Source organism: Oreochromis aureus, linkage group 20, assembly GCF_013358895.1.
Source record: "Oreochromis aureus strain Israel breed Guangdong linkage group 20, ZZ_aureus, whole genome shotgun sequence".
Taxonomy (NCBI): Eukaryota; Metazoa; Chordata; class Actinopteri; order Cichliformes; family Cichlidae; genus Oreochromis; species Oreochromis aureus.
Genome location: NC_052961.1, coordinates 15,706,949 through 15,965,127, shown reverse-complemented (window position 1 = coordinate 15,965,127; position 258,179 = coordinate 15,706,949). Strand labels below are relative to the sequence as shown.

At 40.6% G+C, this 258,179-nt stretch overlaps 9 protein-coding genes across 12 annotated transcripts; 6 read left to right on the top strand and 3 right to left on the bottom strand.

Annotated features, from left to right (window-relative positions):
• Nucleotides 1–43,608: 43,608 nt before the first annotated feature.
• Nucleotides 43,609–45,370, top strand: bhlhe23 (basic helix-loop-helix family, member e23). The gene has a single exon (XM_031745525.2). It carries the CDS (start codon nucleotides 43,978–43,980, stop codon nucleotides 44,659–44,661), a length of 684 nt encoding a protein of 227 aa, XP_031601385.1. The 5' UTR covers nucleotides 43,609–43,977; the 3' UTR covers nucleotides 44,662–45,370.
• A 25,512-nt stretch (nucleotides 45,371–70,882) lies between these two features.
• On the bottom strand, nucleotides 70,883–83,224 carry slc17a9b (solute carrier family 17 member 9b). Its single transcript, XM_031745520.2, has 13 exons — nucleotides 82,483–83,224; nucleotides 81,729–81,926; nucleotides 81,093–81,232; nucleotides 79,539–79,638; nucleotides 79,128–79,258; nucleotides 78,912–79,008; nucleotides 78,093–78,189; nucleotides 76,337–76,424; nucleotides 76,198–76,232; nucleotides 75,920–76,035; nucleotides 73,992–74,047; nucleotides 73,884–73,913; nucleotides 70,883–73,500 (listed from the first exon to the last, which is right to left on the bottom strand). Exons 1-13 carry the CDS (start codon nucleotides 82,611–82,613, stop codon nucleotides 73,322–73,324), a joined length of 1,398 nt encoding a protein of 465 aa, XP_031601380.1. The 5' UTR covers nucleotides 82,614–83,224; the 3' UTR covers nucleotides 70,883–73,321.
• A 1,463-nt stretch (nucleotides 83,225–84,687) lies between these two features.
• LOC116324787 (glucose-induced degradation protein 8-B homolog) lies at nucleotides 84,688–87,500 on the bottom strand. Its single transcript, XM_031745521.2, has 5 exons — nucleotides 87,378–87,500; nucleotides 86,892–87,021; nucleotides 86,518–86,714; nucleotides 86,221–86,418; nucleotides 84,688–85,745 (listed from the first exon to the last, which is right to left on the bottom strand). Exons 2-5 carry the CDS (start codon nucleotides 87,007–87,009, stop codon nucleotides 85,572–85,574), a joined length of 687 nt encoding a protein of 228 aa, XP_031601381.1. The 5' UTR covers nucleotides 87,010–87,021; nucleotides 87,378–87,500; the 3' UTR covers nucleotides 84,688–85,571.
• Nucleotides 87,501–88,270: 770 nt separating this feature from the next.
• Nucleotides 88,271–115,399, top strand: dnah12 (dynein, axonemal, heavy chain 12). Its single transcript, XM_031745522.2, has 74 exons — nucleotides 88,271–88,396; nucleotides 88,529–88,758; nucleotides 88,898–88,985; nucleotides 90,698–90,724; nucleotides 90,824–91,013; nucleotides 92,404–92,473; nucleotides 92,579–92,737; nucleotides 92,834–93,029; nucleotides 93,208–93,396; nucleotides 93,504–93,657; nucleotides 93,745–93,836; nucleotides 93,934–94,112; nucleotides 94,216–94,351; nucleotides 94,450–94,575; nucleotides 94,669–94,803; nucleotides 95,577–95,770; nucleotides 95,850–96,093; nucleotides 96,186–96,371; nucleotides 96,465–96,665; nucleotides 96,802–96,996; nucleotides 97,083–97,204; nucleotides 97,290–97,425; nucleotides 97,513–97,659; nucleotides 97,816–97,935; nucleotides 98,080–98,236; nucleotides 98,341–98,513; nucleotides 98,611–98,763; nucleotides 98,849–99,088; nucleotides 99,237–99,482; nucleotides 99,581–99,700; nucleotides 99,799–99,908; nucleotides 100,053–100,236; nucleotides 100,342–100,482; nucleotides 100,737–100,820; nucleotides 101,026–101,214; nucleotides 101,309–101,428; nucleotides 101,577–101,765; nucleotides 101,844–101,995; nucleotides 102,148–102,286; nucleotides 102,730–102,896; nucleotides 103,027–103,282; nucleotides 103,401–103,697; nucleotides 103,838–104,016; nucleotides 104,167–104,359; nucleotides 104,493–104,654; nucleotides 104,741–104,935; nucleotides 105,174–105,307; nucleotides 105,392–105,554; nucleotides 105,644–105,724; nucleotides 105,832–106,008; nucleotides 106,098–106,229; nucleotides 106,397–106,486; nucleotides 106,569–106,709; nucleotides 106,804–107,045; nucleotides 107,795–107,942; nucleotides 108,065–108,210; nucleotides 108,305–108,519; nucleotides 108,610–108,802; nucleotides 108,893–109,085; nucleotides 109,190–109,362; nucleotides 109,499–109,639; nucleotides 109,751–109,909; nucleotides 110,024–110,319; nucleotides 110,434–110,687; nucleotides 110,791–110,931; nucleotides 111,013–111,150; nucleotides 111,231–111,464; nucleotides 111,576–111,764; nucleotides 113,757–113,860; nucleotides 113,954–114,158; nucleotides 114,271–114,408; nucleotides 114,513–114,604; nucleotides 114,958–115,025; nucleotides 115,206–115,399. The coding sequence occupies exons 2-74, from the start codon at nucleotides 88,535–88,537 to the stop codon at nucleotides 115,397–115,399; spliced, it is 11,937 nt and encodes a 3,978-aa protein (XP_031601382.2). The 5' UTR covers nucleotides 88,271–88,396; nucleotides 88,529–88,534.
• Nucleotides 115,400–116,438: 1,039 nt separating this feature from the next.
• Nucleotides 116,439–119,737, top strand: asb14b (ankyrin repeat and SOCS box containing 14b). 3 transcript variants are annotated; one of them, XM_031745492.2, is made up of 10 exons: nucleotides 116,439–116,593; nucleotides 117,143–117,267; nucleotides 117,367–117,419; nucleotides 117,507–117,638; nucleotides 117,726–117,884; nucleotides 117,992–118,237; nucleotides 118,326–118,494; nucleotides 118,591–119,125; nucleotides 119,244–119,397; nucleotides 119,483–119,737. In XM_031745492.2, the coding sequence occupies exons 2-10, from the start codon at nucleotides 117,143–117,145 to the stop codon at nucleotides 119,656–119,658; spliced, it is 1,749 nt and encodes a 582-aa protein (XP_031601352.2). In that variant the 5' UTR covers nucleotides 116,439–116,593; the 3' UTR covers nucleotides 119,659–119,737. The 3 variants fall into 3 exon arrangements, with proteins under 3 accessions (XP_031601352.2, XP_039460787.1, XP_039460789.1); XM_039604853.1 differs by having other exon boundaries at nucleotides 117,090–117,267; XM_039604855.1 differs by lacking the exons at nucleotides 117,143–117,267; nucleotides 117,367–117,419.
• Nucleotides 119,738–120,985: 1,248 nt separating this feature from the next.
• On the top strand, nucleotides 120,986–134,581 carry tasorb (transcription activation suppressor b). 2 transcript variants are annotated; one of them, XM_031745463.2, is made up of 23 exons: nucleotides 120,986–121,419; nucleotides 122,819–122,964; nucleotides 123,086–123,178; nucleotides 123,290–123,362; nucleotides 123,661–123,752; nucleotides 123,847–123,981; nucleotides 124,209–124,333; nucleotides 124,468–124,499; nucleotides 124,864–124,969; nucleotides 125,214–125,317; nucleotides 125,556–125,665; nucleotides 126,058–126,130; nucleotides 126,250–126,324; nucleotides 126,528–127,403; nucleotides 127,768–128,078; nucleotides 128,194–128,296; nucleotides 128,395–129,359; nucleotides 130,710–130,832; nucleotides 131,651–131,810; nucleotides 131,914–132,022; nucleotides 132,137–132,315; nucleotides 132,432–132,566; nucleotides 132,817–134,581. In XM_031745463.2, exons 1-23 carry the CDS (start codon nucleotides 121,116–121,118, stop codon nucleotides 134,052–134,054), a joined length of 5,667 nt encoding a protein of 1,888 aa, XP_031601323.2. In that variant the 5' UTR covers nucleotides 120,986–121,115; the 3' UTR covers nucleotides 134,055–134,581. The 2 variants fall into 2 exon arrangements, with proteins under 2 accessions (XP_031601323.2, XP_031601322.2); XM_031745462.2 differs by having other exon boundaries at nucleotides 132,814–134,581.
• A 4,209-nt stretch (nucleotides 134,582–138,790) lies between these two features.
• LOC116324769 (metabotropic glutamate receptor 7-like) lies at nucleotides 138,791–246,669 on the top strand. The gene is made up of 10 exons (XM_039604325.1): nucleotides 138,791–139,154; nucleotides 206,359–206,575; nucleotides 213,585–213,720; nucleotides 214,298–214,452; nucleotides 218,929–219,066; nucleotides 220,839–221,039; nucleotides 227,611–227,750; nucleotides 232,529–233,464; nucleotides 244,154–244,309; nucleotides 246,541–246,669. Exons 2-10 carry the CDS (start codon nucleotides 206,464–206,466, stop codon nucleotides 246,667–246,669), a joined length of 2,103 nt encoding a protein of 700 aa, XP_039460259.1. The 5' UTR covers nucleotides 138,791–139,154; nucleotides 206,359–206,463.
• On the bottom strand, nucleotides 143,924–175,067 carry LOC116324768 (amphoterin-induced protein 3-like). Its single transcript, XM_031745493.1, has 2 exons — nucleotides 174,921–175,067; nucleotides 143,924–145,327 (listed from the first exon to the last, which is right to left on the bottom strand). The coding sequence occupies exons 1-2, from the start codon at nucleotides 175,065–175,067 to the stop codon at nucleotides 143,924–143,926; spliced, it is 1,551 nt and encodes a 516-aa protein (XP_031601353.1).
• LOC120435218 (metabotropic glutamate receptor 7-like) lies at nucleotides 178,860–179,583 on the top strand. Its single transcript, XM_039604326.1, has one exon. It carries the CDS (start codon nucleotides 179,038–179,040, stop codon nucleotides 179,581–179,583), a length of 546 nt encoding a protein of 181 aa, XP_039460260.1. The 5' UTR covers nucleotides 178,860–179,037.
• Nucleotides 246,670–258,179: the final 11,510 nt, after the last annotated feature.

Genomic DNA, 258,179 nt, shown 5'->3' with positions numbered 1-258,179 from the left:
TAACTAGCCGCAAAACTAAAAACTACAAAGTTCATCGAGAAACGATTGCTCTTTGGTAATCCCAGTTACTGCGGGGGTTTTTTCTTTGCATTTTCTAAGTGCTTTGCGTTGAATTCTGTGTTTTTCTGTGGTCACGCTTGCTTTGTTCTTCTTGAGCTATAGGCACTGATATTGCCACACCTGAGGTGCAAGCCAATGTCCTCCATCTCTGCATTCTGAACTGTTGTCAAGGAAAGGTGCCTCTCGGTCGCCCTGGAAACCATGCCTCCCAGCATGCTTTGTGTGAGTGACAGGAGGAAGGTGTGACAGAGTGAGGGCTTTGTGTGAATGGACATCCAAAGCCCTTTCTGTTTGTTAGCAGAACCCAAATGCACCACTCTTTTCTTCACGTGCTTTAAGATTCTGAAAATAATATTATTAGCAATCACAGTTCATGTTGCCATTTCAACAATCACTCCATCCAACATGTATGGAAAGACTTAAAATTATGCTGTTGTTCTTTTATTCTTATTCTTATTTTCAGGGATAAGAAGTGCAAATTTTCTATGACAATAGCTGCAACATAATTTTGCAGTGGAGGGGAACGAGCAGGATAAGTGGCTGCCATGATTGGTTACAGCAGTGGCAGCCTGTGTTCATCTCACTCCCCTCTGTGCTCGCTCATGCGAGACGCTCTGAGAGCGTGTCCTCCTTGGAGAAGACATGCGTGTCCCTGTGTCCAGAGCACGCAAGTCTGCTTTCACCTCTGAAGCGAGTGCAACACTGACGGTAGTTTTGAATCGTATTGTTTCTCTGTGTTCCTATCTGTGTGTGTTTGCGCTGTAGTTTACAGTCGGCAATAAATCCCAGTTACTGCGGGATTTATTTATTATTATTATTTTAGGGGGAAGGGATAGCTCAGTAGGTAGAGTGGTGGCCCCATGATCGGAAGGTCGGGGTTCGATTCCCCTGAACAGCTACCCTGAGGTACCCCTGAGCAAGGTACCGTCCCTACTGCTCCCCGGGCGCCCAAAGGCTGACCACTGCTTCACTGAGTGAATGGGTTAAATGCAGAGAGGAATTTCCCCACGGGGATCAATAAAGTACACTTTCTTTCTTTCTTCTTCTTCTAAACACATGCCTGCACACCAGTGTGTCTGTGTGCAGGAAAAGAATCAGCTCCTACAATTCCGATCTTTTTTGTGTGCATGTGCGTGTGTCTGCGCGGTGTTCAGTCTTAGAAGCCTGATAAAGTGTGAAACCAATAACTGATAAAGTATCAGACAGCAAGCAGTACTGTCCGGTGGTGAACCTGGAAATGGACCTTTTCCTGAACACTGACCAGATAAGCAAAATCAGAAATAACTGACACCAGGGAGCATCTGTCAGGTCTTACTGATATGTAGTCTAACTCTCTGTGCAGTTTCAGCTCGTGTGGCTTTTTGCACATCCTTGTTTTCTGTTTCTTGCTATTAAAAAAAAAGCTGCAACATCAAATATGCTGCATGATAAAAGCGCCTCAATGTGCGGTAGCTTCTTGCCACATAAGTGATGTAGACAACAGCGGCATTGCCGATAATGTAATCATTCTGCAAGTCTCTCTTGATTACATCAATACAGTTTCACCTGTATTTCTCCATCCTCCCTGTCACCAGTCACCCCAACATGCCTCGCCAATCTCTCGGAGCTGCTGATGACTGCACTTATCTGAAAACTTTATTGGCAAACAGGCTTCAATTTCTCAGCCTCCCCAAACCGCAGTCAAGATATTTTGAAAAATACTCCATTAATCACAAATCCCCCAATCCCCACATCCATCCACACATTGTCCCACCCCATTATCATTATCACCATCTTATCACCACTTTGTCATTAGCTGTGTCTAACTGTGATGGCGCCAGTGTTGTTTTTCTTGTACTCGAGTGTGTGTGTGTGTGAGTGTGTGTGTGTGAGTGAGTGTGTGTGTGTGTGTGAGTGTGCCTTCAGATATTTTCTCTCCGAAGATGGTGCTTTATTTGGTGTGATGGCGTGTCTCAGACACATATAGCACACACATTAGGAAATACATTTGATGTTGTTTGTTGTTGGTACCATGGGAAGTGTAATCTTTGAGTGAAGAGATCTGCATGAATCTGTCGGGGGAAAAAAATCCCTGAACAGAACCTATTTTGGTCTTCCTCTGATCTTCATATTTTCTCCTCCTTTAGTTAAAGTCTACTCATCTGACCAACCAGGATTTTTATTCTGTCCTGTCGTTCTGACTTCCTACTTCTTTTTACCTCATACTTCCATTTTTAGTGTTATCTCACCATTAGCCTACTTTAGCTCTCCTCTCCATCCTGCATGCCTCAGCAGCCTCTCCTTCCTGTCTGTCTGTGTTGGCATGAGCCTCCCTGGCTCTGCCCCCGCCTGCCCGCACTTTATGCTGATTGGACCAGCTGTTCCACTTAAATTCACCATGGCAACCACAACCTGTCGCCTAGCAACCCTGCTCTTCCCCCTGATTCCTGCCAGTGTTCTCCACAGGCGGACAGGGAGAGAAAAGGAGAAGAAGAGATTGAAAATTCCCTCAGATTTTTTTTGTGTGCGTGTGCATGTGCATATGTGTAGGTGCGTGTTTGTGGGTGTGTGTTTGTTGTGTGTGTGTATTATACATGGGTATGTTTGGCCCTTGTACTGATGAGATGGTTAGATGCAGCCTGTGTTTGCATGTAGGCCAGAGGGACCTTCAGTTAACTCAGAGGGGTAGGCATAGATGTATGAGCCAAATTAAGATTTGTGTGTGTGCGTTTGTGTGTGTGTGTGTCTCCTTGTCTCCTGTTGACTGGACTTGTCCTCTCAGGCGTGATGAGAGCAAGGGTACACACGGCCTCATGCTAAAGAATTCATGGTGCTACTGCTCTCAGAGGCCCCACTGTTAGAGTGGCCTCATGGCCCAAGCATACTAATCAGAAAGATACTAGATAGATGGACACACAGACACACACTCACACACACACACACACACACACACACACACACACACACACACACACACACACACACACACACACACACACACACACACCCATCAACACAAAAATGGCCTGAGTAGGCACTCTGTTCTGACATGCTGTTATCCACCCATTTTAACTGTGGAAGATTACACTGTTACTAATAGACTTTTCCTGTTTCCCGGGAACCAATTCATGGTCAGGTAATCCCACAGCTCATCCCCAGCAGATGAACTCCTTTCCTGGGGGTAGTACCTGGAAGAGCACAAAGCTCCCCTCCGCCTCTCATAATTGGATCTCATACAATTCCAAAGTCGTTGTCTGGTTTGCTCTCACGTCACTTCTGTGTCAAAGAAACACTAGAGACCTCTACCAAGCCAGCGGTGAGCTGCTTCTGTGTAAGACATGCAACAAGTGCTGTGCGCCGTCTGCGCAGCCCCGATGTGTATTTTTGGTGAGGACATACACATAATTAATTATGAGTTTATTTTAATGTGTGTTCAGCTGCCTCCATCATCTCTGTAGAGAATTTAGCCTGGCTTGCTAATTAATCCAAGCAACTGAAACATGAGCAAACATGGATCTCACTAATCTCTATTTTCCCTCAGTCATATAATGTGCTGTCATGTTCCGGCCTACAAAATTACTGCAGACTTTTAAGACTTCAGGGCCCTTTGCAGTATGCAGGTTTCATTTGTGCAAGACAAACTTTGACAACCATGAAAGAAATGCTGCAAAATATTCATTGGTCCTAGAGGAGGCATGTTCCCACATGTCGATGATTTGACTGACTGAATTTGTGGCAAATAAATGGAAAACAAACACAAACTAAAAAAGCAAAAGTGGAAGGAAAGCAAAGCTGTACACCTGTATTTTCAGAACCTAAGAGCATCTCACACGATAGCTGATAACATCCCTCTGGTTTCATATATGTCATTTAGCTATAGATTGCATTCACAGGAAATGTGTTGCAAAATCTGGTCTCAAACTGATTTTCACATACTTGGACCAAGATTTTATGCGAGACAACTCATAGAGGCTCATATGTAGAAACAAATGTAACACAGACCAAAGGCATCTTTAAGTGGACTTCATGTGCCTCAGGTGCTGAGCCAGTGCAAACCCAGATCCTATTATCTATCATCTAAAAACATCTTTTACAGTGATGCTCTCACTGTCTTTCCTCTTTATCCAGGTTTTGCCAGGTGAACTCAAGATATCTGCATACACTATAAAAGGACAAAAGTACTGGGTCACCTACACATTACATCTATAGGAGCTGCTCGGCCACTGTGCCACACAGCTCCTTGTGCACACTTTATGTGCTGATGTTAATGTCAGAGGTTTGGAATGCTGCAGTTGCTGATTCAGCAGAGTGTTGGCAACTTTTATGTAGTCCACAACCTCACTCTGTAACTTCACATGGTCTGACACTTTGTGGTTGACTTGCTGAGCTTCCTGAACAATTGCACTTTGCAATAATTCCTCTTATCTAGAAGGGAACAGACTTGTTGCAGCAGTACATTCTATTACAGTATCACAGTAATGAGCTATTTACAATGCTGCATTCTTTTACAAATGTGTGTAAAGGCAGACTGCATGACTAGATGCTTGATTTGATACACCTGTGAAAATGGGACTGAATGCAACTGAATTTCAAGATTAAGAGCTCTGGCTCATCCCTTAGCTCATCCTTAGTCCATAGTCGTCTGGTACCGGGTCAGACGCGAAAGTAAATGTATGTTTTCAGAGTTTTACGGTTGTGGTTATTTTTTATTTGATTGCTAAAATATTTGCTGCTTAAGTTTTAGATATTTAGCAGGCGGTTTGAAAATATTGTCGGGCATAAACCGGTCCGTGGCGCAAAAAAGGTTGGGGACCGCTGCCAGTCCATATTAGTCTAAGAAAAAGAAATCATATAGTTTGACTAAAATAGTTTGAATCTCATTTTGAGCAGTCATGTTAAGAACAAGATACAGAGTTTGAATTTTTCCATGTTATATTTTATTTTTTACCAGTTTATTGACATAAAGATTTATACCACACAAGGGCAGAATTTCCCTGCCATGAATTTGTTGATTTATTAAAATTAATGGCTTACTGTAAAACCTTTCATCTAGCACCATCAGCAGGTCAAATTATGTTTTTTGTGTTTACAGCCCTTTTTGAACATAAAACACTAATTTGTAATAAACATATCTGCTTTTCAGCAGCATGTTACAATACTGGTTTTGTGGGTGATTCACACAGGGCTACTGAGAGTCTTTACCAGAACAGATACATCGCTAATGGAATTAGGGTATTAGGTACACCTGTACTTTTACAATATGCTTTTACAGCTCTGATAAAATCATCTGGCATTTTGTGCCATTTTGTTCAAAGCTGTTGAATGTTTTTTTTTTTCATTAGTTGCCAACTCTCTACTAAAAAACTATTTGAAAATGACCTGTTCTTTTAAAGGTCATCATGGATTGTTAACATGTTTTACATTTAAACAACTCTAAAGTTTATGACAAGAAACAAGATATTGCAAAACAATGAAAGACAGGACTGAGGCTCAAATTGGATGCTGATTGCATCCCGTACTAAAACGTTGAACTTCTGTGTGTCTTTCCTCTTTTCATTGACTTTGTGGCATTTATTCTCCTTCTAGCTCTTCTTGTCTCTCTTGCTTCTCCTCTCCAGGTCTCTCCCCCCTGCTTGCCTGTGAAGAAAACACTGATATGACTTGTGTCTGATCTCCAGCTTCTAATGCATGTTTTGGTTGACTGGTTTATAGATATCGCCCCGCGTTCACAGAATGTCAACACAGGCTGCCTCAGCAATTATGTATTTTTGAACTCTTTGTTTTCATCGACTTTCCCAAAAACGCTGCTGCCATGGGGTCAGAAATGTGTCAGGGTAATAGCTGACATCTTTTATAGCTAATCGCACACCAAGACACACCGGTGCATCCACAGACACACAGAGACGGATCCAGTCACATACCAAGAAAACTTTCAGAATATCAGCACCACTAAAAAAAAGACCTTGCTACAAGTGATTTGCATAAGATGTTACATGCGTCGTCCATTAAAGAATAGGACGAATGGAAACAAGCCAAGGCTCTTATGGTAATTGAAACAGGTTTCCTGAGAGGCTGCCAGTGGGCCCACCAGGATTTGAAGCAACACTTGGCCCTTCGTGTCAAAAGGGGCCCCAACAGCAATCTGTCTGATTGGAAACCCCAACTTCAAAACATGAACCACCCTTGCACACACAGAGCTGAGATCTGAAGGGTTATACCTTGACCTCCACAGCGGGCTGGTTCCCTTCAGCTCTACCAAATCCTTCCCTGCATGCACTGTTGGGCTCGCTGTGCATTCACAATAGCAAGTTTTAAAGCTTCAGAAGCTCCAGAAGCCCTGAAATCCCCCCCCCCTTTTTTTTCTTTTTCTTTTTTCATCCAGTTTCTTAATATTAGTGATGTTTTGCTGCTCAAGCAAAAGTTTGGACAGTTGTGGTTATTTCACAAATTCTTGTGTTCATATCTGTACTCTCTCAACTGTTTTTTTTTTCTTCTTCTGTGAACTGTTTCAACATTTGGATGAAAAATCTGATGACAGTTGTATGTCACTTTTGGCCTTTGTTAATCCACACTAACGTAGCCCTGATAAAACTTCATTAGTCTTGTTTTTTAGTGTTAAACTCTTACCAGGTTATTATTACCAATGGTACAGATGTTTAATGTTGGCTTCTATGTTTTGCTCTGCAAGATGCAACACAGAGCACAAATGTGCAATAAAAACAAACAAACAGAAAATTTAGGAGACGATTTGCAAAGACATTGGACCTTCGTGCCGAGACAACGTTTACAGCAGACGAACACGAACGCGGAGATTACACAGGGATTAAATCTTGTAATCTCACATGTTGGCCTGTAATGCTGTCCAAAAAAGGAACAAGGGAGGCTTTTTCCCTCACAGTTTTGCACCCAGACACAAACAACACACAGAAGCTCATAAATCATAAACATGTTTGACTGTACACTGCTGACATGATTTTTATTTAAAACACAAAAAATCATTAAAAAAAAGCCCACAATACCTGCAACAGCGGGGAGAGTGAGAATACTTGGAGCCTGACAGCATTTTGTCTCCTTGTTTTCCTTTGAGACCAAAATATATAAAACTGCAACTTTTTTTTTTTTTTTTAGATTTCCTATCGATCTCTTCTTTCTTCTATCCTTCTTTATCTACTGCTGACAGATCGTTGACCTTCCTCATCTTTCCTTCATTTTCTTTCTTCTAAGCAGAGATAAAGGAAAAGATGGAACTCTTGGAGGATCTGCAGTGTTTGGAGGGATTGAGGGTGATTATTTTGGGGGATGGGGAAGAGGTTGCTGGATAAAAACAGAGGTCCTGGCTTTGCTTTAAGGCAGCCTTAAGTGATGCTTTGATTGCTGTGACAGTTTATCTTTATTATGAAATTCCATAATGGAAAATCGACCCTGTCCACTAAGCCCGGGACCTTATCTGCAGGAGTTTGAGGTGGATAGAAGTCTGTGTTCACAAGAGTGTGCAGATCTCTGGTTTTATTTAAGAGATTTAAAAAAAGAGACGTGTTAAAATCAGGCACAACAAATCAAACTGGACAAAAAGTGAAAAGAAAATTGGTTTATTACTATTAGAGAATCACCCATGCCAATGCAATTATATGCACTTCCTTATTCTCTTTGGCCTGCTGGTTATGTATGATCAACAATACTGCCTTTAAAAAAGGTATGTCACTGCAATAAGGCCTGATGATAAGGGGCCCTACATTCACCCAGAAGCCTGAAGGACAATAATAGGCTGGGGCCTCACTGCCGTCTCAGCAGCCTGGTTTTCCTTTGTCTGTGTAGATCTGTGAAGCTCTAGTGACAGATGGTAGGGACATACTGCCGTATCTGTTACCTTTCCGAGTGACGTGCAACATGTACTCTTTCCTACAGACGACCACAGAGAGACGGCAGCTGTCCATCCCTCGCCCTGCACCACCCTGCAAGGACGCAGTCTACGAACAGCCCAATTCAAATGTGGCAAAAAAAAAAAAAAAAAAATACCATTCAAAATTAATTAAAGTAACAACAGTGAAAAGCTGAAACCGAGTATATTTGTGACAAACTAAAGTATTCTATTTGTAGCCACTGTTATTTTTGGTTTCTGTAGAAATCATTCTTTTGTGTTTGAGAAAAAAGTAATGCGGCACGCTTTCAAAGTTACATCAAATCAGTCCCGAGGGCTGCTCTGTGCTGAATAATATTAGGACGTTGCGTAACTTGTGTCATCTCGTAAAGTTTCTTCAGTCCTTGTCTGCTCTCCTCTTCTGTAACACGGGTTACAAGTAACATTAGTTCCCTCGAGTCCCTTGACAGTACCAAAAGGTATCCATAATAAGCAGGCATGATGACAATGTGTGTGAATCACTAAGGGTAAGCCTGATACATTTCATCCTTTTAGTGTATATGACTCACTTTAAAAACTGCCAATAAAAGTGTCTGCATTGTCTCTCCATGTATCTGTGTGAGCGCTTATTTGTGTGTGTGTGTCTTCCTCCCCGCCACTGATTTATAATGGCATAGTCCTAGCGCGGGCCTTTGGAGGCAGATCTGGGGGAATTGGTCTAATTTGTGTGAACTGCTGTTGATTTATAGCCCAGCCAGAGGTTAATGACAGTGTCGCTCATTGCCGCTTGTTCTTTCCACTGTAATGTCGTTAAAAGGAGGCAATGCCAAGACCCCGCGGCTTTGTATCCATCGTTTCTTTCCTTCCCAGTGACCGTACTGTCCTCCCCTCTTTGCCACTCACCACTTTCACCTCATCTCACCTCACCTCCAGTTCCATCATTCATTCACTGGTGATGTACCGGATAGGTTAATTATCTTTATAAAAAGGCTCTTTTGGATGAATGCCTTGACTGAGAGCTCTGTGTTGATATGGAAGCTACAGGAGCATTATTTATTTATTTTTTTTGGATGAAAAATTCAAACACCACATTTAAAGCAACAAGGTGTACTCCAGTATCAAAGCACGAATGTATAATTTTAATGTAATATTACTAATTTTATTGTGATATTACTGTAGGTATTACAGTCATGTGGGTCTAAGGGCAGAAATAAACCCCTCAGAATCATATTAACGCTGCAGCTACACAGAATATAAAATAATTTTTCTTTCTGTTTTTTTAGAGTTGAATTTAAAATACTCTGATCCTCTGTTGTATTAAAAGCAGCTACACAGAATCATAGAAAACGTCATGGATTAAGAATCCATCCAGTCTCCATAAAATAAAAGTGTGAAAAAAAATAATCTAATTATGCTTCTAACACAGTATGCTTTAAAAAAAATCAACAGGAAAAGACATTTATGTCACAGAGCAAACTCAGTGCTACCACGGTGACACCCTTTTCAAAAGTTTTGGTGCCAGTTTCAGAGCTTAAATCTAATTTTCACTGTTATTATTTTATTTCTTTGTCTTTATGTTTGTAGTTCTGCCATATTACTTACCAAAATAAAAGTTTGTCCATTCAGATAAGTTAACAATTACAGACTATTGACTAGACCAGTGATGATTCAGAGGTGTTCAGGGGTGAATAACAACATAAACATGTATTCTGCATTTAACCTCTAATAATAATTTAGGTTACTTTCTAGGAATCCATTAACAGGCTGACTTTAAATGGGCTGTCTCTGTTAAACCTGCTTTGATTCTGTGTAGTAATACATGCACACTTACATGGAAGATCTATAATTTTATGTCCAGTACGAAAATTGCAAGTATGTTGCTCTAGGTCTCTCAAAGTTGCATTAGAGTAAAATTATATACATTTCAAACTGTAAAAATGTCTGGCAGAAAAAGATGCACAAAATGTAACAATATACGATAGTAAATATATTTGTAATATACCATTTTCAAACAATTTTACACAGTGCTTCATAGGATAGCACCAATTAAAGCTGTACTTCCTCTTAAAATAAATAGTGTTTGCATGTGTTTTTCCTGCTTAGTAGTATGCACTAGAATAAGAGGGCAATTATTCAAGTTTTTACAGAATATAAGAAATAATTGTAGTGTACGTCATTTTATACGGTGTGTAAGCAATTCTAAGTAAGTAATTTTAAGTATTATGTAAGCAGTTTTAGGTTGTGTGAAAGTAATTTTAAGTAGTGCATAACTTATATTTCACAGGTAAGGACACACAAATTATGCTGAAAGTAGATCTAAGTAGTGCAACAAATGCTTTTTGAAGTTTTCATTGTTTTTCCTGCTTAGTAATAAATATACTGGAATGATGGGGTAATTCTGTCCTGTCATCCTGTAAAATACCATGTAAAGTTACACATTACTTAATATTATTGACAGAATAGTTATTTTTATTTCCTGTATAATCTGTAATTCCTGTATTCTAGTGTAGATAACTATAATTACATTGCAATTTAAAATAAAAAATAAAAACAAAAACATGGAAATTCCATTTAATTTTAGAGAATTTACACCCTAGTTGTAGTCCATGTAATAGTGTTACCCTTTATAGAACTGCTTTGATTAAAGTGTATGAGTTAAAGGACTTGGTTACCTTCCCTAAGTGTCAGTGAGCACACACGTACACACTTCATGACTTTGACGACACTTTGTGGCTGCAGCCGCGACTCCAGACAGGGCTCATCTGTGCGTATCTCTAGAAGCAAGGAATGCTGGTAGCGTCAGCCCAAGAGAGGCTGTGTCTGTCTGGGCATGGATGCTGCCCTGTCACCCACCCCACTGCTCTCGCCCCACGCCTCCCTCAGCCTGCCTGAGCAGCAGCAGCGGCAGCAGCATGGCATGAGAACCCCGAGACAGACTCTGCATACAGACAAGAGAGGGAGGCGGGAAGCTGAACTCATTCACACTAAGCTGTGTGGTGGAAGTTCGAAAATAATAATTTGCCAATCCATTCAGCCTTTATTAATCAATGTAATATTCCTCCCACATAAAACCTTGAAAATGTTTTTCACTTGACCTGCTAGAAAGGGTGTTTTGGAGTATTTGTCACAGCAGCAGCAGTGTGACAAGAGGCAGCAATAGTCTAATGCTGGGGGAGGAAAATATCCAAAGTATTTACAAAACACCCGTGACACGTGTCAAATCAATGCTGCTTTGCTGTTTGTAGTCGGCTCTTGATGCTACCAAAGTGTTGCCAAAAAGAATTCTGTAGCACTGTGGCTCTTCAGCTGGGTATTGCATTTTCTGCCGTTATGAAATGAAATCTGTGTGTGTGTCTTTCCCAAGAAACACTCGCGAAATCCAAACTGCTTTCACAGATTTTCAGAGGCGTGAACGGGTCTTTCTTGCACGCTCTCTCTCATCCCCCTCGTTCCTTTTTTGTCAGTTCAATCACATTTTTAGTGAATCCACAAAGTTTACTGAAATAACTTTGAAGCACAATCTGTTCTAGATTACCAGAGAAATGCCATCCTTAGGGATTTTTTATATCTCACTTTCTTAGTTGATTTGTTTCCTTGATCTATCTATCTATCTATCTATCTGTCTATCTATCTATCTATCTATCTATCTATCTATCTATCTATCTATCTATCTATCTATCTATCTATCTATCTATCTATCTATCTATCTATCTGTCTATCTGTCTATCTGTTTGTCTGTCTGTCTGTCTGTCTGTCTTTTTTCTTCTTCTTTTCATAATCTGTTTGCATTCACTCACTTGATGGCACTACGTGAAAATTTATCTGTAAATGTCAGACCTCTTCTGCTGTCATTTCTACAAGCCTTGTTAGGACAGTTATTAAATATCGCTGAGCAAGTGCAACAAAGGAGAGGACGATATCATTTTCCCTGTCATTAGACATTGAATTTCAGCATCCATGACACTGACAGGTTTGCGTCTTTCAGATATACCCGGCGTGGATGTATTTGGTGTTTTCTGAAGGCAGCATTTCAATGAAATTTATAATAGAACCTATTTCTGATATTTTCCAGAAATTAATATGTTTAAACTCACATAACACACGCAGTCTGTGTGGGCTAAACTGTGGATCACTTTTCATTGCTTTAACATAAAGGTGTTGGGATGTATTTGTAATGATGACCATGATATTCAAAATTGAAATAATGATAACATATTAATAATATACATATGATACTGTCATAGATAATCCAGCTCCAGTAGCCACACATCAGTATAGTAGGTGGCTGTAATGGACTTTATCGCTAGTTGGACATGAAACAGAACAAAAAAAGAAGAAAAAGAAGCTGCAGGAACCGGATGCCCCCTAAATATGAGAACTAACTGGACTTCCACTTTTATAGGGGACACTTGTGAAATAGTGCATAACAAAATGGAGACCCATGGAGCTGTGGCATAAATAGAAGGGGTTGTGACAACATTTTAAAAAAAATATACATATACATATATACACAAGGTTTTACGAAAATTAGGTAAGTAACAGCATGAAGACATTTTACAGGATTTCATCCATGAGAGAAGCCACAGCAGAGATTTTCATCCACCCCAAACTTATACATAGGCACATGTTTTTTGTTTACATTTATCTATTTAGCTACACTATGTGGATAAAAGTTTTGGTCACATTTCCTAATCTTTGAAGTGAAGTGTTTTCAGTCCCATTGCCACAGGTGTATGAAATCAAGAATCTAGCTATGCAGTCTGCCTTGCCAGTTGAGCAAGCACTTGGTGACAGTGGGAAGGAAAAACCTCCAGAAGAACCAGGCTCAGGAGCCATCTGCCATGATCGGTTGGGCGTGATCCCAAATCAGTTTTTTAAATCCAATTTTACTGTTGTGTGTGTGTGTGTGTGTGTGTGCATCATGTTTATATATCTTTGTGGGGACCAACAATTGGAATGTTACTATACTTGTGGGGACCAACAACCTTTATGGGGACAAAATGCCTGTCCCCAGAAGTTTGAAGGGATTTTTGAGACTCAAAATGTGGTTTTAGTATCAGGGTTACAATTAGGTTATGGTTAGGTTTAGGTATTCATTTTTGATGGTTAGCGTTATGTCAATTAGATGTCCCCACTAACATATGAAAACACCACTGTGTGTGGTGTGTGTATTATCTGTATTTGCAACACATTCCATTTGTTCATAGCCTTGTATAAAATATTCTTTCAGTTGAATTGGTTATTGCTATGGGTAATAAAAATGTCCTTCTGTAGTCTGTCTGGTAGAATATTCCTATCCACACTGAAATATAATTTTTATACAATATAATTGGAATCTTTGTAATGATATATTTTTTTTTACATAGTAACAACAATAAAGTAATCTATGTTTTACAGTGACTCAATTAAGACATTTATTTACAATATCGGTACCTATAACAATTCATTTGTGCTGCTCTACTTTGTACCATTTGCAGTTTCTTAATCTGATCCATTGTACCACCAGACCATACTACTGAGAAATAATCAAGATGAGACAATATCAATGCCTGGATTAATCAATTATTAAGCAGCTTGTCCTTGAGAAAAAATGGTAGGCCTAAAAAAACCACTATCTGCAGCAGATGAACAGTAGCTGAGAATCATGTGCTTAGTAGGAAGAAATCCAGCTAAGATATGACACAGGGCATCCGGACCTTCAGCTGATTTATCTACTCTTCACTGAAGCTTAATCAGTAATGGTCTCAGTGGAAGGGAGGCTGTCAAGAAGCCGTTCTCAAGGAGAAAATGCTGAGGTATACCACATTACAGGAGAACTGGACTGGAAATCGGTGACAACAGGTCTGATGGAGAGATTAATCTAAATTTGAAATTTTTGGGTCAAATCATTGTCAATGTGCACAGAGAACATTAAGAGAGAACTGCAACAGTGAATGTTTACAGCCATCTGCAAAACACGCTGTAGGGTATGTTATAGGTCAGGGTTGCATTTCTGCTAGTGTTGGGGGTTTTGTCAAAAATTGATGGAAATATGAACACAGAAAAGTTCTGTCAGAAGTTAATCCACCATGCAATACCATCCAGAAAGTGTCTGATTGGGAATAGCTTCATTTTTCAGCATGACAATGATCTCAAAAATACTGCCAATGCAGAAAAAGTATACCTGGACAGAAAAACACATAATAAAGCACTGTCAGTCATGGATTGGCCTCCCCAAAGCCCGGAGCTTAACGTTACTGAAAAGGCATTGGATCATCTTGTCAGAGAGCAGAACAAAAGGCAGCCAACATCCAAAGAAGAGCCTTGGATGTTGGCTGAAGATTAGAGGAAGGATTGCCAAAGAGAGCTCAGACTGAAATATGAATGTGATCATACCGATTATTGACTCTGAAGCTGATTAGAATTGTACAAACTCTGTTTTTGTTTTATATACTTTTTTTCCATTTTTGTTTTTTATTTGAAAAAAACCACTTCACCCACTGCCCAATCAAATCCTCAAGACTTTTGCACAACAACTGCATCAGAAACGTGTGTAAAGGAGCACTCTTTAGCATAGTCCTAGCATTTTGGGGGCTAATTGGCTAAGACAAATGAAAGAAGGTAAGGATTGTTTTATTTCAGTTCCTAATTGATACATACTGTAGCAAAGCACTGTAGGCTACTTTCAGCCAAAAAGAGGTAGTTTTAATTTAGGTTTCTGAAACTGCAGGAAGTACTGACAGTAGATATTGCAATAATCTTTTGTAAGTTAATTATTTTATTTTATTTAACTTTTTTATTTGTTTACCAATGTTTTTCTTGTTGTGAAAATCTGATATGGTGGCAGGTTTATTTTTACAAATTGAAGAAATGCATCGGAAAATACACAACATATGCGAATTAGTTGCATATATGCTCTTTTAAATAAACACTTTTACCAAACTCATGTAAGATTATAATATTCTAACAAATGCAATATAACACTTGCCACATAAATAAGAGTCCAAACGTATGCAAGCTTTGCAAAGTGGGAAGGCATGTAGGAATCCTTAATGTTAGCATGTCACAAGCATTTTACAGCCTATCCTAGGGTAGTGTCTCTTTTTCTTCCACTGCTACCAGACAACCAACTGCTGACACAACAAGTGGCAAAAAAAATATTCCCTCTTATGTATACTGAACCCTGGAATTACTTACCAAAGTGTGTTTTATTTTTATTTTTCATTTATTGTGTGTGTGTGTGTGTGTGTGTGTGTGTGTGTGTGTGTGTTGGGGGGTGTCTAAAATTTAGCTTTACTCTGATTGTATGACAGGTACAAAGAAATGACACTAAAAAAGCATAGATGTAAAAGGAAGAAAAGGTTGAAATGAAAGATTCTGTGTGGTTGGTTGAAAACAGTTGGAATGATGCACCACACCGTGATAAGGTGCTTCTGCCAGACTTTGGAGGAAACACTCACACACACACAAACCATCTGTTACAGACGAACATCTAATTCAGGGGTTAGACATCTACTTTACGTGACTCAGACAAAAAGAGATCCAGATACCTTGTGCAGTTACGAAAATAAGCCTAGATTTTATAAATAATTGAACTTTTTTATGTAAAAAACCAAGAAATACACTATTTCCATGTAAGATTTAGATTTAGAATAAATAAAGGATTAACTTGATATCACAAGTAAACAGTGGATTATTTGTGGGGACTGAAGCCTTTGAAACATGTCCATCCATTTTTAAAAAATAGATTTTTAGATATTTTCTGCTTTTATTGTTTATGTTCTGATCCTTTGGGGGTTTGCATTCCAGTTTTCAAAACTACATCTGATTACATGGTGTTATAAATCCAGTCCTTAGTACAGCACCAGACCTTGAAAAGGCAAATTAGGAAATCGGTGACGCCACATGTGTCACTTCAGCCAAAATCTTTAGGAACATGGTACAAAAGATATTTTACTAATTTGTGTAATTTTTTTTAATTTAAAAAGTATTGCATGATATAATGTGGCTTTGTGGCTGTGTTCAGTCCATTATAGATTGACACTCCCACTAACATGGGTACTTAAATTGTATTTTTTTTAAATTTCCTCTGTTATATTTTTTTATGTATGAATAATCTATAATATTCTGTCTGTATTTGCTATATATCTAAGTCCATTTAAGTATTTAGTATTTGGTCCCCTTCCTTTTTATTATTATTGTTCTTTTAACCACAGATTTAGTTTTTTCTCTACATTTGTCACAACTAATTTCTTCTGCTAAAAAATAAATTTCTGATGATGTGATATATACAAACTCAGCACTTAAAAAAAATCTGCAATGAAAGCACAAAATGAGTAAACTGAATAAGCCATGATAACAAAAATGGCGTCACTTGCATATGTACGTTATTTGATGGGATTGGTTTTCTGACACTTTGATTGACAAGTGTGGCATAGCTCCATTTTTGTTACCCGAATCTATGCGCGCGTGTCGGCAGAGCTGGTTGTGTTTGGCTACAGATAGAGCTCGGGTCACGAGTGGAGGGCTCAGGGTCAGAGTTTAGCACTAGCTTCAGGCTCTGCTGTGTCATCTGTCTTTGTTGGGTAAATCACTTCCCTTCTGCCAGGGTCAAGGTTTAGTTAAGGTCAAAGGTCACCAACAACAGCGGGTGCCTTATGAGGCAAGGTGCTGCGTCTGTTGGGTCTGCTGCGTCACAGACACAAAGAAACACACGGGCACACTCTTAGACGCACACACAAAGCTTTGCGGGCCTTATCTGGCGGGTGCAAAGCACCATAAGAGCCAGACGTCTCCCCCTGATGTAATGCTCATGTTTAAACTGCTGCTTAATATGTCTGATCTCCATATCTAATTGACACCCCCACAACACACACACTGATCTCCATCCCAACAACATGCATCACATTTTAAGAGTTAGCTGCCCTCTTATACTGTAACATCTATTCCCTCTGCATCGCTAAAAAAACACAACCATTCAGAAAAAAACAGCCTCTTACTAAGTTGTCTTTTAAGTATCTTATCCATCCATCCATCCATCCTTCCATCCATCCATCTCTCTGCTAACCCCCACCCCTTCCTCAGTTACCAGCTGAGCCTGCTGATGGTGGCGGCTGTGTCAAGGGCTGAGGTCTGTTTGTGGGTGAGGGGGAAGGAGCAGAGGGATTTTGGGGGTTGCTGGGGATGAATGAGGTCGTCTGATTGTGTGACACGTGCCGACTGTTGTTTCTGCTGCTGATTCATAGTATCTCCCCCACTTTTTAAAAACACAAGCTGGCACATGCACACACAGTCAGAACCTCAGAGCCCCCTCCCCCGCCGCTTTTATCTCACTTAATCCATCCATTTGAGTATATACGCCTGACAAACATGGCGGTCTCCATGTAAAGGCACACAAATATGCACAGCATACACACATACATGCCCAGCTCATCCCTAATCCTGATTGGCTGAGCACAGCAGAAGCGGGCATGGGGGGGGGGAATTAAGGTCACATGGTGTGTGTGCCGCTGTAATCCTTTACTGCACCCAAGGACAGTTTGGCCTCCATCACCACCAGTAGCAGTCACCCCTGAAAGGAGAAGAAAAGGGGAATGGTGGTTTGTCTGGGTGGCAGTTCACGTCCATGTTTTAATAAGAAGATCACAAGTGTTTTGCACACAAAAGTCTGGTGTCGCAGCCCTGCCTGCCCTGAGCTACTGTAAATGAAGCAACATGGAGGATGGTGTATCAGTGTGGGTGAAGATAAATCGATGTGCTCATGTAAACGCGAGCTATAGATGCAGAGAGAGAAAGAGGAGCAAGTACAGTAGTACAGTATGAGGTGTTGCATCTCTGGGGAGGCTGAGGTGACAGACCGGTACGCCTCTCACTCCAGTGATTTCGCCTGCTGCCTGCTGCCTCATATACTCACAGCTCTACAGTCAGTTGCCATGGAAACAAGACGATAGGGTGTATACTTTTTGGGAAAATGTACATTTGCTCGTCGAGGAGGATGGGGCTGCTAGTGGCACGATGGAGTAACGCTTGCTTGACTTACTCATTCATCAGCGTGTACGTATATGCACTTAATATATATATATATATATATATATATATATATATATGTGAGTATGTGTGAGTGTGTTTTTTTGTTTGTATGTGTGTGTGTGTGTGTATGTGTGAGAGACTGGGTTTCATGTTGTCGTGCTTCCACTTTTGTCAAGTACTCCGTTCCTGTCTGTTCACCTGAGGGAGGGAAGATTAGGTGATTAGTGTGAGATTATCGGGAGGTGAATCCCCTGGTTCTGCTAACGACTCAACAGTGGTTCACACTTAGACTCACACACACACACACACATACACACACAATCCTGCTGTAATATCCTATCTCCATCAGCACCCCCTGTTCTATCACACTCTTGAATAAACTGAAAGGCCCAGATGAGCTCCCATGTTGCAACAGTGTGAGAAAAAAAAATTGCACTGTACTGCAGGCATATTTGTATTTATTTCTAGATGTACTGTACGTGCACACTGTAAGCGAATGGATGTGTTGGCTAAATTCCTGCACATCACTGTTTGTGTTTCATTTCCCATGAATCAGCAGACTCTGGGTAAACAGAAGCAGGACTAGTTTTAATTACAATGTTAATTGATAGGAAACAAAGGGGGCTTAATTAGGTGCAATGAGGCAATGGGCACAGTGGCACTGTGGACTTAATGATTCAGTGCACTCAGTCTGCCGATACAGACACTCATCTGTACCAGCGTGCACGAACATACACACACACACACACTTACACACACAAACATAAACACACAGAGATATTTGAATATGTGGGAAATCCTAAGGAGGGAGAGAACGAGGCAGCGAGGCAGAAATTTTAAGTCGTCGTTGTCATTTATTCACCGTGTCGGTTCTTGTTAACAATTTACTGATATGCTGTTGCTCCACATACTAATGTTGTGGAATCGCCAGAGAGCAGAGGAGGAGCAGAGAGGGAGAAAAGAAAAAAGAAATCAGTAGGGCTGCAGCGGAAAACGTTGCACAATCCAATCAATATTTTCGAGTCACAGCCGGCATCAGTCTCAGAAATAAACCAAGCTTGATAAACCGCATATAAAATCACTGCCAAACTCTGACAGATACTTCTGAAAATTTCTCTCACTGATGGGAAGTTTCTGTGGCGCTCAGGTGATGGGATGTCACTCTATTTGCTTAGCTAAGCATACATGTTTGAAGACTTTGATAATTGAGCTTTTGTTTGGGACCTCCCTCCTTTTCCCTGCCACCTACGCCTCCTCCTTCTCCATTCCTCCTGTCATCCTTTGCTCCGTTATTGCTGTGATATTTTTCTCTTCTCCATCCCAGAAGTAATTTGGCTTGTGAAATTGCACCTTTTTCCTCAGCAACCCCCCCACCCACCTCCTTGGAGTGTTCCTCTTCGATTTCCTGTCTGGGTGGCTGCAATCACTCTTCCCTTGTCCTTGGTCCACGACCTTGGGCCAACATCGACTCCCATCCATCGTCATGGAGATGACCCAACATCTATCACCATGGAAACAACCTCTGAACAGTGGTGGGCCACACCCCACCCTTAGGACTCAGCAGATTCACTGCTGCCTATACACACACACACACACACATTAAAACTCGCATGCGCCCAAATGCAAGGCAGCACACCGGCTTTGCATAAGCATACGTGGAGATATTATTGGTTGTTTTCATTGTTTGGTATTCCTGTGAGCTCCTACTTCACTGTGAGAAGTCTGAAAGTCAAGCGAGAGCAAGATCACGGAATTCAAATAGAACTTTCTCACAAAGTGAACAGCGCGCAAATAGATCTCTTAGATGTATCAGTCACATTGATATGCTGTGATTAAAGAACGGCGAGATAAGGCGAATGAAAGAGATAGAGATGGGAGAAATGCAGGGAGAGATAGGCACATAAAAGGACGGAGCTGTGGCCCTTCGGGCTGCTTGATTAACTTCTCTGAATGCAGCACTCCCCTGTCCTATTTTCAGACATTAATATCAACAAATAAGCCAAAACAGAAATAAGTATAATCATGATTACCCTCCTCATCCTCACCTTCCTCAGCAACCCTGTCCTTTTTTAAGTGTACCTCTGCTCCCATCACCATGACAGTTGCCACCTCTCCCTCTTCACAATGCCACATTGCATTTACTGATTTCTCATCACAATCCAGTGGTTACTGCTAAAATACTTACAAATATCCTCTGTAGGTCCATCCATCAATTGTAGTTATTCAATTTAAATGCAGTTATTTCTGCTTACCCATGCACCCACAGTACTTCTGTGTCTGCATATGTGGCCATTCAGTATCAGGTAGAAGTCATTTGTAACTGGGCTGATTCTTAGATGCCACCATTGTGTTGTATGTGTTTAAGAGCTCTGCCAAATAGACTTCCTCCGTCTCTATTGCTGAAAGCCCAGTCAGTCTCATGGCATGTGTGCATCTTTTATTACTTCCAATTCAGCACTAAACCCCAGAGAAAAGAGGAGTTGGCAGTTGGAGTGAATGGGAGCGAGGGGAGAACAGGATGAAAGGAAGGAGAAGAGCGGGAGACCTAAAAATAACACACCACCCCTCCATTTACAGCCCCCTCCCCACCTCAACCCCACCCCTCTCACAGAAAGAGAGGGAAAAAATCTGTGGACCCCTGTTGGAATTGCCAGTACCACTCAAGCTTACTCTTATGCAAATTTTGCTGTGTCTGTGTCAACGGTTGCCGTGTTAACAGGGGGAGCTGTGGTACGCAGGCCCTCCTCACTGCCACATCATTTGTTTAAGTCATCCAAACAAAAGCCAGGGGAGAGAGCCACATGATTGGTGAAATATGCTTGTGTGGGACCACTGCAGTGGAATAATGATTGCGGCATTACTCTTGCGTGTGCCAGGGGCTGTGTGGCCATTTCATGCCAGCACTGAGTGAATGTAAGAGATGTTTATTCATGAGGGAAAGACAGAAAAAGGGGGGTAATAAAGGATGGTGAGGAGGTGATACCGATATTACTCCTCTGTGAGCTGCCTGTGTCTATATGTGCCGAGACCTTGGACCAGCAGAAGGAGGAAGTATAGGATGGAAACCAGGAAGCCTGTAGGTGCAAAAAGAGACTCTTTGTGCCATTAAAAGTGAAAGCTAAATAAATAAATAACGGAGATCAAGAACATTATGGGTTAATGAAAATAGAAATGGTCTGTGCTGCATATATTCTTTTATTCATGCTCTCAGAGATGGATATGAGGCCTTGGGGTTTAACTATAGGCGCTTAACTTTTTAAAAAAATCTTTGACCTTATTTGGATATTAGTGAATGCACAAAACAGCCTCTTTTAAATGCCTTTCATTGAATTAGATCAACATGTTCCATCTAAAGCAATTCAGTACGCTTGCACGACAGCCACCACAGTCAACACAGCGGTTGTTCTGTAGAGATGCTACGATGAGCGTCACTTGCTTTTATGTTCGCCGTGACTTCTGAACAAAAAGGCAAAAATCCACACAGAAATTGGCCGCTCTAGTCACTGACGTCTTCATTCTGGCTGCTTTAATTATCCACGTTTGAGCTTCAAATGGGAAACAGCACCAAAGTGTAAAATGAATGAACTGGAAGAGGATTTAAGAAACGCAGGAGTGGTTTTTGGCCCACTAGACAGCCACCTAGGGTGCCACCAGCTGGATTGGCACCAGAGATGAGGGAAAATATTTTGTTATTGCTCCTGATCTATTCTTAATAGTCTGCCATTGACGTCGAAAGCTCCCCATATTTTGTTAAAAACAATATTCACACTGCAGTAAACAGCTGATGCTAAGAGGAAACTTCAGACAGAGTGAATAAGGACACATTTATAACGCAAGTAATAGCATATTTGTGTAGTTGTGCAAATAAATAGTAGAAATAATCAATGCACTGAATTTAAGGCAAGTCTTTTGTTGCAAGGTTGAAAATCCCAAAGTTTTGATACTGATAGCTACTGAGGAGGGCACCAAATCCTAATCTTGCCCAGAAAATATTCACGAGAATATGCAACCAGAGTTTGAGACAACTTGTGTCCCTTTGGAGTAACATTGAAAGCGGTAATAGATGGTCAGCCCTGCAGACTGGTATTGATAGTTTAGGATGATCATTACATTCCCACCATGCACTGATCATTTGTTGGGTTCCCTGCTTGATCTATCTCCTCTCTCACATTTAACACCAAGCTAATTACAACATGGAGAGAACAGTCTCACTCAGATGATCAAAGACAGAAGAGTTCTGTGTGTATGTTCAACGCTCCGGTGGGGGGATGTAACGCTGCAAATCAACACACGCATACAGTCATACACGCGCACACAGACACAGACACACACACACACACACACACACACACACACACACACACACACACACACACACACACACACACACACACAAGCTATGAGCACTTGTGATTGGCAGCAGAGCTCAATTAGAGGCCTGCCTTGTATGCACCCATCAAGAGAAGCTTTCACAGAAACTTATCAGTCATCCACATGATGACATGCATATTTTAGGCTTCCCTTCCTGCACTCCGCATCTCGTCACTTCTCCTCCTCCACTCCTCCTCTCCCATGCTTTCCTCCCTCACACTTCCCCCTCATTATCATCTTGAGAAATGACACGCTAGCTACCTGTTCTGTAAATATTCCTCAATCCCGAACTCATTTGCCAAACAGGTCACTCCCACCTGCGTTAAGGTGTTCCATATAGCACAGCAAATAGGGGCAAAAACCTCCATAACCACCGGAAGGACGCGGTTATAGATGTGCATGCGCCGAAACATGAAACATTTTCAAAGTCCCCCATTTTGCTCCCTGCTGTTATTGCATCTCACTATACGTAAGGACTATTTGTGCAATCACAGCCAAAAGTGACATAGCATCAAAGAAATATGACAGCAAGATACACAAGCTATTGAGACTGTGTGTGACAGAGAGACAGGAAGATTGCAGATATTAGTCACAACAGGAGGTAGCGTTCTTCTAGCCTGCTTTTACCACATGGCCTCCGCAAAAAGAGGAAAGGTGTTTATTTATAGAACTGCATCTGACTATTGCCTACTTATTTAAAAAAATACTACTGTCTGATAATCTTTCACTTTTCATTTCACTTCTTTTTTGCAATACACAACCTAGTGTTTCAGGGTCTTGACGGTGCAAAGGTCAGCCAACATGCGTGTGTGTTTGTGTGCATGTATGTTCACTGCCTCATTTCTGTTCACCCCTCAGCACACATCTTCAGGCCCAGTGGCACATTTAGCCAGCCAGGTGTGAAACGCAGAGAAGGCCAGATGAGGAGAAAACTACATTCAGTGGAGCACAAATAATGCTGTGCTGCTTATGTACGAGGTTCTTCTCCACATCAACCCAGCGGCGTCCCTTAGAACCACAGTTAGTATTTTGCAATTTGCTATTTCTGATGTTCCCCGTCTTTGATGTCAGAAAGGCTTTGTGGCTCTTCTCCACATGGAGAACAAAAGCCAGTGCTGACAATGCAAAGCTTGAATGCATATTCAAGTTGCCGCTGCAAAGTAATCCGGTAATCGCTATCTGTTCGACACAAGAGTTTGGAGGATGAGTGTTTGTGTTTGTGTGTGTGTGCTTGTGTGAATAATTGCATATAAGCGTGGGCTTTTGAACATGCCTGCATGTATGTGCTGTTTTTTTTGTTGTCTGCTCGGACCTGAATGCATGCCTATGTTTGTGCGTGTATCGGGGTGAATATGTGTCAGGACCTAAGCGGCATGCTAATTCAGATGAGAGGCCACAGCAGTTATCGGTACTGAACACGCGCCACTGTCGGTGTGTGAGTCTTTGTTTGGGGGCTGTGCTGTTTAGTAATGAGCGGGACTCTGTCGCCTCCATGTGAGCTGTGGAGGGAGAGGAGAAGGATACAAGAGCAACACACACACACAGAGACACACATACCAGTCCTCTTCTGTTTTCTCCTCATAGGCACTGCTTTCTTGACCAACCTCAACAGTACATAAATTCAGGGACAGCTGCAGAGCACTGCTATTCTCATGAGGCCACATCAGTATATCTCTATTCCTCTACAGTTTTCCTCTCCATGCCTCTTTGTGGCAAAATGATAATTTATTATTTTAACAAATTTTTTTTTTTTTATGTAGAGTAAAATCCTGATTTTTTTTTTTAGACATTATATTTTCCTAAATTTTCCCTATCGGACAAATTATTTTAGAATACCCCCCACATCACCCCCCACTCCCACAAGGGTTTATTTATGTCCTGCAGTGGCTATCTTTAGGCTTATTATGTATCAGCTATGTCAAACTTAAAGGACACCATGTCATCATGATGAATATGTTCATGAATATCACAACTCTGACTCTGACTGATACCCTGAGTTGCGTGGGTCCGTGGAAAACAAAAAAAACAAAAAAAGGAGAGAGGACAGGACACGAGGAGATGGATGGAAACGGGGGAGGGGCCAGTATAGAGCTAAACTTTGAGCCATGTACACCATCCATTCAGATCCAACCTTGTAATCAACGAGAGCTGAAAAGCAATTAACTAGGACAATTATAGCAGTCAGAAGAGGCTGAATGGTTGGCTAAGTAAAGCAGTGTGTCATTGAATGGAGATTAATTGATGAGGGGAATATTTCAAGGTCTCTATTTGGCCTCTAGAAGTTTAAGTGAAACATGTTTTGTCACTGTCAAAGCCCAGAAGCCCATTCAGGGATTTCCCCATTCTCATTATCTGGTTGAGTTATCAAAAAATTAAGAGGTCACAAAAATAATCATCTTTCTATTAAGGTAATATGCAGTTAAAAAGTCCATATAACATATCATTTTATGTGACTATCTATATTAATACTATTATTGTTGGTAATAATAATGATGGGTATTTAATGTGCCACATCGTGGATCACCTGTATCATATTATATCTTCCAGTTATAAAAGTTTTAGCTATATTTTAATTTTGGAAGCACATACCAGTCGAATAGGAGAAAATTGCTTCTGATTCCTGTTACACTGTGTTATGAGAGGGCGAGTTTTAAAAAAGAAAAAGCTAACATGCCAAAATATTATTCGAAAAAATCTTTTTAACTGCAGCTGCTAGCTAAAAGCCAATCTGATATAATTTAATCAGCGTATCAGCAAGATCATCAAACTTGAGATGTGGGGGAAAAAATGAAGAGATGATTATAAGATTTATACTGGGGCCAACAGGGTCGGGAAGGCGGTGAGTGCTGGCTGGTAGTCGATGAGCATTTAATAGTAGTTCAAATGTGACTGAAAACTGAATCCCTTCTGACTAAGTACCATCTCAGCACTCATCTTCTTCAGTTGTTTTTTTTTTTCTTTTTTTCTGCTGGAGCATTGTGTACTTGGACAACAAGATACCAGCTGGCTTGTCTGGCACATACAGGTTCTCTACAGTCACTGTGGAGAAACTCAGTACTCCTCCTCGCTCTGTTACAAGGGTCCACACAGCATGCATCACACATGAATAATCACATTTTATCACTACATTCAAACACACTCGAGCTCTGTACTCTTTCCCCATTTCATTTTCTAGTGCTGTGTGCGCTTCTTCTATCAATAATTCAACAAGCGACAAGATGGAGGAGAATGATTGAGCTTGTTTTCTCTTCATGGTTGGACGACAGTCAGTCCAATTAAAAGTGGAGACAGTGGGCTTTTTTTCCGATTTCCCCTCCATTTTTGGATTAATTAACATGAGTGTGTGCATGTGTTTTGAATAGAAGCACAGAGCACAGGGCTCTGCCTGTGCCTAGTTATCAGTGAGGGCCAGCCATGCTGTCGTCTCACTCGACCTCACACTCACTCAACGGTGAACTAAATAGCTGGTAGAACCCTGTCACTCACACACGTGCTCACTTTGGCACATATTCACATGTAATAATAAATACGCCTAAATATGAAACCAGGTGCTATGTAACAAAACAGGTAGATAAAGTGCCGCATGATTATGACTTTTAATGAGTTAAACTGCCTTGGTCATTGGGTCGTTGGTGTTTGTTGATGTCGTGACTGCTGGTAGAAGTAGTAGGATGAACTGTGAAGTATACAGAGATGGACTCTCTACTCTGAGCTGCTACACAGTGCAAATGGATAATGACCCAAAGCACACAGCAAAAGCAATCCAATAGTCTCTCAAGGTGAAGATCTCAACCCCATAGAGCATGCTTTTCAGTTACTAAAGGCAAAATTGAATGCAGAGAGACCCACAAACAAGCAACAACTAAAGGTAGTTTGAAGTAAAAACTTAGAGAGGTAACACAGCATTTGGTGGTGTCCGTGGGTTCTGGACTTCAGGCAGCCATTGACTGCAAAGGAGTTTCATCTAAGGATTAAAAACAACACTTATTTTTAAGAATTTGCTGGACAAATGTTATTGTGCATACATTTTTGCAGCCTCTGAAAATACAGAGTGCAGTAAGGACCCAAATGCAGGATGTGAAGGTAGAATGAGTTGAACAAAAAGCAAGCCCTTTATCGAGGCTGATGGCAGGAAAATAAAAAATGTTGAGCATTTCCGTATTTTCCACACTATAAGGCGCAGTTAAAATCCTTTAATTTTCTCAAAAATCGACTGTGCGCCTTATAATCCGGTGCGCCTTATGTATGAATTCTTGTTGTGCTTACTGACCTCGAACTGATTTTATGTGGTACACGGCGCTCAAAAATCTGTCAAAAGATGTTTTAGTACGACTTTGGTAAGCTACGAAGCTGCACCGCTTGATGGATTGTCGGAGCATTACGGCTACTGTAGTCAGGAGCCTCGCGGAAAAAAATCTAAATGTACAATTCTGCTATCACTTCCAACATAAATGAAGACAGCAAAGTAAACAGCAGTGATGTTTGTAGGGTTACTGAAGTTGGACTAGCTGGTATATAATGATGTGCTACACCGCTACGTTAGCATAACATAAACACAGTGGAACTGGAGGATGAACACTAATATTTTTCCACTCGATGAAAGTTAACACGAGAGTTCTTGATGGTTAGGGACAAATGCAATTGCATGGCAGGATGCTGTAAACGGACCAAACTTCAGTCGGGAGAACAATTGAGATAATCCATCCACAATACGAGGTTAGTCATTAATATACTCAACAACATGGGAATAGAGCAGCTGTGAGAGAATTCAACATTAATGAATCAATGGTACGGAAGTGGAGGAAGCAAGAAGAATGAGTTGAGTAAAGTTTGACTTACCTGATGTTTTGTTTTGCTTATAATCTGGTCCAAAAAATATGGTAAGTACAAAAGGAAAATTGAGCTCATTAAAGTTGAACTAGAAAACATACTAAAGCTAGGAACACTGGGATTACAAAATACTGATGCTAGAAGGACCAGAACATAAATGGACACTCAGACAAAGGTTTTAAAGAGACAATAAAAATACATACACAGAAGAAGTAATTATGGGAAGTGAAGACTTCTGGAAGAACTGAGACATGGGTGAAGTAAATCACAGAAGATAAGACACAAAACTAAAAGCAAAGCACCGGGACCACAACTCTCAAACTAAAACAGGACGTCCTAACTAAACAAGGAATACAGAGAATAATCTAGATACAAAGGACTTGACACATAAGGAACAGAACACAGAGGTAGGAATAAACTAATGCAATTAGGAAATGAGAACACAACTAAATATACTTAAGAGTAAAATATGCAAGAAAAAATATAACCACTAAGAGAACCAAAAATGTCAGGGAATATTTAAATGAATACTAGAAAGACCCCCCAAAACTTCAAGCACTGGGCTAATTGACCCAAGGACCATTACACTTGATATGCATCTTTAATAATACTTGTAATTTCCAAAAGGTTGATGTAATGCTTGCATTGAACACCCTGGAATGAAATGAAAGTCTGCACATGATACTTGGTTCTTTGATTTAATCACCACCAGACAACTGGTTTACAAGTTTTTCACAAAAACATGTGAACTGTAGCTACATTGTAACTCGCTTGGCTAAATTGTTGCTGTTTTGCTCAGTTGGTTAATCAGTTGATCAGTATCACCACCAGACAACTGCCGTACATAAGAATGAGGCCACTACATCTGTCTGTTAGGAGCAGCACCTACAACTAGACCACGATAGATGTGAAGTCTGCAGTGATCACAATGGGAACTTTCAAATGACGAGTTCTGCATTATTCCTTTATTTGTTTTTGGTTTTTTTCCAGAAATCCTACGAATATTGCAGATGCCGGTTTACCAGCTCAAAACAACAAAGATGAAAGTAGGCAAATGTTGCCAGTACTACTCATTTCTGTTTATTGTGTATCATTTATTTACGCTAACAGGGCTAGCTGGTATAATGCACTCAGTGCACTGCAACTGTTTTAATCTAGAGATATGTGCAGATCTTTGCTTTCCCCTGCAACCAGTCAATTGGTTGATTTAGAAATTATTTCAGTCCAACAAGGTTTTTTTTTGGTTCACTACAGGCCTACTGAGCATCAGGTTATTATTGAAAAAAATAATGAAAATAATGGGAGGCTGAAAACCCTAGACTATAATAAACCACAATTATCCTTTGAGCTGTAGACCTGAGACTTGACCTGGACCGGCTTTGCTTTGTTTACTTTTCTAGGACTATTTTTAAGGGTTTGTTGAGTTAACCTTACATCTCTGGCACAGCGAGAAGAACTACATTTCCTTAGTTAATTGTCATTGCACAATATTTGCACAGAATATGACTTAGAAACCCACATATGCCTTGACATTGAGTCATCGCCCCAATGATCTCTATTAGGCTAATTAAGCCAATTAACCTACTGAAATAATTCAGCGAGGCCACAGCACCACCTCGCCAACGCTGAATGAAACCCTGAAGGTACATCACACAGAGGCATGTGTGTGACTGATCCCTTCCCAGATACACCAAAAGGACAAGCACTGTTTCATATCATTAGCATAAACAAATTAGGGCATCGCTCCCTCGTTAGGCCAAATATGTCTCATTAGTGCCACAGCTGAACAAACCTCCTGATTAGGCCTCACTGTCTCCCTTTGAAGCCCACAAAAGGAGAGTCTATTTTTTAATTAAGCTCATTTGCATTTACAAATGAGAAGCTAATTAATGAGACTCATTTTCTGGGGCTTTTCTAGTTTGGCAGGAAGCATGTGGAACAGTTTTTACCTGCACACAGAAAAAACCAGGAGTGAAACGAGGACAAGAACGCGTGGCTCGGAGAACTTAGAGAGCCAGTGTTGTTTCTGATCTTTAAACCAACAAATTGATGTTACATATTTTCAAATCACATCACTGGCAGAGCATCCGTCGTGCAATTCCTCCTACTCGACTTCACAAAGAATCTGTTTTTTGTTTCTTTTTTGATAAGGTGGCAGTTGTGACGGAAAGTCCTCATTCAGTTTTGTGTTTGTGGGAACACGTTAGCTAAGAGGCCTCCTCTTGGTGAGCCCAAGGTGGGCAGGATGGAGTAAGGGGAGGTGTGGGTGGCGTGTCATGCGAGGACAAGAAGGTGACAGGGCAATTACAGTGTGCACGAGTGTTAATGTGTGTGCCCGTGTTTGTGAACGTGCACGTGTGTTAGAGAGTCAGAAAAAGAGGGAGAACAAGAGGGAGAGAAAGAGGGAAAGAGAGGTGTGATATCATCAATTAAATAACCCTCCCACACAGCATCTGGTGCTCTCTCTCAGGCCGTCTGTCTCTTTCCCGACCATCGCACGCCGATTTTCTGCCTCTCCGTTTGTTTTTCCTCTCTCTGTGCTTTAGTGGTGTCAGTGTTTCTTAACTTGAACATGCTAGTTAGCCGAAGTCAGAGGGTGCAGCGACGCTTCCTCTGCCTCACTAAGCATCGGATTTCACATCCAACAAAACTAAATATATATATATATCTATATATTCACAGGTTGGCTTGAACACACAGGCTGATGGAGGGCAAAACCTGAAATAGAAGAGTTAATGTAACCAAGTGGAAGACTGTTGAGGGCAAAATCACTGACCGCATGTTAATAGGGCAGATGTGCACACTTTGCTTATTAATTCTTAACTCGTTGCGTTAACTGTGCTACTTTGGTTTGGGCGCAGTCCGTGATTCAGTAAGACACTTTTCCATGCTAATGAGACCACTGTCCTCTCTGTCTTCCTCTGCCGCACCATCTTTCCTCCTCTGATTTATTATGAAATGAGGCCAGTTCATGTGTATTGTGGTAAGACTAATATGAGATCCAATGATGAGGACAAAGAAAGCTTTCATATTAATAGGAAGAATCCAATTATAAGTTTATGTGAACTGCAGCTAGCAGGGAAAATTAATTTGCATTTTAACATTTTGGGTTTTGATGTTAGATTGCAAGATGAGAAGGAAAGAGGGAAAGCTTTGAAAAGAGAAAAGGGGGGAAATTACAGATGTGCAATTTGGTGTGAATGGATCAAATCAGCAGTTCAGATCTTTTAAGGTGAGAAGTGATGAATGGAAAGATGGTGTTGCACATAAAGCAGAGACATAGGGTATGTTTCTTTTTTTTTCATGTGTGAGTGTTATTCTTTGTGCGAGTGCTGACACGGGGCAACATCTCTCTCTTCATGTGCATGATTTTAGAATCTAGGTCAGCCTGGTGAATTAGAAACAATCTGCATCCCTCTGCATGCCTACAGTGAAGCCATCCAATAAGGATCCGTGTGTATGCACACGACACCCACTCACACAAACAGACACATACGCGTGCACATCAATCAAGCCCTAACAAATATAATCCAATTTTAGATATGAACGCTAGTTTCTCAAAATTCTCAAAGATTTAAGAGAGAAAAATATTAAAGGTGTTTCTGTTAGGCCTGCTGACAAAAAAATGATGTGTCTCTTTGACAAATGAGGGCATTTTTTTTCATACCGCAGTTCAGTGCATGAGAATGACACCACTGTGTGGGAATGAGTGGGATTTGATGGAGTCTGCGCTTTGTTGTAGAAAGCTCTTGGTTAATGATATGCCTCTCTCATCCAGCCCGAGTCGCGCCTCCCCTCCCATTCTGCAAGCAAGAGCGATAACGAGGGAGCAGACAGCCCAAAACTTCACACAAAGAAGAGAGGAATCAGCACAACCGCAATCTCAGCCTTCACTCGCAAAACTTTCTCTTCTTCTCTGTCTTCTGTTTGCCGGCAGTCTTCAGATGCTTGTTCAAACTTGTTCAAATACGCCTACTGATCAAGTAGGGGACAGCTGCACTTGTGTAACTTAAATGTTGGAGGGCTCTCTGGAAACAAGTCCAATCTGAATGTAATGTATAAACAAAAAACTGAATCTGAGGGTAGCTCAAGGCAGGAACTGCAGTAAGGTGACGGAGACACTTTGAGTCCGTGACTCATAACTATGAGGACTGTTTGCTTGCGAGCGTGCCTGTCTTCACTCTGTGCACGCTCGTGCGTGTGCACTTGCCTTCCACATATGTGCATGCGGGTGTGCACGAGTTTACGCAAGCTTACATGTTGTATTCGTGCGCGCATGTGTGCGACTCACTGGGACAGAGGCTCGTCCCCCTCTAGAGCACCATGCTCTGATGGATGTTAATGTGGACTGACGCAGGGGTGTCCCCCGAGGGAGGGAACATGGCCAACGAGTGAGGAAGGGTGTGTATGTGTGTGTGTGTTTCTGTGTATGTGTGTATGAGATGGGGAGGGGGATTCGTTCGTTCTAATCCTCTCCCTTCTTCACAGAGCCAGAGCGGGGAAGAGGCACTGAACCGCCCAATGAATAAATAAAAGCCTCAGCCCCTGCTTCTTCCTCCTCCTCCTCTCCCCTCCAGCCCAAAGCCCTGCACAGGAGCACTTAAAAGCATTTTAACAAGAGAGTCACTTCATTAAATATGTACTTCCTGTCCACAAAAACCCTAGAAGGAAAACTCTGGGTGACTTTTCACATTGTGAAATATCGGGAAAAATGTGGGGGTGGGGGGTGGGGGCATTCATGGGAGTTTGAGGCATACAGAGAAACTATTGCGCAGAGAGACAAAGGGAGAGAAATATAGCAGTGCTGAAAAAAAGGACAAGCAAGGCGAGATAACAGGAGCAGTGAGGTGGAAATTGGTGAAGACCTGTCAGATCTCTCTAAATTTTCACAAAGCACACATCAGGGCAGTTTTGTGTTCATATCGCATCCTTTTTATGTTTGTGTGTGTGCGCGCATTGTTACCTGTTTTCACAGCTTTGACAGAAAACAAATGTCATCAAATTACATTACAGAGTCGAATAAGACTGAAAAAGAAGAAACAGAGTAAGATAAAGGCAGTGGGGGGATGAGTTCTGCTATGCAATCAGCTCAAAAATTTAAAGACTTGAAGTTTGTAGGAAATTTTGGAGGGAAAAAAATCGATGTTTCTTTTTTGTTTTTGAAGCCACTGCAAGAAATGGTGCAATTTAAACACCAAATTCAGCTCAGTGGTGTATTAATGTTGAAACAGGCTGCTGTTAAAAGGGCCTGTATCACCTCTGAGCACTTTTCACCCAGACATATTTAATATGTCATAAAAAGAGGAGTTCAGGTCAAATGTTAAATCTTTTAGCTTGCATCGGTGTCACATCTGCAATCTAGAAAATGGCTCACACTAGAAAACAGACGGTGATGGTGTTTATCAAAAGCACATTCATTCGATCTTTTGCGAGTTTTTAACTTAAACTTCAAAATACATTTTGAAATTTGAGGCACATTCAAGGATCTAATTTAAAAAATCATGTGAAATATGATTACTGACATTCAAGTTTTCATACCAAGCTTTACAGACACATACCTCTACTATAAATAATGCAAAGTGGTGCCTTAAGTAACACTTCAGATTGGGATATCTGTTGGGAAAGGTGATAAAGATCAGGCATATACGCCATAAATACAACAATGGATCTGTACAGACCTGCTTAAAATGAACATAATCTGACCTGTAAAGTTTGTCATTGCAGAGATCACTTCACTGGTTAACCCATGTGTGGTGTTTGGGTCCGTTGGGCTTGTTTTAAAAATTTCAACAAAAAAAAAAGCATTTTATCATGATTCAACCTCAGATTTTTCTCATTTTCTGTGACCTATGAAATAACACATTTTCTTTTGACTTCCCATTGTGAAGTGTGCAGATGTTGTTCAACCAGAACTAACAGTAATGGGGGCTATTCTTCTGCACAACATCAAATATGAGTTTAAACCTTTCATCCTAGATGCCATCTACTAAATAATCCTTATTGGGAGATTATTTCCTGATCTAAATTCTGTTCTAGATTCAGTAGTAAAAGATGAGCTGCACTGTGTGTGCCCAGGATAGACAGGAAAACACAGTATACGTGCATCAAGTGTAAGAAATACATATGCAACACACAGGAAAGCTCTGCCCCTCATGTGTTGTATAAGCTGGCATGAATAAGATATTCATTCAGGGACTGAAAAATAGACTAACATGAATCTCTTCACTTTCTAATTCAAGTAAATATCAAACATGACGACAAACTTTGCTTCCTTTATATTTGTTCAAGATAGAGATGTTATGATTTTTCTTATTATATTTTGTTGTATGACTTGAAGATTAATGGTATTTTATTCAAAAATTGGCTCTAACAGAGGTAAATACCAAATATTAACTGTATATGTGGTCTATGTTGCTTTAAAGTGGGATAAAGTAAACATCTGTTAAGTATTTCTTTACATACATTTTTATGGCCGTATTGATTTGAAAACTAAAAAATGCAGTGAATCCATCAGACCTGCAAGCACTAGCTGAATACACCACACAAGGGTTAATATGCCACTCAGTCTGTAATGTTTGGCCTCCAAGATGAATCTAACTCGCCAGCATTATTCATGTAGGAAAGGACATTTTAACTCTGAATGAAACTCCTCCTGTGTTGTGGTCTTATTTCAGCAGCTGCAGGTTTGTCTTTTCATACGCTATTCAAGTAGAAAATAACAGACTATTTGTAAAAAGAGGAATCACGAGGTTAAGGGGAATTAGCCAACTGACATCTAAAGATGTTGTTCCGGTTCAGACGCTCCTAAAAGAAGATGCAGAAAAAAGAAGCAATACAGCACTGATTTAATTCTGGACATAGCAAAAATGAATATCTAAACACTAGCAAGGTTAGGGAGGGTTACTAAAGGAAGACTAATTCATATACACTCCCCAGCCACTTCAGTATTTCATAAAGTGCCGATCTACTTGGATTTTTCTGCTAAACAATTTCTAGGGTTTACAGAGAATGGTTGGAAAAAGATAAAATATCCAGTGAGCATCAGTTCTCTTGTTGATCATATGTTGGTGATAATTTGGTATCTTGGTGATATGTTGTTTATGTCAGAGATCAGAGGAAAATGGCCTGATGGCTTCAAGAAGAAAGGACGGCAACAATAACTCAAATAAGGACTTGTTGTAACCAAGGAATGCAGAAGAGCATCTCTGAATGCTACAGCAGCAGAAGACCACACTGGGTGTCACTCAAGTGCCCTATGTTTTGTATTATGTATTTATATATTTTAACTTAATTCATGATCTTTTCCCAAACATAACCAAAAACTAAAAGTAACATTTACATTTTAAAAACCAGCAAGTGCCAAGGTCTCAGCAGTGCATGAACCGCAGTCTTCTAGCTGACAAATCAGAGGCTGTTGTAGGCCTCTATTATGGATCCATATTCTCAGGGTGTCCCATAAACCCATTGCTGGTTTGTCAAGGCCCCAGTGGCAAAGGAGACCTTATGTGTAACACAGAGATTCAGGGCATCTCATAAAACAGCACTGAAGTACAAATAAGAACAAGTTGATTTGGGAAAGATAAGGATGGTCGCATGTCAAGAAGATATAGAAAGCTGGTAAAGTTGCATCCAAGAGTGTCTGAGATGACAGCATACACAACACGAGATAGTAATTAGTATGTTTCTCCAAAAGTTGAATCTGTTCATCTGGACGTAGCGTTTTGTGGGAGAAACGTTTCGTCACTCATCCAAGTGACTTCTTCAGTCTCAGCTGACTGCAGGTTTCCCCAAACCTTATAAACAGTATGTTATTGTGTGGTTTGCATTATTTGTTGCTGAGCTTAATCTCCACGGAAAATACCTTAGTCATGGATTAGCTGGAATATTTCAAACAAACGCCGTATGTTGAAAAGACAAAAGACATTAATGCAGCGGGGCTTAGGGCAGCATTCTAGCAAAGTCCATCCAGTTAACAAACAGATGGGTTGGCTGATCATAGAAAATTATTTTTTACTGCTTACTAATCTTTTTTTTTTTTTTCACTTAAAAATACAACTGCTGACTGCTTTGACCTCCACATTGATCAGGTTAACATAACAAATTATCAACAAAACAAAAAAAGCACACTTTTAGAAAACATCTTTATGGCTTACGCAGTCAGTAATGATCAGCTGGCAGTGAAAACAGAGACAGGTGTTCACCCTGTTCCAATGCATTTTCTTTCAGCACAAATTCTTTGATGATTTGACTGCGATATACATACATATGTCATGAGGGAATGGCTGGATTTCTGCTGTTCCAGCTGTGTGTGGCAAAAATGTGGTAACATCCAGCTCAGAACGATGAAGTCCACAAACATGCCAAATGGCTACTTGTGGATGGTTATAAAACCCAGTCACTCTCCAAAGACACTGACGCTCAACTTTAAAGTCTAACACAAAAAAAGCTTATGTTTGTATTTTCTTTTCTTTTTTTTTTAAATAAAAATCACCAATTCAAGCTGTATTAAGGCTTAAAGTTGTAAAGTCACACATGCCATTTCGTCTAGGCTGATAGTATAAATAAAGGTGGTTACGCATTCAACCCATGGACATAAATGATGTCACAGTAGCTACAACCATCTTTTATTTACAGTATATGGTTATATACTTGCTGGTGGCTGTAAATCTCACTTTTGCTTCTATGGAAAACATGAAGGTGCCTTAGTGCTATTTGTCAAATGTCATTATCATTGAGTGAGAGTGGATTTTAAAACAAAACAAAAAATGTAGGTGACACTCTGAATGTTATGCATCACCAACACAACTTATATAATACAGTTTTAGTATCACCAGAGTCTAATCACTAATAAATATAATCATATGCTTGATGTTAAAGCACCATTCATGGTTGGTTTAATCTAAATCTGTCAGTGATTCAAAATGTTACCTTCAGCATATTACAAAAGCATAATTTAGAACAGTAAATAGCTTTCTTTTATATTATATATTGGGTTTTTTTTTTCCTTTTGTTCTTTCTTGAAGCGTATAACCAGGCAATATATTATATCACGGCTAATTGGTACCTTCAGATCAGGTACAGAAATTACCGCTCACTTTGCTGATTCATACTGAATGAATGATTTAAAGTCACTGATTACATTCTTGGTTCATTTCTTTTATCACATTTCAAATGCACTCGAGAATATACATTAATTAGCAACTGTATTTCTTCTCATACTGCTACAACAGTCTGAACTGAACCTGACCGCCTCACTCTTCTACTGGTTCAAACTTTTAGTGTCTGAAAGTTTGCGTGTTGTGTTTCCTGAGTAATTGTGTATCTTTTGATATATTGGACATGCATGTACATGCATCACTGTCCTTCTGAAACATTAACATTAACATGTAAGCTGCACAAAGCTTGTCACTATTATGTTGATTCTAACTTCTTTTTTTTAGGAGTTCAACCAAATCTATCATCTCATATTTATGCATATCCATGTCAGGAGCAAAAGAAAGGCGTGCACTGGAAACGCTAAATGTATCCAAATCAATACGAAAAAAATTAATAACAGTAACAGCTACTGGATGTTTTTAAAACTTTGAACCAAACTGCAGCAAGACAATATTTTGCATTGATTCTTTTTTAATTCTGAATGGTATTGTGTTTGCCCTAGTGGGTAGAGCTACATAGAAATAAAAATATGCATCCACTCTGCATGTTACAATGCAAACATCATTATCAAACCTGAAGCATGACAACCTGAAACGGCATTACAAACTCACAAGATTGCTGTATGACAAAGTTTTGCTGACAAAATCCAATTTTCACAACAGTGTTTACCATAGTTCTGTGCACATGCTGATTAAATCATTCAGCTCTTTAAACCTGTTTACACAATCAGCTGCTACTTGCTCTAACCTTTGTTACTTTCCAACATGCCAATCTACCGGCCAAATGCCACAGATTACTGAACAGGCCACATGGAACCTTCAGCACGTTCATCTATCACACAGTGGATTTAGTTCCTGAAGCTACTACTTCTGAGTGTCTGCAAACTGTAGGGAAACTTGCTGCTTCTTTTTTTGAGACTAGCAGCTGTTAAGGACTCATACTGATAAGAAAGGACATATTATTCTCATTTTCCTCTCTATATTTTCATTCTAATGACTCTGGAGTAGATCTGCATGATTCACATATGTACTAGCAGTTTATGTACCCCATCAGTTCATTTTAGCTCTTTTCTCTCTTTAAGTCCAGTTTTTTCCTTTTGGCCAAGTTACGAAGCCTGCAGAGGGGCAGCGACCAGTTCTTGTGAGGTGTCCTGCTTGTACATCCTGGGCATCGAGAGGATTGTACAAAGATGCCATCCATGATGAGATGGCATGGCCACAGCAGAAAAACATTTAAAAGCCTAGCAGAAGTCTGACGCCTGAGTTTTGTGCACCAGGTATTACTTTTACATAGGTTTACCTCTTTATTTGAAACTGCTGCCACAGTCAGTATGAACATGTGCATCACTGTAGCTGCCTTTGGACATTGTTTTACAACGTGTTTTACATGTTGTTTTTGCTACTGCTACGATGACAAGTTTTATCCTCCTTGTGGGATCAACACAATTATCACAATTATCACAGTAAGTAAAATGCATTGTACTTTTTTTTTGAAAAATCAGTTTTATGTAATAGTGCGACATGAAACTTTTTTCCAGCTCTATATTAGTATGGTCACTGCACTTTGAGGATTCAGTGTGAAAGATGCATTCATATGTTAGTGAACACCTTGATGCATAAGGAGAAAAGACATTGCATTCAACTTAAAGGCATCTTCTATTAAAGCTGGCGAGTGAGCACTGTGGAAATACTGTTATTTGGACTCAATCGTGATGCATGTTCTTAAATAGCTGTAGACATGCGTTTGACAGCTGAGACCACACAACTCACTTGTGAATTGGTTCTGTTCCTTTTGCAGCACTCATTTAAACATTTTGTGTTGACTTATTACAGAGTACGGCTGCGGCACCTTTAAGGGGGGCGAAAGGGACTCTAAAGTGGGTCAGAGTAAAAATATCTTCAACAATTATTCATGGGACCCCGCCTATCTCTACCATACCTCCACCCTGTGAAAAATCTGCATTGCACTGCAGTGAGGGGAGACAAAATGGAGGGAAAAAGAGATATGGCGCGAGGGGAACCGTGGAGGATGGAATTTCGGGATAAAGAGAGCAAACACAAAGTCAGGAGCGAGTACTTTGTTTAGTTCTTTTGGCTCGGCTTGTGATGAAACGTGGGTGCAATGGGCGATACGCAACGTACAATGTGCAAGCTGCACTTGACAAAGATTTCCTTTCATGTTCAATGCTAAATTTTGCCAACTTTTGCTCTGTCATCATCAGAAAACATCTTCCCAAACACTAACAGTGTACCCGCCATTTCAGCTGACTCCTAAGACTGGCTGAATTAAACATTTACCACACCGACCACAGCTATCTCGTGCTAACTAACTTCCTGTCAATTCTAAGATGAAAGTAGAGGGGTCTGAATTAGGGAAAGGCTTTGCAAAGCGGAAAGTTTTGCGAAATCTCTCTGATTGGGCAGGTACAAAGTGTGTCCAGTGATTTGTGACAGCATGGGGATTTTTGGAGACTCTGGATTGCGTGCTTAAGGTTGAGTGAGTCTAAGGCTTTCGGGTTTGTTTCATGAGTGCCTGGGCTGAAAGCATCACGACCAGAGCAATGAATAAAATAAAGAGCTCTAATTATTTGTGCAAAAGAAGAAGAAGAAGAAGAAAAAACTAGATTCCAGTGCAGCAGAGGGGTGTCATGGCTGCCAGGTCCCTGCAGGTCTGCACTGTAAATCCACACATTAATCAGAGTCGGCAGGGAGAGATCAAAGGAGCCTGTTCCATCTTTACTCAGAGCAGCACTTTGATGTGTGCATGTGTGTGTGTGTGTGTGTGTGTGTGTGTGTGTGTGTGTGTGTGTGTGTGTGAGAGAGAGAGAGAGATGGCGAGTGAGTCAGACAGACAGAGAGGGAGCAGGGTTGAAAGACAGCCTGAAAAGAAAACTCTCATCCTGCTGGGGTTTGAGATACAATCAAGACCTGGTCTAACTTTGAATATCAGCACCTGTTAAGACTAAAAAGAGAAGAAGAAAAATGCTCCTGCTCACTGCATGCACGGGAGTCTACAAACAGCAAAATTAACGCACATCATGATGACAGCGTGAAGCCAACACAGCCGTGTGTATAACATGGATGCTCGCGTGCATGCATGCACATATTCATAAACGCATTTGCCTACGTGCTTTGCCGCGTGCATTGTTCCTGTCAAATGTGACCGCCGCCAATTTCGGTGCAATGGAAAGTACTTTCCTGCCCCATGGTGGTCCTCCCCTCTCACTGCAGCGTAAGCCCTTCTCCCTTCCTCGCAGCAGACACAGTCACAGCAGATTGTGGTACGCCACCATCGCTTGGCAGCTGAGCCTGCAGTTGCCATGGCGACACGGAGCTGCAGCAGAGGCTTTAAAAGCATCATGTATTATTAGTTGGTGTGTTGACACTTTTTGTGCTTCTTTCATTCTCTGTGAAGCGGGAGCTTTTAGTGCCCAGTCCTGCTTGGAAAAGGTGAGGATTCTGTGTAGTGCTGTTAGCCGAACACTTGGGGATCTGATCTCAGTGAGCAGGGAAGTGCAGTACTGCCATTGCTGTATCTACTTACAGTACAAGGCTACGTTTCACTAACACTCTAGATCCTTAGTCTTAAAGTTAGTGATGTTAGTAATGGTCTGTGTACACCTTAGAGCTTTGCTTTTGTTTAGATGCTGTTTCCAAAAACCCTTTAAAATAAACTTCAATAGTTAGATTAACATGAACATTTGTGCGGTAGAAATAACAGAATCAAATCACACAAAATAACTCAAGAAATGACCAAACTCTCTTTACAGACAGAAGGTTTCTTTTCTGTTTTAATGTGTTTAAGGTTTTTGTTTTTTTTTCAATTAACGGACGTCTCTGCCATCTGCTGGCAGAAACTAATACTGAAAAGGTGAACTGCACATTAAGTTTGAGAATTAGATTTAACAAACTATGACGTGATGTAGCGCCCACCCTTAATCATCAGATTAAACCTGGACTATGAAGTGTTTGAAGTCACACACACGAATAAATTTTAACATACAATGAGGTTTTCACCTACAAAAAATATGTAAATAGCAACAATAAAAATAAAATCAAACCCATACTGAGAGGTTTGTGATCAACCACCTCGTTATTCTCTGTGTCATATTAAGAATATATAACTAGAAAGCACATTAACATTGCTATGGAAAGGATATTGTAGAATTTGTTTGTTATCATGAAGCTACATGTTTGCTACAACCTTCAATCTTTTGTATATGGAAAATCTTTATACCCTGTAGTGCTTTATGTTATCTTTTTACCTGAGATATTTTTTATGTGTCGCGCTAAGCACTGATAACAAAATTAATAACAGATTATTCCACAAAGCTGCTGCATTTTCAGGGTCATGGCATTGTGCATGGTGGCTTACTGTCACACTGTCATGACTTACTTTTTGTCATTACAGTTTCCAAAAAGCTGGAAGACTGTAAAAATGTGAATAAAACACAATGAATTAATTTGGAAATGATTACAACAAAGAGAACATATCAGATGCTGGTGGACAGAAATGTGTTATTATTATTTTGCTGTATGCTTATTTTCAATTTGATTGAAAAAGAAGGATGTCATATTTACCAGTGTTTTGTGCTACCTCTTCTTTAAATGCACTCTGTAAGCAAATGAGAACTGAGGAGACTAGTTGCAGTTTTGAATACAAAATTGTGTCAGAGCTGTGTCTGTTTCTAATGTTACCTGAGAGCCTGAAGACATTTCCTGTTCTTTCAGTCTCAACTGTTTGCCATTATGATGTGATGTGATTTCAAATTCCTGAATTCTCTGGAATCAAAAATGCATACCTATGCAATCTTTTATATGTGAACACCTTTTCCATTTTCTTTACTTTTGAGAGATTCAACCCAACTGGTATCTACTTTCAGGTCCAATCATTTGCCTATTTAGTTATCAATATTCATCAGGTGTACACAACAACTTCAGTCGTTTTTGTTGATTTGTGGCCCCTCGACCTTTCTAATACACGCTGCTGGCATCAATGTTTTTCTAAAGGGGGAAAGAAAGTTGGAGCAACACAATAAAATGTGTTAGTTTTAACAGTCTATATATTCTCCTTATTCTGTTGAATATGAAATAATTTCAATCAAATAATCATGTTTTTAAGTCATTTGAAATCATTGTGTGCTATCATGGTTGGCACAGTGGTTAGCACTGCTGTCTCAAAGTTTGTCTGTATAAAGTTGGCATTTTCTCTATGTGTCTTCACAGGTTCCCCAGCATTCTCCATGGTTTTATAGGTTAATGTATAAACTGACTGCGTGTTTAAGTGGTTGTCTGTCTCTGCAATTGACTGATGACCTGTCCAGGGGGTACCCTGCATTCTTTTACCCCAACTTTTTTAGAAACTTTTTCGTATTATGTTACATTGTCTTATTCTAGACCGCATCTGCCACTTGTCAAATCACACCAACAATAATTCAGTTAAATGTTTCAAAATTCAGTGAAATCAGTTGCTTCAGGATGTCAGAGCAATAGGTTGCTACATAGCTACCACACAACTAAGTCATTATACATCAACTAGTAGTAATTGTGTCAAATTCGATTTAACAGTAATTCCTAATCCAGAGTGGAAATACAAAAAAAGCACCACGAGGTAGTGTACCAAGAATTACTAAGACAAAGTAGTCCCGTGGAGAGACTCAAATGTCCCATCTTTTAAGCCCCTGAATAGCACCGAAGCATTACAGTTTTACTGAGAGACATAGACAACTTCTAATGCTGTGCTTCCAAGGGGCCATTAACCACACGCATAACTCCACTCATGGTGCATCATCTATTTTCCACAACAACAACTGTACATCTGCAGTAACAAAACTAAAAACACCACAGCAGATGCAATAAACACAGTTCTCTTAAACTTAGCAACAAACACAATGTTCACGGGGCTTGAGGGAAGTTTATCTAAGCCATTATAATAATACAATATATCAAACACATGCTAATAATTACATTTGCACATGATCAGAATGTCACACTTTCTCTCCCCATGAAATGAAGGTGCAAACTACTGTGATTGAGCTTTTCACATACAGTGAATCATTCTGCATCATGAAGGTCAAACATCTAAGTGAAGTATATACTACTCTTCAATGCAGGCATCTTCAAGCGTACCACATGGAGCCAAATATATATATATATGATTAACCTCATCGAGCTGTCGCGCTAGAGCATTTTTAAGGCATCTCCACAAGGTGGCACCATCGCCTAAACAAAAATATACACTAACATAGGGGGAGCTGAATGTACAGTGTACGGCTTTAGTGAGTTACGGGAGGCTTCACCATGGTGTAATGCTCTACAGTGAACTCAGAGTGGCACCGTTATCTCAGCTATCAACTTAGTGACAGTCAGGACACCTGTTCCTCATCCTCAGGAAGTGTCTGACTTGCAATCTAACACCTACAGATATAATGACGTTTTAATTCGGATTATCGTTTGGCATATAATTGTATTACAAATCTTTATTTAGCAGATTTAGCAGATATTTAAAGATTTCAAGTTGACGCTGAGCTACTTTCTTTAAATTCTATCAAAGCACCCTATTGTCTCTTCATGCAAAGAAGAGTATTGCCCTTGAATATTATCGCAAAATGTGTCGATTTTCATGACATTTGGTTACTGATTCTTTCACTAATCACTGACTGGATAGTGTAAGGGGCTTTAACACCTGATGTCTGAGTGTATCTGCCCACGAGCTTTTGTTGGTGCTGATAGCAGAGTGCAGGTGAACGGCGGTCAGGAGGACTGTGGGTTCACTGTTAGGGCTATCAATCAGAGAAGGCTGCACAATTGAAACTGATGCCCAAAACTGTCACTGCACTGTCAGCTTGTCTATCTATCACATTCATTTCAAAAAGCAAAACGCTCGAACCTGGAGGTCACATTCCCAAACCTCACAAAATCATTATCTCCTTCACCTGATCCCTCACTGTGTTTCTGATCTAGACTTCTTCAGATAGGTGAGTCCTTTTTCTCCAACGACCTAGTCGTGTGTTAAGGCTTGAGCTCTTCTCCATTTATGCATTTTAAATGGCCAAAAAACAATAAATATCCTACAAATATCTCCAACTTCAAGTTTATTTAAAGTATCGGAAAGAACAGTTTCGTTAAATGTGTATTTATTCGTGGAGAGTGCCGGCATACACGAGGTTGTGTCAGTTTGTGTTGCATTTATCGCTTTGTGATTGAAATTGGGAGCAGACCTGCGCTCTTCCTGAGTTAATTAAAACGCCCCCCTGATTGGACGGGCAGATAATCCCGACGGGCCTCGTGCTCCTACTAACTTGCAAGCAGGGCAGAGCGCCAGTCACAATCTGCCCAAGGCGAGGGAGGGCAAGAAAGACGCGCGAGAGGAAACCGACCGTACGAAAGGGACACGAGCGCTCCGGTCTCAACGAGCACAGTTAGAGAAGTGTTGTTGAACGTGGGCTATGCGCGCAACAAGGGGGGAGCGCAGTGTACAGAGGAGGTGAATGCATGTAGAAGCTTCAGATTCACAGCCTCCTTCTTGAAGAGTCACTGCACTGACAGAGGAAAGGAGTGAAGAAGGAGAGGAACTCCTTGGAAACAGCAACTCTTGGAGAGAACTACGCGAGAACACGCTACAGTTTCCAAAACAAAAGCTAGGATAAAGGATAAGGATAAAGGAAGCGCGGAAGAGTAGACTTTTCCTGGTCAAAACCTGCTCTGGAAGAGAAAATGAATGTCAGCGAAGAGAATCTGCTCAAGTCCATCAGTAACGACGCGCTCCTCGACCTGACGCAGCGCTACGGGCAGTCAGCCTTCGGGTTTGGCGCTGGCCATGGTGCTGGAAGTCCCGGCCGGTACCCGCTTACACCTGCCACCGATTTCCTCTCCGGGCAGACCGCGAAGTCCAACGAGAGCGGCGGGGAACACACAAGCGACGACGAGGATGGCTTCGACTCGCTGGAGTCCCGGAAAAGGGGCTCGTCATTTGGGGACGACAAGCCCGGAGGGGCCCTCGCCAAGAAGACCAAGGAGCAACGGTCCCTGCGGCTCAGCATCAACGCCCGCGAGAGAAGGAGGATGCACGACCTGAACGACGCGCTGGACGGCCTGCGCGCCGTTATTCCCTACGCCCACAGCCCCTCGGTGAGAAAACTCTCCAAAATAGCCACTCTCCTCCTGGCCAAGAACTACATCCTCATGCAGGCGCAGGCTCTGGAGGAGATGAGGCGGCTGGTGGCGTATCTGAACCAAGGACAGACCATAACTTCACCGATCCCCACCGCCCTGGCGCCCTTTGGACAGGCTGCCGTATACCCCTTCTCGGGTTCCGCACTCGCCACCTGTGCCGAGAAGTGCACTACTTACTCTGGGGCACCGTCGAGTCTCTTCAAACACTGTAACGACAAGCCTTGATTTGCTTTAACTCTCTTTCCTGAACTTTTAGTCTACCTATACTGCACCCGTGTCGGTCTCTCACCCACTCTAGTTATTTTAAAATCATTCTGTGGAAAAAAGAAAAAAAAAAGAAACGATTTTAGTCTAATGCATAATCTTAAGATATGGTTAAGTGAGCATATTGCAATGTTTCATCCAGATTTAACTGACGCTACATAGAAACTGAACTGCTTAGGCCTTCTTTTAGGATGACGTCCCTGTTACTTTGTCGCTTGTACTTTACAAACACTTACAGGCCATGTCCAAATTTGGGTAAATTTGAGAAAGCTTTTGTTATCAGCTCATTTGTAATCTATGCAACATTCAGTAACAACAACACGAAACCAGGAAACGCGACCTAATGCCACAACATTTAGATTTGAAACCGCAATTAAGGCTTCCCCTGACTGACTATATGATGCTATGTAGGAGGGAAAAAACACAACCTTATGTGATTCTGACTGATATTTTCTGATACCATGTGTTGACAGGTTTGTTTTTATTTTACGTTACTGCACATCTCTCATGATTGTATTGTACAACTTTAAAAAAAATCACTTGCTTCAAGCCCGGTTATCTTAATGGTTATATGACTACAGCCTATCAACTGAAGAAGCGTTTTGGTTGTGTTGCAACATGGATTTCATATATTGTTTATATGTCTTTATAATTAAAACACATATCTATGCTCGGACTCGGTTTGCTTCATTTCAACAACAACGCCACCGCTTTAAAACAGTTTTGCACGAGACACACCGCTGATATGATATTAAAACGTCAGGCAGTGTAAAAGTACACACTTTACTTAATTTAAAATGAATTATTTCAAATACATTCTGCTTATATTTATGTTCCAGATAACAATGCCGTGTGTTTTAGGAAACCCTGAAAAAGCTAACACACTTTTAACGCATCTATTTTTCAAGACCAACAAATGGGAGAATAACGGTGCATTGTAGCCACAGACAAATTTTATATGTGAAAAAGGAAAAAAAAAAAACCTCTCAAGCTGCTAAAATGATCTCTACTTCTTACCCTCTGAGTTGAACCCCCCACTCACCCCCCAAAAAATGAGTTGGCATTTTTCTGTTCTTGCATTTCAAGCCTTTGACATGAAGAGATGGGTCTAAACGAGCTCAGTGGGGCTGGTGGGGCCCGTTTGGCACGCAGTGGGGTCGGTGGCGCTGAAGGGAAGTACGCAAGAGCCGCCCGGGGCACCCAGGACCTGTCTCTGGTTATTTGGGTGATTGCATGCTTCCTTGGCGGGCTCTTAAAGCCTGGACGGCTATTAACACGATTTCTGCTCCTGTCTCTTTGGTAGACAATTCACTGAACGTTACAGGGCCAGCTCCCCTTTGCAGGTTGGGCACTAGATGAATTTAGAGCAAAGTATATACATATTTAAAAAGAAAATATGCTTGGTATTTGTACTGGTCAGAGAGAAGTGATATTCACATTCGTGAAAACAAGCATTTGTCTTTGTTTTTGATCATCTCCAACTGTCTGATAGTATCTCTGTTTGGCACACTAATAACAAGCCCATGTTATCGCTAAGTGTACATATCAGCGCTTTATTATTTCTCTTTTTAGTTATATTAGTGTTTATATGTTAATGTAAATAGTCATGTTTCCATTTGTGGTTTTGGGGTGTAAATAAAAACACCTAACATCACAAAATATATTACATATTTAACCTATTGATCTGGAAATTAACACAGAACAAAGATCCACACAGTAGTAGTGGATTAAATAACGCTTCCATTAGACTGATTACAATTCTAAACCGTTAGGTAAATGTGCTCTTTTTCAATCACCACCGGCCTGAAAAGTACTTTGATTTGTAAGAAAAGACTTAGAAAAGAATGAAAGAAAAAAATGAGTAACACCAGAATAAATGTTGCCTTTAATCTCACAGGTGCTTTTCCTACACTGACATATTCACACTCATTTGTGTTCTTTCTACTTGCTCTGATGAATACATTAAACCAGACATTTGTTCTTGAGCAGTCTGGTAAATCTAGTCAGAGACTAAGTGATCCACCACAGTGTGTCTCTCTTACAATTTAGATACATGTCACAACAACAGGCCACCCATGGCATCTTAAATGGGACCTCTGATGACACATGCCTTGTCTGAGGCCCCGTGAGACAGTTAGGACAGCGGAGATGAAATGTGACAAATGCTGCCAATGATGTGAGGACTTCGGCCCTGCGCTTCATCAGTCCCTGTGCAGCCTAATAGCCATAAATGAGACTTGCTTTTGTGTACCGAAGGTTGGGTGGTCACTTTTCCTCCCTATAGGCCTCACATGTCGAGCTACTAAAATATATGTTATATTTTGGCACCTTATTATCTTAATGGCCATCAGCGTGCATAGTGGTAGTGTGTTATTTGACATGTTGGCTATACATTAAGACAGATTTGTGGTTTTGCTGCTCTCATGGTGTTGTTCCCTGACGCTTTAGCCAGTCAGCAGTGGATTAAGTGTGTATAAAATAACCATTTTTCTTCATTTTTCTGTATAACGAGGGCAATTTTGTAGGTTATGTATGTGTAAACTACTTTTTATTTGTGTGTTTTACAATTTTTGTAAATGTAAATCAGAATCTGAAGATGCGGGAAGTGGCAAACATTTCTTTTTCTTGTTGTGTAACATGTTGACTGCTCATTTAATTTGCTGATAAAAAGACTCAAATTGAAGTATATTTCATAATTATCCATGTAATAAATGTATAATTACATGGATAATTAATGTGACTTAAAGCAAGTGTCTAATGCAATATCAAAAAGTACAATTTGGTGTTTAAAAATATTAAAATTAAGAGAAACGTACATATCTTTTTTCATAACATACAGTAAAATAAAAAGAAAGAATAAAACAAACACATGAAAAGTATTTTTAGCCGTACAACTAGAATTATACAAACCCATTAATTTTGGATGCAACACAGAAAATAGATACATTTATGGATATGCTCCGGGCAAGGTTAAAAACAAAATCTGCCACATGTTTCTGAAGGCTACAATTATAAAAACAAGATTTAAAGTCATCATTTAAAACTATGAATGAAGTACAGTGAAAGACAGTTATGTGTACTTATATTCCTCATCTGGACCTGTCTGATCTGTTCTACCATGACAGATTGTGGAGTCACCTCACACACAGAATTTAAAAATAGTCATATTAACCTGCGTCATCACTGTCCTCTCCTTACAAAAACACATTTTCAAACAGGTAGTGGGAGTACTGCAGTTGAACGTAGATTCATCTGTAAATATGAAATGATAATGATATAATCCATGTATTTCAAAGTGTTGAAAGAAAATATTTTACTATAAATGCATTGTAGTATCATATATCATATATTAAGATTCCAAACTATTATTGCTGCCTTTTCTCACCTATTTTCTCTTGTTGACAGTGTATTTATTCAGAGAAATCCTCAGTGCTTTACCACTCTCACAGCCCAGTGTGGTGCAGGAGTACGGACAGACTGTGTGATGTCTGTAAACATTTGTGTTTGCTCTCGGTGGGATAGAAAGGGAGTGATTTCATTACCATGGCTCAGAGCTTTGAGGTATGTTTGTGTGCTTTTCGCCAACCCGATGGTATAGTACTAAAACCATATGCCCTTAAGTGCGTACCTCTGCCTAATGCATCTGACAGCGCTGTTTTCTCTAATTAAGTTCTCTCCATGTGCAAGCTCATGTGTCTGATGCACATTGTAGCACTCCGTTTCACACACACATAGCCCAACACACAAACTGTACTTACAACAGGGGCCTTGAAGGAAAATGAACACCCTTCGACTCTGATTAAGCTTACTGCGGGGGGACCAAAGGGTTTATTAAACATTAGAGATTTTTTGTTTTCATTAAAATGCGCTCACAGAAGCATAGTTGAGCCTTTGTATGCGAAGTGGCATTGAAGACTTGTTTTTATGCAGGTTCCTGAGAGGGGGAAGGGGCGAGGATGTGAGATAGAGAATAGACCTAGACAAGTGGATGCGTGCGCGGGGGGTTCATCAGTGTGTGGAGTAAAAAAGAGGGCACAGCACGTGGAGGAAGAGATGAGGTGCTGAGGAGAAGAGAGCGCCAGAGGTTGCACTGTAAGGATGCCCCACATTCACCCACCCAGCCACCCGTGGACCTCCAACTTCTCTGCTTCACTATGACATCACACTTTGTCGTCCCTCCCAGCCCCGCCTTGTCGGAAGCGATAAGCGGGTGAGTCAGTTGGTTCCGAGGAGCCATGTGATTCGGGGCGACGTTCCTACAAGTGCAGCGGGACGGGCCAGGGCCTTTCATTCGTTAATCAGATGTCTAAAGGGGGGTTGGAGAGGGGATGTCTGTTTGTATGTGTCTGTGTTTTTGTGCATCGCGTGAATGTGTGTGTGCGGATGCCCGTGTTTTGTGCTCATATGGCTGAAAACCCTTGAAACATGGCAGCCATGCAAAGCGTTTTGCCTATCGCCACAAGGCACCTGACACGACGCATGGTAGACCCAGACAGTGTGGCAGGGGCCAAATTGGGCCTGGTAGGGGGGAGAGGAGCTGGGATAGGCAGCACTTGATGACAACAGTCTGAGCCATTGTTGAAGATGATATCCTAGGCCGCAGTTACCCTCGTTTTTTGTAGATCCCAGGACATTTTGATTCTCAAAGGCACAATTTTCTTTCAAGACCTCTTTTGCACTTTGCCAAAGCTTTTCTCGCCCCTACATTCTCCTGCTAACTTGCCTCTGTTTCTCCTCCTCCTGCAGTCCCTCCCCCTTTTTCTATCCCTGTGCTCATCACACTCTTTCTCCTTTAGCTTCTTGTCTTGACAGAGGATATGAGCTGACAAACGGGGGCATCCGTTATTGTAGCACGGCCTAATCTCTGTAATGGCCCCACACATACATAACTGGTGGTGGGCAAACACTAGACATACACAGACACATACACATAGACACGCAAACACACCTCAACTTACTAGACAAATGTACATGAATGCCCTGGAGTCAGCAATCAGCAAACCCTCCATCACACTGTATCTCCTTCTCGTCCTAAAGACTTACCCTAACTTTAAACACTTCTTGCCTAGCACTAACCAGTACTCCAACTTTAAACCACATCTCAGCCATTCAATTTTAAGAATTATCGACAAGGCACGTAATGCGGAAATAAAGTATACACGCATCTACACACACACTTTCACACACAGGCCCCAGCACCCCTCTCGCTGCTCAGTACCAGCTGAGGAGCACCATGGTTTTGTGGGGAGCAGGGGGAGCTCGTTATCCTCATTAATTAATGACAAAAGCGATGTAATTGGCCATCCATAATCCTCCATGCGGAGACGGTGTGACAGGCAGGGCCGGGACCATCCTCTACAGCGAGTGCTACTCATAAACACACACACCGAGGGTAAATGAAGACACATTTCGTCCTGTTTTTGTGTGTCAGTATTTATGTGTGGCTTCTGATGCACATTAACTGAAAGACAAAGTGATACCAAAGGTTGCAAGAAGAGGGAAGTGTGACCCTGTGTGTTTCCACAGGTTCGGTGTAATTTTACACAAATGAAGAACATTTCAAAGTGTGTCACTTGGTTTTTAATTCTCATCTTATTGTACTGTTTAAGGCTCCAGTGGGCCCAGGCTGGAGCACCACACTGCAACATGCTGTAACCCCCCCACTCAGGATGAAAAGACAAGATTAATGGCACTTCCTGTCGCTGACGATCTTGCACTAGCCTAATTAAAACCACTGGAACATGCGCGTAGCCAAGGATCAGTGGCTTTTAATGAGGAGCTTGTAGGCTGATTTGGGCCTCATTTTCTGCTTAATAAGGCCGGTTTAAAAAGTAATTTTGGAGGGATGTGACTCCTTTAAACCTGCTCATTATCAATGATAGCGCTTCACTTAAGTACTTCAGGAAACGCTGTGTTTAATTAATATTGTGTCGCGCACGTGGATTAGCTGACAGGCTGGAATGGTGGAGTGCAAGCAAGTGAGCAAGGGAGCTGGAATTGATGAAGAACTTTCAAGGGCACTGATTTCATTAAGCAGCTTCATTACAGCCCAAATAACTCTTCATGTCATTTCAGTGCTCCAGTCACTCTTACTGCACACATACACACACATACACACACACTCACACACACACAATAATCCTTTGCCGAACAAGTAAGGTGCAGCAACAATTTTTACATTTTAAGTGAAAAGAAAGACAATGACAGTTTTGCTTCAGGTGATCTTGATGACACCCGTTCTCAACCTGACAGTGTTTTTCTATTCTTTCTTTGTGCAGTGCTGCCAAACAGAATTAGCAACACTGCATTTTACCATGTTACGTGTTATGTTTTGTTTTTTTCATTTTCTCCTCTTCCCACAGCTTTTTCTTTGAAAGCTCATAAACATTAAGGTCAAGCAGTTTAAGGGCTTGTGAGTGCTGTCACAACTTTCATTGTGCATTTCTAACCCACCCACAATACAGAGGCTACACAAAAGCTCTTACAGCCTCTTTATCCCATTGTGTTAATCTTCTTAGCCCCCTGACTTCACTGTTCAATATGTATAGAGCAGAAAAGAGCTGGACTTCAGGGGCTTTGAGTGTCATACAGCTCAGGCTCTGGGATTTTCTTCACTCTAGGACCAATAACCACAAACAATCAGTCGGAGGACTGTGCTCTGTTACAGTAGGCTGTTAAACCGAGACAAGTGTACATCAGTCATTCTAGATTCCAGCAGCTGATGGTGTTCATTTTGTTTCATTTGATGTGTAAAATTTGTTTTGGTGTGGGCAATGTGTGAAAATGTGCTTAGACAAAAAGACCCTGAATGACTTAACGCAGTGGTTCTCAGTGATTTTCTGGCATGCCCCCCTCACTTCTCAGTTCACTTCTCACAACCCACAATTTTTGTCAATGATTAACAGTAACAAAATATCCAAGCTAGCTTCTAGTTTCATAAAACTCAATCTGATAGCATTAGCAAACTGTTTACTGTTCTTGTTTAAAAAGGTAATTCATTCATATTTTTCCGCCGATCATCCATGCCCTACATGCAGTGGCTCCGTGTCCTGCCAGTGTGGCCATCCCACAGTTTGAGAATCATGTAGTTTGTGATTTCAGGAGGAAAATAAACTTGCCAGCATCAAAGGAGTAACAACACCAACATCAAATGTTCAAAATTTCATAGCAATCACAAGCTGTTGAAATAGACCAAAGTCGTGGCCTAACTGACACAGTTAGAAAATACTTCATTCATGACTGCTGAAAATCACAAATGCGTAAAATCCTCAAAGCTAACTGAAAAAGTGAACCCAAAATTATGTTTCTCTAATTAACCCTTTTATTGGACAGATAGTAAATAACTTCTGTTTCTTTAAGCTGCATGACAAAGAAAAAGAAACTGTGTTTATGACTCATTCTGGGGCAAGGAGAGAGAACTTCAGCGAAAAAAACAAGCTTTACATTCTGGGGAAGAGAAAAATTGGAAGAGAGACATGCTCGGTTTAATCTCCAGAATGGGAAACTGCTTACATTATTTTTCGCCATGCCTTGTTGATAGTATTCACACTGTACAACATCCTATCAGGTAATATCACAGTCTTTGAGGGATTAGTGGGAATAAGAGGGCTTTTATTCTGTTTTGTTGAAGGGATAATTCCTCTGAAATTTTCGAACATTTTATTACTAATATGAAAATGGATTGAAGAGTATTTGGGGTTTTTTTTTTTCATGCTTAGGTTTCTCTGGGACAGTGCAGTGGACAAGCAGGGTGATTTTAGTGAATGACAGCGAGAGGAACAAACAAACAGACAGACGCTTTATTCTCAGAGAGGTTGGGTTTTAGCATCACTGTTATGCAATAAAGCCTCTCTCTTTCTCTCTTAGTAAGAAACAGGGGTTTTCAAGGCTTTGATTTTTGCCACCTTCTTGATGTAGCATCTTGAGCTACATAACCAAGTTAGCTTCTGGCTGCTAATGCTAATCCCACAGTGGTTAATACAGGAGCTCTAGATAAGCCATGGCTCCACTCTATTGTTATTCCTTTTTCATACAATACAAATAAGAGGATAATAATGCCAGATATGATCCCCGGAGACTGCTATTGTTCTCTATTTGTTTTTGATCCTGAGTCAAACGGCAGAAAAACACCTCTTGTTTGTTTCTCCAGTATCTCTTGTTGTTTTTGTTTTGCTATGGTGAATATCTGGAAAGAGATGAAATCATATGTGAGACCTACTAAGCACAGCACTGAAAACATCATCTTGTTAAAAGACAATATTGTTCTCAGCTAATGAATCAATCAACTTATCTAACTGCCAAGCTCCTGTATATAAATCATTCATTATCAATGCTCTGGTAACCTTCCGGTGTTATCTCGGAGGTCCAATTGTCATCCCTCAGGTCTCCTGTCTCAAGGTTGATCTGCACAGAGGATGGACAAGAGACAGCTGCCCATCAGTCTCCTGCTACAGCAGGTCATTAGAGCACAGCCTGTGTTTGTGTCTATGTGTTTGTCATTTACAGGTTTAATTAGACAGTGCTGTTAATGGAGGAGATGACTTTGGGGCCGTGGATGAATGACACTCCCTCATCTCAGGCTGCAGAGCTACAATATGTTTCACTAAGAGTAGAGGAGGGGAGCTAAAGATGGAGAAATGTGTTAGAGGAGTGGCGATAAAGCAGAAGGAAGGAGTGACGAGTGGGTCATATTGATATTATTTATGAATGGATGACTCTGTGTGTGTGAGTATGTGTGTGTGTGTGTTTGGTAATGGAGCCCCATACTGTATCACCGTTGGTCCAGGTCACCTGCCGTTCACTCTGTTGTGTTAAGGATTATCCCAGGAAGTGAACTGGAGCAACAATAATGTGAAGTGTGCCTCTTACTGTAAGCTCGCCCAGGAGTTGACACACACACACACACACACACACACACACACACACACGCTCACACACACACACACACACACACACACACACACACACACACACACACACACACACACACACACATTTTCTGGTTAGGACAGCCCTTCCCCTCTCACAAACACACAAAAATTACATAGTTCATCTGCAACCCATAATGGTGATTTGAATGTTCCATGTTAGGAGACATGATTTAGAGTGTTACCCGCAAATCATGTATACACAGTATTACTGGAGATCAATATTTTTAAATCTAATACATACAAAACTATCTACATATAAAATAAACAAATAAAGACAAGATTAAGCCACTCTATAATACATTATGGACTTCAAAAAGTACAGGATAATAAAGATATCAAGATTTTATTTTCTGCAAAATTACCATGAACTTGAGTTGGATGTTGTAAAGACGGTTTTTTTCACCAAGGAACAGAATTATGGCATCATCCACTATAGTTGGTCTGGTGCTTCATACTTGATTTGGTGTTGTTTACGTAATAGTAAATTCCTTTCACCAATTACTGAACTTCCTGTGTTTTTTATGTTAGTGAAGAAAATGTCCGTCTCTAACATCACCCTGGACTTCATGTTGACAACTGTCCATGAAGTTGCTTACCAATCAACAGTCCAAATACATTTGATCCACGAAAATGGGGTCTTTATTCCTAAATTATTTATACAATACATTTGTTAAAGACCTTGAATTAAAGCTTGAAGTCTGCAATTCAAGTATTTATTAATACTCATGGAACTGAGAATATCCTACAGTATAATTCATTTAATGTATGAATAAATAGAGATAAATAAATAAGCAGATTAATTGAGCCAAATCTTTGTACCCAGTGGTTTATTTCATATTTTGCCATTTCATAAGAGTCATAATCCAAAATCCCGCAGCACATTTGGAATATGTCCATACAGGTGACTCTGTGCTGAATCACATTAAAAACATGTTTTTGCCTCAAACAAACTGCACATGAATAAATTAATTTATTACTACTAAGAATGAAAACAATAAATATCACTAATCCGATGCTATCAGTTATAATGTATCTTCTGTTAATACTGCAGACAATAAAATCTGTATTTGTGATAAAAAAAAGGAAATAACATGGGATACATTTATGTTATCTTCCTCTTTTATACACACACACACACACACACACACACACACACACACACACACAAAGAGCGAGACAGAGAGAGAGAGCGAGATAAAAAGTCCTGTTTCCTTCACTTCAGAGGACAGTACATTGATTTAATTCATTCCCTTGAGACTTGTCATCACCATAACCAGCAAATTCCTAGAAGACTTAACCTACACAGGGTAAGTAGGTCCTCACAGTGACTTAATAAACATGTACGTCCTCACAGAGCCAGTAATACGAGTACAAACATACACACATACACACACACACACACACATTTCTGATCTTCCTCATAAGGTGAACATGGGATTTCTGGTAATGTCCCAGCTCCATTTTCATTTTAATCACGACAATGGGATCAGACAAGCTAGTGGGACGGGCTTGGCCTGGCTTGGTTGATTGTTCTGATTGAGTTTTCTTTGTTTGGCAGATATGTAATGCAGCCTGCTTAAGAGGATTTGATAAGGGGAAGGAGGTTATTGTGTGATTTAATCATGTTCACTGAGGTGAACCTGCACTTATCTACTTCCTGACAGGCAGAAAGTGGTCTTAATATTTCAGCACAGACAGGGACAAGTTTGTTGGTATTATCAACATTCTGTCGCTATGCTACAGTATGCAGCAGTGCATAGTTTATGATAGGATCTTTCAGCCATTTTTCATATGGTTGTACATAACTTTAGGACAGCGTTCCTGATTGTGTAGGATTAGAGGTAGGTGACAGAAATAAAACAAAAGGGATTGATATTGATATATGTTGTCAAAAGTATTTAAAATTGTAGGTTAGCAATATTCTATCATTTTCAGAGAAGAGACAAAATAAAACATATTTGATGCCCCAACCCTGTCTGACACAACAAGCCTGTTCGTTACACACAAAGATCTAAATAAATAAATAAATACATTTCCTGAAATACCTGGAAACTCTATTTTTAGAAATGTTAATTAAACAGAAGTAAATGGTACCTTTATGTGAAATTATCTTCAGCTGTCTATGTGATGTTTAACTGAACATTTACACACCCAGTGCATATCCTACTGCTGTAAATATAATCTACCATACTCTCTTTCATCATCACCCAGTGTGGTTATGCAGTTCACTCTTAATTGTTTTGATAATAATGCAGGTTTATAACCCTGGCTGTGGTGGCACAAGCAGTACTTGTCAAGTCAGTACTTACTGTGTTGACACTAAGGAATTTTAAAAAATTTCCACTTGAGTTATGCTTTAAAGTTTTGCCAAAAGACAAAAAAAAGGTGAAAATGTAAGTGTAGGAATTTAGAAGACTGAATGTCTGTTTGGCTTATGTTTTGTGTTTTGGGGGGTAGGGGCATCTTTAACATTTGACACAGCAAAGATGGATTACTTAGCAATCCCTAGACACATAATAGACAGATTATGGTTAAGCAAATGCTATGAGGATAAACTATGTCATGAACAATGTGCAAAAGATTAAAAGAAATGCAAAGAGTTAGTGTGTCACAAAGGATTTATGAGGTAACTGGACTCATACATTCCTACATATTTTCTTATTAAACTGCTTTTTGTGCAAGCTAAATTCTAATCCAGGGTAATTTATATATAAAAGAAACATGTTTTAGTTTCTTGTCCTACCTGTCTGATTCACATAAATTTCAAGTGTACATTAATATCAATGTGTTCATATAAAATCAGTGCTCTTAATATATCCATAGGGGTCCCCTGATATCTAAATGGTGTTCCTGTCTGCCACTGGGAGGATTAAAAAGGCTAAAATGGGGGGTGATCTTCTCCTCCTGATGTTCACTCTCCCTCTTACATTTTCACCCTGTGCTCTTCATTAATATCAGCAAAAATAATCACCTGAGGATATTTTTTTTTTTACAAAAAGGCAGATTGAACTACACTAACTAATGTCTCTGCAGTATTACAAATTTAAAGACTTAAAATATAAGGCTGTCTGCTACTGTACTGCATGTGTGTGGGAGACAGAGGAGCAGAGACATAGATAAGCCGAGCATTAGCTTTGCTCAGTTAGTGGGGTTTCCTCCATCAGCAGCAGTATTATTTACATGAGTCCCAGCAGGGTGCCTGCTCCTGATCCAACATTTCACTTGGTTAGTCTGTTGATATTTGACATGGCAGTTTAATCTAGATTGAGAGAAACAAGATACAGCATGCAAATTCATATATTTTTACTTTACTATGAATGGCATAGATGTATCTTTTTTCAAACAAAATGATTGGAGGAGAGATCATCCAGTGCGTTTGGATTTCCTGGATATAAGCATTACAATATTAATATACATTTTTTAACAGTGTGCACTTAATTACTTGATCCTCTTATGGCTTCTCTAATTCTCTGATAAACAAGGTCGTGTGAAAATATAGAGCATGTGTATGAGAAAATGATATGACCTAATGCAAAGAAATTGCCACACCCAAAAACACTGCGACACCATGACCTCAACAAACATTACCATTCAGCCCCTCCCTTCACCTCCTGCCATCCCCCTCACAAACACTCAGACAGGCCCATCTCATTATAACCTAATCAGGATTTACAATATGTAGGTGCACACGCACACTATTTATTAAAGCATCTTGAAACTCGGATATTATCCTAATTTCCTTTATAAAATCTTTATTCTGAGTACATGCTTTAATTGTGTTTTTGTTTTTTTCATCTAATCTGGCTCTTTTTTTTGTTATATTCTGCATTTGTGCAAAAATATTTTAAGCTTCCTCTAAAATGTCTCCAGCGTCTCCCATCTCACATCATTTTTAGGCCTATACTTGCACAGAGGCTTTGTGGCTGACTTGCTGGCTGGTTGAGTGTGACTGGCTGGCTTAGCGTCAGCTGTTGGCCCAGCCAGGCTCAACTCAGATTGCTCCAGATTAGGAGATGGGGCACTCTGAGAGCAACTATGATCCATATTAAAGCTGCATAAAATGAAAATTGCAAAGATTTAGAGGCGGATCATAGGCCACAGAGAATTTAATCACAACCTGGCAGTGTCTCTGTGTGTTTGTGTGTGTGTGTGCGTGTGCAACTCTGCATAATACAGAGTGCGCAGTGACATGAGGATTATTGATGTAGGCTGTATTTACTTATCAACCCAGTGTTTAAAGATGTATCACAAATGTTTTATCTGTGCTGCATTTTTTTCTCTCCTGTTAAGGCTCCCCATGAGCATGGTGATGATGCATGAAAAGTGCAAGGCTTCTATGATTTAAACTTTGGACACAAATATAGCGTGTTCATGGACCAAAGAGAAAAAGCCAAGTCTTGTATTTGTTCTGTGTTGGTGTGTGAGTGGGCGAGAGAGTGTGTGTGTGCTTGAGCACAGCCGGGGATGATTCTGTTCCGGTGTCCTCAACACTTGTAATCTCCCTAAAGCTTTAAATACTGTATTCAAATTGTAGTCTGGTAATAGATAGCTGCACAAAGGTCCTAAATTTAGCCATGATATTTACCTGTATTGTGTAATATTTTCTTTTATCTGCCTACCATTTAAAACTAAAATTAAATATTTCAGTTACTTTATTCGTATGAAGTCATCACATAACACAACGATATTGTGAACAATACATATTAAATCCACAGTCTGTATCTGGGCTAGTGGAAACATACAAATAACCTTTTTGGTTATCTTTTTGTTGTTTGAGTATTGTTATTATGTGCTGCTTGCATTTCAGAATTAAACATTATACAACAGATGGCTATCCAGATTCAAATAGACAAAACATTAAATCTGTTCAGAAGCCTAAAATGTTAAGCAATAGCTCTGATTCAGACAGCCCATAACCATAGAAAACACTTTCAGATTTGGTTCATCAGCCAGCTGCATTTTCAACATTTTTGGGAAAGATTATATAACAAGTGCAATTCTGCACAAATACTTTATTTACTTTAAAACTAGCAGCCAATTTCACTGCTGCTTACATATAATTTTATGCACTTTTTATGGATCTTGTTGTTACTCCAGCAAATGTTCTGTAAACCTATTTTACACCTGTATATACATGCATGTATAAGTTGTTTTTAGCTTGGACAGTGTTAGTAATAAACCAACAAAAAATGTATTTTTTCCTTTACAGTTTTCTATTTTTTGCAAGTGTGCTTTTTTTTGCATGTTTGCTTGCAACCACAGGCTAGATGCGCTCAGGAAACCTGACAGAATTTGTAATTTGCGCCCTATTTGTGCTCACCTGTATTTGTGTCTCTGCTGTATCTCAACACATATGATGTTACCTACATGAACATTTTTTCAGACTCTCTCCTTATATCACTTTCATTGTCTCTTTCTTCATGTTAGCACAGGTTTTTGTTGTTCGTATCTCCTCTGCTAGCTGCTTCATCCTCTCTTTCTTCCTCCCTCCTTTTTCCTCCATCCCATATTTCCAAATCCCTCTCCAAGAGCACATTGTGTGTGTGTGTGTGTGTGTGTGTCTGCATGATTGTCATACACACAAATGCGCACACACACATGCACAGAACGCAGACTTAGATCGAGCAGATGGTGACCGTATTCATTTTTTCCCCGACTAACATTAACCATTCATTATAGACAGCAGACTAAGCCAATCCCACATCCGCCCCCATGCAACACGTACACACACATCCACACACGCACACACATAATGTCCAATAATTTTGCCATTAGCTCAGTGATGGTCCCAAAATCTTGCATGCCCCTCCGTCAGTGTTGATACTCTCTCCTTCCAGACGGTCCCAGTTCTGCTCTGACTCAATCTGTTGACATTTCTGATTCCGTCTCTGTGACTCAAATTTCTTCTCCTTCACTTCAGCAACCCACAACAGGAATGAGGAGCATCTGACGATTCCCTCTGCCTCCCTTTCCATCCAATCCATCTATTTTTTTTCTTTGTTCTTTCCACTTTCACTGTCTGGCTTCTTCTGGCAAGTTCCCCACAAGTAGGAGACACAATCACACAGTCACTCTGCTTCCTTCCTTTGTTTCTCTTTCTGCCTCATTTACATCCTCTCTTCTTTTCTATCTCTCTGAAATTAAATAGAACGAAACTAAAACCTGTTAGGCAGTAAATCAGGTTTAATCTGTGGCTTGAAGAAAAGATGAACATTAATCCACATCTGTCCATACAAATGTTTACCGCTTATATTTCAGACATGATTAGGTTCCGCTGTTAATCTGCATGCTCACGGTTATGTACAGTACACGCATGGCTGCAAAAGAAAAAAAAAAGGAAGAAATAGGTAGGAGTGCTATTATTTGCATACACAGTTTAGCTTAAAGACATGCACATTTGCTTCTGTGCATCCCTCCCCCTGTAGAGAAAGCCATCTGAGGAGATTTTGGCCCTTTGTTGCTTTGTGCAGTCTAAAGGCTGCAGAGGCAGAGAACTCTCACTCTCACACACTTAAACTAATGAGAGTTGTAGCTGCACTCAGAGAGCAGAGTGAGTTAGTGTTCCTCAGCCACCCGCTGGACATCAATCGCCCTGAAAGGCCTGAAGGCTTGAAGGCTTTACTCAGTTCCCTTTGCTAAACCGCACCCATCGCTGCCCTTTGGACACAGCCACACAGACCTGCCCACACGGACAGAGTCGAGGTATTTTTCTTGAGTAGTCTAACTCTTTTGTGGTCTATACCAGAAAGGGGTGCATCATCACAGCAAGCTCTTCTGGAAAAGCAGGTATAAAGACAGATGACTCAGCTCTGAGCTCTGATTCCACGCAAGCAGTTGGTACAACAACACAAAGTTTAAAGGTGCCCTGTGGAGATTTTGACTACCAAGATTGCCATGGTGTACTGTTATATGCAGGGGATCCCTGTTGTTGCTTATACAGTGCATACAGGCAAGCATTTGAATGACGCAAACTACTGCTTCTCATTTCAGCTATCCTGCTGATATTTGACAGTGACACAAAGAGTGCACTGCACCTATGAAATGGGAAAAAAAAAAAAAAAAAAACAGGGTTTTATTAGGAAGAAAATACACTTAGCATCTTTAAGGCATCTTTTTAGTGCTTGATGATACACACAGTAGAAATCACTTTAGCATTGTTCTAAAACTGTACACATATTGTGTGTACTTTCATTAATCAACAAAATCATATGACTTTAAGGAGCAAAACAGAGTTCACGGTGACAGTAGTACAGTAGCTGTATTAAATTGTATAAACTGCACTTAAGCTTACTATATTTGTGTAAAAAATATTCCTGTTTGCAACATGAAATGCAGTGAAAAGCTTAAATGTTTGTTTTTTTGTTCTGATTGCTTTATCGGACATTAATTTGATGTATGTCACAAAGGCCACGAGTCCTTTATATTGCACGCTTTAACTGTGATTCCTTTTCATTCTTCAGTTGGATTTTTTCTATGTTGGCGGTTAACCTGAGTAAAGCAGTGCAAGTGTCCGCCTGCGTAACGCAGGTGTGTCAAAATACATTTGATTGTCCGGTGGAATTCATTTTGTCTGCTCTGTCCGTATTCCTTGCAAATAGGACCCATCCCCCCAAAAAACACATCGCAAAATACGTTGACAACACCTCTCCCTCCTTTTGTCTCCTCTCCGTCCAGCTCCTTTTCTGTCAGTCAGTCGACTGCCCTAAAACTGTCCTAAATGACTTAATCTACAGGGCGACAGTACTCCAGAGAGGCTGGTGAGTGAGGACAGTCTCTGTGTGCTGTAAGGGGATTGCTGTAATTACTGGGATCTGTGCACCGTATTTATCTTTTCAAGGGATGGGTGATCCTGCCATAAAAAGCCCAACATTTGGCAGTTAACTAATGCACACCATTAGATTGATTGTGCTGGATTTGTGTTTGTGTGTGTGTGTGTGTGTGTGTGTGTGTGTGTGTGTGTATGTGCCCCATATTTTCCTACTGCTGCCATGGTCTGTGATGTGTGTTAAATAATGCTTGGTTGTTCTCTGTAATCCTGATTAAATGAGGGTTAATGTGTGTCTGTTAAACTTTTTCACAGATCCCCCAACCGTGACCTTCTACAGCTAAATAGTTTGCATAAATGAACTGGCTTATGAGATATAATTAGATAGACGGAGACACAGGCAGACAAGGAAGAGGTACAAGGATCAGGTAATACCACAGGCTATGTCTGTTTTTCTGCCATGATGTCCACGATTCCATTTCAAAAAATAAATAAAAACCATTGTCTGATATGCTCCTTCCTTGAACATAAACCTCAGCAGCTTTCAAAATCTGACATTAGGAGTAAAATAAAAGAGAGAAAATAATGAAAGAAAATGAAATTATCACTCTTCTTGGATGTGGCAGAGAAACAAACAGATTGACCACGCTCCTCTTTCCAAAATCCTCCCCCGTGCAAGCAACATGTTCCTCACGTCCATCTTGGCTGTTTTTTTTTCTCTTTTTTTTCAGATATTTGGTGTCAGTGTGTGTGTCTATCTGTGTGTGTGTGTGTGTAAATGTGTAAATGTGTGCATTGGTTTGTGTGTGCTGGTTGTGAAGACGGAGGCTGCACCAGGCTGTCCAGCCTACACACAAACCGTCCCGTCGTTAAATCACCTTACTGTTCCATCCACCATCCACTGCCCTGAGCATGTTTTTCATTTGATGTATGTTTTGGTCGAAATGAAAGACACACGGGGAGAGAAGAGAAAATAAAAATGCAAGGGGATCAAGACAAGATGCATAAACATTGGATGTCAAAGTGACTAAAGACTGTCTTCTCCTTGCATTAATAAAACTAACTTTTGCCATCTTTTAAACTCTCGCGCACACTCGCTCTCTCATTTAATCTCTCTTCTCTATCCCCTTTCTCCCACTTGTTCCTCATTAATTTTTATGTTTCTGACCTCAGAAACGGGCATGAGTACACAGATATATTACAGTAATTATCTAATTTTACAGTGCCATTAAATGTCACAGAAATCCAGAGTTATGACATTAATACAATAAAGAGGTTTTGGGCCAGAGGGATGATAACTTACTACTGCTCCAAAGTGTCTGCTGTGGATTTTTGCCAGTTTCATTCTACCAACATCGGCAGTGTCTTTCATAGTTAAACATACTGCATACATTAGACAATTCGTTTATTAATATCAGGTTAAATGTTAAATTGCATGTGTGGAAATCTGTTTTATCTTTAACTGAATATTCAGAGAACAACCATAGTGTGATATGATTGCCAAAGCATACATTCCACATCTTAATTTCTGTATTCAGAAGAATTTTCCAGTAGACATCAGATTCACAAAATATTATATTTAGATTCTCCTCATTTCCCCGGATTCTGGCCGGCAATAGTGTTATTTACTGTGGCTCTGACTGAGGCACATTTGGGAGCAGTTCAAATTCAAAGCTGTGCCAATCTACTCATTCCTTTTTTTGTCTTTTTTTTCACCCCCTCAGTCTCCCTCTATTTCTCTCACTTACTCTCCACTCATTTCAGTGTACCTCTGTCCCAGTAGATGGAGATGTGAAATATTTAAACACACTTTGTTGTTTGGGGACAATGCACTTCAGCAGATGGGCCATCGCTGCACAGACCCCAATGTATGCAAATCTCCATACAAAGCAGCCCAGGATGTTTTCAATATAACACAAGTGCCTCAGGCCTTGTTTTAATCCCTCTTTACCCGCAGCCAATGCACTGTTTCATCCAGTCAAACGCCTTAAGCGCTGTGTCAACTTGGACATCTGGCCACATAACTGAACCCAACAAAAGTGTGCATGTGTGTTAGCATGTTTATGCTGGTTTATGCTGGTTTAGAAGTGGAGGAAAAGGTGATATAGTGCATGTTATTGAACTAAAACACCCAGAAATAAAATCATCAGTGGTGTTATTAGAGTCAGAGTACATCAAAGGACCAGTCATTGTAGTTTCTGTGGTGGATTCTTCGCCCTCAACACCAGGGGAAACAGGTGCCAGTGTTGCTTTCTTCATTGTCTCTTAACTTGTTTTGCTGTTTTTCTCACTTGTTTTTCTCACCCCCACCCTCTAGGAACAGGCAACCAGAAGTACACACATGCAAATGCGTGCGCAGATGCACCAACACACATGCACGCAGGCTGGTGCTCATGTACACAAATGTGGCAAGGTAACACACGCATGCTGCCTGCAGACTTTCTGGTCAGAACACTGATTTCTGTCGTTGTGACATCTGAAGGGCGCTACAGCACAGCCAGACACCTGGATACACATGGCATCCTTCACTACTGTGTGTCAAAGTCCACGTGTGTGTGCGTGAGGGTTTGTGTGCTAGCTAGGTGTGCATTAGGTGTGGGGGGAAGGTTCCATAGAAGGCAGCATCTCCTGAGGGTAACTCATGAGCTTTTCCTGGATGGACCACAAGTTCAGATGCTTAGAGCAGTGGTGCATGTCCTCACTGACCTACATGATACACATGAACACGTGTGCTGCATATGTGCAGTGTGCATACTGCAAGATTCACGTAGGAGGAGGAAGCCATATTTACTCATATTGTCAATGATTAGGTTAGCACAATTCATTGAGCACAATTTTAATGAAATGTAGCTAAACTTTCACTGAATGACAGTTTAGCGTTTGGCTTAATAATGAAGCACTGTGTGTTTTAAATGTTTTCCGATTTATTTGCATCAGATATAAATTTTCACTTAAGGCGTGCAATTGAAAAATTATGTGGTTTTTTTTATTATAAAACGTGCGGGATAAAATGTTCCATTTAATAGAACGAAACTAACATTGCTACTGATGACATAAAATCCCTGCACAATAAAACTACATGGATCAAAGTATAGAGCCATGATTAGAAATACTGATTGAAAATCAGAGTTTAATGGATACATCTCTTGGATTTTAACATCTCTGTTTGCAGATTTTTCTCAAATTGTAAAAATGTGTTCAGTGAGCAGCCACTATAAATTGGAGCTCTGTAAGCATATTCCTTTTGCGCCGTGTTTGTAGCTGGCATGAGAGAGACTGCCTGCAGCTTGTGTGATGGTCTGTGGATATGTGTGGATGTGGGGGGGCTTATGTGTGCATGTGTACTTAAACCTCAGGCCATGAAAGTGTGTGCGTGTCTGTGTGTGTGTGTGTGCGCGCGCGTCTCATTATGTGTATGCAGTTGCATGTGTATGGATCAGTATGTGCGTGTTCAGGGGGAAGAAAGAGTGTAGGTGAGTGCAGGAGACAAACCTGTCAGTTTCACAGCTGGTTTCTCTGGCTGCAGGGCTCAGGCCGGAGCAGGGTGACACTCAGCATCACAGCACCACAGCACAAGGCCTGGGGTAAACACACCATCATATACTGTAGAGGCAAACACACACACACAGATACACATACCTTGGTTGGCTGCCCTCACCCATAAGACCAAGAGACCAGTGAAACACACCACCTGGGCAAGTCATCATATCTTGTCAAAGATTTTTTTTTTTTTCCTTTTTGGCTCGACGAAGGTGTGAACAACATCACAGACCAGATTGCCTGGCAATGGACTGACCATCATGTTGTAAGGAAGGGGCGGGGGAGGTTGAGAGGAACACAGAGTGAGAGAAATAACAAGAGAAAAGTATAACGTAAGATGAGAATGGATGTGTCTTTAGTAGCTTTACCGAAAGACGGAGTCGCTTGTCTCCCCGCATTATGAGCCCCAGTTGCTCGTTTGCAACTATCACGCTCACTCTTGATGCCTTATTGATGATAGAAGTTGGCGTGGACTATTAGCTGGGTTGTCGCTTCCTACGTCAAAAAGAGATGGCGCTTCCATCCTTTGGTCTCATTTCAGGACTTGTTTTATAAGTGCGTTCCCGAGCGGAGTGGACTCTGCGGATGAAAGAGCCTAAGGCAGTCTCCCCCACACCCTCCCCACATCCTCCACCATCACACATTACCATCTCCGGGTAGATGGAAGTGATGGCAATTTCTTTAGGGTATTAGGAGGATGCTGGCCGTTTTTTTTAATTTTTTTAGTTCTCATACCAAGTACAGTTTAGAAGAAAAATGATCATCAAGGTAAGAAATGTGTTAGATGAGTTAAGGTGATAATTATAATTCTGTGCAAAGCAGATGAGCAACAGAACGCAGGTATGTTCAGGAAAATAAACAGCCCCACTGTGAATTCTGCTGACATTTTGCAGAGAAAAAACCCAAAGTGAGTCAATTATAAAAATAAAGTAAACATGTTGACAGGAGAAACGAAACTGTGTTTTGACTGCTCCTGTCGAGGGAGGTTCCCCTGTCTAAAGTTTACATAGTAAATGATTATGCTTCACTGATTTTGCCCTGGATATGTGTGTGTGCGCGTCTCTCTCTGTTTGAATGTGTGCACTCGGCGATCAACTTCTGCTAAATACTAATTACTGAATACTTAGTACGGATGCCCTTTCTATTGGGTCCCTTTAGTATAAACATTCATTATAGTGCTTTTTCTCCTTTGTAGCTCCATCATCATTATTCCACCACATCCCCTGAGGAGTGAGACAGAGCCGAGGCCGGGGCCGGGGCCGGACCAGGCTGGGAGAGAAAACACTGTAGAACCAGAGCGCCAGGACCTGGGAATGCACACAAGTGATATTTGTGCGAGGAGATCAAAAAGCGTTTACCTTTAGATGTTTCCCTGATATGAATATTCAACATCCTTATTGAAATCTAATTTGGGTCTCCTTGTCTCAGGGGTCTTTTCATCAGTGCCTGTTGCCTGAGGCCACTGCTGATTGACAGCCAAACTTTAGTAAAGAGCAAGCAGGAAAAAAAGGGGAGATCTGGTGGTGTTGGAGATGTGAGCGGTGTGAAGCTGGGGAGAGCTGGAACAGATGAGTGGAGGGGTACTGAGGGGGGGTGGGGGTGGGCGAGAGGGCGGCGGGGGTGATTTATTTAACCTCCTGGTGTGCATGCACAAACAGAATGCAGTAAATTATTGGGAACATAACAAGCAAAACAGAACTATTTCACAATATTTTATGATTTCAGGCTTTTTATTCTCTAACCATGTTGTCCACATAGACATAGCAGTTAGTGAAAAAGGATCACTACACTGGTATTTCTTTTCTGAAAAATAAGCATTTGGATTAACCACTTAATTGATGGTTAATCAGCAACTAGTTTGAAAAGTGACAGTTTTAAACAATTTAATGAAACAGCTTGAAAATATCCCCTGAAGCCAGATTCTCCAGTCTGGGGATTTGCTGCTTTTCTTTCATATGTATCAATACAAATTAAATATCTTTAGGTTTTGGACTATTGCTCAGACATAACAGCCAATCTGACGATGCTGACCTGGACTCTGGCACTGATGAAATGAAAGTATGTTTATTCAAGCCCCATACTTTACATAACAGACATGGAAATTCTAAGTAACTGTATGTAACATTTCCATTTTGTGCAACTTTAATCTTCACTCCTCGCTCCTCTTGAACCTACTACAGTGATATGAGAGCTTTAGTTTAACCTTATATTTTGGGATTATAATTTTTATACCATTCCTGTCCATCTATGATTATCTTAAATCTGTCCTTTTTTCTGGTTAGATTAAGTAGAAACTGGGAGTTTGTTAACTGTTAAGAAAAAAGGTAAGCAATGTCACTAATCTGAATACATGGCTGCTTTTGTGGGCTCATGAAAACTTTAATTTTAAGAATACAAAGGCAGTGACAGGAATGGAATAGGCATATGTGACATCGCAGAATATCATACACTACTGTAGATTTAACAGTATTAAAATCAGCTCAGCCTTAAACATTTACAGTAAAAGAAATACAACAGGAATATTAATCCAGAATGCCAAATACTGTATCTGACAGGGACTATTTTATTGTGGAATAATTACCTTGACTTTTCATACTTTAATTACATTTTGCTACAAATTCTAAATACTTTTGAATGCAGGTCTTTAACTTGTACTGGAATAGTCTTAATGTGTGTTGTTATTCTTACTTCAGTAAAGGATCTAAAAGCCTCACTCATCCAATCACATACATCGCTTTGACCAACATTCCCACACACACCATCCAATCAACCCCACTCTGGCCAAATCTAGGTCCACCTTCCCCTGGACTCCACTTCTGGACTTAATCGGGATAATAAGTTTGAGATTAATTAATGACACAAATAAACCACAACCCTAGATCTGCATACCTGCTACACATAGCAAAGGGGCTGTGTTTATTTGTAAAACCTTCGGACCAGTAATAATAAAAGACTGAATTTACTGCTCCAGTCACCTAATTTATTCACCCCAATATTCAGGTATTCATTTTTTTCAAGATCATATAGGAAGAGATGCACTGAATGTTTTAACTCAAATTTTCTTGTTTCGGGTGAGATGAGACAGTAAGATAAGTCAACTACAACTGTTTGATATTTCTGATTAATTGATGATTTTAGGAGCAATAATAGAAAACATTTTGCGATAAGAGCCTCTCATTTTTGGTTAATGATATGAGTTTTCTTGCATTAGTAAACAGATTTTCTTTGTGTTTTGAACTGTTTGAACAAAATGTACAAAACGGATTTTACTGGCAAATGATTTATGAAAAAATAATGAGAACACTGGGAGCTAACAGAAATACTTTTACTCCTCTTAATATTAAAAATATTAGAAGTAAAGTCATTCTCATTAACAGCAATGCACAGAAATTCATGTTTAATAAATATACTTTCATTTGCTATGGGTGAACTGAAAAGGCGTGCTATATTTACCCCATCAGTGTTTTATCTGTTCTGTTCTTGCCTTAAAACCAAGCATCTGACACTCCGTGCCAAAGGCGTAGCACCATATTGTTTTCTAAAATTATATTTCTAAACATTTGTTCAGATATTTGTCTCTGTTTCTGACTAAGGACCTGTGAACTCCATAACCATTCATTTGGCAAAAGAAGAAAAATCTGTACTCTCACTCTGACTGCAGGGGAGAGCTGGTTTGCAGTGATGGAGTGCATTTGTGTCTTTGCTTCTCAGGGTTATATAATAAATATTAGAGGCTGAAAACAGCCTGAGCCTCTTTTCTGCTGTTGTGGCTCTGAAAACAGAAAACATATCGCTGCGAAAGATTCAAACCAAACATACCTGTGGGTTCTAGGAACAGACCAAACAATTGCAGGTGAGGCTGAAACGAGATACAGTAGAGCCATGTGCATGTATCCACACACACACACAGCACACACAAACCAACACTGTCCTCATCTGGCCAGTGGGCTGAGCATGGTTTAATGTTATTATCGCGCAGGTGTGGGTCTTGTCCCTCAGGGTTCCATTAAAATGATGCCCCTCTCAATGGAGGCTCCATTTGCTCTTTAGATTTAACACGGGCCATATGTCTAGCAGGAGGCAAACAGCTGATGGGGTTTTAATTGACAGAAATCAACATATTTGGTTGTGCGCATGTGTGTGTGAGATGGTGTGCTAATGGTGGATGAGCTTGGGCATCAGGGGATCCCTTTAAAGGGTCAATTATCTATCAGAAGAAAGAAAGAAAGAAAGAAAGAAAGAAAGAAAGAAAGAAAGAAAGAAAGAGATGGAGAAACGCTGCAGGTCTCGTTAAGCATTGTAGGACATAATCATGCACATCAGTGAGCGATTACATTTCCTTCATTTTGGAGCTGCCATTCATTGTCCATCCCAGGAACACACTGGGTGTACAGAGCACCAACTTCATGTTTCATCCAGCTTCACAGAGATAATGCGCCAGGCTGCAGTCAAATCATGTAAAATTACCTCTGTCACAGAGCTGATTTAGGCTCAGGAGGGGACCCGAAACCAAAGACTGTGTCTGCTGTTGTGTTCAAACTCAATCGCTGCTATAACAAGAGACTGAAATAACAAGACGTAACATACAAAACCATTTTACACTCACTTAAATGGAAATATTTCTTGGATGATTGTTGAAAAATAGGAGAATGGTTGAAAGTAGTTCGAAGTCCTGAGGGATAACAAAACGTTAGGCTAACAGGCGCAATGCAATTAGCACATAAAGCCTGTCAATGGCCTTCAGTATCACAGCCCTCTAAGGAGTGGGAGACTTGTAAAGCCTCCTGATCTATTACCACAAAGTGATTAATCCTCCCTAACAATGACCAGTCTTAAACTGGGCCTCTATATTATTAGGTAGTCCTATATAGCATTTTAGCTTTTCACTAATTAGCATTCAGATCAGGGACCCGAGAGACAACCCTTCCACCACAGAGGAAGGACATAGGATGAGATGGTGACACAGTGAAATGTCATTAACTTGATGTTAATTACTAATTAATGGGGCTATTTCATTTACATGTATCTCTGGCTCTCTGATGGGTCCTGCATTTACTGGGTTACTCCTACCAGCCAACAAGTAGAGAGGAGGTGGGGAGGGTTTATCTCCCCCTCTCTCCTCTACTCTCCCCTCAGTGTTTCATCTCTGCTAATTAAATAGTGGGCCACTCATCATGATTATGTCTGCTTTTACAACACCATTTTGTGTCAGTGAGAGCACTCCAATAAGTGACTGGCCACCTCTTTAACACCGACGTGTTTTCTTTTTTATATGAACTGTACATCAAAAAGCTAAATTCACTGCCAACCCGCTCCGCTCCTCTGACTTTTATCTGACTTGTTACTTTCACGCACTTGTGACCCCTCCTTTTTTTTTTCTTTTCATCGCCACGCGGCAGCCACAAGCCATCCGTCTCCATGGCAACCCGAGCCATTCGGTCCCATGAGGGGGAGTGACTAGCGTCTGGCCATTCGCACGTGGGTAGTGCCAGCTAGCCAACATGGCACACAGCATCCTGCCATATGGTGCCACCACATAAGTACTGCTGGCCTGGACTCGGGATCCGGGGCTGTAGTGTGGCCGGTAGTGTGAACACGACGAACCTGGTGGAACCTGCTTTGGACTGGTCTAAATAATGGACTCCACATAAAAGGTTCCCAGGACAAACCTTTATGGTTCCTGAAAAGCTTGAAAGCTTTGTGTATGAAAAGGCTCGTGCAGAAGCTGGTGATATTTGTTGCAAACCGACATTCATGAAAACTTCATGGCTATGCTGTTAAACAGGAGGACCCCTTTATACATAACAGGAGCTGTGGAGTATCTGGAGATTGGGAGGCACGCCATGTGCGCGCCTCATTACTGATGCTGCACTGCCTCTCTGTGGAGATGCAGAGAAAATACATGCAGTGTTTTCTCTGCGCAACACATTGAAGAAACTCAAAATAGTTGACAAAAATATATTTTTTTTATTCAAACTCAGGAGCTTTTAAATACAGTATATCTGAAACACATTAGAATACTGCATTTTCTTGCATTATTGTATTATTCTATCTAACGTGTACATTACAGGTTATCAAAAACTATTTGTCAGAAGGCTTTCAGCAACCTGTAGTAAGATATGTTGGCGAAAACTATTTATAATGTAAAAGGTTTACATTTTCAAGATGTGAACATAACAAAAAAAAGGCATGCGGGCATTTGTAAATAGTGCAGTGCAAGCATCTGTGAGATCCAGCATAAGAAAAAAAAACTATTGAAGAGTGATTGTTTTGTACAGTAGTCTTATGTAAGACACAAACACAAGCGTGATCTGATGTCCCCGCATTTGTGTTGTTGTTGTGATGTCATCACAAGCTCATAACCATAACTATAGCCCCGTAACACTAACCCCAGCCCAAAATCACACCCTAACCTTCTTTAGTGGACATGGGCAGGGTTTTTTTGCATGTTGCAAAATCGTGACATCATAAAAATGTGACCAGTCACTTACAATGTTGAACATGGACCAACATTAATTATGATGATCAAGCAAAACACACTCTGTGTACGGCCACACTAAAAACATAGTGTTGGAACAGAATTTTAAGAGATTTGGGGAAAGATACTCGATTTTAGATAAGAGTTTTTTAAACGGTAATCATAATTTATGGCTACTTAGGATTATATTTTTTTCTATCAAACACAAAAATAAATAGGTAAAGAAAAGTTCATTTTTACTCTGAAAGACAGAGAGCTAAACTTTAAATAAATCCAATGACTTCATCCTTTTTTGTAACAAGTGACAATGCCAACATCAGAAATGCACTTCATATTCTACCTAAGTATACATGGAATAAAATCCTAGAAAACATAAACCAATGTGGATTTGTATGCAAATAACAGTAACAAAAGACAAAGAGGCAACAAAAATCCAACAAATAAGGCAACTATCAGCAATGTACAGCAATCAGCAATTGACACTTTGTTACCACAAAGGTGCATGTCTTGCAGTTTTCTTGTTGCTCAACTGAGGCACGAAATAATAAATGCATAGATTTAAGGTATCAAATAAGCATCTGGGCCTAACATGAAAACAGAACTTGTAAAACTGTGAACGCCAAAGATAAACATTACATTTACCTAAACCTTCAGACAGAGTTATGCAGCTAGTTTTACATTGCTACATAGGTTTCCAGTTCGATTGTACTGAATCTGATAATTTATCGTTATCTCGCCTGTCCCCTAACATTCATCACGTCACTGTGTAACTTGGAGACTATTTCAAACTGCCTTAGTGACAGCTCGCACTGCCCATCATGAAAAGTTAATGGATGCCCTCCCAAATACTGATATCACTTGCTGTCTAGTGCCTAAGTAACAAACGTATTAAGTGCGATAATAATGCAACCTAAAAAAGTTTCTTCTTGAAGAATCGTGTTGTCTGCATGTGTTGTTTTTACATCATTATGATATCACACTGGTGATTATTTAGATATATTTGTTGTTTGTCATCTAACCTATCTATTTAGAACAATTAAAAAAAGTTTTTGAAACTCTATCCATATAAATATAAAATTACTCAAAGCAATTAGGTGAGGTATTTCTATTACATGCAATTACAAATAATGAAAATACAATTAATTAAATTAATTATTAACCTTTGGTCTTTCAACTTAAAACAAACCCTTTGAGACAACGATCAGCGAGAGCGCACTTAGGCAAATCCTTGCTGCCATAAAGCTCTCGGTGACTCGAACCACAGAAGGTAAATTGTGTAGGACATTAAACCGCCTTTAAAGTAATTAGTGGCTGGGTAATGAGGTGTCACTCAGATCTCTCAGTGACGGCTGAGTGAGGCGTACTAATAAAAGACTTCAGGTATGAGAGACTGGGCTGTCCCTGTGTCATCCACACCGCCTAACCCATCCCTGCAGGGCAAAAACAAACCACCTCGGTCTGTCACAGCTCTCACTCTGGAGAGTGACACATCCATCACTCTCATAGTTCCTTCGGCACAAACACAGCAAAGCAGGGGGCTATGGCTTTCAGTTAACAATCTGTTTGATTTTCTTATTCCTAAGTAACACAGTCTGTACACATGTTAAGTGTAAACTATTTTCCATGGAGCCTGGAGGTAGTGTAGTCTTTCCTACTTCCACGTTCTTCCTTAACTAGCACAGCACCCTTTAACACAGTTGTCTTCTTTCCAGGATCCAAGGTTAAAGCCCGACAAGACTTTTCAGTAACATTGTGCAGGCTCTGCTGTGTGCTGCTGTTGCAGTCAAACAACCACAGAGCCAATCAAACTTTTCATAATTGTTGTGTGCAGTTTCATCTATAAACTGGATAATATTGCAGCTGCTGTTTGCCCGAGGTCACATTCAGGTCCCTCCAATAACTGACGATTTAGATGTGTATGTTGTGGTGGCGGACCTTAGTAGAGTCAATGTCAACCCGGCGTGCCTCAGCGAATGCCAGGAAGGTACAGAGGCCAAGCAGGTTGACCGTGGTGATGAGGGCAAACACAGAAGCCCATGAGCCTGTCGCCTCAATGAGATACCCCGAGAAGTACACCATTAAGACCCCTGCACAGGAACACAGAGTAGCTATAAATAGCAAAGCAGCACAAAGAGGGTAACAACATGTGCAGTGTCTTTAAAGTGGCAAAACTATTCAATTTGTCCCAGATCTAAATTTCTACAGAGAAAATGTCAGTCTTTCCTGTGTCCCTCACAGGACCACTAACTGTCATCCCCTCATCCCTGTATTATTCATCTGACACAAAATTCATCATGGTCCCTTGATGAAATATGCATGGGACAAAGAGACAAGCGGGACTGACATTCAGCACATCACCTCAAAGTTTGAATTTAGAGAAGTGAATCAATGATTTCACTTAAAAGCATGAAAGCAACTGCTGGTAAATGATTAATGACAAGTAGATATTTTTTAATTAATACAAACTCACCTGAGAAAGCACCGCATGTATTCATAACACCTGGAAAAGAAATGTACAGTAAGTACTCGTAAGGTGTGACATTTTGCCATTGTTCTAAAACACATTTTTAGAACTTACCGAATAAAGCGCCAGCACAGGACGGAGCAAGATCTTGAACATTTACAGAAACACCACTGCAAAAGAAAAACATGTCATTGTCAATTTGAACTTCAGAAATGACTCTAAATACATTCCAAACCGCAACAGAGTATAAGCCTAACTCTGAATGGCATTCTTTCCCATAAAAAAACAGATGGAGAGAAAATCTGTCTGTACTGTGCTACTGCTGAATGCATATTTACTGGTTTATTGCACACATATCTATATCAATTCTACTCTCTTTTAGTCGTCATGGCTGGAACCAGAGTGAAGAATAGATTTTCTTTAGTGAGTTCGAAATATCATTAATGGAGCCACAAAAAAACAAAATGAAATACATTTTTTGTCCAAATTATAATCATTATATTTACTGATTATTACTACGAGGTAATACAGGTATATAACTTATACTTTTTATTTACACCATTTATAATATGTATAAAATGTAGTATTAGGGCCACATTAAGAAAAAAATCTATATTATTGATTGTTTTGAGAATAAAGTTAGAATTTCAAGAAAAAAGTCAAAATGTGGAGATTACAGTTGATTCGAGACCAGCTGCCACGGTTGCTATCTGAGTTAGTGAAATCATACTTCAGAATCAGCTTTAGTAACAAGGAAGGAAATGATTTTTTTCTTTTAGCACATAAACACTATCTTGTCAGACAGAAAAAACACATGGCTGGTAAAAGGCTGCTAATGAACAGATGCAAAGTCATTGAAGGTTACCCCCCAATGCAAAAACGATGTATGCTGTATCGCAAGGCAGCTGATCAATTTGTTTCACTAAATCATACAAACAGGGCATTTTGTAGAGGGCATAGTAGCCGTGGCAGTTTATCTTGAAACAACTGGAATCTGCACATGTGAAATATTTTCTCAAAATCCAATTTTGAGAAAATATTTGAGATATATATATTTGAGAATTGTGGTCATACTGCCTCATTGTTCCTCAAGCTTCCCCTTTCAATATGCAACTGAATACACTAAAAGAAGTGCACTCACAATTTAATTTAAAGGATATCTGATTATTTTTATATATAGTTTTCATATCTTATTGCTTTGAACAAATCCCTTAAAAGCCCCAAACCACCAAAGAACTCATCATTTTTTTCTTATTCTTTTTTATCCTTTTCTTTAGTCACTCTTTTTTAAAATGGATCCAGTTCCTCTGTGCCAAAGAGCTCCAGTGTTGTTCACAAGTTATTAAATACACATCAATGAATCATACCATTGTAGCGGCTGTGCCTTCATTACCATAAACCCAGGTTGGCTTGCATACTTATTAGCACACCAAACATGCATTAATGCATTCTTTAAAAATTTACTTTGGAAATTATTTTAACTTATTAAAATTAAAGTCAATGTTTATGCCCTGTTTGCAGCTGGGATGACCTATTCCAAGACAAACCAAATGTAATAAGGCACTACTAGGTAAAGTGGTTAAAACATAAATGCTTACAGACACTGATCCGATACAATGACAACTAGACAAACTGCATGCCTAATAAAAGCTGAGACCTGCCATGTCTTCCTTGGTTATGCCTGAAGCGGTGAAATATTTAACAATTTAATTTCTAAGAAGCTATGCAAATAAGGGTAACATTTTGAAATTGTAGCATCAAGTTTGAGTGAACAAAACACAAAACAATCTCTCAGGAAACACCACATTCACATGTAAAGCCTCACTAACCTCACATCTGCACAAATACCCACAATGGGGCATCACAAAAACATTTCTTACTAAGGAACAAGCAGGTTAAAGACTATTTAATATTTGATCCAGGTGCGTGGGATCAATGTGTTCTCATAAGCACCTCTGTCGGGTAATGTTTAGAAAAGTTCAGGGCTGCAGCATAAGTGTGAATACAGCTACAGAGGGTGAGGAAACAGTGGGTGCCAGTACCTGTGACTGAAGGTGGTGAGGCCCATGGTGGCAGACACAAATGCTACAGCCCAGGGGAAGGTAGTTGTGCCACACAGAAGAAGGGTAAACACACTGGACACACCCATGGAGAAAAACTAACACAGATTGATGGACACATGGAAAAAAACCAAATCAAACACAATTGTACATAATCCATTGCTTACGCAGAGTAAACAGGACAGTCATGCACTTTGTACTGGGAAGAAGAATCGCACTAAACATACAGCATACAACACAGCAACTGAGAAATATTGTACCTGCATCAACTTCCTCACTGATGCCGTATCGAAGCCTGAGGGATTCAGAAGAGAGATTAGGGAAATCCAACGTAACAATATCAGTGCACTAAACATTTAAAATAATACTGATGTACAGTTTATTTCTCTTATTGTCTACCTTGACTGATGAGGTGGTCAGAGAGACAGCCACTAAAGAGGGATGACGGTATGGCCACTAACCAAGGAATGACATTGAACACCCAGCCCTGAAAAGATTACATTTGTTTGGTTTATTTGACCACATACCTTTACATACTTCTTGTAGTGTATCAAGGACATGTGTTGTTTTAGTGACCTATCTCGGTGATGATGATCCTAACAATTAATGACAATTAACTGTCACTTAATGATGCCTTAAAAAGTCAACCAGTCTAATAAATTATTTTTAGAAGATGGATGTAGACATCCAGTGGTTTCTTGACTGCATTTTAAAGCCTAAGCAATAGCATTTTAGCCACTTGCATGCTTTTAAGGAACCAGAGGAACCCATGTTTAGGAAATAGGGCAGGGTGCTAAATATACTTGTTCGTCAAGTATGCTAAATATAAATATACCTGACAAACCAGCTGCACTTGTAACATTCCTCATACGTTGCACAGACACGCGTCACTGCTGGTGTCAATCAAAACTAAAGTTTCACTTATTAAAAAACGAAACTTCTTGTTGGTCCATACGTACACAAGCCACATTATTTGTCATGTGATGCAAAAGTCACCAACATCAGGACACAAATCCAACTCAGTGACTCAAAAGAGCACAGGTAAGGACCAGCAGACATCTACAGCTGCCTACATCACCAAATCTGGCAATCAAAGCGGCCACGGCTAAAAATTAAAATCTTAGAAAAACCAAAACACGTGAGTTAAAACAACAAGAAAACCCACCAATCATAGAGCTGTTATGAATTTGGGACATTTTTGTGCTAAGTTGTAAACATGCTTTTTAGTGGTGTTTGTTGATTTGGACATTTTAACATGCAAATCTATGGAGATTGCCTCTGTTTTGAAGCCAGGCTCAAGTGGCCCCTTCAGGAACTGTAGTTCTTGTAGTTTTTCCAGCTGCTTGGTCAGACAGATTTTCAAATTACAATGCTCAACATTATACCATAAGTAAACATGTTTGCAGCCTAGTACAAAAAAAGGAGGTTTTGGTCAAAAAAACACCTAATATCCACTTCCATAACAATTCCGGGAGGTTGATTTAATTTTTAGTTTTATCCTTTCTCATAATCTCCTTCTTAAATTTAATTAAGTCTTAAAAGATGCAGAATAAGATGCCCGAAGCTAGTTCACCTCAGCTAATTTGAGTCACTGAACCAGATGACTCAATTGCACTCGTGTTGTTTGTGCCTTTTGGAGCACATATAATATTGCTGGCACCATTGTTGCTGGTTATTTTTTCCTACAGCCTATATGTGAATTCTAAAGAGTCAAACTGTAGTATTTTATTAGTATGTTACTCAGCAGATATCTGTGTCTGTGCAATGCAGCAATACAGTCTATGATTCCTCCACCGTGTCATTTAAGTGGTCACTTCTGGTTCCAAGAAACCAGGATGGTGATGGCCAAAATTCTAAAATCAAAGCTTCAAAACAGGAGTTTACAAAAGAGTGCATTTTTCCTTGACTTTTCCTCAAGCGCCACCATTTGGTTGAAATTTTAACCTATTCAGAGTTTTGATTTTTATAACTGCAAAACTTAGAACGTAGCTCAAAGCGCCTTTATTTCTAATTCTAGTTTCACAAAGGGACTCACATGGCTGTAGACTCTAAGTGTAGTAAATAAAGGTGCGGTCTTTAATATTTTTATCCCTTATGCCCTTTTGTTATTGATTAGTTTGTTTAATGATCATAGGAGTCATGAGAAAATAGTTACCTTGGCATCGGGGAATGTGTCTTTAAAGAATGTTGGCAACCATGACAAAAGAGTGAAGAAGGTGCTCGCCGTGCAGAGGTGCGTCACTATTACGGCACTGGTTATTGAATGAAGAAAAACAAGTCTCAGTGAGCCCATTATAATTACACACGTACTCATTCTGTGTTTTTTTAAGACACAATGACACATTGACTTAGATACTGTTTTTCCTGTTAGACAAAGGTTTGTATTTGTGCTATTTGTTATTAACCGATACCTCTATGAAGGTATGATGCATTATGTTAAAGTGAGCCAACAGCATGGTAATATTTATAAGCCCACATCTATTAAACTATCATGTAATATGTGGAAGTGTCAGTGGGGATCAGATCAATTAAGACCACACATGTACTCTGTCACTGTAAATGGAGCACATCAGGTGTATTACAGTGTATAAATATCTGGGCCATAGGGAGGGACTGGAAGGAAAAGACCTCAGAGGCATGATTCAGACAGCTGAGGAAACCAGACATAAATCTGATAATAAGATGTTTCACGCATTTCCACATTCCTCCTCCTATTTTTTTTCCTCCTAGCTCAACACACATGCAATGGTTACAATTGGTATTCTGAAATTTTGAGGTTGCAGTAAATCAGCCGAAGCATTACATCAGAACCTGAAGGCACACAGGCAAGATTATTGCTGCTTATCCATCTGAATATGAAAACAAGCATGCAGTACTGCACATGTGCACAGAGCATAAAATATGTGTACAAAAATTATAGGTGTAATTGCTCATAAAGTCACACCCTCACAAATCAACACTAGCTTTATCTCACCAGACAGCAGGTTGTTTTAAGAGCCGTAACCAATGTCTTTTGGTCAGTTTGGACTGGGCTCCACTGCTGCCCAGGGACTCTAGGGTGATTATAGGCCCTACAAAACACAGATAAAATACAGGAACATGAGCACAGAAGAAGACGCTGACTCCAGTTGAGCAGGTACAAGATAAGAGACAGCACAGAAACCACTGACACAGCTGAAGCATCACTTGCCTTCTCCTTTGAGTAGATATTTCCACATGCAGTAGGCCCACAAGACTGAAAGAAGTCCAGAAACATAGAAAACACTCTGCCAGCCATAAAGGTCCAACATGAGGGAGCCTGCCCCCCCAATTACCAGAGTGCTGGGAAATAAAACCATAACAAGACATGACAAGTTAAAGCACAACCCTGTAAAAAGACATTTCAGCATGAGATTAGTATGACAGAATTTTATTGTGAAATTTGTTTATACATTTTTACAGAAACAATGAAATCACCATATTTGATAGTAACTGCTATTAAAATCAATAAAAGCACAAAAAAACCTTCTCGATTTGCAAAAAAAACACCCAATAATGAACTAAGAAGGAACACTCAGCCTTTTCTCACTACTACCCAGTTATTGCATAACATTTGACTCACCCCAGATAGGAGCCACTACCCACGGTGCTCATGAGGAAGCCTCTTTCGCTTTCCACCACCTTTTGTGAGCACAGACTTGCAAGAGAGGGGTAATGAACTCCTGATATGAAAACACAAAGCATAGCCAAATTTTAGAAGGACTTAAGGTTCAGCGGAAGAACGTTTCACATTACTGACTAATAAGACAAACATAAAAATGTGACATAAAATAGAAACAGAGTAACACATCTGATACTGTGCCGGGTTATTTGAAATAAAACAATGCAGTCAAATCAATTTAAGGACACTTTTAAATGACTAAACCTAATCGCTGTTCTAAAGCCAAAGAAAGCAAAGTACAGATGTCTGTGTGACAAATCGAACATCCCACCAGCAGAGGTAAATATGTCTTGATTGCTCAACAAATATGAGAATTATTATTTGCTTTCTATATATAAAGTAGCCATGATGATTGTAGGGTACTCAAAGATCCTGGATTCCTGGGATCCCACATTTTTAACATTAAAAGACTAGCTAGTGCAAGAGTGTTTTTAGCATTTCTTTGTTGTCTCTGCAGTGGACACGTTCAAGTCACATTCCTTGTAAGTGTTACTGACAAATTTAATCATTAAACACAAGACAAACGTCCGCAAACATGAACCAGCTTGGACTTTAACATGTGTCTGCACGAGTTTATGTGGGTCAGATAGCTTATTTCGACTTCCCTGATGCAGACAGTAAGCGGATGCATTGCAAACAGAATTTTGTAAGAAATGCCACAGAAAATAAATGAAAGACCATTCACTGGCAAATGCTCTTGAGGCATTAAAGCCAGCAGCAGCTGTGGTCAGATGAATGATGTCTGATTGCCCATCCCTACTGTTCTCATGCGCAATATCTTTAGAGCACACTGAGAAAATCTCACCAAATCTGGGGCAAACATTCTCTTGGACTCAAAGAAAGTCACTCTGACCTCACATCGCTTTGTTGTCTCTTCAGTTGTTGTGAACATGATATCTCAAGAAACCCTAAAGGAAATTTTGTGCCTTCAGGTTTGGCACAAATGTCTTCTTGGGCTCAAAAAATGTTTCAAGGTCACATAAGGCCATAAATAGAATAATACGCTAGTTATGAGAAGAAAACTACAAAAACATTAAAAAGGGGGGAAAAGAGTGGTGACATTTTATATTCAAAAGGTCAAAGATTTGCATCATTGTGATATCTTAAAGGTCTGAAAAATAATCAAAAACCTTCTGGCACTCACTCAACACTGTATTTTAGAAGCCACCCTCTTGCCGGACACACCGGGCCCTCAATGTGAGTCCATTTAAACGAGGAAGCTCGAATGACCTTTTGGAACTCCCAACTCTTGGCTGACGATCGCCCCAAAAGCATGACTTTTGGAAGGACATGACTAAAAACAGCAATTCCAGTTGCAAATAAGTCTGGCAGTTATCGGGAACCAGAAACTGCGACCCATGGGAGTACTATCCTAGACCTTTTTCATTACCTGGATCTTACACCTCACTAATGTAATCTCAAGTGATGATTTATCTTGCACACCGCTAATCTCACCTTGCAGTAGGCCCATGAGGAAGCGAGCTAGTGTCATAGAGAGGATCGGCTGGGAGCAGAAGTGGGCCAGGATTGGGGTGAAAGCTGTCATTGAACCCCAGGCTGCTGCAGACAGCAGGAGGACCTTCTCACCTCCCACCCTGTGAACAGAGCACAGATGGGTTGCATTAGCTTTAACTTTTGACTTCTAATATATCAGCTTAGAAGAATACACTGAGAGGTTTTAATCTTTTGGATAACTTTGGCTGAAAATCTAATCTTAGAGAATATTTGATATAAATAAGGTGAGCATGTAGATCAAGTATTTTGGACTGTTAACAGTTTCTAGAGTGGGCAAAAAACACACTGTGCAGACACCCATGCAGCTTATCTGTTAATGACACTGTGACTTAACATGATATTACAGGGAAAACATCTCGCTCAGTACATCACATTATCTCTGCAGACTGAGCAAACACAACTGGGTTGGTTGCGTCAGTGCCAGCACGGTTCAACATGAAGCGGCTTGATTTTAATTACAACTCTAAAACTAGAAAAGATGCCGACTGCAAACCCACTTCAGAGTCCTGTAGACACAAGATATTTCTGAATCATAAACCCAGAGCCTATCAACTTATAGAGCTTACGCTTTCTTACCGGTCACTCACGTAGCCTCCGAACACCTGAGTGAAGCAGTAGCCCCAGAAGAAGCTGCCCAGTACCATGCCGGACTCCCTCTTGCTCCAGCCGAACTGCTCTGCCATGCTGACGGCACAGATGGGCATCGCCACACGGGCGCAGTACAGGAGGCACGTCCCCAACAGCAGCACCACTGTCCATATCCTTGCCACAGGCCTGCACCGGAGGAGAGCAGAACGATTTGAATTTGGCGGCACATCCCCCAACAGCTGGGGACAAACTTTGGACTTGTCAGACCAGTTCGTAGGGGCTCTCTTATCTACAGTATGTGGCGGAAGCAAATCCAACCTGAAGAGCAACAGGGGTTAGTGGTGATGGGTTCTAACATGGTTTAGTTAGATCTTTACATAATCTTTACTACTATTCAAAATGTACATCATAACTTTATAATAGTTTATGACAGTGTTTTCATAAAGGTAGCACTGTTATTTCCTTCTTGTTAGCCAAAACGGCACTGCATAAAAGCACTGAGCCATGAAAGACCAGAAAAGATACGTGTCACCAGCAGATACAGTACTTCAGAAACCGCGGATGCATGACCTTAAGGGTGAGAGGACCGGCAGGCATTAAGTGTCATTAACGATTTAAAAGTTAAAAACTCTCCCCCCTCCATATGGCCTCTGTGAGCCTTTTTGGGGGTGGGTTTAAGATAGCAGAGTTGTTAAAACATGGTTAAAACGAGCCCCGATGAGTTGGTGTTACCAACGGTTACCTTGACCAGCTGGTGTTGTGTTCAGGCCACTTCTTATGACACCCAGGGACGATCTTGGCGGGCAGATGGTTGTCCTTGTGACAGACCAAATCTGGATTATAGGTCTTGCCATATTTTTGAATAACTGCCATTCAACGCGAGGTGACGGACGGCAGCCTCTTCTCAATACTCCGGGTATACTGCACTTTCTTCTCTTTCCGGTCGATCAGCGAGAAAAGTAAGCGTTCGGGTGAAAAGGGGAAATCTTCTCGTAAAAGTATGCGCGAAATCACATCATAGGATCTCAACAGTGAATTCCATAACCCGTAAAAACTGGACTAACAGAGAGAGAGGAGGTGATCGCCGTATTCGAAACAGAGCTAGAAGAGGGGGCAGTCTGTTTTTCCTGATGCCCTAGGAGGAGTAATCCACGTGTCAGTTTTTCTCCCCTGCCTCCTCCTCCAGCCAGCAGCCACGCAGCAGTTCTTCTTCTCGTCGGTAGGGTTAATCAGGAAGTGGTTTAGCCCGGCTGTTTCAACCGTTACCATATCATCTGAAACGTCAGAGAGATGCCTGTGACTCCGGGCCCTCGGCGATGATGACGGTGCAGCACTGCAAGTAGAAACAGAGCCTCCGGGGAGAACCAGGATGGGCTCTGTCGGTGAGCTGTCCTTGCCGGATGAAGATGTGATTCTCCCCGTGCTGAGACGCAGCTGTCGGGATGGGGCACAAAAATGCGCAGCACCTAGAAGGTTGATGAAATGCTCCCCCGGCTATCCTATCTGAGTTAGCAGGAAATTGTTACATAACACGTCAGCATGTATGCTGGTGGGAATTAATGTACGACAACAGTGTAAATTAACAAACTTTTTGATAGTAAAATATGAGGACAAATTAACAGCAGACTTCACCTATATATATATACACACACACACACACACATATATATATATATATATATATATATAAATACATTATATATACAAATTATATATATATAGATGTAGATGTAGCTATGAGTGATAGTTACATCAGGAAGAAGGAATGTGAGACGCTTGAGAAATACCAAGGGAGATGTGAAGGGTGAGGGCTCTTGCAGATCCTACAAACAAAATGAGAGATCTCTGTTCAGAAGAGCGCAGTTCCAGGAACAGCAAAGATACTGCGCTGGACCTTCAAGCTCCCAGGCCTATGATAAAGGACCCAAGCTTGAAGGATAAAGACTGCCCGCAGGGGCAAGTTGGGAATTTAAAATTTTTCAGTTACATATTTAGTCATCAGTAAAACAGTTACACATTCATAATGCTCATTCCTTTTCTTTTTGGCTGCACGGTTTCTTCCTCTTTTGTTCCCGTCTGGCATCTCCATATTCAACATCTTTGTCTGGCATATCCATTTTCCCTCCTCTTCACATGTCCAAACCATTTCAACCTTGCCTCTTTATCTTTGTTTCCAAAGCACTTAACCTAAGCTGTCCCTCTGATATACTCATTTCTAATCCTGTCCATTCTTGTCACTCCCAATACAAATCTTAATAGCTTCAGCTCTGCCTCCTGTCTTTTTGTCAGTGCCACTGTCCCCAAACCATGGATCCAGACAAACACAGAGGCCTCACTGGCATCTTATAAGCCTTCCCTTTCACTCTTTCTGCTGTCCTTCAGTCACAAATTCCCCCTGACAATCATTTTCACCCAGTCTACCCTGCCCTGCAGTCTCTTCATCTTTCTTGTGCACTGTTAGTTGCTATGGATGACAGACCCCAGGTATTTAAACTCATGTCATCTCACTAGATCTCCTTCTTGCATGTTTACCTTTGCACTTATTTTTTTCCTATTCATTCACATGTACTCCATCTTGCTTCTTATACTCCAGAACATACCTCCACCACTCCAGGCTATCCATCGCTCCCTACTCTCATCACAGATCACCTATACATGAATGCATCAGTAATAAGTATGATTCACAGGCAGGACACTTTCTAGAGTTAATAAAGTGAACACTTGTTTCACAGCATGTCATTCATCATTGTGTCTCTTTCAGTGAATTCCTATAAGTGAAAGTATGATATTGTTTGTTTGGTAACAGTCAGTATAACATGCTAATGTTCAATGTAATTGGTAAGCTGTCATATACCATATTTAATGGAATTAAATATACTTGAATGCTTTTTACCTCTACAGTTTGAAATCTCTAGAATTGAAACACACCAAGTCTTTCAACACTTGCCCAGTTTAAAAATCCCACTTTTATTGCAAAATAATATCCCAGCAAAAAAAGAAAAGCACATTAAATTTTGCAAAACAGCGACTGGTTTCATAAATGTAAATAAATCCATCTGTAAAAGTGCCTCCATGTCTGCGGACACATTATCCATTCACATCTTTAAACATTATCGACATTATTTAAAACACTGAAACTGAGGCTGCCTTTACACTTGATGGCATTCCGGTAATCCTAGATTTCCCCTCTACTGCTAATATTACATTTAGTTTGAAAGTCTTTGTGGGCATCTTTTTGATAATGCCTCAAGCAACAATACAGCATAAAATCTGAAGCAGATTTTAACTTTAAAAGGTCACAGTAGCTTCAAACACCCCAAGTATCAAGTTGTGGCTACTGTCATCACACAAAAGTAGTAGCTGAAAGACCAACAGCTTAGCTGAGCAGACTTTTTTTCTAGGGATGGAATATATGTTTATTTGAAGCAGTGCACACTAAGCCAACCATTTATCCTGATCAAACTTTTCCTCCTCTAAGTGGTCACACACAGAAACTGATAGCCTAATTTAGGCTTTATTCACACATTCCAATGCCAACAACTTTCCCTGCCAAAAGACAGAAAAACTAGTGTAACTTAAGTATACTAATTTTATATAAACAAATATGTAAATTAGAATACCAAGTGAAATACTTGCACGTCACTTTAGTGTGAGAGGTCATTTTAAAATGCCATCCAGTTTCCTGCACATTCTGAGTTAATAAAGTATCAAAAAGCAACCCTTACAAAAAGAAAAGGTTGTACTCTATATGAGTCAGTTTGTTGCGGGGTATGAATAGATAAAGGAAATGTGTCCATCTTGTGATGCTGTGGTACTTTTTCACTTTGATCCTTATTTTGGGTCTTCAATGGTTCCCTTGCTGAGGTCAGTCATTTTGGGATACTTCACTTTCTTTTGGTCAAGTTCATTTTGAGCCCACAGCAGCAGCTTCAGGAGCTTGGCCAGCTTCGGGGTTGACTCTCTGTTTTCATAGTCTAGTACACACTGATTTACTTCACTCCACACCTAAAAAAAAAGGAAAGCAACATATAGATTAATGTCTTGTGTATGAAAATGAGATCACTTCATTTGCTTTTCTCAGACTATAAAAATCTGTCTTCAGAACTACAGCAGACATCACAGGACAAAGGTCACTTCCTGTTGAATGGTAGTTTTTTCTCACACCATCACCAGCTGCTGTTCATGGGGGACTGTCTGATTGTTAGAGTTGTCTTTGCAATACTGTGGGGTTTTAAACCTAATATATAAAATTCCCTGAGTTGACTGTTGTGGATTTGTACAACATAAAAAACTGAATTGAACTGAACTTTACAAACGCTCACTGGGTATGAGTAGTACTGACGATTTAAATCAGCTTCTTATGTAAAACTGCTAGAATGGTCCCTTCAAACAGTTAAAGGACACTTTGCCTATACAAAACAAATAATGGAATACTTCTTTTTTAAAATCAGTTTAAAATTATAACGTGTGCTGATTCTACCTTTTGCCTCTGCATCATGTTAAGGAGGTCTCCAAAAGGTGACTCTTCTGGGTTGTCAAATGCCAACAAGGCCAGTGTCCTCTCCATCTCTGTCAGACATTCTCGGCTTTCTTCCCCCTGCTCTGCTAGCTGAGACTGAGCAAATTCAAGGGCAGCTTCAGTCTCCCTCAAACGAATCAGCTCAATAAGATGCTGCTGCTGCAAAAACCAGAAAGCCATGGATGCAATCAGGTGTTAAAATAGCAAGGGATGCATAACAAGAAGCAGTTATTAAAGGACAAACCTGAGATGTCTCACCTGGAGATGAAAGTAGAGGTAACGATTTGTATCCAGCAGTTCTGGGTGCAGACTATTGATTAAGGCGATGGCATCCTGGATCTGTCCTTTCAAGATCATTTCTCTGATCTTAATTCTTTCATCTAAGGAGTCCAAGTCCACACTAGGCTCTATCCCAGACTCCATCCTGAATTTCTCTGCTGCCTCCTTAAAACCCTCTGTTGGACAGGAAAAACAAAAAAACAAAACAAAACAAATATATATATATATGTACACATAAGAAAAAATCAGCACCCAAAATCCACAAATACATCTGTACTTGGCTTTAGGTGTCTGTAAGAATAGACATCTGAAACCCAACTTTCTGTAACAAAAACCACAAAAAGATACCTCACCTGTCACCAGGTAGTTCATAATCAGTCTGTTCATATCAGCCCTCTGGATGTGGACATTGTTGAGTTTTTCCATCCATTCCTCCCTTGTTATATCCTCCGGCTTCTCTGCATAACTCATTATGATAAGATTCTGCAGGAGTGCAGCGGGGTTATGCTTACAATTTATAAAGATATAATTTTAGACACCGTCAATATTTGCTTATGTAGTATTAACGGTTTATTTAACTAACTGTAAGTCCTTCAGCGTGACTGCAACATAACATGACACATGAAATTCTACGTAACAATAGTTTGGGCCTTCTCTGAAAAACACAACACTGAAGCCTGACTTTCGTCAACACGAATCAAAACAAAGATAACCTGCACCTTTAAAAGCATAAACTTCGGATAAACGCATCAAGGACGAGCCTTAATATATTTAATTATATTCTATTAGTATTTATATACGACATAATAGCCACATAATGGGTACTTATATCACAATACCTGAATATTTTGTCGCTACTTTCAAGCAGTAGCTAGGTAGCTAACGGAGGGTAAGCCTCTTCTTCTTCCTTCGTCTTCCTTATTTCCGGTAGCAGAATGTGCCTCAGAGAAAATGCTGCCCCCTACAATAAATCCAAAGCACAGCAAATACACAGTCTGTGACAAAGTCCATTGCGCATAAAATATGCAGTTTTCAGTGCGGTTTGAAGAGGACCACAGGTGTAGAATAGGAGTTAGAACAATCTAAAATGTCTGTATTCATGTCTCTTCTTCGAAAAAGAGCTTTCCTCAGTAATTACCGCGAAATTAAGTTACTGTGAATATCCTGATGAATCCTGAACTTGATACTTTACTCTGAAATCAGTTCAAATTATCAACTGACCAGACTTCCCTTTATATTGTATTACAGCTATTTAAACGATCATTTCACTGGTGAAGAAAATATATTATGATTGCATAATTCAATGGTTTTAGCAGTCTGTGGGGTAAATATTATATAGACAGTACTGTACAAAAGTCATGAGCCACCCGTATTTCTTTCAATGTTGCTTCCAGGGAACCAGATTTTCTTGTAATTTTGTTAACCTGTTCTTGGCTGCCTTTTTTAAAATCATTTTAGTCAGGTTCATAGCCATTTTCAGAGAAATATATTTTTTGTCTCTTAAGCCACTTAACAGTTACCGGTGAATTGTTCAAGCATAAAAAAGCACTTAGTTCGAGGGATGAACCAATGCTGTGTTCACACATACCAGATAATTTGGCAAAAGAAAAAAACAAACAAATTTTAAGATGTAAGTATCTTTATGCACTTTGTTACTAGCGATCTGCCATTTGTTTCAAGGATGGGAACAATAAACCCCGCCTCTTCCTGTAGCCTGTTAGCTGTCTCTATGGTAACGACGCCGTCAAAGCTTCACAAGTCGGATAAGAAACTAAATTGTCATTATTTATGAGTAAACTAAGCAAAGCGTAAATGTATAGGAGGAACGAACAGGTGACTCGACAGATTTTCACTGCAGGTAAACACTGTAATAAATAGTGCAACGTAACGTTTGTGTGTTCACGGTGAAATGTTACCAGAACACTTAAGTTAGTTATTTCGCCAAATAGCTTGGAATCTTTCAGCTGGTTTTTCTTCTGGTTCTTTTCAGTTTTTTATGCTGTCAGAGATGGCCACCTCTCCGGGTGTATTCAAAAACACACCGAAGAAAAAGATGTCCAACTTTCAAGTCCTGCCCCCTATTGAAGGGGCACAACAGCTCGGTGAAATTGAGCAAATCATAGCCAAGAAGGAGGAAATAGCGGATAAGATCGCGGTCTCCAAGAAGCTGCTGAGACACAAAAGGAGCAAAATGGAAGTCAAGCAACGCCAAAAGATACTGTATGTCCTTTCTTCAGCTATGATTTATTTTAATTTTTTCTGTGTTAAAATAGTCCATATGTCTAACATATGCAGGTATTTATCATATTTGTATTTTGGTTTCCTGAAATGTGGCAGTTTGTTGCTTGCATTTTTACAGGGTCTCTAAAGCAGCAGAGGATTTCAGACAGAGCAGAGAGAGGGGAGGTGTCCGCAGCTTGTCCCCAGAGCCACAGCTTCCACCTTCTGTATGGCATCTACTTATTTATGCACACATACAGTGGGATGCAAAAGTTTGGGCAACCTTGTTAATAGTCATTATTTTCCTATATAAATCGTTGGTTGTTACAAAAAAACATGTCAGTTAAATATATCATAGGAGACAGTGATATTTGAGAAGTGAAATGAAGTTTATTGTATTTACAGAAAGTGTGCAATAACTGTTTAAACAAAATCAGGCAGGTGCATAAATTTGGGCACCACAAAAAAAAGAAATTTAATCAATATTTAGTAGAGAAATTACAGCCTCTAAATGCTTCCTGTAGGTTCCAATGAGAGTCTGGATTGTGGTTGAAGTATTTTGGACCATTCCACTTTATAAAACATCTGTAGTTCATTCATGTTTGATGGCTTCCGAGCATGGACAGCTCACTTTAACTTACACCACAGATTTTCAATAATATTCAGGTCTGGGGACTGAGATGGCCATTCCAGAATGTTGTACTTGTTCCTCTGCATGAATGCCTTAGTGGATTTTGAGCAGTGTTTCGGGTTGTTGTCTTGTTGAAAGATCCAGCCCCGGCGCAGCGTCAGCTTTGTCACTGATTCCTGGACATTGGTCTCCAGAATCTGCTGATACTGAGTGGAATCCATGTGTCCCTCAACTTTGACAAGATTCCCAGTCCCTGCACTGGCCACACAGCCCCACAGCATGATGGAACCACCACCATATTTTACTGCAGGTAGCAGGTGTTTTTCTTGGAATGCTGTGTTCTTTTTCCTCCATGCATAACGCCCCTTGTTATGCCCAAATAACTCAATTTTAGTTTCATCAGTCCACAGCACCTTATTCCAGAATGAATCCAAATGTGCTTTAGCATACCTCAAGCGGCTCTGTTTGTGCTGTGGGCGGAGAAAAGGCTTCCTCTGCATCACTCTCGCATACAGCATCTCCTTGTGTAAAGTGCACCGAATGGTTGAACGATGCACAGTGACTCCATCTGCTGCAAGATGATGTTGTAGGTCTTTGGTGCTGGTCTGTGGGTTGACTCTGACTGTTCTCACCATTCGTCGCTTCTGTCTATCCGAGATTTTTCTTGGTCTGCCACTTCAAACCTTAACTTGAACTGCTCCTGTGGTCTTCCATTTTCTCAATATGTTCCTAACTGTGGAAACAGACAGCTTAAATCTCTGAGACAGCTTTCAGTATCCTTCCCCTGAACCATGATGGTGAACAATCTTTGTCTTCAGGTCATTTGAGAGTTGTTTTGAGACCCCCCATGTTGCTACTCTTCAGAGGAAATTAAAAGAGGAGGGAAACTTACAATTGACCCTCTTAAATACTCTTTGTCATTATTGGATTCACCTGTGTATGTAGGTCAGGGGTCACTGAGCTTACCAAACCAATTTGAGTTCCAATAATTAGTTCTAAAGGTTTTGGAATCAATAAAATGACAACAGTGCCCAAATTTATGCACCTGCCTGAATTTGTTTAAAAAATTATTGCACACTATCTGTAAATACAATAAACTTAGTTTTACCCCTCAAATATCACTGTGTGTGTCTCCTATATGATATATTTAACTGACATTTTTTATTGTAACAACCAACGATTTATACAGGAAAATAATGACTATTAACAAGGTTGCCCAAACTTTTGCATCCCACTGTACATACAAGTACTAGCTAAATATAAAAATATTTCCCAGAATGATGGTATATTTCAATGCTTATTTTACAGATGCTTAGTGAACAACGGAAACAAATGGTAAGTGTACTTTTTAGTATTAAATTTGATATGTAAATAGACAACCCTATTAACATGTATATTAACCCTGTACTATTTAATGTATTTCCTCTTTTACAGATGAATTACAACTTCCTTAAACAGTGTGTGGAGAGACGCGAATTTCCAGTTATACAGCAGCAGTGGTTAGACTCAATTGTAGATCGAGTCCCAGCAAGACTAAGAGGGAGCCCCGAGTCAAAAAAACTGCTGCAGGAGCTCTGCAAGGAAGTCAGCGACAATTTCAATAGTGTGATTGTAAAGTACACAGGTATTTCCAGTTATTTATGTTGTATGAATGTACAGTTCCGTGTAAAAGTGTAGGTACTGAAATTAAAACAGAACGCTTTCAAAAATATGTTTTACTTACCAATTTGTAAATGTAGTAAAAAAACAAACCATATCTCTGTTTGGTGGGATTCTTCTTCAAAACATCACCAGTTTTCCTACAGTAAAGAAGAATGTTTTATTCCTTCGGCAGCAGTAACTTGAAGTAATAGTTTTCTAAATGATTTTATCAGTCTCCCACATTGTTGTGTAGGAATTTTGGCCCACTCTTTTTTACAACGTTGATTCAGTTGATAGTGGTTTGTGTGCATTTGTTTATGCAGCGCTCTCATGAGGTCCCACCACAGCACTTCATTCCAGTTGAGTTCTGGACATTGACTGGGTCTCTGCAAAATTTTAATTGTTTTATTTTTGACCAAGCGTTAGCTGTTGGACAGATGGCCTCACATTTGTGTCTTGAATACTTTGGTCTACAATGGCTGACTCAATGGCTCCAAAAGAGTGTCAGATTATTCAGTGCTGTACTTCACAGCTGATATGAGGTGTTTCTGACATGCTGTGTTTGGGTTTCACCGAACATGACACTGTGGACCATGGTCAAACATCTCCACTTTGGTCTTGTTTGTCCAAATGACATTACTCCAGAAATCTTGGGGTTTGATCAGATGCAACTTTGCAAACCTAAGCTGTGCTGCCATGTTCTTTTTAGAAAGAAGATGTTTTTCTCCTGAAAATCTTTCATAACAAGCCACACTTGTTTAGTTTTCATGGTTCCGGCTTTAAATGGTTTACATGTTATAGTATGAGCTGTACCTCTTACTTTTTTTGGAGTGTCTCTGAGCATTGCACAGTCAGACCTTGGCGTGGATTTGCTGGGATGTCTACTCCTGGGAACAGTGTGGCATTGCATTAAAACACACCTGAATCATCCAGACTAGCAAACTGACAAGATGTTTTCCTTTGATAGAGGAGGTCAGACCTTCAGTTGATTTGACTGCAAATCAGATGAATGACTTATTAATTACTATGGAAGCAGTAGGGGTGTGCATTTCAGTGAAAGTTTCCTTTTTCAAATCCAAGTAAATGTAAACGTTTGCATGTGCATGGTCTTCCAAGCAGCTTAGACACCATACCATAGTTTTTCTATGGCTTTATACTTCCCTAAAGTGATTTCATGTTAAAACTGGGGCTCTGGGGTTGCAGGATTTTGCAGGACTTTTTGTTGCAGGTTTTTTCAACTCACTTTAATTGTTTTATGGTTATTGTTATGTTGCACAATGACAATATCTGCTAATCATATAGATAAGAATCTAAACATCTAGATTGTCTTAAACTAACCAGATATGTGTCACTGGTATGTTGATCTCCTATAGTGGGCACAGTGTTAAAGAATCCACAGGCAGATGGATTGAACTCAGAAAAACAGAGCGCTACACAACCAAAGTGAGTCCTTAGTGTGCATTTAGATCTTTGATTTAGACATAATGACTAGAATTCATTATTCTTTTTATGTTCCCATTTTTAATCTGTATTTTTGATCATTTGCAGAATTCTCAGTTTCTCCCATCCATGGCATGATAGTTTTATCAGAAGCCGCAGGATGATAAAGGCAAACTTGCACATTCTTCATCCTGTAATGCAGACTCTGTTGGATCTTGGAAACACAACATTCTCTTCACTGGTCCTAGTTGAGCTTTCATCATACAGGTGAGGGATGTGGACATAAAGACAAGCAGGCAGATTTGACTGGTCTCAGCAAATATAGACTTCTATTTGATTTTACTTTGGCTTCTGTTGACATAGAGCTTCAGGACCCGTGGATTCTAAGAGCCTACAGAACAAAATGGCTGTGGAGTGTAAGAGGACAGAAGATCGCATCATGAACACCTGGTTTCCCAAAGTCATCCACCTTTTAACAAATCAAGAAACTCTCAAGCGAGTTAAAGAGGAGAAACTTGATTCCTTTTACAATTGTGCCTCCACCCTAATTTCCAATCAGGTAAGATGATGCTCACTATATTTTAACCTGAAAAATGTCATAAAGACCATTTCATAATTGGCGGTTGACAGCTAGTAAAATCAGTATTTCACAGTGTTTCATTTAATGAAAAGCTTAAATATATGTAAAATGTGTTTCTTAATCGCACTCATGCATATGTTTTTCTGTAAATTCTTAGCTGAAATCTCTTCTTCATGGAAGTGTGGAGGAGTTTGTCGGTGTATTTGATCCAAGCACTCACCACTGCTTGCCCATGTTTCGGATGGCTTTAACCTTTGACGATGAAAAGATGGAAATTTATCCCACCTTACAAGATCTGGAAGATGCTGTTCTTGAAATTCTAAGTGCCATAACAAACACTTTTCAGGTGAAATTGTCTCTTTATGCCAAATTTGTCAAATTTGCCTAATTTATGCCAAATTTGCCAAAAATGCATTCTGAACTGGTAATGATATCTATGACATTGCTCTACAGAAAGTACAAACTGTCCAGTCGTGGCTGGCACAGAACACATCTTTATTTGTGGATGCCAAGGTGACTGATCAGATCCATGCTCAGGCTCAGGTCACCGTGAAGAGTGCTGTGCGCAGAAATCTAGAGGAGCCTGAGAAATATTTCCATAACTATGGTAATGTGCCATAATATGGTCATTTCTAGTCAACACTCCAGTAATATTACTTCAGTTTATTGGTGAATTTTGTGGTTTATTTTGTAGTTGACAGATACGACTGGCTGGTTAATGGAACTGCACAGGCTAAAGTAGAGATGTTTATGGAAGAGGAACACTCGTTTGATGAGTACACTAAGGTAGCAAATCATAAAGTTGAATTCAGATTCTTGCCTTATCTTGTTTTTATCTTGTTTTCTGGTGACTGTCATTGTGTAATCTCACTGCTTATTAAAGCAAGTGGAGGAGTTTCGTGCTCTGTCAAAGGAGATTATGAGCCTCCCATCAAAAGCCCACTTCACAATGGTCCATCTGGACTGTGAGGAGCTGAAACAAGGGCTTGCCAACAAAGCCAAAGCCTATGCCGAAGTACTTCTGAAGAAATTAGTCTCCAGGCACCATGAACAAAATCTAGAGTAAGTCAGTTCTTATAATACTACCAAACAAATCTGTCCTTCTCTGCTTAAATTGGTCACATTTTAATTCTTGATTGTTTGTGTGTGTGTCTGTCTGTAAAAGGATTTGCTCTGAGTTTGAAAACATCAGAATGAGAGCTTTGAAAGTTCCAGAGAATACAGAGGAAATGGCTCAGATGCTTGACTTTATACATGAAACTAAGAGTAAAGGTCTTGCAGAGCTTAATGAAAAAATGAAGGTAAATAAACCAGTAATTGCTTCCACCTGTTATAAAAGCATACTAACTTTTGATGTCTTGCATCAATTCTAACCTGGTTTGCTGTCTTGCTTTGACAGGAAGCATGCTGCAGACTTCTCTACCTCTTGGAAGTCCACGTCATTGAAGCAGAGGATATGGAGCTTAATTCGACTGTTTTTCTCTGGCCACAAAACATCCGTCATACTTTTGAACTCAGTGATGAGGTAATGCGGTAGCGTGTACTTAGTTCAATATAACATGAGTGTTTTGTTTTGTTATGAATAATCTTGATTCTGGACGGCTCTATTGTTTTCCAGATAATGGAGAAGGCCAAGAAGAAAGGAGAGGATGAGTTGGTTGCTAAAAGAGAAAAATTAATGGTGCAGCTTGAAAAGTTGGGACGCAGGACTGAGGAGTTTTCATTTCTCTCTGAGCTGGAAATGATGCAGCAGGTAAAGTATGGTTTATGTTTCAGAATACCTTTAATGAAAGAGTTTTTTCTTCCTTTCTTTTTTAGGAAATTCTGTATTTGTCCCATCTGTACAGTAAATATGTTTGTTAGATATCACCCTGGGTCAACACACCTGAATCAAATGATTAGTTCATTACCAGGCCTCTGAAGAAAAGTCCAGTGGACATCAGCTGGGGAAGGCTAAAACAGAAAGAAGGGTCTTGAAAAAGGAGGCAAGAAAGCAAACTTGGCTATTAAATAAAGTATTTTAATTGATTAAACTGAAGAAGACGGTCAAAACACTGTCACCATTACTATCACCTTAAGTACTCTGGCCTATTACTGAGTAGAGTCAGCTGCACAGAAGGGTAGCACCTAAAGCTTGACAGAGAGCAAGACACACCCACAAGATCAAAAATCACAGTAGGCCCTACTAGCCCTGTAGCTTAGCTTAAGAGAAAGTCTGTCTAATATATGCCTACTGCCATCGCCAAGCTTCAGGACCTATGCCTGGCTGGGTTCGGTTTTTGCGTAATAGTGATTTACTTCTGAACAGAGTAGATTATCTGTTGCTCCATCCTAATGCTAAAAACTTCAATTCTGAAAGAACTGTAAAATTTAGTAAAAAGTGATACAACTGTTATTTCGACATATTTATTACACAGCAATAATAAGACCGTATTATTTGTTTTGTTATTTCCAGCTTAGACACTAATCAATAGCAAAACATGTCAGCAGCATTGCTATAACTGGTATCTCTGTTTTTTAAACCAGTATGTTGCAGATGTTCGAATAGTTCAGAAACTTCTCCACGAGGCTGAGGAGGCTATTGCACTCATTAACAAGGAAGAGGCCTTCTACAAGTGGGACCTGACATGTTTCCCAGAAGTTGAGATCATCAAAGAGAATATCGAACCATATCAGAAGCTGTTTGGATTTGTCCTGAACTGGCAGCGCACGGAGAGCAGGTCAGATTCCTATTTGATGCATGCTAATCCTTTTTTTTGTTTTTAAATCCTGCTAACCTTTTGTCTCTTTTGTGCCTAGGTGGATGGATGGCTCCTTCCAGGACCTTAATGGTGAGACGATGGAGGTAAAAGTGGATGAATTCTATAGGGAAATCTTCAAGATTCTCAAGTTTTTCCAACAGAAAAAGATTAAGGCTGTGCAAGAGATGGAGGGGATGTCTGAGAAGAGGAGGCGACACCCTACTGACGATGATGTGACAAAGGAAGGAAGCCCAACAATCAGTTTGTGTTCGGCTGTAATGGAGCAGATTAAAAACTTTAAGGTATTCTACACAACTAAAGTTTAAAAAGAGTTCATAAACAAAGTGTTGCTTTTTATGCAATGCCATTATAAGGAATGTGTTTGCGTCAATAGAAACATATCCCCCTGGTGTCCATCTTATGCAACCCCGGCCTCAGATCTCGCCACTGGACCCAGATGTCACAGATAGTTAGATATGAAATCACCCCCAATGGTGGTACAACGCTACGGAAAGTTCTCAAGCAAAATCTGGCTCCATACCTGGAAGACTTTGAGTCCATCAGTGCTGCTGCCAGCAAGGTGAGAAAATTTTGAAAGACTGTGTGTGTTTATACAGGTTGCACTTTATTCCTTGTGTCAAATGATATATGTCCACACTTTCACTCACTACAGGAGTTTTCCCTGGAGAAGGCTATGAAAACCATGGTGGGCATTTGGGATAGTGTCTCCTTTCACCATCAACCTTACAGGGAGACTGGCGTTTCCATCTTGACCGCCTTAGATGACATTCAGACAATGTTAGATGACCAGATTGTGAAGACTCAGACTATGAGGGGCTCACCTTTCATAAAGCCCTTTGAAAATGAAATCAAGGTTAATATAAGTTTTACATTTGCATAACAAATAAATGTTGAATTTGCCTATTAAATTTGTATAATTTGGCACCTGGGAGTATTTTTTAACCTCCTATATATAAAGAAAGCTTTAACCATTTGTTCCATGATGTTAGGAATGGGAGGAGCGTCTGCTTCGTATCCAGGAAACCATAGATGAGTGGCTGAAAGTACAAGCCCAGTGGCTTTACCTGGAGCCCATCTTTTCATCCCGGGACATTATGCAGCAGATTCCAGAAGAGGGGCGACTTTTTCAAACTGTTGACAGGAACTATAAAGAGGTCATGAGGCATTGTGTTAAGAACCCTAAGGTAAGAAAAAATGCATTTACATTTACAGAAAGTAAATCTAAAACTAACATTTTTTGGTTGATTAACTGGATAATTTGTTAACGTAGATACTCCCAGCAACCTCACTACCTGGTTTGCTAGAGAAACTGCAAGATTCCAACACCCTCCTTGATAGCATTATGAAGGGCTTGAATGCATATCTGGAGAAGAAACGTCTGTTTTTTCCTCGGTAAAAAGATTTTTTTGCAGATATTATTTCTGTCCAGATTCGTATTATCACAGATTTTAATATTTAATGCTAACCCTGGTGCTAGGTTCTTCTTCTTGTCCAACGATGAAATGCTGGAGATTCTGTCTGAGACCAAGGATCCACAGCGAGTGCAGCCACATCTGAAGAAGTGCTTTGAGGGTATTTCCAAACTAGACTTTCTGCCCAATTTGGATATCCAGGCAAGGCAGTCACATATATGTTGTTTTCATTACATAATGGTGTGGATTATTAAGCCTTTGATTAAACTGCACAATGTTCTTGTTCAGGCCATGTATAGCAGTGAAGGGGAGCACGTTCAGCTCATCCAGCACATCTCCACGTCCGAAGCCAAAGGAGCTGTGGAGAAGTGGCTGATTCAGGTGGAGGACGTGATGCTTCGGAGTGTCAGAGATGTAATAGCCCGGTCCAGGGTGGTGAGATCACTGTTCTTCATACCTAATTTGAATTAGTATTATGGTTTATTACTTACAGTGCTTTCATACTGTGTATGATCCTGTGCATCAATATATATATATATATGCATGTGAGTCAGTGACAAATGAATGGATGTATATGGGTGTCTTTGGCAGGCATACGCTGAGACTCCACGGAGCCAGTGGGTCACGGAGTGGCCTGGGCAGGTGGTACTTTGCACCTCACAGATTTTCTGGACATTGGAGGTTCATGAGGCTATCAGAGCACACCCTAACGTGGGTCATTTTACATGTTTCTAACAAAGAAGTGATGTTTCTCACTCTTGATCAAGTGACCTGAGTATCTTTTACAATGAACTTGACACCTTAAAAATATCACCTTGGGAAGAAACTAAAATAGTAGCCGGCTGTTCTCTGCAGGGTTTAAAGAACTACTATCAGAAACTTCAGAGTCAGCTGAATGACATCGTAGAGCTGGTGAGAGGAAAACTGGCCAAGCAAACACGGATTACTTTGGGAGCTCTGGTCACAATTGATGTCCATGCCAGGGATGTAGTCATGGAGCTTATTGAGAAAGGTACCGCAAGAACAAAACAGGTTTATTAGTATTATGCATTATTATATAAAATACTTTTGAACAATAAAGAGAAAATGCACAGCGATTAAAATGATTTTTAATAGGTGTATCACAAGAAACTGACTTTCAGTGGCTGGCCCAGCTTCGTTATTACTGGAGTAGCGATAATGTTCGCGTTCGCATAATCAACTGTGATGTAAAGTATGCCTATGAGTATCTGGGGAACTCGCCACGCCTGGTCATCACTCCTCTGACTGACAGATGCTACCGAACCCTGGTAAGAAAAAAATTCTTAAAAATAGTTAATTAAATATGTTTTAGAACTTGCATATTTTTGCTTTTGCTGACATCATATTTTAACTATTCTTTTTGAGATTGGAGCTTTCTACATGAATTTGGGTGGTGCACCAGAGGGTCCAGCTGGAACAGGAAAGACAGAGACGACTAAGGATCTGGCTAAAGCACTTGCTGTGCAGTGTGTCGTCTTTAACTGTTCAGATGGACTGGATTATCTGGCTATGGGAAAAGTAACATCCACAAGTTGAAAAATTTCCTTTCTAATGCTTTTTCAGACATTCAAAACATGGTTTACTAACTTGTAATTTCCTATAGTTTTTTAAAGGTCTTGCTTCATCTGGTGCGTGGGCCTGCTTCGACGAGTTCAACCGTATTGAGCTGGAAGTGCTGTCTGTAGTGGCCCAGCAGGTTCTCTGTATCCAAAGGGCCATCGAGCAGAAGCTGGAGTACTTTGACTTTGAAGGGACCATGCTCAAACTCAATCCCAACTGCTTTGTGTCCATAACAATGAACCCTGGCTACGCAGGACGATCAGAACTCCCAGACAACCTCAAGGTCTTTTACCAGTAAAATATTTTATCACACATAGCATACACATTGCTGTTCTGTTTCAAATCGCACATGCTGGTGCTCTACACATCCTTAAGTATAATCTGAAAAATGTATGTTGCTGTTCAACATTTTTTATATTTTCTCTGTGCAGGTGTTGTTCCGAACAGTTGCCATGATGGTGCCCAACTATGCACTTATAGCAGAGATATCTCTATATTCATATGGCTTCTTAAATGCCAAACCTCTCTCGGTGAAGATTGTGATGACCTACAGGCTTTGCTCAGAGCAGCTCTCCTCGCAGTTCCATTATGATTATGGCATGAGGGCTGTCAAAGCTGTCCTTGTGGCTGCAGGAAACCTCAAGCTCAAGTATCCCAAGGAGAATGAGGACATTCTGGTATTTACTAAACATCAATCTATACTTTGTGTCCTGATTGTGAACTTTAGTGCCAGTTTTTGATCCTTTCAATTTCTTATTCATGTCGTAACATTCAGCTCCTGAGATCCATAAAGGATGTTAATGAGCCCAAGTTTCTCTCCCATGATATTCCGCTGTTCAATGGAATCACCAGTGATTTGTTCCCAGGCATTTGCCTTCCCGAGGCTGATTACCAGGTCAGTGTTGATTTGATTCCATATTGTTTTGCCCAAAATCTAACAAAACCCTTTATTTGTGTGGTTATGTGTGTTAGAATCTGTTTTTTGTTTGTCAGCTGTTTCTAGAGGCTGCTAAAGAATGCTGCAAAAATCACAATGTACAGCCAACAGAAGTTTTCATACAGAAGGTGATCCAGACCTATGAGATGATGATCGTTAGGCACGGGTATGTTATGTGTTTCAGTTTCCATGCTAGTGTACTGTGTTGTGACATCCTGCTTGATATTCACATGATTGGAAAATGGCTTGGTGGAAATGATCTAAAATTCAATATGGCTTTATAAATATTGTTATAAATTCGGTTTTTAAGATTCATGCTGGTGGGAGAGCCTTTTGCTGGAAAGACCAAAGTGCTACATGTTTTAGCTGACACTCTGATTCTCATGAATGAGAGAGGATATGGCCAGGAGGAGAAAGTCATCTTCAGGACGTTAAACCCAAAGTCAATTACTATGGGACAGCTGTTTGGACAGTTTGACCTAGTTTCTCATGAGGTACACCCGTGCCATCGATCTTTTGTTTTACAGATACATAAAAGCTAAGTGTGTTTACAGTATTAACATAGAGGTGGATTAAATTTTTTTTATCCTCATTCTTAGTGGACAGATGGGATTGTGGCTAACACATTTCGTGAGTTTGCATCAGCTGACACTCCTGACCGTAAATGGGTGGTGTTTGATGGTCCAATAGATACACTATGGATTGAGAGCATGAACACAGTGCTGGATGACAACAAAAAGGTACATGTTGCACAGTAAAATAATGTTTCTTGTATAATATTTTAACCCTCTCAGGCTCAAATTAAGTTTTAGTTACAGGAAAAATCTGATATTTGGGGAAAATTATCAAAAAAAAAAAATCTCATAAAATATGTATGTGGGGTAATCAGGTTGTTAGTTTTTAACTGTTGCAAATCAGCAACGCCTGCCTCGAGAGGGTTAATCATATATATTTTTCTGGTTTTCATACCTTTTTATTTTTGCTTCCTTGACAGTTGTGCCTGATGAGCGGTGAGATCATCCAGATGTCAAATCAGATGAGTTTGATTTTTGAAGCTATGGATCTATCACAGGCCTCTGTGAGTTGGATGTTTGCAGTTAATGAAGTTATTTGCTAATCCTATTTTAAAATGTAAAAGAATTTCTAGTTAATTTGCTAAATGATAACCTTTCTTTTATGAAGAAAACTGTCTTTCTAAACGGTGCTTGATAAGATTGTTACTGAAGCATTACTGTAGCTTTTGACAGGATGCTTCTTTTTTTTTGTATTTTCTCCAAATGAAGCCAGCCACAGTAAGTCGATGTGGTATGATCTACATGGAACCATCTCAGCTGGGCTGGAAGCCTTTGGTGCTCTCCTGGATGAACACTCTTCCTGATGAGCTTCAGACTCCAGACAACCGTTCCTTGTTACTGGAGCTTTTCCACTGGCTCCTGCCGCCTGCTCTCACAATGCTTCGAAAACATTGCAGAGTAAGTGGCCTCAGAATCCAGGGAGTGTATGTGTTATTCACGTTATATCAGTACAATAATTCTTTGACATGCTAAATTTTGGTTTGGTTTACAGGAAGTTGTTTCCACAAGCAACAGCAACATTGCGGTGTCTTTGTGTCGACTGTTTGAGATGCTTCTCACTAAACCTGTGAAGACGGGTCAAAGTGATAAAAATATCCGCTGCTGGATAATGGTAAAAGGGCTTATATCTTTTAGAATTTCATATAATACTTGAACTTATTTATTCAAAATACTTGTTAGGATCTGCACCATGCAAATGTTTTGCAAATATGTTTTTTTGCATATGCACTTTGCACTGATACTTTTCTTTTTGCCCACAGGCAGCGTTTGCGTTCTCCCTTGTGTGGTCTGTGGGTGGGAGCTGTGATGCAGACAGTAGAGAGAAGTTTAGTAGCTTTTTCAGGTTGATTGTTGCAGGACAAAAACAAGAACATCCTATCCCTGAAACAGTGGGAAAATGGGAGTGTCCATTCGAGGAGAAGGGGCTAGTGTATGACTATTTCTATGAGGTATTGTGTAACTATGTCACTCAGAAGACTTTTGCTTGTGTTATACCAGAAAATCATAATATATTCTTTCATTTTTAGTTTAAAGGGAAAGGCAAATGGTTTCACTGGAATGAGGCCATTAAAAACATCAACCTGGGCGACAAAAACACCAAAGTGCAAGAGATCATTGTACCCACCATAGACACAGTTCGCTACAACTACTTGATGGATCTTTGCATCAGCTATGGAGTGTCAGTATTTCTGAGGGATTGGTCAAAACTGTTTTTGTTGTTGTTTGGAGCTTTAGTACTATGATAATTGTGCATAGCCTGAATTTATATACATTTAATCAAACATAATACATTTAAAAATATATTTTGTTTTATTTTATTTTGCCTTTAAGTCCTTCCCTGTTTGTGGGTCCAACTGGAACTGGAAAATCTGTGTATGTGAAGGAAAAACTCATGAATAATCTGGACAAAGACCAGTACTTACCCTTCTTCATCAACTTTTCAGCCCGCACAAGTGCAAACCAAACTCAGGTCAGTGTGAGAGACATACAGTTCTTAACAAATGTGTTAGACCACCTGTCATACAAACAAGAACAAATAAAACACAAGAAACATTTTATACCCAAATTTGAGCTGATGCACTGGTCAAGAGCATAACTTTCAACCAATATTTTTTTTTTCTGTTCAGGAATGCAAGTAAATAACCATAATTTGGCATCTTAATTCCAAAATAATAATGTGCTTCAGTAATTGTTATTGTTAGCCTTAAAAATCTGATTTTGATCAAAGAATTTGCACATACTGCTAAATTAACAATTGGTGGTCTAATAAATTTGTTAAGCACTGTATGTGAAATAATGTCCCTGTAGAGAAACAGCTTTAGTGATCATATATTATGTGAGGTGTTTGTTTCTAAACAAATAAGAGGTTATAATGATTTAAATTGTATTTATTCTGTTTATTTCATCATGTAGAATATCATCATGTCCAGGTTAGATAAGAGAAGGAAGGGTGTGTTTGGACCCCCTATGGGAAAAAAGTGTATCATCTTTGTAGATGACATGAACATGCCTGCACTGGAACAGTTTGGAGCGCAGCCTCCTGTAGAGCTTCTTCGACAGTACATAGACCACGGAAACTGGTATGAACCACCTACTATTACATGACAAATTCATATTCAAACGAGAGAGATATAAATATATGAACAGGACTGAATTTACTGGATTAGAGCACTGTTCTTCAAACAGGCCTCATCTGTTATACTCTGGCAGGTACGACCTAAAGGATACCTCCAAGATCACTCTTGTCGACCTCCAGCTCATCTCAGCTATGGGCCCACCTGGCGGTGGAAGGAATGCTGTGACTTCACGCTTCTTGCGGCATTTCAACATTTTTAGCATTAATCCCTTCAGCGATGACACCATGGTTCACATTTTCTCCAACATTGTGTCCTTCTATCTTAAAAACAATCAGTTCCCACCTGAATATTTCACTGTTGGCAACCAAATAGTGACAGCTACACTGGAAGTGAGTGCTGTAAAAATAGACAGTGGGAACACAAGAACTAGAAAGCTGGATAAATTCATTTTGCAGTTGTATAAAACTCCTAAATCATCTTTACGTTTACGCTTTTTATTTTCCATAGGTCTACAAGAAAGCCATGGAGAACCTGCTTCCAACTCCAGCCAAGTCTCACTATACCTTCAACCTGCGGGACTTTTCACGTGTTATCCAAGGTTGCCTGCTGATTAAGAAGGGATCTCTGGAGAGCAAACGCACTATGATACGGCTTTTTGTCCATGAGGTCTTCCGCGTCTATTATGACCGTTTGGTAGACGATGACGATCGAGCGTGGCTCTACACGCTGATGAACAGCATTGTGAAAGATCACTTTAAGGAGTCCTTTCAACAGGTCTTTGATCACCTGAAACAAAGCAGCAAAGTGAGCTGAGAATCCCTTATCCTTACTGTTTCATGTGCTTTACTACTCTTTAAATTAAACAATACAGCAAAGAAGATGTGCTTGCAGAATTAGATCTTGATGTGCCTGAATCTGTGGCATTTAAATTTGTGAATTTCTAGCTGGTTGAAGAAGACATGCGAAATCTTCTGTTTGGTGACTACATGAACCCTGACCTGGAGGATGATGAGCGTTTCTATGCTGAGGTGCCCTCAGCTGAAAACTTTGCCGTGGTGGTAAAGTCCTGTCTTGAAGAATACAACCAGATGCATAAGAATCGGATGAACCTTGTCATCTTCCGGTAAACAGCTTTCAAAGAGGATATCATTTTTATAGATTTTATTTCTTTTTTTAGGAATAAATTTACAAGTTGACTTGACCTTTTTGCAGTAAATGAATGAGATATGTTTTTTATCTGTAACTAATTAACTGAAAATAAAATCTTATCTAGCTATGTCCTGGAGCACTTGTCCCGCGTCAGTCGTGTGTTAAAGCAGCCAGGAGGAAATGCCCTCCTTGTGGGAGTGGGAGGAAGTGGACGCCAATCCATCACCCGTCTGGCCACATTCATGGCGCATATGACCATGTTTCAGCCAGAGATCTCCAAGAGCTACGGTATGACTGAGTGGAGAGATGACCTCAAGGTAAGCTGTAAAGGCTTCTGTTACTTCTGTTTAATACAAGTGTGTTTTAGTCATATTATTCTCATTAGATTCTGTGGCTTTTTAACAGTCCTAGCTGCTGTACTCTGTCTCACTGCTTTCCTTTCAAATAAAGATGTTGCTAAAAAATGCTGGGGTGAAAGGACAGAAGACAGTGTTCTTGATAACTGATGCTCAGATCAAAGATGAAGCTTTTCTAGAAGACGTGGATAGTGTCTTGAATACAGGAGAGGTTCCCAATCTTTTTGCCATAGATGAGAAACAAGAAATCATAGAGGTAGGATATTATAAGCCTATAATCTTATATACATACCTTATGAAATTGTATGCAATAAAATTCTCATTTCATCTGTTTTTCCCCAGGCAGTACGTCCCATTGCCCAAGCTGGTAATAAAAACTTGGAGCTGAGCCCTTTGACTCTGTTTGCCTTCTTTGTGGCACGGTGTAAAGAGAACCTGCACATTGTTGTGGCATTCAGTCCTATTGGAGATGCCTTTCGAAATCGCCTGCGCCAGTTTCCATCTCTTATTAACTGCTGTACCATTGACTGGTATCAGGTAGGGCGCTATATCATACCTGCATTGAAATATACTACATATAAAAATGTCTGAATCACTGAAAACTATATCGGTATCTGTATGTTAAGAGTTAGCTGTGCTCTTGGATCCGGAGATAAAACCAAAGAAAGAAAATAGGACATGTAATTTCATTAGCAGACCCTGTTCTGTGTCTGCACTCTTGTCTTTGTATGCCGTCTTTGATCCTGCCCTCTCTGCCGTCTCTGTACTTTGACAGCCATGGCCGGAGGAAGCTCTTGAGCGAGTAGCCAACTCATTCCTGGAGTCACTAGAAATGAATGAAAATGAGAGGCAGGAGGTCATACCCATCTGCAAGACATTCCACACCTCTGCCAAAGAGCTTTCACAGAGGTATGAGAGTTTTATTTATTATTTTCACAATGAAAGATAAAGTACATTTCTAATCCTTTAATTATGCTTTTTTTTCAATTGCAGATTCCTTTCTGAGCTTGGTCGCCATAATTATGTGACACCCACATCCTACCTGGAACTAATTGCAGCTTTTCGTCAACTGCTTACTCAGAAAAGAGACACTGTCATGAAGGCAAAACAGCGGTACACCAATGGTCTGGATAAGCTAGCCTTCGCTGAATCTCAGGTATATGAAATACTATTTTTACTGGAGCTGTTTTATCTATTCTCTATTATTCTTATGCAGTAGTTTATTTGAGCAATATATTTCCATAGGTGGGTGAGATGAAGAAGGAACTTGTAGACCTACAGCCTAAACTGGAACAGGCAAAGATAGAGAACACCAAAATGATGAAGGTGAATACATTTCACGCAATCGATCAACATCAGCATCCTCCCCAGAGTACATATGTATCAGAACATGCATACATCTGTACTAAATGTAAACATGTATTGATTTTCAGGTTATTGAGGTGGAGTCTGTGGAGGTGGAAGCCAAGAGCAAAGTTGTGCGGGTTGATGAAGAGGCAGCAACCATAAAAGCCAGTGAGGCTCAGGCTTTGAAGGATGAATGTGAGAGTGACTTAGCTGAAGCTATCCCTGCCCTGGAGGCTGCTCTATCTGCCTTGGACACTTTGAAGGTGAGCACCCTTCAGCAAAATATCTTTTTTTCATTACAGATCATTGCAGTTAGATAACTGAGCAAGTCAAGCTGTCCATTTCTTTTCAGCCCTCTGATGTCACAATTGTGAAGTCTATGAAAAATCCACCTTCAGGGGTGAAGCTGGTGATGGCAGCTGTGTGTGTGATGAAGGAGATAAAGCCAGATAAGATAGCTGATCCAGCTGGGACTGGAAAAAAGGTTAGACTGAAAAAAACAAAACATAAATCATATGAAATGATAAAAGTCTGGTACTTATTTTTAGCCTTTTAAAACACAGCTAAACCTCATTTGAATGATATAGTTTCTCTTTCTGTTAGAAAATAGGGCATACACACAGTGAGCGACATGTTTCCTTTATTATCTAGGTTTTTGACTACTGGGGTCCAAGCAAGAAGTTACTGGGTGATATGAATTTTTTACGAGATCTTAAAGAATATGACAAGGACAACATTCCTGTGAGTGTCAAAATTATGTCATAGTTAAAAAAGATTCAGCTTACACTTTCCCCTAACTTACTCATCTGTCTTTGGGTTGCAGGTCCATGTGATGCAAAAAATCCGAAGTGAGTACATGACTAATCCCGACTTTAACCCCAGCATAGTGGCAAAGGCGTCCTCTGCAGCGGAAGGCCTGTGCAAATGGATCCAAGCAATGGAAGTGTATGACAGGGTGGCAAAGGTGAATGTCTTTTGATTTTCAAACTACTTGTCCAGGTAATCGTACCTGCACACTTACTTCTTCACACATTTCTTGATTTCGTCTTTGGTTTCAGGTTGTGGCTCCTAAGAAGGCCAATCTTGCAGTGGCACAGGAGTCCCTGGCTGCTACCATGGCCCTTCTGGATCAGAAGAGGGCTGAGTTGAAAGAAGTTGAAGATCGCTTAGCAGCTCTTCAGAAAACCTTTCAAGAGAAGACAGAGGAGAAAGCCCAGCTGGAGTTCCAGGTGGATTTGTGTGCCAGGAAGCTGGAGAGGGCAGAAAAACTCATTGGTGGTCTGGGTGGAGAGAAGACCAGGTCATGAAGACACTTATAAATATTTCAGGGCCAAGCAGTGAAGCTGAGGAGACTTCTGTTTATACGTTTACTTATAGGTCTTCTTCTTCCTCTTCTTTTTATTATTATTCATTGGACTGTAGAGTAAAACATTTGAAAGTTTTGTTCACTGACTGGGAGCAGTTTGCCAATTTCTCTTATTAAGACTCACGTCTGAAGTACTATAGCACCACCAATGGGTGGAAGTTGGAGGTATGTCCATGCGTGCAGAAATTTAACTGTTAGCCTGATTCTTTTAAGGATGTAGCACTGGATTCCTTGAATCATTCAGAGTTCAAGCTATATTTCAAGAATTTAAGCTATACTTAAATTTCTGAAGCTTTTTCCAGCCTTCACCAAAATTGGCACAGATGAAAGTTAAATACCAAGCTTGAAAGACCAAGCATCACAAAAGCAAGCAGTTGGCATTTACATTTTCAAAACTGTTAGAACCAATAAAAAATTAGCAGTTCAACCACCAGATAGCAAGTAATTTCCTGTAATTATAACCACTTAAAAGTTTATCTGCGTCACTCGGGTAGCTTCAAAATGAAAATGTGTTTTTTCATCTTATAGCTATGCTTTTATCATAATTACTTGAAGTTGCTATGACAACTGTGCCCAGCTGAACTGCTTGGCCTCCTTATTGCCTTGTGCCTTGTTCTGTTGCTTGTTTCCTGCAATTTGAAGAATAACTGCATACCACTGACTGAATGTGACTATTTACTCAGATGGTCTAAAGCAGCAGACGACCTGCAGAACACGTATGACAACTTGACCGGAGATGTTCTTATCTCTGCCGGTGTCATCGCTTATCTGGGGGCTTTCACAGCTGGCTTCAGACAAGAATGCACCAAGTTGTGGACCAAACTCTGCAAAGTACAAGTTCTTCCTTCTCTCCTCTCATTTTTATGAATCTTTGTCATACATATGTATTTCTATGTCTATATTACTTACCTTAGTGGATAAATATCTGTCTTTGCACCTCCCTCTATCTCTAGTCTAAGAACATTCCATCATCAGATGACTTCTCACTCAGTAAAACTCTGGGGGATCCCATTAAGATCAGGGTGTGGAACATTGCAGGGCTTCCCAGTGACACTTTCTCTATTGACAACGGCGTCATTGTCAGTAATTCACGCAGATGGTGAGTTTGTATTTCTGAAATTTGTGAAACTTATGTTGAAATATTTGTGAAAAAAATGCTTTTCATTTATTACCTGATGTTAATGTTCTTGTAGGCCCTTAATGATTGACCCTCAGGGTCAAGCCAACAAGTGGGTCAAGAATTCAGAGAAAGATAACAGCCTGAGTGTAATAAAGCTAACAGATGGGGACTATATGAGAACTTTAGAAAACTGTATTCAGTTTGGGACGCCACTGCTGCTGGAAAATGTAGGAGAAGAACTGGACCCTTCTCTGGAACCATTACTCCTCAAACAAACCTTCAAACAAGGTGCTAGAAGTATAAAATGGATGCCAAAGAATAATGTTGAATTTAGAAAGAGTGATAATTCTCAGCTCCTAATTTTTTTGTTTCTCCTAGGTGGAGTTGATTGCATCAGGCTCGGGGAGAGTGTGATTGAGTACTCCAATGATTTCCGTTTCTACATCACAACAAAGCTCAGAAACCCCCATTACCTACCAGAGCTGGCCACCAAAGTGTCCCTGCTCAATTTCATGATAACCCCTGAGGGCTTGGAGGACCAGCTGCTCGGGATTGTTGTTGCCAAGGAGAGGTAATACCTGTAAAATGGTTACTTATTTTATTGACTGAAATGTTTTTTTTATAGCTCTTTTACTCATGTCATCTACTTGTATTTCCACAGGCCGGAACTGGAGGAGGAGAGAAATGCATTAATCCTGCAGTCAGCTGAAAATAAGAGGCAGCTAAAGGAAACTGAAGACAAGATCCTAGAGACACTGCAGTCCTCTGAGGGAAATATCCTGGAGGATGAGAGTGCCATTCAGATTCTAGACTCAGCAAAGATCATGTCCAACACAATTACCAAGAAACAGCAGGTGTGAATTACACATAAAATCAAAGCCGAATTGTGAATTTGATGTCTTTTAAGTTAATCTGATCGTCTCGTAGTCTAACCTCCTAATGTTTACGTCTTTCCAAGATTGCAGAGAAGACAGAGATCAAGATAGCAGAGTCCAGAGAGGGTTACAGAGCTATTGCAAAACACTCGTCCATCCTGTTCTTCAGTATTACTGATTTGACCAACATTGACCCGATGTACCAGTACTCTCTCAGCTGGTTTGTCAATCTCTACATTAACTCCATACAAGACAGGTAAGCGATCCAGGAGGAGTAAACCTGGTTAGTGGTATGGTGAAGTAATGAACTATGACACATCTGCCAGAACTAATAGCTTTTAGTTTGTCTGTGTTATTTGGAAACTTTGTGTATTTTGCCTTTTGTTCGTCAGTAACAAGTCCAAGATTCTGGAAAGGAGGCTTCAGTTTCTTATTGATCACTTCACCTATAACTTGTACTGCAACGTATGTCGTTCTCTGTTTGAGAAAGACAAACTCCTCTTCTCCTTCCTTCTCTGCTGCAAATTACTACTGTAAGTTAAAGTTACAAGCAATTTTGACTCTCGCTCTCATGCTTAGTGCAAATCTATGTGGATGTTTACTTTTATATTTGATGCTTTTTTTTATCAATGTTTTCTTCTAAGAGCAAAAGGGGAGATTAAACACTCTGACTTTATGTTCCTGCTGACTGGGGGAGTGGGCCTCCAGAACACCACTGCTAATCCCGACCCCACCTGGCTACAGGATAAGAGCTGGGATGAAATCTGCAGAGCAAGTGAACTCCCTGGTTTACAAGGATTGAAGTAAAAAGCTTTAATCACTAAAATAAAAATGGCCTCATCATCATCAACAGTTGCCCCCATTTGACATTACAATTTACTTTTGATAAATGAAGTGGTTTGTTATTTATTTTGCAGAGAAGCTTTCATTAAAAATCCAGATGACTTCAAGCCCATTTATGACAGCAAAGATCCATGCACTATTGGTTTGCCTGCTCCGTGGTGTGAACAGCTCAATGATCTGCAAAAGATGATCATCGTTCGCTGTCTCAGGCCTGATAAGATACTGCCAGCTGTGACTAAATATGTGACTCGCAACCTAGGGAAGAAATTTGTCCAACCGCCTCCCTTTGACCTGAGTAAGAGCTACCTGGACTCCAACTCTACCATCCCACTCGTGTTTGTGCTGTCTACAGGTGCTGATCCCATGGCTAGTAAGTTCTACAGAACTGTTTTACTGATTTTCAAAGGGCCACATAAAGTTAGTGCCAAATCCTGAAACTGGGAAAGCTAACTCTTTCAGAAAAACTAAAACTATCCTTCCACAGGCTTGCTGAAGTTTGCCAGTGACAAGAACATGGGTGGTGCCAAGTTCCAATCTATCTCTCTGGGTCAGGGACAGGGGCCCATTGCTTCTAAAATGATATCCACAGCCATGCAGGATGGGACATGGGTGTGTTTACAAAATTGCCACTTGGCCGTTTCCTGGATGCCCACGCTAGAGAAAATCTGTGAGGACTTTAGTCTGGCAACATGCCACCAAGACTTCCGCCTCTGGCTCACAAGCTACCCTTCAGCCAAGGTAAAACCCAACTAGTCCAACTTTAAGGACTAAATAGATATAACTGTCATCCGAAAGAGCCTTCAGTATAGTAAAGAAAACAAAACAATTTTTTTAAAATCAGTTTCCAGTGACCATCCTGCAGAATGGAGTGAAAATGACAAATGAGCCCCCAACAGGACTCCGTCTCAACCTGCTCCAGTCTTATTTGTCAGATCCTATTTCTGATCCAAACTTCTTCAACAACTGTCCCAATAAAGAGCTGGTGAGTCAGGAGGAAAACTATTTAGATTTTGATGTATTAATTCTAAAGGTGTGTAACACAATAAATGGATTTCCTCACTAGATCTGGGAGAAGCTCCTGTACGGACTGTGCTTCTTCCATGCTCTCGTTCAGGAGAGGAAAAAGTTTGGTCCTTTGGGCTGGAATATTCCGTATGGCTTCAATGAGTCTGACCTGCGTATAAGCATCAGACAGCTACAGGTATTTACTCAAAAATCTCATTTGTTGTTTTTTGTACCCTGGAAAAATCAAAAACTCATTTAATTTCTTTTCCTCTTTAGCTGTTTGTAAATGAATATGACAAGGTGCCCTTGGAGGCCATAACATATCTGACTGGAGAGTGCAATTATGGTGGCCGTGTGACAGATGACTGGGACAGGCGGCTCCTGATGACTGTCTTGGCTGACTTCTACAACAAGGACATCATTGAAACTTTTCGCTATCCTTTCTCACCTAGTGGCGATTACTGTGCCCCACCTAAATCTAGCTATCAGGATTACATTCTGTTTATCAAGGTGCAGACACTCCAGAAGCAGTAGTATATATAATTTTGTATAAAATAACTGCATATAATCTTAAGTTTTTTCAATTATACAATATATTACTGTGTCTTTGTTGTGCTCTAGGAACTTCCATTCAGCCAGCACCCAGAAGTGTTTGGGATGCACGAAAATGTAGACATTTCCAAAGATTTGCAGCAGACAAAATTACTGTTTGATTCACTGATACTCACCCAGGGTGGAGGCTCCAAGGGCGGAACCCACTCTGAGAGCGACAACATGCTGTACGACATAGCAAATGACATCCTCACTAAGGTACAACTTAATCAAACTTCCTCTTCATTTAGAAGTTTTTAGCCATGCCAATGCCATGGTTGGTCCAAACAAAAACATTTCAAATACTAATATTTGGATTTCCATAAGTTTTTATGCAGAAGAATCCTATTAACCTTTTAATTACTTAATGTTCCCTTAAGCACCATCACACATTGAGATTTCACTTATCCTGTGAAATACAGCATCTCAGCATCAGCTAAGTTAATTGACATATTTGGGGGGGTTTTGAATAAAATTCTTCAGTTCCCAGACACTACTTTCAATTTTACCGACTTTGGTCTGACTTTGTCTCCTCTGTTTTGACTGAAGCTAAATTTCTCAACATCTGTTCAGTGGATTTCAGTAACTGCAGTGCAAGTGGACATATTCCTGCTTCTCCTGGATGAATTAATTTAGGTTGATAACCTCCCTTTTGATAGAGAATAATTTTTATTTTCTGTAATTAGTCCAATAGTTTGGTTAATGACTAGTTTATATACTGTGTAAAAGTCTTGAAGCACCCCTAGTTTCTTTATAATTGCTCCCAAGGAGCCACAATGTTTTGAAAATTGGTCTTCAGGAATAGTTTTTCAGGTTTTTGGAAAGTAAGTCAGTTTTTCTTTGAATATTGACTGCTTTTTCAGTTATCTTTCGTTCAGTTCTTAAGCCTGACCATTTTCAGAAGAAAGTTTTTTTGGGTTTTTTTTAAAGCCACTTAACACTGACCTATGACTCATTCAAGCATAAAAAGACACCTAACTCAAGGAATGGACCAGTGTTGTGTCTACACAAAGCAGACAATTTAGCAAAGAGTCTTTTGGCCCTTTCACAAAAACACAGATTTATTTCCCATTACATTAGTGAAATCGATAAAAAATGCCAAAGTCAACAGAGTTTGAGTGCCATAAAATTTTATTTTTGCTCCAACAAGGTGATTCCCAGTGAGCTATTAGTCAAATAGTTTCACAACTTGGCATAGTGTGCAGTGTGTCCTTAAAACATGTGAGGAAACTGGACAAGTGGAAGTCAAAAGAGAAGTGTCAGACCTAAAGAAAAGCCCTACCACACACCTGAGAGATACATCTGGCTCCATACATATTGGTTTGAACCAATATGTATGGAGGAAATGAGTAGACAGGAGTAAGCATCTGCAACCATCTGAGAAACACAGTGGAGGCTCTGTCATGAGTTGGGGTTGCATTTCAGTCAGTAGTGTCAGTAGTGTCAAATTTCATGGCATTATGAATGCAGAAAAGTACTGTCAGATTTTGATCAACCATGCAGTACCAGTGGAAAATATCTGATTGGCAACAGCCTCATTTTTCAGCATGACAATGATCCCAAACACACCCACCAGTGCATTAAAAGCATACTTGGACAGAAAAACATACAGTAAAACACAATCAGTCATGGATTGCCCCCGCCTGAACTCAGAGGTCAACATTGGTAACAGAACACAAAGCAGCCAACATCCAAAATGGAGCTCTGAAATGTTCTTTAAGAAGCCTGGAGAACCATTCCTAAAGACTACGTGCTTATGTCATTTATTTCTATGTATGTTCTCATACTTCAGTAAATTTCTGAACCTATATCACATTGTCCAAGCAAAAAATAAAGAAATGAGTGGTGGCTCAAAACATTTGCACAGCACTGTAAAAAAGAAATAGCATCCCTATTAAACATACGTTTGCTTTGTGTTTATTTCTTTGAGTTTCCTCTGGGTATTTCCTCTCAGAGACAGTGTAAGGAAGTCCTACTCTCCAGCCTTATGGTTATGGGGGCCAAGTGGTAAAGAAAGTTGATAGATGGATGTATTGTGAGCATGTTAACATATTGTTACTAGCGTATTACGTACATTTACTTTTTATTGTCCAGATAGCACCAGTATATGTATAACTCTCAACGTTTGTACAAATTTTCCTGTTTCCTGTCTGTGCTCTGTGGCCACTTCACTGTGTGTTTATAACTGCCACATTTGCTTATTTTCCCAAGCTCCCAGCTAACTTTGACACAGAAGCAGCTCTCTTGAAGTTTCCTGTGCTCTATGAAGAAAGCATGAACACAGTCCTCGTCCAAGAGATGGAGCGCTACAACACGTATGAATAGACAGCTCTCCACCCTGTTTTAAGCTATACAGCCATTGCAACCATTTTTCTTTCATGACTTAACTGCTGTCTTTGATCTCTCAGGTTGTGTAGTTTGATTCGTATCAGCCTGCAGAATTTGCTGAAGGCTATTAAGGGATTGGTGGTGATGGATGCAGAGCTGGAGGCAGTTGCAGGCAGTTTGGTAGTTGGAAAAGTGCCCGAGAAATGGGCCAAGCGCTCTTACCCCAGCCTCAAACCCTTGGGCAGTTACATTAATGACTTTCTGTCAAGGCTCAAGTTTTTGCAGGTAAGACTAGTGAGCAAAAGTGATTTGAATGAGCAGTTTCAACTCGGCATATCAAAGCTTTGTGCACCTTTTCAGTCTCATTATATTTTCACTTTATTTTGTGTGCCTGTAGGTTTGGTATAACACCAGCAAGCCCAATGTGTTCTGGCTGTCTGGCTTCTTCTTCACCCAGGCCTTTCTAACTGGGGCCATGCAGAACTATGCCAGGAAATACCACATCCCCATTGACCTGCTGAGCTTCGAATTTGAGGTCTGGAGACTCACACTTTGGGATCGCTCTCTCTTTACATGTAAAGATCTTCTCATAGCCCTTAGACTGTACTGATCAGTGGTTGTTATGATTTTATCTTACAGGTCCTTCCTTTTGACGAAATACAAACAGCGCCTGCAGATGGTGTTTACATTAATGGACTGTTTCTTGATGGAGCTCGCTGGGATAAAGAAAGGTACATGCAAACAGCAGCGTTAGTTAGTTACAATATTGACTATATGCTTACAGCAGTATAGCTCAAAAGCCATTACTGTGCAGGAAAAAAGTCATTCACTGTACTTAAGCACACATTTGAGCATTTTACAAAAGTATTCTACTTTATATTACTTTATATTACATTTCAAAATTAAATATTTATAATACTTTTTATTGGGCTAAATTTAAATTTTTTAATATTGCCCCTTTACTTGCAATGGTGATTTTTTTTAATATATAGGATTTATATAGGATTTTTTTACTTTGTTCATCACTAGTGAAATATAGGGAGACCTGATAAGGATGGGTTTGTTTGTCTCTCTCTATTATCAGTGGAGTTCTGGCTGAGCAGTACCCCAAAGTCCTGTTTGACTCAATGCCAATCATCTGGGTAAAACCCAGTAAGTATTGCCTGACTTTGTACACTTCTAGAGCTGGTGTTTCAGATCTGCAACAAATAAAATGGATGCAATTCATGTTTTCAGATATCTCTTTCAAGTACATGATTGTTTCCTTGTATTATTTCCTGACCCTCTGCCTCCCATTTTCTGTGTTCCTTTGCTTTCATTTCTGCCAAACAGCTCAAAAGAACAGCGTCAGTCAGCCTCAGAAAATGTACATTTGTCCTCTATACAAGACCAGCGAAAGGAAAGGCACGCTGTCCACCACAGGCCACTCCACCAATTTTGTCATTTCCATGACGCTGCCCACCAACAAGCGCCCACAGCACTGGATCAAGCGTGGTGTTGCCATGCTCTGCCAGCTTGATGACTGAGCTCAGTTAACACAGTGCTTTAAGACTCAAATGCTTTACCGCAGCTATTCTCAATGCTGCTTGGATTAGTTTAAACTCTGTGTTCCTTAATACTATAATAAACACAATGTCTATGGCTGATGTGGAGATTATAATGTAATATAATGTTGGTATTTTCAATTCACAACTTTGTCCAGCAACTACTTACAAAATAAAAAAGCTGCTGTCCTTTCACCAGAAATGTTACAGTGAAAGATTAAACACATCAGATGTGCTGCTTTGTTTTGTTTTGTTTTGATGACAACAGGCACGCCTCAGTGCTCAGCTGGGGCTGTGTGAGTCCCAATAAAAAAAACCTGTCAAAAATTAATTGCAACACACTGGTTTCCAAAAATTTAGCTCACATTTTAAAAATATATTTTATGTAGCTTCTTATTTTACCTAATACAGCATTTGACTGCAGTACGCAAGAATAAGCCAAGAACACCGCAAACATTCTTCAAATGCTTAAAGGATAGTTACACCTATATGGTATATCATTGCAGTTATACCTAATACTAAGGTGGCCACAAGCCCAATGAAATGATCACTCTAAAGATAAAAACATGGATTATACTTATATACCTAATGATAAAGAGCCTCAGCTTCCAAGCTAGTTTTGCTGTCTAGACTGATACCTCATTATAAACCTTTTGTCCTTTTTCTCACTGCTCATTTTCCTCCTTACTAACCTGTTTGCCTCATTTTCCCTCAGTGTGAGCTGATACCATCTATAGACTATAAGCTATTAATGTGCAGCAGGAATAACGAGTAGAAAATAAAAGTCTTTTAGGGTGAATCATAAGAGATTAAATATAATTGAATTTAACAGTGTGTTATGCACAAAGAAAACAAGCTTGTTAAATCTGAAAAATTGTATTTTACATATTTTATGGAGGGGGTTAACTTCCAAAGTGAACCAACTGTTGGTTTGTGTTTGAATATTAGATTTTGCATTATGAATACGATTGGTTATGAGTTGAATGATGGCAGTTATTGCAGTTGCTTAGTGGGTCAAAACTAGAAACTGGCTGTGAAGACCTTGTGATCTGATATTTATAGTATGTGTGTGTCTGTGAGGGCGGGATATAAATAGCCCCAGTATGTGTGGCTGCTAAGGAGCCCCTTGGCTATATTGGTGTTAAAACTACACAGAGAGCAGCTTTTTGACTGAAGGTAAACACCACACGATGAAAAACATTTTATTTGGTTAAAAACTTGATTAGTGTGGAGCTTGAATGCCATGCTGTCGTATTATACAAACTGTTGTAATACATGTGGCATTTGAATTTCCATGCTATAACTTTGTGTCGTGTTGCAGTCTCTGTTCTCGTAACAGCATTACCTCTGCTGCTTTATATATTCTTTTTAAGAAATGCCCACTGGAGTCATTTGTGACTCTCCATTTGTTTGTTTTGGCCATGCTGAAAGAAAGAAAAACTCCAGCTTCTCAACCAGAGACTTGCTTTTGATATTGAGAGTTATTAGACTGAAAATTGGGACAATAAGTCCAATTAAAGTCATTAGATCTAATATCCTGCATGCATTATGGTGTCAGTAAAGTCAAAACAATGAGACTGACTGCCACATTTCCTGCTTAGCTGCACTGTGTTGCAGTTGTTATTCAGGACTGCGAGTGGTGTGTGATTTAATGCTCTTGTTTACCTTATAGCTGTCTGTCCTCAGAGTAACCCCTTCGGCACTGGCTCTTTTTACACTTGTCAGATGAGCATGAAAACAGAAGATGACTTTTATCAGTCAGAGGAAGACTTGGATGAAGATGAGGCAACGCAATATATTATTGAACAAAGTATAATTCAGTATAGAAAGCTAAAAGGATTAAATCCAAGGTTCCTATCTACTCACCTAGCATTCAAATATAAGTATCTATATTATGAATGTTTTTTTTGTTTAAGTGAATCCTTATCCTGTGCAATAACTTTCAATAGTGATCTGAAACCCTGTGAAGACCCTGAGGAGATTTTTAAAGCAATTAAGGAGGGTAAGCCGATGACTTTTACCCTCAGCGCTGATTCTGACAATTATGAATCTTGCTCAAAGCTCTGATACGTCCCGTCTTCATATTCAGGTGATGAGGATGCCTTGAACAGACTTGCAGCCCAACCAGAGACTCTGTCCAGAGTTGATACACGGGGATGGATCCCGCTGCATGAGGCTGCAGCACAGCAGAATAAGAAGGTGCTAGAGATGATCTTTTCAGGTAAATGTAGCTGTAACTTTTGACTGGCACAGGCTTGTTCATTTTAACCCTGAGGTGTTGATCGGTTCCTGGGTGTTTGGGTTCCAGCATCACCCCCGGGCGCAGCCCAGTGTCGCACTCTGAAGGGTGAGACGCCACTGTTTTTAGCTGTGGTCCATGGGCTCAGAGAGAATGCTACATTCCTGTTACAGAATGGCAGCAACCCAGATCTCCAGAATGACGAGCAGGATTCTCCATTAGTGGCAGGTATCTCGCACTATGTTCATCTAACTTCAAACACATGTTATTTTAGAGATACCTCAACATGTGTGTCACTTTCTCATCCTTTTCTCTCCTGTTCCTTTTGCTCACAGCTATTCTAAATGATCAGTATGATTTGGCCACGCTGTTGCTTCGTTACAATGCCAAAATAGACCAAACCGGACCACTGAACAGGACAGCTCTACATGAGTCCGCGTTTTTAGGCTTGGAGAATTTTGTGTATCTGCTCTTAGAGTCTGGTGCTAATCCAAATGCATGTGATGTTAAAAAGAAAACTCCACTGGCTCTGGCTGCACAGAATGGACATCTAAATGTGGTGGAGGTTCTGTTACAGAAAGGTAAATGTAGTGATTTAACCTCCTTTTGCTTTTTACTTATGTATATCAGTAAATGTGTGTTCTCATAGTGCTTTAATTCATTTTGTAGGTGCACAGGTGTGGTGTGAATCGGAGTCAGGTACGATTTTGTTTGATGCAGCGGCATCAGGAAATCCTGACATAATCTCCTCGCTGCTGGAACACGGTGCAGATCCAAACGTACCCCTTTATAGTGGGCACCTGCCAATTCACCGAGTGGCATACCATGGACACAGACTGTGAGGATTATCTATACTCATTTTCCTGGATCTTCAAATACGGTTTCAACCAATATCATGTTCTTACATAAAGTTTTTTTTTTTTTTTTTTTACAGGGCACTGGAACACCTCATCCCAGTGACTAAGCTGCATGCTGTAAAGGAAAGTGGGATGAGTCCTCTCCATTCTGCAGCTGCTGGGGGACACGCCCAGTGTGTGGAGATACTGCTCAAAACTGGCTACGATCCAAACTTCATGCTGCACCCAAGGATCCGCCGCAACTATGATGATGACCGCAAGTCTGCCCTCTTTTTTGCCGTGTCCAACAATGACCTCCAGTGCACCCGCTTACTGTTAGAGGCCGGGGCTCTCGTGAACCAGGATCCCATCAACTGTCTACAGGTGGCTCTGAGACAGGGCAATTATGAACTGATCAACATCTTGCTGAAGTATGGGGCAAATGTCAACTACTACTCCCGTGTCAACACCACTCATTTCCCCTCAGCGCTGCAGTATGCCTTAAAAGATGAGGTTATGCTGAGAATGATCCTGAACCATGGTTATGACGTGAAGCGCTGCTTTGACTGTCCATATGGTGACAGTTCCCATGATTACACTGCTTGGACGACGTCAGTCATTAAAGACATGGTGGTGAGGCCATGTTTATGCTAAAAAAAAGTTATAAAGAGTGGAACGTGTGAAGTGCAATGGAGTAATGCTTTTCTACAAAGTTTCACATTGACTGTCGCATCTCTCTATTCCTTTCTAGTTCTGCGAGGTGATAACAGTATCCTGGCTGAAGCACTTATCTGCCCAGGTGGTGCGCATCATGCTTGACTACACTGACCATGTCTCCTTCTGCACCAAACTAAAAGACACACTGAAGGAGCAGAAACAGTGGCCAGAAATCTGCCACATTCAAAGTATGAACTGCTCACTACCTGTTGTCAGCAAAAATGTGCGCTTCATCCGTAGTTGCTGACTTTACTGACTTTTTTTGTCTGACAGGAAATGTGCGGAGCCTGAAGCACCTGTGTCGCCTGCGGATAAGGGAGCACCTCAGATGCCTGCGTTTGAGAGCACCAGCTTTTATCAACTTCCTTCCTCTTCCTCCCAGGCTGAAAGATTATCTGCGCTACAAGGAGTTTGACATTTACAGCAGGGGCAGTATGATTATCCCCTGATGAAAACATATTTATAGATATCAAAGATGTAACTGTTTTATAGAAAGCTTCCTACCTTATTATTATTATGTGTGATTAAAATTACCCTAAAATTACTATGAGAGCAGTGGGACATTGGTGGGTAACAGTTTGTTTGCAGATGACATGGTGATCTGTAGTGAGAGGAGGGAGCTGGTGGAAGAGAACCTGCAGAGGTGGAATATGCGCTGGACAGAGGATGAATGAAAGTCAGTAGAAGCAAGACGGAGTACATGCGTCTAAATGAGAGGGAGCCAGGTGAAAAGGTGAAGATGCCAGAAGTAGAGGTAGTGAAGGTTAGATGAGTTTAAACACCTGAGGTCAACCATCCAAAGCAACGGACAGAGTACAAAAGAGGTGAAGAAGAGAGTGTAGGTAGGGTGAAGATGAGTGTCAAGGCTGATTTGTGACAGAAGGATAGCAGCAAGAGTGCAAGATAAATGGTGGAGACATTGACAAAAAACACAGGAGGCCCAATGGAGGTGGCAGAGTCTAAAATTTTTGATGGGAATGACCAGGATTAGTACAAGATTAGGAATTAGTATATTAGAGGGACAGCTCAGGTCGAGTGGTTTGGAGACAAATTTTCAAAGGCTGACATTGTTTGTACATGTGCAGAAGAAGGATGGTGGATACACTGGACAAAGGAATCTGAATATGTTAGCATCCAGCCAGAAGTCAAAGAGGAAGACTGCAGAGAAGGGTCATGGATGCAGTGAAGGAGGACAAGCAGAGGGTTGGTGTGATCCACTGTGGCGACTCCAAAAAGGAGCAGCAAAATAATAATAAGAATAAGAATAAGAATACCCTTTAAATATCGATTTTACTTACTGTAGAGGTTTACGTTTATCGAGTCATGTTTGCCTTCATATGAAAATCACAGCCTCTCTGCTACCATCTAGTGGTAGAATGGGGTATTACAAGCGTGATTGCTCTGTATTTACTTCTACACAAGATTTTAATACATAGCAGAGCCAGTACTTATATATTACCAGATACTTCAGTTTGTGTGGCAAAAATGCAAAAACAAATAGGCTTAAAAAAAGAAAAGAAAAGAAATGGGCAAGAGAATCGGTTTGCATAAGTCGCACTGTCAGGGCTTTCACAGATCCAAAGCGGTGTTTCATATCCTCTTTCTTTTTCTCACCGAATGTTATTTAATGTGAGAAATAGTTTCACTTTTGCCACCCTGTTCCCTCCACACACAGCCAATCAGACGGACGGTCACCGCGTCATGTGTTGCAGTATGCCTATCGGTCGCTGGGTGGCGCGGATTCCCTCGTATGTAAACAGTGACGGCAGCGTTTTGCAGTGGTGGAGAAGAACGTGTACGTCATTTTCACAATGGCGGAGGCTGGGTGAGGAGGAGAGTGTGTGTGTACAGCGGCGCCGTAATCGTTAGAGCTACATTGTCTTTAATACGTGCACGGTGCCCGAAAATGGCCCTGAACCCCAGCGCGGTGGGAAAAAGGGACTCAGAGTGTACCGAGACGACCGATCTCCACCCGGACGGTGGCGAGCCCCAGAAGAATTCAGCCGCCACCTCGGCCACAGCCAACCAAAATGGCGATCAGCCTGGATGTGGAGACAGTGTAATGCCCGAACAAGAAGCCCCTGAGCGGCGGAGGAGCATGCAGGCGGACGCTCGGAGCTTCAACAGTTCTCCTCTGCCTGCCCAGAGATCGACCGATGAGCTGCCACGGAGAAATTTCCAAATCCCGAGGAAGATACGCGAACGGAAAGGTGGTGCCATATCGCAGCTATTTTGAACAGAGCCTGTCCTGTCTTTCATAATTCTGCTGCTGCATGTTGCTAGCCCGCTAGCTAGCTACCTGCTTTCGCCAGTTTTATTGGTTTAGCAAAAGGTTTGCGAACATTTCGGCTTCTGGTTAGATTACCATCCTGCAGTTTGAGCAGGCGAATAGTGTCGGTTGGCGTAGCGTTTGTTTGCAGGCATGCCGCTAGCTGTGGTAGTCCAAGTTAACCAGCGGACAGCAGCGGTGCAGCGAAGGCGCCACTTTGAAAGACTGGCAATCTGAAAGCACACCTTGTTCCGTTTCCTCATCCCTACCCGGCACCGTAGTGCTGTTGAATAATACAGCAGGAGTCATGAGTGGTTTGCAGTCATCACCTGACAACATGTGGGTGTCTCTTTGACCTCAGTGAAGGGCACGGATTTATGCACCCCACACGTCCATCCCTGAGTGTTTTCATAGCACCATGGTTCATTTGGTGGGGCTGCCCACCCCTTATCCCAGCTTGATGTCGCTGGCATTTCAGAGCATCAGTTTTGCACTTCACCTGAGTATTACTGTGTGCATCCACCTACCTGCGGTTACACCCGCCCTTCCCCTTCCTTCTTCCTTCAGAAAGGTGGATGGGCACTGTTGGTTACATTTTCCACAACTATGCTGTGGAGCATCTGTTATTTGGATATATGCAAAGTCCTGATGAAGTGGAATTATAAATCAGCCTGTTACAAGCTGCCATGCCTGCACTATTCTAGCACTATAAGTTGCATAAGTAATTTATAAAGTGTGTTAGTTTTCAAACCGCACTGAAGTACACTGGGCTGCCCCAGTGGCATGTCTCCAGCCTTTTTGTCATTTTGGCTTACAGTGGAGAGGTTTACTATCTGTTATCACAGAGGCTTGAGGCTGTTGACATTTCATTCAGGTTGTCTGTTGTCTGCTAGTCATGGTTTCACTTCTTTGCATGATTTTGGATTCACTTGATAAGCCTTGTGTAAATAAACGCACGTACCAGACTTCATCCACTGTGTCAGTGTAGCTTCCAGGATTGTAAAAAAAAAAGAAGAAGAAAAAAGCGTGTTACGTGTAGCATTGAATGCCCATGGTTATTTTGTATGTTTAATATTTCAAATGATAACATGTGACATACATATTCAGCTCAAGCTTGAAGCCTAAGAAGGAACCGTATGCTTTAGACTTAAAATCTTAATGCGAGGTTATCTTTTAAATGAGGGAAATGGTTGGTTATCAGTTTGATGTGGCTGCCTCCTGCAGGTTAAATTTCAGTTTAAAATGCGACTTTCCAAAGGGATTGTCCTCTGCTCATTCACTCAGTCCTGCAAAGTGCAGATGGGAAACGCTAATCCGCTGATTTACTTCTCTGTGTGCAGGCTTGTACCAGTTTCTGCCCCCCGAGAGCCGGGAGTTTGAGGACCTCGTGAAGATCATCTCCTCGTTTTACCTGGACGCATCATCGCGAGGAACCTTCACCTACTGCAAGGCCAGGCTAATTCACAATGAGCTGCTGGAGAAAGAGGTCAGTCGTCATGTTTCTGGATTAAATGGCAGGCAATTTAAATAACTGCACCAAAGAAATGTTAAATATTGCGAGGTTGCTCCCATGTCTCATTTACTGTGTGCTGCCTTTTCTTCGTCAGTTCATAGAAAAGCGGAGAGAGATGAAGCAAGAGGGCCGGACTGAACAAGAACTCGCTGAGTCGTACTGCTTCCTTTTCCCAGACAAATCCAAGGTTGGCCTGCTGGCAAAACCTCGCTCATATATGCAGAAGGATATTGACAAATTGGGAAGGCGCGGAGGCTTTTGACTTGCTACTGAGTTTTGCCTGTTCTGTGTTTTCCAGCTCCAGTGGATCTGTGAGAAAGGTTTATCAGTTGGACACTGTAAGATTAATACACTAGGAAATCCATCAGTGGGTAAGCTGGGTGCTCCCATGTTGTTGTTATATGAAAACGGGCTTTGCAGAATAATTAGTTGAATTCCTTTTTATTTCACTTATCTGCATGTTTCATAAGCATTTTAAAATTGCCTCTGAAGTCTAAGGTAATGGCTCTTACATGTGCAACAATATAATAGTCCAAAGTTTATTGCATACTTTGTTTTCGGATACATTGTTTCTCAGTAATATTAACAAGCATCAGCAAGTAATTGACATAAGCGTAGCCTATTAGAAATGTTTTCCCTTAATTTGTTTTGTTTTTTTAATCCTTGTAGGTGTTTACCTCTCCAAATATTCCGATTTGTTACAAATCAATCCCTTTGAAGTGGGCGCGTTTGGAGACATGATCATTTTTAAAGTTATGAGGGTATGAATACCTTATCTATTTTTTCGCATTAGAGCTTTGACAGTCCTCTGTGTCCATTTGGACTTTGAGTCAGTAGTTGCGTTTTGTCTCTCAGGGACGAATAAAGCACATCCACGAGAACACGCCGAAGAATGCAATCGAGTCTTCACCCAAGTTTGACTGTCACTTGTCCAAAAGTGCCAACAGGGTTACATCTTTGCTGTCTTACAGAGCTTTTGAGCTCACGCAGGTAAGTGCTGGTTTCTCTTTATTACCCTGTTTATTTAATCTGGTGTTCCATCGTGCATTAGCCAGGTTCTCTAAAAGGTCCCTTCCTGTTTAAAAAAAAGTTCTTCCTCTCCACTCTCAGCAAATGCTTGCTCGTAGCAGGTAGCTGGGTTCTTCCTGTGTAATCTTGCACAATTGTTGTTGGGGTCTAGTGCTGTGTTTTAATCCATCTTCGTTTGTGTGTTGCAGCAATATTTTTTTGAGTTTGCATTTGATGAGATCAAAGCGCGGCCCAGGCACGTGTGCCCCTACGCTGTGGTTTCCTTTCAGTACAAAGGCAAGGAAGCTGCAGCAACTCCTATGACTGCACACAGGTACGCAATCCTGCAGGAAATGGTAAAACCCAATAAGCATTTCTAGGCCATTGAGGAGGTTTTTAAAAAAAAAAAAAAAAGTATTACATCTCTGCTGAGTTTGTAAACAGGTTCTATGTTTTGCTCTTTAACAGGTTTAACACTATTTCCTCTGAAGGAAGTAAAGGTAATGGTATTTAAGCTTTTCTTAAATATAATCAAAGAAATTGGCTTCTTTTGTGTTGTGTTAAAATAGTGCCACGTATGTGTAACCTTGATAATATATGAAGTGGGTCTGTGCAATAAGAGAAAAATCTATTATGTGCTATGACATGACTTAGGATAAATAAACAAATACTCAAGTGTGGCTATAAGATATATGGTTCGTGTGTCTTGCTGCCAGCTTTTAAGACACCAAATGTGTCTTAAAATGAAGCAGCAGTTACAAAAAGTTATGAAGTATCGTGTCTGATGTCTGTGTAGGATCTCAGTCATCCAGCTCACGCTAGTCTCAGGAACAATGTCTGATGTTTGACCTCTGCTTGTTGCAGGGAAGAGCTGCTACACTGTGTGGAGTGGTCCACTAGTAAACAAGGGCCAGGAGTTGTTCCCTATCTGTTTACGATCCTCCCTGCGTCCTTACCTTCCTTTTAAACTGTGAGTAAACTTTTTCCCTTCTCATGCAAGTCTTAACAAAAGGTCCACAGTGCTGCTGGACTTTTCTTTGTTAATCATTAAGGACACTCTTTGCTACACAAGGTTTTTTATGTGCTGAACTTTAACTCTTGGCATATTTTGTAGGAGAGGAGAAAAAGCTACAATGTCCTCTTGTTGTTGTTGTTGTTGTTGTTTTTGTTGATGTTTTATGTTTTTTAATAATGTAACATGTGCCCCGGTGCAGGCCTGAGAAGTTAGAGGTGAATCGGGGCATGCAGCTAGAGCAGGTGAAGCGAAAGATTCCCTCAGTGCTCTTTTCCTGGGACACCTACAGCGTCTCACGGGAAGGTTAGTCCAGAACACACATTTGTTTCTCCCTTTTTTTCTCTCCTAATGATCATAATGGCCCCTGGCATGTGGGCGGTTGTGCATTACTTGAAATTCTGTAAAGCTTTTCTAAAAGCATTCATGCATCATGAAGCCCGGCTGTCTCAGTAAAGTAGCTTTTGTGTGTGTGTGTGTATCATAAATGATTACATGTTGAGTTCCGAGTTACGCATTCCCACCTGCTTATTTCTGTCTGCAGTTATGAAGTGTGGGATGTCCTGCAGCCTGTTTGAGGTGGTGGACGGAAAAGGCAAACCAACCAGCGGCAGCTTGGCCGCTCTGGTCAACAAACTGGAGAGAGACCGGATGGTGAGTCACATACCTGCAGTTTAGCCAGGTTCACTCAGCAAAATAAACACAATATTCAGGTAAATAAAATGCTCCTTTCTGTTTTGACAACTTTGCACTTCTGTGCATTTGTTTGATATAATTAAGGAGGATCTCGTTTCATAAACAGTTCATTTTTCTCATTGCTTAGAAAACTGTGTAGGGACGTCATCTGTCAAGCTGTCGTGCTAATCCTGTTCTATTTTGTTCAGTAATTCTAAACAAATAGCATAAACCTGTCAGTTTAGCACTCATTTACACACTGAGCAAATGAAATCCTGTCCAGAAACAGACTGGTAATATGATTGCTCCCATTATGCGATAATGATCTATTCCCTGGTGTTTTGACTGCAGCTTTTGCTTTTCTTAATCAGGTGCTGGTGAAGTCCTTATTTGACAGAGGCTTTCTCTTCCTGTTGTCCTCGGCTCAGATGGTTGAGTCCAAAGGTGCCAGAAAGCTTTATCTGCCACTCTCCTCTTGTAATTCTCTGTTGTGTGAGTTGAACACCTACTTGTTGCCTCCGGTGAGAGTTTGGTTTTAAAAAGGTTCTCTGTTTGTTTTCTAGAGCGGCGGGGGCGGGTAGAGAAGAACCTGCAAGCATTATTCATCTTTCAGGAGCCAAGGATGATCGTCAAGTACTGTAAGTCGTATTCGTTGTCTCTACATGCATTTTCTGACTGATCCCGAGTGCCAGCATCTCCGTGCAACGCTAAAGAATATTTCATTTTTGTTTATCGCTGTTATCTTTGTCATGCTGGTTTTACTGGAAGCTCCTCTGGCACGTCTCCATATGGACAACTTTTACACGATTCTGATGCGTTTTTTGCCCCGTCTCATTCTCAGCATCGAGGCTGTTCGAGCCAGACCCGCTGACGGTGGAGCCTCAGCCGGCTTTCTTGTCATCCATGGAGTCTTTCATCCCCGCAGTGCACTACGGCCTGTTCAAGTTGCGCCCAAACCCAGGCAAGGACCTGAGCTCCGGGGTGGAGCGTCAAGCCACCGATTACCTAACTCGTATGGATTCGGGCACAGTGCGTCCATTCATTCTACCTGACTACAAATATAATGTAAATGAAAGGACGAACCCCGTCACAGCACCCAGACCCAAATGTAACATGGATGCTGTGCTGCGATCGTACATTCACAACCCCGCAAACTATATTTTACCTCTGAACAAGGCAAAGGACATCATTGAACGAATACGGAACCCTGCACCCGTACCTGCACCCGCTCCAGCCCCAGTGGAATACAGCCCTGTTTCTGATTGGGGCGGCTCGGACAGGGGCTCGGACAGAGCAGAGAGACCCTCAGAAAGGCTGTCCCAGGAGAGGACGCCTTCAGAGAGGCAAGCCCAGGAAAAACCGCCGGCTGACAGCAGCGGCAGTAATATTAGTAGTAGCAGTAGCAGTAGTAGACGGAGGCCAGGGGTGGCCCATTCAAACGGAGCCCAGATGCAACACAAGCCCCACGATGAGTCCCAGCCTCAGCCACAGAGGTTGCGGCTGTCCCAGAACGAGTACGATAAAGACAAAATGAAACAGCTGCTTAAGCTGATTCAGCTTCATAAGAAGGCACTCGTGAAGGATCCCGGGAAGGACCGGGGGGAGGACGGCGCCTGGGATGCCAACAGTCTGAAAAGGAAATTTGAAGGGGACGAGAGAGGAGGCGCGAACAAACATCAACGCACAGATCAGCTGAGCAACGGGGAACCCAGCAGAGGTGAGGCGCGCTGCAGTCACCTGTGGAGCTTGATTTCAGTCGTATAATTTAAGTCACAGCCAATTGAATGAATGAATATTTTATTCGTTTCACAACACAGTCTGATTAGTTCTCAGTAATTGAATAACTTAAATACATTTTTAAACAGGTTCATTTTAAGATGCATGTCTTTTTGTCGCTAACCCAGGGGGCTGTTTGAATTTCTGTGCATACTGAGAAGAACACCTCAAAGCTGAAAAATAACCTATGTGATGAAATGATGAGAGGGTTTCCGAATAACCTCAAGTTTATTTTGGCACATCTGTATTGCAGTTTCAAAACGTGCACTACTGCTAACTTATCTGCCTTACCTGTGTCCCACTAGGTGCACAAGGGGACGACCTTGTGGATGAGGGTGGGCAGAACGAAAATCTGACAGCAGTGATGGAGAGCATGGGCATCTATGACACCGACCTAAGGGCCCGTGGCAACACCAATACCTCAGCCGTCAGCGAGACCCAACGCCTTCTCAAGATCCTCCTGGCCACACTCAATAAAGCTGTGGCTCAGGGTTCAGTGTCTGCAGACTCGAACCACGGTGAACCATCAACAGGTTCAGGAAGGGGGGAACCCGCTTACCAGGACCCGGACCATAGGAAACAAAACGAGCCTCCGTCACAAACGAACTACGCCGAGGTGAGATGTAAACAGCTGATAGGGTTGTTATTTTGGAATTTTTTTTTCCTATCCAAAGATGAATAAGTATTTTATTGTACTTAAAAATATCTACTGGTGTGTTCTCTCTGTGCAGGAGGACATGGACTGTAGCCCAGGTAGTCCATTCAGCCAGGGCTCCCCACCAGAGCAAAGACGCACATCAGAAAATGCAACCTGGGATATCCCCGCCAACGAAGGTATCTGAAAGCAATGAGTTCACACAGTCATCAATCTTTGAGGCATATTTGTGCTAACAAGGCATCACCGTGACTAATTTCATATCTGGCTTCCTCAGACAAAGCGCAGCCATTTAATGAGCAGAAGCCCGATCCGAAGCCCGAGGCAAAACCCGAGCTGAAGCCCGAGCCGAAGCCTGAGCTGAAGCCTGAGCCAAAGCCTGAATTGAAACCCGAACTGAAGTCCGAGCTGAAGCCTGAGCCAAAGCCTGTGCCAGTTGCAGCTCCAGCGGCAGACATGGACCTAGAGCCGAAAACGCCTGCCGTTGTGGAAGTAAAAAAGATGCCTGTACCCACGCTACCTGCTGTAGAGGAAGTTCCATTCAGGCCCTCCATCAGCTTGGACACAATACTAAATCAGGAAATTCACAGCCTCTCTTCTGACATTAAAAATATCATGCACACTCACCACATCAGCTATACCTCGCAGCTGCCCCCGCGGTTGCCTCCACGCCACTGCTGGGTGCCCAGCAGCTGTTTCTCACACTTTGTTGCGCCCTACGTCTCCCCTGTCCCCATTCAGGGGCACGTCAAAGCGCTGTGTGAGAAGATGGACAAGTTGATCCCAGCCCCACCTGCTCCCTCCAAGGTCACTTCTCCACCTCCCCTAGTGACAACATCTAATCTTACTACCCCACCCCCTGCCCCCATCCCGACCACCAAAACGAAAGCAGAGCCCTCCCTGTCAAAGAGCACCGCCTCCTCACAGAGCAGTAAAACAAGCGCCATCAAAGAGATGACATCCACTAAGATTAAATCGGAAGCCCCGTCAACAGAGATGGGGGGAGAGATCTACTCTCCTTCTCAAGTCACAGCGGAGTCTCCGGAGCAGAACTCGCAAAACCCAGGCGTCGCTTCTGGCAGTGGGCCTGGCCTGCTAGCCGGCAGCCTGATTGGTCAATTGAAACCCGAAGTTTTCAGCAGCCTGGTGGAGATTTTTAAGGACGTTACCAAGAATACAGTTAAATTTTACATTTATTCTGGAGACGAGGGGGAGGAGAGCGCTGTCTGCAAGGAGATCAAGGTACAATGCATTATGTCATTATGTTTGTAAAGATTATTGATTAACCACAGGATTCTATAAATAATTCATTGCAGCTGAATCTATTGCAGCTACAATACAGTCAGTCAGCAAAAGCCAGACAGTAATAAAAATGACGCTGAGGAAATCGAGTTAAAAGCAGAAATAATCTTATTTAACTTCTGTTTTTTTGTTTTTGTTTGTTTGTTTGTTTTTTTGCATCTGTTTTGGGGGAATCTCAAAATATAAATAAGAGGTGGAAAGGCATAGGTATTTTCTATTTCTATACAAGTCTAGGATTTCCTATATTTCATTGCTTAAATGTCACAGTCATCATCATCAGTCATGGTATAAAAAGATGGATGTCATTTCCAGGTCAGCAAACATCAGAGTGCTTTAAACATGCATTTTCTCTAATGACCAGCAGAGGGCAATTCCACTGACTGCAAAAAGATTACATACTGTATAGAAGTCAATGGGAAAATAGCCCTCAGCTACATTGCTCTGTGACCTCAGATGGGTTTATCTGTTCAAGCATGATTTTCAGGTCACGTCTAATAACCTGTGAAGTTCATTTTATAAATTATGGTCATTATTAGGGTCAGGAAGGAGGACATCCAGGGTTTGCTCATTGGCTAACGACTTATGAGTAGTTATTAACTAATGAGTGCACACTGTTCTCAATCCTTAACACCCCTAGTTGACATCTAAAGTGTTACCATTTAGGATGAACTACTTAACAATGTTACACAGAGCTCCAGTGGTTAGTTGATGATTTGATAATGAACAAAAAGTTTAGCATGTTTGAGTAAAAAAACTAAATGTTTTCAGAAAAAGGCATTTGCTGTTTTCATTGTCGTGTGTAATAGTCTTCAGATATCATTAGCTGCTGGAGTGTGAATCAGACATATAACAGGCAAACTGCACACAGTGTGGGCTCATTAAAAAAGATGAAAAAGCGCTTTTTCAGATTTTTACGGCTAAAACTAATATTTTGGAGAAAATTGTCGGAATTCGGCAATGAAAATCGTAATTGGTTGCAGCAGTAATGGTGTTGTTACTGCCCATTTTACATGTTTTCTTTCACTTTCTTCATTACTAATTTTTTTTCTTTTACTGGAACCAGAGAGCTCATGTTTATTCTTCAGAGGGGATGCATACCATGAGTGCAAATACAGGTCATTTTGGGAATGGGCAAGGCTGCACTAGCTCCTCTTTGTCACTGTGGGTTCATGTCTTAGTGCTCAGCTCTTTCTGTATCTGTCAGTCAGTCAGTACTCGTATGTGTAAAAGAAGAAGACACATTCATCTGTCTGTCTCTAACAATCTCATCCTCTCCTGTCTGTCACAAAGGAGTACTTGAAAAGTCTTGGCAACAGCGAGTGCAGCCCGCAGACATTTTTGGAAAACAGCAGCAGTTTGGATAAGCTCCTCATCATCATTCAGAACGAGGACATCGCAGCACATGTGCATAAGGTACAATTGCTGCCCCTTATCCTCCCTCCAGTCGCTCACATCCAGATTGTAGTTCGGATGAATCAGCACCCGCTGAGGCAGGTAGCGATAAAACATAAATAATGGGAAGTTTTACATCTCCCGCAGAGTGCTGTTTTTCGTCTTGTTGCCTGTTATTTACACGTTCCATTTAGTTATAGTGGTGCGGAAAGGTTTTAGCGCCAATAGCAAAGCGAGGATGCTTTCAAAATATTATCATGAATTATTTCTATTTAATTTACTTCACACAGTGCAGTAAACAAAACTACCAAATAACTGAGGATCAGTATTCGCAGTGAGCACCCTTTTCCTTTAAAACAGCACCAGCTCTCCTACATATACTTATCTATAAAAGTACTTTGCCGGGGTTTTTTTAAGCATTTCAGATATATATATATTTTTTCTTTAGGCTCTCAGCTTAACTGTTGCTTAACTCACTCACTCAGCTTTTAAGTTTTGGGTGGGTTTTTTTTGTTTTAGCTTGTTTATTTAGTATTGTCCCTCCTTGAGAAAATCTCAGGCCAGTTGCTAACAGATCAAAAAATATTGGCGCAAACTGTTCTGTTGAGTTTGAGATGGCTGGTTGAAAAATAGTTCTTAATAACGCTGGCTGTCTGTTGTTTTGGATCTCAGTGATTCTGAAGAATTAGTTTGGGATCAGTCAGACACTTGCCTGATGCTAAACGATTTTAATTTTAATTTATATTTCAAATTAAAAGATGTTTAATCTGAAAACTATAAAAACAACTTAATGTTTGGGGAATTAAAAAGAAAATATCACTCTTTCCTTTATTATGCAGATCCCGGCTCTGGTGTCTTTGAAAAAGTTGCCTTCGGTGAGCTTTGCTGGAGTGGACAGTCTGGACGATGTCAAGAACCACACTTACAATGAGCTCTTTGTGTCCGGTGGCTTCATGGTGTCTGATGAGTTTGTCCTCAACCCTGATCTTATCACGCAGGGTAAGTCGTGTTTTTCTTTGTGTGGACTGTACAAGGTCCAAAAGAATATTACTCGACTCATACTTGTGTCGCATTTTGAGCTTGTATTGTGTGTTTTGTCCAGATCGTTTGCAGGGGCTGCTGAAGTTCCTGGAGGAACAGAGCACCCCTGAACACCCCTGGCAGTGGAAGGTTCACTGTAAGTCCCAGAAGAAACTTAAAGAGCTTGGGAGGTCAGTATCTCAGTAAGAGATTAGCCATAATGGGTGTATCCACATCAAAACTTTTGTCCATACTGGTTTTAACTGACCTCTGTATGTATCTGCTTTTGCTGTTGTTTCTTAAAGGTTAAACACTAATGCAATGGGGCTGCTGAACCTTCTGACAGCCTATCAGAAAAAGCATTTAGTGGAGTTCCTCCCGTATCACGAGTGTGACACGCAGTCACGGCAGGCTCCAGATCTGGACTGCCTCATCAAACTCCAAGCTCAGCACACACAACAGCGACACCTCATCTTCCTCACAGGTAATCTCACTTTACCCCCCCCCCCCAAAAATCACATTTCCACATGCCTCGTTAACATTATATTACTGTTGTGTTAGCAAATGTCTTTTACTCACTGAAAACGCTCATTTTTACAGAGAGACCGTTCGAGATGTTCCTGCAGTACTCCAGAAATGGAATCGTGATAGCGAGCATCGACGATATTATGAGCGGTTTCCACAGTCTCATTGGATCCATTAATCAGAATGAGCTTCCTACGCCTCCTTCTACTGGTGGGTAGCGTCAAAAGGGGCGCAGAACACAGAAACATCAGAGTTCATGTTTTCTGTATAATCTCATTGTTTTGCTAAATTGCCTTTTTCTCCAGCCATCTCACCAGTTAAAGATTTGTGTTCTACCAGACAGTTTTTTTAAAGCACTGTTGTTAATGCAGCCATAACACATTTGTTGATTATATCTTCCTTTCCACTTTTCCATTACTCTCTCACTCTCTCTCTCTGCCCTCTCCTGGTCTCCCAGTAGTGAATGATGAGTGTGTGGAAGAGGAGGACATGTCATTAGACTCTGATGATGGCGAACCACCAACCATATTAGATCCTCCAGAGCAAAAGCAGCAAGTTGCAAAGAAGCCTCCGCAGCCACCCCCGCCAGAGAACGAGTTTCGTCCTCCGCTCCCAGACCAGCAGACCACCCCTGAGACGACGCCTACACTGTCTAACTACAGTGCTTTCAAAACAGCCATCTCTCAGTTCAAAGCCACGAACCAGATAGGCATGGGCTCTTCAGACATTGGCAGCTTGTCACCGGGAGGTTTCCCTGTGAATCCCCACCAGAGCTTCCTGTGCCCTTCGGCCTCGTGGTCATCATATACGGGTTCCTCTAGCTACACGGCCTCCCCAGCCTATCCCGCCTCCCCCTGCAGCGGCACACAGGAACCTCCAACCACAGTTTCTTCCGGAGCCCCAACCCCGCCTGTCATGCCCCCAGCAGGACCTCTAGCCAACCTGGCCTCCCTCCCCTTGGAGGTCAAGCCTCCCCCTCCCCCTCACCTCATGATGCTGGGTCATGGATATAGCTCGGACGCTGGAGGAGCGGGAGCTGCTGGGACCTCTCCCCTCACCACCACAGTCCCCCCCTTCACAGACCATAATGACGCAACTCAGCCAGGTTTCATGGCTGGGACTCCTAAGAATGCTAGTGGGACCCCCACTCAACCGGACAGGACACTCAGTGGACCTGGGGACGGGGTATGGGGGACTGCAGGGACCACAGCTTGTGACAATGCAAGCAACCCGGGCGTGGTCCCACCTGCCCCGGTGGATCCCAGTGGGCTCACTAAGACTGGAGAAGCTGTTATAGGCAGCACCCCTTGTAGTCAGGGGGTCAGGACTCAGGTGAATTGCGCTGATGGCCTTGGTGCATCTGTGGGTATTCCCATAGTACCCACAAGGGGGGGCTCTGTACTCAGACCTAAGCTGCCTCCACATCCAATGTCTGGTGTGGGCTATGGCAGTATAGGTTGCATGCCTCCACATATGGATCACAGGCCAATGATGGGTGCTATGGGCCCGGGTTCTTTAGGGAGTTATCGAGGGAGAGGAGTCCCACCTGTAGGACTATGGCCTCGGCCCGGGCGAGGGCACGAACGAGGCGGTGGGACTGGAGGTGGACCCTGCTCTTGGGGTTACCCAGCAGGCAGGGGTGGGCCACCAAATTATTACACAGACTATTCATATTCTCACAATTATGCCCCTGAATAGACAATCAACATGATCCAAGGGGCAACACAAACACCATACACCAGAGACTATAAGTGCTGGCTGAATGTATATATTTCCTTGTCATAAATGCATTGATTTAAAGCAGAAAATAAGGATCCTGGTTTTCTACATTAATAAAAATTGATACAGGCAGGGTTGAGTGTCCTACTGTCGTGTAAACTGTCTGTACACTCTTTCCATGTGAGCTATTTGAGACCCTGTTCAAACCACTATATTTATATTTGCCAACAAATGTTAATGGCCTTCCAGCTTCTCAGAATTAATCATGTTCTGTTTGTCCCAGTTTGGAAACGGTTTGTGAACAAGGGGAAAGGCTGATATTTTTTTAAAGAAAAAAAAAAAAGAGTGAATGAAATTTCACTTTTGCTGTTGGTTTTCTTTTCTTTTTTATTTTTATTTACACACTCGGTTGTCCAGAATTCTATGAAAAATAAAACATTTCAAATCTCGTGTGTGTGATGGGTTTGATGACGGTGTCAAACAAACCATTAAAAAGATAAATCCCAGTTGTCTTACTATTTTTTTTTTCTCGCCTTGGAACCGCTCACCAACCACATAGTCCAATTTTCAGCATGGAGGTGGATGATGGAGTTAAAGTGTAATAATGACAACATTAGTGTAGAGTACAGTAATGAAGTTAAAATACTGACATCAAATGTTATTGCTTGTGCTAGTGGATTTAGAGGGTTGTTTTTTTTTTTTTTTTTTTAAATGCAGTAAGGAAACATTTTTCTGACATTGACAGCATAAAATCAAATAAATCTATATTCTCCAGCAGTGTGGGGCAGCACTTAAATCCTTTGAGGCTCCATACCGAGTGCAACTAGCTCTTCAACTCAACTGAAAGACTCATTAAGAGGGTCGATGAGTGAGTTGTCTCATCAGCTATCTGATAGAGGGAAACGCCAGGGGGCGCTGTTTCCTTTTAATGTAAGAAATGGGTTAGCAGCACCTTTTTCTCCAGAACCTCATTCCAGTTGTGCCATGGAAGCTTAGGGAAATGTGAAAATAAGTTCTTCCTGCTAAATCAATTATGGCTAAGACCCGTCACACAAATGCTGAGCAAGATGTGTTTTTATTTTATTTTATTTTTTTTAGCAACCTTCTCCACACGGTTATTTATACTTAAAATAACCACTATAAATGCAATATTGAGCGGAGTTCTGAGGCTTGTATGCCTCATAGAGGTATGGTTGGTTATGGAGCATGAAGCACAGACGACAGACTGACTTCTACTGATTTTTAAAGGGACATACACATTACACAAAATAAAAAATAGACTATGCAAGTTATGGAAAAAAATGCAATTGAATATGCTGCTGCCGCCAGCCTTTGTTAGTTGCTGCTAAGAGTTGTAACAAAAAAATCTAAGAAGATAGCTGAGGTTTGTAAAAAATGATCATTTCAAGCAACTCATAGAGGTTACAAAATTAAAAGGTTTGAAGTGAGGTTTTTATTTTGAAAATAGGACATTTTAAAGCATAGCCTAAAAAGTAGCTTGAGACTTTTATTTTGAAATCCCCACAGCGTTTTAAAGCATTAAATTAGGATATTTTATTTTAAAACATTTTTTAATTATTTTAAGCTACTTTTCTTAGAATTGGAAACTGTATTAAAAATTTTTTAAACTGTACTAAAGCTAACGTGTTGCTAATAGTAGCTGCTCGTTCCTGGATAACCGATTCATGTAAGTCTTTACTCACGTTCCCCTTAGCTTGTTTGTTTGAGGAAATAATATCTGACTCTTAAGTTATCTGCACAGATAGCAAGTAGAGTAGGTCTTGGTGCATTTTCTTTCAAAGAAGGTGGGCAAAACAATGAACAATGTAAACCTGAACAGAAAAAAAAAAAGGTTTTCGCAAAAACAAAAATAACAGGTTAGTTTTAGCTGAAACGTGTTAAAATGCTCTCATCCACTCTGTTTGTCGTATTTCTCATGAGTTTGTCACCAAGAGCCATTTTGGAGCGCAACTAAGTGCATTTAGTCCCTAAAGTAGAGCCTGTATGAGGTACTTGACTGAAGCACTTCCGTTTTATTCTTCTTTAGACTTCCACTCCCTCCACTACATTTGACAACTCTCATTGCTTTTCAGACGAAAACAAAGCCTGGTTTCTACACCCTGTCACATTCAGAAAATCTAGTAGTGAAGTCTCCCCCTCCCAGAAAAAAGATATTTCCACTCTCAAGCTGTCAGTTGGTTTCCATTTAGATAACTGTTTGAGAAGCAAAGATGAAAGAGGAGTCAAAAAAATGAACATAAACTTGGATAGCAGAACTTTGCTACCCCATTAATCATCTCTCAGCACTTCAGCTTTATCAGATAAAACTACCCAGCTGTGTATAATAAAGTAGCACACTGCACCAGGTTCAAGAGTAAAATGTTTGGTAAAGCAGTGATGCATCAATATTAAAAGTCATAAATAATGATATTTCTGTCAGAGGAACCATTTTTTCTGCAGAATCAGGACTTCTGTTTTTTCTACCTTTTGGTGCTTTTTGCTGATAACGCCTCAGTAAGTCGATTTAGGTACGATTCTGAATGGAAGAACTTTTACTTAGTATTTCTTAAACTGATATTTTGTCACCCAGCGCAGGAAGAACATTTCAGATCTTTCAGATTATTTAAGCTAAAGTGCCTGTACTGTACTACACTTAATATTATTAATAAAATACTTTACAACTAGAAGTCCTGCATTGTTGTAGTTACAGAAATAAGAAAGTAAAAATAAAAATGGATGTTAAAGTGAGTTAATGATGCATTTTATAATATTGCTTAATATTTTAATTTGAATGTGAAGCTGTTCTGGTGCGTTTGATCATAAGAGAAACTTAACACCTGCGTCTGGATAAGCAATATGGACCTAAGAATAAAGGAACTGCACCAAATCTATGCTAAAATATAATATTTCTCCCTGAAATGTAGTTAATATGTAAAATAAGTCATCTAAAATTTGTACATTCTCGAGGAAATGTGCATCCCCTCCTCTGTTGGTATTTCAGTAGAAAATTCTGATCTGAATAGATCTTTCACCACTAAAATGTGATCATTTTGAACATAATACACTTGATTCTTTAAAAGAATTTTCATTGGATTATGGGACACTGTGGAAGAAAGAACCAGGTCAAAAGAAGTATGTATTTCCATTGCTTTAAAATTGGTCCTGTGGGTTCAGTGAGCAGCAGAGATCTCTGGGTTTAGGTGTTACCTTGTAGATGTGCCTTTGCAGGATGTAGGGATTTGGGCCAGAGTGAAACTTGCCTATGTTCATGAGCAAGTGTAACACCAGTACCCCTTCTCTCATTACCTCACAATATGGAAGCCCCATTCCTCCTTCCACTGCAATTTTTCTTATCTTTAGTTTGCAGCCTAAAGGCAACATTGCAAATATTACATCAGAATGCAGCTTGACCAGAGAGAAGTAATGTTGCTTAAAGACGGCTTTTTTTTTACGAAGCCCTTTGAGGCGATGCACAAAACAATGTAAACAACACAGCAGAGGAAAAAAATGTAATCCGGTGCTCTTTTATGAGGCTCCGTCAATCACATATAGCTACATTAAGATTATAAATGTAGCCAACATGACGATACCATAACGACAGCCTTGCAGGCAACACTACGAGACTGCACTTGGACACAGCAGAAGTTTTCACACTATTTTGCGCAGTCCTCTGAAAACCTAAACACACTCTCACTGCATCCTTAGGATCTAAATAGCAGAGAGGGGCTGCCAATCAAATGCACTTGATTAACTGATAATCAACAAGTGTGGCCACCTGTGTAAAATCAGAGGTTTTGGTAGGGAAATATTTTGCGCTGCTTTCAAATCGGTCCTGTGAAGAAGCCACTACATTTAGTAGATGGAGATGTAGTGGCTCTGCAGGATGTGCAAAATAGCTAAAAAAGAAAAGAGTGTTGCAATAGCCCAGTCAAAGTTTAGACCTTAACCTGATTGAAATGCTGTGGTGGGACCTTAAGAGAGCTGTGCATTAACCAATACCTGCAAATCGCAATGAACTGAAGCAATATTGTAAAGAATAGTGGGACAAAATACCTCCATAAAATGATGTGGATTTAGGATAAAGCCATATAGAAAACAATTACTTCCACCTGCAGGTCTGCACAGATAGAGCCCTTTTTCTCACATTACTGTGCATGCTTACAGAGATAATGCTAGCTCGTCGACGTTAAACACTTCAAGTTCAAACATCACTCTATCATTTGCTAATTAACAAAATTGAGTGTGACTGTCATTGGTTCTTTAGAAAAGAGTTATTCCTAAACAGACTTTGATGTGTGCAACATTTTTTTATGGCCATCCATTCAGTACTTGTTTCTTTCACTCAAAAATCTAATATCTTCAGATTTACCTCTTGGAGGTCTGTACAAAAAGTAATGGGAATCCATTAAATAATAGCTGAGATGTTTCAAAGTTTTAGACTGACCAACACTGCAATCCTCAGAGCCATTGTGTAAGTATGGTAGCAAATAGTATCATAAAGCACAGTTGTGAGTGTCTGCCACCAGTGACACTGTAATGTATTGCAGATTGGGTACCGCTAGTGTCTCTGACAGTTAAGGTCTTTTTTTAATAGAAATAATAAAGCCAGATTTCATCAAAGTTTATTGTTGTCTTTTAGTGGACAAGTGTGACACATTATAACAAAAGAACCAGTACAACATGATACAGGTACAATAAAGCCAGTGGGAAAAAAATTACAACTGAATGCCGAGGAAGAATAAATAGACAAGACAGTGTTGTAAAAACGTAGTCATGGGCTGCAGTATAAAACTTGAAATACACTGGGTCATTTTGATTGTCAGATCCTATAATGTCCATCTAAATTCTACTTGGTGAGACACAGTGAGCCAGGAGACTGCTCCAAAATATGCTGCTTAAGAGCATATAGTCATTTGTTTGCAATGAAATGTGACGGGCCTATAGGTCTGATTAAGGAAGTATTCATGTGCTATGTACTCCACAGTGCTCTGATTGAGACCAGATCCCTGCTGGAAATCCCGCTGCTTTTCACTGCTTTGAAAACACAGAACGTGGCTTGCATTCGCATTCAGCTCTGAGGTATGATGAACAGCCTGTTGTTTGGTGTAGCAGTGTGCATTTATTTTAGGCTTTTTTTGGAAGCAACTGACCTACCTCCTGAAAAAAAAGATAATGTAGCCTAGTCAGTAGCTTTTCACAAGCGCATATTCCAAGTTAGGTGCCCAGTTAGAATAAAATAAGGATTGTAGGTGACACAGGGCCTCCAGGGAGTGTGTGTTTGTGGGTGTCACAGCATCTGAAAAATGAGTATGTATCTGACACAGCTGGATGCCTCCACTCTTGCCTGATGACTGTTTTGACAGTTCAGTAATAGCCTGTGTTGACAGTCAAGGCTGCCTTCCACGAATGAAAGCAATTCAACCCGTGCTATTCAGACTAAAACTCCTCTTTCACAGTAATTAGATTCTTGACTAAGATGATTTCGAATCCCTGGGAGCCCAGTCGAACTTGGGAAAACAATTAATCTGGAAAGGGGAAGTACATGCTTTAATTTGGGCCTGATGGAGTGTTTCGCTTTGGAGAAGGACATCTTTTCGAGCATTAAGGAGTTGCTTCCTTTACATCTGGGTAATTTGTTAGAATGCCTCGGGATGATTTGCAGGGAGCAAAAAGACTGAGCCGTACAGAGTTGCACTTTTTTTGTATGCTGGAAATTAGCTATTTATTTTACAGTGTTATTATCAGGACTTTCCATCAGCGGGTAAATGTTAGTATAAACAAAACAGGAAATGCTGGAAGGGTCCTGATTTCGGCAAACCAAATCTGCCTCTTGACTACCTCCTCATGTCTGAAATGAACTGGAAAAAGCACAACAATTCGATGGAACAAAAACAATCATTCATTCCATTTTTGCAATGCAGTGTTGAGGCCTCCCATTATCAGTTAAGTACTTGCTGTCACAAGGTTAAAATAAAATGCTGGATTCCAAATAGCTTTAGGATACCAGCTTCGCTCATCCTGACTCTGACATCCTGCCTACACTGAGGTTGATTTCCTAAAGCTGGAGTGAGCTTACATAACCAGGATCACCTGTGGACCCTCGGTGAAATGGAAAGCCCTCCATGAAAAGCTCACAACATGTCCTCTTTGTTTTAACCTGTTAATCTAATCTAATCGTATCAGAAAAACAATAAATCCCAACCCAGCTGTGTTTGCTGCGTCAGAGAGCAGATTAGAAGGATTTAAAAACAGTGCAATTCACCAAGAACCTGGTTTTTATCCTTGTGGTAATCTCCTAACATCTCACTCCAACTCATCGCACCATTTAATGTTTCTAGTACACTGTGTCTGAAAAACAACCGGTCATGACAGACTCTGATACAAGACGTTACATCATACGGGCGCACGGCAGCGTCTTATGTAATCTTTGTTGAGAAATGATGCTTACCCCACTGAAAACGTTTGATACTCGATCAGTGATGGTGTCATGAATAGAGTAGTGCATTATAGCACGGTGATCTATCACGGCTCATCGTTTCTGACTAGCGTCCACACAGCATCATCAATAAAGGACCCTTAAAATTAAAACTTCAGGAAATGCTACTGACTTCATTTTATAATTAGAAAAAAAAGTCATAATTTTATAAAGTTCAGGTACTAGTTTGAGAATAAAGTGGTAATGTCAAGAATAAAGACAGCTCTCATAGATCTAGTAGTTATTACCACACTTTATGTGCTAAAAGTGAAATAATATCCTCGTTACTAAGTCTAAAGTATGATTTATCTTAATTTATGCAAGGCATTTGGCAGGGGCAGTCATGACAAAGTTAGAGAGGCAAGGCTGAGATGGTTTGGACAAGCACAGAGGAAAGTTCATGGATATTTTGGGTAAAGGATGGTTATTATGGAGCTGCCAGGCAGGATGAAAAGTGAAAGACCACAGATGAGGTCCATGGATGCAGTGAAGAAGGGTATGCAGAGGGTTGGTTGCTAAGGATAAGGTGAATTGGGGTCAGATGATCCACCATTGTGACACCTAAGAGGAGCAGCTGAAAGAAGAAGACTATTTTGTAGATGTTGCCAAGTACTAGCAGGTGTAGTTTGAATCGAAACAACTTTTTTCTAACTTGTTATACTTTATTGTTGAAATGTTACAAAATTCTGACTTCATCCTTATAATAAAAAAACACAAGATAAAAAAGTCCTTTAAATTTAATACTTGTATTATTTTGGCCCTAATTTTCCTAATCCCTCCTAATCCTTCATAGGTATCTGGGCAGGCAGAAACTTTGTCATTACTCTTATTGTAACCTTTTACTACTGTGTCCATGAACTCCTTATGCTTGTTTATTACTTCTACCTCATCATCTGTCAGTTAAAAAAACTTTCCCTAACTTTTCCCCGCTGCTGTGCATTCTTTTCTGTATTTTCTTCTCCCAACACCCAGTCCTGTCCTTCCTGTTTACGCTGATACACACATGCCCATGTTGTGAATGCACAATATTATGTCCATTTACAGCTGTGTTAGTATATTCAGAGATTATTTTGTAAGCTGTTCTAAAACCAAAGTTGTTTTCATTGTTCTCAAACAAAACAAAAAAAGTGTTATTATGGATGCAGCTTTAGTCTCACAAATTTTTTTGGGTTAATCCCTGTGAGTTTAATACTGATGAAACTCATCGCTGTCAAAGAGCCAGTCTGTTCCACTTTCATGCACCGTTGGCCATTTGATATCAGATTTCCCACCTCCTTTTGAACTTGAATTTACATATAAGCTGCACAACAATATTAGTCGCCTCTAGCTTAAAAGGAGTCATGTTTTAATTAAGGATTTAGAAATAATCAAAGGCCCTAACTCCAATGACAAGCTCTGCTTTGTAAAACACGCAGTTACTGATGACTTGTCCCTGACATTATATGAAGGATTACATCTGATCCTTTTCAATCTTGATGCAATCCCTAGTCCCACCCAGTATTTTTATTAAGATTAAGCTACAATCTCAAAACATTATGGATGCTTAGACTTGAAGAAAATTGATTTGTTTCTTTTGAGGCTGCTGTTTGTCTCGGCAGGGTTCCCTTCATCATCGACCAGCTATATGCTGTCTTAGCTCTTTTATGCAATCAACCTCAGGGTTTTTTCTAGGCTCCGAAACGGCCTTTGTGGGGTGACTATACGCAGCAATAAAGCCTGATTGATCTACATACAGCAGAGGCCATAAGTCATAAGAAAAATGTGCATTTTCAGGCCTTTTTCAGACCATTTGATAAAATGCAACCAATATGCTGATGCAGGGTTGAGTAAATGAAATCCAAATGAACAAAATTGGTTTGAATGAATTCTAAAAGATTGTAAAGCTGTGGACTAGAGGGGAGCTGACCCCTGGAATTCAAAAGACACGTCTGCTTGTTGAATAGTTGTTTGATAAAGTGTTATTAAGCTCTTTTAGAGAGGATTTAAATTGCTACTTTTATTCTCAGTCCCTTAATCATTTGGTGCTGGTTGATTTTCCTTTGGGGGCTGGCTAAAAACCTCTGCGGGGGGTGTGCCAAAAATGTCTTTATGCAGGAAAAACCCTCTCACCCACGTACTTTATGTTCCTTCAGTGCGGCGTATGGGAGTCTTTTCTTTAGCATCTTTCATCTCTGTTGTTGGAGTGTGTAATTCTGTCATTTGAAGCATGTTTTGCTGAATTAAAAAAAAGAACAAACAAACAATATTTCAGTCACTTCAGTCAAAAAAAACACGCACAAAAAAACAAAACACCAAACAGTAAGAACAAAGCTATACAAAGTAATGCCACCTTCAGGGTTTGAGTCACAGCTGCTTGAAGAATTTGTCACTTCAGTCAAAATTTAGTGGTTGTGTTTATTCTGCAGTGTTCAAAGTGCTCTGCTGTGTTTGATCAAAAAAAGATGCTGTCTTTGAAGAGCAGGCCAGTTGCTGCTTTTTGTCTGGGTTGTTGACACTCCTGATTTCTACACTTTGCTCTTTGCCAGATAAGCAGCGTGCAGATCTTTTTTTTCCCTGCCAGATTAATGCAACAGGTTTATATGAAACATGTATATTTATGATGGCTCACTGCAGGATGCGCCCCTGTTTTGAGCTAGATAAGATTTTTAAATGTTTGCTGTAAGCTATGGCTTCTGAAAAAAAAAAAAGAATACTAAAATAATACAAAATCAGACATAAGCAGTTTAGGAAAATGAGGATATGAAGTTTTCAGGAGCTGGTGCTACATGTTCAAGCTACACATTAGGGGATATAGGGTGTATATTGCATTTAATTTTTAAAGTTATCTTTAGTTTATGCAGTGCTAGCACTTATCTACTCTACACTATCTATAAAACCTCAATCCAGGTAAGGTGTGCAAACTGAACTTAGTTCCAGCAGTCAGTACAGTCATTCACTTGCAGTTTTTTTTTGGGGGGGGGACTAATCCATCTTCAAAACTTTGAAAGATTCGTTCTCAGATCCCATGAGAAATATTCCCCCTAGTGCTGTACCAGAGCACAGAGAAATTATTAGCTGATTCTAAGGACTGATAATGGCTCCGCTGTGATTTGGTGGTGTCAGTACATTGCGGGTATAAAGCAAAGTTGAAACTTTCATTCCGTCTACCTGGCCACATGGCAGAAAGAGGAGAATTGAAACACGAGATATTGCTTTTCTCTTTCTTTTTTTTTGTTCAGGATGCCTCTTAACTGCATCTGACAGTTGGAAAGGAGACATGAAGTTCTTTTTTTCCCTTTATAGTATTATTACTCAAATAGCACATCCTAGCTAGATACAGAGGAGCTTTCAGTTAAGACTTTCAGTTTCCGCCTGGGGTGATGGAAAAAAAACTTCAGCTTTCCAGAGACCAATCTGTTCCTTCTTCATTCATCACCGGGTCAATGAACGCTACGTGTTTATTAGTTTGGTTTTTGCTCTGGTCTCTTGTAGAGTGGAAGAGGGTAGAAGATAGACTGCTTGACTCATACTGCTTTGACCGTTTGCAGTAGATGCAGCGACATGGAGTCAGATAAAGGTAGCTGAGGATAATTATTGTAGTCACTATACAGCCGAGCAGCGTTGTGTAGCCAGTGTTGAATAACTCTGCCGTGGGCAGCAGCACCGTCACGTTCACTTCCCGAGTTGCATTCAGTGCCTGTTTAATATCCACAGCTGTGCACACATACAGTCCCGAGTCATTGACCTTGGTTGCTCGGATCTCCAAAGTACCATTAGGAAGCAGGTTAATTAGATTGTCATCTATGCTGGCTTCGGTGATGTGCCCCTTGCTTGGGGAGAGCCACGTAAATGAGAGATCTGTGCTCGTCAGGGATGTTTGGCAGTCTAGACGCACCCTTTCTCCCTCTGAAACCAACACGTTGGAAAGGAGAACTGTTACAGGCTGCAAAACAGGTTTTTCCACAGTGCAGTTGAGGAAGAAGCGGTTCTGTTGTAGAAATTGGATGGACGATCGTAGGTCTCCGTTAATGAAGCAGATATGCTCCTCCTTAAAGTCCCTCACTGAGTCATAGCCCCTCAGGTCCCAGTGCCAAAACACGCTGTACATGGAGCAGTCACAGATCAGAGAGTTGTTGTAGAGATACAGGCCCCGCTGCACCAACCTGGGCAAAGCTTTCACATCCTCCCATTGCAGATGGGTCAGGCGGTTGGATGAGAGATCTAACATGCTCAGGAATGGATGAGTGTGATCTTGGATTGAGAAGAAAGGGAAGTCTGTGATTTGGTTGAGGCTGAAATAGACCTTTTTTAAGCTGCTCAGGCCACTCAGCGTGCCGGCCTCCACCCGTGCGATCTTATTATTGAAGAGAAGGAGCTCCTCCAGCCTCCAAAGCCCCTGAAAGTAGTGCTGCTCTACCACACGCAACCTATTGGAGGACAGGTCAAGGTGCCTGAGACCAGAGACGTTTTGAAAAGTTCCAGGATTCAGGGCTTTGAGCTGATTGTGCGCCATCAACAGGTTTTCCAGCCTGGACATCCCGTTGAAGCAGCCTGGACTCAGCCAGGAGACATGGTTGTGGCTGAGGTCGAGACTTATAGAGAAAGAGGGCAGGGAGTGAGGTAGCTTGGTAAGTCCGCTGGAGCTACAGCTTACTGCATCGGATATACAGAGGCACATGGAGGGGCAGGTCTCCTCAGTGCTGTGGAGAAAACAGAGCAGCGCCAAGAGAAGGCTTGGATTTAGTCCGCAGGTCATGGTTTTTGAATCCTTCAAGGTTTCTAATCCCTCTGGTTCTCCCTGAAAAGATAAGAATCAAATGAGAAACAGGGTGATGTATGAGAAGGGTATTCTATTTTCAAGCGCTTCAGGCTTTGAGCTGTTCAGCTGACGTCTAAGATGACTAAAAGGTTAATGCCATACTGGAGCTCTCAGTATCTGTGGTACAGTAGAAGATGAAATGGTTCACTTTAGTGACCATGAATCCTTTTAACTCTATATAAAATATTTGGAATGGTTTGGAATAAGAAATCCTCATGCTGGGATATTTTCAACTGTTTCAACAGTCAGATTCATGCAGGCTACTTATTCCTCTATTTAGTGATTATGCCTCTGTAGATCAGCAAAAGGGGATTTTAAATGACAAGACCTTCATCTTTAATTCAAAGGCTCTAGCAAAGATATTGCAAATATGAAATAAAAATCTTTTCCATAGTCATTCTATTTGCACAGACCCAAAAGTCTTTGAATAATTAGACATTTTTAAATAAAGACTGTTTTTGACTGCCTGAACTTGCAGACATCACCATGCATGTTTATTCTGTCTTTATTAGTTTAATTTTGCCTTTTGGAAAGAAATCATGCTTAGGTGAGTTGAGATCGGGGCTTCTTTGTCAGTATATTTTATTATCCAGCTGTGAAGTTCCATTCTGCAGCATTTCACTGATCTTGTGCAGAAAGTCCAACCAAGGTCGTTTTAGAAGCAAGTCTCGCCAGCCGTTATCTTAAAACCCCTCTGGGTACTTATTTTGGAATATTTTTAAAATTTATTTAACTTTCAAAATAGAATCACCAGTCAGATCAGATAAAAAAAAAAAACATTTAAAATCAATGCTGAGTTTTCACTAAAAGTATTTTTTCTTTTAAAAAAGTTTTACTTGTACCACAGTCTGTATTACTACAGAAATTGACTATAGTTTTCAGTTATTTTATAAAGTCTCTGTTACACCTCTATACAGTTACAGTTATATACTCTTATGTCTTGATAATTTGTTTTGTTTCTGTTTTTCAAGTCTATTGATGACCTCTTATTTTCCATGTTCACCTCTTTTCGATAAACGGGTAGACAATAAAAATACTTAACCCAAACCAAGCACTTAAAATCAGTTTCTTAATTTGTCATGAATAACGTGTAAACTGACCAACCATGAACTGCTCAGTTGGCTCGCTTAAACCTAATTCTTTGAAAATGGAGGACTGTGTATAAAATTGGCTGTAATTTCTAAATGGTTAAGGCATTATTTTTGTTTACACCCTTGAATTAAAGCTGAAAGTGCAGTGTAATCACATTTTGATTGCTTCATTTAAAATCCATTGAGTGTGCACAGTCTAAATTGTGAAAACTGTGTTCTTGTCCAGCTACATGCGGACCTGTATACACAGTAATCACTGGCTCTAAATTACAATTATTTTTATTGTTTCTTGGCACGTCGATTGTTGTGTGTTATTAACTGAGCATTCAACAGCTAACAAAGAGGCCAAAGCCAAAACTTTAAAAAAGGCAGACGTAAACTGAGATTATCTGCAATCACAGCAAAAAAGTGTCTTTCAGCCTGCGACATAAAGCTTTTTGCAGTTCAATACCTCTGAACTCTAACAAAAGGAAAAAACTCATCTATACCAAACTTACAGAAAATAAATGGCAACTAATTTCCCTTTAATCACCAAATTCATAAACTGACTAATCACCACAGCTCTATATAATTAAAAACTTTTCAGCACATTGTGAAAGCAGAGTGTGGACATACTTTACCTTCAAAAATGTCTTTAAGTCTTTATGAAATTGAAAGCTCAAAAGGGGAAAAGTTCACACTACTCCCAGACAAGTGAGCAATTTTGTTCACTTAGTTAATCTCATTCTCCCTTCCAAAAAAATAAAATGAAGAAAGGAACACACAGCCAAACCACAAATCCAAAATAAACTGCTTAGCGACAACACGAGACTCCAACTTTCTTTCGTTTTCCCACTTTCAGAGTTGTATCCCCATCAATGAATACCCACAACATAGCTGTCTAATCCTTATCTCCTTTTGGATCCTCCTCCCGAGGCGCTCGAGGAATAATTCACGGCTCCCGCCGTTCTCCTCAGCTAACTTTAAGGTCCTCCTAGCAGGCTTTTTCTCCTCTTCCCAAATGAGAGTGCCTCTCGACAAACATCCTGCGGTGCTTTGCAGTGTATAACAAACAGCATAGAGCTCAGTTAATCTCCCACAATCCCCCCTCCTTCTCTGTGTCATTTAGAGACCAGTCTTGTGTCTCCCTCTCTCATCATTAAGTAATCATGCTGGTGGCTGCCCTCCTCGTTCTCTCTCTGTCTCTCTTTCTCCATTTTCAACCAATATCAGTTTTCCCACACTGATCTGTTAGTGTGCTAGTAGATTTGTATGATTTTGCTTACTAACATATTAGCAGAGCCCAGGAGCTTTACACATGAATATTACATGTGTTATCCGGTAACCTTTCACCAGTAATTCCAGGGGCATGAAACTTGGCTGTGCTTGATGTGTTTTTCTTTTTTTGTTTTTCTTTGAGTATGTGTGACTGTGTCTTAGTGCTGGTTTTCTTAATGCTGTAAATACACCTGTTTTTTCTGTGAGCTTGGAAACTCCTGCCCATCCCTCTTCATCTTTTGGTGTATTTTGAAGGCTTTCAGCCTCTTCGGGTCTTTTCCTCACCTGTGTGCTCTGTGTCTTTGTTGTTTCTATTTTAGTGGTTTTAAGTTGATCGACATTAGCTTCCTCCTGCCCCCGAATATGCACACATTCACTCTTCCTCTAAGTGCCTTATGCAGTACATCCTCTGCTTTCTTTCTGAGCTCCAACATCCCTCCATTCCCATCTCTTGGCTGTGGGTTTGACTGGATATATGCTGTCCATGGTGCTTGGTCATGGTGGTCCTGACAGCTCTGGTTTCTGTCACAGTGAATTAGCTTTGCCTCCCAGCAGCCACCTCTTCTCTGCTAGCCCCAACCCACCACCTCCCTCTGTGTAAGTGCTCGGGGCTTTGACTGACTCCCACTCGCTCACTCACTCACTTTGCAGAGGCACATAACCTGATTCCCCATGGATTCAAACTCGCTGGATGGGCTTCACTTCTCAGACGGTGGGGTAATGGAGAAAGATGTCGGTGTCCACAGAAATGTGGATGAGAACGACTAAGGAGGAATGTTAAGTTCAATAAGAGATCAATTTAAAATCCTGCTCCTTAGTTTGTTTGGGTTTTTTTTTGTTTTTAAAAATGGGTTGAGCATAAAGAAAACACATTTGGCTGTGTTTGTGCTGAAATGAAAAAGCAATGACACAATCTTGTCCCAGGGCTAGTCATCAGCTTGGCTGCAACATGTAAGAAATACATACACCCACACGTGTACATTTGAGATATGTTAGGAATGGATTCTAAACAGGCCCTTCTTGTAGGTGTTATGTTTATGTGGGCTTGTAATGTGGCTCAAATGGCTCTCTTAGTAATTTGTCTATTTGCCTGCAAATTGAACCTTGTCCTTCTATAAAGAAAGCCTTAATCTCGATAGCTTTTTAAATATTCACGTTTCATTGATTGTTTTAAGGTGTTATGTAACACTCCTAGCACCGTTTGTTGAATGGGCTGCTGAATGTATTGCTGTAGTGTTAGTCCCCAAGTCCCTGATTATAAGTGGATCACATATGACCTATAAACCAGAGTGTGCATAAGCTGATAATGATTCATGGTTTTGGCATATGAGGCTTTAAATTAGGTGCATGATTGTGCCAGTGTGATGTCACTGGCAGCATTTGGTTTTAGCTTCGGTGTAATTGTGCAGGGAACGTATTCTTTTGCTCATGCAGCCCTTGTTTTGCTGTTCTTGATGTGGTTTGAACAATTGTGGTACCTTATTATTTTTGGTTTTGACTCCCAAGAAGTAAAAAGACTTCATTGTTTTTGTGTGCACTCATTCGTCACTGTCCTCCGAGATCAATTCAATCAAAGCACAAGGAGGTAAACAAAAGAAAAAGAGCTGAGTGTCTATGCAGCTTATTCTCCTAAATTGCAAAACAATTATTTTTGCCCTTTTCTGCTGATTGTCTCTCATCATACAGTAATAGTCTGTGTACTTTTAACAGAATGAGGTCCCCTGGAATGTCACTTTTAGCACCTTCTTCATCTCTTCCACCTTTTTCCACTTGAGATTGCCTGAATATCTTTTTGGGAGTCTCTATTTGTCTCTGCATGTTCCGGTGTGCGTCTGTTGTCAGGCTGGTGTCTGTTGCTTCAGCCCGCTGTTCTGTAAAATCCCTAATCTAATCAGTATCTTTGTATCCAGCTGCTTCGCAAATCCTGCCTCCCTCCTTCTCATATATGTGATTGGACTCAGCCAATGCAAAATACGCTTGTCAAGTCAGCCAGGTTCAGAGTGGACCTCAAAGCTTAAACCCTGACCCTGATGCATCCTGCCCCCAGCAGAAAGTGATTTTTTTGTCTTTACCATCTGCTGCAGGGAAGGGGGGAAGGGGGAAAAAAAAGAAACGCAGTGGTGCACAGGGAAACGTCTGCTCTTATCTTGCCCTTGAGAAACTGCAAAGCTCGCTAAGAGTCGATAATATAAAGCTTTAAATTCTCAGATGCAAGAAGAATATTTTTGTTGAACATTAAAGAGATGCGGGGATGTAGAAAAGACTATTTCAGACTTCTTTCGTTATTATACTTCCTCTTACTCAAAAATAATACCTTGGTTCAGAAAAACCTCCCTGAGATTAAACATCTCTTTCAAGAAAAACCCGACAAAGATAGGCAAAAAGAAAGATGAACACAGGTAAACAACATTACACAAACAACACAAAAATAAAACATCTCTCCGAAGGATATGACACACTGCAGAGCGAGAAACACTCCAGCGTGAGTCCTAAATGAAAAATATGTTAATATCACAAAACATTTGGTGACGTGATTTGAAAAACAAGCTAAAGTGAAGGAAAATCAAGTGAAATAAGTAATGTCAAACTGAGAGTCAATCACTGAATAAATGTCTGACATTGTGACAGGTTAGGTTGAGACACAAAAGCAGGTTTGACTCTCACATTATTGCGCAGGAAAGTCCGACATGACCTCCCAAGTCCCGCAGATGAAGGGTTTCCACTACCTCTGTCTGCCATTTGTGAACCTTTGAACCTGAATAGGTGTACCCTTGTTCAGTGTCTTTCAACAGCTTTTTGTTAGCATGGCTGGCAGCCAGGTTCTCAAATATAAATGAGTCAGTGCCTGGGTAAAGATTTGGAGCGTTGCATTTTATTTCTTTTCTCTCCCTGGGCGAATTTGCAGTCTGGATGAGCTCTTTGCTGAAAAGGAGTTGCAGACAGTATGAGATTGTTTGCTTGTCACGAGGAGCTGCTCAGCTGCTCCATATGTTCTGTGTTCACTGTGATTGCAGTGCATTATTCAAGAATGTCTTACTCAAAGCTCCCACAACCTGGTGAGTTTTTTTCCCCCCTTTTGTTTCACGTTGCATAATCTGAATCACAAACACAGCATATATCTCCACTTTGAAATTTTCTCCATTCATCCCGTCTCTTGCATAAAGTGACTGTAACTGTGAAGAGACAAGCACCCCATCTAGTGGTTTAAGACTTTAACATTCCACTTACAGTATTTGTGTTATGTTTTCTTATTAGAATGAACACTTCTACAAAATAAATAACAATGATTGAAAGAATTAATCTGTAGCATTTACATGATAACACTGAATAAAACTTGCCACACAGTACTTTAATAATGATGCAGTCAAAGCAGTCTTTATGTATTGGTTCAATTCTGGATAGTGACTGTCTTGTGTATATTTCTTGCATGTTGCCTGAATCAGCAACAGTTAGCTTAGTTTAATGGTGAAAAATTACTAGCCTTGCCCAGTGGAAACTCACTCATTTAATTCATTTAGCATATTGTTTACTTCATATCCAAGCTGCACATATTAAACACATGATGGATAACTTGATAAAACAAGGTGGTAATCTAGCCATGCTGGCTCCCAGTGCTTCCAGCGCTTTTTTATGCTAAGCTAAATTACTGTGTGCCTGCTTTGGCTCCGTATTTAACAGACAGTTATGAAATTAATATTGATCTTGTTTTAATAGTGTAATTTTGTTGATTGCATTAAAAAAAACAAAAACACTGATAGTTCTGGACATTGTTCGATTTTTAAACCCGCTTGAATCTTGCAGAGCGTGAGGCGGGCAGAAAAGAGAACTAATTTTAATTTGAAAAATTATCCCTCACTGAGGTGAAATCTCACCTCACTGCTTTCATGCTCAGATGTTTGGTGTTTACACGACCCGCAAGTACAAGCATAACTATCGATTATCATAATAACACGTCTTGATGCGTATCAGTATATGAAGAGCAGACAGAGGGCTCGGGGTGTGAACTGCCCATGTCTCCTCAGCCTCTATTATCTCTGTTGATTGTTAACGGATTTCAATTAGGATTCGCAGGAGTTAATATGATTGCTTGCTGTTTACCCTTTCTTGCTTCCTTCCATGAAAGCCAATTATGCATGAGTAGCAGCGGATGACTACTGGACACTGCTAATAGCTCTGCTTCTCCCTTTGTGTTCACATTACTGAAGGATATGGGTTGTGAAATGAGATCGCTACTGACTACTGTGCTATCAATGATTGTGCTATAAAACATTATGGGCCAGAACATAGTAAATTGTGTGACGTGACTGTGGGGTGGCTGGCTCTCTGCTCATCCCCTGCTCTTTTATCTGTTATCCTCTCATCCCCTTCTTTTTCCTGTTTCTGTCATCTCTTGTTTCTCTCCTCGGTTTCCATATCTCCGCTCCCCCTCCTCCCCACTCTTCTGGTAAACCTTCCTTCTGCTCCATTCCTTCGCTTCTTGCCTCATCCCCTCTCATCATTTATTTCTCGCCTTTCGTTTATCCTCTCAACTTTTATCTCCATACATCAGTTCTTTACACCTCTCCTCTCCGCCTTTCATCTCCAGCCCCTTGGTTATCAACTCAGACAGACAGGACATGAGTCAGGCCTCTAGCCTTTTACCCTTCAATATCACTTATGAGAGATTGACATATCTTAGAAAATCCATTATACCCAAATCAATAAGGATTAACCTACATAATATAGACCTCTCACATAAATCACAGCCATAGAATTAATCATTATCTCATTACTGAGGGAATCCGCTGCCCACTTATCTAAAATGTCTGATTGCATGTATGCGTGTGTTCTCATGCATGACCACTTCTGTTCTGTAATGAATGAGTGAAGTTTAGAAACGCCGGGGCTTCATCAGACCGCAGCTTGTGTTCACTTATTAAGAAAAGAGATGGCAAGTGGAGAAGCAGAATGTTGCTTCACATCAGCGAAAGATGGAAACAGAAATGTTTATTTGGAGCAGGTTTATCTGACTGCACTCCACAGTTGAGCTAGTGTGATGGATCCTGCGGCCAGCTGTCCGTGCCACCTGAGCCACGCTGCTGCTGTCGCCATGTCGCTGCTCTCTGCTCAGACAGACACTGGGGGACATGAAGGGCGATGAGCAGTTAGCAGTTCCATCAAGGCTCTCCGGGGCCATCCGTGGAAAATGAAACCATCTCTGAACAGGTAACTCAATTTAACTCGTGGCCGCCTTCTCTGGAGCTACAAGCACAAATACTTTCCCAGCTGATGAGATGAGGTAACAGAGCATGGCCAGAGTCACTGAGTGCAACAGGAGAGGCCCTCTCCGCCCAAATTGCCTGGACATGGTCAAGGTTTTCCACCACTTTTACAGATGGAGAAGTGGAGACTGAAATGTTGAAAGGTTCTGGGTTTTTTTTCTCCTTCCCCTTCAATCGATAAAATGGACTGGCTTTAATCACAGAGCTATTGAGTGCTGAAGCTAGCAGAATAGATAGTTGGTCTTCTGGAACCATTTCCAACTTTGCCCTGGTTCAGAAGTATTTCCGTGCACAGGAGGGAAAATACTGAATTTGGACTTAATTTGTAGCAAAGCAGATGAGGTGTCAAAACTTTAAAAAGGTTTTTTTATTCAGAGTTACTTTGTGCATTTTGCATGGAAATTAATTACTTTTTTTAAAACGATGCGAAAAGACAATGAATATGTTATGTGAGTCTGTCTTGTTTTAGGGGTTTGTTTTCAAAAAATACTCACAGAAGGAGAAGTAAAAACACTTATCATGCAGAAAATGGCCCTTAAAACCCACATAATATATGCATGTTAGATGACTATTAGACTGTTTATACAGGGTTTCAGGCTTCTGTAAAGAAATCTACACACCAGTGACAAAAGCACCTGACGGCACTTATTTCTACGGTTTTACAAGCCAAATAGTTTTTTGAACCCACTGGTTAATTTCTAGAAGCATAAACAAGAATTTTTTAAGCACTCACATATTTTAAAATCCAAAGTGTTAATCTGTAATAACAGAAATAAGCAATATAAAATGGCATTCAATGGAATTAAAAATTCTCTATTTGGGCTTAATATAAATAAACAAAACTATAATTGAGTTGCTTTAGCAGTCTCAGTGTAGGAACCACAAACAGCTACAGGGAGAGTAATCCTGAAATGGATGTTCACATTTTGACAATGAGATAGATTAGCTGCACCGATGAAGGGGTGTCACTCTCACATTGCTCACATCGCTCATTAGAAATCACTCTTATTAGACCATTTCATAATTGTTCTCCAGCTAAATTATATAACGATCACATTGACCTTTCCACGGTCCTGCTTAGTAGTCTGAGTTGGTACATTCAGGGAAGTCAATTTAATGAGTGCAATTTAATGTGTGGCTCAATAATGGTATCTTCTACTCTATTATTAATCACAATAAGAAAGTTAGCTCTGTTAATTATTGCAAATGTGTTACAGTGAAAATGCCAATGTGGCTTGAAAGCCTTCAGGTATTCCAGAGGAAGTGATGCAGGCTTCGTGCTTCTGGAAGAACTGTTAATAAAACGTCTGCTGCGAAAGTGAGCCGCGGCAGCAGATAGATATGACTCTGGATGTAGCCTGCTGTCTTTCGGTAAAGTATGTATGACTCCATTAGAACGCATTTGATGAAAGTTTAATGTTGCCGGTGGGCAAATGGGTCATTACGCCTTCATGTTGGGTGGTGTTGGGTGGGGGGGAGTATATAACCTGTACTGGCATCATACATTTACTATATTTCTTTCAAGCAGGTGCTACAACAACCAACCTTTCTGGCTGAAGTGACCTTGGGCTGGACGAAGAGCCCATACCTGCTTCAGTTATGCTGTTCAGCAGCTGAATCAGAGGCACAGTGGAGCCACAGAATAGACATAACGAGAGGACAGACTGGCGTTGATCACCTGCAGTGATTCCCATTGATTATTCACTAAAGCAGACACTAATTCAAGTTGAAAAACAAAATGCATAGGAAAAATGATGTGCTGCCGTGGGTTCTAAAACGGAGAGATGCAGCCATATATCATGCCTCTCTGTCAGCCGCACGCTGTGAAAGTGAGGCAGAAGATGAAAAAGAGAAGGGGGGATGGGGAGCGGTGGGTACGAAAACAGGATTGAGTGAGACTGATTGTCGCCTGCAGAGGGAAACCATTAAGCTCACCAAATATCATTATCAGATTTTCAATAAGGTTGCAGCCATCAGATAGTGAATACAGACAGTGCTGCTGCTTCTTTCCCATTCTTGCCGCACCAGGTGCAACGTGTTTTTGCAATTCAATCTGGCTACAAGGCCACGAGGAAGCTTTACTTATTGCTTAGATCCCAGAACAAATCACACGCCCGGCAAATATCAGGGGCTGGGCTGCCTGGGGAGTGGCTGGAGGCTCGGGGGCCTCAGTGTGTACTGTTGTTTGAGTGATTACACAATGATTACCACCTGCTGCGTACTGTTGTGCTGTGTATACTCTGCTGTACGGGGGCACTTGGGGGATTTACAGTGTTCTTCATTATAAACATTTAAATAGCTTTGCTGATAAAGTCTTTCCAAAATGAAACCATATTTCAATAGATAATCGCTCCCCTGTAAAGCCCCAAAATTCATCACAGGCCAAAGCTAATGAGAGATAAGAAACTGGAGATAAGGGAGTTTGGGCTTGCGGGGTGTTCTTTTGCTTTATTGTATGCTAAGCTCTAAAGTAGCTGAAAGGTTATAAAAGGCAAAATATTCTGCAAAAGCCAGCAGATATCAAGCACGCGTTGGTTGGTTGGTTTGGATAAAATAAGAGAGGAGGGTAACCAAAGAATAAAAGTAGGAACCCATCTGTCAGTGCAGTCTGGCTGAAGTAGTCCCTCGCCTCTCTGTTTTGATTATTTCCTTATCTCTCTCTTTTACTGGCTGGCGGTGAGTAACAGTGACCCACTGGATTGCTTCCTAGACCATATTTCCTGGTCTGACTGTGGCATTGCAATTTATTCCTAATGTCAGTAGATTTTTTTTTCCGAGGCATTTTCTGTAATTAATTCATGATAAAATAAACTTTATGTTGGGCATGTAGCTTACATGCTGCCATGAGGAGGCTGAATGTGACTTGGCGATTAATGGTCGGTGAAAGTGAAATGAAAATGAAAACAAATAATAGACTATGGGTTAGCTCTAATGAAAAGTCAGACTTCAGATATATGTCTGCATGGATTTAAAAGTTGTCTTGTTCTTTACAGTCTTGAGAAAAGTTAGTTTACTTCAACTCTTAGACCAGTTAAGACAGTATTTTAAGCTAAAGAACATGACAGACTTACAAATCACATCATATTCTTTATCTCCAGACAATCAAATTTAAAAGTATAACAGTCACAAAAAAACTTGACGAGGAAAATTCATGAATAAGGTCAACAAAAGTCCAATAACATAATATTTCAGTGAATTGCATGTGGCAAAAGAAACAACAGACAACATCCTTGCTGCTTTCTGAGGGGAGTTTTGCCATCTCTAATGATTTTATTGTTTCCAGGTCTCACTAATAGTTACCATAGAAACACTCTTTCACAGGTGTGAGTGATTATTATTGTTGAAACACAGCTAGCATTCCCCCGTGTCACAGAGAGCCTAAAAAACATGGAATTATGTCCATCTAGAAACAGATCTTATCACTGTGGAACCATTTAGGAAATACCTTTGGGCAATTATGTGGGCAATAATTAAAAAACCCAACTGGGGAGCAATCCATAAATTTTATTTCAGTGGTCAAAGACACATGAAAACTGCAGTTTTACAACATAGCAGCTTCATAAATGATGTACCGACACAATAAACAACACTGAAAAAACCATGTGCATACAGGTAGTCCAGAAAAAAAAGTATGCTTACATATATATTTACAAAAATAGCCTAAACCTTGGATGATAAAGAGTCGGTACGCCTGGCACCACATCTTTACGGTGTGCGTGCATCAGTTCACTAACATGACTGATTCTTGGTCCAGCTTTTGTTTGGCTTTCGTAGCAGTTTCATATTCAGGATTCACTGACTGCCATGTTTTGTCCTGAAAATGTCTTTGGTTTCATTAGTGGATGGGAATGAAAGGAAGTGTTTATGAATGGCCCCAACACTGTGGCTTTTTGAGGTTTTTGAATAAAGTAGAGATATTTGAGTTTTGAGAAGAATTAGTTTCATTTAATTTCAATAATACACAACTTGTTTCAGGTATGATTAAAAAAAAATCTGTACTGTGATAGTCATCTTTAAAGTAGACCATTACTATTGATGCGTGAATACATATGCTCCAAAAAATATCATCAGGGAGGCATTTTTTATAGATTTGCCTGATGTGACATTGCCACTTTATTGCTTTTCCCCCCTGTTATCTTGTTTATTGCATTTTATTGTTAGTATTATTGCTGTTATTTGTTTTGTTATTTATTTTAAAACTTGTTGGCTGTGTTTTTTAATCATTTTTATCTCTTCCTGTTGCTCTGCTTTGCCCTTAATTTTCCTGAATTTTGTCTTTTTTTTGTTTTTGTTTATTGTTAAAGGTGATAAATATGTAAATAAGTAATTCGTTATTATTATTATTATACCAATTTTTCTCCTCAAGGCAATCAATATAACCCAGGGTCATGAGAAATATCTTCAGTGACAAGGAAAGCAATTAATCCTGCAACAGATGATATTGCTTCTGGCCACATGGACAAATAAAACATTTATATGCATTGTTAAGTCTCATAAAACTGGTGTCTCCTGCTCTGCTTATTATCCTTTTTTTCATATGTTGAGTGAGAAAAATAGGAATGGGGTCTACAAACTTCTAAATGCTCTAAAAGTTGTTTTGTGTAATTATGCGCCAGCTGTTCCAACCCCAAGATTTGGAAATGATTAAGAAAATTCTCTTACATAAGAGACATTTTTCCCAGAAAAATCACAATTTATAATTAATATATTTTAAAGTTTTTCCTCAACTACTCGATTCAGGAATACTGTCAGCTGTGATGCACTGCATGTGAGTTATGTGTAAATAGGCATACTGCACAGCAATGCACGACACTTGCCATTTATCAAGCAATCCTTCTTTGCCTTGTTACTCTGCGGATGATATTTTCTTCACCTGGTTTGTGTCTTGTCCAAGTAAACAGCGTCTTTGAAGTATTCTCCCAATGTTAATAGCCATGGCACCTTTAATGATGAGGCAACAGACAAGGCCTGGGAGAAATATTAGCTCAGCAAGGTCATAGCAGACAAGGTCCCATCTGTCTCTTTGCAGCCTCGGTGGATCCCAGGCCCTTACATTACTGTGGCCCCGGGGCAGGAAAAATGGATCATCAATCTGATTTAGAGAGACTCTGGCCAATGCTGTCATTTCCAAGCTGAATAACACTACTTTCTTTTCCCATCACCTTTTGCAGGTAAATTCATAATGGCTAGAGATGTTAAATTGTCTCATATATGGCATCGTTGAGCCCTAGACCTTCAAAGAGCATCACATCACATTACATCACACCAACAAACCTCACCACAGCACGCTGCAGCAGACACGAGTATCTAAGTTTAGTGCAACACCACAGCCAGAGCAGCAAAAAGAAAAACGAAGTAGAAAAAGCAGTGGCCTAAAAGCCTTTTCTTTTTAAATAACACTGAATATACTGCTGCAGTGGTTTCACGGGTCATTCCCCGCCATGGTCCTGAAATTAAAGTCTGGGTGGTGAACTCAGTGGCTAGTCACTTTGCTCCAACTTTAGAAGTGAGACATGGTGTTAAACTGGATCAGCCATGCCTTTAGTGTAGCCACTTTGTTTAGACTGTGTTTTGTACACACTCACATACACAAAAAAACCGCATACCCTTTGATACTCCCCGGCCATGGAATTCGGTGTTGTGGCTGACACAGTGGAAATGTGATTTAAACGACAGGCCTCTGTGGCCACGCAGAGGCCTGTTGATAATGAGTCTGTAATCCATTTGACAGCCAATAAACAGGGTGAGAATCTTATGAACCTCAGCCAGGAAAAAAAAAAAACCCCCAGCCAAACAGCACCCTGGGGTGGATATTACCATAAAGAAATAAGCTTGAAGAGGAGCATCAGTCTGTGGACTGGCAGGTTATGACTCCTAAAACCTCAGATGGTTTATAGATCTTTACATAAAGGATGTTTTGAAATGAAAAGGCCTGGAGAAATCCAACCTCTCGGCATCTCTTTTTCATGCTGGTTTTCCAGGCTCTCCAATCCCAGCTGTCGTCTTATCAGCTTTGCCCACCTATGATACCTCCTCTTAAGCGCTTCCTGCACCAGGAAAAAGTCACGTTTGTCTGCCAGTGTAAATTTGCTTATCTTATATAGAATGGAGCCCATGAGAAGGAAGAGGTTGTCTCCTCAATACGAGGCCTTAGGGGATCTTTTGAAACCCAGTTCTTTTTTGCTCAGCATCTCAGCATCCCTCTAATGTGACACAAATCCCTCTGATGGAGGAATGGCTCTCCTATCCGTAGGTTTGCTTCAGGTGTATTTACTTGCATATTTGTGCCGTGTGTGTGACGCGTTTCCTACAAGCACAGCTGAGAAGCAGCAGGGGAAGCCTGAATGTCACCCCTGGCTGTGCTCTGAAGAAAGGAGAAAAGGAAAAAAAAAAAAAAACCTTGGCCACATCCCAAGACGCAAGTGGGTGGCCTGGCTGTGCTAGCTGTAGTCCCACAGTCTTTGAACCTGATTCCTGCAAATCTAGACATTGTTATTCACCTGGAACTTACTGTTTGGTTGACTTCCAAACCCAAACAGCATTGTAGCACGTCTGCACTACACTCTCTAGCATTCATCTCAGCATACCCCAGGTCTTTATTCTCTGCATCACATCATGCTTTCATACTGAGTCCAAACATCCCTGTAGTATCCCCTCCCTCTGCACACAGTGCGAGTGTGCTTTGTTCTCTCTGGCAAGGTGAATATCGTCAAGGGATCATTTAATAAGAGAAGGATTGCTTGGAAAGGACAAGAAAGGGCCTCAGGTGGAGAACCTCACTTTGATGAGGATTAGTTTTTATTCTAAATATGCAAATGACATTGATTAAGCCAAAGAGAGTGCATCTCCTGTTTTAGTGTAGCATTCCTCTCCTGCAGGTAATCTCTTGAGAAAGTACTGCAGTTCAGCCTTGGGAGACAATAGTAATAGCCAAAGATGAACTGCCGTCATCGTCATCATCATTTGTGACTCACAGACAGAGAGGGGTAGTCGCAAATTACACAGACATGTAATTGAACAACTGGTGTTTGTTTTTCTTGGTCTGCATGCTGATTAGCACGATAACATAGTTTTCTATTCCCTAAAATACACTGGATGACTCTCACAGTCCATGACTATACAGCCTTATCGTCTTTCCATGTTGGGACTTTTAACGTCTTAATCCCTCAGCATATTGCAGGAGATTATCTTTCTAAAATTAACTAGCCCCTTGAGACTGCAGAGATAGCAGCTGTTTTTTTGCCACTTGGCGAGTTTTCAACAAACAAAGTGGCTTATTGCATACGGGTGAGCATGCCCACATTAGCTTTTTAAAAGCTATAAGACTATTATGCTTGCTGCTTGAAGCATTCAAATAGAGGAAGTGTTTGAATCCAGGTTGGAAGATTCTTAAGATATTTCGTTGCTGTTGCAAAGGCTTCTTGGCAGCATAGGCGCTCTGCATGTTGCTGCTGTGCAGGGAAATGAAAATGAAGGAATTCTAAAAGGCTGCCAATCCTACTTCAATCCCAGTGTGTCTGGCATTTATGAGAGGTAGTCAATCTAGGTTACTCAGAGGGAAACTTTAGCTGTATCCTGTGGATAAAAGCTCACTGGATGTTCTCCGAAACAAAATATAGATTAATCATGTTTATGGCCCCAAGTAAACAAAGATTTAATTAACTCACATTGATCATAGCGCTACTTTATATTTTGCCAAAGAGCATCAGATAATCCTCTTTGAAGCCAGGTTTTCAAGAAAAAGAAGCGGCCTCTCAGCACGTCTTTGGTAAATTTCTACTCGTAATTTTGTCATGAGCCGTAGCACTGAAGACTTGATGGCTTCTCTGAAAAGCAGTGAGTCATTAATACTGTACATTTTCATGAGTTTCTCACTTTATAATTCATCAGGTGTCTGAAGCTAAATGTCCTCTAGTGTACATCATCGTATCTGGAATTATAAGTGTTTTTTGGTTGGTCATAAATTTTTGGACTTTGCAGGTAATTTAAAACAGAAAGTGTTTTTGCAGCCTGTTAACTCAGAGACTGTTTCTTTACTTCTGTTGGGTTATAATGTGCCCCTCAAAAGTTCGGTCAATCTAAAAAATCATTAATATTTCATATTCATATAAATGTAAGCTAAAGCTTTGCTGCTATGGTAAAGTGCACAGATTAGTTGTGGGGTTTTAAATTTTACTTTGGCATATATATTGTGTAGATTTCATGCATTTACAAAGTGGAAAAAAGGTAAAAACCACACCCAGTTCTCTCCCCCAGAAACTGCCTTAAATGCCTTGAATGTAGTCCAGGCTTTCTCCTGTATTTTATCTGTATCACCACATAACACATCTGTATCAAGCCTGATTAGCAGCTAGTTATTGGCACGCCTTCGAATGGAGAGCAGCTGCCTTACAATCCACCATTATTCCCTCGCTAGAGCTGCTTCTGCTTTTAAAATTTCTCAGCCATGAGCAAAGAGTGCCAAATGTTCTGTTGTTGGTTGCCAATGCAAAGACAAGAGTCTACATGTACTCCAAGCGTTTAAGGAACCAAAGTCCAAGTGGATTACTTTCATTTTTTTATGTCAGTGTCCCCTCAATAGTGTTTTAGTCTTAAGATGTTGCAACGCTAAATTTCATCTCCAGCTTTTGAATCAAATAAACAAAGGCTGGATGCACAGTCATAAAAAATAGAGCTCTATTAAGTCATTAAAAATTATGCTAATTATTGAGTAGCTTGTAGAACTACCTTTGGCAACAAAAACGTAAAGTAATCATTTTCTGTATGACATTATCAAGCTCTCACATCATTGTGGACCAATTATAGCCCACTTTCCTTTACAGTGTTGCTTTAGTTCATTAGAGGGTTTGCAGGCATTTGTTTATGCACTGCTGTCTTCAGGTCCTGCCAAAGTATTTCAGTCAGGTTAAGGTCTGGACTTTGGACTGTTGCTACACCTCGATTCTTTTCTTTTTCCGCCATTCTGATGTGCTGACGTGCTAGGGATTGTTGTCCTGTTGCAGATAGGTTAACTCTAAAATGCTCTATATATATGATTATATATAGTTCATGGCCAATTCCATGACTACAAGGTGCACAGATCCTGTGGCTTTAAAACCAACCTAAATCATCACCTCTCCGCCACTGTGCATGATAGGCTGTATGTATACGTTTTTGTGCTGATGTGCTGTGCTTGGTTTCTGCCAAATGTGGCGCTGTGCATTACGGGCACACATCTCTGCTTTGGTTTCAAATATCCAAAGGACTCTGGGTTTTTTCACATGCAACTTCTTAAACTAAGTAAACTAAGACTACAGAGAATCCCATTAAAGCTTTCTTTTTCATGTGAATGTGTCTCAAAAGAAAACATTTTTATGTTTTTTTGTGTTTTTCTGTTTTGTTCTGTTTGTTTATTTCTTTAGCATTATCTGATGATATACATGTGAAATATGAATGGCATTACTATTGCATGAAAGCATTGCACACTGTGTACTGTAGTCATTTCTGCAGGAGTCCCTCCTTGTTCTGGGTCTGTTTCAAACATGTATGCTTGCTTGAACTCAATGGTTTTGTGTAAAGCTGACAGCTGCAGGGTTATGCCTAGTCATAATTTTCACATGATGTCACATCTTTATGGAAAGCCCCCACCTGCAGGGCAAAACAAGGCTTTCCTTTGCTGCCTCTCAGTTAATTTTATCAATTCATTTAGCACAACTTCCAGATAGTTTAGGTCTGATGTTTCAACAAGAAGCCACAAAGCACTGGCTCTTATCTAATCTTCTACTAGTGCACAGCCCAAATCGCACCTATGACTCTCTGCTGCAACTTAATTTGTGGGTTCTGTGAACTGCAGGGACTGTTTATCTTGCACTGAAAATACGCTTTTGTTACATTTGTCATGTTGATGCACTTACCTATGGCCACAAACTCGTGTGTAGTCAGCAAAAGAATAAGACTGCAGACAAAAGTGGATTGTGACCTAAAGAACATATTAGTGCCTTATCACCACTGCCTTAGAGCACTGACTGCAGTGACCCTGAAGATTAACAACCCATGGATTGACATTAGGAAGCGAGCAAGAATTTCTTGTCCTTTGTGTCCCAAAAGACAGCATTATTGACTGATCTAGACTGAACAGAACTCATCCTGGCAGCAGTGAAAGGGGAAGAATTCATCACAAGATAGATGTAAGCATTGCCAAAGCGGAGCTCTGAAAGGGACTTGGCTGTTTTTAGTGATTAAAATACTGTGGTTTATGCTGTGTATGAATTACAAGTGTAAATATATCATAATATATGCACCGTGATGTGAAACTACACAAAATTAATTCAATTTCTCTAACTTGTCATTCTATAGTCAGGGCCTGGGGAGTCTTTTACGCCATTCATTGGAGTAAAGGAAGAAAAACAACCTGGACAGATTTCAGAGTGATCACTGACTCATTTAATAAGCCACACTTAAACCTATGGGTAATTTAGAGTCATTAATCCCCCTGATTTCATTTGCATGTCTTTAGGCTGTGGGAGGAAAGGGACTGTCGGGTCATTTAGAAAAACGCTTTTTTGAGATTATAAACTTGACATCCAGGCTTAATCTAACAAATATTATCCTATCCTATAATTTGCCCACTCATTTTCCCAGTTATATTATTTTTCTTTTTGATTTACAAATGCAAATCTCCTTAACTACACACCGTGATCACTTCGTTAGTTACACCTTGCCCTTTTGGCTTCGGAATTGCCTTAATTGGCATAGATAATCACACAGATTCAACAAGGTGCTGGAAACATTCGTCTGAGATTTTCATCCATATTGATATGATAGCATCACACAGTTGCTGCAGATTTGTTGGCAGCACATTCATAATGACAGTCTCCCATTACTCCACGTGCCAAGGAGGCTGTAGTGGATTGAGATCTGGTGACCGTGGAGGCTATTTGAATACAGGAAACTCATTGTCATGTTCAAGAAACCACTTTGAGCTTATTAGAGCTTGGGACATTATTCTGCTACAAGCAGTACACCGTGATTCTAAAGTAATGGACGTGGCCAGCAACAAAATCAGATAGGCTGTGGTGTTTAGAAATGCTCAGTTGGTGCTTAGGGGTCCACAGTGTATCACAAAAATATCCCCACACCATTAAACCACCCACCAGCCTCTTGCTGGGGGGTGTAATGGATTCAAGCTTTCGTGTTGTTTAAGCCAAATTCTGGGCCTACCATCGAATGCTGCACCAGAAGACTTTTCAGACCTGGCATCATTATTTGACTCATCTGTTGTCCAGTTTTGGTGAGCCTGTGTGAGCCTTTGTTTCATGCTCTTAGCTGACATGAATGCCACTTGAATGAATGTGGTCTTCTGCTGCTGTAGCCCATCTGCTTCTGCTTCTGATTCAACATGTTGTGCATTCAAGCAGTCTGGACATTCTCTGGCCTCTGACATCAGTGAGGCATTTTCTCACAGACAGCTACGGCTCACTGGATATTTTCTCTGTTGTAGACCATTCTCTGTAAATCCTAGTTGTTGGTTATTTGGGAAAATCCCAGTAGATCAGCCACCACATTTGACATCATCAACCGCACCATGTTCAAATACACGTAAATCGCCTTTTTTCCCCATTCTGATGGTCAGTTTGAACTTCAGCAGGTCATCTTGACCATATCTACATAACTAAAAGCACTGAGTTCCTGAGATGTGATTAGCTGATTAGATATTTGTGTTAATGAAGATTTGCTCCCAGAAAGGGTATGGATATAATGACAGGCTGTGCAATGAATCTAATTTTCATTTCTAGTACAATTTTGCCTTTCCAACAATTATTACTCCAAGATAATGAAGTTAAAAATGATTATTATGCTGTTCTAGTTTGCAAGTAATGCTCTCTTAATGCTTCCCTTCCCGTTCTGTAAAAAATTGAATTTACTGTGGCAGGTTTAGGTCAGCTTATATTTCCAGGTTTATTTATTTTGCTCATTTCTAAATAAATTCAAGGAAAACCACTCAATTAAAAAACAAAGCCACTGTTTCCCACATCTGATGTCATGTCAAATAATCCCGATTAACAAAAGAAATAATAACAATATGATATTATGATTCTGATCTCTCCTGTTCTGAAAAAACAGCCATATTATAAACAGAGGGCCCCCTGCAGGTTTTAGATCTCACCCTGGGTCAACACACCTGAATTCAATGATTCGTTCAGTCAGGCTCTGGACTCAAGATTTGTATAACCTCCATCCACTTCAGCTCGTGGACTACTCGTTGTGGACTAAAATGAACCTCACCCTAACTGGTGCACAGGCAGATCTGTGGTGAACACAGGGAAAGGAGGAAGCAACTAAAATCCACACAAAACGACGCGTTCATAGGAAGAGTAATGAGGTCCTGTATGGCCTTTTACCTGTATCAATGTTTGTTTGTGATTTTGTAAAATTATGCTCATTATTCACTATTTGGTGCAGAACCGTGTTCCGCTTCAGCTCACTCTCTGGTAATATAAGCTATTTCATAGAGTGCATCTATTATCTGTAATCTGATAAAGATTTCACAGCAGTGTATGGTTGCTCTGCTCGTGCCTCCTTTGTGTGCAGTAAAGCTAAGAGTCAGACAAGTGAGTCATGTTGCAACTGACAGCAGATATTTATCACTGCCACTGTTTATGGTGCAGCCTTCATGAACACTTCTATTTTTTTATAATGTCAATCTGGAGCCCTAAGCAGGAGAGTTAAGCACTAATAAGACAGCTTCAGTGTCCATCTCACACACTCCCCTCCTTCCCTCTGTCAGATGAAGAAGGAGATCAGAGCGCATCCTGGAGAGCCCCCCCAGTGATCACTGAATGGAAATAAAGCTCATTTCTTAAATAAGTAAGAACAACCACATCCAACTGACTGGCTAGTGGTATAGTTTGGCCCCAGGCTGTATTTTAATGTATGAAAATCAAAACCAGTTACAGGTTTTGCATCATGTACACAGAGCATAGGGAATTGGGTTGCTGCTGAATGCTGGCAAGTACTGCTTTTCAAAATTAGGGCTTGCTCCCATATCAGCATGCCGTTTCCCCCCTCAAAACATGATGAATAATTAAATAATAAATAGTGGAAGCAAGGAAAATGGCATCAATGCCTCAACTTGATTTATACGGTATCCCTGAAGTAAGAAAGGGGGAAAAAATAAATTCCACTATTGAGTTTGTACAATTTGTTCTTTTCGAACTTGAAATATCCCTCTCTAACCTGTTTTTCTTTTATCTACGTCCCCCTCCCACCCCCTTCCTATTCGTAATTGGGTTTTATAAGCAAAATTTAATAAGGAATGATGATGAATGATGTTTACCTGAATTCCTCTCGGAGCAGCCTTCATGCCAAGAATGTCCTTCCTGCATAATATGTGAGCAACTTGAAGAGGTTAATAAAAAAAACATTTACCGCAAAATGAACCGCACACAAATTCACTGACCCTGAAGGGAATGAATTTTTTGTTTGCTTTTAGTCTCAGTCTGTGATCGTGATATACACACATCCCTGCAGCGGCACTGTGCACTTGCTGAGGTTGTCTACTAATTATTGGCTGTTGGCTTTCTTCGCTCTTCCAAATCGCCTGTATCACTTTGTAAACTTCAACATGCTTTCTAAAAGCATCGTGGGAGAAGGCTGAAGATGTTGTGGCTTCGCTCAACTCTGCCGGTCCCTTGTGCACTGCCATGTCTCTGAGGCCTTTATCAATTATGTCCTTAAGGCTCAATCTAACAGCATATTTCCGCTTGCAAATGAGTGGAATTCTCTATTTGTTAGCTGCTAATATGGCTCCTGATGGCCCCCGAAGTCTGACTGGATGGTTTTGTGTTTGATGCCTTCCTGCACTCTAGATCAGCGCTGACGTAAAAAGAGGCCTACTCTGGCCACACTGGTCATTTTATCTGTTCTCCTCGTTTCCTGCTAGTTGCATTAGCTTGTCCGTTGGGGTTTCTTTTGGCACATTAAAACAGATTTGGGTTAATAATTGATGCTGCGATTTATGGACTCCAGTGCCCGAGGTTCAATCGTAAGCCTCCACTTAAAAGGAAAGCGTGCCTTTCATTCCTGCCTTTACCTCTGAGTGCCATGATTTATAACTTTGGTTTGATGGTGTTCAATTTATTGTATGGGAGTCTATGAAGGAAAGAACTAGAGGTATCGTTTTTCATTTCAGCAGTCATTTTGATGTGATTATGTTTGAGTTTTGGATTTCTCATTCACACGTCAACTCAAGACAATGAAGAAAAAATATTGATCTATGCACCGCGAGCAGTAAATCTGTTTGTATTTGAGCAGAGCTGGACTGCTGGCCTTTCTTTGATTGAGAAAAGGTGCCTGAAATGAATGTTCGATAACACCAATTTTCCAAAAAGATCTTAAGGATGTTAATCAATAGTGTTACTTAGGTGATCACAGCGTGTGTGACGTGTGTGTAGGCATTAGGCTTAGCTTTAATTAAAATTCAGCAAAGAGGCTGTCAGGAATTACATGAGTCATCATGTTTGCTTGTGATAGCGTTTCGTCTCCACAGAAGCGGGAGTTAGAGTCATGTTGACTGTGTCATTCTCAGTTTCTAGTAAGTGTCTGAGTGTATTCCATCTAATATCCTTTCTGGAGGAAAAGCAGAATTACATTTCTCTTAATTGGTCTGTTAAAGCTTCCTTGGATCCAGTTTTAAACTGCACATTTTATTCATGGCCATATGGCTCTAGGGATGCTAGTATGCTGTATTCAGTATTATTCATTCCAGTAGGCCTGAAATACCGCAACATCTTTAATCTGAATTGTTATGAAGTTATGCCCAAATATTTATGTTCCCCAATGGTTGAACTTGAGTGAATATGACAATTTTCTTTTCCCGTAGCATCACTTTGATGTCGACTTCTGTGGTAATAGTTGTCTCATAGTTATCTGATCATTAGAGTGCCTATAGAAGTGTCACCATCAGTTAGATGGACTCAAATATGATGTTCAGAAAGAACGATCCAGCCTAGCTTAATCTGTAATCGGCAGACATACATAAGTAAATGGTGCTTTATTCCTTATGTTAAGTTTTTTTTAGTTGTTTTTATTTGTTATTTTATTTTTGTTTAGTGGATGTAGCTTTGTGAAGAAAATAAGAAAAAAATCCTCCCATCTGCTTATGCTCAGTGGGGGATTAACCTACAGGCCAGGTGGACACTGGGCTTGTAAAATATTGGCAGAAACCTTTAATGTTAAGTGAAATTTCCAGTGGTTTTCCATCCATTCATTTTATTCTGCTGATCTAATTCAGGGTCAGGGTAGGTGCTGGAGTCTGTTCCAGCCGCCATAGAGCAGGAGGCGGGGTACACCCTGGACAGATTGCCAGTCTGTCGCAGGTCTAACACAAAGAGACGGACAACTATTCGCACTCCCGGCCAATTTAGAGTCACCTGCTAACCTAACACACTGCCTCTGTGGTCTGTGGTAAGAAGCTGGAGTACCTGGAGAGAATTCACACAGTTGTTAGGAGAGCATGTCAAGTCCCTAGAGAAGAGCCTCAGCCAGCTAGTAGATTCAAACACAGGACCTAGTTGCTGACAGTGCTAACCACTGCACCACGCAGTGCTAGTTAGCAAATGCTCACATGCTAACCCGCTAAGCTAACATAGTAAACCTGTAATCCTTATCTATTTAGCTCAAAGCACTGCTGTGCATAGTGCCACAGATCTTGACAGGCTTGACTGTGGACACCTGTTGGCACAAGTTTGGCCAACGGGTGGTAAATTACGGTCACCCGCTCTCTCAGTCATGAACACAGCCAGTGCTTGTCAAGTGTGAACAAATTTGTTTTTGCAGTGGTGGCTGCACCTTGTCTAATCACAAGCTTTTATGCAAATGAAGTTTACTCTGAAGGTCAGCCAACAACTTTGTTCGGCAGCAATATTTCAATAAAACACACAGCCAGGTGAGCCGACATGGTTATAGGCTATGTTCAACCTGATAACTGACATGATGTAATTTTAGAGAACTTTGAAGCGGGCAGCTTTTTTGCACATTAAGCATGACAGCGTTTTTCGTGACCTCCTCAAATCTTTTTCAGCAAAAAGCATCAGTTATAATTTTTTGACACGTCTGGCATTTCTCTGAGAATTTAATCATTTCTTTTTGTAATGAATTTAATAAGGGAGGGGAGGCTTCATTCCCAACAGTACTTAATATATACCAGAAGGAAGTGTTGAGAAATGCACCTGGTTTCAATCTCCTAAAAAGAGGGATTTCTACCATTTCCAGCTTCATTTTAATTTCCTGTTTATTTCACTCTCTGAAGCTTTGGGAACTCTGAAAGGATTTAAATGCCCTTCAGTCCTGATGTCTTTCTCCCATTGCTTTTGATTTATAGATTTGATTTTCAGCTTGAAAGCAAGAAGGGAGAAATTCCAAAAGGAGAAAAAGCACCATCATGACATGTAGGAGCTTAAAACGAGCTGAAAGGTGGGGGAAATAGGAAGGATATAAAACGCCCTTTGCCAGCTGCACGGATGAAATATGAGGAATTGTCAGAAACCATGTAACAAAACGTGATATGCAGCAAATGAACTGGGCTTTATTCAATCCCCGAGCAACCATAAGAAGTCCCATTCTGCTCTGTCGGTATTGTGCTGTGCCCTGTGCCGACAGGACTCACTTTCACTTGACACTGTCGGGCACCCATTAAATGCTACAGTACACAATTATTCCTCCCTCCAAACTCTGTAAACACTGTGCTTGCTGATACTTTCTCTATGTTTGAGCTCAGCAGTCACCTCCACGTAGGGACCCTGACTTGACCGTGACTCTTCTTATCTCCATATTGTCACCAGTGCGTAGCTTTGTGTAAATATATGCATCTCTCCACCACTTTTCCTCTCATGTGAGACATCAGCTGTGATGGCTATAAAAAAAAAAGCACCCAGTGTGCCAACAGTGGAACTGCCCTTGGGATAACGCAGCTTTTGTGACCCAAAGTTCCAGCCACAGTGCTCCAATGGGACCACTGGGCCATGGGGGACAGACCGAGCCTGGGAGACAGGAGGGATACTTGGGGACTGAAGCACTGAGCTCACTGAACAGATAAACCCAGGGGATTACGGTCAGGCTGCACACTCCTCAGGCTTGCACATGGTCAAAATGGGGAATGGTTTAACTTGAACTTCTTTTAATTGTGTACAGTCTCTAACTAAAAGGAGGCGACAAAAAGTGTATGAGGCAGCAACCATTAGTGTCGACTGAAACGCGTGGCTTTTATACATATAGTCAGTGATTTATAGTTCCACCTTATGTCATATCCACGTGCAGTAATTTGTTACACCGTTAATTTCCACCTAATGAGTGAGCGAGATTAATTCATGTGCATGATGAATAGCACAATAGCGAGCACTCTTGCAAACTCTTGTTGAAAATGTGTGTGCATGTGTGTGCGAGTGTGTGTACCTTTTGTGTATGCGCTTCCAATTGTGGTAAAGACTGCAGGGGCACTTATCTGAAATAAGTAGGCCTGCCCTCCACCGCAGTCCTTGCTAGCAGCTCCATATGGTAATGAGCTGTGTAAGATGAAGGAAATATGTTTTTTGCAACACAAACAGCACTGTAGTTAATTCAAGAAGCACGGGCATATAATCCAGTCACACGGTTTTAATGACAACAACAGTTTTTAAAATGTAAAGTTTGTGTGAAAAATGGAACATTGAGCTCATTTGGCGAATATTACAGTAAGCATTAAAAAATAACATAATTCGACATCAGACTTGTGCATTGCAAATATGTCAAATGCTAACTCGCTACAGTGACCAGATGCCAAAACATAAATTTAAAAGAATAACAAACTAGCAGGCGTGCCTGCCAAAGTGAAAGGGTTGATGAGGGTATGATATCCATCTGCAGTGCAATATGTGCAGCGTCTCACTATTATCATCTTTATTAACATGAAGATAGTTTTAGTCTTGAATATTTGGCCCATTTAGAAGCACTGCTGTTCAACACTTGTGCACTTCCGAGCTGAAAGAGGAGAAGGGAGAGAGAGAGGGCTTGTAGGTGTCGAGATTGGAAGTGGAGGTCTCCTTTGTGTCACATCACAAGTGCAGTGCTACAATTTATATGGAACCACAGTCTGCACTTTGCAAAATGTCTTGTACTGCTGGACATTTACCTTGGGGACAGAAATCAATTCAAAACAAGAACAAGCCATTTTTGAATAAAAATGGTAATCGTGGATCAAAACAGTTCAGCCGCACATTGTTTTGAGAAAATGTCCCGATTTTCATCACTGTATATGTTTTAGCTCTTCTTTTTTTTCCAGCGCTCTTCACAGTTGTTATGAAGGAACAACTGTGAATAATGGTAAGATGATCAATATGTAAAGTGATCTGGTGTGATTCACCGTTTAAGTAAGAGGGGCAAGAAAATATTGACATTTTTCTAATTAGAATTTATGAGTAGTTATTAGTTTCAGTTACTCACCAGCCGACTCGGGGTTATTCGCTAAAAAGCCTGATAATATGTTCATTCACAGATATTAGGGAGGTAATCATTATATAGACCCTCATTAAAGGAATAATTCAACATCTTACACTTAATTGCTTTCTTGCTGGGAGTGAGGGGAGAAGATCAATGTTAAACATTGATGCTTAATTCTGAAAACGAAATTAAAGCTTTTTCTCATACCCATCATTTTGTGTTCCTTTGAACAATCATATAGCAAAAAATCCTGATATTAATCGAGTGCAGTCTGAAACTGGAGATATTTTACCACAGACCTTAAGCCTTGGGTGATTTTTTTTTTTTATCTGTGGTACTTATATCAAGTAGATTAAGCAATACGTTAAAATCACATGGCTCATAAACACTTGAGAACACGCACACATACTCACAAACAGTGATTGTCACATAATTGTGCTCAAAAGTGTTTTAGAGGCAGGCATGAGTGGACAGATGTGGCTGTGGTATTCTTGTGGGAGGCTGTTAGCTAAAGCCCTTCTGTTTCTGGAAAATCCAAAAACTTTCAGAATATCTATCAGCTTGTGGCGTCTTTTCTTCAGCCATGTTCGCAAATGTCTGTTTTCTCTCCAGGTAAGCGCTCTTTGTGAGATCCTCTGCCTTCTCATGCTGGGATGTCACAAGAAGAACAAACTGAGTGTTTGTAGCTGGAGGGTTTTAAATGTTCAGATCACCATTCTGTGCATGAGCGTCATTATTCCAAGTTGGAGAATTACACAATTTTTGCACAAATCAATGAATAAAGATGCAATTGAAGTGAGACTTTAAGCTTTAATTAATTAAATTAAACACTAATTAATTTAAAAACTACATTAACTGTTTAGCAATTACAGTCATCACTTTTTCTGAGGCTCAGAAGTAAATCGACATATTAACATAATTTTCAATTTAAGCATTGTTTTTCATACTTGGATGAAAATCTTCCACAGTGCTGTGCTAAGCCGTTACTGTAGCCACTGTCAGCTGCTGCTTGTTTGTGGGTCTCTCTGGATTCAGTTTTGTCTTCAGTTATTAAAAAGCATGTTCATTTGGGATGTGATCGGAGGAGTGACTTGGCCATTGAGGAATATCCTATTTCTATGCCTTGAAAAACTCTTTGTTTGCTTTTGCAGTTTGCTTTGAGTCATTATCCATCTATCCATCCAGTTTTGCAGCATTTGGCTGAATCTGAGCTGGGATTCTTGCCCTGCACACTTCAGAGTTCATCCTGCTGCTTCTCTGAGCAGTCACATCATCAATAAACACCAGTGAACTGCTTGCATTTGCAGTCATACACACCCATGCCATAACATTACCTCCACCGTGTTTGACAGATGATGTGGCATACTGTGAATCATCTGTTTCTCTCCTTCTCCATATTTTTCTCTTCCCATCATTCTGGTACAGGTTAATCTTGGTTTTGTCTGTATATTCTTTTCAGAACTGTACAGACTCTCTTAAATGTTTTTGAGCAAAACCAGTTGTTTGCACCTTAGTGTAAACCCTTAGTGTAAACCCTCATGAAAGAATCGCTTAATTGTAGACCTTGATAATGACGATCCGACCTCCTCATGTGTTTACTTAACATGGCTGAATGTGATGAGAGGTTTGTTTTCTTAAGTAAAGAAAGAATTCTGAAAGAATTTAGTTTGTTGATTTTGCCACTTAATGCTTTTCATAGGTCTGTTTTCGTTTTTCAACCTAAAGATGCTAAAGACAGGCCCCATCTCTTGTATTGATGCCCGGAAAGCTTGGAGTGGACTGCAAAACCTTTATTCACTTAATTTGTCATGGAATGACAAGGGAACCGACCTCACTTTGCAATGAAAATGCTGGATAATCAATTGTTCATTAACTTTTGAACCTCTGAAAATAAGGGACTGTGTATAAAATGTCTGCAATTCCTAAACGGTTAATGAAGTACTTTTGTTAAACTTCTTGAATTAAAGCTGAAAGTCAATCATATCTTGAGAGTTTGATGTGAAATCCACTGTGGTGGTATATAAAATGTGCTATTGCCCAAATGCTGGACCTAAATGGTGTTGTGCTGTGTTTCTTTTAGTCTTTGGATTAATAAAAACTCACAAGTGACAAACTAATTCTTCATCTGTAACCTGATGTCACTGTGATATTAACCAAATTTAAAGAGTTTCATTTTCATCAGTGTGGTTGCCCAGCAACCATACAGCAACAACAAGACTTTACTAAGCATCGTCCTGACTTTATTATCAACACTAGTGTTTAGAACGCATGTCATCTGTCCGCATCATTTGTTTGCAGCAACAAAGCGAAAACCCAGTCTTAATTATGCCAGATCTTAGTGATGCATTCATGTGAATACCCATGTGACTACCGTGGTTGCCTTGCAGTATTAGTTGCTAGGGTGCATTAATAACAGCCTGCTGTTCTCTTGCTGATTTTTCACTTCTGATTTGCAGTAACTGTTGATAATAGAAATAGAAAAGGCACTTTCACTGACACTGAAAGAAGAAAACAGCTATAGTCAGCACAAGAACACACTGACAGTCTAGCAGTACAAGTTTGATAGCCTAACCAGAAAAAGCACTCAACTTGCAGTGTAGTGAGTCAGGCGCCCCGCTTTGAGAAGAAAGTGTAAGGTAAAAGTGGAAAGACCTGAGCGACACAAAGAAAGACGCAAAATTAATCAAACCTGATAGGATTCTCCACTGAAAAGGTCAGTACATAGCGGTGTAACCATTGATGGTTTTTGGAGAGCTTTACCTGCTTTCACTGATTTGGTTGATGGGGAAACCAGTCAGTGGTACAAACCAATCTTTGGATTTTGTCCAGCAAGAACTGCAACAGCTTCTCAGCAGGTTTAAATAAATCGCTTCTACGGAATCGAAACCTCTCTGTCAACTCGTCATCAAGTGCACTGTATGTCCATCGCCAATAAGTATACATCATCTAAAATCCTGCAAGCTGTACAGTCGATACCTGGAGCTTGCTATTGCCTTTAGTGTTACAAGCTGTGTAGTCTGAGTAGCAACTATAGAAAAAAACTAGATTTTGACTTTAAGCCTGGCTATATCATCTTTCCACTGACTTTATTTTAACCCCTGTTTGTGTCTTTACCCTATAGGCTTTTTGTTTGTTGGGGGGTTTGGTTTTTTTGGACTAACCCAGCCTAAATTTTCTCCTCTGCTTTTAATCTTTATCCTTTGGTAAGATGAGATAAACAAATGGCGGCTGTAGCTTTTTATATTCTTTCACAGGCCTGTCGTATCATCCCCATAAAACAGAAACACAGATGAAGAGGGGCTGTAATGACTCACTGACCGAGACTGAGGATAAAATCTCCTCTTTCACAAGGCAACGTAAAAACACTTGAGATGAAAAAAAAAGAAAAATGTCACAGAGCTGCTCTAAACATTGGCTAATTAACGGACGTACGGCAATAGGCATTTGTTATCACAATCACATTTGTGGCTAAAGTCCTCCTGGCTAACTAACACAGCTGCACCCACTTACCATGTGAGTCCAGTGGAGCATGAAGTTAGCCATCAAAACAAAGGCCCAGTTACCCACTAATAGGGTCTCTGGAAAATTCTTGGCCTCTGTGGGTGGAAGGTCAGCACCTTTGGATTCATTGTTGTCACATATAACACCTTTAGTCATTATCACAACCATGCTGGCTCACAATAAGCAGTAGACACTTGCCTTATATAAGAAAAACAGCTATAGTTTACGTTAATATTATACTGGGTTTCCATTTTCTCACTTTGTATTTTTGCCAATGTGCACTTATAATGTAAGCAAACTCAAACACGAGAAAACCAGCTGTCACCAAGCTGCCCACTGCAGTTATGTATTCCAGTGGTCACTTGTGCATTATCTGTCTATCTTTCACATTTCAGAGTGTGAATGGGTACTGAGCTCACAGCAGCAGCTTTACAGAGACATAATTAGAAGGGAGAGGGTATGACAGATGGATTACAATCGTAATTGAGAGTGTGGAGAGTCTATCGTCCTAGCTGCACTGCACCTGCTTTGTCTTTGGCATAAACAGCAGACGAGGTAAGAATTTGTCTTCTCATGCAGCACGCCTGTAGAATTACAACATGTCTTTTTTTGTCTCCTTACAGGCATTATTTCTGGTTACAGTGGTACAGAAAAGCTTGGATAGCCCTGATTTTATTATTCCAAAGCAGATGGTACAAAATGAGACAAGGGAGCCCAGCAGCTCAGTGACCTTCATGTTGCTAATCTAACAATGCCCCTACATTGATCTAACATTAACACCTCACCCCTCGCAGAATATGCATGACTCCAAACAGGCTGGTGGCCTGTGTGTTTTCGAACAAATCACCTCGACGTGCAATTACCTCCTGCTCTGGAGTTATTTCTTTCCTGTGGATACCGTCGCCCTTTCATTCGAGTCTGGGAATTAAACAGGTTTCCAGGTTAATTAATTTGACAGACAGAGCCCATTGTGCCTAGTGTCTGCCCAAAAAGAAACCTTATTGCCTCTTGTCCTGGATGTTGACTTTTTATTGTTCTTGGATTCGTCGTTCTTTAGTGGAGCACACAGTGCCAGCCCCTGTAATTGACTTGAAAAAGACCGTATCGAGCAGACACGTTATTGAATGCTTGAAACAAAAGCTCTGGCTTTTTCAAAGGAGACCATAATTTATCTGGCAGGATGCCTGTTAAATATTGTGCACCCCTGCCATGTGAAAACTATGACTCTATTTGGTTTTTTGGTCAGCTGTGTATTAAACATAAACCTCTCATTCCTCTTTCTTGTTGCTTCCTACTTCATCCCATGATGAAAGTGAAATGGAATTTGTTTGAGTGCGCAGACACGTGACTCTGTGTCTGTATAAAAGCGAGGAAGGGGAGAGAAAGAAAGGATCCAAACCAAAGTGTAATCTCAGTCTAAATCACACAGCCTCCCCGGGGAAAAGGCCCCTCTTCCTGGGGTTAGTCAGTGAATTAAATCACGGTGAGGGCCCCATTTTTCAAAAGTAACCTTTCCATTGACAGTGTAAGTGGGAGTCTCACCGCCAAGTCCGAGCCGGGGAATTAGTGTCGTGCGTTGCGACACCAGTCTCTCCGGGTGTCATTTGTAAAGGCTGTTGCTGCATTTTTCCAGTCCTGCCTTCCTGTCTGTCTCAGTGTGCTCACTGTGGAGGTGGCCATCTGCCTCCCTCCCCTCTCACATCCCTGGTTTCTCTCCTCAGCAGTCTGTTCCCTGCAGTTCCCACACAGTTTCCTTAAATGTATTTTTAGTGCATCTCATGAATTTTGGCCCCAGTGTACAGTATGTGCACCCAAAACCACATTGGACATGCACGATTTGCCTGTTGAAAGATATTCATGTACTCAGCGTGGCTAATGAAGATAAATACACTACATGGCCGGATTAGGCTCGAATTAATCTCAACTTAATTAATTAGAAATTTGTCCATCCAAGCCTGTAATGTCAATAGGACATGTTTCAATTAGAACTACATCGCCTTTTCTAATCTTTTAATTGAACAGAAACTAATGGAATGAACACGTTCATAAAATGGGATTCCATGCCTCATAATCATTTTCACGATAAAGCAACTCTCTGAGGCTGCTTATTATTCAAAGATAAACCAACTTAAGGGACTTATCCTGTAATCCACTTCCTGTTTCCTGTTTCCCAGAGTGCTGCTGTACTTTGCTTTTCCACCAACAATGTGGATGCTGTTGCTGCATGTGTGTTGGCTGGCTCACGAGTGGTCAGTTTCTAAGGTTACTTGAAAATGAAGGCTTATGCATGAATTATGTATTAACAGAGTGCTCAGCGGGCACCTCTTCTCTCGCTCCCCTTCTCTCCACGTAACCCACTGAACATGTACTCATTAGCAGAGACTACAATGATTATTGTTGTTATTTTGAATGTGCGATTTACTTTGAATGCCAAGCAGAAACTACCTTTTTAATTAATGCCTCAAATTGCCAAGTGAGTCCCTGGCTAATGCATGCCCACAAAAGCAAATTATCATAATCTGCTTGTTTGTAAAAGTACCATCTGTGCAATTAAATAGTTTGGTGATGATAGAGTTTTGTTAGGAAGATGTGAGGCCTCCGTGCTCCTAAAGGTGTGGGCAATTCTCACCAGTCTGTGGACCAGTATGTTTAGCCAGGATGATGATGATGATGTGCGTGTGTGGTAGAGGGTGTTGGGTGGGGGGTGATATGCGTGTATTTGTGGGGGCAGGAGGGTTGCACAGGATGAATCAGGAGTCTTCTGAAGAAGGGTTGCCTTGGAGACCAGCCTGGACCCCTCCAAACGTGTCTGCTATGCTCTCTCTCCCTCCCGTACCTCCCTCTCTGCTCCGTTTTAAAGGTGCATCAGTAATGAATCCAAAACTATTTCAGGAAAGCCACTTTTTAGTCGGCGGGTGAAGCCCTTCATACCTGCAGCTCTTCTGTGTTTTCATAATGCCACAGATCTCTGTTTCATGCCTGCCACCGTCAACATCAAAAGAAAAGAGGGGGGAAAACACTTTTGTGTGTATGTGTGTGTGTGTATGTGTGTGTGTGTGTTTCAGGGGGATAACGGAGGGAGGGGAAGTAGGGAGACAGAGATTATAATGCTGAGATGCAGCCACTGAGAGGCACTCAGAGGAACAATTGTCTTATTATTCAAGTCTGTAAGTGCATTTGTTTGCCTTGTTTACCTTCTCTTCTGTCTGAAGACAGTGAGCGCTAACTTCCTGGAAACCTTTCCACAAAGTGATGCTAATCTTTTTTTTCCTTTTCCTTTTTCTTTTTTGCTGCCAGCTGAATGACGTCTCGCGTCGAAAGGGGGCTGAAAACTCGGCGCACACAGTGAATCCCTCGCTGTGACTCATTCATTTTGTATAAAGGCGACCGGTTGCGGAGACTGAGAAAGAGCCGGGGATTTAATTAGCTGGTTTTTCTTAGTCCACTGCTTAATGAACGCACGTTTGCGTTCACACTAACCGGTTTTTTCCTTTTCCTTTTAACCCACCCCCCCTCATTCCCTCCCTCCCTCCGTCATTCCCTCCCCTCCTTTGGAGACTGTGGAGATGATATGCACCCCTGGGAGACAAACACCACAGCCGAGCGAGCCATTCCTGCGCTCCCGTGGAGTTGTTCTGGGGAAGAAGAATGTCACCCACTTCTGCCGGTCCTAAGAAGTATTGATTTAAAGCGATAATTTCTACTACACGATACTTAAATTCCGGGCTTTGGGTTGTGAAGATATGCCAGTTCCTCGCAGCGGTTTCATTGTGTTTCTATTCGCTCTTTGGATTTAGCATAAATGGACAAAATTAGGCCAGATAATTTGCTGCGGGTTTTCGTCTCCTTTCAGTGATATTCTCTCTAACTAATGGATGTAGCCTCCCTTCCTGAGAGCGCTAAATTTCCGTTAGGGGCTTCACTATTCAACAAGCTTAACCGCTCACTCCTGGCTGTAAAACGATGGGCGCAGTTCGCCTGAGCCTTCTGCTGCCCCTTGGTTCCTCAGCCCAGCTTGTTGAATCTCCTCCCTGGTGACAAGAATGGGTTCGTTTTAGCAAACTTCTTAGCCTCTTCTGGTCTCATCATCGGCGGATCGCAGGCTTCTCCTTCCTAAAAGTTGATCATGGCTTGTCCCGGTGTACGCGTGAAGCTGAGCTTTATATGGAGGGTGTTTTGGCTTATGAGGACTGTGATAGATTTCGCGCTGCCTCAGGAGACTTATGCACCCCATTCGATACGGACTGAGGGACACCTGACCCTCGGCGGACTCTTCCCGGTGCATGCCAGAGGAATCGATGGTGCGCCGTGCGGGGACCTCAAAAAAGAGAACGGCATCCAGCGGCTTGAGGCCATGATGTACGCTTTGGACCAAATTAACCAGGACGAGCAACTCTTACCCAACATCACCTTAGGCGCACGGGTGCTGGACACTTGTTCGAGGGATACTTATGCGCTGGAGCAATCGTTAACTTTCGTGCAAGCGCTGATCACGAAGGACACCTCCGACGTGCGGTGCACTAACGGGGACCCACCGGTGTTTGTCAAGCCTGAAAAAGTGGTGGGAGTCATCGGAGCCTCGGCGAGTTCAGTATCGATTATGGTTGCCAACATCCTACGCCTCTTCCAGGCAAGTCTGAGCGTGTGCACTAGTTTTGTGGCTTTAAGATAATCGTATTTTTTCCACTATTGCAGCAGTAGTTTGTTGAATTTGGGGGTAAAAATGCGCTTTGGAGAGGGGTAAACGCAGTTTTTTGTCGCCCAAAAGCCGCTTGAAAGGACAGCAAAAGTGAAACAGCTGAAAACTGTGTCTGAGAAAAAACACTAAATAAATAAATAAATAAATAAGAGAGAATCCATCACGAGCAAGAATCTATTTTCAGATGGTGGTATTGGATTCGATGTGTTCTCACTGATGCCTCTCTCCATCTTAAAACAGGGGGCATAAAAGGAAGGTGAAGTGAGTTTGGGTGGTTTTTCAATCCACTAGACTGTGTGGATGAGACAGCTGAGAGTGCTGTTGCTTGTCCCCGGTGGTGCTGAAAGAACAGCTCCCGTCTGTTCCAGTCTCACTCCGGAGTCTGGATGAGTGGGCACTGACAGCCTGACACAATCACACCCAAACTCAACAACCCCCTCCTGAGAATAAAAGGCCTGTTTCATATGATTGCACATGATTATATGAACCTCTTGTACGTCAGACTGCAGGCGGTTTTATGAATTGTTTTGAACCTGAAAGCATTGAGTTATGCTTGAGTTTCCTTTTGCTTTTACCTACGGGGGAAGAAGCAGGGGGGGCTTCCCTTCTGCAAAATGAGCTTGTTTCCATCTCTTCACAGCCTGATTGAGCTCGATGGCTGCAAGTAAATGAAAGGAATTCATAAGACTAATTTCCAAATGGCATACTTGAGCATATAGGAAAACGTCTCTATTTCTGTTGGCTGAGAGTCAACTGATGGTGTTGGCCCACTGCTGGTGCTGCAGTGAAATGGGAAATGCAGCAAGGCACCAGTACAGAAAGATTAATTATTTAAAACACATCTCCATAGCAAAGTATTTAATTACTCAAAAAAACATGTGCATGCTTTTGCATAATTCTGTACAGTTTTTCCTGTGCGAGGAAAGTGGCGTTTAAACTGGGGAGGAGCTGCATGCAGTGTTGGTGCTAATGATTTGTGGTTGCAGATTGTAAGTCAGAGTCTTGTCAGTCAGTGTTTTTGTTCCAGCTCAGTTCGACAAATTGTGTAAGTAGCTGGTTAATTGCATCTGTAAGACAGTCAGAGTACTTAACAAGCTTTTACCCCAACCACCGCCCAGTTGTCTTCCCTTTCTACTCTACAGACACGTACACATGCCACACATTTGTGTCTATATACATATATCTATATACATATTTATTTCTATTTGTTCATTTTTTATATCCGGGTTTTGTGGTTCCTTTTGCCGGACTGATCGTCCCCACCACAACACCACAATCTTCAGCCTAGCTTTAGTTCCTGTTCTCTCTTTGTAGGCTCACTTAATAAATTAAATTTTTATTATTACAAGATCTTCAAAACCCTGCAGTTATGCTTTGAAGCATAACTGCACTTGTTATTTTGTTGCACGGCACAAGGGTTGCAAGAGTTCCTCAGTTTTGTGCAAGCTCTGTAACATAAAAAACTTATGCATTTGTGAAACTGAGAGGGTTTAAAGGGAAGCCAGATTAGTCCCTAATTCTCTTTATTCTCTCCTCCTCACACCAGGTGTACCAACACGTCTGCAAGTGTCAAGCTGTCAGAGTGTAGGCGTGGTGTTGCTGAAGCTCAGGTGTTGTAATCAAGCTTGTGGATTGACAGCAGTTGTCATGCAGACCCATCCATCACTTTGCATTTGTTCTCATTTCCTCAAAGTGCTGAAAGAAAGGCAGATTTCTTCTGCACACTTAAATCCAAATACCTTGAGAAGTTAGATTCAGTCCTTTAAACCTTTTTGCCTCTGAGCACACTTATGTTTTCAGTGGAACCAGAAGCAATGGTATTATTGATAACAAATTAAATTTGAGGCCACATGATACAGTATAATCAATACATACCCACTTACTTGCATTAGTCACACTGTGTTTGTTTGGTAGGTGGCAGCAACTTTAAGTTTCTGAGGCTGCTTTGAAATAAAATCTATATACTACTCAGTGAGTCTTTTGAAAAACATCAAATGCCTGAGAAACCCCCATTCAGATATAATTAAACCAGCAAATTGGGGGGGGGTTCATATCAAAAAGATCAGACCTCAGTCAGACGGACTCGCTACAAAGTGTTCAGTTTCTTCTCTTAGTCAATTTCAATTAGACCTCATTATTGGTTGAGCTCCATAATCAAGAAATCCTAGTGTAATCTTTATGCTTCGAGACTGCGAATAGTGACAGCCGATTCCCCGCATTGTTCTCAGTGAAAATCATCAGGTCATTTTGTATCTCACTCCTGCGATAAATGAATCATCAGGGAAGCTAAATAATGATTGTAGGTTTTATTACTAGATTCTAAATATCATGCCTGTCTATTCAAGACGTGAGTAGCTGCTGAACTGTTAGTGCTGGGAAATTGACATGAGGGATAGATTTTTCTGAGGACCCAGGAGAGGTGATCAATACTGTTGCCATGGTGAGGCCGATTTGCTGCTAAGATGTTTTTATTTCAGTGCCTTTCATGCTGTGTTGGAAATGAGAAGCAACAATGCCACAGGAGGAAAAAAAAATCAATCAGCCAAACTTTTGAATTGTTTGCATGTGTGAGGAAAATCATCGAGTCCTTACTCTGCGATCGCGAGCAGAGGTGGGAAGATGACGCTGTTGTCAAATTAAAAAAATAAATAAATAAATAACAGGTAACTTTGTACGTTTTTAAGTTCTGGTCTCTTGAATGAATCATGAAATTGATTTTGATCCTGATGACATTTACATCAGGGATTGCAGCCTGCTATGCTCCGTCGCATCTCTTCTCCCAAAGGCGGTGGCAAAACTTTGTATTGAATGCAGGTGAACTCCGTCTTGTCCTCTTCGTCTGGGGAACCGGCCCCTTCAGACTGGCTGTCTAAGTGAGGCATTGACGTCCTCTGCTCTCATAGCCCTGACAGGCTCCGGTCGGCTTTTTATCTCCCCCCTTTTTTTCACAGAATCATCACTGTGACTGATTTGAAGGAGATTGAAGCCTTGCAGTGTGATCTATTTAGCTGACAATGGTAAAGACGGACACCAAAGGAATATGAAGGAGCTATGTGTGTGTGTGTGTGTGTGTGTGTGTGTGTGTGTGTGTGTGTGTGTGTGTGTGTGTGTGTGTGTGTGTGTGTGTGTGTGTGTGTTTTGGAGAAAGCTCTAAAAGTGACATCGGATGGCACAGGTTTAATATATCTAGTTTTCTAAACACGGTAACAGTTGCCATTTGTACGTGGATGCTTGCAGCAGCTCAGGTCCATTAGTCACATCCCTAGTACTGCATTCAGCCATACGATAAAAGACACAGCTGGTATGTTAAGTAGCCAGCATATGAGTAGATATGCACATATATGCCCACAAATTGGCCTATTACCAATGCTGAAGGGATGGAAACACAACTGTCTTGTGGATATCTAATGATCCACACCAGTGGTTTCGGCTCCTGTATTTTCTCTCCATCACTTACTAATTGGCTTTTATTCAGAGTTTGACATAGAAAGCCAACTCAGTACATTTTAACTTTATAACAAGTGCTTGAAACATGGACAAAAAAGAAAATTAATTTCCTAACTTGACAGTTCTTTCTCAACTAGTTCAGCATTTAACTCATAAGTAAACTTTTTTAAGATCACAAATAACAGTGTTGGATTTCTTACTGAAGAGGACGGTGAATTAAGTTTTAGTAGTGCACATCTGACTACTGACTATAAACAGAAAGTCAGCTGTGCCAAAAATAAAATGAAAAATGTTTTTAACAGCATAAAAAACAAGCAGAATTTACACTGTATACGAGAGATGAGATAAATAGGTTAGATATTTCCAAATGTTCTCTTTTGAGAAATCAGTGGGATTTAGCATGCAGATGGAAATTGAAAACTCGACTGTATATGGATGACTTTAATAAGCCATCAAACCCATCCAATTATATCCACCCTTCTTTGCAGTCGTGACTTATCCACAAAAGAAAAAGGGAATTACTGAATATTAGATTATGAGATCACAAAATGTACCTGTGTGGTTTAGTGAACCTAAGCCACACAGGTACTCTCAAATAGAAAGAAAAGCACCGTGCGATGTTAATTTAATGCAGGCAGCATGCAAACATAAATTTTTCCTGATTATCCACCATGGTAGACTCTGGACAGGTCACCAGTCTATCGCGTAGAGGCTGATAGCGATTCACACTTACATATGCAGCCAATTTATACTCACCAATAAGTCTAACATGCATGACCGTGGGAGGAAATTCCACACAGAAAGCCCTCAGCCTGCTGGTGGATTCAAACTCGGAAGATTTGTGCCGAGGGGTGATAGTGCTAACCGCTGCACCACTGTGTGTGCAAAAGTAAACAAACAAAAGAAGCATATTTTAGGAGATGGTATGATCTACAGAAAAGACATCCTATTCATTCTATTTGGGTACACGACCTTTAGATTAAAATAAGGATGTGAACATGCTTCTATGTATAGGTGAGATGTGATGACACATCATCTGTGGATTTAGTCACATTTAAAATAGGATGATGATCCTAAATTGCAGGTGGCTGTGGCTCAGGATGTAGAGCACGCTGTCTACTGAGCGGACAGCTGGGGGTTCGATCCCTGGCTGCTCCAGTCTGCATACCGAATGATTACTTAGACATAGAATAAAGTGTGTGTGTGAACTGGATTTGAGACACATTGTAGAAAAGCGCTATCTGAGATCCAGGCCATTCTAAATATAAACATTACTTTAACAAAGTGTAATACTTGAGAGAGAAACTTTGTAATAATGCTGCCGTGCATGTGAAGACTGGGGTTAATAGCTTTAAGTAATTAACTTAAAAACAAGTGACATGTTGCGGTGGTGGCTGATTTGACAAGTTCTATGGTTTTGTTGTTATGGCAACATACTTATTTTAGAGCTGTAAGAAGAAAAAATATAAAAACAAAAAACCAAAACAAAATAAACATATGCAGAGAGATGCTGTTGTACTTTAATTTATGATTCTGAATGCATTGTAGTTCGGTGACATTCACTTCTAGTTGAGACTGAGAGCCCTGCTGGTTTCCATTCCAGCCGTTTAATCAAGTGCTGACTTATGGGCAGTTTAAACCCGAATTGGCAAGGTGAAATTTGCTCACACTCTGTGTTAAAACGCATGAAATCCAGGAAATAATGCAGGCAGGGTTACAAGCACAGGCTGCAGGTATTAACATCATTAACAGGCTAGCAAGAGTTTCCAGAATTTGACAAATATACACCATTTTTTATCAGTTTCTATATACCATAGTTTTTTGTTCTTGCATCCCTGCACTCGTGTCAAGCCATCCAGGAAGAACCTTCCTAAACATACAGTTATACAAACAAGGATTCAGACAATCAATACTTACTTAAGAAGAGGTCAATTTCACCGGCTCTTTTAAATTGGCTGGATATCGGCGGGACTTGCCATTTCCCAGGCCAGAGTTCAAATGTGTTGAACTCTGGACTAAGTGAGAAAGACAGGAAGATCAATATGCGACGAGAAGCAAATGTGTCTCACCTTTCTTGGTGCATCCTCAAACAATGTTATCTGTTCCGAGAGGATTTCAGCAGGACTGAGAACCGCTGATCTTGTTAAGCAATAAATGTGCATGGATTTGATGTGAAAATTGGATTTTTTTGCACGTATATTGCAGTGTTTACAAAATGTTTTCAGATAATGAACTGTACTCAAGGAAAACGCATCAAAGAGTCCGCCAAATCCTGGGTTCAGACCTACACAGACAACCGCGGAGAAAGAGGATGCCTAAGAGCGTGATGTCTTTTCAAAATTCCCTTCCTTCCTCCCTTTTTAGTTCAAGCAGTGTTGTGAAGGAGTACCGTTGAGTAGACCAGGTATATATTCACACACCCAAACACAACACATGGCGAGCAAGTGATGCAATATTAATAAAATGAATAAAATATCCCTGTTAGACTAGTTGTCATTTCTGTTGACATAAGGCCATTAGGTCAGCAGACTGCCACGGGGAGAATATGAAAAACCATCCAAGCCCTTATATCAAGGTCTTGGTCATTCCCTGCAGGCCTGGGGGGGATGCTGCACCCTATTATTAAGCTACATAATAGCTTGCTACATGAATAAATGTTTCTCAATGAAAACGCAGCCAGTACATTTTTATTCCATTCTTTGTTTTCAATCATAATGCAGCTTGTTTATTGCATTGTGATTCCATTTATAGCTGGAAAATGTTGATATGGTGTCTTTAATGAGGCGCCATCCCTCATTTCTACATGGGTTTTTGGGTCTCTTCTTGACAATCGCTGCAGTTTGACTTCCCCAGAGGGGCTGTTTCCCCTATTTTATTCCACTGCCCTGGAGGGTGGGGAAGAGGCCACCTGCTTAAAAGCTTAGCTCCGCTCACAATGAGGTCACAACCGTATTCCGTCAAAAGTTATTGTTGGAATGACTGTAAAATGTGACAAGAATAGCACTAAGACTTTGTTGGAAGTTTGCTGCAGTTTATCTGGTGAGCAGAAGGAGCCATGGAAGAGGAAACCCCATTACGTCCAATCTCCTTACGGGGATGAGTAGAAAAGCATGAGGAGGTCTCCTCTGGCTGCAGGCCGGCCTCTCACTCATCCCTCCAAAAGGAAAAATTGTCCCCATTGCCTCAGCAGAAAATGATCCAGCATGGGCTGAAAAGACTTATCAGAGGCCTCATTGTAGTTTCGTTTGCACGCAGGAACAAACTACAGCAAACTACAACAGTACAACTAAGAGGCTGGACCACTTAGCTACAGCGGACTTAAGTGCTGTAAGGCTAAGCACAGGATATCTGAATGAAATTTGCTTTTTAAATATGATCTGTATTTTATCCGGCACCTGTCTCAATCCTAGTAAATGAATTAAGTGGAACTGTTAAAAGGCTGCTTTTAGTGCTGTCTGTGAGAGCATGTGCTTCTTCAAAAGGGCGTGCCTTGTGGTCCTCTCAGGCCTGGATTGTGTTATTTGTTCTCTTATGTTCTTATCACTTGCTCTACTCTTCAAATGGCATCAAATGCTACCTTAAAAGTTTAATTTACACTTAAGAATAATAAGGTGGATTTACTTGTCAGAAGAAACTCCCTCTCAACACATAAAACATATTCAATTTTAAGGGAAAAGGTGAAAACAGAAGGAAAAAAGAGGGAGACATTAGTTTTGTTGTCCTTATTAACATTTATGAGCAGTATAGAAACATTAGTAAATGGTCAGAACATGTTAAAATGTAAGTGTGCAGCTGTGTGTATTAATGCATTTATTAGCATGGTCCTTTGGACATCCAAAAATGACGTAATGTCTGTAAATAGATGAAAATAACAGTAAAAGCCTCTTAAATGTACTTACAAAGACATTATGCTCAAAAGTAGTGTACGAAATGTTAGCAGATACTTCAGTATGCTAATGTTAGCATGTTCACTAACAAACACACGTTGTCATTTAGAATTTAAATCTAGCTAAGGTTGATGGAAATAAGTTCTGCATGTGTGTGTTTTATGTAAGAAATGATTCAACACTGAGAACATTTTGCTTTTTCGTTTTAATGGAGAGTAAAGTGAAACATTACAAGAAATGGTTAAAAGGTCTGAAAACAAGGAGTGTTTAGCTAAGGGTGCAGCAGGAGGTAAACAAGTGTTGAGAGCAGCAGTCATCCCCTAGAGACCAAGATTTTCTGCACAGAACTTCCACCTGACAGTTAAAAACAACAACAACAAAAATATTAAATAATTAGAGACCAAAATGGTGGCTCGGCCTGCTGACTGACAGATCTGATCGTCACGGTTGTTTTGAAGTCTCCATCACACACTTCATTTGGTTGAGGGTTAATAAAACAATACACTTAATACACTTCCTGCAGCGTGACTTAAACTTAAAAGTGACAGGAGATGCACTGTTCACATGTCTGTCCCTCTTGCTCTGCATAGACTGCACGCCCCTGATGTAGGCATGCCACTGAAGCGGCTGGTGGCACGGCAGTTAGGACTGCGAGAGAGCAAGAGACTGCCCTTCTGCTGCCTTAGTTTCCTCTGTGATGGGTTTCTCTGATTTATGTGCATGCCACTGAAAAGAGTTTTGGATTTTTAAAAAGTATAATTAGTATATTTCAAGAGCAGTCACGCCATGTCTTCCACTTTTATGTGTTAATTAGTCGGCAGTTAGGACTGCTGCAGTGATGATTGTATAGTCCAGATTTCTTATTGAAGAGAAAACACAATTTAGGCCCCGATTGTGCAAGTGCCCCCACCTGCAGTGTTTATATTTTCTTAGTTTCCTCTGTGTGTTACAGAATGAATCATGGGAGGTTTCTCTGAATTTTTTAATTTAATACTTGTAACATAACCTTTGTTGGCAATAACAGAGGTCAAACGTTTACTATAGGTCTTTACCAGGTTTGCACCAGATTTGTCATGCAGATCTTTCGAGAGCTTCTGGAAAGAGATGTTTGTTTTTGATGATTTTTAAAAGGTATAATTAGTATATTTCAATGTTTAATGCAGTCACTACCATAATTAATATGTCTTCCACTTTTATGTGTTAATTAGTTGGAACCTTTATTTTAGTTGAACTAATACAAAAAAGAAAACTGCTGCAGTGCAGCAAATGATTGTATAGTCCAGATTTCTTATTGAAATGACATTCTCCCAAAGCATGTGCTCTCTATCAGAAGACATTATCAGAACACGTCTGGCAAATTCCCTACGTTTTAGTGTGACTGGTGACCTGTGGTCCCAGCTCTTGCAGGTCATTCAATGGGACCCTCATGAATTTTGACCCCACGGGATGAGAATGGAGCCCCAGAATGAGATTATCAGTGGTCTTGTATGTCTTCCATTTTCTGATGATTGTCCCACATGACCAAGCTGCTTGCCTTTATTCACTCTTCCCAGCCTGGTGACAATACTTTTCCTGGTGTCCTTCGAGAGCTCTTTGGTCTTGGATCATTGGAGTCTGACTGTTTGAGGCATTAGGTGTCTTTTTACAGATATGAGTTCAAACAATTTACAGGTAACGAGTGGGGGACAGAAAACTTACAGAAGACGTTACAGGTCTGTGAGAGCCAGAGATTTTCCATGTTTTGACCAAAACTTATTTACTGATTTACGGATAAATTTTTACAAAAAAATTCATGGATTTTTTTTCACATTCTGTCTCTCACAGTTGAAGTGTACCTCTGGTGCGAATTACTGACCTCTGTCATCATTTTAAGTGGGGAAACAAAATACTTTTTACCCCACAGCATTATCAGCAAAATGTACTTGGACTGGACTGTGATTCGAAATACCCTCATAATTTACTAATCAGAATGAGTGCATTGTGTATGAATGACAAATATTGATTAATCCTCATTAATTTGTAATTAATTTAAGTGTAAAACTTTAAACAATAAAGTAAAAACAAAAATGTCCACATTAAAGAGTTGAGTAAACTCAAAAAATTTTAACAATAACAGTTGAGTAAAAAAATTGTATACATGAGTACTGCATGTATACATTTTATTTGAATATCCCTGTTTTAATGTGTACATTCACCGGCCATTGTTGTTAGATACATTTGTTCAACTGCTCATTAACACAAAACTCTAATCAGGCAATCGCATGGCAGCAATTTAGCAAATTTAGGCATGCAAGAGTGGTCAAGATGACATGCTGAAGTTTAAATTTAGCAACAAAATAGGAAAGAAACGTGATTTAAATGACTTTGAACGTGGCATGATTATTGGCGCCAGACAGGTCAGTCTGATTATTTTTGGAAACTGCTGATCTGCTGGGATTTTCTCACACAGAGAATGGTCCAAAGCAGAGAAAATATCCAGTGAGTGGCAGTTCTCTGGATGAAAATTTCTTGCTGATGCCAGAGGTCAGTGGAGAATGGCTACACTTCTTTGAGCTGACAGGAAGGCAACAGTAACTCAACCACTTGTTACAACTGAGGCATCTCTAAACACACATCAACCCTTCAAGGCAGCAGAAGACCACACCATGTGCCACTCCTGTCACCTGAAAACAGGAAACTGGGGATACCATTTGAATGTGCTCACCAAAATTAGACAGTAGTAGATTGGAAACATATTGTCTGGACTGATGAGTTTTGATTTTTGCGATGATTGGATAGCAGGAGCAGAATATGGCGTTAAAACATGAAAGCACAGCTCTATCCTACCTTATATTTATTAGATCAGGGTGTGGGTGGTGGTGTACTGGTGTGTGGGATATTGTCTTGGCACGCTTTGGGCCCCTTAGTACCAATTAAGCATTGTTTAAACAGCACAGCTTACCTGGGTATTGTTGCCGACCACAGTGTATCCATCTTGCAATGGCTCCTTCCAGCAGGAAAACGTGCAGTGTCACAAAGCATAAATGGCTTCCACAGTCACCAAATCTCCTTTGGGATATGGTAAATTTACATCATGGATGTGCACCTGACAAATCTGCAGCAACTGTGTGATGCTATCAGGTCAGTATCTACAAAAATCTCCGAGGAATGTATCCAGCACCTTGTTGCATCTGTGCCATGAAGAATTAAGGCAGTTCTGAAGGCAAAAAGCAAGGTCCAACTCAGTGCTAACAAAGGTGTACCTAATAAAGTGTCCAGTGAGTGTATGAACATGTTTGCTCTTTGTATCAGAGGTGTCGAGGTCCAGTGTTCTCTTCTTCACATCGTACATAATAAACTGTCACTGGGATTCATTCCTTGTCCTTCAGTTGTGTTATTACAGCAGGGCCTCGGGGTGCATCAAAACATTCATTCATACAACACGCTGTAATATACGGTATAGCCATTATATCAGCCAGCACACTGTGGCCTTTATTGGGGGACTAAATTATTAGAGTGCAGCATGGGCCCCAGGTAGTTAAGCTAAAATACCTGTTGATTTTACATGTGAAAATGAAAGAGCGGAACTCCAGAGTTTCATTAGCTTCAATTTCATTTTGTGTGTATTTCCCTCGAGATAATGTTTGGTGAATGTTTTTTTCCCTCTTCCCTCTCTTTCTCTGTCTTTCCCTCTCTCTGCTGGCTATGCAGTGGAGTGTGAGGGCTGTTTGAACGTGTTTGTGTCCTCTGTTCTTTTGAGCTTGAAAAGTATACCGTGCCTCAGCAGCCAGCATACATAAAAAATCAGTTGACTGGATTACTGTTTTCACATGCAAATCCTGTGGGATTTCAAGGGCTCTCTGAAACGCCCGTTTTTGACAGGTACATTGATTCGGGGGAAGACCTCAATCACCACTGACATTTTACAAATGATGGAAGCTCTTTGCCTTCAAATAGAGGATGCTTAAACTGCAATTGTCTCCTGGACAGAAGCTATTGATGACCAAATATAGTGTTTTTTAACTGCCTTATCAGTGCTGAAGCACTTACATGTTACCCTTAATGAGGCTTGGTGGATCAATAGCAAGTTGTTTACCAATGGATTATGCATAGAGGTGTCATGTGCTCGCTACCTGGAAGTTTAAGTCCAATCAAATGCGATACATGCCACCATAAATTTGCTCCAGCCTTTGTGTACGGTGCTTCATCTTGTCAAAGACTATTCTCGCCACTCTTTAGTTTATGAGGCTAATTATAAAAAATGTATGTAGTACCGAAGAAATCTAACCACACTGTATTTCAGAGTTAGTATAACAGCTTGTGCACTATATGCCTGGCAGCTTATGTTTTAGTCTCTATGTCTGCTTGTATTAAGTGTGTTTGTTGCTACTGAAATATTCGTTCACATTAAAGAGACAGCTCACCTTAAAATCAATTTTTGACTTTCTCTGGTCTGGAGTGCTATTTATCTATGTAAAATGTTTTGATATGAGATGCCCAGTTTTTGAGATATCCACTGTAAAAAAATGTTTTTAAAAAAGTGGTTAAAGTTGGATCTCCTTCCAGAAAAAAACAACTCCCTAAACCTGATGTTAGCACTTTTATTTAGAAGCTGTACTTTCTGTGCTCTACTTTCTAGATCTGCCATCTGAAGGAAGCATGCACCTAGCTACATGCTGTGCTGAGGGGGGGGTGCCATTAATGTTTACATCCTTCCACACTGTCACTAACATGAGCTTCTCGTTAAAAGCTAGATGGGCGCTTTCTTTGGCAGATCGTTACGGTTTGTGGTTATCGGTAGCAGAGCTCATTTGAATTTTAATGACTTGCTGGCTGAGTCTTCACATAATTCTTGATGTGTGGTTTACCACGAGGTTAACCGCTGGTTGGGATGGGGGCTGAGTTTAGGCATGTTCTAGTTATGGCTAAGATTGAGGTACTGTAGATCTGCAGGGAGTTCTTGTACTTTAATTTAATGAATTCCTAGATGACAAATACATATGTGTGTGGGGTTTTTTGGGTGACAGTAATCCTTCCCTCTCAATGCTGAAGCAATTTTCCAGCTCCTGTGCACAGTTGGAAACACATCACACCTTTTTTTATTTGGAGAAACCATCCAAAAAAAGGTTATGGTTTCGAATGTACTCTAATAAACATAAAATGAATGATTAAACAGAAGTCACTTAAAAGCACTCAGTCTTCTGGTCATAGTTGTGTGATCTGGAGCAGCCAAGTTAACCACCGACGCTTTGAGGTGTGCTTCTACTATAATGTTAACACTTTACATTTAGGCCATGTGCAATTCACATAATCCTGTCTTTCTTCAATGCCGTATTCATGTGTTTAGCTTCAGTAATACCGCTATAGAGGAATTTTCTGTCTCTGAACCCTGTCATCATTTTTATATAGGGATTTGGATTAATGTCTGAGTCTTTAAAAGTTACTGAAAACACAAAAAAATATATATAGAAAATCCGTCTTTATGAAACGCATACGAAATTCGTACAAAAATACATCAAGACTTCATACATATTGTATTTTGAATGATCAATGAGCCAAAAAGCTCAATATTCAGCTTTTTAGATCTTTTAAATATACGTCAAAGTTTTTTTGTTTGTGATATTTCAGCTTGTTTGACAGATTGTGTTATTAGCAGGCTTGAGATCCACATGAGCTGTTCTGGGAGAGATGCATGTTCGTGCTCGTGTTGAAAATAAAGATAACCTTTCAGTAGTGATGTGTGACAGTTTCATTGTATTTGGCAGGGCTCGTTCCTGTTTCGGCTGGTTAACTTGTCTGGGGGTAATTGTCTGATCTGGCGTCTGTTGCGCATCTTTGATTCCGGCTCTGAACTACATGACAGCGTGTAGCCTTCTTACACTGCGAGTGGAAGTTATGTGAAATGTTCATGTCACAAAAACACATCGCACATAAATTTTCCCGGTCCATTAGTTGAGACACTCGCTTTGATGAATCGTGATCTCACTTAGAATGGAGTCTGTTTACACAGAATAGCTTTGCGTGAAAGACCGTGTCCAGTTCTTCCACTATTGGCAGGTTTTCAATAGATCACTGGAAAAAGCTTCTTGGGCTCACTGAATGAACTATTGTCCATTGTTCTGCTTGTGCAGGGATTCTAGCGTGTTGCTGACATGACTGGCAGGTCAGATGTCCTCAGTGATGCATGACACCCGGAGCACAAAGCAGAACAGAGAGCCTCGGGGCCGTCTGGTCATGATTGAACAAAGGGTTGTTCTCATCAGAGTATATTGCAGAATCTACAGTGCTGTGAAAAACTACTTCCCCCATTCTTGATTTCTTTTTTCTTTTTGCATAATTGTCAGACTTGCATGTTTCTACCCCATGACTCTGATAAGTGTAAGCAGAAGAGAATGGTGGATGGGTGTACCAGTTTCAGATCATCAAAAAAATTCATATTAGACAAAGATAATCAAAATTAAATACAAAATGGAGTTCTGAAGTTATGATTTCATTTATTAAAGGAAAAAGCTATTCAAAACTAACACTATGTGAAAAATGATCTGGTTAAGGCTAAAATCTGCAGGGAGTTCTTGTACTTTAATTTCCTAGATGACAAATACATACGTGTGAGTGGGGCAGTGGTATCAGTATGGTTCCAAGGTGAAAACCCCTGCTGACAAAAGGAACACAAGGACTTAGATTTTCAGAAAACATCTTGATGATCCTTAAGACTTTTGGAGAACGTTTTCTGTGGACTTGAAGGTTTGTGGAGTGACCTAGTCAAAGTCCAGGCTTAAATCCAGTTTAGATGCTTTGGCATGACCTTCAGGAGGTTGTTGATTCACAAAAACCCTCCAATGTGGCTGAATTAAAACAGTCTTGCAGAGAAATGTGGGCCAGAGACACATTGCAAGTCATCCCAAATGCTTGATTACAGTTCTTGCTGGCAAAGGTAGCACAACCAGTTATTAGATTTAGGGGGCAATTACATTTTTCACACCGGGCCAGGTAGGTTTGGATATCTTTTTTCTATTTCGGCGTTTAAAAATTGTGTTTTGTATTTTCTCTTGTTGTCTTTGTTGTTAAATGTGTTTGATGATCTGAAAACATGTAAGAGTGACAAATAAATGCAGTGTAAAAAAGAAAAAGAAAAAAAGAAGTCAGTAATAGAGCAAATATTTTTCACACCATTGTACAGCCAATATAAATTTCATGATCTTTCCTAATGATAAATATATACCAGTAATAGTGGCCTCGGTATTAGCAGTGATGTAGTTATTTTAAAGACTCATTTATGTGGAATATGTAGATCCAAACATTTCTTTTTATTAACATTTGATATTGTAATAATTTAATCCAAACGAGTGATTACCACATGTTCGTCATTGGTGTTGCAGCGATTAGCACTACAGCATGAAGGTTCCTGGTTTGAACCTTCTGGTTGACCGAGGGCCTTTCTGTATAGAGTTTAAATATTTGCATGTTTTCCCATGCCTGCATGACGTTCCTTGAATAATCTAGCTTCCTCCCTCAGTATTTCCTCCCTGCATATTTCCGATACTGTCAAATATCTGCATTTAAATTGGCCATAGGTCTAGATAGAGGGTTCACTCAGCTTCTTGTCCAATATCAGCTAGCGCAACCCCAAACTGGATAAATGCTTTAGAAGATGGATGTGTTGATGTTGTTCACTGTGATGGATTACAAACAACTAGGGCAATTTTCAAGAGTATCCCAATGTCATGTTCAGAAATTATTGTGTACCTGTAATGGTAGAAAAATACATTTTTGAATTTTAAATCAAAACATGATTTAAAGTGTTGAGTGAAGGAAAAGGGACTTTGTAAATGCTTACATTTAGTCAGGTGTAGTTAGCAAAATAAAATTTAAAATTAAACAGAAAAACAGACAAATATACAATAAGACTTAGTGCCCAAAGCTGTGCTCGAGGCTCTGGAGCCTGTACTTACTATGTTAACCATCTCTTCAATTAGCATTAAACACAGAGTAAAGCTGTGGTTCATTCTGATGTAATTAGTAGTGGGTAAATTACAGTAAAATGTTAACTAGATGCCAGTGCTGGAGGAAAAAGTCATGGATCAACTAAGTGATTATAAATTGTCTTTAGAGGGCCATGAAGCATTTGTGCTGAATCTAATGACAATCCTGCCATTTGTTTTTGAGACATTTCATCAAAAATAGCAAAACTCAGTTTGCTAGTGGGCCTAGAAAAAAAAAAGTAAAGCAATCACCAGAGGTATTGGATTCAACCTTTGGACGCAATGTGTACAAGATATCACTGCAACCTGTCTAATGGAAATCGACATATTTCAGTCTTGACCAGAGTGGTGGATTACCCGATCATTGGGTGGGCATAGATTCATAAAACCATGAGAGTAGCACAGCAAAAACCAGCCTGAAAGGAGAAAATTTTAAACAAAAAAATCCCGAAGGATATCAAAAGTAGTCACCATTTTTTTAGAATTTTGTATCTATTTGGTAACCTCTAATGGTGTTGTGTATTGTGTAGCATTTTTAGAATATGCATCCCTAACAATGGCATCAACTCACTTTCTTACAAGACTTAAAGATAGTAATTTATTGACAGCTCAGTCACATTGAAAGCATATTGCTGTTGTCTGCCTCCCAGCAGAACTTTTATTTTCTCATGAGTCACGTAAGCTGAGATCTTGAGGCTATTCTGGCTGACCCCTGTCTAGACAGAAGAAGAAAGGTGAATGGGCTTTTGCCGTGAGGACCCAGAAACCGCTGGAGAGAAGAGACTTTATTGACCTGAACTGAACCTCCCAGGGCAGTGTACATCCACCAACAAGTTCTACCAATAAAATGCCTCATGTGAAAGACAGTTAACGTGAGGGCCAGTTAGTCTGGAAATCCCTGTTAAGATTTGTACATAAAGGCCCGGGTGGAAGGTCTTGGTGTGCAGCTAAACCCAGAGTAATAAGGGCAGTAAAAAACTCTACAGTGAAGACTTAAAAAAGTGGGGGGAAAAAACCCCCAGTTGCCTTTTAAATCACTTTTATTATGGGCTTTATACTCGACAGTTTCTAGTTTTTGTTCACTTTTGTTTTTATGCAGCTCTATTTTAATTGTTTATCCGTTTCGGTATTTGTTTGTTCGTCTATCCCCTCATTTGTTTTTCATTTCAATTTAACTACAATTCTCGTGTTTGTACATTTTTATTGCCTTTTTATAGATTTGAATTTTCATTGTTGTTATGCAAATTTTATAAAGCCGTGGTCGATGACTGTGAATATCTTACTGAGTGACAGTTTAAGCAGCTAAGTCTGCCTATTTCTTGTAACACGAGGATCTCAGCGCCGTAGAAATTACACTACACACTGTGACTCCAGACAGTCTGAAAACCGCTACAGTTACCACAATGCACAGCACGGTGTGCGGACATTTCCTCTGTTTTAACTCACCTGTGTGAGGAAAGTGCATTCGTCTCCATGTTCTTTCAACTACTCTCAACATGCAGATCCACGAGGGCTGATAGGGAATTTGGTGTGTGTGTGTTGTGAATGCAGGTGTTGCAGATAATATACTACAATCTCAACTCTGGGAGAGGTTCAAGGCAGCACTGCAGGCAATGCCAAGCAAGCAGATAACTGCTAATGAAAATGTTCTGTGCGCCTTCCAAACCAGTACATATGTCTCAAGTGCATGGCATCAAGTAAGAGTTCAGAAGCACTAACACAAGGAATGGGATATCTGTGATATTTTCCACGCCTGTGATCAGTCTGTAATTATATGGCCCTGCTAAAAAATTCTTTGTGAGGAGCAGAAAGGGACGATAAGATCGAGGAGGCTCACCCGCATTGTCTGCACTATTAGGGGAGAAATGGGCCTGGCGATGATGCTCTGTCGAGTCTGAAGAGAGAGCTATATAGGGAGAGAAGGGGGGAGTACAGAGGGAGTCATTGGGATGCAGGTCAGAGTGTTGCAGGTGCACGACTGACAATGAATGTGTCAGACCCAGCATGCTCCAGGTGGAGGTGGGAAAAACATGAACCTATGCTCGCTCTTTGGTGAAAAATATGTCAGAGCCATATTAGGACTGGACGAAGCAATGAGGCTGAGCAGGGTTGTCGACGTGTGCTGCACACCCATAATTCCCAAAGCACAAATATGGACATTTGTATTCAGATGTATCACATGAGGAATAACGGCATGTAGATTTCAGCATTATTGAGATTTCCTATTTTTCCAGCCGAAGAAATGTAGTCAGCATGCAGGCTATAAAGAACACAGAGGAAAAAACCGAAACTGCGTCCAGTGCACTTTGCAGCTGGGAAAAATCAATACAGCCAACTGTAATGTGAGATCCCGTGGATTTAGAGGAATACATTTGATAACACTTAGTCATAAACCTGCAGGCTGTGTTTTATTCTTACCGTGAGTTGAGATTCTGTCACACCTGAAGAGAGCGCACAGCACAGCCCCGATGATCAAGGCTGTTCTGTTGAACCGCATTGTTCTCTGCAGGGCCTTGCTTTGTCTGAATCCTAAGTCAAAAGAAGCTTTACGAAATGACTTGAAGAGATACTGTATCTGTACAAAATAACTCTCATGAGTGACAGGATAAAAGCTCGACTGTCATGCCAGCTTGAAAGGCAGGATCCTGAACTCAGTAGGCTCTATTTGTGACATGTGTTTGTAGCAGCAACAGACACACTACACCTTTACGATGTACTACATAGATGCTGAGCCTCTGCTCAATACACACTCTTCTCTGATGAGGCTTATAGGCTCCTATTTGGTGTTGGGAAATTATTATTTCTTTGAAATACCGATACAGTTGAAATAGCAGTCTGTTTACCAGATGGAAAGATGGAGGTCGGTCAGGTTCCCTTTGTGAGCTATCCACACTTTCCTCCCACGCCTCAGCTTTACTCTACTGTGTGGCTCTCCTGGTCAAATATCTGATTTGTGAGTCATACCTAGCCTCTATACCCATGGAGAAACATGCTGGTTGTCTTAAAATACACTCTGGCAGGGCAGCCATGCAAGAGCTCAGGCCCGGCACAGAGCACGGGAGCTGCCCAGGGGACTGGCATGGAGTGAGCGGGAGAGACAGAGGGTGAGGGAATCGACTGGGAGAAAGAAAAGTGGGCGGAAAGAAGGAGACGATGGAAGGTCGTGTTAGATAAAGGATTATAAAAGCCTAACTTTCTGTCATGTAACACCGGAGCTAGTTCAACGTGTGGGCAACTCTGAAAGGGTGTTGTGATTTCTCTACAAGAAGAAGAAGAAGGAGAAGGAAAAAAACCAGCTGCTGCAACACTAAACATCCCGACTGGTTAAATAGTGTTCAAGTAATGTCCTTGTTGAAAAACTGCTTGGAAAATGGCAAAACGAGCGATATGAGGCTGGCCTTGGAGAGGAGAGAAAAATGAGAGTAAGAGATTAGTGGTGGAGGGATTAAAATAAGTAACCTGTCTCCAAACTGCTGTTAAAACCTAATTTTCTTTGGCAACTACAGTATCTTTTAATCCAAGACTTGAGACACACACCACACTTAGGAAGGATGTAAATGTGAATAGTTGGGTTTGTGACTGTAAACTGAAAATAACTGCAGGCTGCAAGATGGCTGGCTTCAGCCATGTAAGTCACAACTTTAATTGTATTCGCATTTAATTTTAATTCAGTGTATGTATTGTAATTGTACTTAATTATAATAACCTATAATTACACACTTTACTCTCTCTGTTCAAGGTCAGACGCAGGCAGCAACTAGTAGATAGCGGCACACTTAAGTGTTACGGTGCAGTCACACTAGCGTAAACAGTGATTAGACACGGTCAAAATTATTTCTATTGTGCAACGCACTTGTGATCTCGCTGCATTTGAAATAGTTGCTTTGGAGACAAGGACCAGGTCTGTGACCGCTCGCAGTCAGTTTCCGTCTTCTAAGTGGCTTAAAACAGATGGAGTCAGTAAATCTATTGACTCCATTTAACAAATTCAAACCCATTCATTTAAAACCCATTGAGTTGCTATCAGTTTGCAATTGAATGGGTTCAAGTTTGAAATTACATCAACTCTGTTTGTGATAATATAGCAATTATCTACAAAAAACAGGCAAAAATTGCAAATCTGTTCTCGCCTATTGCAAGTCTTTTGACATCTATTTATCAGAATCAGAATCAGAATACTTTATTAATCCCTAGGGAAATTATGTTTCATTTTTCATTTACACAAAAATTAACTACTTATACTTATAGTCCATCCATAAAATCATAAATATGAATCAGAAATTCATAAATACTTCCACAAATAGTAACACAGTCGCTGCAGGACAGCAATTTAACTGAAAAATGACATAAATGCTTGGCAACCGTGCTTTTATACAAGAATAAAGTCAGAATGCAATCAGTTCCAAACCAGTTAAATCTCTGTTGCAAAGAAACACAAGTGACTGATCGCAATGTCTTAGCAATCTGTCTCGTTTATAAATTAGACAGCAGTTTGCAGACAGCGATTATCTTTGCCAGTCTGTTTGAGTGCGATAGCAGCCAGTCAGAGTTGGACTGAGACTGTCTGGAGTCGGGTTCACTTTCATCAGATGACTTGTTCAGTTGCTTTGTGATCAAAAGTGGTCACCCAAAGGTTGTGGTTGTTGCTCTAAATGTCCTATTTTAACTTTAGTGTGACTGAATCATTAAAGAGACTTTCTTTGGTACGTAGCAGCATACTTGGTAGAGACCAAAACCTGAGCTAATGGGAGAGTGAATATCAGACTTTGAAACACAATTTCAAATATACACAAATTCTATTTTAATTGTCAATATTTGCTAAATGTATAAACAAACAAATGTTCAATGTGTCAACTTTAATGTCGACACTTGATGTTTCATAAACATTATCATTAAAAGAATGATCTCTTTAAGTTGGCACAGCATTTGTTGTGATTGAAATGACCTCCCAGTGAACCTTCTACATTCTGATTTTGCTTTGGTACTGACAAATTTGCAGATGCATTGTTGATAGAAATTGTAAAAAATAAAATCCCAGCAGTTCTATTTGCTTTTGCAAATTAGTTGTAGGTGGGAGAATTTTGGAGCGAGGGTTAAAATGAAAAATATGGAAAGAGGAGGATGAAGGACACTAGGAAGGGCAAAGTTGGCTGGCATTCGAGCAAATGACTGAAGGCAGATTGTCTCGGCTTGGGGGGAAACTGGCAGCCTAAGGACCTCTCTGGGCAGGAAGTGTCTGCTGATCATCTGTATGGGCGTGTCTGCATGCGGACAGCCGACAGGGAGGAAGAGACGCACAGGAAGATGAGACTCACTCGTCTCCCTTCAGCGGGTTTGAAATACACTGAGGGGCGGAGAACAAGGGAGCGAGACTGAGAGTTACAGGTTGTATGGGGGCACATTGATGAGACAGAGCCTTCATAAAAGGAGAGTTTGAGTGAGAATGAGAGACACAGATGGGCAGGAAGAAAGAGGGGGAGAGGGTGACAGATAGAGGGAGGGAAAGCTGTCAGTTCCCCCCCACCCTTCCTCCCTGCCTCTTCGGCTGTGCTGGCAGTGCCACGCTCTGGTAAAGAGAGATTACCAAAGCCCAGCCTGAGGTTGCATGTATGGACACAGTCATTACCTCTGCCCTGCTTACAAATGGCACTGCTGTCTGAATACAAACCCATGTCTGTGTGTTCCCCTCCCGCCCGACCCCGCCCGCCATGCACCACAGCTTTCGAGACTTGATTTAGCAGGAAAGTTGTAAAACTTGATAACAGCTCAATATCTTTACAGGCCTGTTTATAGCGCTGCATTATTTTGTTTATAGAATATCGACCATCGTTGTTTTACAACGCCAGGCAGCGGAGCTACAAATAAATCTAGTGATGAGAGATGTTTTTTTGTTTTTTTTTCTGGCAGCAATTATTTGCTCTATTACAGCCAGGGTGTGTAGCTTTTTGGTTGGCCAGTTTGGAGGATCATGCTCAGAGTTTGCATGCGATTGCGCTGGTGTCATGTGGACAATCTGTGTGTTGGCGCTCAGCCTCAGACAGCATGGGGTTAGAGTTCAGTCTGTCAGAACCCGCTGTCATTTCCGCCATCACTGTGGAGAATTGTTACCAACAGCCGAGTGGAGCTGACTGATGTCAAGATATACTTAGAAGCTAATCATGCAGCAAATAGAGGCACAGGGATTCCTGCAACAAGAATTGCCTGGATGCCCTTGCTCCAGTTAGAGCCATCCATGGGAAACATTTCAGCTGTGTCACTCACAGTTTATTTGGAGCTGTGTTTTTGAGAGTTGCTCTTGGATTAATGGATAGAAAGCCCAGCCTGGATAGTATTCCAGTGTTCTGTGCCTAATTTTTGAGTGATGGAGTCAGAGTCTCGTTTTTTTTTTTTTTTTTAAGAGGAATTCTGACTTTGAAAGATGGCCCTTGTTTTTAGTTTAGAATCCATGGACTGTTATAGCCCTCTGTTTTGTACAGAAGGATATGTGTCCGTTCATATCTTCAGGGATAGATTTTTGCCATTACCCCGCCTGAGAGTCGTGCCGTGCCATATGCTGCATATTTCTCTTCAAATAATCGCAAATTGTGGTACGAGAGAGACCATGCAGCTAGCAGCATCTGCAAGAATTGCTCTCAGCTCATTAGAATTATCACCTTCACATTAGCAGAGCAGGACAGTTTAAGCACAAACATTACAGTCTCTCACCTTTCTTTAGAGCTGCCCGTGGTGCTTGTGGGCTGCCGTATGTGAAAATTCAAGCGAAAGGCCACGGTGCTCTAATTAACTTCACCTGGCATTCCCACTAACTGTGAATGCGCCTAACCTTTACACAACCTCGCTTAGTCACCTCTCCACTTAAACACCCAGGTTGAAATTCTCATTTGATGTCAGTAAGCAGATTACCACCCTCCTCCCACCTCCCACCTTCAGTCTCTGCCTTCCTTTTCTTCTTTTTTTCCCTCTACTTTCTTTAAACTCCACCAACAGATTTTTATTCAGGGCGGCTACGGCACTTTGTGGTGGTAAATCAATAAAACAGTGTCCCCTATAACAGACCTCTGTGTTTTCCCTCCATCGATCCTGTCAGCCCAGATACATTCAAGAGCAAGCCAGCGATTACCCTCAGCAATCCTTCCCTTGATCTATACTGTAGATGACAGGTGCCAGACATCAGCTTTGGGTAATTGTGATACTGAAGGGGGGCGTCATTAATCATTCTTTCTTGGCCTGACTTTAGTTGCTCATGATCAGTTCATGGTTATTGTAGTTGTCATCGACACAGACTGCTTTCAGGCATCGGCGTCATCTTTTCACCTTGTCGGCACTGTAGCGTAAAAGATGTCGTTATGAATGTTGTCATCTTTCACATGTAATAGCATCAAATGTCTTATTGAAACATGCGACTCACAAAAAGTATCAAGTGCAATATAGATAAAAGCAATTTAGATGGAAGGACTGGGGGAAAACAAATCTTTTACTCCAGATTGTCATTTGGGGAAAAACAATTCAAAAGTGTTGATGAAATATCTGTTCTCCTTGCCTGATTATGTCTGCATTATCAGCGTCTCTAAAGACATTCAAATCTGCTGCAATTTGTTGCAACGAGAGCTTATTTGTTTGACGGATTTGAGAATCGGTCACGTAACTGTGACCAAAGTGGAAACGTGAAACTCGGTTTCTTCTAATCTACTGAGAAAGATAATCAAGTTAAGATTTTAATTTAATCCACTTATTTCATACAGGGAGCTAAATTAATAACCGCCAGATAGGAAAATTGAAAGGTGTTACAATCTTGTCAGCATCAGTTTATACTTTCAGCAGGTTTAATCCCGGCAACCGAGCTTTTCCTCAATCAGGGTTTTGCACTTTTGTTACCTGGAGGTCAAAGTGCTAATTAAAAAAAAGCACCGGCTGAACGTGCGAATGTTTGCGCTGCAATTCCTGTGACATAGGGAGTGGAGAAATTATATCAACAGGGTGCAAGCCTGAGACAAAGTAAAAAGACATTGCCATCTTAAATGTTTCCCTGCAGCAAAAAGCTCCTGAGAGACAAATGTTCAAGAAGCTTTCGGTCCCAGCTGGAGCGGAGATAGGACGTGATTCAACAAACCTATAACACCTTTTGACTCCACAGTATTACTACAGCAGCACTGATAGATAGAACCCTATCAAATGTTCCAAATAGGTGCTTCACTTTCAGGAAGAAGAGCCTTTTTAAATTCAAATCACTGTTGCTTTTGCTTTTCCATTACTTTGTTGTACTTCATCTTTAACCCAGTACACTCAATTTAGGCGGATTTGGTAGTATCTGACTTGTGATGCAACAGCATTCCCTCCTCATACATTGAGTTAAATTTGGCATTGGCTGATTTCTTCTTTTTATGTGTTTATTTGTTTGTTTGCTTGAAACATATTGAGCTACCTTGAGTCTAACCCCAACCTCTGGTCCTCGATTTTTCAGTTTTGTGCAACTGACCCTCTGTGAGTTGTGGGTCAAAGCTATAGCTTCACTCTGTGAATTGAAGCATTCTCATCAGCGAGCTGCCGTGTCCTCATTCTTGTGTTTCCCCAGTGTCCGACTGCTTTTGATCACGCTAACAGAAATGAATGCCATTCACACACTGCTTTTAATGGACTGTGTAATGGGCTACTTCACTGGGTTCAAGAGGACATGCTGTATGTCCCTGCTTGTGCACCCACCTGTCTAATGGAAGCGGAGGGGGAGGGGGGCATTTTTAACCTAAAAGTGACAGCAGATGTGGTTACGGCAAAACCTGAAACACACTGGCTAAACACTAGCTCCCTTTGTTGTCTGAGGAGTTTGGATTTTTCAGTAGCTCATACAGCTCATGTGAATAGAAGAGAAGAGAAACACTGTTTTCAGACACAGAAAGCATAGCAAATCGTCGCCTCGTGTCATTTGTGCAAATTTAACAGCTGGATTATTTGTGTTTATTCACCCCAAACAGCCAGATGCACAGCTACAGCTAACACTGGGTGCACTGCGTGTGTCTGTGAAAGTTTTCTGCTGCTCTCCCTTTCTGCCATTCTTTCCCACTCCATTTAAATCCCCGGGTTTTGCACAGACTTCCATTATTACACACTGATGTGTCTTGGCATCAATTTGCACCTTTCCAGACAAATTCGTGCCCACTCTTGTCCTTGCAGTGACTTTAAAAGTGACTTAATTTTCTGTCTGAACACACATAAAGTCTATTCCAGGAATACCGTCAGGATGAAAGTATTTGGTTATAATCAAAGTACTGGACAGTTGAAATGTTTGACGTGTGAACTATTCAGCCTTGTGAAAAGTTTCATGGCATAAAATTGTTTAGTTTTAATAGGTAATTCTGGACCAAAGTGGTGGACTGACAGAACGAGTTTCCATCAAAATCTGAACCACTCAAAGGGTACTCAGAGAACACCTGCACACTATTAACCTTTTTCTAAACATTAGGAAAAATGACTATCTTGCATCTTTGTAAAGAGCTTGACCTTACTGAATCGGTTTTACGTTCTTCTGAGACACTCTTATTTATCTGCTCATTCATTAAATTGCACAGTAGCTGCGTAGATTGGGGTGATAATTAAGTGTGATTATGTTGCTTTCTTTAACCCATTAAGACCGGATGTAGCACGAGTGCAGAAGGCACCTTGAGTCTTAATGAGGCAGAATGAAAGCGCCGTTTGCAAGTTGTAAATAACATGTTTCATGTCCATTCAGCATAAAAACCTCAATAATGTGAACATGAAAGTCCATTCTTGAATTTGGAAGCAGGGCTTTCACAATAAAGGATCCCTTATACAACTGGAAAATAAAAGAAAAGCACCTGATGAATTTATTTTAAAATGTTAAACTCCAGGATTTTGAATCATCTTTTTTATTTGTATTTTTTTTGGTGCATGATACCTGACTTCCTTCACTGAGAAAGGCCTTAGGATGTGATTGAAAGTCTAAAAGGTGCTAGAAATGAATAGACTTGTCTTTAAATGTGCATAGATGAGGTCAGTAGCACAGGTATATTGAGTTCTTTAAGTTCTAACTTTGGCTATGCTAAAGGAAGATGGAGACAGATTAAGGTCTTATTAAGGGGTAAGTGTTACAGAGCACAATCTGTGCTGCTGTTTTATAAAAAGTGCTGCAAAGGCATTTTCTGCAATAAGTCTTCACTGATATGCTATAAGAGTTGAAAGTGACAGCGCTGCATATGGCCTGGGTAATAGACCCAATATAGGCCTTGTAAAATATTGCATAATGTGAATATGTACTTGATCAGTCGATGAGCTAATATGAAATATAAGGAAAATAAAATGCTAATTTATTTTACACCCCAATTTGTCAAAGCCATTGATCAACATCTGGCTGTGACACAGTGAAAGGAGATGAACAGTGTTTACATTTTCTGCATTAGCCACTGTGTTAGCTAAAGGTTTGCTATTATGTTTTCCTTCATTTTCTATGATAGATATGCTGTTATAACGGTGGAACTTATTATTTAACATGACCAAAGTTACAGATAAGGAGTTGAGTGTATGTACAAGTAAATCTGACGACCCAAAAACTTCAGACTGCCCCAACCAATCAGTTTAAGACAGTTTTTTTTCTACCCTTGTCTGTAAGCCAGTAGTCCCACCCACCTACTCTTTAAACGTTCTGCTTGCAGATTTAAACCAATCAGAAAACTTAGCTTAAGCTGACAACTCAGGTGCTGCCCCAAGGCTCAGTTTAAGATATTTAAAGACTACTTTGAACCATTAATCATGCATAGCTACACTGTATGCACAAAAGTATTGGGTCATACCTCTAAATCTTTGAAATCAGATATTGTCAGTCCCATTGCTGCAGGTGTATAAAATTTAAGCGGCAGACTGCGCAGTCTGCCTTTGCAAACATTTGTGACAGAATGGGTAGTTTTAAAGACCACTAAGAATAAAGAGCCCCTTTGGCTTAAAGTAATATTTAAACAAAGTATGCTTTAAACAGATGATGTGTAGTAAGCCTTAGAGATGCTTGTCTTCCTATAGAGCTGTTTCTCCTCCAGTTTTCTTAGTAAGTGTTGCTCCAGGAAGTTGCTTTGTATTTAGTTTTCAAAGACATAAAAGTCTTCTCACCCATCTCGAGGCAGTTTAGCCTCAAAATAAGGCTGACCCGGGTAAACACTCTATCAGTCTCTGAGAATGGTAGAAAAACATACTCTTACTGCGTTCCACTGCGGGATTTTTTTTTTCAGGCCGCCGAGCCAAGGGTATATAGTGCATAAATTTCGCACTTTGAATACTAAATTGAGAGCACTTAAATAAAATAACAGAGAGCAAATGTAAGTGCACCGTACAATAAATAGTGCGCAATTTCAAACACAGTCATTCAAAAAATGTGATTTGTCCGAGTAGTCACCACGGAAACTACCTTTTGCTGCTGCACCACAATAACAGCGGCACTTCTTCTCTTTAAGATCCCGCAGATCAGCTACGCGTCAACGGCCCCGGAGCTGAGTGATGACAGACGCTATGACTTTTTCTCACGGGTGGTTCCGCCAGACTCGTTCCAGGCCCAGGCCATGGTGGACATTATCCTAGCACTGAACTGGACTTACGTCTCCACCATCGCCTCAGAGGGCAGCTATGGAGAGAAGGGAGTGGAGGCTTTCACACAACTCTCCAAAGAAGCAGGTAAAGAAAGGTGACCCATCCACAAAGTTAAGTTCTAATTATTTTCTGAAATCTGTATTTACAATTTTTAAAACGCACTTGCACTTGCACCCACCCAGAAGATGATTAGTTTTGCCTTTCCAATTCATTATAAAATCTGTTTTGGGTGGATGAATTATTGATCTGTTTGGCAACTTCTGCTTTCACTCCCCAGCCAGTTGTGGAGTGTTACTAGAAATGTAGACAGAGTAACATCTTGTAGAGAAGATGCCGCGTCACAGTAATGAGGAAAGCCTGAACCCATCTTACTCTTATTTAAATATAATCATTGAGTATTTTGCTGAAGCAGAAAGGGTATTGTTTGAAAATAAATGTCTAACATGTTCACTTTATCCAAAGAGGAGAAAAGAGAATAGTCCGGAAACTGGTCATTTGGGAGAGTTTTGTTTTATATTCTGCCTTTGTTTGTTTTTTGTTTTTTTACCGCTGGAAGTGAGATTGCATGAGTCTGAGCAGAGCAAAGATGGTCTCTCTGAGTAGTCAGCTCGAATTGCTCTGGTCTGGCTGCGTGTATGTAGCAGAGAGGTTTAAGATATTTAGTCTGCTTAGAAAATGGAGTCGAGCTTCTTGAACGTTTTTAGGCTGTTCTCACAAAAGCCATATAATTACAAAGAGAATTAATGGTCAATAAAGTTCCCTATTAGAAACAGCTTTGTTTGTTGTGTTCTGATTGTTTAAAGCCACGGTGATCCTTTTGCTGGGTTAACAGGTGATTATGTTTAGGCTTGTGTTCAGAGAGGTTAGGATCTTACAGCAGAGCTTTGCATTCACACAGGTGAGGTGGTTTCTGCCTGTAACTGGGCTGAAAATTGTGCACACGCGTGACTCACCAGCTTTTTCCACATTGCTGCTGCTGTTGGCACATAGCGGTTTGTGTGAAGCAGCGGTCGTTGCTGTCGCCAGGAGATGCTCAGTTGGTATACAGTACAACGGGTCAACTAGCTTTATCAAAAAATGGAGTTTATTGTGCTGCGCTTTAGAGGGTCTGCAGAGATTTTCTGCAGTTGCTGCTGCAGTTTGTGTGTGAAATTAGGACAAGGGTACATTACTCCACATTTTCAGTGCCCTGTGTATTCAAACAAACATGCTGAATGATTGCAGAAAGATCTTAATGCACAAGAGGTAACAACAGCTGGGCTTTTTGGAGCTTCTATGCCTTTTCCTCCTTTGTGCAAAGAAGATGAATGTCACCCAGGTCTGGGAAAAATTACCCTTCATCCATGATAGGACACAGCCATGCCACAGAAGTACTTTGCTGCTTCTCACCTCTATAGATCCCAGTCCATTTCCTGTAATTTTGAAGGGAGTGATCTCTGTCTCTTCTTCTAATAGACTAATGCGCAGAAACCTCTAAAATGAGCGAAGCTAATGATGTCCCACAGGCACCGATCAGAAGTCCAGCATGCATGAATATTTTATCTGTGTGCATTCATGTCCAGTGTGATCACTCATTAAAACTTTAAGAAGCTGTTTGTGCCTGCGTAATATGCATCGACAGATAGACGGGGCAGAGGCAGAAGTAAGAGAGAGAAAGTAGCCTGAATAGGAACAAATAGGAAAAAGACCTGATTTAAGACTCATTTTGGATATTAAATTTATCCTAAACAGTATCCTGAGATAAACACAGCTTCTTCCCGCTAGTTTTCTCATTTCCTACTGATGTCTCCTTTATTCTTATGCAAAGAGCAGTAAACACTGTGATATTATTATGACTCTCTAACAGCTACATAAGGGCTATGGAATTATAAGCCATTGTTGTTCAGTCACACTGTTGCAACTGAGCTCCAGTCGCTTTGCACTATTTTGTATTCATACACAAATGGGAATTATTTCCTATGACGAAAAGCTTCCAGTACCCAAGGCATCTTATCTTTAATAAACACATTAATTATGTAATAGTGTGAATATACAGTCACAGAATTCATTCAGGGGCACCGGTTCTGCACCAGAACTAACCGGAAAGGTATTGAATTAAGTAAGAATTATTCTAAATGGCTGACTATATTTCCTAAATAATCACCGGGTCCTTTATTTACCTCAACTTCAGGACGTAACAGGCTTTTGTTAGAGGCAGGCTTTAGTTTCTAATATCCTCCATTTCATCTCTATAAGTGATCATGATTAAGTACTAAGCCTCGTTCCAATCTGCTCCCACTTGCCCTGTTAAAGTTACTGCATTACACTCTTAATACTGTGGCGAGCAGTGACTCAGTCTTAAATGAAATCAACAGGATTGCCTGAGTTTATCTGTTAAACTTTTTATTTTACCTTAACAACAAGTAGAGCATCCCTCTGATGCACAGATCCATAAACAATGGGCTACCATCTTGGTTTTTTTAGAGCTAGAAGTGGCTATTTTTGGATGGTTAGAAAGTTGTATTTAAGGACGCTTTGGACAGATACCTAGCATGTAAAAAAACTACAATGCTTTAATTTTAAATTAACAATAAAATTATCAAAATACTAAAGCACAGACATCGTCAGTGGTCTTTTGGTACAACTAGCCACACAGCAAACAAGATTAGATAATTGTATTAAAAGTGCTCCAGACAACAGAGCTGAGCTGATGAGCAGCAGACAGCTAGCAGCTATAGCCGCCTGTTTTCCATCTGCCTGTCACTCAAAGCGGAAACGTCTCTAATAATGCATAACTTTGGGCTCTCATAAAATTTACACTGGTGAGTTATTAAAAATGTACCCCCCGTACAGTTTTCATGAACAGGAAAATTAGCAGTGCAGACTAAAAGCATTTTTTGTAACAGGCTGTCGTTGTGCACGTGGGAGTCTTTGGGGGCTGACTTGCATTTGGATCCAGCCTCAAGTGGCTGTTTGAGGAACTATAGTCTCTGGCACTTCTGGGTTGGCTTCACCTTTTAAGCCTGGAGGATCCCGCTTGCCCTCAAAACGAGGATAGTGATCAATCCAGCTACCAAATGCACTCGTGCTCTGCTAATTTCACACGGTGTTTAATCAAGCATAGCGTGAGCAAATGAACTGTAAATATAATAGAAGGAAAAAAAAACTAACAATAGCAGAATATGCATAACATTGTAGCTCCCGTGGAAAAACTTCATATTGCAAACCTGGATCTTCCCTGACACACTCCCTCAGGACACTGAAATGTAACACTTCCTGCAATTGTTTAATTTCTTAGCAGCCGTGTTGCGAAACATTTTCAGGCAGAGGGGATTGTTTCATTTCCTGGCCTGTATTAAGGGGCTATATTTATTTGTTTCTGTGATCCACACCCCCCTGGCCTTGATCGGAGATAACAAGTGAGTTTTATTTGAGGAAATACAGTTTGGGTTTTTTTTTTTGTTTTTAAGAGCTGCACAACAACAACAACAGCATTGCTGGGTGGATATTGTTTCAGCATCCGTGCAAGTTGATCTGCGAGGCCTTGAGAAATTTCTTTGTGGCTGCCGTGTTTGGTTGCATTGAAATGTCAGATGCATTAGTAGGATTCTCGCTTCACCACTTCAAGGAGAACTATCTAGCGGACTAATGCAATATGGCTGCCCATTACCCCAAGCTGAGACTAGAGTGATGGCCAGCCTGTATTGATCTCTTCAATTTTTTCCTCTCCTTCTTTTTTTTTGTTTCTTTTTTTTTTTTGTTCTACTTTCTCTCTCCTCTGCAGGCACTATCTTATTGTGCACCTTCATCCTGGCTTCAGGTGAAGTTGGCAGAGATAACTGCAGTTTGTACTTTCCTGTCTGTCTGGACTCAAGCCAGAGCGATGGGTTTTAGTTTTCCCATTTGATAAAACGACTTGGATTTCAGGAAAACCTCCCACAAAGTATCACTGTGGAATTGATCGCAGTAAGTTGCCAGCACAATGAGTTTTACATCTAGTCTGAGTTGCGAGGGAGGAGAAATTGGCCTGTTAAGGACAGGACTCATATTTAGCTATAGCAGGAGACCGGGGATGAAGCCTGGTACATTTGCAGCCGCCGTAAAATAGACCACAGTACTTTCGCAGGACTCTCTGACTTTGCCAAGTCCCAGACCAGCAGTGAAAAGGCACGCTGGATTAAGAAGGACACAAAGATGTAGCACGTGAATGTCAGCTGTTTGTCAGTCCATAGTGATGTACTCCCAAGTGTTCAGCCAGAGAGAGACTGGGGGGAAGAGGGCCTTCCTTTTGACTATTGAGGTGCTAAATATAATTGCAGCATTATGGATCCCCTGGGGGTTCAGGTTTGGAGGGTGTTGAGTAGTCACACGGGGGGTCGAATCCATCAAGAGCCTCTAATTTAAAGGGATTTGTATTTCACCAAGCAAAATGGCAATGCTGGATTCCTCACCCTGCAGTACATTTCCAGAACCGAGGGCAGTGAGGATGAATAATTGAAGCAGTTAATGCAGTGCATGACCTATGGCACTCAGACAGATAAGCGCAGAACTTCCAAGGGCCTGATGAATTTAGCCATCATTATCATTAAGCTGACTTTGACATATTAATCATAGTTGGAGCAGAGGGTACAGGTTCATGGTGTATATAGTTTTATTATGATGTTGTAGGATCATAGGTAAACGAATAAGTGAATAAGGTAAAGCTTTCAAAGTCACAAACCAATTCACCTCACTTTGACTGCAAGAAATTTCGAGTCTTTTGATATATTTTAGAAAAATCTACTTCCCGTCCTCACTCACCGACTGTAAACGACAGCTTAAAAGACCTCCATCTCTATCTCTAGGCCGCTTTCTTGAATTGACTTCAATTAGTTGTAATAAGACACTTTCTTCTCTCAGAACTTGACATTTATCTGTCTGACATCACACAGGCACGCGCTCTCCTCTCGCTTAAATCCTCTCTTTGAGTCGAGGACTCTTTCAAGTCCACACGGCTTCCTGTGACAGGTGAAAACAGCCCGACCCAACGCACAGTACTGTGGAACCACCGATACAATGCTTGGTGTTTCATCGCGCCCGCCTTCCAAACTAACTGACCGACCATCTCGCTAACTGACAGATGAGGGTTTCTGCAGCCATTCAATAATTTAACCACTGTTGCACAACCACCAGCCTGCAGCCTTTAGGGTGGTTTCAAGCCTGCAGCACATTCACTTCTGGTGCTCTTTATTTCTGAAAATGGGATCTGCTCCAAATGCTTCTTTATCTTCATCAGTGGCTCCTGTGGTATCTGTCTGTATAATTGACTGTTGTGACCTATAGTACATTGCTGTTGAAGACTGTTAAACCATCATGACTCTTTACACAAGCCCCCAGGTTTCTTTTTTCTTTTTTTTTATAATGGAGATAATGGATTTTCAGCAGATGTATGTTCTCTGTTTTGTTTTGTTTTTTTCCCCTCCCTGCAGTCACTATACGTATCCATGTACTTGCAGCCACACTGCAATTGGGAACTAAGAGCTGCAGCTAATATGAATTTAACCAAATCAGTCACTGCACAGAGCTAGAGCTTCCCGAGGAGAAAAAAAAGGAAAGAAAGATAACAAATACAGTGTCATACTGTAGATTCAGGCTGAAATGATCTGAAATCTCTCTGCTGAAACAAAGCTTTAAATGCCGTTCCTTTGAGACCAACAGCGCTGGCTAGTCTGCACAAATGACATCAAGCACGTTTCACTTTAACAGGATACCACAAACCCTTAAGCAACACCCAGTGCATTGGCAGTGTCTCCATGTTTAAGTTTAGTCCATGCAGGGAGGATAACAGCAGCTATCCCAGAGGTCTTTTGGCACATACTGGATGTTTTCTCATATCAAGAAAAAAAATCCACAATTTTTTGCTTGCTGATACTAGAAAAATGGAGAGTAAAGAGGAGGTTTAGCTGTTGTCATTTTCTTATCTTCTGCCTTCAGAAAGTGCCACAGTAAACCATGACTGGAGACGTGTGATCTCCCAGCGAAAAGCTGTTTATATCAAAGTAATGAGGCTGAGGAGAGTGGCAATTAAGAGATTCCTTCCACCTCTCTGTCTATGCAGAGAAACTCAAACTAAAAGGTTATTGGGACTATTAAAATGCTTGAGTGGGAGAAATTTTAATTGTTTCGGTAGACGTTTGCTGTTCACCGGGGGACAAAAGCTGCTGCTTCAGTCTAGGGCCACAGTGGTTAAGATGTTCTCTGGCACAGGCGATCATATTATCTGTTTATCCAAAGTGCTTAAGAGGTTATCTTATCCTCCACACCTGTAGTTACCACACCAGAGTAGGCCAAAAATCTTATTTATTTATTTTTAAAGTTATAGTTTTGCTTCTCTACTCAATAACTGGCTGATGAATAAAAGAAAGCAATATCTAGTCATGTGCTAAAAGCCAGTTCTGATGATATACTGTGCCAAATAAAGTATTTAGCAACTGCTGTATTTAGTTAGTCTCTAAAGCAATCAGTGCCCTCCATCCAGTACAAACTCATTAGTGATGACCTGTCGGAGAGTGATTTATTGTCTGTATTAATATCCTCTCTGTTTGTTATTGCCAGCTGTGCTATCTGATTGGTTCAGGTTCCAGTAAGAGTTGTTTGATAATGACTTTAAATGAAAATTCAATGGCAAGCTGCTGGATTTTCCCAAATCCATAATATAAAATCTGTAGCTTTATGTCCCAGTTGGTGTGGATTATTGGATTTGTTATAGCTGATATGTTTATAATTCCCTCACTCTGAGACTGATGCTCGGCTAGAAGGCGCAGTGTGAGCTTCATATTGCCTGCTATTGTGGTTTGCAGATTATAGTGAAATGTAACTGTGGGCACAGTAAGAATATACATAATCTAGACTGTGTAGCACACATGACAGCTTCATTAAAATCAGCAGAGTGTTCAGCTCTGTTTTCAATTTCCATGTAGGAGAGATTTTCATAGAGGATAAGAAAACAAAGCAAATATTTTGACCTTGGGCTTTTTCTGTGTGTTTGTGCGCATACATCTCTGTGTAAGAGCGGGTGAATGGGTGAGATCATCCCAGAGGCCTTATCATTTCTTACTCCTCTCCCATTAAAAAGGTGGAATCTGCATCGCCCAGTCCGTGAAAATTCCACACAACCCCAAGCTGGAAGATTACGACAAAACCATCCAACAACTGCTGGAAACGCAGCACTCGCGGGCAGTCATCATCTTTGCCAGCGAAGAAGACATACGGTGAGCAGCGCTGCACATTCTGGCTTCACCCATGTCTGTTCATGCGGGCTGATGATTTGCCATGTCGAGGTCTTTAATCTCTAAGTAGCAGCTCCCGAAGAAAGGCTAGAGGCACAGATTTACCATGTGCACGGGCTGTGTCTGCAACACAAACATACCTATAACAACACAAACACAAGCATGCCTCTGAGGAGAAGTGGGAATACAGATCACAACAAAGCAACAGAGATATTGTTTCATTTACAATACCCCATGGGTAGTGTTTACGTAAAGAAACACAGAATCAAACATTTACAGTGGTAACTGCAAATTCAGCTCGAACGACTAAAAGGTGGATGTGCAAGTAAAGGAAAAGGAAAACAGACAGGAAAAATGTCTGTTTTCTTTAAGTAACAGATAAACACGTACCCACAAAACAGCTGTTGTCTCAGGTTTAATGAGATAAACCGAAGAAATGTGCATGAGATGGCTGTAATGTCCAAACAGCTCCTTAAAGCTGGCTGATGCTCTGTGTAATAGATATTAGATTGCACATGCCTTTTGTGCTTTCCCCTAATAAACATGAATGTTCTTGCAGGGGAGTTCTCAATGCCACCAAGAGAGCCAATCAGGTGGGCCATTTCCTGTGGATTGGATCTGACAGCTGGGGGTCCAAAAGCAGCCCGATCAACCAGTTTGAGGATGTAGCAGTGGGAGCAATCACTATACTGCCGAAACGCTCGTCCATTAAAGGTGGGCACACAGATATCCACGTTACGGTCTTCACCGGATCTTTTGTTACGTTGCTTCGCTCATTAAGGGAGTTTTTTTTCTCCCGCTTGATTAGTTTGTTCATCAGTTTAAAGTGAACAACGCTAAAAACAAGAAAGTAGGATATAAATCTAAATACTGTGAATACAATGCTGTCATTGTTACCTGTTGAGTTTATGCGGCATAATTTTGCCAACAGTTGCTCGTTTACACAGCAAGCCAATATAAGAAAACAATGGTGTTCACAGGAAGCCTTTATTTTTGGTTATCAAGTAAATTTAAATTCATTCATTAGTTTAGAATTGGAATAAGTACTTTCAGCTTCTCCCTTATTTTCAAGTGCTCACCAGCCACCAGACGGTGGATTCATGCATTTGATTTTAAACACATAACCCTCCAATTCTTCCCAAAAATATGTTTGTTTGTTTTTTCAGTTTTATAATAAAAGGATGGGTTCATTCTGAAATCTATAAACAAAGACGTTTATGTGAATAAACTACAAACAGAACTCATCATCCTAGCTTCTCAAAAATTACAATAATCGGTCTTCATTTATCAGAACATTTAGAAAAGAAGCTAGCAAACAAACCCTGCAGCCAGATGGTAGATACGTCAGGTCTCGAGTAGTTCAAATAGGTTTCCAAATTGGTCTGCTTTTGAATGTGATATGCTTGCGAGATATTCTAACGACACTCTGTGCCAACCTTTAATACTTGGTTCTTTCTCACTAATCCACTTCAGTAAGAGGTTCTTCCTTTCAGAATAAGCAAGAATACAGTACAATCCACTCTTTCTCATTGGATTGAATCTACCAGGGAGACCTAAAATAACAGACTTTGGTCCATCTCCATTTTCAGCCCCAGTATATTTTCCATGTCTGATAATACATTAGACTGGTGTTTTTGCAGCTTATGACATGACCAAAGGCAATGAGTTAAGGTGCCAATTTCTCTCTGGCATTTCAGGCACACTGGTGAAAAATTGGGGAGGAAATTATGTCTACAGTTGGGAGATATATGCATTCTGTATAACATATTGAACTGTACTGCTCTGGCACTATTACAAACTGAAATTGATTTAGCATATCCTTATATATCTTCTCATTCACTATCATTGATCGTGACAGAAAGAGCCCCTTTCCCATTTATCTATAAGGTCTTGGAAAACTAAAGGTGGCGCAGCCTGCACATTTATCCTTGTAGCTGTTTGAAACAACAGCTTCACAACAGGGCGTATTTCAGGATTTCCAGTTAAGGTTGTGCTGTGCAATATGTAATGTGTTATTTGTTGATGGTGAAAGAAATCCTTTCTGGGGTTACTGTTTGACAACCTCCCATTTTACAGGGGTTTGGATTGGCACTATGTGTACACTAGCTTGTCACCCCTGCCCCAGTTTGTGTCTCCTCTCAGCCTTGAATCTGGGATCTTTTACATGTGAGGCAAACATGTTGACTGCTATATTGCGGAGTAAATGATTACAGTTTGGCAGATTAAAAATATGTATTAGTTACAACTGACTGAAACATTCTGAAACACATACAGCACTTAACACATTTATTGGACCCCCTGTTGTAAAAACAAGAAAACACAAATATTTTAGAACTCTGTCAGAAACGTGTCCAAAACACTAAAAATTCTATTATTATTTATTTGGCAAAAAATAAAGCCAAATTTGAGCCGGCACACTGTACTTCTCTGAGACATCAGAAATTAACCAAGCATAACATTCAAAACTAATTTTTCTATTCAGGAATGGAAGTAAATAACTGTAATTTGGCAACCTAATCAAAAAATAATGCGATTTACAATTTTTTTTACAGAGTTTTTGTTAAACAGGAAATTTGAAAATGAATGGATAACAACAATAATTATATTTCAGCTTTAAAAATATCATTTTGATTAAAGAGCTTGCACATGCTGCAAGATTAACCATCGCAGAAACATGAAAAAATGATTCGGGTAATTACCAGTACTGTTAATTTAGGACAACTGTGGTGTAAATCTTACATTTAATGGTGGTCCAATAAATTTTTTATTGTTTGAGCACAGTGTATTATACATAATCATATAACATATACATATTCCTTGGTGCCATTTAACTAGGTTGGGCAAATGACCATGTGCTGCAGGCTCTGACCCATGACCCTTGGCTGTACATTTTTCCCCACTTTCCTTGGTTCAGTGTTCAAACACTAGTTGCTAACCGCTGCACGAGTGCTGCTGGGTGCCTCACAGGTAGTGTATTGTTGTATTTAATGAAAATGAATTCATTTTCAAAGGTCGGAAAAGTCAATATTGAAAATAATAAAAACCCAATCAATGAGCTGAAAAGATCCTAAAATGCTCCAGAATCATAGTTCTCTGTTGTTTGATCAAAGTGAACGATCCCTTTCACATTTAACAGTCGTTTCATCCAGCAGATTGGATTACAGTGAAAAAAGTATGCTCTAGAAATCCTTTAACATCATTGAACATATATTGATCAAAAATCTGCAATCTTCAAAGACTATTAAGAATAAGGACATACTTTTATTTACCTTCTTTCCACCCACTTCACCTCCCTCTGCATCATGTATTTCTGCTTCAGCAAACAATTTCCTACATCTCTCTGAATGACTTTTGACATCCTGCAGAGAACCAGCGTGTCCTTGTTCCCATCTTTGGCTGTGGATTGCACAAGACCAAACTAAAGTCAGTTAGAATAAAATGACTGTTTTTTTTCTTTTCTCAAACACAGAAATAAGTGACTGTAAACTTTTTCATCTCTGCAAGTCATCACAGGTATTAAAATTATTACAGAAGCACTGCCTCATTATCAAAAGCGACGCTTAATGGTGGTTTTGAGAAAAACCTTAATAGTACACAATTATTTTTTTTTGACTATTTTAACATTTTATATCATTAATGTCTAAATGAAATGTCATTAATGACTCTGTTATTCTTTAAAACTGCAGTTTGAAGAAGTCTGCCCTGAAGAAAATGGAAGCGAACAAGGGAATTATATAGCTTCATTTGCCAGGACATGCAAAATTTACCACAGAAATATTCACAGCATGTGCCATCTATTTTAAGTTCTGTTCAGTGTCACAGTCCTAATAACCACTCATCATTACAATTGAGGAAATTTGAAAGGCTGGGTTTTATGAAGCTTTCCTTAATTAGGGGAGGTCTAGCCAGGACAAATGTACACTCTGGAGGCAGTGAGAAAATTATTAATCCACCATGCATTATTGATGGTCTTTGAAAGGAAAATCAGCTGAGTCATTCAGCTCTGATTAGCCATTATTACCTTTACCCACAATCAGCCAATGTGACTGGATAACAAAGAGCGGATACACAGTGACATTAAAATGGGGAATTCAGACTCTCCTCCAGTCATTTGGGATGCTATAAAATATATCAGACGACATCAGCCTGTCGGCCAAATATGCTGACATTTAACAGTGGCAGTGACTGATATTTATCTGTGGCTTCGCATCAGTTTGATTTTAAATGTTCGAATGTGGCATTATGAAGAATTAAAAGACTCTGAAACAGTGAAAAGCAATATTTTCGGAATGACAATTTCTGAATTTTCCTGGCACAAAAGGGGAAATAACATCCATCCATCTATTTTCTTCCACTTATCCAATGCAGGGTCACAGTGGGGCTGTAGGTTATCGCAGCTGCGACTGAGCGACAGGCGAGGTACACTCTGGACAGGTCACCAGTCTATCGCAGGGGAAATGACAACAAAAGCAAAACTAACGACGTGAATATGGCCATTAGCAATTAGCCAGATTGTTATTTTAAACATAGGTGTCAGCTCAGAATTCCAGAACTGGTTCAACCCCATTGTAGATAAAGCTGTTTGCTCAGAAACAACAGTAAAAAATGACTGCACCATGGCGCTTGCGGGGGAGTTTTGTCCCAGCTCGCTTCGCTGACCCACATTGGGTGGTAAAGTTTCACAGAAAAGAGAAAAAATTCACCACACAGGCTTTCTTTTTTTTTTGTTTGCAGCAGGTTATTTCTCATAAAGATGATTCTTCATACAGGCACCAAAGCCCTGCTGAAATGTGTGTTAAGTTAATATATCACGCCTTCAATCCATCTCCGTTGTAATGGATTTTATGAAGTGAAGAAAACCTGCTCAGCACCTACAGCTCCTCGTAGCCCGAGGAAGCGGGCTTCGGCATCACTTACTATCCCTGCGTTATTTATTCCGCATCCTGGTTTTTAATTAGTGTAATTTCCTAGATGAAAGAAGTGATTAAAGTTCCACGGGGCTTGAGAGGAAGAGGAACCACTAAAGTCAAATTTTGATGAAGTAGTGTTGTTCCTACACCTAGCAACCAGCACTACTGCACCACCACCACCACCACCACCGAGCTAAAACTTTCAGTACATTTCCTCTAGCCCTGAATTGGTTGGTAATTGGTCCGGAACTGAGCCATTCTCCTCTTTCCTCTCTTCCAGGGTTTGATGAATACTTTACTGCACTCACCCTCGAGAACAATCGCAGGAATGTTTGGTTTGCCGAGTTTTGGGAGGAAAACTTCAACTGCAAGCTGCTGAGCGCCTCAAAGAAAGAGGATACCAGCCGAAAATGCACAGGTACGTGCGCCAATCATGAGCATCTCTGCAGTACACTAAAAAGGTGATGCGTAATTTCACTCTCCCACGTCAGCGTCCGGTTGATTCGAACTTGACCTTTTGCTTGCACTTGAAGTTGCAGGTAAACGATTAGGGTTTAGTGTTTTTTTTTTTGTCTGCTGTGTTTCCAGAAAGTCTAACACCAGGTGTTTCTATCCAGCGGGTGCAGGGCAGGCAGAGTTTATTATTAGAAAAATAATGCACCACGTGTCTTTCTACAGTTGCAGACTGTCTGCTCTTGTGGCTAATGTCCTGTAACTCTTTAATCCCATATTCCCTCAATTCCCCCCTTAACACAGTCACCTTGGCAGCTCAGCACAGTAACTGAGCCAGAGTGTAATTTATTTAGCTTGGAAAGTGACAGAAAACTATGTCTTCTGCTTTAGTACTAGTAGTATTAATGATAGGCTTGTTTCTAACAGTGATGCATGCTCATTTTACCTAAACTTGCCTGCCAACGGTGTGACAGGCATTGCACTGCATCTATTATCCATGTGGATGATGCCTGTGATGTGGGATGCTCTATTAATCTTGCTTGCATACGTGATGATGGTAATAGCAGCGTGACACAAATTACTGTTTCCTGAAGGATTTTGTTCGCTTTATAATCGCCTGTTTGGTGTCTTTTATCATGTGTCAGAGACGATACTCTTCCACTTGGTGAGCCCCACAAAAGCTCTGTAAAATGACTATAAATGCCTTTTATGTTTTCTTCAGTTACCCTGAAAATGGCTGTACAAATGTCTATATATTGGCTCTTTTCAAACTGCAAGCTGAGTTGATATTTATGAATATTAAATACTAACAACAGGCTTTTTTCCCCTGCAAAGACTGTCCATTGAGCAGCTTGTACCGAGCTCAGAAAATCAAAAAGGTCATGTGTGGGCAGAAATGTATGTTCTTAGAAATGGGCTAAAATGTCAGCGCAGATCGCTTTTGAGCTTCGTTATTTTATTGAAATATTCTGCATTCTTTATATACTTAAGCTGTATTGCCAATTATCATCACTGAGGTCTCCTGTGAGCAGCTATAACTGAGGAGGAAATCATCTTTTAGTCTCCTTTTTGATGGTGCAGGTTTTTTTATTTATTTGTTTGTTAAGTAGGAGTGTGAATATTTCGATTATGATGATAATGATGATGATGATTATTATCATTAAAAGGAGATGTAGTATTTTTGTTGTTATAATTTCCATAATTTCACCCTTTGAAATGCAATTCAGTTTGCAACAACAACAAAAATCCTGTCGAGCTTGTACGTTACATATTCAGTCAGTGTATCGGCAGCAGGACGAGGCAGAACCTTTACAGCAGCCTGCAGTGAAAGGGCAGTGCACCGGGAGGGGGATATCAAAGGGCGGGGGGCCCCTGTAGAAGAGTCTAAAGTTCATGATCTTCATCACCTTTCCGATGGGACAAATGAGGTCAATTATTAGGCGCTTATTACTTTCTAATGCACTGTAGTAATTAAATCTGAGTCTGCTGTATTTGTCATAAACACTTTCTCATGATCCAGCTTCCACTTGGGATTTAAATGTGTTTTCTTATTTCCTGAGCCACATTGTCGCTTTAGGTGCAATTCCTTCAGAATCAAAACTGAAGTAAGAACAACAAACGGCAAATTGAAGAATGAAAAAAGGAACTGGAGATGACAGGGAGAGCTGCAGGAATGTAACGTCTAATGGTTCATAATGCATTTGGCTCTTAGTCTTCGTCTTCCTCTTCTTCCCTCAGGCCAGGAGCGCATCGGGATCGACTCCAAGTATGAGCAGGAAGGCAAAGTGCAGTTTGTGATTGACGCAGTGTACGCCATGGCCCACGCTCTCCACAAGATGCACCGGGACTTATGTCCTGATCATCCTGGCGTTTGTCCGCGGTTGGAGGCAGCAGAGGGAAAAACTCTGCTGAGTTACATACGCAACACCAGCTTCAACGGTGAGTGACACGCTGTAAAAGTTCGGATGTTTACAGGCTGGGCGGGTAAGAAAAACAAACTCAATTATGGTATGGCTTAAGCGTTTAGAATTTTGGACTGCATTTAAGGCTTGTACGCCTGAGAGTAAACCATGTCAAAATTCAATTATCAGCTACTTATAAACATTGCAGCTGTTGTCTTACTTAACAGCATAAGCGGTTTCTGTCCAGCATCTTTCAAGCTCTCTTCTTGAGCGAGTGGATAATAGAATCAGCTGAAAGAGAAGCTGTGCAAACATTTATTCATTAATGGATTAATCATCTTTGAGCATATTGTGGTTTTAAAAAGCCAGGTTCCTCTCAGTGTGTGTCTTTTTTTTGTTACGGTTTTGTGGATTACTGCTAGGCCATGAGGAGTGACTATGTAAAGTCTCTGGTAGATAGCAAAGCAAAGCAGGGTCTGCATTGTTCACTTTACAGGTGCTGGTAGGTTTTCGACAAAGACAAAGAAGCTTCCTCTGTTTTTTCACTCTTCCAACCAAACTATCCAGCTACATCCTCACTTTAAAAGTTGTGACACATGAATTTCAGGCAGCTTTGGGAGAATCAAGTCTGATTACTTTTGGTTTGACGAGAGGACCTGCCTGGATAGAGAAGGCAGGAGACGAAACACATGGATTATTGCATATTTATCAGTACTGTTCGCACCAGAGTGCAATTAGATAGTTCACTGACTTTATCCAAGGAAACTCAAGACCATTTAGTACCCTATCTGACTTAGTTGGACATTTGCATTTCCAGCATACAGCCAGTATTGAGAAAGCAGTGCATGTGTAAAAGTGGTTATAAGACAAAAAATAATGTAAGTATTTTATTTTGAACTTGTAGCAATAAGAACACTAATCATATTTAAAATATGAGTGTCAGACTATTCCTTTAATTAATACTCAATTCCTGAGTATTTTAGTTGCTTTGTGTGCACATCATGTGAGTTAGAAAGAAAAAAAACTAACTTAATGGCCATAAAAGCCATTTCAGGCTACCTCCTCTGTTTTTATGTGTCAGATATGTAACATTTTGCATCGATATGATACTGAATGGGCCTACCTGTGCTTGAATAACTACATTATTCATCCCTGTGCAGAAATCAGAGGATCCTTAACAATTAATGCTGAACGGCTTTTAATGACAGCTGTTCTAAAATGCAGAGAGCAAGGGAAGAAGAGAGCCGACCGGGAGACGAATTTAAAACATAGAAACCTTTGTCATTACAAATCTGCTGGCATGTATGTCAGCCTGTGATCATTAAAGGCTCTTTTGAAGTACACGGTGTCTTCACAAAATGTTCTAGATAAGATTCGGCTAGCTTTTAGATCCTAGTGATTCAAGCACGGCTATAATCTTCTCTCAAAACTTTAGAAGTGGACCCGGATCAAAATGTCACTTTCCTTAAGTAGTATGACAAAACCCTGCAGTGTAGTGTAGGAATAGCGTACCTCTGGCTACATTACTCAGAAGACACATTGTACTAAGGATTTACCTAAGATTGCAGTATTTCCTTTTCTTTTCTTTTCTTTTCTTTTTTTTTTAGGAGGGGCATATCCTCTCCTGTGGATTCTAGGTTCAAATCCACAGGCTATCTAGCTTGTGAGTGGGTTCTCTCAGGGTATTCAGGCTTCCTCCCACAGCCCAGAGGCACTGTAGTTTATTTGGTGGTACGAAATTGGCCGGGTGTGAATATGAGCTGGTAACCTGTTCAGGGTGAACCCCACCCTTCACCTCACGACAGGCACCAGCACCCCCACGAGCCTAAATTGATAAGCATACGAAAATGGATAGATAGATGTATGGATGGATGGAGACCCAGCCTTTTAAACATACATCTTATAACTGAAAATTAACAGGAACATTAGATTAATTTATTTAAAAGCATGACTCAGACAGTAATATGCGCATATTATTTTACTGCATATTTTACAGCATATTATTTTACTGCAAATTTAAGTAGATAAAAGTTTCACAAGTCTTTTTTTTTCAGATGAATGCATTCATTACTCTAAAACAGAGATCAACCCACTGATTTTCCTTGAACCTGCAGCGCATATTTAGTGCTGTTATTAATTCACGTGTAGCTCCAGGAATTTGAACAATTAAATTTCTAGCGTGGTAATCAGACTAAATTTCCATTTCATTTCATTATTCGCTCAGAGATCCTGTTGTTCGTGTTAGTTGGCATCTATTCAAATAAGGTTGTTTGTTCAGTCACATCCCATCCCCCCAATGTCATTTTCAGTCAAAACAGAAGGCGTGTGTTAGGGAAGAGTTAATGGTTTTCACAACAATCCCACAATTATGCAGTGTTTTGTTATTTAAGTAGTAATACACCGAGCAACGCAGTTCTTTCTTGGTGTCGCAGTTGTCTTCTGTTTTTGGGGGGATTTTTATGTCTCTTGCAGCAAAATATTCCCATTTTTAATCTTTCCCACAGAGGTGTAATTTGCTTTGCTTTTTTATCCAGTTCATTTCAGTTCAATTCAGGTTTATTTATGTTGCCCCAAATCACATCAGCTGTCACGTCAGGGTGTGAGTTAAAGACTATCGTGTAGAAAACCCTATCAATTAAGAAATATAAGAAAGCACTTATAGGTATATTGGGGATATCGGGAAGGAAAAACTACCTTTTAACAGGAAGAAGCCTCTGGCAGAAACAGGGTCAGGGAGGGGCAGCCATCTGCTGTGATTGGTTGAGGGGGGAGGGAAAGACAAGAGGAAAGAAAAAGAGAGCATAGAGAGAGAGGACAAAACACTAACTAAGGTAGAGCGAAGACAAACATTTAATGACACACTGCAATCATCCAGGCAACAACAGACCAAACTAAATTGCTTTAAAAATTTGTTATTGCAAAGTTTTAATGAATGAGTGCCAATTTTGGGAGGCAGCATTTGACTGAGGGCTGCACAGGAAAAAGGGAATCATCAAACAGTTTTTGTTAGTATTTGAAATGCGTCTATTCAGAGGATGGGGTTTTTATTTTCTGCTTCTTTACAGTTTTTTAACCATCAGTGAAATAGCTGTTGCAGTTTTCAATATTGTTGTATTTGTCAGTTTTAGGACGATTGAATGTGCTATAGCTGCTGTATCAGAAGAAATTAGTCCAGTCCTGCATTGTTGTGTAAAAGTATGACATTAACTGTGGGTGAATAAAGTAGTATGGTCACTAAAAGGACCAACTCTGACCTGTAGGCATCGCGTAAAGAATCTTTTCTGTAAATAATTTTTGCAAAATGATGAAATGCTAAAATTCAACTCGTAGGATATCACCAAGCTCACTGTTGTCACTGAAAACATGCAATTTTACAAACGTTTAATGTTTTTAAGAAAATATTCTATCTATTACATATATTTAAGGGACTAAAGGACTAGTATTAATTGCAGATGAATGTATGTTTGGTGCTATAGTGGGTATTTACAACAGCAGGCTGGTGTATATAAGATCAAGGCTCATCATAATGAAGCAACATATTCAGTGCATTAAAAATAGACTTTGGTAAACACTGAGGAACTGAAAAAAATGCAAGGCTCTGGCTGCAGAAGTTGATTTCAGTATGAAAGCTGTGATTTCAGATAATACTTTTTAGTAAATCAGTACTTTTTTCTTCATATTTCTTGACATTGAAAATTAAATTATATCAGTAGAAATATTAAGTGTAATATGTGATATTATGCACTAAAATTATCCCAATGCATTAAAAGTATGTATATGTGAGACTTGGTTGACACTAAGCATTGCAGTGATGGAATTTAACAAGGTTAATTACGCCATATAAATAATTCTATACTAAAAAAGTGTGAAAGCAAACTTGTGTTATTGAGCTAAAGGCTAAAGAGCCGCCTGCCTTTCTTTAACACTGTCGCTATGGCAGCAGTGCAGAGTTCCAGCAGGCAGGAAGCCCTCTGAGTTTAAGGTGGAACTAAAGCAGCAGACTATATGCAAACGACAGAGCAATATAAATATTTCAAGAAGGCCTTAACCAAGTGCAGATTCATGCACTGGATTGACAATCTGTTGCCCAACCTCGATAACCATCTGGATTCATGATGCTGACTTTTCTGTCGTTTGGCCTTAGAAAACATTCATTTCATTTTGGTAATGACAAATAAAGAAGTTCATGTGAACCAAAAATAAGATTTTCCATTTTCAGTCTCCACAGCCTCTACTTGCCTTGCTGTTGTATCTCACACCTTTTTATAACTGGTTGTTCTGTTGGTGCTCTGTCAGGCGTATCTCGCTGCCCCTTATTGCATTTAGACTGGAACCATGCACATTATCCTGTGTGTGTGTGCCGCTGCTAACGCGTGTTTGAGAGCCAAGGAGTGTAAACCTCCTTTGTTGATCTCCCCACCGTGCTGGAGTCACAGAGCTGAAGAGTGAGAGGCAGAAGGAAAAAAAAAAAAAAGGAGAGAATAATGATGCGAGAGAAACACAGCAGTGGATCCCTAGTCCACCCACACTGCTCTGCACTGCACAGCAGCAGTACACTTTTGTCATGTCTTAGTTCAGAGCCACATGCAAATGCATAAATCTTTCATCATAGACAGCATTCTCGCTTAGGATTCTACACAAAGCATTTTGTTCCCTTGAAAATATCAGGCAATAGAATATAAAAATGAATTTCTAATGTCCCTTTATCTGCGCACACAGAAACGCCACTTAATTATTTGCTCTGAAGCCGAAACTGAGCGCCAAGTGCCCAATCATTCATGTGACTTTACTGAATGACTGTGTGTTTGCGCACGCTATATATTTTTGCTGGGGCGTGGAGTAAGAATGTTAACCTTGTGACAGCTTTTGCTCACTGGAGTCAATACCTTGTCAACATCTTTATACACTGTGTCAACAAGTCTACTCTCTGTTTGGTGGAAGCCGAAGTGACAGGACGGTGACTGCCGCCCACCCGGTTTGGGTTTGGTTTTCATATCGACAGAGTTTTCAGTACGCCTTTGACAAGTACACTTGAATTAATTCTGAACACCCGTCCCACTTCATTTTCTGTGCTGACACACAGATGCCTATAAATTAGTGTTCTACTTTTAAATTGAAACATCAATGGGTCAAATGGCTGCACTGCTGCTATTTCTGTAATGTTAATGTGGAATATATGGTGTTGTCACTTTGCATAACTGCAAAATGGGAGAGATTTGTGTCTGTGCAACGACACCGGAAGGGCCACAAACCTTCATTCGTAATACACAACAGTGTCACAAAGTCAAAAAGAAAATTTGGGTGCTTGTTCACAGCATTTTATTTAAAAAGCTGGTTATTTTGTTCTCTGAAATTGGATTTTCTCTCGCCTCGTCTGCCTTTCTTGTTTAACAAGAGACTTTTAGCCTGAAACTTTTGTAGAGTGTTCAATGACAAATGTCCTTGGAAAAAAAAAAAAAAAAAACTGGAGGGAGATGAAATTCCCTTCTGGCTGAAAACTAAGGAGAAGGTGCGATGGCCTTCCATCCAAAAGCCACAAGCTCTGTTCTAGTTACAAAAAACAACATGTTCCCAAAGTGTTGTGGACATATGCTCATGGTCCATTCTCTTCACTTATTATAGCCAGAGCTATTAAAGTACTTAATTCCCATGCCAAATGTCATCAGACTCCCCCTGTCCCATTTCAAAAATGGTATCGCCATCCGTGCATGTGAACCACTGTATGCTTTGCCAAGGTGAACAGACTTGTGAAATGCAGCAGTTTTTTTTTCATTCCCTCCTGCATTGTGAGGTGGTAGAAATGACCTCATCAACAATGCAGACCTCATGTATAAAATAAAGTACAACCTTTATTCCGCTAATGTCATTCAGCGCTCCCTGCTGTAAAGGAGAACTCACGTTGACTGGCATTTGCATTAAAATGTGCACACATTAACACGTGTACCAGTGTTAAAATAACTGACAGGCTCGAGAGCCTGCAGAAGTTCAAATAAGAAAAACCTTAGATATTTAAATGTTTCAGATGTCCACAGTCGTCTGGAAGCTAATTAGTGAAATCTTCAGGGCCCCGCTTAAGCCTGGATGCTGCACACTGAGAGCAGATGGGGACTGGAAGATGCTTTGGCTGACCTGTTTGTCCTCCTTACGTCCCCAGTTGTTGACCAGAGTGTGACTGAAATGCAGCACTACTTTTAATCTGCGGAGGTGTGCACTGTTTTTAAGGAGCAGCAGCCAGTTCTTGATATTAGAGTTGAGAGTCCACATGACTAACCATGTTTTAAATGTGAGAATATATTCTGCCAGTAGGCATTGTGCAGGCGTGATGATGAATAGGAAGCAGGTAAGAAAGTGTTATAGTGGTCAGTAGGGAGCTTAGTAGCTTTCTAGCTTTTTTTGTCTGTTATTATCACAAAGGTTCAAGATATGGGTCTTTGTTTTTGGAAGTTTATATTTGGAGAAAGGCGCACACACTCCTTTGCTTTGTCCTTGTAGGCCACCAAGGAGTCGGGAGCAACGAGGTAAAGGGTTTTTTGTTTGTTGTTTTTCACACCAACGTCTAACACTTTTTTTTTTTTTTTGCATCTTCTCTCTTGCTTTGCTCTGCACAGGCAGTGCCGGCACCTCTGTTGTGTTTAACAAGAACGGCGATGCTCCAGGACGCTATGACCTGTTCCAGTTCCAGATGACCAACTCCTCTACCCCAGAGTATAAAGTGGTAGGGCAGTGGGTGGAGAACCTCCAGCTCAGGGTATGATGATTTACAGCCACTGATGAAACAGACAAGAGGCATGCGTTTGCAAATGTTGGCATGCGTGATGATACAGGATATGTAGGTGCCGATTCCACCACAGCATGAGGACTTTGTGTTTTCCAAAATTGAAATCTCTCAAGGTGTGCATTTTTTTGCATCTCAACTATAGAAACAAATCAGGTGCAGACATTTTTACTTCCACTCTGATTGATGTATTTCAGGTGCAGAAAATGAGCGTGTGCAATTTAACATGCAAAATAAAGTGTTTGCTTTACCCAGCAGACAATATTTCATCATTTTCAGGTCTTATATTTTCCTCCAGCAACAAATAGAGAAATGCGCACACACATTTCAATTGATGTGTTGCTCTCTAATGTAAGCCAAATGTTAAACATATTCTAAAGTCCTACATAAAATTACTTTAGACTTTATTTAATAAAAAAATGTTTATAACCATAATTGAAACTTGGTTCTGTTAAAAGTTATCAAATATCCTGAAAGCTGCTTTTTTAATAGGAAAGAAAAAATATGCAGGGAAACCAGACTATTTTAAATCTAGTGCATGAAAAGGGATAAAAGGATTTTAGTTGGTCACATTTAGTATGTTATTAAAAAGATCTGATATGTTTCCACCAGTGAAAGAATGTTTGGGCAAGACTAATACATCAGAAGCAACACGATTTGGGAGTTCAATATTAAAAAAGAAGGAAGGAAGTAAAAAGAAAACCAGCTAGCTGAGCTCTCACTGATGTTGCATATCATTATTCTTTCACTGCATCTTCTGTAGGACTGAGGGTGCACAGTGGAAGTTAACTTATGTCAGTCCGTATACTCTGTGTTGTGGCAGCAGAGAGCTACCAAAGATGTCGCTGGAAGGTGACACCTGAAATACACACCTTCCGTGTTCCTACTGCAGTTCGTTAGCTTTCCTGCACTACATGATGAAAGTCTATGATCACATTTTATCAGACGAAATGAAAGTACAAGTTAAACCGTATGACGGCTCTGGGTGCGTTACAGGGAAAGGGAAGGATATTAATCTAAAAATATGTGCATGTGTGAGTTATTTGACATTTTTGGCACATCCAAATGAAAGTTGAACCCATGGAATAGCAACATGGATTTTGTATTTGGAACTTAAATTCACCTACTGTCTAATATAGGTTTTAGGTGCAAAGCTGGAGGCTGCAGCTGCTTTTTTAAGTGCAGGGAGTTGGTTTCATGCCACTGTAATAGATCTCACTGTCACAACACGAGAAACGGGCTCAGGTGATTCATGTGGGCAATAAAGAAACTGATGAGTTCTTATTTTTTCAAGGCAAACATGGCTCGACATTTACCATATGATAGGATGAAACCTGAGCTGAAATTTCTTTGTAACTCAGATAAGAAAAAAAAAAAAAAGCATGACATTTACATACCGATGAGTCAACATTTGCATAATGGTTCTCGGGATGACAAGAATTAAACTAAACCAAATGCATTTGATAGAACAGGTGGAACAACGTCTGCTGCTGGAGATTTCTGCTTCGTTCTGTTTTAGTGTGATTACAAACCAAATGCTGTTACAATACAATTATATCCCAATGCAGAAAAAAAAGAAAAGAAGGTGTTACTGCGTTCTGTAAGCGCCGTCTAATTTAAAGGTTTCCCTGGAATGAGCACCCTGATACACTCTGCGATGATCAATAAAGAAATTCAATGCGATGCTGTTCCAGCTCACAGAAACTCAAATTAACTGTAAAATTAACAAATAAAACAAAACCCAAATAGCAGCCTCCATAGCAAGTCCAAGGTGTCAAAAATCTTGTTTCTGGTCTCCATGGCAACAGAGCTGTTGGTCTCATTACTGTTTCCACACTGTGTGTAATCGGGAGGTTTTCCAGAGAGCACCATTCATTGTCCAAATAACAAGTGGCACCTTCATGCCCTCAGATAAATGGCAGATGATAATCTACCCAGACAGCACAGAAACAACACATTCGTCATACAGGTGCACACATCGCAAACACACTGCAGCTGTGTGAGAGTGCGCGTTTGTGTGCGAGTGGGGTGCATTTCTGCATGTGCAATTAATGGCAGTTGCCACATGTGGAGGAGGTGATGCTATCACCTGAGGCGATGCCAGACTCATGTCATATGTGGTGGTATTTGCACCTGGTGCAGTTTAAAATAAAAAAATCCATGTTAATCTTAAAGAGTCTGACCGTAAAGCCATAAGTGTTTGAAGCTTGTAACAAGTGTTTTTTGTTTTGTTTATATGTTAAAGCCCATTTGAGTCTACAGAAAGACTGCAACAAAAAGTGTATTTTCAAAAATGTCAAAATATTTCCTTAGAAATGTTTGAGCTGCAGGAAGCAAAGACAAAAAAAAAAGATTTCACTAACTGTCTCATTATATCTTGTTTCTCTAAACCTTACAAAAAAAAGAAAACAAATGATACATTTGATAAATTGATGTTTGCGGATGATGAAGGATTTCTTGTATTTTCCTTGAGTCTGGCAGTCACATAAGTATTAGATGTGATGTCTCTGGTTTAAGTTAAGATAACAGGCTGCAGGCTCAATCTTCATATTTAATGAGCAGGTGAGTCAAAAATAAATAAGTAAATAAGAAAATAAGAGATCATATTTTCCTAAATGTTGCTGGTCTTTGATGCTGCCTTGTAGAGTTTTCTGTAAAAACAAACATTCAGTCCGACTGACTAAAACGCACTGTGCGTATCGCTGAAGTCTAATAAATGGCACGTCAGTGATAATCACCCTCATTGTAATGCAGATATTATTATCTTATCAAGTCAAGCATCAAATGCATTCTTGTTGATCAAATGGTTTAAAAAAACAAACCACAAAAAAAGGAAAATATGTTGAGAGAATTAATTTGACAGGGAGGTGTCGCGAAATTATGGGAAATGACAACGGCAGCATTTAACTATGACTGTCTCGATCGCGTTCACAAGTTGAGCATTTAACCAAATGTAGTACTAACTTCATCTGCAGTGAAGAAAACCATTTTAACACCTGTACACACTATCAATGCCACAACACCAGCAAAGTCAATGCCTAAAATAAAAAGTAAATCTAGTAAATCTTTCATTGTTAGCTCGCTCTGCACTGGCATCAGTGCTCACGATCTTTCTCGGTAAAAGCTGTTTGGTGGCCAAGCTGACAGCCATTGAGTGTGAGATGTGTGCAGTTCTCCACACTCAAATTTTGACAGTTATGATTGCACGAGCCAGGAAAATGTGATGCACTGCATTTAGCCTTACTTCTCAGTGCGAAAGCACTTAAGCAGTCAAAATTGTGACTCTGGAAGTAATCGCATGATTTCTGGCACAGTTATGGCCAACCCCGAAGGCCTGTAATGGGCCAGGAGAAAAAAGTCTATAATGTATGTGCATCTCCCTTAAACAACCGATTGTCTTCTTTGTCATCATCTGCACCGGATAAGTGAAACAGTAGGAACACGTCGGCTAAACTACACATGCATATTGGTGTGCGTCTTTATGAGTACACTTGAGACAAACAAAATGAGGACACGCAACAACAAGGAAGTCAGAAACTCAACGGGGAGTCTTTAAGTCATGAATACACTTAACATCAAAGCATGCTACAAAAATAATCACTAAATTCAATCCCTCTTCATTTTCATGTACAGTCTTACCAACATGTGATTGTGATTGTTACGTTGCTCTATACACCTCGACTCAAAGCATGTTTTAGATCGAAGCAGAATTCAATTAAAAAGCTTAAAACTTGCACCGCAGAATACGAATGCCTTTTGTTTTTGGTGGACTCGGTTTAGTTCCGTGATACTGCTGATGACTGATATTGCCGCGAAACCGTGTTGGTGTATCTTTTATCTTCTGCTTCTTTTAAAGTCATGGATCACTACACTTTCATAATAAATAAAAAGATCAGCTCAGAGTACTTTGAAAGTTTTTTTTTTTTAACTCCCTAGCAAAATATGTAAGAGTCTTAAAAATTCTATTTCTTCTTGGATTTTTTTTTTTTTAAGGGCTGGCTTGTACATCGAAGCTATAGTTTGAGCTTGAATCATGAAACACCTCTGGGCCTCTTTGGTTTAGACCTTCAGATAGTGTGTCTGTATACTGCACTTTTCAATCATAACTAGAAATGGCTGTGCAAAGTCTAACCGAAGCATTTTGCAATCCCAAATCCCATTCTCCTTCCTTCTCATCACGTATTTCATACCTCACTGGCTCCTGTATTAAAACATAATGTCTTTTGCATTTCACATCACTTTATTTTTATTTCACTGAACAAAGGTAGGCTCTGTTGCCATGGTGATTTCAATTACTTTCAAGTATTAGAAAAGGCAATCCCTCTAAGAAATTGGCAGGAAAGATGTTGTGCTGTATTAGGTTAATCGTTTTTTTTCTACACGTTTCCCCCCCCCTACCGTTTAGACTGCATTGAACTTTGTTTTTGCGATGCAACTTCATAAGCTTGAGAATATAGTAACAAGTGAGAAGTTAATATGATGCGATAAGACAGCTTATTAACTGTCTCAATACATCAAGGGGGCTTTTAATTCAGGGGATTACTTGAACAAAAGCTTTCAAACACTTTGGCTGTGTTTATTATGAGTGTCCACCCTTGTAACAGTGTATATTTATGGCAGAAAATAAGGAAAATCATAATTTAATGCTATGTTGCCTCAAAATACAGCTGCTTACCAATACCCACATGGTATCACTTGCTTATCTCACTGTTGCTAACCCCTTATCCTGTGGTGTGTCACATCTTTCCCAGCTGGAGGAGCTTCAGTGGCCAGATGGGGAGCAGGAGGTGCCTATCTCTGTGTGCAGTCTCCCCTGCAAAACTGGAGAGAGGAAGAAGAAAGTAAAGGGCATGCCATGCTGTTGGCACTGTGAGCTCTGCGATGGCTACCAGTACCAGTACGATGAAACTTCCTGCAGACTGTGTGCCTATGACATGAGGCCGGACTCCAACAGAACAAGCTGCCAACCTATCCCCATTGTCAAGCTGGAGTGGCATTCCCCTTGGGCAATTATCCCCGTCTTCCTGGCCATGCTTGGCATCATTGCCACCATCTTTGTCATGGCAACTTTCATCCGCTACAATGACACGCCTATCGTGCGGGCATCAGGCAGAGAACTGAGCTACGTCTTGCTAACTGGCATCTTCCTGTGTTACATCATTACGTTCCTCATGATTGCCAAGCCTGACGTAGCCGTGTGTGCCTTCAGGAGGATCTTTCTGGGCCTGGGCATGTGCATCAGCTACGCCGCACTGCTTACTAAGACCAACCGTATTTATCGGATCTTCGAGCAGGGGAAGCAGACAGTGACAGCCCCTCGCTTCATCAGCCCCACCTCCCAGATTGCTATCACTTCCAGTCTAATCTGCGTGCAGCTGCTGGGGGTGCTGGTGTGGTTTGCTGTTGACCCTCCAAACACTATCATCGACTACGATGAACAGAAAACCATAAACCCCAGGCTGGCCCGCGGAGTGCTCAAGTGTGACATCACAGACCTACAGATAATCTGCTCACTGGGTTACAGCATCCTGCTGATGGTGACCTGCACTATCTACGCTATCAAGACGAGGGATGTACCAGAAGACTTCAATGAAGCCAAACCCATTGGTTTTACTATGTACACAACTTGCATCGTCTGGCTGGCCTTCATCCCGATTTTCTTTGGCACAGCACAGTCAGCGGAGAAGGTGAGTCATTTCTCTCTCTCTCTTTGTCACCAGACTTCTCTTTTGTCTGTCTCTCTCTCCCTCCTCACAAATGTCACTGTCATTTCTTTGGCCCCACTATCCCCAGTAGTGGAGTTAGGTTAATTGGTGAATCTAAATTGCCCATAGATGTGAATGCGAGTGCAAATGGTTATCTGTCTCTCTGCGACCTGTCCAGGATGTACCTTGCCTGTTGCTGTATGATAGCTGGGATAGGCTCCAGCCCCCCTGCGACCCTGATAATGATAAGCAGAAGATGATGGATGGATGGTTGGATTTCTTTGGCCCCGTTTTTATCTTGTTCAAACATATTCATGTATGTGCATATTCGTGCAAACACAAACACACACATACATTTAGTGACTATGTGATTTATGGATTTCTTTTCTTTTTGAGTTCATATTTACATAGTTTAGACATTCAGGGAATAGACATGTAAAGACAAAGGAAGGAATGATGGTAAGCACCAGAATCCTTGAATGCCTGAGAGGGATACAGAAGGGGATGCTGGCAGCTGCAGATGCTATTATCTTAGCTCTCACGCCTGGGGCCCAACATATACTATTATGCTTTATTCTGGAGAGGGAGACAAGCAGTTTGGGCAGGTGGAAAGGTGGAAGACGAGAACGATGAGGACCAAGAGGAGAAGGAATGCAGAGAGAAATGAGGGGGTAAATAGAAGTTTGATTCAACACATTCCATCACTTGACAGCTGCACTCTACTCAACAAAGCAGTTGACATTGTGTGCTACTGGAGTTGATTGAGAATATGACACTCTGACCTTCTCTGCTAGTCATTGCTTATCTGGCCAGCGCTGCGCAGAATACAAATACATTCATCCGCTGGACGCGCGTGCTGCTCAGCAGGCCCGTGAGTACGAGACGAAGCCAAGGAGAAGTTTTCCACTGACAGAATATCGATGCTGACAGGAAAGTGTTGCTCCTAACCTTTTGAGAGGCACGCCGTTCAATATCCTTCCTGCTAAGCTACCACATGAGATGGATCAGAAGCTGATTTTCCTCATCTCAATTTGCTGCTGATTTCATAGATGAATTACACCCTCAGCAGCGATTAGGAGTTCATTATGTTACTTGCGGCGACTAGCGAAGCAGTAATGTGTTTATCTTTCCTCCTTATGCAGTTAACTCTTTCTTCGCACTGGATCATTGCCTCGCACACACCTCCGGTTCACACTGCAGCAGCTTGGCGTAATGGCCTTTGAGGGTGCATTTCTGCTTACTCCCCAGCCACTGCTAGTGAGAAGTGCCCGAGCATGTCTTGATAAAATCCCTTGCAAAAGCTGCAGTGAAGTCAAGTTGAAGGGATGCTAACTTTTCTGTCTTTTCAGCCGACTTATGCTTAAGTTTTCAGCCCGCTTTCCTCACATCTGTTTCTGCTTAAACTGTACTTACTGGCTCAGAGGATGCCTATATGATTACCTCCCTGTAAGTAATGTCAAAATACAGAAATAGTGTAATTAGGGGATTGGATTAGATCGGTGCCATGTGTGTAATTGCTTGTGTTTAGATATGCGTGGAAATATACAATTGGAGGCTAAATGAGTCTCAGCGTGACACATTTGAGCGCATCCTCACTTTCTAATGCCTTGCCCTGTTGTCTTTTCATGTGCAGATGTGGCCACGCAACCAGTCATATATGACTAATCTCTCTTTCAAATATCAAATGCTTTTTAATAATACCAGGCTGACATGACACCAGCTGATAATCCCTTTGACGCTTTGACCTAATGTTGTTTTGCAGCAGGAGTGGAATTTCTTAAAGCCCACACCATTTAGATACCCTCATTTCCCACACCTGTGACAACCCCTCCCCGTGTTTGCCCATTCAGGCATCGTAGAGAAAAACCACGCAAAAACACTAAAGATCACTGAGCATCTACTGTGCACCTGCATGTGCTCAGCCGGATACTCATCGCTCTCAAGTTAATGACTATGAGAGTCACCTGCATCCAGATCAAATCAGCATGAAATCTCTCCAGTTTATTATTTCAAAAAAGTGTATTGAAAATAAGGGTTTAAATATGTAAACGATGCATTATCTATTTACATATCTGTTAATCTGCGGATATTACCATTACAGCTACATGAATATTGGATAAATCCCACTTATTCTTGTGACATTTTGTTGACATATTAGAGTCAAAGGTTTTTACTGAGGGAAAATTAAGTTCACTTTTTATCACGGCATAAATGAGAAAATACTTTGAACAGCCAGACTGATTTTTTTTAGCTACACGCGGATCGTATTGGGTTGGACTTCCTTTTGCCTTAAGAACTGCCATAATTCTTTGTGACATAAATTCAATAAGGTGCTGGAAACATTCCCCAGAGAATTTGGTCCATATTGACATGATAGTGTCAGCTGCACATCCATGATGTGTTTCCTGTTCTAAGGTGCTCTATTGGATTGAGATCTGGTAACTGTGGAGGTTATTTGAGCACAGTAAACTCGTTGTCATGTTCAGTAAACTTGAGCTTTGTGACACGAGTCAGATGGGCACACTGTGGTCATAAAAACTTGGACGGGGTCAGCAACAGTACTCAGGTAGGCTGTGGTGTTTAAACAATGCCCAGTTGGGACTAAGAACCCCAAAGTGTGCCAAGAAAACCTGTCCAAACACCACTAGCAACCTGAACTGTTGATGGAAGGCAGGAAGCATCCATGCTTTCATGTTAAAGCAACATTTTTCCAATCTTCTCTTGTCCAGTGTTGGTGAGCTTGTGAAAATTGTAGCCTCACTTTACCTGTACTTAACTGACAGGAGCAGCACTCATGTGGTCGTCTGCTGCTGTAGCCCATCTGCTTCAAGGTTTGATATGTTGTGCATTCAGAGATGCCCTTCTGCATACGCTGGTTGTAATGAATGGTTATTTGAGTTATGGTTCTCTTCCTATCCATTTAAAGCAGTCCAACCAGTCTCCTCTGAGCCCTGGCAACAACAAGGCATTTTCTCCCTGAGAACTACCGCTCACTGGATATTTTCTCTTTTTCAGACCATTCCCTGTACACCCTAGAGATGGTTGTGTGGGAAAATCACAATAAATCAGCAGTTTCTGAAATACTCAGACCAGCCTGCCTGGGACCAACAACCTTCCCACATTCAAAGTCACTTAAATCGATTTTTTCCCCCATTCTGGTGTTCTTCAGCAGGTTGTCTTTACCGTGTCTAAATGTCTAAATGCATTTGGTTGTTGTTGTGCGATTGTCTGATTAGATGTTTGCATCATCAAGCTGTTGAACACTGTTGATTTTATATGTTGTGAAAAACTATATATTTCTATTTGAAACTGTTCTATAGCTATAAACAGTTCAGGTAATAGATATGATAGGACGGATTCTTAAGTGGCGCTTTTCTACTCTGCCGGAGCGCCCAAAGCACTTTATACAACATGCCTCATTCACCCATTCACACAAGCACTATTTTATATGCTTAAGTGCTTCTATCTACCATTCAAATGCATTCATACTCCAGTGGATGCATTGGAGAGCAACTTATGATCTTGGGGTTATGATCTTGCCCAAGGATATTTGGCATGCAGACTGGAGGAGCCGAGGATCGAACCACCAACCTTCAAATAAGTAGATGACCTGCTTTACTTCCTGAGCTACAGCCACCCAAAAAAACAAAAAAACACTTTTTGCCTGAAGTGCCTCACCGTAAGTGTTTGCTCTGAGCAAAGGACTGATAAATAGATTTAATGTATTCTGCCAATAAACACGAGGGCTGGTGTTTAAACATAGAACATTTCTTGCAGTTCAGAAGAGTAGGACGATGATATAATGAAACATTTATCCCGAGGCACTGAAACACTCTAATAAAACACCTACAAGACTCAGTCACGCTTAAAAGTGAACTCCATGTACTGGAAGCTTATATGCCTCAGTACATGTGTGGAAACCTCTTAGGCTCTTGTAAGATGTCCCCTGTAATACATAAACTTCTTGGGGACGGTTCGTCCTGACAAGCATCATTAGCAATGACTAACTATGCTGCGGAAAACTTTTTCACTTCAGCTTTCAGCAGGTAAAATTGCATCTTCTAAAACTCCTGTCTCTCTGCAAACAGCGGCGTTTGACAGGAGTTGGATGTGACACTTAGTGAAGAGATGTGGAGTCTTTTGAAAATAATATGTGAAATTCCCCTGCCTATCACTTGTTTTATGCATGAAACCTTGAGTAGTAGATTGCACCAGAGGCAGACTGCAGGCGAAAAGCTAAATGTGGTCAAGTATAATGGAAAGAAAGAAAGGTTGTAGTTGTGATTTTAACTTTAGTCCATTATTTTTTATCAGGGAGAAGGGAGTGTGACATCAGTTTCACACTCTGTGCACAGTTAAGATGTGGAGTATTGCCATTGCATATTGAAATGGGAAGACACAGAGGTGTGACCGAAGATGAAAGAATCTGCGAATATTACGAGCTAAATGAGACGGAGAGCGGAATTCACTTCATTTTATCTTGTCCTTCATATCATGATTTATGACGACCGTTGTGTAAAAAAAGTTAATCTTTCTGTTTTAGATGTGAGGCGGAATGAGAATGGAGCTTTAATTAATCTTCATAATGTTTTTGCATTTTCTTAATGCATTTCTAAAGCATGAGAACGCAGGGCAAAAGTGGCATATGGCTATATCGGAGACTGCGTTATATGGGTTACAGACTGCAGATATGAACTTGGTCACATTTAAAACATTTGGCTCTAATGGATGCAGAAGTAGTGTTTGATTTGTCTGGATTTATTTATGCCTTGGGTTTTAATGGGCTGTGCTCGTGTGTTTAAATATTTCCATAGTGAAATATCTCCTTGGGCGTTATACTTGGGGAGCCTTATGCATACGTTTGTTTGAGCACTTATATCTAAGTCTGGATGATCCGGATGTTAGGTGACATTTGGTTTGTTGTGTCGGATAATCCCATGAAAGATGGGTCATATAAATGTCCAAACACAGAAATTAAAAATTCATATATTTATTCATTCATGCAACACTGGGAGCTGCAAAGCAGAAGCTGCTCATAGCTTTCCTGACTGTTGTGATGCAAAGAGAAAATAATATAGGTTTTATGTATATTACCTTTTACACTTTTAAGGCAGGGCCACTGATTGATTGAAATCTTTGCAAGGCTTTGCTTAAAAAAACATGCATGCAAATTCAAATTGAATATAATCTGGAAGAACAGTCTGCCACTACTGCCTTGACATCATCTATATTGTAGGTGGGGAATAATTTATTTTGGTAATGTCAACCAGTCTCAGAGAAGTATCCAAACAATATGAACACATCGTTCATTATTTGTAGTTCCGCTATCATTTGGAATAAATATATAAAACGCTATATTAGATTTTACCTGTTGTAATTCAGTTGAGATACTGTTCATGACAGATGCCATCCAGCCAGAGGCACTTGACTGCATTGCATTGTCACTGAGGAACCGTGTAATGCGCATTATCTCAGAGTATGTGATTAAAGTTTGATTGAATGTTGTCGAAACTGTTGTTGCTGACAGAATCATCGCTCTCAATGTCGAATTTTCTTCATTGTGAGGGAGCATCAGGCCGCGAGGAGCTGTGGAGGATCCTCAGCTTCTCCACAGGCAGTGTGTGTTCTCCTCTAGTATCTTTTAATAGGCTTGTGATCATCAAACTTTGCCAAAACCTGTCTCTCTCACAGATTATCTCTGCCTTTGGAACTCCTCTAAATATTGGCCAAGGTTGTAATGATTTCCCAAATTAAAAAGTTTAAAAGGGACCTAATACTCTCATTTCCAGCACCATGTTTTTTATTCTTAGACTCCACTAGGGTAGCTTTGCATAATTCACGGTAAAAAGTTTCTTATTGATTGTATCCTGTGTCATTGTGCAGCCTCTTATTAAAGCCTCTTTTTGAAACAAGGCATTTTAGCTGTCCTCCATTTAGGGCCACCTTCCCCTTAAGCCATCTTTATTCCGATCGGCTGCCCCAGACAAACAGAAGGTTGGGTGGAATAGCTGTGGCTTAGGTGACCATATTAAGGATAGCTGCCACTACTCAAAAAAAAGTAAATTATTACACATTACTAGTACATGCCTATGCTACAATATTGCTATGCCTCTGCTTGCAAAGCGATAGACTTACTTATACTTACTTACCCGCATGGAGAAAATTGAGGGAAAAAAGGCAGTAGATTAAAATTGGGTCACTTTAGCCAGTTGCTCTGTGGTTGCTAGGCATGTATAATTCATCATTTGTGGATATAAATAAGATGTTATTGTCACGAAATTAAAATGATAGGATGCTTTCATAAGGTTTTGTAGGTGTACAAAGACTTTAAGCTCATTGCTAGACGGTTGCCAGGCAACATGATGGCATTTTAATATATTGTACATATTTCAACTTTTAGAGGTATAAATTAGATATTACTGTCATGAAAGAAAAATGATGCAATGTTTTCATAAGGTTTTATGGGTGCATAAATGCTATAAACAGGTGATGCTAGCCTATTGTGTGGCGGTTGCTAGGAAACGTGATGATCTTTAATCTCTGACATGGATAAGAACCTTCAAGACCTACCTGCGTGGCAAGTTTGGTCACTCAACTCCTGATCGTGTAGGAGGAGTTTGCAAACTAACAAACACGTAGAGAGTCTTAAATTTTAGGTAATACATTACATTAATTACTTAATTACTACCTGGAGAAAGTAAGGCACTACACTACTTGTTAGATTAATTTGTCGTTACTTTGTAACATGGCCTGACGTGAATTGTCACATAATAACCAGTAACAATATAAACTTTAGGCTACAGGTCCATATACTGACACAAATCCCTGTCCTAATCACAACACACAAGAGCAGTCCAAATGCAAATAACTACAGGCAGAAATGGAGGCTGCAAAGCTTCAAGCCTGTCAGCTCATCACTTTTCGGTTACATGCTGAAGATCGTCTCTTGCTGCTGGGCTGGGGTAGGCGTTCACTCAGCTTTAGCATCGCTTTCAGTTCTTCAATACAGGCTTTGTGTTCACGTGATGTCTATGCAGATGCTTGCAAAGATCAAGTGCTGTGTGAGCAGAAGCTGATAATTCCTACTGTCCTGGACACAGTTGTAGCTTTATCCTCACATTCTTGTCCTTTCGTGCAATAAGTTTTCCTCCTCCATCCATATGAAGAGAAGTCAGCTAATTGCAGCAAGTACCTAGGAAGAAAAAAAGGCACCTTTGATCTTTTTGTTCTTCTTAATTGTGCAGAGCATTGAAGAACCTTTGTAATGAAAGTAGCAACATGACAAAAACATGGTGGTAACACTTTGTAAAGTGTTACACCCAGCCTCACTGAGAACTGTCTGAAACAGAGCAATTACAGCAGTTTGAAGCATGAGTTTCTGGTTCACAGGGATTGCTTGCACATAGACGTTATTGTTTGAAACTTTGCCCTTGTTAAATATATATGTGACAGAAAATAAGGGAAAACACAGTAACTATGTTTTTTTCAAAGAGTTTTATTCTTCGTCCTGTAGGACTTAAATTATGTCACTTTGAATTTTTGGCTTCTTGGGACAAATTCTCCTGCCGACACACGTGATGGATCCTGAACGCTGTATTTTGACAAATCATGTCAAGGAAACATCAAAAATGATTTCCTCTAATTGTTGTGACAATTACTTACCTTCTCTGCCACATGCAGAGTGCATTATCGGTCACAGCCTCTTAATCTGCCAATCATGAATACCAGAAATGGGGATCTCCTGTACAGAGTTGAAAAGAAGCAAAGGCCATCAACACACAGAGCTACAATACAGAATCAGGCTTTGGAGCACAAAGCCAGACAGAGTTATTCATGACACGAGCCAGGATAGAAAGTAGGCCACCCCAAACAACAAGAGACATCCAGGTAGTTGAGGGGAGACTGCAAATCCCCTGGATTCATTATTGAAGGCATTCTCTAACGGGGCAGAGAGCATCCTAATTGTCACTTACTGAATCAAGTTCTTATCACTGTGTGCATTTATAGTACTCATCCATACACAATTAAATTGCATTTGCAGTAAGTATATCCCTGGTGGGTATAATTATGAGAATTACGCTCAACAGCTTTTTGTCTAAATAGTAGAAACATCGTCTGTTGTGACTGAATGTTGGCATTTGGCTTGTCAGTGAGATGTAAAATTCAAAAGCAACCGTTTGATTCCTGATGAGCACGTTAATAAATCATTACGGTGGTTATAAATAGTAAGTTGCCAAGCAGTTGTGAAAATGCCTTCATGTATTTATTTATGTTAAAGCAACAGAAGCTAATTATGAATGTTCTGCGACAAGCAAAGCATTTGAGTGGCGGGTACGAATTTGGGTCAAGCTCACAGAGATGCACAATGGAAAAACCCTGTCTCTGCGGTTAGAGATGGTTAGAAAAAGGATTTGTTTTGGTGTGCTTATGTGCCTGTGTGTGTGTGTGTGTGTGTGTGTGTGTGTGTGTGTGTGTGTGTGCGTGCATGTGTATTAGAAAGCGTGAAACCCCACATACCTACACATGCTTTGTGTGTGCGTATGAGCGCACAAAGTGCCTATTACAGCTTATTGTGAGCCTGCTCCCGAATCAGCTCTCCTGCATGGTCAATAAATCAGTTGTGATAGGGTCAGCATTGCAGACTCTTTGGTATCAGAATCTCATTAAAAGCTTATTCCAGGCATCTTTAGTTGCTTGCACCAAACTAGTGTTGCTATGGATACCAGACAGGTTACCATCTACCAAACATGGAAGCGCAGCAGCACAGGCTGAAGATTCTCTGGCGATTATGTTTGATGCCACGTGCGCTGCCCCACAACGCTTTGACTCGTGGCCCCAAAGAAATCTAGTCATGAGCCCGGCAAATTTGCAGCTCTTGAAACGACATTCCCCCAGCCTAGAGTGACAGGGAACAGAGTGCGCTGAGAGTATTGTGATATTCATACAGTTATTAATGCATGGTGTACCAGCCAGATCGCTGCCTCTGATGCTGCTTCACAGAGAAACAGGAGGGTATGGAGGCAGTTGAGTGCATTGGCGTGTTGATGATATCAGGCATCTGAATGATTTTTGGAGATTAGAAGACAAAGGCATGACTAGCATGGAAATGAGTGAAAGAAATTACCGTTTCCGAATATTTACCAAGAAAGATTGTATGCAAATGGTGACATTTCCTCCTCTCACTGATTCACTGAGCATTTTGCTTCTCCGCAGACACGCTGTGGTGGATAATGTGTTTACAATCGTACCCTCTCCTAGTGCACATTACCAGTGACTGACTGAATGGCAGTATGTAAGTGACATCTGATGCTTTCAAGTGCAGTAGATTAGAGAGGAGGCTTTGGTGATCGGCTCTTCAAACAATAATGTCCCCTCTTGAAGTGATTATTTCTCCTCCAAGACCCTTAAATGAAACAAAGAGCTCTTAAATGTCCTCTGATTTACTGACTTCACCACCTCTTAGAAAAATCACTAGATTCTAATGAAGTCAGTGTTTAAAATTTGCAATCCCTACATGATCTGGGTTATGCAAGCTCACAATTACAGGCTGACAGTGTGAAAGGTGTTATGCAATGACTGAAAAGGAATGTCATGTTGGATGCATTTGAGAGAATGTACCTGTGTTCATGTCACGGGAATGGCAGTTCAATGAATGATCCTAGCACTTACCGCACTGACAGCCTTTCTCAGGCTGCACTCTGCTGTGTGCAGAGCTGCAGAAAGATAAATGTAGACTTTCTATATGCTGAAAATGTAGTGTTCTTAGTGCATACATGTTCTTTTATTGTACTCTCAGAGGAATATACATTAAAGTGGGCCTGGTAATAGAATTTGCTAGTGGGAGAAGTAGGGGCTCGGATTGCTTGAGCGGTGAAATAAAACAACTCGTATAAAAGGAAAAGAAAGGTGACTTCAATATGTCATGGACAGCTTCTCATCTGACAGTGTGGTCCATCAATCTAGAGTGAAAAAAGTCAACAGGCTGGCAGGAAGGAGGGCAAGTAAGGATATTTGTTGGTGATTCTTCTGCTGTTGTCATTAATACGCTTGAACAGTCTTTGACTTGAGTGAGTAGCTGCAGGTCAGGCTTTAATAAATGCTTCTAGATCATGTACTAAACGCATGACTGCTCCTTTGCTCATAGCAACACATAGCAAATGCCGGGATCACCTACTTATCTCTTAATAATAGTAGGTTATCAAAACAAGAATTGTATAATTGAATAATCAATTAAATTATGTGGGAAGTCAGTATTAAAAAATATGTCCCTTTAAAACTATAAAAGTGTTTAATGACTAACATCATGGCTCCTTCTGCAGAAAGGTTAACCACATTGCAAGACTCAGAAAGTGGCAACAAACAATGTAATGTATCTTCTGGATGCTGAGATTTTGTTATTGGGCAGTGGCTATTATTAGGTTTTGCCTCATCACCTCGCTCAGCAGTGTGACTGCTCTTTAATTGGCAACAGACGTTTAGCCATCATCGCTGTCTTGTTTCTAATTTTTCTTTATAAGTGTTTAAATGCTACTCCTAACATATTTATCTGCCTCGTAGAGCAGCCAAATCAAAGCTGATACCACACACAAAGAAGCAACCCATTTTCATTATGTCTGCTGCTATTCTAGTCTTTATTAAAATCACTCTTCACCTGTCTCTGCTTACTTACAGCTGTACATTCAGACAACCACCCTGACCATCTCTATGAACCTCAGTGCCTCAGTAGCACTGGGCATGCTCTACATGCCCAAGGTGTACATCATTATCTTCCACCCTGAGCACTGGGCATGCTCGAGAGGCCCAATGGAGAGGCAAAGACCGAGCTGTGTGAGAACCCCGCTGCTGTGTACATCATTATCTTCCACCCAGGATGCAGAGATTTACGTCCAGAAGAGGTTTGGCTTTTGCATCAGAATTATTGCTAAAGGCGAAGAAAGATGGCTGTACCAAATGGACCATCCCAGCCTTGCGTAATGGCCACAACTTTTATTGTTTATTTTATTTTCACTTCTGAATCGGGACGTCTGAAAAAGGGCCCAAAACCAAGCCAGACAAAAATACATATATCGAGGATCCCAATGAAGAAAACGAGAGAGATCACAATGATATATGGGAATATGAAGTAAATACTAAATATTAAACATTATTGTGCTGTGTGAGAACAGCCCAGTGTGCTGCAAAAGGGTGTAGTTTGTGTGTGTGACCCCCCATGAGTTTTTAAAAGGTTCCTTCATGTAAATCTAGAGGGTGTGGGGGCCACTGCCCCGACCTCCAGGGCATGAAGCGGTATGGAGGAGATTCCAGACATTAGCAACAACATGCAATAAAATAGAGAAGCTTGCACAGTTTATAACATTTGTAAGCAGGATGCAGACTGTTAATAAACAGTTTACTGCACTCTATCCCCAGAGAGGTGGCGCCTGATACCCAACCCTTCCTGACACAGAGACGTGCCTTTGAGTTAAAGATGACACAAACTATAGACACAGACATACAGGCACACACAGATACAAACATCTATTCCCACCCTTTTATGAGTGTTAATATCCAGGACTTACTGTGTGGACATCATGCAAAACTCAGACTTTCTGAGATTAAAATTCTTAATTCATGACTAAAGTCATGTGATATTCTCTGAGGTTAAACTTGTAAAACTTTAAAACATTACATGAGAAAAAAATATATATATAAAAAAAACAGCCCTCACTTTCACTAGGTTGAACCAACTGCATCACACCCCAGAGGCCAGCACAGAGGGAATGCCAAAAGTGCAAAGTAGTAAGAGACACGCAGCAGTAACTGTTTCACAAAAACGACTTCCCCATCAGATCAGTGTGTGGTGTTCTCCTGGCAGTGTCTCTTCAAAGCATAGATGCTTCTAATCATGTAGCAATTCTGTCCTAAAATTACAAGTGTTTCCTGATTGCAGAGTATAATTTGATAAGGTCTACCACTGCAGGCACAATGCATGGCAACCAGTAATTGGAATTTCTTTTTTCTTGCTCATATATGACTTTAATCTGGAAAAATATAAGATTTTATCTTTGAATATAAAACTCCTGCCTAAGCTCTGTTTTGTACTTTTGTAAGCTACAATAATGCTAATATTGTTTTTCTATACAGGCTGAATGTGGCCGTAGAGTATTACCAAAGGAGTGCTAGAAATACACATTTGAATATTTATTTTCACACTTTTAAAGACCAATATATTGTAAAAAATGCTTGTACTTTAGTACAATACTTTAGTTAGACATAAGCTTAACCTGTGAACGATCCAATCTACAAACACATCCATTTGTGTCCACAGTGAGCCTTTAATATTAAAAATAGTCCCTTTATAGTCATGAGAAATGATACAGACCATAAAGATGACCCAGGAGCTGAGATCTACATCTGTTTAAGAGATGTAAATTTTCCCAAGACACATAAATTAGATCTTTTTAGTCTTTTTTCGATCTTTTTTCCTTTCTTGTACTAGAAAGCCCATTCCACTAGTTTAATAGGATGGTGACTTGGTTAAAATGATGTATAATGTCCCTTAAAAAGGACCCAGTTATCTTGTATCCTGATTAATAGTTCGACCTTTAGGCCAGCTGCATGGCAGGGAACATGAGAGATGGGGGCACTTGCTCTCTGAAGAGATTTCAAGGAGCAGGGCTTTGTCGACGGGAATGGAAGGAGATTATCTGTCTCTGTTGCTGTGTGTTACTCATACCAGCCTTCGTCTAAAACAGTAAGCGTGATCCTGTTAGCAGAGAGAAAGCTGGGTATTAGTACGTGAGTGGGGAGGCCTACATATTTCCGTAGTTAGGTGATATGGTGTTTGTTGTGGGTGAGAAATATCAACATGAGAAAGAGTTTTTTAAGCCCTTTAAAGAGGAAAGACTGCAAAGGCTGAATTTCAGCCCAGCGTTGCCATGGAAGCTTTTTGCTCATCTCTAGTTGTCAGGACGAAGACAGTGAAGATTGACAGCTCATGCAAATCACACATCACAGCTTCCAAAGACCTCTTCTCCCACAACACTTCTAATCACACAGAGTGATCATGGCACCCACAGGTGCACCAGCCCCACAACCCCTCTCTGGATTATGCCTCTGAGATCACAGATTTTCCTGGGAATTTCTCCAAACAGCCAACAGTTGTCACACTCATCTGTCATGAGCAGAATGAGCGTGTGGATCTGTGACTGAGTGTGCTTCTCAATGTGTGTATCATTGTGTGAGTCGAAGTGTGAGTTATGCGCATAAGTCAGAGTGCTGATGCAAGCGTATCAGGGGATGGGGAGCACATCTTTGCCTGTCACACATGTGGCTCTTTGAGTAAATAGGGGTGAAACCTTGGCATCTGTTGCAGTAGCACATCAAAAGTCCCCAAGCAGGGCATGCGGTCTCTGTAAGACCCTCCCAAAAGTGCCCCCTGTCTTCTGCTCTGTGTGTCTCTCACCTTCTGTCTCTTTTACATGAATATCTTCTCGCCTTTTCTCCCCTCGCTGCATGCACTCTCCTCCTCTTGCCCTTCTTTTTTTAGCAACATTGGAACTGACATTTATTAATGGCGAATTTATGTGCATGACCGCCCTGAAACCTGAACTGCGCCTCGACCATCCCAGGAGAATGTCCGTCAATTCCTGTAACCATCGGAGTGCCAAATTCCTTCTTTTCAGGGGCCCCCTTATGGAATGACTCCAACTGATTTATAGAATTGAGAGCATTAGCAGTTCTGCACATTTACATTGATATTGATACGGTGTAATATCATCATGATTACACCTCTCGGAGAAGAGGCTTCGCCCTGAGATGTCGAATTGATTCACTGTCCCGTTACATTTTTCCCAACAGGCATATGTGCGAATGCCTTAATGCTTCTCTGACTGATTTCATTTAATTAACAATGAAATCTGTAGTCGGAAAACACAACTTAACAAATGGAAGAACCAAAAGGAAGAAGAGTTATGGGAGGCTTTAATATTAAAAATTAGGATGATAGAGAGGATTTGCCTGAGCCAATTTCTATTACAACTAACTAGAATCACAGACGTTAGAAGATTAATGCTCTGGATTTTTTTTTTAAATACTTCTTTATATGGAAATAAAATGTATATTAGTTCATCAATTTAGCTCTCTTTTCCATTAAGCCAACTTTCTTCTGATTGGCTGTCGCTCACAAACAGAAAGTTTGAATAGCAGGCGAATGTGGCTTTTATCATATCTCATAGAAGACATTATTATTTGAAGCTCTGGCCATATCTAATATGAGCATTCAGCATTTTAACCGTATATATGTGACAGCAATTAAGGAAAAGCATAATATTTTAGGTCCCTTTAAAGGAAAATGAGCTTTGAGGATATGGCAGCCACAGATGGATGACTTGCTCACATAACTAATGTTACTGTCACACTAGAACGCAACCAAAATTACTGCAGTGAACTTGCGATCTTGTTTTCTTTAAACTGGTTGCTTCAAGGATGGGAACCAGGTCTGCAACCATTTGGAGTCAGCTGTAGTCTTCAAAACAACTTTGGTGCATCAAGATAAAACACGATCGATCAGTTTTCAGTTTGCAAATGAATGTGGTCAGGTTGGTAATTACATGCAATCTGTTTTATGGAAAAAAAAATGTGATAAATCATTCAAAATTGCAATTCTGTTGCCATCTGTATAGACAGAAATTCACATTAACTACTTACTTCAGGTCCAGACATAACCTAACAGAACTGCGATTTAACTGCAAGATGATACAGGTGCTATGGGGATATAGCTAGAATACACCCAGTTGAGTCTTTACTGCAGAGGGACACATCGCATGCGAGTAGTACAGACTAGCTCAGATTGTTTGTGCTAGCTAGATGTGATGGTCTAATAAGTCTACGTTTATAAATTAGATGGCAGTAGTTTGCAACACTTCACTAGTCCATCTGAGAGTGACAGGAATCAGTCCGAGTCAGGTTGACAGGTTACTTTCACCCCGAGGCAGCCTGTGCAGACGAAAGCGGTCACAAAGAGGCTGACGCCGTTGCACGCTCAATCTCTGGGGTACCAGCTGCACCGGGCAACCACCAGTTTTTCCTAGTCACATGGAGGTTGCTGTCCTATTTTTGGTCTAGTGTGACTGAACCAAAAACAATGTCATCAAGAAGTGAAAAGGCAGCTTGGATTTGAAAGCTCCAGGTTCAGTTGCTTGTACACAGCAGAAACCAAAATACAAGCTTTTAAAAGAGTTACATAATTTTTCTTCATCTATAAAATTGCATACATTTGTAGTGATCTATTTTTAATTCAGCTTTTTGGTTTAGTTTTTAGCTTACTGCAGTTGCTGTGTGTGTGTGTGTGTGTGTGTGTGTGTGTGTGTGTGTGTGTGTGTGTGTGTCTCTGGGGGTGTAGGAGTGCAGGGGTGGAAGTAAAACTTTTATTTTTTAATCAGATTTGAACAGTTATTCTACATATGCAGTTTTTTTCTGTCCCAGTGACCAGTGAAATTAAAGTTAATTTACATAATCCTTCAAACTGCCCACTTAAATGAGGCGTTTCAGGATGACTGCAGAATGGCGAGACTTGCTTCTGGAAGGGCTTTGTTAGAGTTAGGTGCCTAAACCCTGAGCTGACCGCTCCCCATAAATATGATACATAGAAATTGGGAAGTGATTAGTTATTATCCCCGGCGGAACCTTCCCAGGGATGCTGGGGTCGCGGAGGGGTTAGGCAACAGGCGGTGATGGAGGGCAGCGGCGGTGGCACTGATATGTAAGAGGGAGAGGGAGCGAGGGGGAATTTGCAGCTTAAATAGACTATCAAATTGGGAGGGTGTGACTGGTACTGTATGAGCTATGTGTTGGATGTTTAAAGATGTTACATGTGAATCATGCAGCGCAGCTTGAGCTGCCTCCATTTATGTTAACCCCTTAGATCAGGTCATGATTAATGCACACAATGTATGCGCTACTCTGGTGCAGATCATAAACAGAGAAGTGGGATTCTTAAAAAATGCATGCGGTTCAAAATGTTTTAGTATCAAACCTGAAAACGCACACAAAAACATCTTACTTAAAAAATAAATAAATAGATAAAAATCTTCCTGACTATGTTTACCAGCAAGATTCTGTTGTACATTTACTAATGTTTTATTCATCATACTTCCCGGCCAAGACTACAAAATGCAGCTGTAAAGAAACGGTGCGACTTTAATTGCATAGCCCATGGGAGATGGTCGCCATAGCAACATTAAAGTAGTAGAATAGCAATGTCTGTGATTAAGAAAATGCACAAACAGGACAACAAGCCTGCAGATACACACATCCTCCTACTTGCCGTTGCTCTACGGACTACATTCACATTCCCCTAGCCCATTCTTCACAGTATGACACCCTGCTTAAATGTCACTGTAAGCCAAAGACTAACCATAACTCCAGATTTTATTCCTACCATAAAGTAGACAAGCCAGGATGACCTCAGTTTGCAAAAAAAAAAAGCTTTCACTTTGAAGGTTTGAAGCTCAAAGTGGTTCTCGATATACAGCAGAACACACAAACACAAACTGCATGCAGGCACGCAGCCACATTCTGATACGTTTCCATGGCAATCCAGACTGGAATCGCGTTGCGTGCCCCAGCATTTGTTCGGTGCCCACTTGTGTGGTGTTTGTGTTTTTTATCACTAGTTAACATCTGAAAATAGAATCTAAGGCTTTACATGGGGGCATTGTGAGTTGAAATGATACACGAGGCCTGGAATTTGTTTCTACTGATTGCACACAGCTGGCGATAAGAATGCACAGCACAGCAGGAAGGAGGATGACGATGTGTATTTACCTTTGAAAAGATGCTTTCTTTTCCATTCTTCTGTTTATGTTTTAGCTGTGCTTAAAGTAAATCTTTATCTTTTTTTCTCTCTTCATATTTCACTCTGATTTCAGGTCAAGCAACAAAGAAAACATATGTGAGTTACAACAACCTCAGGATCTGATCTGCTTGGAAACGAATACTGTATGTCCTTTATCTGTGATTGAAAAGAGAGCTGTAGAGAAGCAGAGAAAGACAGACAGAGGCATCCCAGCACCACCTGCAGTACCTATGCACTCCAGGACTATGGATTGCATCCAACTTTCATCCAGACATGATGCATGAGTCCTGACAGAGACTAGCACGGCTTTAGGCCTGTGTGGCTGGGTCAAGCCTCCAGAACCAAACTGTAGGTTTTTGGGGGTTTTTTAAACTTGTGTCATGGCCCCACCCCCACCCCTTCTCTCTCTGACAGAGATCAACATGCCTGCTAAACAGGGGGCCACCGTGAATAAGGACAAATGCAGAAAAGGACACTGGATCTGCTTTCAAGATATTTTCTTTCAAAATGTCATTAAAGCCATATTCTCTTGGGGTTCCCATTATTGGATTTCTGTTTGTATTGTTTCTAAGTGATTTCTTTTTCTTCTGTGCCTCTTATTTCTTGAAATTGATTTAATAACCTTAAACAGCAAGCTCTGCCACATACAGTAATTTATTTTAATTAAATCAAATCAGTTCCAGATGATTCTTATGTTAGAGTGATGGGCATTGTAAGTATATATTTTTTTTTGTGTAAATATCTGAGAGTATTTTCATGTTTGGAGTAAAACAATAGATATCCAGTCTTTGTTCAGTTGGATTTGAATGGTTATGAAAAGCACCACAAAGTGTTCACTTTGCATGTGCCAATGTATGTTTGTTCTATTTGATGTAAACTTGAAGAAAAAAAAAGGGGGAAAAAAGAAAAATAAATTCTGAAAATGATAATAAGCTTCAGCATCCTTCTGCGGCTCGTTTTCTTTACCTGAAGTGAACTTCACTGAGTGACAGAATATGGCTTTAATCTGTTGTTGAACTGACCTTCCCTGTATCTGCAAAAGCATGTTTGTTTTATTTAGTTTCACACTGGGTATATTATGCCTAATTATGGTGTGGGAAACATTAATATCAGAGCAATCTTGCAAGTATGTTGTGATGTCTGTCAAATTATGGACGTGTAATAAAATCATTTTGTTATCTTTTATACAATGAAACCAGACAGCATATCATAGTTATTTCTGTGCGTGCAGAAATGTGTGAGTCTCCGTGAGCGGGCGTGTTTGTGTGAGAGACTAAAGCAAGTCCAAAAGTGGCGTACAAGTGCAATCAGGCGTCGTGTTTTTTATACTGTAGGCTTGCGTAGCTGATGGAAATGTTTGGTGCTCCGGGACCCCTGCGAGAGAAAACAATGTCCACTGGCTGACTTCCTTACTCGCCCGTTTGCTCCTCTTCCCCCACCAACACCCCTCCCGAGTCTCACCGCCAATCCCCTACATGAATAATGTAACATGTCAGATCAATTTGTCCTGCTGATGACCAAGTCTTTACGAGCTAACCGCTCTTTATTCCCGTGCCTGCCTACAAGCATAATGTTACTATTTTCAATATTGATTATTGCATCAAAACATGAATAGGCCACGCATGAGAGACTTCTGCTTCTTCACCCTCCCGGCTGTTACGTGGGCAAATGATATATGACCAAGAAATGCCGATTCCTCTTGTCTGTGCGTGTGTGTGTGTGTTTGTGCGAGAGGGGGAATGATACACACAGGTTTTCAGTTGTTTCTCTTTCCATTTGTCTGGCTTCTCGCTCCACTCCTGTGGGACCAGATGGTCTTTACTTCTCATACGCACAGTCTGTCATTTTCTGTTGCACACGGCCAAGAAAAATCCCACTTATACCCAATTAAGACTAGCCTCTCCCCCACCAAATTAATTGCCTGTGTCAGTGCCTATGTGCAAGTAATCAGTAGGGGCTGTACAGTTTAGATTTGCGGCTCAGCAAAAAAAGGAACCGAAACAATAAATAGCTCAAGCAATATCTTTTTGGATCGTGATGCAAAGAAAAGAAAAACTTTAAAATGCAGAAAATGTGTAAAATAATCCAAAGCAGGTCCTGGAATCTCTTTTTTTATAAACCTGCCTGAAATAGTATGGGATATGAACTACTCCATCACGAGGCTCTCGGGGCTCCTACGTAAGGACCCACCTGCTTAGTATGCACCTGTTCTGTAGGCAGCACATTCCAGGGAGACTCAAATGGGAGAAAGAAACATCAAAGGAAGGAAACTAATCATGGTGGACTAAGAGCAAGGCACATTCCACCAGGAGGGCTTAAATGTTTGAAACTTTTAAGGGATGCCAGTCACAGATTATAAGACATGGAGTATTTGATGCAGAACAATAGGTTTTATGGGCTTTTTAAAAATGTACACCAGCTTGAAAAGAGTTCTGGCTCTTAAGAGCTGTCTAGTTACAAAAATTGTCAAAACTGTCTTCTCTGTCTACGAATTACAAGACTGCGCGACCCAATTTGGATGACAAGGTGACGCCGCTCCGCTGTGAAATGTGCGTTTCGGCGCGCACGTCATGTGACTTGTAAAAGTCCCGGCACCCAAGGCTCAGGCTTTCTTCTATCTGAGTTTTCATGTCACTTTGGTCCAGCTCCGCCTTTGAGGAAAGCCTTCTTTATCTTGTCAGAACTCCTGATGCGCTCTTTCACAGACAATTTACTGATGCTGGGTCTAGATTAGCTCTGTTTCATGGCTCCTGGGCTCTGGGCTCTCCTATCTCTCCATAAATGTCCAATTATCCAACTCCAGCCAGAGTGAAACCTTATCTGCTTCCCGTCAGTGACCAACTGAAGCCTGATATAACACGGGGCGGATAAAGACACTCTTCACTCCACTTATTTCTTCCCCGCTGCATCTTGTACTGGAAACCTCCTTATGATGCTTTTTGTTTACCAGCATCTTTTCCTTCCACTGCATTCCTTCTGTTCTCCAGAAACCAGGCCAGTTACCATTACCAGTACACAGTGACTTCAAGATTTCATAATTACAGTAAGCTAGCCACTGGCTAGGCATGAGTCATAACATCCACCATCTTCTCATTGACTCTAATTATCATGTGAAGAAAGATCACTTGTAAATTTTGTTGCTCCACCAGCGAAATGCTGTTCGTTCATTCGCTCCTTTGTTTGTTTTTCTTGAAGTGATACATGAAAATATACAATGCCTTTCACTCCAAGTGAATAATTAGTCCGGGGTGCCATTCCTTATCTGTTGGTCCACAGAGCAACACCTTGGCCGTGCCTTGGCTGCACATCGTGTGTGTGTGCATGTGTGTGCTTGTCACAGTGTTATTGCATTTATAATCAGCGGAAGAGACTAGGCATCATTCTCATCACATTAGTGTCTCCTGGTATTTATTTCTCTCTCTCTCTCTCTCTCTCTCAGTGCCTTCACCCCTTGGGGGGTGGGGGGGTCGGTGGGTGGAGAGAATAGATTTGAAATTTGCTCGTTTGACAGTCGTTAGAGATATGGATTCTGACAGTACACAATTAGCTCAGTCACCTCCTTTATCTTCACTCATCTTCGGCTGAGGGATTTAGTACATGTCGCTTCTAATGTAATGATGGTTATACGTCTCTCACCGCCTCTCTCTCCGTCTTCCTTTCCCATCTCTTCAATAGCCAAACTTCTAATTCTAGTTAATGATTATTCGAAAATTACATATCTGACTTCATGGATTTAATTGACTGCTGTGTTATTAGCATGGCTGAGTGAGACGAATGCTCTTCAGAATTTGCAGCTGAGTAGGTGCACTAATCTGCCACTTTCCCCCAATTTCCCCTGTCACAAAAATGCATTCATGGAGAAAAGACGTACGCAAGCTGGCATAGATCTTATGAATATGTTGCATATTTGTTCCTCGCCTTGGCTGCGTGGAAGATGTCGCACACTCTCTGGAGCTTCTACTTGTATAGAATAAAGTAGTACATTTCTACCACTGAATCACAGCTCAGGTTCAGGGCACAAACAAAAGCCAACAGCATTTAAAACAAGGCAGATCATCTGTGGCTTAAACGGGAGCTGACAGAGATAAGTGCTGGCTGAGTGTGAAATTTAACTAGAGAGCTAAGCCCTTGATTTCAGGGAGCATGGCATAAACAATGCATTTCCACATCCCACACAGATCACTGTTATTTCAAAGAAAAGTAAACGCCTAAAGAGAATCAAAATACCAAGATGGAAATGAATAGTTGGGGAAGAGTGATAGAAAATCCACATCAAACAAAAATGAAATGAAAGTGAAAACCAAAAAGGTGCCCCTTTTTGTTTGGGAGTAGATTAGTAAAATCAGCTGTCTGGCTGTTATACTTTCATTTTTATACACTTTCTGCTGATCCTGACTTGGGCGCATAAATACTTCACACAAATCCAACTTTAAAAGCTTATACCCACATGTTTTGCTTTGGGCATTGTGCAGGACGTGTACAGTGCAATGATTATAAATCAATTCAAAGTGTGAATTATACTCTTACCTCACGCACTACATCACTGAAGATCGTGTGTCTCATTTTTCAGTTGGCGGTGGAGTGTGGAGAACTCTCCATTTGATTAAACTCTACCCAAAGGCTGCATCAATTATGTATCTTCACAATGGAGTTAATGGACTGCAATAGCAGTTGAAGATGACTTGACTAAATTTCCACATGACATGACCAGAAAAATATCACTTCGGCAATCTAACCCTCCTGAACAGCTTGCCTTGAATGATAAAAGATCAGGTCTGCTTCTGGCTTATTAAATAAAATCACATTTTCTTTAGTTAATTTTTCTGTTTCTCTGGGTAAAACATTCTGCCCTCTGACAGATCTGTCTCATCGTGGAGGATCCAACACGCCATACACGTGTAAGCATATGTTCACGTAGCCTCTCTGCTACTCAGGAGACAGTGCATATTCCTTATTGTAACTGTGTGGGGGTATGTGTGTGCACTGCATGTCTCAGCTCAGCTTGCAATCCATTTACCTTGTGATCCAGTTTCTAGAATTCTGGTCTCTGGGGTTTCGATCCCATGAGTGGACCCTCACAGCGAACAGAAGGGGCCCGCCAAGCTCCGACCACACTGTCACTGACCCATCTGGCCATCAAGCCAGCAGGGAGTAAGACCAAAGCTGTGCACAAACATCCTGTGCTTACATGAGCCTTGCAGACTGCACAATGCCTGTAAAAGGTAGAAATGGTGTACAGCAGCAACCACACACTGAGAAACCCTCATGTTTTATTTTGATGTGCTGTGTGTTGTCCGGACCATGTATAATGACACAGGGCAGAGAGTTTCCAGCTAAATGCATACCACAAAGAGCAAGATGCTGCACGGTGCATAAACTGACAGTGATCCTGCTGCTGTGTTGTGTATAATTTAGAGCCGAAACAACATGTTGATTCAGCTGTGATCTTTTCAAGTGAAGCGGAGGTTGGCTCGACATGACATTACAGAGCAAAGGGTTATTTAACCTGACCTCAATGCTGTTGTTTCTCCTTTACTTTGGAATGCAACGCCGCATAAATGTTTCAAGTGACCTCTCACACGACAAGTGTCTGCCACGCGCCCTCAGCTGCCGCAGTAAGCCTCAGCTTAAAAGGCTGCGCTCACCATTAATGCCGGTGCAAGGCGAATTCTGTCATGTTTCAACCCCGAGTCGATTGTGAAACTCTCCCAACTTCTTAGCTTTGTCATGCCTCTGAAAATCCACAGCCTCGACGCAAATGGGCTCCTTCCATGACTGAAGACGAGGATTTCCATCCCCAGCTCTGGAATGGATCCAATTTATGAGATAAGGAGCAAAATGCAATTACTCTACACTTTCTAAATCTGTGACTGAATGATGGAGTCTCACAGTTGTCTCAACTTATCTCACTTTCTAATTATAAGTGTGACTTAAGAGAGAGCCGGCACGTTTTATTATCACCGGGAACTGACCGAGGATCACTTCTTTGCTGATGCACTGTTTAATACATAGCATCACATGCATCAATGATACCTTCATTGTTGAGCATGTGATGCCATGGCAACCCTTCTGGAAGGTAATGAATTGAAATAAACACAAATATCTTGTAATAGGATCTTGCTGTCTATACATGCAGAAACTGATGAATGATAATTGCACTTTTGTGTTTTGTTGGCCACAGCTTGAGGCTACCTTTTATTACTCTACAAAAGACGTGATGATCTCATGCAAAGGGCATTAATCAGTATCTTTGCCATGATGTGATGCTACTGCCATCTATTGATACTGCAGCATCTAGCTTTGCTTTTCCCCCGTGCCTCAAGAGCCTTCAGATATCTCTATCACATCTCTAAATGTAAGACCTGTGCAACCAGTACTGACAAATGACAAAATGTTTTAGTTCTGAACAGACTTCCTGTTCAGTGCTCATAGCAAGGAAGCTCATTGTGTCTCTGTTAAAAAGCATTTAAATTGACTTACCTAATTCTTTCACAAGATGGCGCTGGAGTCATTGCTGATGGGAGAGCAAGCTGGGGCTTGAGATGAAGAATTCATCACAATCATTTTCAGTGCCATAGGTGCATATTTAGTTTTCAATTTTATTACAAATATACAATATCTCTAACCCCAATCTTCTTCCTCATTGCTTTAATGTGCCGCTAAAAGAGAAAACATTGCTAGAAAAGGTGATGTAAAATACCAAAAACAATATACAAAAACCTAAAAATACCATAGTGCTATACAGCAATGCTCATTTATGAGAGCAAAATGAAAAACAGTCCTTTTATGTGCAGTTAACCAATTCATAGGCCTATGTGCAATTTAGTTATGGCTTAAAAACAAAGTAAAGTAAAAAAATATGCTTCCCTGGGTGATTGGGTCCTGGCAATATACTATGATATATGCATACAGTAATACATTATGTGTATAAAGTAGAAACTGAAATGCATACTACCCAAATGCATATTCTATTAGACTTATTTTTTGTAGCACAGATTCAACAAGGTGCTGGAAACATTCCTCAGAGGTTTGGGGCCATATTGGCACGATAGCATCGCACAGTTTCTGGAGATTTGTTGGTTGCACATCAATGAAGACAATTTCTTGTTCCACCACATTCCAAAGGTGCTCTATTGGACTGAGATCTGGTGGCTGTGGAGTCCATTTGAGTACAGGGAACTCATTCAAGTTCAAGAAACTGGTTTTCTGATGACTGCTTCCAGCAAGCTACTGCACCATATCAAAAAGCTCAGATCATTACAGATGGGTACACTGTGGTCACTGTGGTCGTAAAGGGATGGACATGGTCAGCAAGCATACTCAGTAAAGATGCTCAGTCGGTACTAAGGGGCCCATAGTGTGCCAAGAAAACATATGGGATTAACCTTGTTAAATAAAGGTTAACGAAAAAGGAAGATGTTTGGTTTGAACTTCAGAAGGTCATCTTGTCCATGTCTTCGACATGAGTTCCTACCATGTAAATAACTGATTAGAGATCTCCATTAAAAAGAAGTTGAACAAGTGTACCTAAAAAGTGGCCAGTAAGGGTATGTTTTATTCATATTTATTATAAAAGCTGCCATCTCTGATTAAAAAGAAAAAGAAAAAAATGCTCAGATGAGCGACCTGATAATAGCCGCACAAGCTAAAATCAGTGACCTACTAAGAGGTGTTTCCTTTATTAATGTTTACTTAGCAGGAATAAGGAAAGAGATGGTGTTGACATGAGTACATATTTGCAAATTAGCACTCAGGCTAGCAGAAACATGGTGCTTCCGTAACAAATTAGTTACAGCACACCACAGCCAAACCAGTGAAGGTAACAAGAAGAAAAGTCAAGTCTCCTGCGCACTAAAACCA

Coding starts and splice junctions, on each gene's coding strand:
- bhlhe23 (XM_031745525.2), top strand. CDS start 43,978: ATGAATGTCAGCGAAGAGAATCTGCTCAAGTCCATCAGTAACGACGCG.
- slc17a9b (XM_031745520.2), bottom strand. CDS start 82,613: ATGGCAGTTATTCAAAAATATGGCAAGACCTATAATCCAGATTTGGTC. Junction 76,233..76,336: donor TGACCACCTCATCAGTCAAG/GTAGACAATAAG, acceptor TGAATCCCTCAG/GCTTCGATACGGCATCAGTG. Junction 73,914..73,991: donor CTGTGCTGGCGCTTTATTCG/GTAAGTTCTAAA, acceptor TTTCTTTTCCAG/GTGTTATGAATACATGCGGT.
- LOC116324787 (XM_031745521.2), bottom strand. CDS start 87,009: ATGAGTTATGCAGAGAAGCCGGAGGATATAACAAGGGAGGAATGGATG. Junction 86,419..86,517: donor ACCTCTACTTTCATCTCCAG/GTGAGACATCTC, acceptor TGGTTTTTGCAG/CAGCAGCATCTTATTGAGCT. Junction 85,746..86,220: donor ACATGATGCAGAGGCAAAAG/GTAGAATCAGCA, acceptor CTTTTTTTTTAG/GTGTGGAGTGAAGTAAATCA.
- dnah12 (XM_031745522.2), top strand. CDS start 88,535: ATGCTGTCAGAGATGGCCACCTCTCCGGGTGTATTCAAAAACACACCG. Junction 101,996..102,147: donor CTTTGCATCAGCTATGGAGT/GTCAGTATTTCT, acceptor TTTGCCTTTAAG/TCCTTCCCTGTTTGTGGGTC. Junction 106,230..106,396: donor CAGCTGGGACTGGAAAAAAG/GTTAGACTGAAA, acceptor TTTATTATCTAG/GTTTTTGACTACTGGGGTCC.
- asb14b (XM_031745492.2), top strand. CDS start 117,143: ATGAGCATGAAAACAGAAGATGACTTTTATCAGTCAGAGGAAGACTTG. Junction 117,420..117,506: donor TTTTAAAGCAATTAAGGAGG/GTAAGCCGATGA, acceptor CTTCATATTCAG/GTGATGAGGATGCCTTGAAC. Junction 117,885..117,991: donor GGATTCTCCATTAGTGGCAG/GTATCTCGCACT, acceptor TTTTGCTCACAG/CTATTCTAAATGATCAGTAT.
- tasorb (XM_031745462.2), top strand. CDS start 121,116: ATGGCCCTGAACCCCAGCGCGGTGGGAAAAAGGGACTCAGAGTGTACC. Junction 132,316..132,431: donor ACACCTCATCTTCCTCACAG/GTAATCTCACTT, acceptor TCATTTTTACAG/AGAGACCGTTCGAGATGTTC. Junction 132,567..132,813: donor TCCTACGCCTCCTTCTACTG/GTGGGTAGCGTC, acceptor CTGGTCTCCCAG/TAGTGAATGATGAGTGTGTG.
- LOC116324768 (XM_031745493.1), bottom strand. CDS start 175,067: ATGACTAAAGGTGTTATATGTGACAACAATGAATCCAAAGGTGCTGAC. Junction 145,328..174,920: donor TGCTCCACTGGACTCACATG/GTAAGTGGGTGC, acceptor TTATCTTTTCAG/GGAGAACCAGAGGGATTAGA.
- LOC120435218 (XM_039604326.1), top strand. CDS start 179,038: ATGGCTTGTCCCGGTGTACGCGTGAAGCTGAGCTTTATATGGAGGGTG.
- LOC116324769 (XM_039604325.1), top strand. CDS start 206,464: ATGGTGGACATTATCCTAGCACTGAACTGGACTTACGTCTCCACCATC. Junction 233,465..244,153: donor CAGCACAGTCAGCGGAGAAG/GTGAGTCATTTC, acceptor GCTTACTTACAG/CTGTACATTCAGACAACCAC. Junction 244,310..246,540: donor AGAGGCAAAGACCGAGCTGT/GTGAGAACCCCG, acceptor TGGCACCCACAG/GTGCACCAGCCCCACAACCC.